The 288,358-nt window shown below is 45.3% G+C and overlaps 3 protein-coding genes and 1 pseudogene across 7 annotated transcripts; 2 read left to right on the top strand and 2 right to left on the bottom strand.

Annotated features, from left to right (window-relative positions):
• Positions 1 to 13,708: 13,708 nt before the first annotated feature.
• LOC309969586 (beta-1,4 N-acetylgalactosaminyltransferase 2-like) lies at positions 13,709 to 14,754 on the bottom strand (annotated as a pseudogene). Its single transcript has one exon. The product of its transcript is annotated as a beta-1,4 N-acetylgalactosaminyltransferase 2-like (transcript).
• Positions 14,755 to 112,835: 98,081 nt separating this feature from the next.
• LDAH (lipid droplet associated hydrolase) lies at positions 112,836 to 207,483 on the top strand. Of its 3 annotated transcripts, none has more exons than XM_082851840.1 (7): positions 112,855 to 113,017; positions 122,866 to 123,021; positions 133,492 to 133,635; positions 145,532 to 145,701; positions 178,008 to 178,242; positions 190,880 to 190,962; positions 204,113 to 207,483. In XM_082851840.1, exons 2-7 carry the CDS (start codon positions 122,868 to 122,870, stop codon positions 204,302 to 204,304), a joined length of 978 nt encoding a protein of 325 aa, XP_082707966.1. In that variant the 5' UTR covers positions 112,855 to 113,017; positions 122,866 to 122,867; the 3' UTR covers positions 204,305 to 207,483. The 3 variants fall into 3 exon arrangements, with proteins under 3 accessions (XP_082707968.1, XP_082707966.1, XP_082707967.1); XM_082851841.1 differs by lacking the exon at positions 112,855 to 113,017 and adding an exon at positions 113,262 to 113,275; XM_082851842.1 differs by lacking the exon at positions 133,492 to 133,635 and having other exon boundaries at positions 112,836 to 113,017.
• Positions 207,484 to 220,864: 13,381 nt separating this feature from the next.
• GDF7 (growth differentiation factor 7) lies at positions 220,865 to 224,960 on the bottom strand (the record flags this gene model as incomplete). 2 transcript variants are annotated; one of them, XM_082851561.1, is made up of 2 exons in its annotated part: positions 220,865 to 221,823; positions 224,570 to 224,960. In XM_082851561.1, the coding sequence occupies 2 exons, from the start codon at positions 224,958 to 224,960 to the stop codon at positions 220,865 to 220,867; spliced, it is 1,350 nt and encodes a 449-aa protein (XP_082707687.1). The 2 variants fall into 2 exon arrangements, with proteins under 2 accessions (XP_082707687.1, XP_082707688.1); XM_082851562.1 differs by having other exon boundaries at positions 220,865 to 221,811.
• A 17,218-nt stretch (positions 224,961 to 242,178) lies between these two features.
• HS1BP3 (HCLS1 binding protein 3) lies at positions 242,179 to 276,639 on the top strand. The gene is made up of 7 exons (XM_082851981.1): positions 242,179 to 242,238; positions 246,973 to 247,138; positions 255,668 to 255,875; positions 258,033 to 258,252; positions 269,904 to 270,058; positions 271,463 to 271,598; positions 275,602 to 276,639. The coding sequence occupies exons 1-7, from the start codon at positions 242,207 to 242,209 to the stop codon at positions 275,864 to 275,866; spliced, it is 1,182 nt and encodes a 393-aa protein (XP_082708107.1). The 5' UTR covers positions 242,179 to 242,206; the 3' UTR covers positions 275,867 to 276,639.
• The last annotated feature ends 11,719 nt before the right edge of the window (positions 276,640 to 288,358 follow it).

Here is a 288,358-nt window from a genome sequence, read left to right as displayed (position 1 = left end):
CCAACCTGGGCTTTGAAGAATGAACTTGGTGCAAGAAGAGGTTTCCCACCTGCCCTCCTTAACCGTAGATGGTGGGAGTGGCTACACAACCAATCACCCTACTCCTGGTCCTTAACTCTTTGACCTTCAGGAAACCTGGGGTCTCCTTCTGTCCTGGATGGCATTCTTAGCCCGGGAGAGTTGGCCTCAGGGGCCGGGAGTGGTAAGCCTTGAGAATATTCCCCCTGGTGGCCAGAAAGCCCATCAGAAAGAAAAGGCCCTGTTTTCTTTCTTGGATTCCCTAGCACTTCCTTGAAGCTGAAGGAGTGACATCACAACAAAACAAAGTTGCCAAGACATACTCTAGAAAAATGTCCTCACATGGTTACGTTTTCTGCAAATTACAGCGTTTGGAGTATAAATCAGAGTAATTGTTTAAATCAGAGTGACTGTTGAAACAGATTTCCAGTGATCAAATCAAAAACGCAATCATTCTTGCGGTTCCTCCAGTGCTTAGAGCCCCACACACTCTGAAACTGTCGGTTGTCAGTTACAGGGAGTGTTTACATTAACATGCTGCCCTAACAGAGAAAATATATATTTTAAGAAGAAAATGTGAATCCAGGGTTACAAGAATGTTTCTGAAACAGCTAAGTCATCTTGTTTCAAGTAAAACCAGATGTTTGCATCAAGAGAAAGCCAATCATTTCTTTTAATTATGCTCAATGGTCAGGCCACCAAGAATACCCACATGTGTACACATGAGCCGATGGAAATCAAAGGCTTTGTGACAGAGAAAGCAATCAGCAACTCCCAGACCACCAAATGGCATCCCCAGCACCAGCTCTGGGCACTTTTGAGTTCCTTCTCTGAGAAAACCAGGGTCCCGAGCAGGGCCAGGCTCAGGAGTGGATTCTCCAGTAACGACTGAGGTTCCACAGAAAAGACGTCTCAACAGTTAAGTTGTCCTCTTAAGCACCCTGCCCAGGACACCCCCCTATCAGCAAAGACTCAGAAAAGTGATTAAAGACAAGAGCCCATTCCCCTTGTTGTCTTTATCCTGAAGGAGATGCAGTGGACTCACATGCCAGCCTGCATGCCCAGGTGGTGAGTAGAAGGTACACCTGTTAGTTTGGGCTCCACTCTGATGCACTGTGAGGTGTGATAGCCCTGGTGGAAGGTTCTCCAAGGGCCAGGCAATGACATCCCCGGCAGGTGGGCAGAGGGGAAGGCTTTTGGAGCTATCAGCTTCCCTCTGAGATCCAGGCTCAGTCTGAGAGAAGGTCTGCTCTCCTAAACAGACGTCACTGCCTGCTGGAGGTCTTCACTGATGGACTCACAGAGATTTGTTCTAGAAAGATCCTGGAGCCAAGTGTTCCCCACAACCAAAAAGACTGACTGTGCCCTTAAGGCTTCCTTCCAAGCACATCCACAGTCCCTGAGCCTTCCCCCAAGTCCTGAATATTTGTTCCAAACAAGACTCCAGCATCTGCGTACTGCTTCTAGTAACACTAAAAAAATTTAATGCTTGCTTTGAATCTGTTCAGCAAACTTCATTGTTTAGGCATCAGCCTCACAATTTTCACTATTATTAGTTTTCTTTAAATTACACGCTTTCTTTTTTGGTTTTCACTTAAATGACTTTAGTCTTTTCCTAAAATAGCCAAGAACTCACAGGTGTGCTAGTTATATATCTTTTAAATATGTGTTAAAATAAATATATGCCGGGCTTCCCTGGTGGCGCAGTGGTTGAGAATCTGCCTGCCAATGCAGGGGACACAGGTTCGAGCCCTGGTCTGGGAAGATCCCACATGCCGCGGAGCAACTAGGCCCGTGAGCCACAACTACTGAGCCTGCGCATCTGGAGCTTGTGCTCCACAACAAGAGAGGCCACGACAGTGAGAGGCACGCGCACCGCGATGAAGAGTGGCCCCTGCTCGCCGCAACTAGAGAAAGCCCTCGCACAGAAACGAAGACCCAACCCAGCCATAAATAAATAAATAAATTTTAAAAATAAATAAATGCCATTGAAATGAAAATATTCACCCATATCTGGGCTAAAATCTTCTCACATGCTACCATCAGTACTTGTCCACAGCTTTGGACAATTATTCTGTAGAATTCTAGCATTTCTTCCGAACTTTTAATCAGATTCCTTTAAATGACCCGGCAATCAGTGAACGCAAGCCTGTATCACTCGTGAGCTCTGGAACCACCTTTCAGCACATTGGTGATGGGAGGAGTTCAAGACCTGCTTTGTTCTTCCCATTAGAAATAACCACCATTTCCCACCAAGAGAATTAAGGGAGGGTTATTTTCTCCATGATTCATTATGAGAGGATGTGAACAAGAATGCAAATATGCACTAAATGTTTTCTCCAAGTCTTCACTGTGCCCCCAAAGTTCCATGGACATTGCAGTGTTTTCTTCAAAATAGATCCAGCATGGGGAGTTGTAAAGGAAAGCTAATCCTGTATTATTATTAAACTAAGAACTCTGCTTTGAACTCAGCCCAGAAGTCAGACCACGTCTGGGGAGCAGGCACTCGCTAATCACTTCCTGGCTGCGGCTGACCGGTAATGTCCTCAAAACCAAGCCATCCTGGGCAGGCCCTTCAGACCCCCCATAAGACAGTGGTCTAATACTCTAAACAATTGTTTTGAAAAGTGTTTAACTCCATTTTGTCGAATGTTTGCTTGGGTCTTTCAACCTCGTGGATAAAGCACCCTGACTTCGCCCCAGGTCACTGTCCTGTTGTGTAACAGTGGGGTTTGCACTGTGGCTTCAGAGCTCAGAAGCTTCATCTGAAGGGCCATTGCTGCGATTCCACCCATTCTTTCCTCCAACCTTTTCACAAACAAGTATTAGGCACCTGTTGAATGCAATGATCCAAGATATTTGCTTTGGGGGATTTGAAGATGCCTTACTCACGCCAGCAATTGACCTTTTTAAATCCAGAGACAATGCCAGGAACATTCAGTCCTCTTTTAGTTCTCTAGACATAAATCCCGGAACAATGCAGCATGCTGTTTAAGTAAGAAATTTTTTGGAAAATCACTTCTCTTGCAAGAGGTTGGGTCAAAGACTGAAGGGAATTTAATTAGAGCCTTAACTGGAGATGCAAATAGGTGTTGATACCATCAAAAAAAGAAGAGGTTGAAGAAAGTGGCAAGACAAACTCCATGTTCTAAATGTTTGATCCCACTCTCAGGAGCTTCAAAAACTACGTTCAGGCCTAGCAGGTGCATCTGGATGCCTGGCATACAGCTAAGCAGAGATCCAAAGAGATCCAAAGCAGGTGGGTCCCTTCACACCTTTGGCTACCTGGTATTTCCCCTGGGAGGAAGCCTCGGCCCTTGGCCCTGGAAGCTGATGTTTGGTAAAGATGCCTGCAGGGAAGGAGGCCAGCTGTGGGCAAAGGTCAAGAAGATACATCACCATCTTAGGTCCTCACGCTGCCACCCCAGAAATGTTGACCTTCAACCCCACAATGAATTCCCACACTGTGAAAAGCCAGCAGCTGACCAGGCTGGTGAAGGCTGCTATCTTAATCTCACGGCCTGAAGTCTCCCATAGCTGAACTTCACACACTTTGGAAGGTTATTCAATATTCATGGACAAATGGATCTTTGAGTGAAAGATCTGTACTGTACACTATCGCATGGGAGTATTTCAACTGGCAGAGTATTTGAGCAGCTGGGGCCTTTGCGGAGAACTCAACACATGTGTGGGGTTCTATACGCTCCACCTCGCGGTGAGGCTCACCTAGAATATGGACAGCTCCACGCCAATCAGCAATCTTACAGTTCACCACCAGAGGGCAGCAGTTCACACAGACACAATGGAACCTCCCCATTTGAGAGGGGAGAAAACTGAGGTTGGAAGAGGGGTTAGCAACGCACCCATGGCTCACAGGGAGTACTCGACAGATCCAGGTTCAGAACCCCAGCCTCCCTACTCCCAGCCAATGCTCCTCCACTGGCCCCACCCCCACCCCACCCAAGGTCTCCGGGAAGGAACATTTTGGATGGTTTATGCATCTTTATTTACAGTTCATGAAGTTGCCTGGTCAGACCTGCAGCTTCTCCCGCCAGGGGTCACTGGATCCCCCAGCGATTCCTGAGATGCTCTATTTTTACTTGACCCGCATTAAGAAATACATTGCACCTTGCAACCCACATTTAGTATACTATATACCATACACAAAACTGAAACACATTTTCACAGAGTAATACGTTTATTCCTGAGATATACTAGGATATTTTCAACTGTGCTTGATTCTGTGTTTTTTTTTTTTCTTAATGCTAGGTGGGTCTCCATCCACTCTGTTGATTTCACCACCCACTAATTGGTTGCCAGGCCTGGTTTGAAGCGTGGCCTGGAGGATGGCCCTCGAAAGAATGCAGGATGAAGTCTAATGCGTTGCCACCCCTGTACGTTCCAGGTCCTGACAAGAGCTTCGGAGGGGCTAAGGATGCTGAGCGTCTGCAGTCTAGGAGGGAGATGATGGCCCAGGGGAAGTACCAAGGCAACCTTGATTCTCCATTCAGCCTCCCTTGGTCTGTGTGAGTCCCCCTGAGAGTTCAGCCCTGTCCTTAGCCTGCTCTGCCAGGATTTCTTGCTTCAGACATCCCTGTGATCAGCCTTCCCCTGCAGCCTATGGGTCCTAGAACTGTGTGGGGTCCCCATTCTGAAGCTCTGAGTGAAGAAGAAGAAGGTAAGAATGAAGGAGAACAATCTGAGGCCAGAGGGCAGAAGATGCTCACAGCCTAGGGGCCTCACCGGGCAGGCACTGCAAGGGGAACTTTTTGACTGGAGACCAGAATCTCCCAGGCGTCCCCCGACTCTGGCAGCAGCCCCTCCCTCTGGGGCACAGCAAACAGATCCGCCCAGAAAGTCCTTCTTGACACTCTGCCAAGTATTTCACCTGCTCAGTTTCATCCCCCTCGCTCCTCGCATGTGACTTTATGAAGAAATTCAAAGGACGAGCCACCCCTCACTGATCAAACCCCACCCCCACCCCCCCCACCCCCAGTGATCCTGAAGTCCTGCTTGAAACCAAGGGCAGGGTCTCAAATCCGGTTCCCTGATGTCTGGGGAGATTCCTGGTGAGGCCCCACAACTGGATGTGGAGCTTCCAGCTTCAATCACCTCCAATGGGAGGAAAATGTATAATAATGAAGAAAATCCTTCAAACCGTCGGCCAGGGCTCTGCCCCAGGATGCTGGCTCAGTCCCTGATTTCCCGTCACATCACAGCTCCAGAACTGTGGCCCCAAAGAGAAAAATGACTCTGAAAGAGTTGAACCAGTTCACTGCAGGTGGAATTTATTGGGTGTCTACCAGGCACAAAGCAGTGAATCCAGCTTCAAAAGAAGGAAGAGGATGAGTTAGGTTCAGTCCTGCCTTCGAGTTTTTCCACAGCTTAGTAGAGGAGTGAAGCCAAGCGCTGGCTTGGGTACCATCCCCTGGGGAGCCTCCCTGCCTTGCACGCTCCCACCCTGCTCCCTGCCCAACCCACTCCTCACTTACCATATAGGACTGCATTTCTTGGCTTACCCGTCTGCTTCCAATAGGATGTCGCTTCCTTGTGAGCAGGTCAGAGAGAGGCAATGCTGGGGCCATGAGGCTAAGAAGGAGGACTGCCTCTAGAGGGTGGAAAACACAGGGGAATTCATTCACCTCTAGAGCCTCAGGAATGGAACACAGCCCTCCAACACCTTAATTCTAGCCCAGTGTCCTTCTACAGACCCCGTAAGATAACCAACTCGGGCTGTTTTAAGTCACCACGCTGTGGTGATTTGTTACAGCAGCAAAAGGAAGCTAATACAGATTGTGGTCATTTCGTTTGGAGCCAATACGCTGTGGACATCTCTCTGTGTTTCAGAGCAAGAGGAAACATGGTCAGGTGAGATAAGCTCACCTCTTGAAAGCCACGTCCACAAGGGCGTTTATGTAGTTTTGTCTTAGTGGGAAAGGGATTGGAAGCTGGGAAGAGGGAAGTGGCCATCTCTAGGGAATTAAATTCTGAGGCCGGAGGATGGAAGGGATCCTGCCTCACTGTACACAGAGCCCAGGGGCAGTGGGACCTGCTGAGGGGCACCCACAGAGACGTAGACAAGGAACACTAGAGCCTGAGCCAACCCTTAAGTTCGCACAGCAGAGCAGGTGCACAGCCAACAGAGGCCACCTTCGAATGAACCGCCTGGCCCTGGACAGGTTGGGTGCTGGATCCCCACTCTCACCGGTTTTCCCTCTAGGAGGGGCCAGACAGCAGACGTATAAACAAAGAAACAAAGACACGTCCATGCTTTGCAGAGAACAGGGCACTCAGTGGACCAGAGCTGGGTGACTGCATTAGACTCGGGGATGGGGTATCAGAGACGGCCCCTCTGACCCTCTGACCTATGACCTGAATGACAAGAAGCAGGCAAGTAGATCAGGGTTCACCTTTGATGTGCCAAGCACTTTCCATGTGCTGTTTTATTTAATTCTCCCAGCCGACCTACAGAATCTACATTATTGTCTTCTCTGTTTTACAGATGAGGAAACTGAGGTTCACAGACATTAAGTTCCTTGTCTAAGATAACACAGCCAACCGCAAAAGAATGAGGACCAGGCAGACGTGAGCTCTGTTGTCTGGCTCTGAAGCCACAATCCTTTCTATTCTGCTCATAGGGGCTCCAGTTGCATTCTTCTTGGAATTGTCCCAAATGTTCCAGACAGAAATTTCTTTCCCGCTAGGTGTTGACATTTTGATCTTTCCTCCTTGGTCCCCTGGCAAGGGCAATGCACGAGGAGGTTTCCACCCTCCCAGCCGTCCCTCACGGGAGAGGATGAAGCTGGTCAACCGCTCCCACCCCCTCCACCTTCCTGACCTCGCTCCTGTGCTGTCCTGCCCTCCCTCCTGCCAGTGGTCCCCTGGGGCCCTGGTCCAGAGACCCAGCACCCGCTCTCTGTGCGGCCTTGCCCTGTGGGCCAGTGGGTGGGAGAGAGAGCAAGGCCAGATGGGCCGAGCGGAGCCCGGAGTGACGGGCTGGTGGTATTCGAGCCTATTTTTATTCACAAAAATCTGTTCTGTATTTTATTCAGCTTTGGGGCAAAGAGAGGTCAACTCTCTTCACCTCTGCTGTAAGATGAGAATAGTGCAGGAAATGAAATGACAGGGAAGCCAGCCGGGGAGAGGGAGAAAGGGCAAATTACAGGGAAATTAAAAACCTGTGCTCAGATCAGAGTGGAGGGTGTCAAAGCTCTCCTTCCACAGGGCCTTTCTCCCCAAGACCGCAGGGCCTGGAGATGTGAGCCCTGCTGCCATGCTCGGCAACCCCCGTGTGAGGCCCGGTGACTGGGCATGGTGGTCCGGCACACGTGCTGCCCCAGCCAGGCTTCCTGAGGAAGGGCCTGGCTCTGACTGCTGCACCATCTCCTGGGCCTTCCGGGTCCAGTGGGGTCACTGGAAGGAACCTCCCCAGGGAGCAGAGCCCGAGAGCCTGATGTGCTGGCGTATGGCCCGTCTTCACCTTCTTCATGGTTACAGGGTCCCTTCTGTGTGCCAGGCACCGGGGTCCTGTGCGTATGAGTCAAAAGGCATGAAATTATTTGGAAACAGATAAAGTAGCATCCGCTCCTTTGCTCCACAGAGGCATGACTTCAGCTCCTACGTGCCCTTCAAGGCCTGCCTGCGATGCTGCAGCCTCCCCTCCCTCCCGGGATGGAGCAGAGACTGTGGCTGTGGTCCCAGCATCCAAGAGCAGGAATATGGCAGGCACACAGCAGGTGCTCACTTTCCTCTTGACCTGGTGGATGCGGAGACATGGTTTCAGTTCCATCCAGAAAATAATCTTGGAACACCTGTTAAGTGCTGGGTATGGGGACATGGGACAAGTTTCTACTCCCAGAGATCCAACAATATGGGGGGAGGAATAGACATGCTCGACTCACTTCAGCAGAAAGCGGAGTGAGAGAAAGGCTGAACGGAAGTTTCCACCAGCTCTGGGAGCACAGAAGAGAGGGGCTCATTGCCGTGAATGGGCCAGGGTGAGCTTACTGGGCAGGGAGGCATTTGGGTGAGGCCCTTAAAGACGAGCAGAATTTTATTTTATTTTGGTTTTGTTTGTTTGCTGCTAAAAGAAATGCAGTGGCAGAGCCCTGAAAGAGATGGGGGAATGGCATCCAGGAGGAAGAGTGGAGAAGCCAAATGGTGGCTGGGAACACTGACCTACTGTGGTACATTTGGGAAGCAGTGGGGAGCACCGTGAATTAGTCTGCTTGGGGACCCATCACACAAACCCCAGACTGGGGGCTTCCATGACAGAAACTTCTCTCTCACGGCTCTAGAGGCTGGAGGTCTGGGATCAAGGTGTTGGCAGGGTTGGTCTCTTCTGAGGCCTCTCTCCTTGGCTTGTAGACGACTGCCTTCTTGCTGTGTCCTCCTGTGATTCATCTCACTGTGTCTGCTGTCTCTCTGTATGTCCTAATCTCCTCTTCTTATAAGGACACCAGTCAGACTGGATTTAGAGCCCACCCAAGCAGCCTCATTTCAATTTAACTGCCTCTTTAAAGGTAATTTAAATACTCCAAATACAGTCAGATTCTGAGGTCCTGAGGGTTAGGACTTCAACACATAAATTTTAGGGAGACATAATTCAGCCCATGACAGGCAGCATGCCTGTCTGAAGGGGAGGCATGGGCTGAGGAGAGAGGAGCACCATGGTGGTGAGATGGGGAGAACCTTAGGTCGAGGCCAGATGCCATAATCTTCTGAGTGTAAGCCTAATTCATTTGGCTTTTATGTTATTGGTTAATGCTATCAAAACATGCCCTGTACCCTGCTGTGTGCTAATAGATGGTAAGTAAACAAAAGACAGACCTTGGTGTCCCATGGTTGAGCTTGGGAAACCAATTTCTTCCCCGCAGGTCCTCTCAGGGCCCTTAAGTATGCTAATGTGTGTTGTGAATTCTCAAGAGGGAAGCATGATCACTGAAACCAATTTTTAATAGCTAGGGGACACCACTGAAAATACCAGGGAGCCAGCAAAGATTTTTGAACAGAAAAGCAACATGACCAAATCTTAAGTTTCTCATGCACAGGAGTTGAAAACCTTGAGGTTGATGGGCCATCAGAGATGGTTAAACACCAGCCTGTGGGTGAGCTTATGTACCAGAAGGCCTGGCCTCCGTGGGTAGGGTAGCCTGTGTCTGGGCACAGCTCTCTGGAATCCAGGGGCACCCCTCTGCTGCCTCACCATCCCTTCTTCCATTCAACAAGTATAAATTAGGCCCCTACTGTGTACAGGCACTCTGGTCTGCCAGCCTGCTTGTCCCTCAACCTGGAGAGCCCTGCTCACTGTCTGTGTCTCTGGGCAGGTTTTCTGTTCCATGTGGATAAGGGAACTCCAAGGAGTCTGAAAGCACCAGCCATCTGGGGCCTGCTGCCCTGGTCCCCTCTCTCCTCTTCAAGTATACGCCACACCGATGCAAAGACCTAGGACACATATTAGGGTGACTAGGACACTCCTGGTACCTCAAGGCTGAGCTGAGGCCCTGCTGCTCTAGGCAACAAAGCAATCACAGCAATGCAAGTGCAATCCTTCTGGAACAAAGGCCTCCATTTTCCAGCTCACAGGAGGCCCAGGAGGTGTAGACACATCCCTGGAGGCAGTCATTCTCAAGAATTCACAAGGTTCAGTTAAATGTGCTAAACTGGGGGAAATGAGACCCAAGTCTCAGACTCGGGCAGAGGAGCCGTGGGCCCGACAGCAGCAGGGACGGGCCTGCCCACACCCAGTGGCCTCAGGGACACAGGTGGGCCTGCCTGTTCAAAGGCTTTCTCCTCTCTGCCTGGCCTAAGTCAGGGCTTTGCCTGCATCCCCACTAAGAAGCCAGGGGTAGGATGCAGCCCTGCAAGAGCAGAGCCCTGATGGGAGCTCTGGGGGAGCGGAGTGCACAGGGTTGCAGGGAGGGGCCGGAGGAGGGTGACTGAGAGCTCTGGGGTGCTGGGCACCCAGACTGGTGGTAAAAGGCCAAGTCAGGCTGTCGGGCCGCAGCCTCTCAGCCAGACACCTCCGAGGCTGCTGGGAATTTAGATGCAGCAATCTGTGATTGGCGATTTGGGGATGCAGTCTCCTCCACATAGAAAAATTCTGATTTTTTTTTACTTGTGTTTTTGCCAGTAATACACGTGACTAAAACCCGTCTATTTCTCAGCCACAAGTTTCATTATCCCTGAGCCTGGATGCAGAGGGACACTTTTACCCACATTACTTAGTAACTACAATAAAAAAGAAAAATGAACAGAAAAAAACCAGAGCATTTCACACTGTATTTTTTTCTGCCACTACAACATGTCCCTGTGTCAAATGACCCATCAGAATGTCAGGTGCCCTCCAGGGCCAAGGGAAGTCCTCTTGCCCTGCACTCCCTTCACCCTCCCAACACCCGTGTGTTCTGATGCTCTCGGGGTGAGTCTGGCCTTGAGGCAGAAGAGAACCCCTTCCCACTTCCCTCACGGGACTTTCTCGGTCATTCCCAAGCATCACGGATCCGAGGAACAGCCTGCCCCCACTCAGTACACTTTCCTGGCCTGGCCAGCCTGTCATTGGCATTTGCTGGTGTTCCTCTCCAAGGGCTCAGATGGCATAAATTTATGGAGCCTTTCCTTCCCATTTTCTCTCTGGTTCTTTGGAGGAAAAAAGTTAAGTACCCAGCTTACTACCATGAGCTTTCCCTGCCACGATGGAACCAACGTCTTTGGGTGTCCCAAGTGGCATAGAAATCTAAAAAGACTGCAATCCCTCGGGCTCACATCACCTCATCCCAGTCTGTGACCAAACGCCTGCAGCATACAAATGGAAGTTGACATGACTAAGCCCAGCTATGGCCCCAGGGAATTTCAATGTCCCCACGCTCCTGAGAAGCAGCAAGAGTCCTGGGGGCTCCCAATCCTGACCTTGCATCCTGGCTCCAGACAAAGAGCCTCCCACTCTGGACCACAGTCTCTTCTTCTGTAAAATAAACTCTAAGATTCCTTCCAATTCCCCAAGTCTATAATCCCATATGCCTACGGTTGAGTACCTGTAATGTTTATTTTTGGGGAAAGGGGATTTTTTTATTTTAGGACTTGAAAGTTTTAACTTCAGACTGTTAGTCATTTTGGATGATTAATTCAAGGCTAAGTGAATACCTAGACTATTGCTGTAGCCCGTTTTTTATGGGGAAAAGAGAATGACTGGGGAAATTTCCTGTCCCCAAAAACATGTGTTTTGAGCAGTCTTTCTTTCTCTGCTTTGCATGTACAATGGGATTTTGCCCGTTTCTTCCACACTAGGGGGACAGGTCAGGGGGCCCCCGCTCCTGACTCCCTTCAGAATGCAGATGCCTGCAATTCTCAGCAACAGGGTGGAAGCAAGCAGGTGGTGAAACAGGAAGTGAGTGGCTCTGCTGACAAAGAGACCTGACTTCATACCAGCACCTGGTGCTCTGCCTGACGCTATGCTTCTGTCTAGGGCAACCTCACCCCGGGGCCGGGGGAGCGTCAGGCCCTGAGGACTCCTGACCTGCAAGCTTCACACAGCTGCTTGGGGCCAAATGGTGACAGCTGGTCGAGTAACCCTTTGGGCATCACCACACTCCCGTTCAGCTTTAAGACCTGCTAGATGCCAGGGGGCGGCCTGAGCCACGGGTGCCAGAACCATCTGGTGGTACCAGGAAATGTGAGCTAACCTTCGGTCCTTTTTCGAGAAAACAGTTGCTATGAAATAGAGCCTTGGATTAATGTGGTTTGTAAACGTAAAACGTTGCTACTGAGGACCTCGATCTCCCCAGATGTGTCAGAGTTCAATGCTGAGAGAAGGCTCTGAGAGAAGAAGGGCCCAGGCACTGGAGTGGACTTCAGGCCCTTGGATAGGGCCGTGACATTGCCCAAGACCTTTGGAGTTTCGCACCGAACCCTAATTCCGGGCTGTACGTCAGGTTGGCTGGGACGAGGCAGGGCAGAAAGCACAGGTGTTTCGGAACATCCAAGGAGTGCAACGTTGGCTGCTATGCAGAGCCCCGTCCGTGACTCTTGGAGGCCAATGAGGCCACATTTTCTGATGTGAGGCCAGGAAATCATGTAGGGTCCTCTTTGTTTCTCTCTGCAACTGGCCAACACGTGAAGTCCCGGGAACAAACTTAAACTCAAATTGTGAATTTCTAGGTCACACGAGGACACAGATTAATCAGAATATTTACCAAACGCTGTCAACACAAGCTGGAGGGAGCAGGCCTGTCGATGCCAGTGACATTTTGTGGATTTCTTGTAGCATGTTTTGTCCATCCTTTCCTTATTAAACATTCAAATCCTCTTCATGTTCTCTAAAACTAGATGCTGTCGTCTGCTCACCCGCTGAGCACCAGTAATCCAAGACACATGCCTGGAGCCACACTGGGCTGGAGGTCCCCAGGGCCCAGTTTCACCACATCATACACAACAGACACAGATGCACACACCAGGCATGTATCACGCAGATGCTACAAAGCATGCAAAGCCAGAAACCTCCCGTGAGACCCAGTCCCTTAGCCAAAACCCCGGAAGTTTTAGGCTGTCCTTGCAGAGCTGAACTATCCTGGCCCACAACACAAAACACCTGGTTCTCACAAGCGCTCCTGACGTTAACATGGCAAGCGCCACCCCGTGTTTTCTATGGAGAAACTAAGGCCCAGCTGGCCCAGTCACAGAAATAGTTTAGTAGTCAGGTTTCTTTTTCATTTTTCATGAAGTTTTATTAATATCTCACAGACACATTTTCAGAGATCCTGAGCTACCCTAGGCCATCTCCAGTAGGAAAGAGTAGAAACCAAAAGGCGGAGCCAGTGCGGCGCTGGGAGAATCTCCTGACTCCCAAGGTAACCGAGAGAGCCTGCCTCATCGTGACGGCTCCACTCTGCAGATGACACGGGTCTCGAGCGGTCAGCAACTGATCTCAGGGCCCTGGAATTTAGTGGCTTGGCCACTGCACTTACACTGTTTATCATGGCTCCTCAGCACAGGGTCCGACTTCAATCCCAGGCATTCTGGAATCTGTCTTTATGATAGGGAGTCTGATGCCAGGGAAAGCTTTATTCCAGCAGTGAGTGGACTCTACCCCGTGATCTCATCCCTCCAACTGCCCGCGTCCCATCTGTGTGCCGGGCTCCAGGTGAGCTGACTCCCTCCTCGCCTGCCTGGTCCGCCTCTCATCCTCTGACCCGATTCCACTAGCGGACCGAACTGAACCAGGCTTCCACCTTCTCCAGGCAAGGACCCTGGGTTATTCACGTTATTTGAGCCCACAAGGTAGGACCAGAAAAATTTGTGAATGACAGTGATGCTGGAGATGATCTGTGATATAATTTCCAGCAAATAACCCTCAAGGACCCAGCGGCCATCTTTTTGACTGAGGATACCAACCCATCATATACTTTCATGTGAGATGAAATGAGATAATGTGAGATACTATATGTACAAATGCTTCATAAATTATAAGACCTCATACAAACAATAATGAATACAGTCTCCCTTGCCCTGATCAGTGATTGGTCCATTTCTAATGACCCTTAGCTTTTGATTGTTATTTCCAATACCTGAGCCAGACCCATCTGCCCTGTCCGTCTTATCAGGAGTTCAAATTTTGATAGCCTATCCAGCAGTTCCTCTGTTTTAGATAGCTGCAACCGGTCAGCCTAACGCTTTTCTGATGCCCGGACAACCTTTATGTGGCACATTGGAGATGGTTCTTGAAGTAGTGGAGAGCCAGCTTGAACTAGACCTAAGCTTTGGTGTTGGTTCAGTATATGTTGTAGCTCTTCTCCAGGGCTGCCAGCTCTGGGTCCACCACTGGAGAACACGGCTGGTGACCTACAATCACATTTGAGCGGGACGCCACGAGCAGGCTCCCGAGCCCATCAGTAAGGAACTCTGAGTGAGCCACTCGCTGCAGGCGGGGGTTGAAGCCACTCTCTTTGGAGCTGTCCTGTGTGGGCCAGGAAGAAGCTGACAGCACCGCTGGTCACCACGCATCTGGGGAAGCCGTCCAGGGGCCGGAGAGATCCTGACCGCCAGTGGAGACAGTCCCCATTCTCACTGTACTCCACGAACAGCTTAAACTGGAACACGTTTCCAAGCACACTGAACGCCTACCACGTCCAGTTCCGTCTTCTCTAGGACATCCACCAGCACCTCAATCTTGGTCTTGTCGTTGAAGAGAAAGTCATCGTTCACCCAGAGGACGTGTTTGGTGATGACCTGAGATATGGCCAGGTTCCTACCGGCAAACCAATCCTTTCCGTAAGGCATGGTGTAATATTCCACGTGGCTGTTATTAATTTTCAGGGGCTCCTTGCTGTCATCAGCCACGATCACGGCCAAGTCTGGGTAATACTCACGTATGCTCTGGAACGTGGTCATGAGCTTGTGGAGATGGAGGAAAGTTCTGGTGGCAATGCTCACCAGGTCTCTGAGCTTCCTCTCTGGTCCAGGGTCATATAACTTGGGCATAACAGGAAGGCGGATGGCCACTGAGGACTTGGACTCCAGACTCATCACACCCACCCTGCAGCACTGGGACTCTGTGCTTATGTATGTCACATGCTAGAGTATGAAATTCAAAAGCTTCCGGTTACTGGTCGAAGTGGTCAGCTGCTTCTGGCCTCTGCCCTGCAGCACACTGTCTGGGATGTCAGCAAGGGTGTCCAGTGTCCCCAGAGAAGCTGTTGGGGTGACCTCGCAGAAGGGAGCATCTGGTCCTTCAAACTGGAGACCCGCACGAAGTCATCCCGAAACCCGCCGCTTCACACATTCCAGGCTGGTGGAGCTGGGCAGCCACCCTGCCAATTGTCCAGCCCTTGGCACCCTAGTAGTCACTTTAGTAGTCAGTCAAGGTTTAGGTTAAAAGCAAAGAAAGGTTTCTTCCCCTACCCGTAGAGGAAAGGGGCTCTTCCTGGCCTGAGGGAGTGCCAGCAGCCCAGGCCTTGCCTCTGCTCTCTGTCCCAGTTTGGGGACTGACCACTGCTCACCACTGCCCTTCTTACATAGCACCTACTCAGAGTCTGGCAAACCCTAAACTTTGGCCATAAAGGCCACATTCTGATGGCCCTGCTATGCTGAAGCTGGCTCATCCCGCCCCCTGACAGCCTGTTGTTAAATATTCAGGAAACTTGCTAGTCAGGTGTTTAAAGGTTGGTATTATGAAACTGATCGTGGTGGGAACATTTATACCATGGAAATCAGCAAATGCCAAATGCCACACATCAGGGACTTTTTTTTTTTTCCTAGAAAGATAGTTCATCAGCACATCACTGCTCGCCAGAGAGAATCACCCTGACTTCAATAAGACCTCAGGACTGGGACTTTCCTGGTGGCACAGTGGTTAAGAATCTGCCTGCCAATTCAGGGGATACGGGTTCGAGCCCTGGTCCGGGAAGATCCCACATGCCGCAAAGCAACTAAGCCTGTGAGCCACAATTACTGAGCCACAACTACTGAGCCCACATGCCACAACTACTGAAGGCCACGCACCTAGAGCCCGTGCTCCACAAGAGAAGCCACCGCAATAAGCCCGCGCACTGTAACAACGAGTAGACCCCACTCGCCACAACTAGGGAAAGCCCACACGCAGCAACAAAGACCCAACGCAGCCAAAAATAATAAATAAATTAATCAATTAATTTTAAAAAAAGACCTCAGGACTTTGTGAGCAGAGGGGATTTCTCTCAGGATTCACGGTGCATACAACATCCCCTGGTAAGCAGACAGGGGATTTTGGGGATGGATGTCAAAGAGCTTACAGAATCCATAGGATATCTGGAGAATCAGAATCAGGAAAACAGGCTGGAACTGAGCATGGCCAGTCAGGGTGTGCCAGACCGGGCCACCGTGAGGCTGGATGCTCGCGTCTCAGTTCTGCTGCCACAGGGCCCTGAACCTCAACCCCGAGCACCTCCCCCTCAGCCAGAGAGACGTCTAAGTGCACCTGCTCCTTGACAGCCCTTGCTCTGGCTCTGAATGGGTGCATTTGATTGGCTGACTTTAGGTCGTATCTGCAACTCCCAGAAGTCAGGGTCATGAAGAACAATTCTCAGGCCTTTTCTGCTGCTGTAGCAGGAGGCAGGAAGGTGACAACACGAGCGGATTTGCCAAAGAGAAGAAATACTGAGAATGCCCTCTGCAGAAAGGCTCTCCCGAGCCTGTAGGCTGCTGAGTTGATTGGTCCTAGAGCAACAGAAGGGAGTGAGAGCCTTAAAGTGTCCTACCCTCAAATCTGCTCCCACCCTGACATAAGTTCTTCCCTCCTCTGCCCACCTAGTTGTGATTTTTACAACCCAAATCTTGCTTTTAGTGAATAAGATCCCTTTCTGAAATGAAATAGCCTTCCCAGATACATCCAGGGCTTGGGTGGCATATTAGTCACTCACACCTTAGTGTGGATCAGTTTAATCTGACATTTTCCCCTTATCCTCTTCATTCAGCTCAACTAAAAGAGTGGGAGTAATTCTTGATCACATACATTAGTGGAAGAGTTAAGCATGGATAATCCAGAACAGGTAATCCAAGAAATATTTCCATGTGGCTCTGGGATAGAGCATATGAGTCATTCACTATATAAAGGCATTAGAATTGCCTGTGTAAATTATGAGCACAATGGATGGAGAAAGGGCTGTCATAGTCCATAAGTCCAGTGGTGCCTTTCAGCTTACAGACTGTAAAATCAACGGCACCCCTTGGAGTTGTGCAGTGCACAACCTATACAACTGTATATGGTAGCCCTAGTGGAGGCTGTTCAGGGCTCTCTGACCAGGAAGGGAAGAAAGCTAAGAAGAAACAACACCAAAGACCCCATAGAATTGATCTTATCACTGGGAGAAGATATATTACAAGATTTAATACATAAAACGTAAACATACGCACAGCACATGAACACTTAAAATAAGGCATCTTCACACTCATCCAAACTCACCCTAATTCATCTAAAAACAATCCGAGAAGAACCAAAAAGCTTCTCAGTGTTTAACTATGCTTATGAAAAACAAAACATTAGACATCTTTTCATCATTCAAGGATGTGCTGGTGGGAGGAGGGAGGGGCTGCTGGTAGACAGGTGGGATGACACTGAGCTGCTCAGAAGCCTGGTCCTCAGGTTGTCGAGTGACAAGGGGCTGAGAGGAGAGAAGCACACAGCCTGCCCTGCTCCCCTGAAGGCATGTTCCTTTATAACATGTGAAAGGAACTTACAGAGTAACAAGTACCCGATGCAGGAAGACTTTGGTCTCTAAGTGATCCCATGTTTGCAGCCTGTTGTTGATTTTACCCAAAGGAAAGGAAACAAATCACCACTTTTCTCTTGGAGGCCATGGTTGCAGCCCTGCCTTGGTTTTCTTGCCATCCCAGCAGACCTGGCGTCCAGAGCAGGAGTCAGAGCTCGGCCAGGTCCAGACCATACAGCAGACCTCAGGAGACATGTGGGCCCATCAGCCTCGGACCTGGGCACTCTGTCCCATGAGCTCTCTGGTTCAACTGAAATCAAGCTGGACTTGGGCCGCCAAGTCCAGAAAACAAGGTCTTAGCCTGTGGTTAGGAGGCCTGGGCGCTAATCCTGCTGCCACCCAACTCACGGGGTGAGCTAAGAAAGCCCCTTCCCTTTCTGGGCCCCAGTTGGAGGCTACTGGGGCTCTTGCTCGTTCCCGCCATGGCTGCTGAAGTGCTCAGGCTGCTCTAGAGACCTCTGTCTGATCCATAACTGCACACACCACACAGTGCTGACCTCAAGCACATACATGGAGCTGGATGTTCCCTTGGGCCTCCTCCTTTGCCACCTCCCAAAGACCCATTCTCTCAGAGTCAGTCCAGGCTCCCAGTAGCCTGCCACCCCAGGAAGGACCTCACAAGGATTAAACGTGAAAAACAAAAGCAGGTGAAGGAAACTCAGGAAAATATATTTTATAATCCCTCAGGGGAAATGCCTTTTCAGGCATGTCACAAAACCTCGATATCCATAAAATAGGAGATCGACAACTTTGCCTAGATTTCCATATTAAGAAGAAGAACACCAAACAGCAAAAGCAAAGATAAATGAAAACCTAGAAGAAAATATTTGGAACTTATATCACAGGTAAAAGATTAATTTCCTCGAGACTTAAAAAGCTCCTTTGGAGTTTGAGAATCTAATAACTAGTATCCCTTTTCCTACCAAAATTCCAAACCAACTTGTAATAGGCACAGGAATAGGTAAATGAGGACCCCAAAACCAGCTTTATTACTCACAGAGCTTTTGAAGGACATACTTTAGGGATGCAAACAATGGGCCTCCTAATGCCAGCCCCTGGGATGAAGCATGTCTGACCCCAGATCACAGGCAGCTGTGGAAACTTGCAGGCCTCACCTGGCAAGGGCAGGGCCTCTGTTGCTAAGTGGACTGCAGAGCCAGGGGCCACCAGGAGCACCTGTGTTCTGCAGGCAGGCAGATCCCAAAGGGCAGGAAGAGGGAGGCAAGGCCTGTCCACTTCCTCCTTCCAAACTTACCAATCAGATAATTTACTTCTCTTCCCTACAGTTGAAGTGAGTGAAGGGGGAGAGGGTCAGAAAGAGAACAAGATTTACATTTACCGACGTCCTTTCACTCGGAAATATAAAGCATGGAGAAGGGAAATCCTCCCCCCGCTTCCAATAAATTCGAATAAGTCAGTAGAAGGAGAGAAATAGTACAATAGAAAAATGGGAGAAGATGTGAACAGACCATGCATGGAAAAGGAAATTCAGATACGCGTACAAACATATGTGAAAGATGCAAAACCTCACTCACAATATAAAAATCCAAATTACAGCTACCATGAAATATCACTCTGTACTTATCAAACTGGCAAAAGTCAAAAAATTTGTCACCACGTTGTGTTGGTGCAAATGTGGGGAATCAACACCCTCAGACATTGCTGGGGAGATGGCACAGCTTTTATGGAGGACAGTTAGGCAATAGGAATCAAAATTCAAAAGGCAATTACCTTTGACCCAGCAAATGCACTTCTAGTTATTTATCCTACAGATTTGAGATATGTGATATTCATGGCAGTATTGTTTTTGTAAATGCAAAAGACTGAAACCAACCCACATGTACATCAATAGAGGACTAATAAATCAAAGTACATCAATGCAATATAATAATATAGAGCTATAAATATATTTAGGTAGTTCTGTATGTACTAATATGAAATGATCTCCAAGGAAAGCCATATGAAATAAAGATATAAAATATTTTGTACAGAATGCTACCAGGTCCTTAAAGAAAATAATATATGTGCTTAGATATGCATAGACTCCTCCTAGAAGTTCACATAAGGAACTGGTTCCTTTAGACAAACTGGGAGATGGGGGATAAGGTGAGTAGGAGACCCACTTTTCACTGCATAAGTATGATGATAAGGGCCCCTAGGATGAGTAAGGTAGGCTATCTGTCTCTTCCTACTTAATGTGAATTTTCCTTAATGGATGACTTTCACCTAGTGGAGAGCTGCTGTCATGATGTGGTAGGTTTGGAAAGAGGCTGCTTTTGGAGCTGAGGCTCTTGAGGGAGGCGACAGGCCTTGTGGGCCATCAAGATAGTGGGTTTCGAGTAGCCAGAGGCCAAAACAAACACACACAGAAGAGCTAAGTGTAAAAGAGGGATCAGAGATGAGGACACACCTCATGAACTAAAAGGTTGGGTCTGCTAAACTCTTACGGTAGAGGCAGACATGTCTGAGGACAGGAAAATGCATGCCCTGCTGTTCAGAGCACCTGTTTCAGAGCTGCGAATGAAGACAAAGGACCTTTAAGCCACAGCCTCCTGACTCTTTGCTCCCCAGCCACTGTGGCAGCTGTTGAAATAGCCCTTCCATCCCACTAGAATCTGGAGAAAAACATCCTGTGAGGAGACCACAGCAAAGAGAAATTGTTCACTGTGGGCCATTCATCAGTGGGAAGCCTCCATTCCTGGAGCTAAAGACTGCCCCCAAAGGGCAGGCATCATAATGCACAGCCCCCATCAGGAGCAGGAACATCCAACACTGCCAAGGGATCAGTGCTGCTGCTGAAGAAGCCACACAGCACGCACTGCCCACAAGGCCAGACCGTACTGCTGCAAACCAGGGGTGCATCCATGAGGGTATGTGTGACAGTTGACTTTATGTGTCAACTTGACTGGGCCACAGTGTACCTGATATGTGGCCAGACGTCATTCTGGGTGTCTGTGAGGGTGTCTCTGGATGATATTAACATTTGAATCAGTAAACTGAGTAAAGCAGACTGCCCTCCCTAACGCAGGTGGGCCTCATCCGATCAGTTGAAGGCCTGAATAAAACAGAAAGGCTGACCTTTTCTTAGGGAAGAGGGCACTCCTCCTGCCCCTCTGTTTGAACTGGGACATTGGTCTTTTCCAGCCTTCAGACTAGGACTTGGCACACACAAGTGTTCTGGGCAGTCACTGCTTCAAAGTCTTCTGGCTTCTGTCATTTCCACCACACGCGTGGGTGCAGCAGCAGGAGAAGAGGGAATGTGGTTGACAGCTACTGTGGTGCACTCCGAAAATGCCTTCACTGACTTCAAACCTCAGCTCCCTTACCAGAGACCCTTACATCCATGAATGCTCTGTCCTAATCTGTCCAATTAACCTTCCTAATAGACCACAGGTTATAAACCCTAGGGTCCACAGGGACCCGGCTGGTAACAGAAATGTCTGAAATGTGAGTGGTGGAGACTGTGACGAGGTGGAGAGCGGGTACCCCATCAAGCACATGCAAATTCAAATTTTTATTAAACAACATGCTGTCAACACAAAACACACCATTGTGTAACCTTGTGGGCTATAAGCTCCCCATGGCTAGTTACAATGAAAATTAAGTTTCAGATCAAAATAATGACAAACAATAGCATTGCAATTAACAACCAGGAACTTCTCTAAGATAGAGTGTGAAATAAAAATCCTTACAACAATCCCATGAGGGAGGCGCTACTATTATTTATTTTACAGGTGAGAAAACTGAGGCACAGAGAGGTTAAGTAGCTTATCTAAGATCACACAGCTCGTAGTATTAGAGTCAGAACTTGAACTTAAGTATTCTGTCTGCAAAGCCATTGAAATTGGGCTTGTTGTGAATTCAAAAGCTACAAGAGAACTGGACTCTGTTACACAGGGGCATGATTACTTACGTCTCTGGCTATATTCCTACAAAGTGCCCTGGAATCCTGAGCGTACATCCAGGGATTTCCAATCCCTATAGAGAACCAATCCCTGTCAAGAAATTCCCTCTTTTATCAATGAGGTCTGCTTGGTGGATTAGCTGTTTAATTGACTCTGTTCTCTACTTTCTTCAGTGTAGATGGACACAGTGACCAGTAAAAGCCAATGTCTTTCTGACTTGAAAGCCAAGGCTTTGCTGTGGTAGGATGCTCACGATGTGGAGGGCTTTCTCCACACAGCTTTGTGACCTTGAGCAAGTCCCCAAGTCATGAGAGCTTTCACGTGTGAGCAGATCAGGCTGGAGGAGATGTTCTCTTAGGTTCACCTGGGCCCATGAGACAAAGTTAAAAGTAGGGTTTTAGGGCTTGGCTTAGTCGGCGCAGGCTGCTATAACAAAATACTATAAACTGGGTGGCTTAAACAACAAACATTTCTCACAGTTCTGGAGGCTGGGAAGTTCAAGTTCAAAGTGCCAACAGATTCAGTGTCTGGGGAGGGCCCTCTTTCTGATTTGCAGACAGCCACCTTCTTGCTGTGTCCTCCCATGGCAGAGAGGGCTCTGGTCTCTTCTTCTTCTTGTAAGGGCACTAATCCATCATGGGGGCTCCACCCACATGACCTCATCTGAACCTAACTATCCCCCAACTACAAATACTATCACATTGGCGATTAGGGCTTCACATCATGAATTTGGAGGGGTGGGGCCACACACATTCAGTCCATAGCAGAGCTGACGGCTGAGTATAGTTGCTGAAAACACACCTTGAAAGAGTGTACCATGCTTATCGCACAACTTCATGGCAGCCTTCCCTGGCCTTCCTTTCTGTCTGACCACCTGCTTGCTAGCTAATGGCATGTATTATAATTCTGGGGAACCTCAGTCCTATCTTCCAAGTCTCCATTCCGAGACCACTGCATAATCTGAGCCTTCACACCCAGTGAGGGCTTTGAGCACAAGCCAGAGGGTAACTAGAAACCCCTTTACTCTTGTGGTTCCTAGATTCACCCCCTGAGGACCTGCATGTTCGAATTTTGTTGTTGTATTCATTTGCAAAAAGCCAAATAAAGAACTTGCACCTGAAAAATATTGAACCTTATATGGTACTTGGAGTTCCAGGATGTAAAACTAGAGGTTAATCATATACTCCTGCACAGGGGAGAGAGCTGAGGAACCAGAGAAGTAGCTTTCCAAAGCACACAGCTGGCCCTGGATATCTTCCCAGCTCTGCTGGAGAAGGAAGGGTAGGTTGCTCCCCAGGGGCCAGGCAGCCAACGCCTCCCCAGGCAAGGTGGCCAGCCAGAAGAATTCCATAGTCCAAGGTCTCTGGCAATCCTGAGGTCCGGCATGCAGGTTGGGCAGGATGCTGCTGCTACAGCCTGGAGCCACTGCCCACCACCAGCTGGTGGTGGCACTTGAGGCCTCTCCAAAGGGCATGGCTTGTGGCTCTCATGACCATACACATAGCCAAAAGAGCTATTTAAGTGATCAGTGATCTAAGTATCTATTAATGCTCAACAAGCCACCTCCACCCAACGGCATTAAACAACGATCCCTTATTATTATTATTTCTCATGGGTCGAGGAGTTGAATGGGCTCCGCTAGTTGGTTCTCATCCAGGTCCCTCATGCCGTTGTGGGCAGGCAGTGGCTGGGGCAGGAGAAGTCTCTGAGGCTTCCTCCCTTAAGGGAGGAAACTGGGACCTCAGCTGAACACTCCCAGCATGGCCTTTCCATGTGGCCTGGGCTCCCTTACTTTAGTCTTCATTAAGGTTCTGCTCTGCGATGGGAGATACAGGGAGCAAGGAGGTTTAGACCATGGTATCCATCCTCCATAAATTCAGTCTCACTTGGGAGACGGCAACAACAACAAAAAAAAAATCAAGAAAACTAAAGAGCCACAGGAGGTAGCAATGAAGCAGGCAGTGTGGGCAAGGAGGGTGAGAGGAGTCGATTTCAGCCTAGAGGAGGAGCGACCCGCCAAGGGAATATGCTGGGAGTGGGTCATAAACTTACACCGTCGGCACTATCTTCGGTGCTGCTATTCTTCCCATTGCTGTTAGCAAGTCTGTTTATTTCGCTTGTGTTTCTTTTGCTCTGTGTTGCTGTCAAACTGGAGTGAGTAGAGCAGGTGATGAAAGTAGTGTTTGGCCCACCATGTAGGAATGGAGGGGAAAGATACAGGATGCACTAACTCCTGCCCAACTTTAGGCATTTATTCTTCTCATGGGGGGTTGAGGTCACCCACCTGAGGGAAGCAGAGCAGTGCAGAGCTGGTATGTGGGATGCAGGGATTAGAGCTAACATAGGAGGCCCTGTCTAAGGCAGCTGAAACAGCCCAAGGGGTGTCCGAGTCAAATCCTAGGACAATATGCAGTGTCACCCTTCTTGGTAAACACAGCTCATATGATGAGCCCAAAGTGTACGGGCTGGCCCGAGAGTGAGAGGCAGCCAAAGGCCAGAGATGGTGGAAACTGTAATCAAACAAGGGCTCCATCACGAGCAAGGGGAGCAGGGTACAGAGTGCCTGGTTTTGCCTTTACTGAACTTAAGCCATGTGGTGTGTGGGTGAGTCAGACTGTATGCCAAACGACCTAACCTCTGCTTCAACAATAGCAATGATGGTCAAGACTGCCTGCCTACCACGTGGCAGGCACCCTGCTAAGCACTTCCTGTGCAAATTTCCTTTAATCCTCTTAACAACCCTGTGAGGGGTTATTATCCCCATTTTACAGATGAGAAAACTGAGGCTCAGAGAGGGGAAAGTATTTGTCCATGATCAACAGTTAACTCTGACCCTTGGCAGTCAGACTCTGCCCCGAAAGGAGCTTTCACTGGGGCCACCATGCAATGCACCTGTGACGGTGGTGGGTTTTTTTCCTTTTATTCCCAATGAGAAAAATGGAAAATAAGAGACTTGCCTGAGCTCCAACAAAGCGGGTAAGTGGCAGAATAGGGATCTGAGCCCATTCTAATTCCCCAATCCAAGCTCTTTCCACCACTCCAAAGGCTCTTATTTGTGGGGTATCCTCTCCTGCAGACTCGAATGGCCTGGTACAAAGTTAAGGAGGAAAAGAATGCAAAACAGAGCTCCTCATAGCCCCAGCCGGGGGAAGAAAGCAGATCGTTAACGGAGGTGAAGGGCAGGGCAGGGAGCAATGCTAACCATATGCCATCTCCCATTTTTCACTTAAAAAAAGAAAATCACCTTGTCATTTTTTAAAATTACCTGTCCTGAAGGGGGAAAGGAGCAGGTACTCCAAAGGGCTAGGCACCTGCTTTCCTCACCGTCTGCTTCCAATCTGTTATCTGGCCTGGTGCATGTCTCCTGTTCCCAGGATGTTTTAAGGGGCCTTCCTAGCTGGGTCCAAAGAAAACATTCATTTTGATTACAGAAAAGAGGCGCATCTGCTAGCCTGGATTTGTGGGAGAGCCCATAATCCCTGCATTTTACCTCCTATTAGCCTTCTTCTCCAGGAAAGAAATGTCCTACTCTTTAAAGTCGAGGCCATAAAATTGTGACAGCTCGCTTGCAAACAGAGCTGATTCTGGAACATGAAACAGCCCTTCAGATAAAATATACAACTCAGGTGTGGGAGTGAGAGGGCTGAGGTTTTAAAACTGAATCAGCTGTTAGTTACATTTTGTTTTATGGCTCTATCTGGGCAGTTCCCTACTGTAGAGCATCACCAGTTCCAACATTTTGGACATATTTCCCATTAGCCCTTTATTTGAAATTTTATGCTTCCCCTCATAAAAACCTTCAGCAGATTAATGTGCTTGGGATGTTTATTTATAAGTACAGCTGGTCTCCCTTCAAGTTGCTTTTATTGTCGAGTTGCCTGAGTGTGCCCTTTGTGTAGCAGCAGAAGGGTGGGACAGCAACCCAGCAACTAGCATTATCGCAGAGATGAGGAGACACATGGCGAGGGTGGGCTCGGGGGTGATGGAGGGCACCAGGCAGGCCTTTGAGGTTTGCCATGCAGCGAGGCACTTGGGAGCTTTCTTTGGCCTGGCTGCCATTATATGCATTGGGAACGGGCTATGTGTGGATGGAGGTACAGATGGAAACTGAGACAGCCATCCTCATCTCCCAGAGGGACCTATCCTGTGGACCCTTCCCTTCAAGACATCAGGAGTGGCTTGACTTTGTTCAAGTAGGAGCTATTCACCCTTGAGCTGAAGAAGAAGATAAAGTACTGACCAAGATTGCCAGTATTACTCTAATCTTGGATGAAGAATCATCACTTCTTTTACAAGATACATGATAATCAAATGTCTCGTAAATTTCTAAATTTGTACCATTCTTTCCTCCTTCCTCCTGCTTCATTATTTTTGCACTAAACGTGAGCAATATCGTTATGTTTTAAAAGGTCAGGTCTTTAATCAGGTTTTTTTGGTGTGTGTGTAATTTTATTAAGGACCACCAGATCGTACGGTCTTTTGCACTTTTGGCTTCTTAGGTCTTACGCATCATAGGAACACTCTTAGCAACATCAGGGATGAGTATTCCTCCAGCTTCTGCTGTCTTTTCCCAGAACTGGAGGCAACGATTAGAAAGTTCTGCCTTCTGTTGGTGTCAGATCTACCTCTCTACACAACTCCCATCTTGCAAGTCCTACGCCTGTCCTCCGGGCCACACAGCCTATTTCCTCTCCTTCTTCCCTTTGAGAGATTTAAGGACCATGCTTAGTCCCCCCAAATCATACTTTTCCCACGCAATATGTCCTGTGCTCTCCCATGCTCTGAGTGAGAATCCAAACGAGGGTTGGCCAGGTTAAGTCTTTTCCATCTTCCTTCGACTAATGGTTTCTTCTGCCAGCAAGACCACTAAGCCCTTGCCACACACGCCAGCCACCATGCGGTCATGTACTCTTGGCAAAGACTGTCTCTGAACTCCTGCTTCTGGGCTACAGAGAGAAATATATATATATATATTTTGCGGTACACGGGCCTCTCACTGCTGTGGCCTCTCCCGTTGCGGAGCACAGGCCCCGGACGCGCAGGCCCAGCGGCCATGGCTCACGGGCCCAGCCTCTCCGCGGCACGAATCCGTGTCCCCTGCATCGGCAGGCGGACTCAACTGCTGCGCCACCAGGGAAGCCCAGAGAGAAATATTTTTTGTCAGTCAGATGCCTTTTGATTACCCAGGAATTATAAGAGGCAGCAGACACTGAAACCAAAGAAAGAAGGAAAAAACTTTATACCAAATGGCAAGAGACTGATATTTGTCTTGCCCTCGCTCCCAGAAATGTTTGGTGATGCCCAATAGTGCAAGAAAATGCAGCCCAAGTATCAGATAATAAAAGTCATTCATGTGGTCTTTGGAGAGACAAATGCCCCATCCCCTGCCAAACTCTCTATGAACCCCTCACCTCCTTGCTGTGTAATTGGTTCTCAAAGGCCCTCTGAGTGTCAGGCAACCCTTGCCCGCCCTCCACATCTCAGAGGCCAAAGGAAGCCGGGGTAAAAGCGACTGTGGTCAAGGCCTCAGGTCATTTAAGGGAAAAGATGAACAGCTGTTGGCATAAATAATCTCTTTGAAATACTAATGATTTTAACAAAGATGTAGCCCTGGGACCTAAAACTTTCCATTACACCCATGGCAAGACAGAAGACCCTGGGACGTTGGGAAGAGCAGAGACCCATCCACCAAGCATTTGGGGCCTGGATCACACCATACTTTGGGCACTTGCTGGGAAAAGTCAGTGTGACCCTCCTGATAAGGTGTCCCGATCACACATGACCTCACTTCCATCAACCCCATCTACATGGTTAAGCTCCTGGGTCTAAGTCCTTTTTTCCCCCAAACTGGTCAAGCTTACAGATGACAGTTCCTTAGGAGAGAGAAGACCTTCTATAGGAAAAGTCTGGAAGCAAAGCTGGGCTATTTCCCATGCTGGCCTTCACCCTGTCAGATACTCCTGGCAAAGACCAAGGATACTCTGGACTACCGGAGGGTGAGGGCTCTGACTTGGGATGATCAGGGAAGACTCCCTAAAGAAGAGGCCTGGGGAGGGAGGGAGGTGGAAGAGGCAGCGCTTGAGGAATGGGAATGGGGCGGGGGGACCCTACTCGTCAGTCAGCAGTGTACTTGAGCAGGGATAAATGGGCACACTCACTGTACAAAACTGTCTGACTCAGAAAAAGACTTGGTACGTGTGAGCATCTGTGCTTTCCACGGCTGGGCTAATCACAGCGCAGAACTCCAGTGCTTAAGAAACAAGAGGGAAGAGAGATGGGAACATATGTATATGTATAACTGATTCACTTTGTTATAAAGCAGAAACTAACACACCATTGTAAAGCAATTATACTCCAATAAAGATGTTAAAAAAACAAAACAAAACACTTCTGGCCCCTCGGAAGGGCTGGAGTCTGTTTTGATCTCTCCCACCACACACCAGGGGCTCACCCCTGCCCCCCCAACACTGCCCAGGACCCTTAGAATGCTGGGCTCTGACTTCAGGGAAGCGAATCCTAGGAGGCGCCTTCTTCCAGCTGAGACAACCCAAGGACTGGGCTCTTTCCTTATGAGAAGCAATGGAGGGAATTCCCTGGCAGTCCAGTGCTTAGGACTCCTTGCGCTTTCCCGAGGGCCTGGGTTCAATCCCTGGTCAGGGAACTAAGATCCCACAAACCGTACTGTGCAGCCGAAGAAGAAGAAGGGGAAAAAGCAGCAGCAACAGAACTACAATCCTGGCTCTTGGACTCCGGAAACTGCAGCTCTGGTGCTCTGCAGCCCTAGGTGGCCTCCACCAAAGTCAAATGATTCAGCCAGCTCCCAGGGAGAGCGAGAGGGCGAGGCATACAGGGAAGGACTGCTCAGAGGACTCATAAACCACCGGCCTTGCAAAGACAAAGCTTCCTTCCAGAATTGCTTCCAACCGGAGCTGAGTGTGCATTTCACAGACAACTTGAATGCAAGGGACTTTGGTTGCTCTCTACTGCCGAGCAGGACAGACCTTTACAGACCATCAGGTTCATCTGCTGCCACTGAATAGGGCGAGAGCCCAGTCAAACCTCCCAAATAAGAGGGAGCCTTTCCCAAAGCTGGGACTCATAGAACAAGAGGTGGTTTCCACAAAACGTCCCAGTGTTCCTATCCTCTCCCAGGCCTCAAAGCCTGCCTCATTCAGTCAAAATATCTCATACACACACACGCACACACACACGCACATGCACACGCACACGCACGTATGAAAGCGTATGCAGCCGAGTGTGTCTTAAGAGTATAACTACTCCCCAACCTACTTTGCAGGGTTTCATTCACTTGCCAAGTACGGCTACTTGACGCATCCTATTTATGAAGAAACTGTTCATTGAAACAGAGCCAGCCGCCCTCCCACAAAAGACTCTGTAGCCAATACAGTGTGAGTAATACCATGAGCATATGTGTAGGCATGTGTGAGCGTGGGTATGGGGGGCACCGGGCAACTTGGCTCCAAACAAATCTTGGGATTGTGTACATCCTGCATGACACACCCAGGCCAAGTTCTAGGGCTCCCACAGCCTCCAAGAGGGTGTGGGCAACAGGCCGGTGGCACAAGGCCAGGAAGCAGGGAAGAGAGGAAAGTATCTCTCAGGGGTCTGGCAAGAGTGGCTGCAGCCCCTGGAAGTGGCCCCCTCTAATGCTTCGGGGGTTCAGGATCCTGCCCATCTTATTATCTCTCTCCTCCAGGGAGGGGCAACTAGCAGCTCTGGACTCTTGTGTCCCACGCAAGGCAGCCTCCTGTGGCACTGTCATCTACGGCAGTCTCCTTATCCCTGATTCAAGTTCCCCCCACCATGGGCCCCCAGGTCTGTCCTCATGACCTCTCTGTAGCCAGGCCATTCCTGTTCTGATTTTGTGTAGTCAGCTTTTTAAAAATAGGTTGTTTCACAGTTACCAAAGCCAGAGGTGTTTTATTTCCTCTTTTTAATCAAAAAAAGTAAAAAGCACCTATAGTATCATCCCTTCTACTTGTGCAGACCATTGTATTTATCATTCCATCCCATCTGGCTAGATTTTTTTTGAGATTATCTCTAAACTATATATAACAGCTAATGGAATATGGGAGAAAGCGTTAGTCTCATAAAACAGTGGGGAGAAGTAAATGAGATCAGGAAGGAGAAGAGCTTTGTAACTGACCTGGTGCAGGGCATGCTGAAATTAACGTGATCATTCCCACCAGGTCCCTGCCATCTGGACCACCAAGGGCACTCTTTCCTACCACGAGGGTCTCCTGCCTGGACTTCAAATGCTGCCTGCCGGAGGTTGACCAGAGAAGATACCCTCGGGTCCTTCGAAGCCTTGGGAAAGTCACTGCACCTCACTGGGGTGAGGTGATCAATGGAGGGACTCCAGAGTTGTCAAAAGACAACAACTCTGAGTTCCCATCCAGCCTGATGTCCTACAAATCATTGGTCCAGATTTGCGCATCAATGCCCTGGGAAGGACAAGGGCTCCTGTAGGTTCTCAGGCCCAGCTGATCAGATCTTTCACATGCGTGCGACCAGATGCAGATGGGGCGTATAATATTCACACAAGTGAAAACAGTCACCTTCCTTGCAGGTTCTGGGCTGCAAAAGGTGAAGGGAACTCATGAATTCTCTAGTTCATGTTTCACTTTAGATTAGAAGAAAAACCACAGAAAAATAAACCGTGTCAATCAGCCCCGCTGTGTAAACAAGTGATTGATGATAACTCGTGAGACAGTTTGCATTTCTTTATGGAGTGGCCAGCGACAAAGACCCCCAAACAAACCTTCTCTTTTACGGTTATTTGGAAAAGGAGCGAGGAAAGCATTGGTTTTACCTCTGGGAGCTGCTACAACCAGTCCTTCGCTCCCCGGACAGCCTCTCTGCGCATCAAGCCTGTGGCTTTTCTACTGTGTGGTCACCAGCAGCCTGCCGTGGGTTGGGGTGAGGCCTTGTGAGCACTGCTCCCCAAGGCCCCCACCCTCAGGGGCAGGGCTGGGATCTCCTCCTTAGGAGAGAGATCCTAAGGTGCCTGCTCGTTCACAAGGCACCTTTGTGCAAATTAGAAAAAGCCGGCCCCCATCTTTCAGATGCAGTTCTGGCTTGGAAGACAGACAGAGCCTTTGCAAATTAGAAAAAGGTGCCCCTACCTCCAGATCAGTGGTCTGCAAACTTTTTCTATCAAGGGCCAGATAGTAAATATTTTAGGCTTTGTGGGCCAGGAGGTCTCCATTGTCACACAAAAGCAGCCATAGACAGCACATTGACAAATGAGCGTAGCTCTGTTCCAAAATGTTTTTATTTATAAAAACAGGCAGTGGACCTGATTTGACCCACGGGCTATTGTTTCCCAGTCCCTGCTCCAGGCGGATGCAGCCAAGCACCAGCTTGGTAAATGGGACACAGGCTAGAACTTGCCCACTGATCACCCCTTTGACTAGGTGCTCTTGTGCAAAGCTACACAATCCTCTATGGTGGCTCTTCTCTGAATCCCCAGGGTGCTGGGAACCTAAGGGGACACACTTCTCAGACCTGGAATGGACCACCCCAGTGAGTCTAAGCATCCTTAATCCCCAACTCTCTCCTGCTCTTACTGCCTCCAGATCTTCTTGCCAATCAGAATGCCAATTCCCTGCAGACCCAAAGCCTCTTCCTCATTCCACTGAGTAGCCCCAAGCCAGTGACCTGCACTGGGCCTGGATTTTAAAACCACACTTCTATTTACTTGAAGAGATAAAGACAAGGTCTATGAAGACAGGAAATCCAGCAGAGCCAAATCTCAAGGATTCTCACATGGGCAAAGCTGCCTGTCTCCTGAGACCTCTGCTTTGGCAAAACACCAATTAACCAACGAATAACCGGTTGGAGCGGAAGATTAAGACAGTTGGCAGAAACAAGTTATTTCTGGACATTTTCCAGTTATTTTTCCAACCAGTCTTCCAATTATAATTAGAATATAGCTGTGGCTTCATGTAAACACTGGACAGTCCACAACCTTGCAATACAAGCAAAGTCTACAGAAAATGCATTTCTTAGAGCGCCAAAGGGCAGCCGTGACAGTGGTTCCCAGGAACACTGGTGTGACTTTAAGTGGAATACTCCATTATATTACTCACCCTTCATTTGACCTTCATAAATACCAAAACCTTACCACCCTGCATCCTGACATTTAATTCTTTCCTGTCACCTAATGAGGCCACATTAGGTTAGAAGGTCACTTGTCATCTACAACGCTGAGAGAGACATATCATTTTAATGAAGCTCCTAATTCAGAGAGTAATGAACCTGTGGACAAGGTTACAACGCGTGCTGGCCGGGAGACAATGGAGGCCTCGGACTTAGCCAGGCCTTTGTGAAATCACACCGAAAGAATGAAAAACAACTGAGGAAGGCTGGCATTCCTGCGTAAGCTGCAGAGTCTGGCTGATGTCACTCTAAATTCAACTATCCAGAAGAAAGTGTGGATTCATGTTAATATATTTTACAAGGTCCTATAATTTATCATCCTTTGTTTTTCTTTATGAATAACAGATTTTCCCTCAGCTAAAAAGCACATTGGGGGTTGGGTGGATGGGAGAGAGACCAAGAGCCACTTGCTTTTTCTTCAGTGGAATGGAAGGTCATACAAATTCTTCTCCCTATGAGAGCTTGGCAAAGTTTCGACGGGGAGAATTGCTAGGAAGTCCATGGCAGAGACCCGGATTGCAGATGCAGCCACACTTCACGCTGGGGAGGGAAATGAGGCACATGGAATGCTCTAGATAGCAATGGCAGTTGACGGTGATGCTGAGCCCTGCCCTGGCCTGCAGAAAATGAGGACATAGCCTTTCTGAGCAGCAAGAGGAACTGTCCAGATACCACCCAGAATTCAGCCCAGAGAGACGAGCCTGCACGCAGGGGTAAGGATGGATGACAAGCATATGGGGCTTTGACCTGCTTGGGGAAGGCAAAGCCGTTTCAGATTGCCTATTCCTGACACACCACTGTATTCAGTCGTCATCTCAGAACTCGAGTCTCTGGCAGGAATCAATCTTTGCCCAAAGACCACTGACAGCAATGCTTCCTGCCACGCCCCCTCCTCGCCAACACACACCCAGGGGATGAGATTCCACACTGGCTCCTGAGGTTAATATCATCCTCTGGTTTGGCCAGGAAACAGGGCACCACGTTGTAGTTGATGCGAATCTAGTCAAAAGTACCCGCGGAGTTCTTTGGTGTGAGAGCTAGAGGGACTGGCAGCTCTTTCCTCAGATGGAGACGTGAGAACAGAGGAGAGCAAGCTCCAGAGAGGGGAGGGGATTCTCCGACTGGAGCTGATGGAGGCACTCCTGGGAAGGGGAAAGGGCTGTTACAGGAAGGGCAAGGGGACGTCAGACAGACCAAGTGCTGGCCAGGTGAGCTTTTCCCATGGTGACTGGGACGGACTCTATTTTCCAAAGATGAACGCAACAATTTCTGCCACCCACATGCTTTTCTGCAAGTTGATCTTGGCACTCTCCCACCCCCTTGAACCTAGGAGGGCTCTTGGCGGCTGTGACAAGTCAAATGTGGTGGAGATGGCGCCAGGCCAGTTTGGCTTCCTGCCCTTGGCATGCGGGCTCTCGGGACGCTCCCTCTGGGAAATCAGCTTTCCTGCTGTGAGAAGCTCAAGCCATTTGGAGAGGCCAAATGTAGGTGCCCCAGTAGGGTGGACAGCCCCACTGAGCTCCCAGCTGATGGCCAACCACCAAGTGCCAGCCACTGAAACAAGCTGTGTTAGATGTGCGGCCCAGATGAGCCTTCAGATAACATCAACTCCAACACCATCTGACCTCAATCACATGAGAGACTCCAAGCGGGAAACCATGCAGCTGAGCCTGGTTAACCCACAGAACTCTGAGAGATGATAATAAACTGTTCTTTTAAGCCACCAAGTCTCAGAGTGGTTTGTTGCATATCTATAGTTAACTAAAATATAGGTATGGCATGAACCCTGACCGCTCAGAACGGATGCTGAGTGGCAGTAGGGCTGGAGCAGGGTCCTTAGAGACCTCCTGCTGTGCCAGATGTTTACCCTCTAATTCCCGGAATGTGAGGAGGTCCAGTAATGACTGGGGGAGGGGCTAAGGTGGCAGAAGGGCACCCAGGGAGACTGGGACCACAAGCATTTCAGTATCTTAACAGACATGTTCACAAGCATCAGCTGGCATCCCTGGCATCCCTCATCCTGGAATTCATACCTACATCCTTGCTGGGCTGTATCAGATATGGGAAGGTAACCTGTGCCACTCCTGGGATTCAAGAGTCTCCTGAAAACCCAACACTTGCACTTTTCTAGAACCGTTTTCTATCCATGATTGCATTGGATCTTTAAAATTGTCCTGAGAGGCAGATGTTACTGGCCCCCGTTTGACATGTGAGAAAAATCTGCGGTCCAAAGAAATTGAGGAGGGACAGAGACACTCATAGGAAGCATATTGGTCGGGACATTTTATTTCTGGTTCTGACACCGCCTCGGTCTGGGACCTTAAGCCATTGCTGTGACCTCTTAGAGGCTCCCCATCTCTAAAGTGAACAAATGGGAAGATGATTTCCGAGGGTGCACGTGGCATTACCATTTTCTGACTTTGTGACTCACCTGAGGTCACCAGGAAGGGAACAGCAGAATCAGGACATGGTCTCAAGGGCCATGACTCCTTGTCCAGTGCTCACACGACTGCCTCCACAGCTGCCTTCCTAAGACATCTTGGTGTCATTACACAACGGGCAGCCCACCTCGATCCCCGGGCCTGGACAGGAGAATGTTTCTCGGTCTACACCCAAAGAAGAGTTTCTCTGCTTGTGCCTCGGGACCTGGGCCTTTTATTCTGACAACCAAGGACTAAATCTTTGGAGGAAGTATGGGCGTGAGTGGAGACAAGGATGGGGAGAGACATGAGGTGGGCAGTTCGCACTGAATTTCAGCCAGATCTGCCTAGGCTAGCTCTGAGAAAATCCCGCAGCCACCACACAGGAAGCTGCTCAACAGGGCAGACACTGTCTCACTCAGAGGTCCAGGGCCCATCTTGACCTAGACCTAAGGCAGCATCAGGAGGTGATGGATCTCTCCTGAGACTGTGTGGTTTCCAGGAAAGCATTCCAGAATCTGAAACGGGCTTCAAAGGAATGCGTATTTGCTCACTCCCACCCTGGCTGGGAACCAGCCCAGGGCACCTTATTCTTATTAGGCTGGAGATGTCTTGGACACTAAGCTTGAAAAATGCACCGAGGATTCTGGCACAGATGGGGAATGGTGTGGCTATGCAGAAAACCCTGTTGCTGGCAGCACTAGACTTTCTCTGAAAGATTTTTGGGGCAAGTAATTTAACTCCTTTCTATCTCACATTTTCCAACTTTGAAATGGAAATGAGAAATTTCTTTGTCTTAAAACCTTCTTATACCTGTGTGGCTAGATGGGACAGAGTGGGAGCTGAAGCTTCCATTACCTGCTAGAAGGTGCAATAGATCAAATACCAGAATCAAATGTGAGGGAGAATCTCCAAGTAGAGGACAAAGAAGAGTGTCCAAAGTGGGACTGACGTGAGAATTAGGGTGGAGAATCGGGAAAGATCAGGTTGGAAAGAGCAAATGTGATTGGATAGAAATGTGGACAAATTCCTGAGAAGGGCACCAACACCCCCGCTCCTCCATACCCCGCGTGCGTGTGCGTGCGCGTGTGTGGGGGCATCGGCCATTAAAGCAATGAGGAAGATACAGGTTATGCTTTACTATTTATTTACTCTCATCTGAAGCTGTCTGCAAGGCTGCCAGGGGGTGCCCCACCTCGAGATGATTAATTTTATGTATCAACTTGACCACAGCACCCAGGTGTTTAGTCAGACACTAGTCTAGATATTGCCGTGAAGGTATTTCTTTTAGATGGCATGAACATTTAAATCAGCAGACCTGATCAGCTCAGTGCTTTGTGACCCCCTAGAGGGGTGGGATAGGGAGGGTGGGAGGGAGACGCAACAGGGAGGAGATATGGGGATATACGTATAGTTCATTCACTTTGTTATAAAGCAGAAACTAACACACCATTGTAAAGCAATTATACTCCAATAAAAACGTTTAAAAAATCAATCAACCAACAGACCTTGCATAAGGCGGATCGCTCTCTCCATAATGTGGGTGGGCCTCGTTCCATCAGTGGAAGGTCTTAAGAGAAAAAAAGATTGACGTCCCGCAAGAAAGGAATTCAGCTTCCAGACTGGCTTCAGGGTCAAAACTGCAACATCCACTCTTCCCTGGGTCTCAAGCCTGTTGGCCAAGCCTGCAGCTTTTGGACTTGCCAACCTCCATAATCACAGGAACTAACTCCTTAAAATAAATCGGTCTAAATCTAAATCTACATTTATATCTATCTATATTTCAGAGGAGAGTGGAGGAGAGGCGATTGGGCTGATGTCAGACTGGTGGTGAAGGGGTCTGGGAGCAGTTGATGAGAGCCCTGTGGCAGACTCGTTGATTAGCACCTCAGCCTCAGCACACCCAGAAAATGCAGAAATTCCACCAAGATCTATTCTCTGCCTTCCTCTCCCCTCACTCTACACACAGTTTCCCTGGTTGATCTCATCTGCCATCTCCCATCTGTTCAACCATGTCCTCTTCTTCAGTGATTCCCAGATCTCGATCACTGGCCCTGACCTCTCTGCTGAGCTCCAAAACTGTGTTCCCAACTCCTGCTGGACAATCCATCTAAGAGTTCCATTAGTACCTCACACTCAACATTTATAATCCGAACTTATCATTCCCCACCTCCGAAGAAACCCTGCTGCTCCTCCTAGTGAATGGCACTATCACCTACCCACCTTCCCAAGCAATTAACTTGAGAGTCAAGGACAACTCCTCTCTGTGCCGGCCCCTATCCAATAATCACTAAGGCATGCTGGTGTTGCCATTAGGATTTTCCCAGTGATAAAGTTACTGTCCTAATTCAACACTCATCTCTGGCCTAACTGCTCAAATAGCCCTCTGTTGGTTTCACTGGCCACATCCACAGTCTACCAGGAGGATGCCCTAAGTTGCTCCCTTCATGTTTAGACTCTAAAAAGCAGCATTGCTAAAAAGCAGCATTTTTCTATTTCTTAGAGGTGATGATAACATACCGGTGTGGGGCTTCCCTGGTGGCACAGTGGTTGAAGAGTCCGCCTGCCAATGCAGGGGATGCGGGTTCGTGGCCCAGTCCGGGAAGATCCCACATGCTGCAGAGCGGCTGGACCCGTGAGCCATGGCCGCCGAGCCTGCGCGTCCGGAGCCTGTGCTCCGCGACGGGAGAGGCCACGACAGTGAGAGGCCCGCATACCGTGAAAAAAAAAAAGAAAGAAAAAGAAAAAAATATACTGGTGGGGACATATCTGACCCAAGGGTGGCTGCTTCCAAGGCATTTTGAGCCAGGCTCCTCCAGGCAACTTGGAGAGGAATCATTCTCATTTACATCCTCAAGTCTGCTTGGAGCCTTTGGTCAGTCTTCCCACCCCAATCTAGACAGCCTAACCAGCAACTTCTTCCACTCAACTCTATCAGAGGGTCCTCCTGGCCACAAGAATGGAGGCAGAGAAAGGTCCCCCAGGTGACCTGGGTGGGCTTCAAAGCACATTTGCAGTGGAATATGCCCTCTGGGGAAGTTGGCCTGGAGCATCAGCACCTTGGAGAGCTCTGACCTCTGTTGGGGAGTTAACTGGACCAGAGTCCTGGATTCTTCTGGGAGTCGGGGCAGGGAAGGAAAGGGTTGATGCTGTCCACCTCATTAACTAGATACCCGGCCCAGCAATTTCAGGGATCTGAAAAACATGAATGGCCGTGAAGTCAGCCCAGACTTGGCTTTCAGGGCCTCTACCTCTGCTCAGATGGACCACGAGAGGTCAGTGGTTAGGAACCTGAGTCCTGGCCAAGCCAGTCTGACACTGAAGGCAAGTGCTCCCCAAGGTCCGGTGCTCAGACTGCGTGGCATTCAGCAGCTTTCACAATTTCACTTCAGGTTAACTGCCAACGAAAAGACAAGCCTCCTTTAGAAGTTACGCATCTTTCTGAGCTACTGCCATTTGTGCTTTGTTTACTGGAGTCCACCCCTGCTGTCCTCACTGTGGACTTTGCAGCAACGTCTGCCCCAGCACCATAAGATGAACTGGGCGGCGAGGACTTCAGGAAAATGGAGGCTTCAACTCACCTCTTGCTCAGTGCGGCAGGGCCTTACACATTTGAGGGAGGAGATGTTGCCTCTGGTCACACGCTCAGGAAACTCTGAGATTAATTCACTGAGTCTGTCTCCAGAGCTGCTCTTTGCTCCCATTTGACCAGAGGCCTCTAAGGCTGGACTAGATGGAGGAGTAGAGCTCCACGTGAAGACAGCTATGTCTGGGCAGTCACAGAAACCACCACTGCTCTCCGAAGTTAACTCAACTGCTTCTCCCCTCACTTCTGCTCCCTCGGATCTAGCCCTGCTCTGCCACAGGGCTCTTCCACCTGCCTCTGTGTGACAGCCCTTCTGAGCTCCTGCCACTGAGTTGTCACAGCCTCTGAGTTGCTTTCAAAGTGTTTCCCATTCTCCAGTGTCCCATCCAGTTTTCGTAACGGCTCAGAGACACAGGTAGGCTTTTTGGTCATCCCTCCTTACAAACGAGAAAACCACCGACAGCTTAGGTGACTTGTCTAGACACACAGAGCTCCTGACTCCAGTTAGCTGCTCTTTATAATTTCTTAAAAACTGCCGTCGGACCAGGACTCCACCATGGTGCCCAGAAACACTGCAGCATGGGCTTGTAACGCCGCCAGCGAAAAAGCAACAAGAAAGAAAACTACCTTTTGAAGATTATACTCATCGGCCTGAGGTTTGTCCAAGTCCATCTGTTACTCTCTGCCTTCGGAGCACAAGCAAAATGCAGTTCACTGGAAGCTTGTCAACAGCTTCCTCTGAGGTTCTTGAGATTTCCTGGGGACATTTCCCCCTCCTCACCCACGGAGGTCAACCAAGGCTCCAAGAGAAAAAGCAGTCCTTTCTAACAAAGACTCACTGGCAAACATTTTGATCCCTGTTTATTTTGTCAAGCTTGCTTTAACATGTCATATACAATGTCATTACAAAGAAGATTTGAATCCAATAAAAAGAGAGACTTTTAGCTTTGCCTTCATCTCCAAATGCCTGAGAGATGTGGCCATAAAGGGAAGACGTTCCTAATTAGCCGAGGAAATTGTGCGAGGCGGGAGGGGTTCATTTGTCCACAGCTGGGATCAAGCGGCAGCTGTGATGGTGCACGTGCTGGTCTCAAAGGATACCATTTTTTTTTTAAGTTTGGTTGCGGTACATCACTCTGTGTTGTATCTTTAGCCATACTGGACCAGCTAAAGTAAGGCCACATGGGTACCCCATGTTGAAGACCAGTAAGTTCACATTTCTCTCACCCTCTTCCTCCCTGGGTCCCTGTATCTGAGTCAAATGTAACACCATTCAGAATCAGCAAAGATGGTTTATATGCAGTCATGCCTTACTCTCTAACAAGGGGAAAAAAAATAATCTCTTTGTTTTTGTTTAATTACTTTCGAGGTCCAATTAGAATTCTGCTTTGCATAATAGATGTGCTCTTGGAGGTGTGAAGGTAAATCACTTTCTCTGTATGTGACTCAAATCCTATTTGAAATTCGCTCTTTAAGAAAGCTCAGCTCTGAACCTTTTTATGAAGAGAGGATCACTGTTGCAAGTTGAAGAATTAACCATCACCTTTATTAGTTAAGGATGGTCAGACCTAGGGCTATCCTTGTCCCAAGTGGTGGAAAACAGCCTCACCTCAAAGTGCCCCACAAGATTGGGCTCTTTCTCCACCTGCTTTTTCCTGGGGCAAAACCAGTCAGGCGGCCTAGACCACCTGAGGATCTCAAACACTCCCCTTTGTTATTTCCTCTCCTCTCTTCTCTGTGATCCTGTCCTAGGATCCCAGCCTCTTGGGGCCCTCATGCTTTCTATCCCTGTAGAAATGTCTGCTCTTGAGGAAGAGGCAACACAGGCCACTCACCCCAACATGACGATTAGACCCTTATCTCCCTCTTCTGCGGTATTAGCATCCCTAACCTCAATTCCAGGGCAGAAGAGGCTCTGTCTCCTGGGAAAGGGTTTCAAGCCTTCTTGCATGGGCAGGCAGAGGAAGAATGTCGGGACAGAGGCATCTGATGGGGACCGTTAGCCTGGTCTCCCTACAGGTAAGAACAACCCCACAAAGGGCTGCCTTAAGATAAGAGGGGTCACCCTTAAAATGCTCCCTGGAATTGGGTGCTGAGCACCTGCCAGACAGAACCTGAGGTCAGGAGTGAGAGGTGGAAGAAGAGACTGTAGCAGCTGTGAGTAAGCATCCAATGCACTCCAGAGCAAGTGTTTTTCTTACCTTCTTGGGCGAAGAGTGGGAAATTTGGGTTCCCTCTGGGACACTCACACCCTTGCTGTGACCCACTGGGGTGGCACCATCTGTAAGCTGGGAATTCATGGCAGAGTCACCCCTGCAGCACGTGGGAGGCACGATGTGAGATCCGCCCTGCCAGGAAGAGCAGAAGTTGGGAAAGGAAGCTGCACACTCTTAATACTCAACCCGAACACTTGGAAAATGACCCATCATCTTTGCCTTAAACTCTTCCATACGCTCAACATTATTAGAATTTCTCCTTAACTACCCAAATCATCCTCAGGATCCGGGACAGCTGTACGACAACATGTTTTGTTCCCCACCCTTTCCCTTGAGTTCTTATAATGAAAGCTCTTAGTTAACACAAATTACCAGCTTTGCTCTTTACGTTTCTGACAGATGAACAAACATAGGATCATCATTTCTATATAGGCCGGCTAGCCAAATCCATTTCAATTATCTATCACCGGGGTAGAATTCTCCTGGTGAGACAGGAAGACATGGAGGGAGATTTCCGGGTTGTACTATTAATTCCAGTAAGCAGTTTCATGCTCGTCCCTGGAATATAAGAAGGCCTTGAATATAAACCAAACTATAGAGTTGGGGTATCTAACTTATCTAAAAACAAATAACAACAAAACACTTTTTTACTAATACAAATTGGGAAAAATAGATAGAGAATAGAGTTGAAAAGGCCCAGAGGTGAGATGCAAGAGACCTAAGTTCTCACCGCAGCCCAGCACCTATCCTCCATGTGGTCTTGACATGACCTTGTCACATTCCAGGCCTCAGTTTACTCATCTGTGATACAAAGGGGTGGATTCAATCAGCAATTTCCCATCACATGCTCTGGGCCCTAAAGACCCCAGAAGTTACTTTATGTTTTATTTCAAAATTTTATATTTAAAAATATTTTTAGGCATTGATGAAAGTGTGATTTTAAAACAAGAAGGATAGCCATTTTTAACACTGTGCAAACAGACAATAACTTATGTGACCAGTTTAACTCAGTTTTGTGGCAGCCTCAAAACAGAGCTCCCCTTCCACCACCTGTCCCATTAACTGAAGGACGTGGAGACTGCAAGACAAACTGCTGCAAAAGAGTAATCGTTCGGATCTACCCATCACTGCCAGTTAGGATTTTCCCCAGACTGTGAAAACAAAATATATACATGAATTGCATTCTGAAACTAAAACACAGCAAGGATCACCATAACACTTAATTTGTAATTTTTTGCACTGATCAAAACAATCTCATTGTGCTTTTTTATTTGTTATAAGCTTGATATTATACGATAAATACGTTTGTTGGTTTATTTATTGTGATTTAATTAATCATTAATAATAAATATTAATATATTCATAAATAATGCTTTGACTGCTTCAAGTTCCATATAAAATTTCATTTGAAAAAATGGTTCCAGTCCTTTACAAATTTTGAAAACCACTGGACTAATTATCTCTAATTTTCCTTCCAGCAAGAGGATACTTTATTCAAATCCTTCTCTGGGGATAGGGGAATTGTATGACTTCAGGAAGTTTCTGGCTTAATCAGAACCTTCATAAGAAAAACAAACAAACAAACTTGATTCCCAGATCTACAAATCGCCCTGAAGAGCTCAGTTCCTTCTCCACAGGGAAGGAATTCTGCAGAAGCAGATTGCCAGTTACTGTGCAAGATTCGGATTCTACGCCGTGGATCTCACGTCCTAGTTGCAGAGGCTTGTGTGTAGATGGCTGACAGTGAGATAGAAGGAAGTCAGGGAGTGGGAAGGAGCCGTGCCCTGTCTGAGCATCTACTCTGTGCCAGGCTCTGTAACTGGCATTACACACGTCATTTGATTTATTCTATTTATTGCTACTCAAAACTCTTTGCAATATTTTTTTCCCTCGTACAGATGAGAAAATCGAGGTGGATACCCAGGCAGTAAGTGGCAGAAGCAGGTCTCAGATCTGTGTCACCCCCCCGCCCCCCAAAACAAGCTCCCAGTGGGTGGCGAACAGCACAGCCCGCTCCCCAGCGTGGGGTTCCAGAGGCAGGGATCATCCCTGCAGGCCACAGCAGTCAGGGAATGCTGCACGGAGGAGGTGGCCTTGGAGCTGGATCTTGAAGGATGAGGAGAAATGCTCCAGGAATCAAAGAGAGGAAAAGTTTCCCAAGAAGAGACAGTGTGAGAAAAGCACAGAGAAATGTTTCAGGAGAATGACTGTTCCGGTGGCGGAGAACATCTTGTGTGATACCACCCTGCCCTCCCAGCCGAATCTGCCAGCACCCTGGCACAGGACCCTGGCTGCCAGCAACTCAGACTACCCTCTGTGCCTTCATGTCCCCCCTCCATTTACCTGGCAAGCTTTTCCTAGCCCACTTCTGCCCGGGGAAGTCTTTCCTGGCCTTCCAGAATTCTGCCAAATCCCACCTGCTATGTGCAGCCACTCCTTACCCCCTCGACCAGATGCAATCTCTCTTGACTCTGAACACCCAGAGTTCTTTTTATTTATTTAATTAATTTATTTATTTATTTGCAGTATGCGGGCCTCTCACTGCTGTGGCCTCTCCCATTGCGGAGCACAGGCTCTGGACGCGCAGGCTCAGCGGCCATGGCTCACGGCCTCAGCTGCTCCACGGCATGTGGGATCTTCCCGGACCGGGGCACAAACCCGTGCCCCCTGAATTGGCAGGTGGACTCTCAACCACTACGCCACCAGGGAAGCCCCAGAGTTCTTTTATTTATTCACCGTAAGGTCTCAATGGCTGAACACGCGAGAAACGTTTTCTGGGAAAGATACTGAAATGGAGGCTGGGGTATCAGCCTCAGCAGCATCTTTATGTCGACTTCACGTTTCAGCAGGGCCATCTTCAACCCCCTGCCCCCGGCCCCTGCCCTTGTAGCTCCAGACACTGGAATTCCTCCCCTCGGAGCTGTGATGCTAGGCACGGCTCTGGGTAGAGCGTGCATCTATAGGACATTTCTTCTCCCTGTGGCCGAGGCCCTAGCACCTAGGAGGTGCTGAGAAGTATTTGTTGAACCCAACTGAACTCTAGTTCCAGATTCTCCCAGTTCTAACCCATGCCAATGTATTATGCATCTTTTCAAGTAACTCAGGTACTCTGATGATGACCATATTAGTAAGTTGCAGAAAACACCGTCACCTTCAGATTAAACATAAAGTTCATCTTTCTCACATTTCTCCCAGCAAAACAAAACAAAACAAAAAAAAGATTTTTATTGTTGCCACTGTTTCCAGACCATTATCCATAAGCTTCAGTCTGCCTTCAAGGACCAGCTCAGGCCACACAGTAGGGCCACCCAGCAGCCCTGCACACACAGAGCTACCCCTACCTGTGGCCTCTGTGCCTGTGATTCCCTCCATTCCCTCCCCCATACTGCCCAGCCTCTGAGCATCTACCCTCGTGAGAAACCCATAGACTGAAGGGCTGTTCCAGACCTCTTAGCCCAAATCAATTCAGTCGTGCTGGCCAACTGTCTTGCATGAGCTCTGTCCCTAAATGGGGGACTGAGGGCAGAGTGAGTAACTTCTCTCAGATCGCCATGGTCTGGCAGAGAAGTGGGCGCTCAGCAAGTGCTCAAGAGAGATTCATCCTCCAAGCTCTATTTCCTGTGCAGACGTGGGGCTGGGACCCAGAACTCTCTTCCACTGGCCCTGAGGGAAGCATTCAGAGCAACCCTCCAAAACAAAGCCTGGCCCTGGTGGCCAGCTCGGCATGCACAGAACATCAAATGGCTGGACATGAAAGGGCTGAGGAGGAAGCTTGCTGGAGAGGCACTTAGCCTGAAAAACCTGAAACCATCCCCTTGACTGAGGGCCGCTAACCACAGCTTCCATGAATGATTAATGATTATGGCTAGAGCTTATTGCAAACAGGCATGTGACAGCAGAGCCACTACCCTCCCACAGGACCTGCCCGCGTGATTGATGAGCCACCGAGGGGTGCAGAGGGGCTGCAGGGGAATGAGCCAGCTCAGGCTGCAGCCACCAGGCAGCACCCAACCTTGGGGAGAGCTGGAGGGATGCCAGTGCCTGTGCTCTGGGTGGCTGGCTTGAAGCCAGCCAGCAGTGAGTAGCTACCTGGGCGATGTGGGGAGGGCTGGGAGGCCTGGACTAAACTCTAATGAGGAGAGAGGTGCTGAAATGCATGAGATGTGGCCCCTGGCCCTGCAGGGGTTCCTATCCAGTGTGGCGCATCAAGCAGTATCACTGTAGTTCCAGAACGAGCAGGAGTGTGCAGGATGTTTTGAGAGACAGCTAAGTGCTCTGTGTGGACAGAACAGGCTGCAGAAATGAGGTACCTGGCCTCAGACGCCTCCCCTCCGCCTTCTCCACCACCCACCACTGCTGCCAGCCAGACACAACTCCCGTCATCCTTGTATCACCAGGATTTGCAACGGGCGAGGAGAGGGCGGCTGACGTGAAGTCTCTGCTCTCATGCTTTCTCTGTCCTTTCCCAGAAAGGTCAATTAGTACTGTGTCCTCACGGTGCCTGCCTCCTCCCAACCTGCACCCTGTAGGATGCTGTGCAACCTCTAGGATGCCGTGCGCCCTCTAGGATGGCTGAACCAGGGTTTCTGACTCTCTGACACATGGATTCGGTACAAACCTACCAGATTCACTGAGCACAGATTGTGCGGGCTGGAGAAGGCACAGCCCCTACCTTCAGGAGTTTAGCGTCAGCCAGACAAGCTTCCCTCATGTGAAACAAGCACAGACAGAAGAAAGCACAGCCCCCAACGTGCTGCCAAGAGAGAGTGAGGAAAGGGAGAGTGACAATGCTGGGGGAGGCCAAGGACGTTGTGAAGGGCCCTCAAGGCTCCCCTGAGCTAAAGCCTCTGCCCCGGGCAGAGCCACTGTCCAGCCCGGGCCACCAAGATTTCCAAGGCCACCACCTTCCACCTGGGTCTCCGGAGGCACCTCTGAGTGGCCCGGAGGCCGTGGCAGCAGCCAGCAAACTCAGCAAACACCTAGGACCTGGCACAGGCCTGGGGCTCTGAGAGGACCCTGGGAGGAGCCGGGTACGACCCTTGAGGGGGTCTGGCCAGTCTGCAGACTCTGGCTCCGTTTCATCTTAATCCACTCCCGCATGTACCTGACATCGGATACTCGTCCTAGAGCATGCAAATCTAATAAATTCTTGGCTCCTGCAAGTTTCTTTAAAAAATATAAAAGAGGATCATATAGAAAGAAGTTGATTAATATACACCCTGCTAAAACAGCCTGGAACATCTGTGTATTAAGTTCATTTATTAAATTACACCAATCTGTATTTTAATGAGTGAAAGATACAGTACTTATTCTGTCATCCATCAAAATAAACTCAGGAAATACTTAACATTATAATCATTTTTCTTGTTTGAACACGAGTTATGAAATATGAATCCTGCACTAAGAATGCTGGACTTGCCATCATGATCAAATATGTTTTCACAGGTGCAGCAAATATTCAGTTTTCATTTCTTTCTCCAACTGTTGAAAATATAAACCATGTTTTCTAGTTCTTTAGCTGGGTAACATTGCCTTCCCTCCACATGGCAGCCATTATTACAGACTTATTACCCACCGTCTTTCTTTCCCCAAACTCACTCCTCCTAAGTTGCTTAGTAATGAAAACACAGGCTTCTGTGAGGCCCCTGCAGCACAAGCTCTGCCCTCACAGGGCTCTCTGGCTCAGACTGGGCCCTGTCCCCTTGTTCTCCTTCCTGGTGGCACCTATATCCTCCAGGTTAGGGCCTGAGGTTCCAAAGCCATTTGAGGCAAACAGTGCCTTTGGCAGAAACACAAAAGGCATCTGGGCCTCAGCTTCACTGTTGAACTTCCCTGGCCGTGGGGTTTCCACGCCCAATCCCCCCCTCAATCCCCCAGAAACCACTCCACTCAGGTGAGGCGCAACTCTAACACAGTCTGAAGCCTCAGGAGTGAGTCCAGCCTTTACCTGTGTTCAGCTATCCTTGAGCCAGAAGTCCCAGGACCCTTGGAGCGATGCCTTCAGCTCCCAGGAGCTGAGGAGGGCTGGTTCCCCTCGCCAGTGACGAGTGGGAGCTCACTGGGGTGCAGGACGCAGGAGAGAGGCCCCAGCTGGGTAAGCGGCCGAGCAGAGCCACGGGATGGGCTGATGAAACCCAGTCACGAGCTGGCGGGCTTCTGCCTGCTTAACCCCTCAGGAGGCTCCCCCCACCTCTCCCCGCACCGTTGTCGCCAGAGTCCCACTTCGACCAAGTCCACGCCTATCTCTTTGATCTCTTTCCTGGCCAATCTCTTTGATCTCTTTCCTGGCCACGCTGGTCCCCCAACACATCCACCACAGCCACTCTTCTCTCCAGCCCTCCTGAGCTACCTCCTGCTACTGCACAAATCCTCCACACCCCCTCCCACCCCAGGCTTTTGCCCAGGCAATTGCCTCCACCTGGGATACCCCTCTCTGCTTGCTCTTTACTTCGCCTGGTTAATTACTTAATTTGGATTTCAAGCCCCACCTGTTTGGAAAACCCAGTGGGAGGAGCCACTAGGAATCAGGGAAACCTGACAGAGGGATTGACTCCGAAGGAAAGAATGGGAAGGAATTCAAGGCAAAGGAATCCCTTGGAGCAAATGCATGGGGGTGTGGACGCCCTAGGCTCTTCTGGGAATAGAGGAGAGACAAAGGGTAGATGTGAGGGTTGCGGGGCCTGGGATGAGAGTTTGGGGCCATTTCAGGGAGGGTCTTGTGTGCTGATCAATAAAGGGACTTTATGCTAAAAGGGAATAAGGAGCCGCTTTTTTTTTTTTTTTTAACCTCTCACTTTTATTCTTGGCAGATTAAAAAAAAAATTCAGGTTCATTTTGGTGGACATTAAACATGTAAAACAATGAAGGGGGAAGGGGGGTGGGGGTGGGGGTGTGGTGGTGTGATGAAGTGGGAGATTGGGATTGACATGTATACACTGATATGTATAAAATAGATAACTAATAAGAACCTGCTGAATAAAAAATTAAATTTTAAAAATACCCATGTAAAACAATGTAACCATTTCAGATTAGTATAATCCAAAAACAGTCTTAGTAATATGAAAAGAATTCCTTTTCAAGTTTTTTGAATGTTTACACCTAAAAGCTCACCATTCTAAACAATTAAACTATATACAAACTTCTTTTTTTTTTGGTGAGGAACATTTATATTTTTATCCATCATATAAAACTAAAAGGACCCCCAGCCAATTATCCTCCCTGGATGACCAAAATACTAGTAAAAGTGAGCGGCTTTTGAAGGGTTTTGAAAATTCAAGGGATAAGTCTGGATTTGCCTTTAAGAAATAAAGACTACTCGGGATTCAGTGTAAAGAACAGGTGTACGGGAGAACCCAGAGCAGGCAGGGGCTAGCGGAAGTGGTTAGAGTAGTTAATTGAGGGAGGGGTGTTGAGCTAGAGTGAAGGCGGTGGCAGGGAGCCTCCTCTCCATGCAGCCCGAAAGCACACAGTAGGTATTCAGGAGGACTTCCTGAGAATGTCATTGATGACCCAGGCTCCCAGTAAGTACAGGTTCAGGCCCCTGCTCTTCTGTGTCCAAGGAACCCCCAATCTCTTCAGCCCTGGAGTACCATCCTCACCAACTACTATTCAGTTTGTTGGTGAGAAAGGGACTCCCCCGACACTGAACAGGTGAGACTGACAGTTTATCAGTCACATAAACTCACAGTCACCACACACCACACAGGGGCCCACGGGGCTGTACTTGGGAGCAGAGAGAACCAGAAAGGACTGTGCAAGGCAGGCTTTCTGGTAACAGGAAGGTGGGCGCTCCCTGTGCCCACAGGAAGGTGTGATTGGCTAGCCTGAATAATTCCACAGCCTGGCAGGGAGGTGAAACCCATTAGGTCGAGGACCGGGTGGGAGGCAGCTGATCCAGCTGACAGGAGAACTAGCAGAGGGGAACATTTCCCTTTGGGTAGGGGCATATCTGGTGAGAGCTGAGAGCTCATAGCGACGCCTTTGGGGCCCTGTGAGGCTCAGAGGTGTCCAGGAAGCAAATGGCATTTCAGGCCTTACAATACAAGTGGGTTCCAGTGGAGAGAGGATGGGATAGAGATGGTGGGGGGAAAGTAAAACAAAACAAGACAGGCCTTGACGTTAGTGTGACATGAACTGGGGCATACGTATACCTCAATTCTGCACACTTGAGGCCCTCGGGGGGAAAAAATAATATTTTTTAAAAAAACAACAAGGAACAAGAAAGAATGAGGTTCAGATTGGGGGGAAGGGATGGGCTAGGCTCTCAAATATAAACAGGCTGCAGGCCAGGGGTCTGTGTTCTCAGCAGAACAGAAAATGCTATTTGTTACAAAATGTCCTGGGAGCGATTGCCCATTGAGATAGCAAGAATAGAGGGAAATAAAACTTCAAACAGGGTTTAATGGCTGAGCTAAGGCGATTGTGCGGCGAGGCCGGCTGCTCTGTGTGTGAGCAGAGCGGGCACACAGGCGGTCGGCTGAGGGCCGCAGCATATCAAAAACTTGTCTCTCTGTCACTCAGACACTTTCCCCAGGAAAAATTTTAAAGTTACCTCCTGGAGTCTACAGGGAGCAATGTGAAGACCTGGACACCTAATAAAATATAATGAGGCAGGCTGTAATCATGAAGCGTCTAGATGTCAGGACTGTTGAGAAACCTCTATAGGGCCAGGATGAGATCGGCCACTTGCAGATGCTTCCCAGACCCGTATCGCTGGTGTGTGGAGGGTGATAACCAAAGGAGCTGGAATCTGCCGGGAAGTCCCTGCATGCTCTGAGCCGTCATACCTCGTGTCTGAAATCCAGCAGGAAAACAACTTCAAGCCAGCTGCACCCACAGATCAAAGGTCTCCCAATCAAAGCCTGCTTTTCTATCAAGGGAACCCTCCCAGCCAGAGATAAATAGCCCCTGTTTCCACCCAAGGAGTAGCCTGGGCTGGAAAGCCCTCCAAGTCCCCAGAAGAAGTCTTTCTGTGCAGACATGAAGAGTAACAGTCTCCTCTCTCAATCTCTCTCTCTCTCTCTCTCTCTCTCTCTCTCTCTCTCACACACACACACACACACACACACACACACGCACACACGCACACACACACTATAGTGGCCTCAGGATCCCTCAGAGCGTCCACACCTGCCATAGTGGGGAGAGTAGAGAGAGCCCTCAGAGACCTGAAATCTGGAAGAAGTCTAAATTCCAGTCCCCCACACACAGCGGTGGCCTTGGGAAGGTCACTAGGAGACTCCCTACGTGGCCTTGGACAAGGCACACCTCTTCTGGGCCTCTATCTTGTGACAAATGAGAATAAGGTTTGTCTTGCTTATCTCTCCCAACTGAGTGAAAAATCAGATGAGATAACATTGAAAAAAAGAACCTGGAAGCCTGAAGCCCTGGACAAGCAACGCAGAGGCCGTAACCACAACCTCCCCTGTGTTGACTCCTCATGGAGACTGAGGCAAAGACAGGCCTGCTGTTGATTCAGACAGGAGCCGGAGGTCCCCCGCTCCAGCTCTTAGCAGACTGCTGCCACCCTGCCCCATCCACATTTCCCTCAGAGGACACCTTCCACTGACCCACTTGTTATACGCTGATCTCACCTGCACTGGGGCTGACAAACATTTGCCCTGCTCTCAGCTTTGATGTGGAAGCTCTTGCAACGCAAATAACTGCGTCCTGAGCCACTGACCAGCTCTGCGGTGTTTCCCCTCAATGGACGTGTTTTACTCCATAAAACAAAACCGGCTTTGAAATCAACTCTCAAGGCTCTCTCTGGAAGTGACTTCATTAATATTTTTTCCGCAAGGTCATGGACATAATTTAGACTTAGATGTGTCCAAAATGAAGTGATGTGTACATTATTCTTGGAGTATACAGCTCCGGATTGTTTTTCCCGCATAGGCAGCAAAATGCCAAAACCAAGGCATCAGAGTCTGAGCCTACTTAATTCTAGCCCAACAATTCCCATAGTGTGGTCCATGGAGCCCTGGAGTTCCCAGGGGCTTTCAAGACAACCTTCATAATGATGCCAAGATAATCTTTGCCTTCTTCTGTGTTGACATTTGTCTTGACAGGGCAATAGCAATGGTGCGTAAAACTGCTGGTACCTTAGCATGAACGCAGGCAGTGGTACTGAAATGCGCTAGCGGTCATTGTATTCTTCACCTACACACACTCACAGGAAAAAAACAACAGCTTTGATTAAGAATGTTCATGAAAGATCTACTTCTGTGTTGTCTAATCCAGTAGACTTAGTGGCTTTCTGCACGTTTGTGTCTAGTCTGAATTGAGAAGAGCTGTGAGTGTAAAATACACACCAGATGTCAAAGACTTGGCCCAAGAAAAGAATGTAAAATTTCTCAGTAATTATTTCATATTGTTTAAATGTTGAAATAATATTGTGGGTATACTGGATTAAATAAAAGATATTAAAACATATTCTTGAATAAGCAGTAAAAATTATTAATTTTATTAAAGCTGATCCTTTCAATCTTCCATGTGATGAAATGGGACGTAGTCACCTAGCACATCTGCTGTGTCCTGAAGTACCATGGTTGGCTCAAGGAAAAACACTTGTACTGTTGTTTGAATTGCAAGCTGAATAAGTCATTTTTTTGTTTTTTGGGTTTTTTTCATAGAGCATCAATTTTACTTGACAGAAAAACTGACTCTAGTTACTCAGACTTGGGTACTTGGCAAGATATTTTTTTGAAAATGAATAAAATAAGCCTGTCATTTCAAGTTTTTGTTTTTGTTGCCAATGATAGGATGCAAGCTTTTAAATGAAAATGAGACATTTGGAAAACTGGTGTCTGCCATTAGGAACTTGACGGCTTTCCAATGCTTAAACACCTTTCTAGGGAGATGAGTGGTGATATTAATGAATGTGATTTTTGATATTGTGTAATGAAATGCCACAGTCAAACATTTGGAAGATTGGTATAACGCAGTAAACCAATGTTTTCAGAATGACCGATGTAGTGTGTTATAAAATTGTGCATGTGTAAAGTTTCTATTTAAAGAGCAAGATAGACCAAGGATATAGTGTAACCGAGTACAAAAATTCGTTAATGTGATTTCAGATTCCATGGGGTAACTAGCACTTAAAAAACCACCACTGGCTGAGTTTTGGTGTAGAATCACTGAAGAAGATCCACAATTGTGTGAAAAAGCTATTAAAATACTCCTCCCTTTTCCAGCTATATGTCATGCAAAGTTGAATTTTCTTCATTAATTCAACCAGAACAATATATCTCAACAGTCTGAACGTAGAAACAGATATGAGAGCTGAACAGTCTTCTATAAAGCCATATTTTTCTTAAAGAGTTTTTTGATGTGGACCATTTTTAAAGTCTTTATTGAATTTGTTACAATATTGCTTCTGTTTTACGTTTTGGTTTTTGGGCCCTGAGGCATGTGGGATCTTAGCTCCCTGACCAAGGATCGAACCCGCACCCCCTGCATCGGAAGGTGAAGTCTTAACCACTTGACTGCTGGGGAAGTCCCAGGTGGGGGGTGAACTTTTCTTTTTTTTTTTGGCCGCACCTTGCGGCATGAAGAACTTCCCCGACCGGGGATCGAACCCGCTCCCCCTGCAATGGAAGTGCGGCGTCTTAACCACTGCACTGCCAGGGAAGCCCTGTACAGCCATATTTTAAAAGCATTTGCAAAAATGTAAAACAATGCCCCGCTTCTCATTTATTGTTTTGGAAAATAGAGTTATTTTTCATTAAAATATGCTATTTTTTAACATGTAATTTGTTTATGATTAGTATTTTTAGTGAATTCATCATTTTTAGTTTCTCAGTTTAATTTCTAATACGGTGAATATTGATAGCGAAAACCCACATAAGTAAAAGTCTTTGGGGGCCACAATAATTTTGAAATGTGTAAAGGGCTCCTGAGACCAAAATGTTTGTGAAGGGCTACCCTAAAGGAATTTTGTCGTGTCATTTACTTATTCTTCAAATCTACTGAGCCTCTATTACATAGCAGATTCTCAGTTGAATGTTGGGAAAAGGGATAAGATACAGACCTCCCCCCAGGAAGCTCACAGTGTGATAAAGAAAATAGCTACTTACGATACAAAAGAATAAATCTAAAATCAAAGCAAGCTCTGGGAAAATTCTGTAACCCAACTTGGATATATGAAAATGAGTTCCCATTGGACGTGATGAGTGAGGTGGGCCTGGGTCATAAAGGATGAGGTTATGCAGACAGAAAATACAGGCTCCAAGGAGCCAATGGAGGGCAAGGAAAGAGGTGATTTCAGCTAGGTTTCTGTTAGACAGTGGGAAACAAAGGAAAGTTCAAGCAGAAAAGATATGGTCAGATTTGTATTTTTAAAAATAAATTGTTTTCAAACAACCCAATTTTTAAAAGGGCAAAGGACTTGAGTAGACATTTCGCCAAAGAAGACATATAAGTGGCCAATAAACACATGGAAAAATGCTCACTAATCATTAGGGAGATGCTGATCAAAAACCACAGTGAGATGCCACCTCACACCCATGACTATATTTAAAAAACCCAAAACAAAACAAAAACAAGTGTTGGTGGGGATGTGGAGATATTGGAACCCAAGGTCAACTGCTGTATGATTTCATTTATGCGAAGTACCTAGAGTAGATAAATTCATAGAGACAGAAAGTAGAATGGTGGTTGCAGGGCTGGGAGGAGGGAGGAGAGGGGCGTTACTGATTAATGGTGTTAAAAGATAAACTGAGGCAGGTTAAAAAGTTTAAGAGTTTATTTGAGCAGAAAACAATACAAATTAGGCAGTACCAAAACCCTGGTTAAGAGCTAAGGGAAAGATGTGTAAAGAGAAGAGATGGAAGGCAAGGAAATTATTTGATTGGCTATAGCTGAAGTGGCTGCTTTATTTGAGAAAGTCTAGTTGACTGGATTGGTTGTCCTTAGGTTTTGATTTCCTAACCTTGAGGTAATACAGGCTTAGGTTTGGGTTTGCCAACATAGGCTACTTAAGGCATCAAAGCCGCCTCAGGCTAATGACCTCCTTATTTAATTGATTTATCAATGGGTACAAAGCTCTAGTTTTGCAATATGTAAAGATTTCTGGAGATGGACCGTAGTGATAGTTGCACAACAATGCGAATGTAATTAATGCCCCTGAATGTACACCATTTGGTTGTTCCTGAATTATATTCTTTTATAATAAATCAGTAATCTAGTGAGGAAAATGTTGCTCTGCATTCCATGAGCCACTCTAGTAAATTAATCGAACTGGGGGAGGGGGTCATGGGAACCTCTGATTTATAGCCAGTAGGTCAGAAGCACAGGTGATAAACTGGGTTTGCCACTGGCATCTGATGTGAGAGGGGGAAGGGGTTGGGAAGCAGTCTTGTAGGACTGAGCCGTCAACCTGTGGAATCTGATGCTATCTCTGGGTAGACAGAGTCAGAATAGAGTTGAATTATAGGACACCCAGCTGGTGTCTGGAGAATGATTTGATGCTTTGTGGGAAACTCCCTCACACACGCACATGCACAGAGAAACAGAGCCTCAGAACCATTTTAGGAGGAATTGAAGATGACTTGCCAGTTACTATTTCCAGCGAGAAAGGAATAGGATCTCCATCAACTGATAAAAGAAAGTGATTTTGGGGATCAGATAATGAAGCTTTGCTTATGTTGATACCAAGATGCCCATCTAAGTAGATATGTCCAGTAGGCAATTGAAGTCTAAAGCTCAGAGAAGTATGGGCAGGAGACCAAAAACCCATCAGTGTAGGTGGTAGCCAAAACTATGGGAGTGGACAAGGGTGTCCAGAATGTGTATTTATTGTCAGAAGAGAAGGCAGCCTGAGACAAAACTCTAGGAAACAAAAGAATTGAGGAAGTTGGGCTCATGAGGGAGATTTAAGAAAGGAAAAGCAAAGAGGTCCCAGGACGACCAAGGGAATGAGGTGTCATGAATGAAACAGAGCCTCAAGAATGAAGGTGTGAGGAACGGTGTCAAATGCAGCAAAAAAGTCCAGTAAGATAAGGACTAAAGGTTGTTGGTTGGTTTTGGAAATTAGAATGTTAATTGTGACCTTATGGGTAGAAGTCAGACTGCTGTAGATAAAGAAATTCTGTAGCGAAGAAATTCTTTAGTGAAGTGAAGAAATGGAGGGGATTAGTAATCCTTGGAAACATTCGAATGAGAAGCCAGAAAGGAGATGCTAATTAAAGCAGTCAGAAGGTAAAAAGAGGGCTTTAGGGTTGTTGTTTATTTTTGTGGAGTTTTGTTTCTTTAAAATAGGAGAAATGGGCATGTGTATAGACTGAGAAAAAAGGACCAACAGAGAGGGAAAGAAAGAAGAATCACAATTGTGCTCGGGAAAGGATGTGATGCAGAGGGCAGGTAGAGGTGATGGCTTCAACCCGTGCAGCCAGTGGGGGTGGGCGCAGAGGTTTTGTAAGAGTCAAGCGCAGGGAGATGGAATAGATCATGACTCACAGCCTCATTTCCCTAAAAAAAGGTCATATACTTAAAGTAATAAAGGAAGGAGTCGTTAAGGGTGTCATGAAAACAGTAAGTGTTTGGAATAGTTACCTTGGGTAAAAAGAATCAGCACCAAAGTGCCAAAGCCCCATTAGAATCAGAGGCTCTGAGGTAAATCCGAGAGGAAAACATGGAATCCTTCCACCACAACCATAGAAAGCACACCTGTCTGCATCTGAAGGGACAGAAGAATGCTCTTGTTTGGGCAAGCCAGGTGTCACTAGGACAGCACAGCCAGTGCTAGCATCTGCTGAAATGCTCGTCTATCATCAACCCAGGAATAGAGTTTTTTTCTCACTTACATAGCAGGTAAGCTCCTGAAAAACTAGAATTATTGCAAAACAAATCCAATTTCCTCACAGACTAATGTGTCCGTTTGTTGAGCCCAGCCTGTGCTAGTCACCATACTCATTGCTAAACATGCATCATCTCCTTTAACCCTCATCATAAGCCTAGCAGGAAGCTACCCCCTGATGCCCATTTTACAGATGATGAAACAGAGACAGAGAGTTTAAGGAACTTGACCAAAGATACTCGTACACTAGTGTTCATTGCAGCATTTTCACAATAGCCAAAAAGGTGGAAACAACTCAATTATCCACAAACAGACGAATAGATAAACAAAATGTGGTACATTGAAATATTATTCAGCCATACAAAGGAAAGAGGTTCTGATACATGCTACAATGTGGGTGGACCTTGCAAACATTACACTAAGTTAAACTAGCCAGACACTGAAGGATAAATATTATATGATTCCACTTATGTGAAATATCTAAAATAGGGTCCCCCTAAGGGAACCCTAAAAGGCCAGGCATACAAAGGGACAGGATCTCCATTAGGTTTTTAAAAGAGCTAAACTGCTGCCCCAGATCAGGGAAAGGGGGAATATCGGATTGTCAGCTACAGACATTGAAGAGCTGGAAGCACCTTACAGATTATTTTAGACCAATCTCCTCATTTCCCAAGGAGGAAGCAGGGACTCAGAGAAGTCTGGGAAAGTGCTCTGGTCACTCTTCAAGCCACTGCCAGAGCAGGACCAGGATGTCGCGGATGGTGGTCTGCCTCCAGCCCAGAGCTCACTTCTGCACATCCTGTCACACCTTGGATGTACCAGCCCTGCTGGCCAAGAAGCCTGCTGTGTTGTGAGGACCTCACTCAGAAGTCGGAGAGCCGGACCTGGATGCCAGGCAGCAAAGAAGCCTTCTTGTCCAGACTGCAGAGACAGGGCTGGAATCTCCATGGAAGGCTGCCTGAGATAGCAGGGGCCCAGGACGATGTTCAAACACGAGCCCGCATCTCACTCTGGCCGCATGGTGAGGGTGTGGGAGGAGACCTAAGCTCAGCTGACGCACACAGATGTTTCCTCAAACTCATTTTCCATCCAGTAACAGCTGGGCTCAGCCTTGCAGCCCCTCAAGCGACACCCCACTGCAGCAGCCCCATGGCATTCATTGGTTTCAGTGACGGAATGTGGGTGCATGACAGAATCAGTGTAAGGAGGACGGAGAGATGGGGTACTGTGAGGTGGAAGAAAGGCTGGGGAGAGGATCTTATTTATACGGACGCTACAGCAGGTTTGTATCCCTGCTCACTGTTGGGGTGTGCGACGCACCTGCTTTTCTATAACTTCATGCTTGAGTCCCACTGCGCTGGGTGGCAGAAGTGTAAACTCAAATACCTCTGCTTTCTCAGGACTGTGTCTATATCCTGGGAAGCTTCCACAGTGCTAAGGGGCCGGGTGGGAGGTCACGTGCCATGCAGGCATTGCTGAGGTGCCCTTCGCCCATCTGGTTGTCAGTTTCCAGCCCACACGAGTCTCCAGCAGAACATCCCTCATTCCAGGCATGAGGTGCTTTAGGTCTGACTATTCCCTTAGCTTTCCTGTGCCACCTTTGAGGGCACACGACTCATTTCATGCCATGTTGGGGCAGGAGAATCTTAGGCCACAGAGTGTCTACCCTTCACCCCGGGGGACCCTTTCTAAAGAAAGCAGGAGTGGGGATCTCAGCACTCATTTGGGATGTCTGTCCCAACTTGTCTGCACACAGAATCCTCACTACTCCTCTAAGAGTATCAGCTTCTAGAAACATATGTCAAGATAACTCTTCATTTTCTCTGCTTCCTATTTTTCCCATCCCTTTCCATAGAACAGCCTGATGTTTAAATTGGCTGAGTGGAGAGGGAAGGCCAAAATATGTAACTATGGGGAGAAAAAACCCCACATAAGTTAAGGTCACACAATGTTGTCATACTATATATCACATTCCTATAGGGTGTGGATGTGCAAGACAATCCTGGCTGTGTGCATATCTGTGGGCAGGGATCGCACTGAAGAAGCTGAAAATGACTAAGGGAGATGAGCGGCTTGTGGAGAATGGCATTAGGGGAGAAATTCCTCCACCCTGGTCTCCTCTACTTGGGTGGGAGTAGAGAACTTGAGAGACATCAGGAGGCCGAGGATGCTGGGAACACCAGGCACAGTGAGGGGCATGGCAGACACACTGTGCAGTGCTTCTGGGCAAAAGAAGCCCAGAGCTAACAAATTCCCAAAAAGATGTCCCATCCTCTGGGCTGACCCAGAGAGCAGGGCCTTGGCAAACAGAAGGAGGGCTGCATTCCAGCCCAACAAGCCCTCAGTCAAGCAGTGTTACGCCTCATACAAACTGCACGACAGGTAGTGGGATCCTGGCTACTTTTCATTGCAAAAGCATGCCGTACTTCAGATAAGATTACAAGGGAACCTGCAGGAGGGCACGGCTCCACACTCAGTAATCCTGGGTAGTTAAGGAACTCCAAACACAGAATGCCAAGGCCATCAGACACTGGCCACCTGAGTACTTGGTTAGCTTTGGTTTGTTGTTTTTGTTGAAGAGATCCCCACCTCTCAGGTAATGAGCCAGAGCTTGAGAATGAAACATTCAAACAGTTCCATGCTCCAAAGCTTACTTGCTACTCTAAATGGTTTTCATGTGTCTGTATATCTGTGCTCCTCCATGTAAATGCCATGGGACACTCTACAGGGAACACAGAACCTTAGAATTCACCTCCCAAGGTTAAAAAAATGATAAACAAGAACAGAGAAAAAATAAAGTTGTTAAGCCAGCCCCTGCACATGCCCAATTTTCTGGTAACCCCGATCATATCTGAAGCAAAAGCTGCTTCTAATCAAAGGTGGTTGCATAGCTGTTATAATACTTTCCACATTGGACATTTTAACTTGTGCACAGTGTATCAGGAGGCCTGTGCATAAACAGACTGTCAGGCTGAGGCGGTATGCTCTCTCGAAGAAAAGCCTGCATAAACACACATGGAATGACACACCTCCAAGAAACACCTCCTGCCCCCGCTCCCAATGACCCAGTGGAAAATTGCTGTGCAAGCTGCCAAGTTAACCTGATTCTAGGTTGCTGTTGGCACTACGAGAATGAACTGTTCAACCTCAGAAGTGTTCTGAAATCATCTGAACCAGAGAACACAAAATACCATCATAGTGACCATTCTGCCTTTCTTCCAAGGATGGTACATAACCAGTACCATTCTAGATGCACACAAGAGAAATTAGTTCATTATACCCCACTGAGGATGCTAGACGCTCAATCAATGAATGAAAAGGCATAGACTGGGACCCACTGTATAGCCTGCAGAGTGTTAGGGAGGATGGATGATACAGAAGTACTGATACCCTAAGTGTTTAAAGTCTGATTGAGAAGGTTCTGGTTTTACACACATAACTGAGCAAAGAGAACTAACTCTGCCTCCCCAGAAATGGCTCCTGGCTTGTGGGGTTACTCGATGGGCCACCACAGTGGGGCGGGCAGCTTCCATTGTAAGGATGATGATTCTGGAGGTCAGCTCCGCTGTTACCCTGCCCTGAGTGACTCCAGGATGGAGAGAAGAGCAAGGTGAACACTGTGCAAAGTCCTGTAGAAGGCACAGAACAACAATCAAACCCTCTGAAAAGCATGACGAAGAAATTTCGGAAAATGTGAGGGTGGGTTAGATGTCGATGAGTGATTAAGATAATTTTTCACAGAAGACACAGGGCCTGCCATGCCTTTGAAGGAAAATGTAATCAGTTCCCAGCTATGGATTGTTTCCATGTGTTTATTTGTCAACAGCCTAATGAAATAATGCAAAAGAGGGAGGATATCCCAGCCCTAGATCTTCCAACCTGGGGTGCTAAGAAGCCCACCAGGCTTGAGGGAGCTGGGCTCTATTTCCTCCCCTGCTCCATGACAAACCTTCAACTCTCAGAGCCAGTATGATAGGGTTTCACTTCAGTAGAGACTTTGCATTTTTCTCATTCTGCTCCAACACTCACACAACTTGAATGCCTTCTCCCCTTTGCTGCAGCCTTCTCTTAAACAAAAAAAAAACAACAACAAAAAACCCAGCCTGATAAAAATTGAAAGGACTAATGTTTGTTCCATCCATGGGCCAACACTGACCCTTTGGTACAGTGAAGAGGATGTTACATTGGCAATCCTGGGCTCTAGCTCAGACCAGGTAAGGAGCTGACTCAGGATAAGTGAACCAACACCTACCATAGTCATTGACCAGATCTGCAATCATTTTCTAAATGTTTTGTATTGAATTCGTTAGGTTATAAGGATACTTTTATCAGAGACACTCTCCTTAAGTCAATCAGTCTTTTGGGGTAGGGGGGAAGTAGTAAAATTATTCAGAACTCCACAGAACAAAACAAGCACAAGTTGGCCTGACCAGCTCAATGCTCCAGTGTATGGGGGCCGTACACTGGAAAGAGGTTGTCATCCAGGGATTACCCAGCATGTCATGTCATCCTGATAACGTGTGCTCCTCTGAGTTCCTGGTTACACATCCCCATGTCCTCTTGGTTGGCATGATTCTGATGTTCCTTAACCATCTTAGGCGTCACACACACACAGCCATGTGTGTCCATCATTAAGGAATGATTTCCCAGTCTGGCCCTGAGAACCAGTCACTTCAAATCTTTATTCATTCATTCATCACTATTCATTCATTTCTCCAAATTTTCCTGAGGACTTTCTATATGCCAGGAACAATGGTAGGCATCAGAAATAGATGGACTGCCCTCAGGGACCATGTAGTCCAATGGATGAGGCAGAGGTTAATAGATGATTATGACACACGGAAAGAAATTATATGGCAGAAAGGCATACAAAAGGAGCACAGAGGAAGGACTGTAAAATTCATTCTGTGTGGGATTGGAAGACCTCATGAAGAGGGGTACACATAAGTTGAGTCTTGAAAGATGAGCAGGAATTCTCCAGAGAATCATCAATCATTTCCGGGGGCTTTGCTTTTCCTATTCCCCAAGGGACCAGGTCATACAACAGTTTATAATTATACCCATACTAAACTTTCAAAAATCCTTTCCTAAGATGCCAGCAGTTACTGCTAGTGCTGATTGTAGCCACGGTGTTCTGGCACTGGGTGGGTGGGTTTTGCTGGTCTGCAATCACCAAGCCCTGAGTCAGCTAGTCTCAGAGAAGGACTCTTCCGGGCCCATCGTATTCTATAAAGAGCTCCAAGCACCCATTGTGTGACTGGGCCTGTGTATTTCTGGTCATTGTATGGCTGTGTTAATGTCAATGTTCAATTTAGAAAAGAAGGATATGGGTCCCTATGGACCTTCCACCAGCCCTCCTCCTGCCCATGCCTGTCCTTAGACCTCTTTTCTCTTCCCTCTGGGGTGTTGAAAGCCCTCATTTTCACACTGCGCTTCCCTGAACACAGTGATTCCTTCCTGCTGTTTCTTAAACAGTGGATTATAAGGCTGGCGGCTGGGGAACCGAGGCCCTACTTATAGGAATCAGGAAGAGTTTTGAGGATGGTACAAGGATGCAAGGACAGTATATTTTCCCCCATGTGCGGGCCATCTGTTTAGCCTGTAGTTGGTTGGGGAATTTCTTCCTGGCTTCATAAGAACTTCAAAATCAACTTATCTCCGGCCTGTGTTGTCACTGAGCAAATCTCCCAACTTGCCCCATTCCTCTGCCAACCAGACACACTTCAGTTACCGGCAGCTTTTACGTTATGGATACTGGAGAAGCTTCCTTAGGAGATCGGGGGTGTTGGATACATACTATTCTCTGGATCCTCTCTCAGCTGCAATAGGCCTTGAGTTTAGGATATTCCGCCTCCATACAGGAGTGTCCAGTTGTGCCCTTCGCTCCATACAGGAGTGTCCAGTGTCTGGCCAAAGCACAAAAGCTAACTGACATGTGGGGTGAAGCACAGAGGGCTGCAGATGGATCCCCAAGAAACCGATATCTGAAGCAGAGGAAGAAGACTGCATTGTGGAGAGTGGGTGTGGCCAGACAGCTGGAGGGAATGAGAGGCGTGAAAGGCAGCAGCCATTCCAAAAGGAAGCGATGGTACCACCGTCACACACCTGCAAGAGGTCAGTTAGACAACCCTGCTTGTGTATCCCCTGGATTCAGCAGTTAGGAGGCTGTTCATGAGCTCAGCAAGCGCAGTTTTCATGCAGTGGTGCAGGCGGCAGCCGGATTACAGCGACTCAGAGAGAGAATGATGGTGGTGATGGTTGCACAACAATGGGAATTTACTTAATGCTCCTGATTTATACACTCAAAAAGCTTAAAATGGTAAACTTTATGTTATGCATATTTTACCTCAAAAAACCCAGCAAAAAAGAGGGGGTATAAATGGATGATAAGGAAAGGAGAAAGGATGGAGATGGAAGAGAGATGAGGTCATGAATTTCTGTTTTGTTTTAACACGGGACTGATGAGCACGTTCATAGGCCAAGTGGAAGGAGCTGCTAAAAATACATGACAGGAGACTTGACAGCCCAAAAGATGGACAAGTGGGGAAAACAAAGTCAAGGGCAAATTAGAGTGACTGGCCTTGGAAAGAAGAGGACTCGCCTCATTCTGTGAAACCAGAGAGGAGGAGGGGAGATGCCGGCTCTGAGGAGAGGAGGGGAGGTAGCCTGGGCTCCTAGGAGGCCACTGTGAGGCCAACGAGCTCAGGGCTGCCGCTGTGGGGCTGGGGAGGGTGCTCCCTAGAGATACGTGAGTTTATCACGTAACAAGAGGAAACGAGGAAGCGCTCTTTCTGGTGAGTCTTCTGTCCACTCTTGGTCCCTTGCTCTGGGCTGTGAATTGGTTGTCCTGACCCCAACTGCCAGAGTCTCCTCAGGAAGAAACGTTGACAAATGCCCCTCAGCCCTTCAGGCCAGGGCCTCCAAGAACCTCCAGGCCAACCTAGCTGGGGAGAAGGTGACAGAATTACGACTGGACTCCCAGGCTAGGCTTTGGGCGACCAGACGCAGGCCTGAGGATGATGCCAGGTTGGCCACGCCTGCAGCAGAGCCACTGGGACCAGGAGGACTGAGCCCCATTACTTGGGCTACATGTTTAATCAAACCAAGACAATGAACACGCACCAGGCAGTCCCAGACAAGTGTCAGGATTCTCCCTTTGGTTCCTGCTTTTATCATCATGTGGTTGTTGTGATGGGTATTATTACTGTTACCATTATCATTATTGTAGTTGAATTCAACCCAATGGGATTTGGAGTCCAACATGGAACACTGATGCAGCACAAAAGCATTTTTTATCTTGCCTGCCTCGTATATTAAGTTTCAGTTTTATAGGATTAAAACCAGCTGAGGTCTGAGGGCCGTCTCAGGCCCACTTGACTACCTTCAGGCGTCCTGCTGTGGTTTGCCACCCACAGTGACGAGGACCCTTCTGGGACACAGACGGCAGGGGCTTGGAGAGAGTGGCAGGCAGGTGGTCTGGAGGAGCCTCTAATTAAAGCTCTTCAGACCTGCAACTGTGGGATCCTAACCTCTGCTTCCAGAACGTGGAACGTTGAACGTGGCTCAAACCCCAGACCCCCAGCGGGACGTGGCTCAAACGTGGCTCAAACCCCAGACCCCCAGCGGGACTCTGAGGGCCAGAAAACCCAAGAAGAAAGAGCAAGAAGCTCAGGGGCTGCAATGAGGGAGGGCATAGGGCCTAGCATTGGGGAGGAGGCCGGCCTCGCTCAAGGTCACCTCTGTTCCTCAGCCTGCGGACATCTGTGCTATAGCCCAAGATAGGAGCAAAGGAGGAGGAAACCCAAGGGAGCAAGAGCCATCGTCATGGTCTGGGTTTTACCTGCAGGAATAAGCCCTTGGGAAAAGGAACATAAATGTCCCATTCCAGGGTTTCTCCTTGTGGAATTAGGGCAGCATTTCTGGGGCTCCCTGGCAGATCCAATGTGCCTTGTGGCTGGAGCCCTGGGGTTGAGTAAACGGTCTGGACACTTCTGCCCAATCCCCTATTCTCCCTTGGCTCTCAGAGGCCCCGCAAGGCCTCCTACACTGCAGGTCCCTCTTCATGGAACAATTCCCTGTGAGAAACAGTCATTCATTCAGCGAAACATATTTACTGAATCCACACACGCAGCGACTTGAAGCATAAGACCCCGGAAGAGATTTATCTTTGAGCGCTCCTTAGAGATGGTTTTCACACTGGGAATGAGATGGTCTCTGACAGCGAGAGCTAAGGGTGTGGTGGTGGGCAGTGAGCTGGGAGCTGGGAACAGGGTACAGCCTTGCCTACAGAGTTCAAAGACTTGCCAGACTTCTCATGGGCAAATTCCTTTGAGCCTATAGCAGACTTCAGAGGACAGTTTGAGACTGCTTTCAACTTCAGCTTTTCAGAAGCTATGATGATTGGCCCTGGAGCTGGGCTTCTAATCCAGGATGCCCTGGTTCCAAAGCATATGCTCTTTCAGGTTTATCTCACTCTGCAGTCCTCTCTTACATGCTCCTACGGGATGGCTCCTGGGGTAGTCAGCATTCCCTGGTTATCTTAGGAGATGTGTGTTCCTACTGGATGTGCTTAGGAGGTGAGCTGGAATAAGGAAGTCTGCAGAAATGAACAGGGTGGAAGTCAAGCTCCTTTGGTATACAGATAGAGGCTTGCCCTCCAGGCTCAGTTTCCTAAGGTTAGGATCCAGGCAGAAACCAGAGGCCAGAGAACATTATTTTCAAAGAAGCTATTGGCCTCGTGGGTGCACTTGCTGCTGCTATGGGAAGGAGACATGCTTTGGGGGATTGAAAAAAAGACTAGCCCCATCTGGGAGTAGCTGGATGTCGTTGTGACATCTTAATAAGGAATTGAAATTGATCTCTTACAAGAAAAACAGATTCAGGAATGAGACGGAGGGCTCTTATATGGAAGGTGTAGAAGTGTAAGATCAGAAGGAAGAAGTGGCAAACAGAAAAAAATACAAGCTATACCTTAAAAATGAAGTGAAATTATATGAAGATGCTAAGAATGAAGAAAAGACTAAGAGCTACGTCTTTGGAAAATATCTAGCCTCTAATTCGGATTTTCTCCAGCTTCTGTGAGATCTGAGCCTGTTAGGCTGATTTAGGAGAGTCATCCAGACTCCTTAAGCATAGGCACTTGAAGGAGCCTCGTGATTCTGAGAAGTGGTAAGGACGGGGGCTAAGTCTAATTGGACTCCATCATATCAGACCAGACCCTTTCACCCATTTGGTTAATAAATATATATATTTCTGCACTTTACAGCCTTTGGACTTTGAGCAAGTTTCTTTAAAGTGTTTGGATCTTAATTTCTTCATCAGTAAAATGGATCTAATACTTCATATATTCATTGTGGGATCTATATTAAATAAGATAATGTTATAAACATGTAATAATATATCTGGCATATAGTAAACCCTTAATAAATGTGGTCATTCTACTTATCCATCTGGATTTCTTGCATTTAATTATTTTTTCTGGAGCAAAATGTCAGACACACCTTAAAAATTAGAGTGAACTCAAAAAACAGGCAAAGACCAGTTAACATCTATAGGTGTTCAGTCGTGCTTCCTTACAGTGGTTTACCAATCTTAAAATAACTCGAAAATAGATCTCACTGCTCCCCTTTTCCTCACCACCTTTAAATAATGTTTAGGTTATTGTTTTAACACACTATCCCTCTATGTGGGACTCAGAGCTTGTGAAAGGTATGCTTCATCGGAGTATTAATGATTCCTGGGCTGTCTCTCAATTGAATTGAACGTGATGAATGATTGAGGCACAGCATATTACCCTTCTTCACCAGCATCACTTCCGTTTAAACTCCATAGTCAGAACTATCTGTGTCGCACAGTGTTACAACGTGGGTTTTGGTTGAATATGGAAAGAACATGAGATAAGCATCTCTATTCAATAGGCTCACAGCGATGGAGGCAAAGTGTTCCACAATGCAGCCATTAGAACGAGTTCTTTACTATTCTTTGTATTTTCTACTGGGGCAAATGGTTTTCCCAATGGATTACCCCTCTGAAATGGTCACGGAAATTAGATGGGAAAGACACATATTTACTTTGCACTTCAATTTTCCATAACAAATCTAAGTAAAATAAGATCAATATACATGCAATGTGCATGCACTACATATATATAAAATACTATATTATATACATAATATGCTTTATGTATATAAATTATGATATATTAAATTTCTATATAAAATATCATGTGTATATAAAATATTACAAAATCATGTAGTAACTGTGGCAGGGGCAATAATGCTCACCACATGGTCCATTTTCTTTCCTTCTAGCCTAGTACTTCTGGCCAATGGACTCTGGTCAAAAATGATACTTGTGGGCTTCCCTGGTGGCGCAGTGGTTGAGAGTCTGCCTGCCGATGCAGGGGACACGGGTTCGTGACCCGGTCCAGGAAGATCCCACATGCCGCGGAGCTGCTGCGCCCGTGAGCCATGGCCGCTGAGCCTGCGCGTCCGGAGCCTGTGCTCCGCAACGAGAGAGGCCACGGCAGTGAGAGGCCCGCGTACCGCAAAAAAAAAAAAAAAAAAAAAATGATACTTGTCACTTCAGACCTAATGATAGAAGAGCAGATGTGATTTCTCTATGCTTCTCTCTTCTTTTGCATTGTTGAATGAGGAATGTTCCAAACGATGTAGCTACAAGATGGTGGAGCATCAGCTGGATCCCAGGAGCACAGCCCCCTCTCCCGCCCTTCCTTTTGCTGACTCACGATGGACAGGTAACACGAGGGGTAAATATTTGCTGTGTTCAGCCACTGGGATGTTGCAATTAATTTGTTATCACATTAAAACCTATTGCATCCTGGCTGATAGAGGAACTATTCCTCGGAATTCTCTAAACCAAACCTCAACTAGAGCTTTAAACTCACAGTCAAGAGTAGCAGGCTTTATGCAATGATTGCATTCTATTATCCTTTTCCCAAATTGATGGTAAAAACCAGGTTATAACCCAGTTTTATTAAAAGTATTTACATATTATCCTCTTATATCTGGACTATTTTGTTTAAAATACAAAACACTTTAATCTGGATGAGGTTTAAATGCATTTAAATCCTCAAGGTTCCTCTTCTATCTAGACTAACTTTCAGGCAAAGGGACTTTCCATAATAACTTATAAGGACATTCCCAAATCTAGTGTTCTTGAATTAGAAGGCAGAGGTCCTGGAGTTGTTTCACTTGTATTATAGAAGGTACTCACCAGATATTTTTGTGACATTAAGATAACTGAGCTAATGTTTATAATGTTAAAAAGAAAGAGAAATTAAAACAGAGCAGCTCTCTGCTAGCTTCACGGTTTATGTGAGACAAAAGGAAATGATGAAGGAAACATTTTTCACAGTTCATCCAACTCAGCTGGAGCCAAGTGATATAGGAGGAAGCAATCACGCTTCAGTGGTTTGAGTTCAAGACTATGAAGTGAGAATAATGTACTGCTAGCTGACTTCACAGGGGTTTTATGAGGATTAAATAGTTAAAACACTTTGAAGATGACAAATGCTTCAGAGCTAAGCATTATTATTATCTGAAACTATTATTACATCAATTCCTTGTGTAATCAAGTATTATTATTGGAAGCTATGCAAGAAAATCTAATCTTTGGAGATTTTCAGCTCTATTTGCAGAACAAAGAGGCGTGGGTATCATTTGTCCTAAGTACTTCAGACACGTGGATCAAGAGTATCTAGACAGTGAGTGAGTATTTCTTGTTTGCCCCTATTTCAACTAATAAGAACTTTGTATTTATTGGCATGACCCAGAAAGCAATATGGTACTTTGGGGAGGGAAAAAAACCCACAAGATTTAGATTCTAGAATAAAGTGAAACTAAAATGGAACCTACCCAGATATTTTCAGCTGAGATTAAACCCCTCCCGGCTATTTGAATAAATTGCTCTTTAAGTAATTAAGACTGTAACCTATGGTCTTCAGTAAATTCTGGGAATTTCTCTGCAGTCAGTTTCAAGCGTTTTCTAGCTGGCTTCTTTCCAAAGAGTACACCTGTGTGTTAGTTGAAATATGTCTTTTTACTGAAAGATGAAATTAACTAATTTCGTTTGATTTGGATGTTGGTTAAAATTCTGAAGTGAGATATTTATATGCAGAGCCACGTAAAGAATACTAGCTTAAATTATTCCACGAGGGACTAAAATAAGATTTCCATTTAGCTAATAGAAACTTAGAATATACTTAGCTAATGAAAACGATTCATCTCTGTTTTTCTATCAAATACAAGAGTTGGAGGAGGGGCAAAGAACTATTATTTTAAGTATAGAACTTCTAAGATACTAACTTTCTTCTCTTCTGTGCTACATCCTCTTCCTAAACTTATTCACTGTTGTTTCTGAACTTTGAAAGGACCTTGATCTATTTTAATTCATGAAAACCCAATAAAACATTGTTTTGACTTTAAATAATGGGTCTTTAATGCCTTTGATCCCCCTTTTCCATGTAAAATAAAAGCCTAATGATTCCTATTAAATGGGGGGAGTAAAGTTTATTTCAATAACTATTTTCATTTTACGAGTGCAATTTAAGTTTTCACTTTTGTCCATTAATTATATGGGATGTCACAAATGTTGTAAGATGGGATTTATGTTTCTGATTTTTATCTCAATTACAGTTTTTGCTTTGTACAGAATTAACACATAACTGAGTAGGGCTACCACCACCCACCTCTACACCACCTTAAGCGTGCAAGTGTGTACAATAAGAATCTGGCGCCATTCACAACTGCACTGCAGTTTCTGAACAATCATACTTTTCAGTGAGGTTTGGGCCAGAATGGCCTCAAAATGGACTCCAAAGAGCTTCCATCTTGCTGTCAGAAAATGCAAACTCTCCAGGCAGCTCAACATGTGGGCTTTACTGGGCCTTGTTGGGAAAGAATGCTGCTGTTTTCCCCTGCCATATTCTCTGGGGCTCAAAACAAGAGACCTGGTCAAGAATAGGAGAGAAACTTTAGTTCAAGAAAGAAGACTTTTGACCTAATCAAACATATAAGCCTTTGCACAGCAAAGGAAACCATAAACAAAATGAAAAGACAACCTATGGAATGGGAGAAAATATTTGCAAATGACGTGACAGACAAGGGCTTAATTTCCAAAATATACAAACAGCTCATACAGCTAAATATTAAAAAAAAAGCGCCAATCAAAAAATGGGCTGAACACCTAAATAGATACTTCTCCAAAGAAGACATACAAATGGCCAAAAGGCACATGAACAGATGCTCAACATCGCTAATTATTAGAGGAGTGCAAATCAAAACTACGATGAGGTATCACCTCACACCAGTCAGAATGGCCATCATCAAAATGTCTACAAATAATGAATGCTGGAGAGGGTGTGGAGAAAAGGGAACCCTCCTACACTGTTGGAGGGACTATAAAGTGGTGCAGCTACTATGGAGAACAGTATGGATCTTCCTTAAGAGACTAAAAATAGAGCTACCTTATGATCTAGCAATCCCACTCCTGGGCATATATCTGGAAAAGACTAAAACTCTTAATTTGAAAAGATACATGAACTCCAATGTTCATAGCAGCACTATTTACAATAGCCAAGACAGAGAAGCAACCTAAGTGTCCAAAAACAGATGAAAGGACAAAGAATATGTGGTATACATATATGTCTAAAATTTTATATATAAAATATATATATATCATATATAATATCATATATATAATGGAATATTAGCCATGAGAAAGAATGAAATAATGCCATTTGCAGCAACATGGATGGACCTGGAGATTACCATACTAAGTGACGCAAGTCAGAAAGAGAAAGATAAATATCATATGATATCACTTATATGTGGAATCTAGAAAAATGATACAAATGAACTTATTTACAAAACAGAAATAGACCCACAGACATAGAAAACAAACTTATGGTTACCAAAGGGGAAAGGGGGGAAAAGAGATAAATTAGGAGGTTGAGATTAACAGATACACATTACTGTATATAAAATAAACACCAAGATCCTACTGTATAGCACAGAGAATTAGGGAATTCTATTCAATACATGTAATAATGTATAATGGAAAAGAATCTGAAAAAGAATATATATATCTGAATCACTTTGCTGTATACCAGAAACTAACACAACATCGTAAATCAACTATACTTCAAAACAAAAAAAAAAGGAAAGAAAGAAGCCTTTTAATTCTACCTAGTGGGCCTCCTACATTGCCTCCCAAATGTTTTACAAACTGCCTCGGGGAAAGTAATAAATGTTTGTTATTTTTTAAAAAGACTATTCAGGGCTTCTCTGGTGGCGCAGTGGTTGAGAGTCCACCTGCCGATGAAGGGGACATGGGTTCGTGCCCCGGTCCGGGAAGATCCCACAGGCCGCGGAGCGGCTAGGCCCATGAGCCATGGCCGCTGAGCCTGCGCTCCGCAACGGGAGAGGCCACAACAGTGAGAGGCCCACGTACAGCAATAAATATATATATATATATATATATATATATATATATATGTTTTAGAAGGAAAAATAGAAAGTCTGGCTTTCAGATACTCTCGCAGCCACCTTAGAGGGGGAAAAAGGCAGATGGATGCTACACTCTCTGTGACTTGTTGAGGCAGACAACCCAATGCTGACTCTTCTGAGCCGCACACACGTGGTTCCTCAGAGGGTCACATATTTCTCTCTTACCAGGTTCACCCCAAAAATATGCTTCTAGGCATTCCCTGGGATGTCTTACATATGCTCACTTATACACTTAGATTTCATGTGGCTTCTTCTGTTCCAGCCTTTCCTTGGAATGCCAATGTCTCTGCTTCAAGGATTTCACTACTCCAACATTCTGTCACCCTTGTCACACAGATTCAAGAACAATAAAAGGCTACAATTCTCACAAGAGGGAACTCCCTCATGGACCCTACTGAGGAAATTTAGTTGCCCAAGAATCCAAAGGACCTCCTCTGGAAGTGGTCCCATGGCATGACCTGCAGGGAAAGTATGGGGGTTTATGACCCTCCAGCCCTCCCTCATTTCCTTCTTAATTCTTTTTCTACCTTGTCTTCAGTTTACAGCCTTGCTGCTCAAAGGGGATCCAGCAGGGTCGCATCACCTGGAAGTTTGTTAGAAATGGAGAACCTCGGTCCCACGTCAGACCAGCTTTACCAGAATCTGTATTTTAACAAGATCTTCAGGTTGTTCTGAAACAGTAAAGATGGAGAACTACTGAATTATAGAAGAGAATTTCTGGAAGCCCAGCTCCAGTTATTCACACCCGCATTCATTCTTAGCTGGGTGGCTCTAGGAAGAAAAGCTCTATTCCTCCTCTTTCCTTCTGCTTCATCACACTCCACCTTGCACAAAGCCGTCCTTGGCAGTGTTTTACTCCTGTGCCCACTCTGTCCCAGCCTTGGCAGTGTTTTACTCCTGTGCCCACTCTGTCCCGTTATCTGTTACCCTTTCTTGTCACCTTGACCTTCCCTTCCTTTTGATAAATGGCTGGGCAGGCTCCTTGGCTCCATTTACCCTCCCAGAGAGGCTGGAAACACACCCTGAAGATCAGCTATGGCTGGCTTGAAGGGCCCCGCCTTGCATCTTCTCATGCCAGATGTAATCATTCCCAGAGTTCAGAGGTTTATGACTTGTTTCTTGTACTTCCAAATGTGCGGTCAAGATGCCCTAGTGTTGAGTTGGCAGGACTAATGGCTTATTTAAATATTTTCCAAGTCTGCTCTTTCAGACCACTTCTTCCACGTGGATATCACTGTATGAGAATATGAGTGTAGTGAAATCATGAGACTCATGTCAAATTTGTCTTCAAACTTTTATACCAGTTGTCATTATACCATCGTTTCCACAAATTAAATCTACTCTGAAAGAAAGCATATCTGGAATTGGCCCCCAAAATATTTCCATAGGTTCTCGGATGTACTTTGCAAGTGTGTTTTTTTTTTTTTTTTTTTTTTTTTTGCGGTATGTGGGCCTCTCACTGTTGTGGCCTCTCCCATTGCGGAGCACAGGCTCCGGACGCGCAGGCTCAGCAGCCATGGCTCACGGGCCCAGCCGCTCCGCGGCATGTGGGATCTTCCCAGACCGGGGCACGAACCCGCGTCCCCTGCATCGGCAGGCGGACTCTCAACCACTGCGCCACCAGGGAAGCCCTGCAAGTGTGTTTTTGCTTCCTAGATGTGGCAAGAAATTATATTTGAAGTTCAGAAAGGGCAAAGATGACTTTCTGTATTTCTGGTGTACTTGGAGAATCCACCTGCAACCATAGAGTCAAAATGCTTTTATCTGAATGCACACAGATGCACACAACTGCCATCCATTATTGCCCATACTTTCTGTACACTTCAGAAATTGAAAAATAAAAGAAACACAAAGGTTATCTTTCAGAAGAAAAAGCAACCATAAAACTAATGATATTATGTATCTTATAGGCATTAGAATAATGAGGCCAATTCAGTTGAAAAGACATCACTGAAAAACAACAAAAAAGAAAAGGCTTCACTGGTTATACAACGCAGATGATGTCCTCTTGATGATACAAGAAAACAGTTTTAATTTAAACTGATAAGGTACTTAGAAGATTAATTTAACTGGTGAAGAGTAAAACAGAAACTAGACCTTGTTCATTCTCTATGTGCTTAGGTATCTCTGAGAAGGTAAGAAGTTCAGGATAAGAGGGAATCTCAAAGAGGATTTAAAACAGACTGGAGATAATTTTCCCCCATAATTGGGTCAGCATTCGATAATGAAGGCCAGTTGGGACTCACTGAAAGAATACTGGTCCCAAAGAACATTCCTTGATGAGACAAAGGTGACATCTGCTCTGTGTCAGACTCCTCAGCCATCCAGAGTGAATGTGCTGTGGGTCCATAAATAGCTCCATAAACAAGTTCTTCTAGTCTAGTCTAGTCATGATCAAAGATCTAAATGTTCAGCAAAACCCACTCTGCTTACCTAACATCAACAAATAGTCATTCTAAAACCAACATTCACAAAGGCAACAAAAGAAAAAAAGGAAACTGAACTTCATTAAAATTAAGAACTTTTGTGCATCAAAGGATACAATCAACAGAATGAAAAGGCAACTGACAGAATGGGAGAAAATGTTTGCAAATCATATATCTGATAAGGGTTTAATATCCAGAATATGTAAATAACTCCTATAACTCAATAACAAAAAGACAAACAACCCAATTTAAAATGGGCATAGGACTTAGATATTTCTCCAAAGAAGATATACAAATGGCCAATGAGCACATGAAAAGATCTTTAACATCACTAGTCATTAAGGAAATGAAAATCAAAATCACAAAGAGACACCACCTCACACCTACTAGGATTGCTATAATTAAAACAAAAAACCAACCAAACAAAAACACATTGGTGAGGGTGTGGAGAAACTGGAACCCTTGTGCATTGCTGGTGGGAATGTAAAATAGTACAGCCACTCTGGAAAACAGTTTGGTGGTTCCTCAAAATAACTAAACATAGAATTACCATATTGATCCAACAATTCCACTCATAGGTATATACCTAAAATAATTGAAAACAGGGACTCAAACAGATACTTATACGCCAATGTTCATCATTATTTACAATAGCCAAAATGTGGAAATAACCCATGTTCATCAACAAATGAATGGATAAACAAAATGTGATACATATACAAAAGAATATTGTTCAGCCATGAAAAATGAAGTTCTGATACATGCTAAAATGTGGATGAACCTTGAAAACATTATGCTAAATAAAATTAGTCAGACACACACAAAAAAGTATTGTATGACTACACTTATATGAAATCTCAAGAACAGACAAATTCATAGAGTTGTCTTCCTCCTTGGCCGTGTCTCCTGCATTGGCAGGCGGATTCTTAACCACTGCACCACCAGGGAAGCTCTGGGGCCATGTTTTAAAACCACCACATCTTCAGTAGTGGGTTGCATTGTGTCCCCTACAAAAGATATGTCCAAGTCCTAACCCCGAGTATTATGAATTTGGAAATAGGGTCTTTGCAGATCTAATTAAGTTAAGGCTCTTGACATGATATGAGTCTGAATTAGGGCCCTAAATCCACTAATTGGTGTCCTTACTAAAGAAAGGGGAGGAAAATTTGGAACATACAGACTTGGAGACACAGGGAAGAAAGTCATGTAGAGATGGAGGCAGAGACTAGAATTATGACAAGCCAAGGAATGCCAGGACCACCAGAAGCTGGAGGAGGCAAGGAAGGATTCTCCCCTGGAGACTTCAGAGACAGTGTGGCCCTGACAACACCTGGCTTTGAAACTTCTGGCCTCTAGAATTGTGATAGAATGAATTTCTGTTGTTTTCAGTCGCCAAGATGGTAGAAATTTGTTATGGCAACATTAGGAGACTAACACACCTCCAAAGGAATGAAGAGTTGTGGGAGTAGGTTTTTAGCTTCTACTTTTTCCCAGCCAACAGAGGCTTGGGGGTGCTGCTCTCAGTACAGCGGCTCTCTGCTCCTCTCGTCTTACAATATGCCAGGGTCCCAGTGATACAGCTCCGTCATCCCTGACTATCCTTGCTGTCAAAACTCTACTTATGATAGTGCCATTGTTCCAGGTAAGGAATTGTCAATTTTGCCCTTCAGGATGGGCCATCCACTTTGGAGAACTGTGTTCTTCCAGCTTTCTCTGTGATGTCCAAGACACAAGTATAATCTCTTGGTTTCTCCTTTCGCCTGTTTGGTCTCCACTGTATTTCCTCATAGATTGTGATTAAGGTTATAGATGTTTCCCTTTTTGGTAAAGATGGAGTTTATATGTCTAATTTCTGTTCTCTTTGTTGCTTTGAGGATATTTCCAAGACAAGAAGGTACCAGCATCTTAACTCTGCTATTTAAAAACTGGGAGTCCATAGCACACCATGCCATCCAAAATTGTGCTATTCTACAACCAGGGTCAGCAAATTTTTCCTGTCGAGAGCTAGACAGTATATATTTTAGGTTTTGCACTGTAACTACTCAACTCTGCCATTGTAGTACCAAAGCAGCCATAGGCAATATGTAAACAAATGAACATGGCTATGTACCAATAAAACTTTATAGACAGCAAGAGAATACAGCAGAAGAGACACAATGTGTCTTTCAGGGCTAGGCTATGAAAGGCATTCAGCTTCTGCCCTGTTTTCTGGGAAACTGAGCCTCCGTGTAAGCATGTGAGCTGCCAAGCTGGAGAGGCTCTGAAACACTTAATGAGATATTACACACAGAGACTCACAAAGGAATTCCTCCTAACTGCCACCAGCAGCAAATGTTTCTCTAGCACTGTGCTTTCCATTACCATCCTCTACGGAGCTCTTAAAATGTGGCTGGAGCAACTGAGGAACTGAATTTTATTTTATTTTATTTTATTTTTAAACATCTCTATTGGAGTATAATTGCTTTACAATGGCGCGTTAGTTTCTGCTTTATAACAAAGTGAATCAGCTATACATATTAAATTTTAGTTTATTTTAATTAATTTAACATAAGAGTTACATAAAACATATCATTACTAGTTTTTATACTGATTGCATGTTGAAATGATAATAGTTTGGATATACTGGGCTAAATAAAATATACCATTAAAATTAATTTTACCTGTTTTTTTTTCCTTTTTTTAATGTGGCTACAAGAAATTTCTTAATTAACTATGGCTCACATTATCTTTCTATTGGAATATCTAACATTATCTCTAAAAGGTTCTGGAGCCCAGGGCTGGGGACCTGGGCAGTTGTCTTCCTCCTTGGCCAGGTCAACCAGGTGACCTTCCATGGGCCTCCCAGGGCTCTGTTCTGCACATAAGCATGGAAAAGACCTAAAGTTCACAAGGAATGCTTCTGGAAGTTCAAGGACATTTTAGAACAGAAAGACAGGCCTTCTCTGGCTGATGCTATTGCTCCTTTGGGGCACGATGGCATTTCATAAAGATTTTAGTTAAACAACCTTGCTTTAAATACCAGTGAGGCTCATTATCAGCTGTATGATCTTAGGTTCTGAACCTCTCTGAAGATCAGATTCTTCATGTTAAAAAAAAAAAAGATTTATTATGAATGTGTTTAATCCATCCTACTAAATCTGTGAGTTTTTTGAAGATGTGATGTGATCCCTGCCTGGCAGAGCTGTTGTGAGGATCAGGGATCAGGGTGTAAGTGGCCCAGGAGCTAATGCCAAGTAAACAAGTAAACAATACTCAGCACCTAAGAGTTCTGAAGGGGAAAGAAGGATAAGCCCTGGAGAAGGCAGTAGTGTCTAAGGAGTTTATATTTGTGTGTGTGTGTGTGTGTGTGTGTGTGTGTGTGTGTGTGTGTGTGTGTGTGTGTTGCTTGGGGGGAGGGGTGCAGAAGACAATCAAGTAAATAGACAAATAAATACCTAACTCAGGACGGGATGAGCACCTCGAGGAGAAATAAAGTAGGACAAGGGGCGGAGAGGCTGATTGGGAAGGCTTCTCCGCTAAGGGACCTCCACTGAGGGTCACCCTTGGCCATGTCTCCTCTCTGTCGATGGCTAGGCCTTCAGGGATGTAGCATTTGGGCAGAAACCTGGCCTTTAACACTGCCCCATTTTACTTTTCATGTATCTGCCTAATTTTTTTTTCCTTTTTACTTCAAAAACTGACCATCTAACCCCAGAATCACCAGAGCAGTGCAGTTTTCTAAGAAACCAATTTGACTAAAGCCAATTGTCCTAAAATCAATCCTTCTAAAAGCAATTTGCATATAGTTAGCTTGTTCAGGTGTCTACGTACCATATGATACATTCAGCTGCTTTTTTTTACGTTGAACATTTAGAGCATTTTCTATGAAGTAAGTCAGTTTTAACCTCTTGTGAAGTTTTGTATTTTTCTAACTGTGTTGTTTCAGGCACTTGCTGAAGGTATTTCTGTCTTATTTTCATGTTTCTAATAAACATGTATGCAGTCATTCACACATGATTTATCACACTGATCCCTTTTGAAATTTCTTGCCTCTGTCTTACATCTTTCTTTGTCTTTTCATACCTACGTGTCTCTCCAGGTTTCCTCACACAAATTAGCCCCACCTGTGTTTAATGCAATTAATGTGGGATTACTATTGAGACTGAGACAAACTATTCCATAGAAAGCTTCCTAGCAGAAACTTTTTACTGTGTGCTTCTAGCTTCGTAAAGTGGGAAAAGAAAATGACAATACCTGTGTAGGTGTGCTACACATGTTCACATTACACCCATTTGGATTTAAGGCTTTAGAGGGTCGAGCTGCCACAGCCCACACGTGTGGGCAGAGGCCAGACTACAGGTTTTCTGACTCCAAACTCAGCGCTTCAATTAAGCACTCTATACTGCTCCTTTTAATAATTTTGCAAATGTGCTAATTAGTTAAATAAGACATGGTTGATCTACCATTTGCTTAAACACTGTCTCATTTGAACTTCCAAAATGTCATTTCTTATTACCTTTGCCACTTTACTGAGGAGGGAACTTGGTCGAATAAATGAACAAATTAATTAATTATGTAAAGCAGGATATATAAACTTAGTCCAGTGATGAAAAAAACAAACGTTGAGATCAGGAAATAGTTGAACAAAGTAACAAAGGAACGTCCTTCAGAACATTTAAGCCAGTGGTTCTCAGACAGGGGAGATTTTGTTACCCTCATTGCATTTCTAGAAGTGTCCGGAAACATTTTTTTATTGTCACGCTGGGGAAAGGGTGCTACTGGGTAGAAGCCAGGGACGCTGCTAAATAACCTACAATGCATAGGATAGTCCCTCACAAGGAAGGACTCTCTGGCCCCAAATGTCAATAGTTGCTGAGACCAAGAAACCCCGTTTCAAGGGTCACTTGTTTAGGGAGGTAAAAATGGGGTGTAGTCTGAAGACTAACACGCATCTTGAAGGGAACAGTCTTCCCTGTACAGTCCATTTCCTTTCACGTGTTTAGCCATTTATAGCCAAGCTCCTATTTCAGAAAGAAATCCACGTTCCCGTGCTCATTTCGTCAGCCTGAAGTCTTGGGCGAGGCTCTGTTTTGCTTGTCTGCCTTCTCTGGCACAGGACCTCTCCACCGACTCTGGAGAGCTTGACTCTTGCTCTCATTGGCAAGATAGGCCATTATTGCCTCAGGTTTGTCCCTGCTCCCAGCGCATTGCCTGGGCAAGGCTCCCAGGTCAGGCGAGGTCTCTGGCTCAATCTACTCCCTTCCAGGCCAAGGGCAGCCCAGGGACCAACCCAGGCAGGGGAGGGTTTTCAGTTCCTTTCCGTCTCTCTCCAACTCCATGCTCCCCAGTGTCTCTTCTGTCTTTCCTCACTCCTCCTGCAGACAATCAGTGGAATCTTTATCCTGGCTGCCTGACAAGCCTGCCCCACCTGGCATCCCTACCACAGGACTCGTGTCTTTCAGTCTTTCCCCTTGAACCCCATTCTCAGATAAGGTCACTCAGGAAAGAGTCAAGAAGTTAATGGCTGATAATTAATGTCTGACTCCTTCCATGCAGAGCTGCCTTTTCACAAAGCGCTTTGCTTTGGCTCATGGGGTGAGGGCTAATAGGGGGTATCAGACATGTTAGTACAAAGTGCTTTCTCATCCTTCACCTCATTGGCTCTCAGGTCTCCTCTCTAAAGACTGAGAGAGCGAGGGATTTCTAATGCCCAGTAGGAAGATGGGGAAACGTGCTCAGAGCTTCAGGTGACCCAGCTGGCTGCTGGTGGTGCTTGCATGAAACATGGGGCTGCAGACACTAAGCCCGGTCTCTTCTGCAGAAGATACCTGTATGGAGGGGTTGGAGAGGGGTGGGGGAGTAGAGCCCTCGCAGAACACCCAGGCTCCTCCCTACAAGCGCAGCCGCCCTTCTGCCGACACCAAAAGGCAGCTAGCCCAGTGACCCAGAAGCGGAATCCTGGACTCCACTTAGGGGAGGGCCCTGCTCCTGTCTCTGGCCCTTGGAGCTGTATGGTTTGATGCAGTTTGGGGTCCTGAACAGCTCTTCCTTGTTAAACACTGACAGAATTGTGCTGTCAGCATCTTCCTTCCTCAGAACAATCCCCAGCAGATGATCGCCCCTTCATAAAGGCCCAGTGAGCTTTCATGTGTTTGCTATCTGTATTTCCTTTCACTCCTTCCTGGCCGGAGAGGACTCCAGTTGAAATGGCTCACATTCTTCTTCCGAGTTCTCACTCTGCCCTCCTGCCTCACTAAGTAAGGGTAATTATTTTTTTAATTAATTAATTAATTTGGTTGCACTGGGTCTTAGATGCGGCAGGCGGGCTCCTCAGTTGTGGTGTGCAAACTCCTAGTTGTGGCATGCGTGTGGGATCTAGTTCCCTGTTCGAACTAGATCTAGTTCCAGGGATCAAACCCAGGCCGCCTGCCTTGGGAGTGCGGAGTCTTATCCACTGCACCACTAGGGAAGTCCCAGAGTAAGGGTAATTATAAAAAAGGCAAAACAAAACTTAGAATTTTATTGTCAGGTAAAATACAAAAACATTTAAGAAATTGCCTGAAAATCCCTAAGGAGCCCTCAGTCTAGAGGGGAACCAAAAAAACACAATTAAATAAGGTCTGAAAAATACTGTAATTGATATATGCCCACAAGGTGGTGGGAGGCCAGAGGAGGGAGAGAGCACCTGGGCACGGTGGCAGGGGAGGTAGAGACACCTTCACAGAGCAGGTATCATATGCCATCATAATCAAACAATACAGCATCCTCAGGTGAGAAACGTTTCCTGTTTCAATGGCACCCCTATTTTAGCTGGTATCTTTATTTCCCATTATATAAACTTCAAATGTCAGTATTCTTGGCATGCAGCATTGCTTTACTAGAAAATCAAAGTTTTGAAGTGATTTTCCATGTAATTCAAAAGGTAAAATATAATTGAGAAAAATGTAAAGTTTTTATTGTTGTTGTTTTGGTCCAAATTATGCTTTCTATGCTTTTGCAGCCTGTTGAACTTTACCCTGGATTAACCTTCCTCTGATTTGTGATAAAGATATAACACTACCTATGGCCACAACTGCCTCCACGCCATTGTGTTTCTCCACAGCAATCATGAGCAAGTTACTCTATTTCACACCAGCTGTGGCAAAATAGGATGATTACCTAATGCACCCTAACAAATAATGTGACAATTATTTAGCCACCTGCCTTGATGTTATCACTGCTGTAGTCATCTCATTTTATTACTCTCTCTGGCTAAATTGCCTTAACCTAGTTATACACTCCCTGACCTTTCTCTTTAAACTCCCACAGTGATCTGACCATACTTAGTCCAAATTTTTTGCTTTGTTTTGTTTTCACAGGACATTTACGTGTTACAAACAACTTTTTCCTTTTTAACTAAATCAAGCAGCAAAGCTCCTGAAGGTGCATTGGTTTGGGATGTTCTCCATCCATAGATTCAGGGCATAATCATCTGAAATCATGGGGTTATGCTCAATGATGTACTGTCCTATTTTAAATTAGAAGAGGAACCAGACAGACTGACTCTAGATAGAGCCTGCCCCCTCTAGCACTTCACACTAAGCTCTCCTGGGGTGGCCGTGACCACCATAATACAAAGCAAGCTCTCTGGAAGTGCAGGAGAGGCAGAGATTACTACAATCTAAGAAAATACCAGAAAACTGGAAAGATAGGGGGCCTTTAAGCCTGGGTAGGATTTCAAAAAGTATAGAATAGGAGAGAGGCCATCCAAGGAAATGGACCCATCTCCAGCAAGACACCATGGTAGAGAAGGACCTATTAAAAAAAGAGTCAATCGGTGTTGCTGGAGAGCAAGACTCTGGGGAAGGGCAGAGAAGGAGGTGAGCTATATAACTGGGTCAGAGCCAGATCATGTAGAACTTTAGATGACAAGCTGGGCATGGACTTTATTCTGGACGGACTCCAATGATAAAAGTAAGAGGTTTTGAAACTTTAATTAGGACCCCCGCTTCAGGGGGGAAAAGAAACTTTGTAGCCATCAAACTGATCAGATTGAAGTCAGGATGGATAAGGTGGAGTAGGGGTAAGAGGCTGGTATGAAGAAGAAGAAAGCCAGAGATTAGACAGTGTACACCAAAATATTCTCCCGGTGCAAGGTTCAAGGAAGGCACCCAACAAATACTCACTGAAGTTGATGATTCCGAGATTTGGAGTATGAGGGGCTGGTGATGACATTCAGTGGGATCATAAAAAAAACTAGGCATTGGGAAGGAGATGATGGGGTAAGCCATGGGCATGTTGCACTCGAGGTGCTTAAGAGACATCCAAGTGGGGATGGCTAATTGACATTGTATATACAAATCTGGAGCTCAGGAGGGAGATTTGAGATAGGGATGGAATCATTAGTGTTTAGAGCACAGGTGAAACTACCAAAATAAATTATATCTTCCAAGAAGAATGTATAGAAGGGAACAGAGGGCAGGAAGGATCTTTGGAGAACATCAATGTTTGCTGGACAGCATGCTTTTGTGAAGGTATCATTGCACCTACCATTATCCCCATTGTATCTTTAGAGCCTGGCAAAGTCCTGGCAAAAGAGCAGATACTCAATAAACATTTGTTAAGCAATGAAATGACTGAATTTAGGGAGCAGGTAGACTGCACTTCATCAGAGGAATGAACAGAGATGGGACAGAAACGGAACCTTACCTTTGTTGAGCATCAGCTATCTACCGAGATACTGGCTTTACTTGTGGTTTCTCCTTTAAGAGAATGAAATGATGTCATGCAAAACTTTACAAAGCTTCAGAGTCTGGCTTTGCAGTGACCTCAGTTTTTGTAGTGTCTGCAACTCCTGTGCCTTCTCGTTGACTTTCCCCTACCCTCAACATTTTTGTGTTTAATATTTACTTAAGGAGTCAGGGCAAAATGAAACTCTTTTGAACTTGGAACACTTTTTTTTAGGAGTAATTTTTTTTATTGAGGTATAATCAACATAACATTATATTAGTTTCAGGTGTACAACACAATGATCGATATTTGCATGTACTGCAAAATAATCTCCACAGTAAGTCTAGTTAACATCCAAGTGAACTTGGGACACTCTTAACATTCTCGTCTGTAAAGACAACTCTCAGATAACCAGAAGCCTGGTGGTTCTTCTGGGACTGTTGCACGTGTTCATTTTATTAATTAATTCATCAGTTTCTAAGAGCTGGCACTGTACAACATATAGGAAGAAGATATGGCTCAGCCCACTGTATGCTCAGCATTCATACAGTTCAAATGTGTGTGCACTCATTCATATGCATGCATGTGCATGAATATTCAATCATAATATAATCTGTAAATAAGCACTGAATCTGTATTCTGTGGGCACACACAGAACAGCGAGCCTAACTCTGTCTTAAAAGCAGAGATAAAGGTGAAAGATCATGGAAGTCTTCACAAAAGAAAAGATACAAAAATAGAGCCATGAAAACTAAATAGGTTTTGGAGGGTTTTGGTTATTGTTTTTTCCAGGCAGAAGGGGCCACATAAGCAAAGATGATGAGACACGAAAGGGCCTGAGTGTGAGCTGCTTGAAAAGGTGGGGGATGAAGCTGGTGCAGTTCCCCAGAAGGGATCTAAAGGAGTGTGACATGACTGGATTTGTGTTTTGGGAGGCCCCTTCTGGCGGCTAGTGTGGACATTGGATTAGACCCTGGAAAGATGCCTGAACAGACAGCTTTATGCCAAGGTGCCTTCCTTTCTATCCTCTTGTCTGCCACATAAGGGCCTCAGGAGGGCTGGATTTTGAAGACTGACATTTGCATATAGGTTGAACCATTAGAATAGGTTCCAGATCTACCTGTATACATGATTGCTTTTGCAGTAAGCAGAAGGCATGGAGGGTGCAGACTTGTCGTTGGGAGATATAAGAATGAGGCTGCTCAAGAAAGTAGCTCAATGGTTTGATCTAATTTGTACTTACAAGCCTTAATTTATCATGAATAAGATTTCTTCTAATCATTATTAGGTTTACACTTAACTCCCGAAAGCCCCTTCTGTATTCTAAGAAGCGTTTGCTTTATGTATTAACGCTGGCCTCAGCTCAGCCCCAGCCCGAGCCCCAGCCTCAGCTACAGGGAAATCTCAAAGCTCTCTTAACCTCAATTGGCATAGCTCCTTTCATCAGGATTTATCCTTAGTAATTTACATCTTAACAACTCTGTTAACACAGATAGACCATCATGCTATGAAATTCAAGTGGGATTTGCAAAGAGCTTTTATGGCCTAATACGGCCCCTTAGATTGTATCTTGGAGTATCGTTTAGCCACCTCATCAGAATCAAGAGTTTTAACTATCCAAAACCATTTTTTTAAGTGCCGACTTAATTGCTGTTGTATTTAACTGCCTTTTCACACATGTGTTAGGCATTTTGCACATATGTAACCAAATGAACTAGAGACTGAATTTCTACAGTAATCTTAAGAGCCAAGAAATAAGAATGGAGGATTTTATTCTACAGTTTAAGATGCACATGCCCTAGCATGTCTGGCAACAGACAGAAGCCATGTAAAGGGTTGTCATTTGCAGCCCTGGGAATCTTCTTCTACCTGTTAATTTACTCTCAGAGAATAAAAATGCATTGCTCGATCTGGGCCTTGGAAAGTGACTTCTATGCTACAGCAGATGAAGGTGTTAGGTGAGGTTCTGCATCAGGAAATTTTCAAACAACAATGACAGCCAGGCGTGTGCCTTCTGAATGCCATCTATGCCTTCCTTTACTCTCAGCATCTTCTTTCCCCTGGCCTACAACTAAAGTTCCGACAGGAGGTTTCTGGGATTTCCGGGCAAGCAGATGGCTATCCAGAGCACGGCTATCAATCCACTTGGTGTAGAGTGAGGATGAAAGGTGCCTCCTCTAGAAAAATTCCCACAAAGTCTGAAAGGACGGGCGATTTCACAGCATATGGGCAGATATGCTAAGGATCTCTAGTAAGAGATAAAAACCAACCTACCTAATCTGTAGAGCCAATGTCACCATTTACTCCTCCTAAGAGCTTTATGATTCCAAAAATCTTATTTTCACCTTATATGTGAATTGTTTTTTAATCAAGACATTCTCCCCTGCCTCCCCAGGCCAGGGAGTCCATCCCAATGTTCACTAAATTTATTACATTTACAAATATTTTTATTATAAACCTACTATTTGTAACAACCTATGGAATTGAACTTGTTTTCCTTTTCCTTTCTTCTTCTGCTTTAATTTTTACTTTCTCTTGATGTTATAACAGAAGCAACACAATGAAGAGTCCAGAGGTCTCTATGTTAGCTTGGACCCTGCCAATACTGCCGGAAATCATAGAAGGTCAATTAACCCTTCTAATGTTCAGATTCCTCATCCCTCAAAAGGGTGACAGAAACTTTCTGGATCGCTTGCCCCACAAGACTGTTGTGAGCCTCAGACAAGAACCATGTCTGTGAATGCAGTCTAAAACCCACAACGCGCTAGAGCAAAGAAAAGGAGTTTCAAATTTTCCATAGATATTTCACATCAAGCATCATGTAGGTTTGATATACTTACTTTCCTTTGATATCATCCATAACTTTGGCTCTCAAATAGTTCACATTTTTAGAATTAATTTAATAATAATTTGCTGCATGTGCTTCCTCTAATATTTATAACCAACCCTGAAGACAATAACTTTCTCATCTGAGAACTAAAGATTTTAATGGTTATGATTCCACATTAAAATCATTTTAGGACTTCCCTGGTGGCACAGTGGTTAAGAATCCATCTGCCAATGCAGGGAACACGGGTTCAACCCCTAGTCCAGGAAGACCCCACATGCCGCGGAGCAACTAAGCCCGTGCGCCACAACTACTGAGCCTGCGCTCTAGAGCTTGTGCTCCACAACAAGAGGAGCCACTGCAATGAGAAGCCCGCATACTGCAACGAAGAGTAGCCCCTGCTCGCTGCAACTAGGGAAAGCCCATGCGCAGCAGCGAAGACCCAACATAGCCAAAAATAAATAAATTTAAATAAATAAATAAATAAAATCATTTTAAATTATACAGTATCAGGCCATCATTTAAACCATTTCAGATCTAAGAGATTTGCTGACATGTCTTCATATACTGTCTACTACTGTTGGATTATTCTTTCAGTCCACAAATACTGAATAGGCAAAAACTGAAGAGTGCTAGCTGCAGAGACCATGCAGCTGCTGGGAACTAGGAAGTGAGTAAAAGAGGAAATTAAGGAGAAGCATACATTATAGATTGTGAATTTGGGGAAGATTTTATGGGAAATTTTTCCATATTTTTAAAGAAGGCTTCTTTTCAGATTTCCACACTTCATCATTAAAATTTACAATGATTTTTGGGGGCTTCCCGGGTGGCGCAGTGGTTGAGAATCCACCTGCCAATGCCAGGGACACGGGTTCAAGCCCTGGTCCGGGAAGATCCCACGTGCCGCGGAGCAACTAAGCCCGTGTGCCACAACTACTGAGCCTGCGCTCCAGAGCCCATGCTCCACAAGGGAAGTCACTGCAATGAGAAGCCTGCGCACCACAACGAAGAGTAGCCCCCGTTCACCGCAACTAGAGAAAGCCCACGCACAGCAACGAAGACCCAACACAGCCAAAATAAATAAATAAATAAATAAATAAATAAACTTTAAAATTTACAATGATTTTCAAAATGTGTCTTTGGCAGTGGAGATTATGTTAGGTCTGGTAAAAATCCTAGCAGCTTTCTCTTTTAGCCAACAGCTCATCTGAAACCTTTTACCAAATCAAGAACATAAGAGAACTTACGATGAAGTTTGGAGGGTAGGAGACCCAAAAATCAGCTGATAGAAAATTAAGCTTTTCTTGGATGGGGACTGTGTAAAATATTTTTCACTTACGTATAGAACTGCTCAGAGCAAGGTCTGTGGAGTTGAATTCAAAAGCTCCAAGTGCCAGGAACAACAATTGCACTAGATCAGGTCCAGGTACATGTAATCAGACTAGAAAGAGGGATTTTCCAAAAATCTGAGTTTTCTTTTCATCTATAATATTGCTAGCAAATGGAAATGCTACTAGGTTAAGTCCTAGCACTTTTTTTGGCTATAAAAGAGCCACATATACAATAAACATAGGCTATTATGCATTGTCAACTCTAGATCACAGAGAAAACAGTATGGGTGCCTCCTAATGGCTAGTGATCTCCTAATGAAGTGCAATTGTGTATTGATAAGAAGTATTAAACTATTTCTAACTTATTAAGAATATTATTTGAATTTCATTTCTCTGTTAAACAAATATCTCTAATATTAAATAGTATGCTTCTGTTTGGGCTTATATATTGAGGAAAATTTGAATTGTACAAGTATTTGCTGATTGTGTATAGAATTCAAGTACCATATTTTCAAATTAAGCTCGCTTTTATTTAAGGTTTTTCCTTAAAAAATATATTCAACCAAGTAATCTATATTTTATTGTATTCAAGCAAATACACATAGAAACCTTTAGAAAAAGTTAACATGCACCATTTTCTTTTTCAACAAAAAACACCTTTGGAAGGAAATAGTACGATTAGCCAAAAGCAAATTACCAAAAGGACTGACGTGTTGTAAGACTCTGGGTTTAGGAACTGTGTAGCAAAACCATGTTGTCTTCTTTAAGGGCTGCAGGGCAGAGATTAGCTGACTTCTATGTCTAGCAGCATGGTAGGCACAATCCTCTGAATGACCCTCCTGATAAACACCACTAAAATTTCTGGATAAAACATTTTAAGTACTTCTTTAAAATGAATAACTGACCTGAAAAAAAGGTCAGGAATCTGCAGAAGAAAAAAAATTGGGAATTAAATGAATACCAAAGCCAGCTAAATGAAACCACACAACTACTAGAAGAAATGTGGGTGAGTTCTGCTTTAACTTCAATGTAGCAAAAGACTTTCTAACTGTAATTCAAAATCCAGAGGCAATAAAACTGGAAGAAAATATTTGACAGGTTATCACGGACAGAAGGTTAATATATCTAATTTTAAAGAACTTTCAAAATTTGGGAGAAAGAAGACCAAAAATCCTTAGAAAAATGAGCAAAACACAGACAATTCACAAAAAGAGATCTCAAATGGCCCTAAAGCCTATGGGCCCTAAAGCAATGCAGGGAATCCAATAACAAATGTTTATTCTATTGGGTAAGAGATGGCATTTCTTAGGAAATACACTAAAGTACATAGCAGTAAAAGGGCCATGGTGCATGAAATGTAATGATTCAGGAAAAAACTATTATATATAGAGAGAGAATGAAAAGAGAGAGAAAGAAGGAGAAGAGGAAAGAGAGTGAGAGTGCAAATGGTAAACCCAATGGGGTGAAACATTAACAACAGGTGTACTGGGTTGGTCATGTCCCCCAAGAATTCATGTCCTTCCCAGAACCTCAGAACCTTATTTGGAAATAGGGTTTTACAGATGTAATTGAATTAAGATGAGGTCATACTAGAATAGGGTGGGCTCTTAATCCAATATGGCTAGTGTTCTTTTTTTTTGTTTGTTTTTTGTTTTTTTTTGTGATACGCGGACCTCTCACTGTTGTGGCCTCTCCCGTTGCGGAGCACAGGCTTCAGACGCACAGGCTCAGCAGCCATGGCTCACGGGCCCAGCGGCTCTGCGACATGTGGGATCTTCCCGGATTGGGGCACGAACCCATGTCCCCTGCATCGGCAGGCGGACTCTCAACCACTGCGCCACCAGGGAAGCCCTGGCTAGTGTTCTTAAAAGACAAGAAGGAACACAGAGACAGACATACACAGGGAGAAGGCTACATAATGAAGTAGGAAGAGATTGGAGTGATGCTTCTATAAGCCAAGGAATGCCAGGGATTGCTGGCAACACCAGAAGCTAAGAGAGCATGAAACAGTTCTCCCCTAGAGCTTTCAGAAAGACTATGACCCTGTCGACACCTTGATTTTGGACATTGAGCCTCCAGAACTATAAGAGAATAAATTTCTGTTGTTTTAAGCCACCCAGTTTGTGGTAATTTGTTACGGAAATCGCAGGAAACAAATACAACAAGCAAATCTGGGTAAAGGATGTACAGAGTATGCCTTGTACTATTTTGTTTTGTTTTTTGTAACTTTTTGTAAGTTTGAAAGTATTTTCAAATAAAAACTTTTTTAAAGGATGTAAAGACAAACAACAAAACGAAAAACAGAACAATACGCCTTCTAAGAATCTTATGGGTCTTGTCCCGTTGCAGTCTCACAGGGAGATTTGTGAGTGTGACTTTTGTCTAATGGAGAGGATTGTAAGGTGATGCACAAAAAGCTTACAACAGTGTTTTCAAAAGTATTTTATCAACTTAGACTGAAAATAACAGAGATAATGAAAAGAAGTCTTTGTATTCCCAAACTGCTACGGACAGGAAAGAGCCTTAGAGAACTCCTCAGCTTCAACCACACGTCATTTCTTATGGAAAAGGAAAGGGGACTCATGGGGCAGAACCAAGAGCCCAGAGAGCAAAGATCCCTGGAGAACGATCCCAGGCATAGGACTGAGCCCTAAGCAAGGAACCTGCAACATCCCCTAGCTGAATTTCAGAATAGCCCCAGACAGGTAAGTGCTGTGTACTCTCCTGTTTCCAGTTTTTGAATGGGAGGGTTTCACTCCTGTATGTTGAATGTGTAAGGAACAGAAAACTTGTCTCTTCTCTTCAGAGTCTTCAGATTAAAAGGAATGAAACTCTGACATGGATGGACCCAGAGATTATCATACTAAGTGAAATAAGTCAGACAGAAAAAGACAAATATCATATATCGCTTATATGTGGAATCTTAAAAAATGATACAAATGAACTTATTTACAAAACAGAAATAGACTCACAGACATAGAAAACAAACTTATGGTTACCAAAGGGCGAAAGTGGGGAGAGGGATAAATTAGGAGTTTGGGATTAACAGATACACACTACTATACAGAAAATAAAACAGCAAGGACCTACTTATAACACAGGGAACTATATTTAATATCTCATAATAACCTCTAATGGAAAAGAATCTGAAAAACATTATATATATATATATATATATATACAGACACACACACAGACACACACATATATATATCTGAATCACTTTGCAAAAAAAAAAAAGAAAGAAAAGAAAAGGAAAAAAAAGGAGTGAGATGATTCAAGGAGTTGTACCTGAGGAACGGTACCCCACCGAGAAGCCTCATCTGCACTTGGACCTGATCAAGATGATAAGATCCTGGGCTTCAGGTTAATTCTTAAATGGATGACAGTTGGTGGTCTTGGGGATAAGGAATGAGTTTATTTTGCACATGTGAGGGATGGAAACTGTTGTAGTCATAAGGCAGACTGGGGAAGAGGGTATTTTCCAAATATGGCACAATAATACTGTCATTCCACATGATCTTTTTACAATGTGACTTTGAGTCTTCTCCCATTAACAGAGGAGGTCAATAACAGGGTTGCCAGATTTAAGAAGGAAAAATACAGGAAGCCCAAATAATTTTTAGTGTGTAACCCAAATATTGCATGTGACATACTTAATACTAAAAAAAAAAAATGTGATTTATCTGAAATTCAAAGTTAACTGAGCATCTCATATTTTATCTGGCAACCCTAGAATTCCTCACCCTTAAATCTGGGTGACTTTATGATTATGGCAGGTATGATGCTATGTGACTTCCAAGGCTAGGTCATAAAATGAGGTACAGATGCCTGGTTTCTCTCTTGGGTCGTTTGCACTTAGAATATAGTCCCATGCTATGAGCAAGCCCAAGCAGCCTGTGGAGGGGCCACATTAAGAGGAACAGGGGCTGCTGGCCAACAGCGCTGGCTAAGCTCCCAGACAACAGCTGGTACCAACTTGCTAGCTGTGTGGTTGTGTGAGAGCTATCTTAAAAGTGGATCTTTATTCCACCCCATAGTTGAGCCATCCCAGTTGTGCCACTAAGTTTCAGGGTTCTTTGTTATGTAACAATAAGAGAACTAGAAAACTAGGGGGGAAAAATAGAGAGATAGAGAGAGAGAGAGATAGATAGAGAGAGTGAGAGAGAGAGAGAGAGAGACTGAGATTTTAAGGAACTGGCTCATATGACTTTTGAAGCTTCACAAGTCCAGAATCTGCAGGGTAGGCCAGCAGGCTGGAGACCCAGAGAAAAGCTGTATTCCGAGTCCAAAGGCAAACTTCTATCAAAATTGCTTCTTGCTTGGGAGAGATCAGTCTTTGTTTTATTAAAGCTTTCAACTAACTGGATGAGGCCCACCTATGTTATGGAACGTAATCTGCTTTACTTAAAATCCACCAATTTAAATGTGAATCTCATCCAAAAAACACCTTCACAGAAACATCCACAATATTGTTTCACCAAATATCTGGGCACCGTGGTTCAGTCAAGTTGACATAAAATTAGCCATCACACACATCAAAGGCTCAGAGCTCAGGATTCCAGCACTTTTCTTCTGGGCCCTGGAGAGGCCTTGACGCTTTATTATGTACAGCATCACTGGAAATGACAGAAGGACATGCTCTTTGCTGCCAACATTTACCATTGATTGGCACTGATGCTAAGTACCTAAATTGCAACTCTGGGGGTGTACATTCATTTGATGACAGAACAGATTTGAAAAATCCATTCAATGCCATATAGGAACTAACCCAAGCAGCAGGATTCTTTATCAGAACCTCATGAAGTATGGGAGGAAGACAAGGTATAGTCTTGATAACAGGCACACGTGCTTTAAGGCTTTGACACTAATGACCAGTATCCAGAGATGAAAACAGAGGTGAGGGTTAATCAGTACTTCTACAACCTTCAGTACTTCCACTTATCCCTGACCTATGGAGAATGGGGAGAAGAGAACATTCAGTGCTGTTCCAAAACTGTTTCTGGAACATACCCAACAAGGGATGGACATGACAAGAGCTTCTCTTCCCACCTTGTAAAAATCCTATGGTGGATGGAGGAGTGTCTTGCTTCAGGGAGGCCTTTCCACAGCTCTCCCTTATCTCTCCACCTTCAAGTCGTATGCTGACCCCATCCCTCCTCTTGTTTAATCAAATCAATTTCTCCTCCTTGAAGGAAAAGGAGGGGTACTCTTTATGTTATAGACCAGAATATTTCCAGAAATCTGGGTAGAGAGTGATCAATACGTGATATCTTGCAATATATCTGTTTTTACTGGGCAAAACTCTACCTCCAATTTGGATTAGCACTAGAGAGTCAAGTTCCAGATACCTGGGCCCTTACTTCCCAACTATTTCACATCCATGATACCCATATCTCACATCCAGAAGAGAATTTGACCATATCTACAAGACCAACCTCTTCTTTCTCTAACTGGACAGTCACCCATTCTCCTGAATTCCTATGATGCTTGTACATCATTTTACTCACTTATTTGATCAAAAACACAATCAAAGTTGGGCCACCTCCCTGAAGTTTGAATAAATCATTTAATCCCTTAACATCTCTGAGCTTCAGCTTCTTCTTCTGTAAGAGTAACAGTTGGAACATGGCAATTACTATGCCTGCCTCACAGACTGTTGTGACTATCAGATGAGACAAATCGGGGGAAATGCTTCAAAATTTAAAAAGCAAAGAAAATCACAGAATATAAATTATTTTATTGTCAGATCTGCCTTATACTGAAAAAATTCAGAAAACAGAAATTTTGTCTGTCCTCCCTTTCAATGTCATCATTCATTCCAAGTTCAAAATTCTGAAGTCATTTTCAATATCACTCTTTTTCATTCTCTAGTCCAAAGGTCATTAAACCTTTAAAAAAATCCCCTACATTCTTCTTTCACTTTCCATCTAGGATGTTCTCAAGGCTGTCTTTAATTCTCCCCTACCCACCTCAGCCAGCAACCTCCAAATCCAATCCTTGTGACACATGACTGCCGTGTTAGTCTTCTTAAGCCATTTATGTTTAGAATTCCATTCCCCTCCTCAAGAATTACCAGAATCTCCTCACTTTCCTGTAGGATAAATTTCAAAAACCTTCACTTATCTTCTCTTCCACTGCTCCTCTTTATAATCTGCCCAATCAGTAAAATCTTTCCTCATGTCTTGGTCATTCCAATGCTCATAATCTCTAATACTTTGCTTATAAACTATTTTTCTATACTGGATGATCCTTGTTTTACCCCATTCTGATAAGAAGTCTAATGTGGTTTATGGTGCTCAGCTCAGCCATGAATCATTAGAAGGAAATGTTGGTTTGTGTCTGCTCTCATAATAACGCTAGTTCCATCAACATCGCTGATGTCCAGCCTCTTTGTACATGTGAATCCGGGTAAGATGCTTGATTAGGTTTATAAGTACATCTTGTCCTACAAGACTAAGCCAACAAGGGTAAAGACATTTTATTGAACAAAAAGTGTCCAATGATTAAGAAAAATTAGTACTTGCAGCAATCAACCACATTCCTCTCCGTTTACATCTAAAGTTATGACCACTTAGAGCAATGGAAAAAATTTTGTGTTCTAGAACAGAAAGCAACATTTTAAAAGTATAAAGTAAACAAGGAGGAAAAATGTCAGAAAATCACCTCAAGAAGTCCACCTCATCTTAAGAAGTTATCCACTTAAAATATAATTTCAAAAAGTTAAAATGACTTTTAACTTGCAAATACAAAATGAACACAAGTCAAAGATTTTATTCGGTATTTTATTTTACTCAGGCTATTAATTAGTAAGAGAAACAGTAAGATATTAAGACTAGCTTAAAGGAGAATTTGAATATATATATGTCCATATATATGTATATATATATATACATACATATATATTGAATTTATATTTCTGAAATATCTTTGGAATCCTGAAATCGATTACCTAATAGATGTAAAACTGATTAATATTCTTAAGCCCAACAAGATATTAATGTTTAGGCTTCTCTTTTTTTTTTTTTTTGCGGTACGTGGGTCTCTCACTGTTGTGGCCTCTCCCGTTGCGGAGCACAGGCTCCGGACGTGCAGGCTCAGCGGCCATGGTTCACAGGCCCAGCCGCTCCGCGGCATGTGGGATCTTCCCGGACCGGGGCACGAACCTGTGTCCCCTGCATCGGCAGGCGGACTCTCAACCACTGCGCCACCAGGGAAGCCCTAAGCTTCTCTTTTTTACCAAGGGAAATCAATTTTACCTCTACCAGACAAAATTCATTTGCATTACTAAGGACAATAATCATATGTACTACAATCAGTTTTTTATAAATTACCTTCTACCCCTATAGAAGGCCCATAGAAAACCAGTGAAAGAAGCACACCTGTTTTCAATTAGACAACCCCCAAGTGTACACTAGACAATATCCAGCACTACACTGAAAGGACATACATCAATCTCTTTTGCCCATTTCCATGTCTGGGACAATGTTTCCTGATGATCCCCATGTAAGCAACACTCCACAGAGAAGTATAATAGGGAAAAAGAAAGCAGGGGTGGTCTGTAGTTAGATCAGCCAAGGCCACAAAATGGAAAAAGAGGAAGGGCAAATTAAAGCTGATGCCCCAATAAAGCACCGTGGGTGGGCAGAGGTGCCATCTTGACTTTCAATGCGCTGCTTCTAGGACCTTTGTTACTGTCACTAAGACCTTGCAAACAACCCAGACTCCTATTTGCAACTCCCTAAAAACTTCCCAACTCAGCCAGACAACAGAGGAGTGCTGTACCACAGGCCAAGATGTGGTGGAGGTCTTGAGCTGATTCTGATCAGTTCAAACTAAACCTAAGTCACAAGTCTTTGGTCTCACTCACCAGGATGCTGCCTTCCTTCAGGAGGATTATGGGTGTCCTAGGACATCAAGTAAGAGGTAGTCCCATACAGAGTGGCTGGGTACATTCCAATCAAAAGCTCTGAAAAGAAGGTCATAACTCCTCCTGCTGAGGGGTCATGAGTGGCAAGTTGACCACTGCTAGGGAGTTTCTTATTAGGCAGCTAAACCCAAGGGCAAGTAGTAAAGCTCCTCAACCCAGGGGATGCTCAAAAGGAGAGGCAGCCTGTGGACACTGGTCTAACTCCTTTATGGCTCATGGGTAGTGAATACTTTAGCTGCTTGCTCAAGCGGGACATGGAATGGTCTCCAGATGCCATCTGTCTTCCTTTCCCCATGGTCCATCCCAGTTCCACCAAGCTCTCCCCTAATTGGTTGTATCTTCCCCTTTCTCTCGCAACCCTCCCAGCCTAAAGAATGTCCCCAAGCTTCCCCTTATCAAAAAGTCTTCCAATCTATAGTCCAGTCACTTGAGTTTCTCCCCTTTCACTGAGGCTTAGAGTTTTGAAACACAAAAACAAGGATGGCTTTCTTTCTGTCTTCTGCTGTGTCTTTCCTACCCTGATGCAGGGAATGTGGAGTGCCCATTTGACTGGCTGAGGGAAGGGCCAGAAGGACACAATAGGAACAAAACTGAATCAGGTACTATTTCAACAGCATCATACCACACACATTGTCTCAAAAGCATGGAGTGGATTTGAGACACCAGTGACCCAGCCAAGATGACTGGCGACATAGCTTACACCATCCACAGCCGCACTCAGAGTCAATGCTTCTCTTTCACAATGCTGTTTATTCATTCATTCATTCAAAGATGTTAATGTTTTGAAATTATATTTTGTTAACTACTTTGTCCAAGTAAAGGAAGCATGATGTATAAAATATCAAATAAAAATAAAGGAAAAAATTACTTTGGAGGTGAATATAGTATTCAGAGTCAACATAGGTCAGAAAACATACTGGATGAGAGAACTCCTGAGTTCAAATCGTCATTTGAACTGAGAAAACACTTGTGAAGAACAAAGGAGAATGTAACTGACTGAAGTGCCCTGGACCTTGCAATACAATCAATGGTGATAGAAACAAACTTCCATCTCTATGCAGGTAGAATCGGATACAGAAAATCCATATACCTCTGAATTGAGCACCTACTGTAGGAAAGGTATTTTCCTGTTAAAGCCATAAGTAAAAGTAAGGGGAGACATCAAAGGAAGAAGATTTCTGTGAGAATAAAAGCTACTTTTTTCAGGATAAAATCAGTTGGTAAATGGAGTTGGGGGGGTGGGAGGGACTTAACGTGTTGGAATCTCATTCACAAGAGCTTGGAAAGCCAGTGAAGAAGTTGTGATGAAAACTGTCAACCTGCCGAAACTTATTATTTATGCTATGGCTCATGGATGCTCTGGAAAATTTGATTTAAAAAAACTGTGAATTTCTTCTCAAAAATGCATAAATACACAACTTTTAAATGTTTTATTTCATTGAAAATTGATTTGTTCGATAACCTGGTATCGATATTGCATAGTGGAAAGAATATTGAATGGGCTCTGCCACTGACATAGGTGAGTTCATGTAACCTCTGTGGGTCATCTGTAAAATGAGAGGGTTGGACTAAACGACCTCTATGTGCCCTTCTAGAACTAACATCGTACATGTTTGTAATTGAAGAGAAATTCCATATTCCTTAACGAAGGATCTTGCATTGAAAGTAGGCACCCTTGGGGAAAAGGGTGTCTTCCCCCACTCACTCTTTCCTCCTGAGTTCTCCCTTACTCTTAAAGTCCCTGGTTGACTTTTGTAGTTACCATCATGCTGACTTCAGAAGGACTCTGCATATCCTCATGCCCAAGATGGACACAGGCCCTTGCCTTGGTCTCCTGCATAATGCTTAGATGCACCTGAAACATTTAAAATGGAAATACACACAGAGAGTAGCACACATCTAGAATAAATTGACTCATAAGCTATGACTTACTCATGCTCACTTTGTGATCTGCTGCAGGGGTCCCACTCAGTCTACATCCTCATCGGCCTCCAGGGATAAAAAGGCAAACTTGAACACTCCTCACCTGAAGGTGTCCTTATAGAAACCTAGACTCCTCATAGTTCAGGCTCAGAGAGGGTGAGAAAGGCTCAGTTATTTCTTTTATCCACTGAGTTCCCCCTTACAGTGGTTCTGGCCTCTCATCTCTATGACAGAAACCAAGAATGGTCTTTTGAGACCTGAAACCATAAAACATCTAGAAGAAAGCATAGGCAGTATACTGTTTGACATCCGTCTTAGCAAAATTTTTTTGGAAACGTCTCCTCAGGCAAGGGAAACAAAAGCAAAAATAAACAAATGGGACTATATCAAACTAAAAAGCTTTTGCACAGTGAAGGAAACTATCAACAAAATGAAAAAGGCTGCCTACTGAATGGAAGAAGATATTCTCAAATGATGTATCTGATAAGGGGTTAATAGCAAAAATATACAAAGAACTCATACACTAAACATTTAAAAAAAAACAACCAACTTGATTTAAAAATGGGCAGAGGACTTGAATAGACATTTTTTCAAAGAAGACATACAGATGGCCAATAGGTACATGAAAAGATGCTCAACATTACTAATCATCAAGGAAATGCAAATCAAAACCACAACGAGATATCAGTTCACACCTGTCAGAATGGCTATTATCAAAAAGACAACAAATAACAAGTGTTGGTGAGTATGTGGAGAAAAGGGAACCCTCAGGCACTGTTTGTAGGAATGTAAGTTGTTCAGCCACTATGGAAAACAGTATGGAGATTCCTCAAAAAGTTAAAAATAGAACTACCATATGGGGACATCCTTGGTGGCACAATGGTTAAGAATCCATCTGCCAAGGCAGGGGACATGGGTTCGATCCCTGATCCAGGAAGATCCCACATGCCACGGAGCAACTAAGCCCGTGTGCCACAACTACTGAGCCTGCGCTCTAGAGCTTTTGAGCCAAAACTACTGAGTCTGTGTGCCACAATGACTGTAGCCCATGTGCCTAGAGCCTGTGCTCCGCAACAAGAGAAGCCACCGCAATGAGAAGCCTGTGCACCACAAAGAAGAGTAGCTTCTGCTCGCCACAACTAGAGAAAGCCCATGCACAGCAACGAAGAACCAACACAGCCAAAAAAAATTAATTAATTAATTGATTTTTTTAAAAGGGAAAAAAGTCTTTAAAAAAAAAAAAAAAGAACTACCATATGATCCAGCAATTCTACTCCTGGTTATTAATCCAAAGAAAACAAAAACACTAATTTGAAAAGCTATATGTACCTCTATGTCCATTGCAGCATTATTTACAATAAGCAGGATATGGAAGCAATCTAAATGCCCATAAATAAATGAATGGATAAAGAAGATGGAGTACATACTTACAATGGAATATGACTCAGCTATAAAAAAAAGAATTACATCTTGCCATTTGAGACAACGTGGATGGACCTAGAGGGTATTGCACTAAGTGAAATAAGTCAGACAGAGGAAGACAAATACTTTGTGATTTCACTTATATGTGGAATCTAGAGAACAAAACAAAGGAACAAACATAACTAAATAGAAACATAGTCATAGATACAAAGTACAGACTGGTGGTTGCCAGAAGGGAGGGGGTGTGGGAGAAGAGAAAGAGGTATAAACTTCCAGTCACAAATGAGTCACAGTATGAAATGTACAGTGTGGGGGAATATAGTCAATAATTATGTAATATCTTTGTATAGTGACAGATGGTAAAAAAAATAAAAAAGGCAGAAAAGAAATGAATGACCTTTTGGAAGACGTCACCCTCACCACCACCACGAATTCAAGAGTCATGCTCTGGCGGGATTCCGTTTGATCCTTCTATTAGGACACAACACAGTAACCCCAGCTCTCCTACTAGGAAATAACACAGGAAAGATATATATGAAAATAGACCAATATTATACACTTTGGTAATTGCTGTAAGGCAGATGTATCAGTCAAGATTAGAGTTGGTGCACGTAACAGAAAACCTAAATAGGGCCAGGTTAAAACACCATAAATAAACCTCTATCTCTCATGTGAAGAGTTCAGAGGTACATAGTCCAAGGCTGTTAAGGCAACCTCACAGTGTCAATCTTAGATTTCTCCTTCTTTCTGCCCCACCATCTCTAACACACGGTATTTCTTCAAGGGAGCCTTGTGGTCCAAGATGAATGCTGGAGATCCTGCCAATACATCCACATTTCAGGCAGTATGTAAAGATATAAAAGGCCAGTTCCAGTTTTTGCCTTTTGAGATGATTTCTTAGAAGTCCCAGTCACCATCTACTTGTTTTATTGGCCAGAGATTGTTCACTTGGCCAAAAGGAGTTTAGGAATTGGGCACACTGCCACTCCAAATAAAATCAGGAATCTCTTATGAATGGAAGAGGGGAGAAGGGATATTGGATTGGCTGTAAATTAGCCATCTTTACTTCAGCAGGTGTGTACAAAATACAGTGGGAACTCTGTAGGATGCCTGAGGCAGGGTAGGAAAGGCTTCACTGAAAAGGTTCAGAATTTGAGTTAAAGCAAAAGGAACAAAAGGAATTAATTAGCTTCCCCAGTTGGTGAAGAACATCCCAGGCCACACAAATAGGATGTGCAAAGACAAAGTGATCAGAATATAGCTTGTAGGGAAACGCTAGAAAGTTTAGACTCCTGGAGGGTGGAGATGAGGCCAGAATGGATGATTGGGACCAGATTGTGAAGACCTTATTATGCTCGATAGAGTGTGGGTTTCACCTTTTTTTTTTTAAAGTTTTTTTTTTCTTTTTTAGATGTTGGGGGTAGGAGTTTATTAATTAATTTATTTATTTTGGCTGTGTTGGGTCTTCATTTCTGTGCGAGGGCTTTCTCTAGTTGTGGCAAGCGGGGGCCACTCGTCATCGCTGTGCGCGGGCCTCTCACTATCGCGGCCTCTCTTGTTGTGGGGCACAGGCTCCAGACACGCAGGCTCAGTAGTTGCGGCTCACGGGCCTAGTTGCTCCGTGGCATGTGGGATCCTCCCAGACCAGGAGTCGAACCCGTGTCCCCTGCATTGGCAGGTGGATTCTCAACCACTGTGCCACCAGGGAAGCCCTGGGTTTCAGCTTTCAGGTAAGAGAGAGCCAAGAAGCAATATTAAGCATGGGAGTGACAACAGTCTAATGTTCACAACTCAAAGATCATTCAGCACTCACGTTAGGATATATCCATTAATGAGTGGTGCAAGGGGAATTCTGTCACATCCTAAATGGTTCACCCCAATAGAGTCACTAAGAAATGTTAAGAACATCTCTAGTGCTGGGAGAAAAAGGAAGGAGGAGCAAGGCAAACAACTGGGCTAAAAACACTTTCCAAGGGCTTCCCTGGTGGCGCAGTGGTTGAGAGTCTGCCTGCCGATGCAGGGGACACGGGTTCATGCCCCGGTCTGGGAAGATCCCTCATGCCGCGGAGCGGCTAGGCCCGTGAGCCACGGTCGCTGAGCCTGTGCGTCCGGAGTCTGTGCTCCGCAACGGGAGGGGCCACAACAGTGAGAGGCCCGCGTACCGCAAAAAAAAAACAAAAACAAAACACAACACTTTCCAAGACTTCCTTCCAAAGACACACACACACACATGCAACACACACACACACGTGCAACACACACACACACATGCAACACACACACACACATGCAACACACTACAGACAAACCCAATATAAACACATTCCAAATCTGCAGAAGTTTACAGGGAATCCTGGGGCTCAGATGAACATAAAGGAGGGAAAAAATTAAGAGATGGATAAAAAAGTAACACTTAATTCTGATCTATTCTTTTGTTCTGTCTTTTATAGATCAGTCTCCCCCACCACCACTTAAATCCTATCTCACTCTTAACATAATGGAGAGCCAATTTTTTAATCAAAAGCCATTTTTAGGATCAAAGAGAAACATATTTCTAGGCGGATAGTATGTTAGTTATATCTTGTAACATCATATGGTAAGGGGTATTCAACTAAAATTAGAGATGATATTCACTGAAATTCTCAAAAAACTCAAATGCCTCCAAATCCAGGGGGGGAAATTGAATCTTTTTTCTTCCAGGATATTTTTCTCAAGTACCAGCGGAAGTGCTAATGAGAGACAGGCCTCCTTGCCATTCAGTGACAAATGTAATAGGTTACATGAAACCACAGAAAATGAGTCTATTTAAAAATGTCAGATACAACACTAAAGGAAAACTAGGTCTTGTATTTTTTCCTCTTGATCATGGTCTAATAGAGACAATTCAGAAATGATTTCTTCTGAACTTGGTGATATTCATGATTGAAATAGTGCTGCTAATGATAACAATGTGTAGAATTATTACATGGAAAGTACTAATAATGCAAATCATATGGTCTGTAGTTGCAGTTCCCCTGCAGATTATTTTTTCCTAGACATATTTGATTACTCAGAGATTAGCATACTAAAACTCAGATTTGTACTAACATATAGAGAATTGGGGTTTATAAGAACAAAATTAGACAATTAACCAAATTCTCACTTATGCCAGCTTTGCCATGTAAAATAATGACAATGTAAGGCAGGGAGCACTGAACCAAAAACATTATATTCAAATATTTTGGACATCTTACATTTTTGCTTAGATCTATCAATAAATATTTAATATTCTATAAGATATTACAATATCTGAAAAAAATATATAAGCACTTGCTAAATCGAAGGCACAACTCTTAATTTATTGTGTTAAAAATAAGATGCATATTTTGGAATCTTTAATTATTGCCTGACTTCTTAACTATGTTTTCAAGAAAAAAATAGAGTATTTTCTTTCCCTGTTAAGAATTTTTTAAACTATCTTCATATCCCATACTGTTTATATATCTGATGGTTATAGAAGACCATTTTTTTCCTTCTATAAGAGAGATCATTTATAAAGATATATTATATCACTATGATTACAGGTCATTTCCACTGGTTTTAAGGAGTAATAAAATGAGAATTTAAAAATTGCAAAAAGTACAGGCAGTGTCCTTTTTCATATTAGTGAATTTCTATAACCATGTCCCAAAGCTGATGGATATAGAGCAATGGGATTTTCTCAAAGAAACAAACCTGTAAAGGAGGAACTTTTTTGACCAAAGGCGTGGCATCAAACAAATCATGACTATGACCACAAATGTGTCATAAAAGCAAAGACACAACTATAAATTTTGATAAAATTTAATTAGCAAAAATTATATCTTAAGTTCCATAAAATATACATTATTTGTTCAAAAGATGTTATTATGCCATATTTGAGTATGCATGATCTATTATATGTATATATAATATAGTATATAAAGGTACATATAAAAGAATATATATACGTAAATATATTCAATATATGCTGTGTCAGACACTTTTGCCAGCTGATGATGCAATAAGAAAAAAACTCAGAAATCTCAGCAGTTTACAACAACAAAGATTTAGTTCTTTCTCCCATTATGCATCCTTCACTGGTTGCTTCCACCTCTATTCCATGTCTTCCTCATTCTGGGACCCTGGATAAATGAACAACCCCAATCTGGGACATACTGATCTTGGGGCAGAGAGATAAGAGGAATGACAGAATCCCATAAGGGTAGAAACCCTCAATGGACCATCTGTTAACATTTCATTGTCCAAAACAAGCCACAAGTTTGATACCAATGGGACACAAAATACAATCTCTCAGTGGGAAGGGCAGAAAATTATTGGGAATAACTTTATTGCTTAAGAGACTTCCTGGAAACATGTTTATCCAAACAATGGACTGTTCAGCTCTCTTCTTCACAGGACAGTAGATCTCTCAACTGGGCAAATCTGCTTGCTTATCAAATGACTTTACCCATCAGTACATCAGAAATACGGCATAGAAGCAAAGCAAAGCTCAGAAGAAAATTCATAGCTGGAAAGTTTATATTTACAAACAAGTCTCAAGGTAGGAAAAAAGGAATGTCAAGGAAAGCAGAAGGGAAGAATCATAAAAAGTATTCAATAATGAATTTGAAAAGAAAAAACATAAAACTATTACATAAATCCAAGAGCTGCTTCTTCCAACAAAAACCCGTAGAAATATATAAACACAAACCATTAGGTCATCTGATCAAGTGGGGAAATGAGATAGCACAAAAGTACAAAAGTTGAAAATGATGATGGAATAACCACAAACACAGAGAAAACTGAAAGATTCATAAGTGACTACTTTGCTCAGCTCTAAGCAAATAAATATGAGAGCCTGAATTAAAAGGGTGATTTTTAGAGAAAATATAAATTATTGATAGTTCCAATACTATTTAAATTGTTCCAGAGCACAGAAAATAAAAAGAATGAAAACTTCTAAATTCTTTTTATAAAACTAGTGTAATACTGGTAACAAAACCCCTAAAAGCCACAAATTAATCCCACTTAAGAATATCAATGGGGCTTCCCTGGTGGCACAGTGGTTGAGAGTCCACCTGCTGATGCAGGGGACACGCATCCATGCCCCAGTCCGGGAAGATCCCACATGCCGCGGAGCAGCTGGGCCCGTGAGCCATGGCCGCTGAGCCTGCATGTCCGGAGCCTGTGCTCCGCAACGGGAGAGGCCACAACAGTGAGAGGCCCACGTACCGCAAAAAAAAAAAAAAAAGAATATCAATGTACAATTCTACGTAAAATATTAGCCAATAGAATATAGCAGCATATTAACATACCATTTTATTATTATTTATATTTTTGACAAGACCCCCAAAATAGTACCCTTCATCTAGATTCTGAAAAAACTGAGAAATAAGACCCTTGTCTTCTTTATGCTTACAGAACACCTGGAGGCCTAAATATCATCTCGACTTCTGATAAAGGCTGCATTAGGGCCCATAGCTAGCATGCATATCAAAAGGGCTTGCAAAGTGAACCCCAGAATTAAACAGACTTACCCACTCAGTCAGAGGCAATCTTCTACAGGGGTGGAGAGTTGCTTAGGTTATATCATGGAAGAGCAAAGACCTCCTACTCCCTGTGGGATGCTAGGGAGAAGAAGAAAGAAAACAGAAATGAGTTAAGCATGAATAGTTTATTCTTCCAAAAGTTACATTATCAGGCAAGTCACTCCACTTTCCCTTGGCAGAGTGCAGAGGGGCTTGAGAGAGGCCAGGACTGTTAAACTAATTGAGGTCCTTCATTTTGAAAAGAAACATTGCGAGTGAAAATTATATTCCAGCTTGTTGGTTTTGTTGGTTTTTTAAAAATTCATTTGGTTTGACCATTAGCCTATGGTCTATATCCATCAAGAGAGAGACCCATTAGGAGAGTATTGCTCCCAGCCTCAGGAGGCTATTCTACCAATAACTGCTCTTTGGATGTCCTTCTAGAACCACTGATGGACAAGATAGATTTTGCCTCCAGAAGGCTATCAACTTGCTTAAGAGTACATTACTTAATAAATCCAAGGCCATGCTATGATTCATGCTCAAAGCTAAAACTTTATTTTATCTACATTTTATTTTCCATTTTAAATTTTGTCCTTGCTACACTGTCTAAAATAGACCATCAGAGGCTCTGCAATGAGAGTAAATGACATTAATATACTCCAGTGGTAAAATGCAAACACTTACTGTTGTCCTAGAAGCCCCAGATTGGAACCATGAGGACACAGTCAGCTAGATCTATTTTAGAGAAATTGAATATGAAATGGATATTTAAAAACATTAAAGAGCTATTGCTAATTTTGTGCAGTGTAATAGTGGTATTGTTGCTCTTTCTTTGAAACTCCTTATCTGTTAAAGATTCATACTGAAGTATTTAAGGTTAAAATATAGTGTTTGGAATTTGCTTTTAAATGTTCCATCAAAACAAATAAACAACAACAACAAATAGTTGTGTGAACATACTGTAGAGGTAATAAATGTAAGACTACAGATATGTTTAAGGTATCTTGAAAGGCAAGTAGTCTAATTCTGCCTAGGAAAGTAAGGACAGTGATATTTGAGTGTTGAAAGCTGTGTAGGAATTTTCTGGGCTAATGGGGTAGGGTTACTGGGGAAGAGAATAGCATTCCAGGCAGAGGACGTGAGATATGTAAGCTCACGAAGGTTTGGAAAGTATGTTGAAATGGACATGAAGGAGCACAGGGCAATTCTTCAGTAGAAGCTGTGAACAACCTTAGTGAAAATATCTGAGGTAAAAGCATTATTCGTCTTATTCTCCAGGATAGAGCATATCTTGGGTCACAAATCAAGCCTTGGTAAATTTAAGAAAGTTGAAATCGTATCAAGTATCTTTTCTGACCACAACGCTATGAGACTAGATATCAATTACAGGAAAAAAAACTATAAAAAATACAAACACATGGAGGTTAAACAATACACTACTAAATAACCAAGAGATCACTGAAGAAATCAAAGAGGAAATCAAAAAATACCTAGAAACAAATGACAATGAAAACATGACAACCCAAACCTATGGGATGCAGCAAAAGCAGTTCTAAGAGGGAAGTTTATAGCAATACAATCCTACCTCAAGAAACAAGAAACATCTCAAATAAACAACCTAACCTTACACCTAAAGCAATTAGAGAAAGAAGATTAAAAAAAACCCCAAAGTTAGCAGAAGGAAAGAAATCATAAAGATCAGATGAGAAATAAATGAAAAAGAAATGAAGGAAACAATAACAAAGATCAATAAAACTAAAAGCTGGTTCTTTGAGAAGATAAACAAAATTGATAAACCATTAGCCAGACACATCAAGGAAAAAAGGAAGAGGACTCAAATCAACAGAATTAGAAATGAAAAAGGAGAAGTAACAACTGACACTGCAGAAATACAAAGGATCATGAGAGATTACTACAAGCAACTATATGCCAATAAAATGGACAACCTGGAAGAAATAGACAAATTCTTAGAAAAGCACAGCCTTCTGAGACTGAACCAGGAAGAAAGAGAAAATATTAACAGACCAATCACAAGCACTGAAATTGAGACTGTGATTAAAAATCTTCCAACAAACAAAAGCCCAGGACCAGATGGCTTCACAGGCAAATTCTATTAAACATTTAGAGAAGAGCTAACACCTATCCTTCTCAAACTCATTCTACGAGGCCACCATCACCCTGATACCAAAACCAGACAAAGATGTCACAAAGAAAGAAAACTACAAAAATCCTCAACAAAATACTAGCAAACAGAATCCAACAGCACATTAAAAGGATCATACACCATGATCAAGTGGGGTTTATCCCAGGAATGCAAGGATTCTTCAGTATACGCAAATCAATCAATGTGATAAACCATATTAACAAATTGAAGGAGAAAAACCATATGATCATCTCAATAGATGCATAAAAAGCTTTTGACAAAATTCAACACCCATTTATGATAAAAACCCTCCAGAAAGTAGGTATAGAGGGAACTTACCTTGACATAATAAAGGCCATATATGACAAACCCACAGCCAACGTCGTTCTCAATGGTGAAAAACTGGAAACTTTTCCTCTAAGATCAGGAAGAAGACAAGGTTGTCCACTCTCACCACTATTATTCAACACAGTTTTGGAAGTTTTAGCCACAGCAATCAGAGAAGAAAAAGAAATAAAAGGAATCCAAATCAGAAAAGAAGAAGTAAAGCTGTCACTGTTTGTAGATGACATGATACTATACATAGAGAATCCTAAAGATGCTACCAGAAAACTACTAGAGCTAATCAATGAATTAGGTAAAGTAGCAGGATACAAAATTAATACACAGAAATCTCTTGCATTCCTATACGCTAAGAACGAAAAATCTTAAAGAGAAATTAAGGAAACACTCCCACTTACCATTACAACAAAAAGAATAAAATACCTAGGAATAAACCTACCTAAGGAGACAAAAGACCTGTATGCAGAAAACTATAAGATGCTGATGAAAGAAATTAAAGATGATACAAACAGATGGAGAGATATACCATGTTCTTGGATTGGAAGAAACAACATTGTGAAAATGACTCTACTACCCAAAGAAATCTACAGATTCAACGCAATCCCTATCAAACTACCAATGGCATTTTTCACAGAACTAGAACTAAAAATTTCACAGTTTGTATGGAAACACAAAAGACCTTGAATAGCCAAAGCAATCTTGAGAAAGAAAAACGGAGCTGGGGGCTTCCCTGGTGGCGCAGTGGTTGAGAGTCCGCATGCCAATACAGGGGACACGGGTTCGAGCCCTGATCCGGGAAGATCCCACATGCCGCGGGGCAACTAAGCCTGTGCACCACAACTACTGAGCCTGTGCTCTAGAGCCCGCGAGCCACAACTACTGAAGCCCCTGTGCCTAGAGCCTGTGTTTGGCAACAAGAGAAGCCACCGCAATGAGAAGCCCGCGCACTGCAACGAAGAGTAGCCCCTGCTCACCACAACTAGACAAACCTCACACACAGCAACGAAGACCCAACACAGCCATAAATAAATAAAATAAATAAATTTAAGAAAAACGGAGCTGGAGGAATCAGGCTCCCTGACTTCAGACTATACTACAAAGCTACAGTAATCAAGACAGTATGGTACTGGCACAAAAAAACAGAAATATATATCAATGGAAAAGGATAGAAAGCCCAGAGATAAACCCACACACATATGGTCACCTTATTTTTGATAAAGGAGGCAAGAATATACAATGGAGAAAAGACAGCCTCTTCAATAAGTGGTGCTGGGAAAACTGGACAGGTACATGTAAAAGAATGAAATTAGAATACTCTGTAACACCATACACAAAAATAAACTCAAAATGGATTAAAGACCTAAATGTAAGGCCAGACACTATCAAACTCTTAGAGAAAAACATAGGCAGAACACCCTATGGCATAAATCACAGCAAGATCCTTTTTGACCCACCTCCTAGAGAAATGGAAACAAAAACAAAAATAAACAAATGGGACCTAATGAAAATTAAAAGTTTTTGCACAGCAAAGGAAAACATAAATAAGACGAAAAGACAACCCTCAGAATGGGAGAAAATATTTGCAAATGAAGCAACTGACAAAGGATTAATCTCCAAATTTACAAGCAGCTCATGCAGCTCAATATCACAAAAACAAACAACCCAATCCAAAAGTGGGAAGAAGACCTAAGTAGACATTTCTCCAAAGAAGATATACAGATAGCCAACAAACACATGAAAGGATGCTCAACATCCCTAATCATTAGAGAAATGTAAATCAAAACTACAATGAGATATCACGTCACACTGGTCAGAATAGCCATCATCAAAAAATCTACAAACAATAAATGCTGGAGAGGGTGTGGAGAAAAAGGAACCCTCTGGCACTGTTGGTGGGAATGTAAATTGATACAGCCACTATGGAGAACAGTATGGAGGTTCCTTAAAAAATTAAAAATAGAAATACCATATGACCCAGCAATCCCACTACTGGGCATATACCCTGAGAAAACCATAATTCAAAAAGAGTCATGTACCACAGTGCTCATTGCAGCTCTATTTACAATAGCCAGGACATGGAAGCAACCTAAGCGTCCATCAACAGATGAATGGATAAAGAAGATGTGGCACATATATATACAATGGAATATTACTCAGCCATAAAAAGAAACAAAACTGAGTTATTTGTAGTGAGGTGGATGGACCTAGAGTCTGTCATACAGAGTGAAGTAAGTCAGAAAGAGAAAAACAAATACCGTAAGCTAACACATATATATGGAATCTAAGAAAAAAAGAAAAAAATGGTTCTGAAGAACCTAGGGGCAGGACAGGAATAAAGATGCAGATGTAGAGAGTAGACTTGAGGTCATAGGGAGGGGGAAGGGTAAGCTGGGACGAAGTGACAGAGTGGCATGGACCTATATACACTACCAAATGTAAAATAGATAGCTAGTGGGAAGTAGCCGCATAGCACAGGGAGATCAGTTCGTTGCTTTGTGACCACCTAGAGGGGTGGGGTAGGGAGGGTGGGAGGGAGATGCAAGAGGGAGGAGATATAGGGATATATGTATACGTATAGCTGATTCACTTTGTTATAAAGCAGAAACTAACACACCATTGTAAAGCAATTATACTCCAATAAAGATGTACAAAAAAGCATTATTAAGTTTGATTGTGCAAAGTTGAGACTAGAGTCAACTTTTCTCCACAGGATCATGCCACTTAGACCATTTAATTTAGACTATTATATTTTGTTAAATCAATCTCCTCATCTAGAATGCCATTTTCTTTCTCCTTTATGCAAATAGTAGCTATCTTTCAAGGCATGACTCAAGAACTCCTTTCAGTCAAAAGCTCTTCTTACCCATTTGTAGTTCAGTGAATTCCCCCTCTTCTAACTCTTAAAAGCATGCTATTCAATATGGCACTTGATAATGAGCTTGTCTATAATATCAGGACAGTTTTCGGTAGGATACTCTCATTTCCTAAGCTAGAAGGAGTTACCTTGAACCAAGCCCAGCACAATGCTTAGGATGTTATAAAATTTATCATGTGGAACATTTCCCCAAGCATTGGGAGAAGGCCAGATGTGGGCAGCCAAAAGTTCGGGCATCCACTCAGTCCCCAGAGATACTCTTTGTGGTCCATATCTCAATTTTACCATCTGGGAAAAAAAGATCCAAAAAAAAGCGAGAGAAAAGGAAAATGAATGTGGTTCTCTGTCCTCTCTGAAATGTTACAAAAATGAATGATGCTTAAACTAAAAGTTAAGATGCTTTAATAATGTCAGAAATTCAACATTAAAAAATTTTTGTTTGTTTAACGCTATCAATTTTAGTAAGGAATTCTAAAGAAGACCATAAATGAAAATGTACTCTGTGCTAATGACATGACTACTTTTTAGTTTTCAGGAACTAGACTAGGAAAAGATAGGAAAGCATGAGACTCTTTTAAAAGGATCTAAATCGAAGACAGCAGAGGTTGAACAGAAAAAACATAATAACAGAACAAGAGAATAGTAGACATTTTAGTTCCTCTGTTGTGTGGTACCCAGCATTGTGGAGAACAATATCTCTATTGGATAATTCACAGAGAGCTAAACCATAGGCCTGGGCCTCATTAAGGTTGCTACTGAGAGTGTGAAACAAATATGTTAGTCTGGTTGGTTTGGACTGAGAATAGAATTCCTTTGCAGTTTTTAAGGACACAACATAATGAATTTTTAAGCTATAAACTTAAAAACTAATACACATGGCTAAGCCAAAAGAAATCCAAACGTTAGAGGAAAACATATATTAGTCAATTAGCTTTCTCTCTATCAAGATTAAACACTTATCAAAAGTCACATGATACAGCAATACAGTCGTCCCTTGGTACCCACAGGGGATTGGTTCCAGGATTCCGGCACCACCAATTCCAAAATACGCAGATGCTCAAGTCTCTTATATAAAATGATGTAGCACTTATTCAGCAAATAGCAGAACGGAGGAACAATGAAAGAGAAATGGGCTTCCATCATGTTTGGAAGAAGAGAAGCCTTAGGATTTGGGTAACAGCCTGTACTCTGAAGACTGAATTCTACCTGGCTAATATTATTCACTTGTTTACAAAACAGAAATGTCTAAGCCTTTATTTAGTTGGTATATTAGTTTCCTATTGCTGCTGAAACAAATTACCACAAATTTATTGGCTTAAAATGTATTAGATTACAGTTCTGGAGGTAAGAACTTCAAAATCAACTTCACTGGGCTAACATCGAGGTGGTGGCGGGCCTGTGTTCCTTCTGGAAGGCCTAGGGGAGAATCCATTTCCTTGCTTTTTCCAGCTATTGGCTGCCTGCGTTCCTTGGTTTGTGGTCCCTTCCTCCATCTTCAAGCCAGCAGCATAGCATCTTCCGATCTCTCTCTGACTATGACTAGTGCTTTCGCCATCACATTTTCTTCTCTCCTTCAGCTTCCAGCGTCACATAGCTCCTGTGACTCTGGTCTTCCTGTTTCCCTTTTACATGAACCCTCGTGATTACACTGGTCCCACCTGGATAATTCAGGCTACTCTCCCCATCTCAAGATCCATAACACATTTTAACCATATCTGCAAAGCACTTTTTGTCATGTAATGCAGAATACTTACAGATTCCATGGATTAGGACAAGGACATCTTTGTAGGACCATTACTCAGTCTATGACGATTGAACACATGGATAATACAGATAGACATTTTGATTTATGAAAAACTCCATACTTATTTTACTGGGGAATATAAAGTCTCCATTAAAAAATCAGAAGGAACGATGTGTAAAAGTTCTGTAGCAGTATAATTAGCCCACAAAAACCTTGTTGAAAAGAGCAATTAGTTCCCGAGGAATCCAATAAAGTAGGAACATACTATCCTCTAAGGGGATATTCATCTGTAGCTAGTCCCAATCTCTACTTTGTTTTTAATTTATAGAGATAGTTGAACTATTTCCCATATTTTTCTTATCCTTAACGTACCGTGCTCTGCCACTAAAAGCTTCTTTATGGTATGGTTTCATTGAGGGGGACTAATTGATCATATCAATGGATAACAGTAAAACATTTGCAGTTGCAGTTATATAACATGTGGTGAATGACCTTGAAAGTCTTAAAATAAAAATATTATTCTAGTCTCTTTCATATATACACATATATATGTATATATATACATATATATGTATTATTTTTGATGGCCTGAACATCTAAATGTTGATGTTTGCCAGATATTTTTTAGTTCATTCTTTTTATTAGCCAAGTGCCTCTACGAAGGCAATGCTGTCAGTGAACAGTCCTATAGTGAGACACTCCAAGTCTCACAGTTCAAGGGTGCTGGCTTTTAGGACCAGCTATCTCTTGGTCAGGAGGAACAGAATAACTATTATATGGGGGTTAAATGTGGTTTTGTCGATTTTTAGCTACTGATTTTAAATTTATGTTTAAGAGAATCATTATGTGGACTTCTTGACCTAAAATGTTTGAAAAAAGACATTTATGTAGATCTCAGGGTACACCAGAGCCATCGTAAGGAGGCTGCATGGAGCAATGGCATTTTTACAAGCATTTAGAATTATTTACACTTAAAGATTTACAAATGAGAAAATTCACTATTAGAACCAATTCACTATTACAACCAACAATTCAAAATTCACTGATACTCTCTCTAGAATATAAATTGAAGATAAATCTTAGTTGTCTTCTACACTTAGAAATAAATATTTTTTTCTCTTAGTTCCTTGCTCTTCTTTTTCTTTTTCTTGTTACTTTTTATATAATATTCAATCTACATATCTTAATTTAAAGCGTGTCTAAACTAAGAGTTTCAACTTTCTGTGTAATGAAATAATAAGATGGGAACATACTTTATTAATAAGTACAGGTCCTTCTAACATTCTCATAACATCCACCAGGAATATTCTTTCCTGTTTTTCGAAACAAAACCAAACCATACTCGTAGATACAGAGAACAGATGGGTGGTTGCCAGAGGGGAGGGAGTTTGGGGGTAGGTGAAATGGGTGAAGGGGGTCAAGAGGTAAAAACTTCCAATTATCAAATAAATAAGTTGTGGGGATGTAATGTACAGCATGGTGACTATAGTCGATAATATTGTATTGCATATTTGAAAGTTGTTGAAAATGAATCTTGAAAGTTCTCATCACACACACACATACACAAAAGAAATATTCTTTCCTATCATAAAGATCTAAGTGTTACCTACCACTCTGTCTCACTCTCATTGCTATTGTGGGCCCTCAATCACTTCTGCAAAGTGTCCCCAACTACTCTCTTACCTCTGCTAAAGTGTCCCCAACAGCTGTGGCAGTTTCTAGGAGCTGTTTTCAAAGATCCCTGCATAGTTGATCTGGGCCATATCAGAAATGCGAACTTTTTATTTTTTTCCTCTTCCTCTTCAATGATGTTGCCCATGAAATGGCAGGAGGCTGAGACACTACCTCCCCTGCAACTTCTTCCCTGTACGTGCTACATGTGGTTGACAGTCTCCTTAAATCATCCCCTGTCCACGGGACACTGCACAGCTTCCCTGCTCAACAGAAGGCAGGTTTCCTTGGTACTCTGTCACAGTGGTTCCTGAGCTGCATTGCCTTGGGATGCCAAAATCTCTCAGAGATTTTGTGGGAAATTTCTTCTTTCTGCTTCCTGCCATAATCCTTCCCTTGCTAGGACTCAGACATGAATCCATATGGTTTGGGCAAAGAGGGGACCATTTATCTGAGACCATCATTCTGAACTCTGTCCTCAAACTTCTCTTTCCCTTCTAGACCTATGTAAAGCATTCAGCACAAAACTTGGCACAGTAAATGTTCAGGAAATATTAGCCATTACTCTCATTTGACAAAAGTCTCTCCTTCTAGTAATTTACATTCCTTAGAGTTCCATAATTAGAATAATTATTCTACATAAGCCTAAATTTACCTTTTGAAGCTTTCTTTCCGTAAATTATTCCTTGCCATGCAGTCATGAAGTTAAACAGTCAGAAGACCCTGCACTGCATCTCTTTGTGGACACTGCTAGATTAATGAAATGTGGAGTCAGCCCCTGAATGCTTTTATGAGTCCCCAGATGCCCCTGGAGTAGGTCAGCCTCTGGCCAACAGCCAGTGAGGAACAGTGGCTGACGAACAATCACGTGACTGAGCTTAATGCTGGATTTTCCAGCCTCAGTGGAGCTTTGAGATATCTGCAGCCCTGACCAACCAGCCTGGCTGAAACCTCAAAGACTTTGAGCTCCAGGTAGGTTCTCCGGGATTCCTGACCCTCAGAAACTGTGCGAGATAATAAATGTTTTAAGCTGCTATGTTTTGGGGTAATTTGTTAAGCAGCAGTAGGTAATGAATGCACTCCTCACTCTCTTTTACCCTGCCTTTTAGTTCCTCTTCCACTGTCACTATATATCAATGTATTTAATTTGTTTATTTTGGGTTTTGGTGAGAGCAAGTGTTTTTCTCTCTGGGTTGCCTTTGAGTCCTCTGTGCCTAGAAGAGTGTTTGGAATGTAATAGGTAGTCAATAAACATTGAATGAGTAATGAGAGTCTAAAATTCTTGTAATAGGTGAAACTGTTTCAATTTCATTTATTGTTTTTAAATCAGTATACAATGGTCTAATTTTATAGCCATGTCTGCTTGTAGTAGACACCTTTGTGGAATGTTTGCCTGCTCACTAAAATACCCTTAACTGTAGCAGAGGGTCCCTGTCTACAGGGTACAGTATGACCCCTAGTGCTTGTTACTGATGATTGGACAACTGCTGACAACCAGACCCAAGATGAGGCAATCAGAAAGTCTCCCCTGAGTATTTAGAATTAAAAATCAAGAGCCTGAGAAAAAAGATCCTCTCTGTGTGGCTGTCCCTGTGTATCAATTAGGACAGGCTACATTGTAAGAACACCAAAAGTAACAACAGAGGTTTCTTTCTTTCTCCAAAGTATTCGTCACAGGATGGTCAATAGGCTTTATGTAGCAGCAGCTACTGCAGGACACAGGCTCTTGGGACAGACATCATTCAAATGTTGCCATCACCTCACCAGGAAAAAGTGAAGTTTTGGAGCATCTCACACAAGAAATCAACTGCTCAGCTGGAAGTGACACAGCATTCTCTTCACAACTCATTGGCCAGAATTACTCACATCCCCTTGGTCCCTCCCTTCCTCCACTCCCCACCCCTGAACTATAAGGGAAATGTGATCCTAATAAGTGCCTAGAAGGTAGAAAGTAGAAACTATATGAACAGCAAATAATATGGGGATAATAATACAGACTGGCCAAAGGTCTGGAAAGATAGATTAAAAAAAAAATGGAACCCCTTTGGTTAACTTTTCTGGCACAGCCTTATTGAATGAAATCAGAGACACAAATCACTTGAGCAATGCACCATAAATGCATATGCAAGAATTGAAAGAACTGCTGCATTTGAACCACACTCATCGGAATTTTGCACACATTGAGCTGTGCATTAGTAACGAGGGACAACACCTTGAACATACCATGTAATGTCACTGCAATGTAATCATTCACTTATTTTGTGCATTTGTCTATGTTTCCAGACTCTCTGGTCACACGTTAATACTGACTTCATTGGGGTTGCTGTGAGGATTAAAAATGAGTTGATTCATGACAAGCTCTTAGCACAGTGAGTGGCATCTTCTAAACTCATTGGGTTAACTATTATATTTAGGAAGTTAAGTGAAAGCAGGGAAGGTAATAAAGAAGTACTAGTCAACTTCCAACAACTGGTTGGAAGGTGGTGCCTATAAGAGGTACCAGTCAACTTCCAACAACTGGTTGGAAGGTGGTGCCTATCACTGACATGTTGAATGAAAAAGCATCAAGTCTTCTCCTCTATGTGTGGGGGAGATTACTGATTTGCCAGTTTACTAGTCCGCTTCGACCCCTGGCTATAAAACTACTTTGTTTTCTCTATTGCATTTTTGAACAGATATATGCCGCTCACCTATTACGTGCCAGGTGCTGAAGATGCCAACAGTTCGCAAGATGAATATGACCTTTGTCTTCATGCAGTTCGGATGTGGTAAGCTCGAAATACCTCTGGAATCGGCATTTTCAGCATTTTGCTAAAGGGCCGAGTAGCAGAGACTGGGCATATTAATGCTAATAAACAGGGCAACTGAGAACCAACTTGCCTGTGAATGTGGGGAAAGGAAGGGAAGAGATGCAACCAGTAACGTATGAAGGGAAACATGGGCATGGGGGAGAACTGGAGAAAGGGAAGCTGAAGTGTATCAAGGATGACTAAAACAAGAGGCGGATGAAATTCATATGAAAGGGAAGAGAAAGTTTCAGCGTAGCGACAGCTTCCCAGCGGTCTCGTTGGATCTGGGCCACAGGGCCTAACCCAGGGTGAAGAACCTCCCAAACCCCAACACACCACGTCTGGTAAAGGAACCAGTTCCCAGGAGCGGCGAGCGCCGCGCGGCGCGGCGCGGTGCTGTGACGTCAGAGGGAGGCGGGACTTCCCGTCCCGGTGACGCCTAACCAAGACGGCCACGGTAGAGCCAGCTGCCTTCTAGGCTGACAGGTGAGGACCTGCCTCCCACGCTCGGGGTGACTTTGTAGGAGAAAGGACGGCTGGGCAGGCACGCGGGAGCTGGAACCCTTCCTCTCTGTGGCTCCTCGCAGAGCCCGTGCTGTCCTTAGCCAAACGGCTGCGACCGCTCGGGGGTTCGGGGCCACTTTGGCCGGGAGCCCCTTTGGCTGCTTGCCCAGCGGGAACGTACCATTTGTTCTGCTAACTGTAGCCCGCCTGTGGAGAGTCTTATGGCGGCTCCTCTGGGGGGTAAGGTCCAGGACGTTGGGCGACTGGCAGGGCAGAAATGACTAAAAGTGACTAGAGTCTGGGCCGGGGACTCCAAAGGTCTGAGTTCTTGTACCAACCAAGCCTGTAGCCCTGGGCAAGTCACTCTCTTCCCTCCCTGGGTCTCAGTTTCCAACCTTGTCCATTAACGGGCTCTTTTGATTTGGAATCGAGTTTCTCATCAGGATCAACTTCCTCCCCCACGCCTCTCCCAAATTTGTTACACCAGGTATCCTTGAGAACTGACTCTTGCACCAATTTCTGAACTTGACACTCCCCTAGCCAGTCATTTGAGGTTCACTCTAGCTGCTGTAATATTTCTCCGAGGCGCCAAGGTCAAAACGGCGCTTGCTCCCTTGAATTTGGAGTGCAGCATTTTGGGGAAACAATTGCGGGTCTTGTTGCCTCTACTGAGTGCCATGCATCATGGTATTTTTCAGAAATAGTCTGTCTCATTTTTTCTCATGTATAAAATGGGGTACATTAGTAGCCACTTGATAAGATTATTTTATTAACTGAGATAATTCATACAACACTTGGAACAGTGCTTTATGTGTAATAAGCACTTAGTAAACATCAACTCTTAAAGAATGACCCGTACACTGACTTTCACAGCTCTCTTGAAGTTCTTTGCAGCAGACACCTAGTGCTCATGCTGCTTTTCATCCACACATAGGCCTTACTGTAAACTGTCACCCTTGGTTTTTTTTTATTTTTCTACACGAGACAGGTTGCATAATTCCTTTAAGATGCATCCAAGTTGTTGAGTGTGTCAATAGTTTGTTCCTTTTTATCGCTGAGTAGTATTCTATGGTATGGTTGTACCACAGTTGGTTTTACCATTCACTTGTTGAAGGACATTTGCGTAGTATCCACTTATGGGCTGTTACAAATAGAACTGCTGTGAATCTTTGCTTGAAGGTTTTTCTGTGAATATGTTTTCATTTCTCTAGGAAAAATGCCCAATAGTACAATTATTGTGTCATAGGGTGTGCATTTAGTTAATTCATGTGATCATATGTTTTTTCTTTAGCATCTTGATATGGTGGACTACACTGATTGATTTTTGAATGTTGAGTATACATGGAATAGATCCCACATAATTCTTCTTATACATTGCTAGATTCTATTTGTTAATATTTTGTTAAGGTATAGATATGAGAGGTATTGGTGTGTAGTTGTGTTTTGGGGGTTTATTTGGTTTGTTTCTTTGTTTGTTTTTTGGCCACACCGCATGGCTTGTGAGATCTTAGTTCCCCGACCAGGGACCAGGGATTGAACCAGGAACAGGCAGTGAAAGTGCCAAGTCCTAACCACTGGACTGCCAGGAAATTCCCGTGTAGTTTTCTTTTTTTGTACTGCCTTTGTCCAGTTTTGGTATCAGGGCAATAGTATTCTGTAGGGTCTTTAGTGATAACCCCTGTTTCATTCCTGATGTTAGTGATTTGCATCTTCTCTCTTTTTCAGTGGTGGTTTATTGATTTTATTGATCTTTCTCAAAGAACTAGCACTTTAATTTTTCTGTTTTCAATTTTATTGATTTTTGCTCCATCATTTTCTTCTCCTTGCTTTAGGTTTAATCTGCTATTCTTTTTTCTCGTTTCTTGATTATTAATTTGAGACCTTTTCTTGTTTCTAATGCTAGCATATAGTGCTATAAATTTCCCTCTCAGCATTGCTTTTGTTGCATCTCACAAATTTTGGTGTATTGTCTTTTCATTTCCATTGAGTTCTATGTATTCTTAAAATTTCCTTTGCAGCTTCCTGTTTGACCCATGGATTATTTAGAAATGTGCTCTTTGGTTTCCAAGTATTTGGAGATTTACCTGTTGTCTTTTCTGTTACTGATTTCTAGTTTTATTCCATAATGGTCAGAAACATAAGCTGTATGATTTTAGTTCTTTTAAATTTACGTTTGTTTTATGGCTCATGATGAGGTGTATCTTGGTGAATGTTCCATGGGCACTTGAATGTGTATTCTGCTGTTGTTGGATGTCAATTGCATGTCAATTATATCCTGTTGGTTGATGGTATTGTTGGGCTCTTCCATATATTATTGATTGTCTGTCTAGTAGATGTTTCCATTGCTAAAAGTTTCCAACTATAATTGTGGAATTTTCTGTTTCTCCATTTAGCTCTATTGGTATTTGATTTATGTATTTTGAATGTCTGTTGTTCAGTGCATATATATTTAGGATGTCTTCTTGGTGGATTAATCTTATCATTATGAAATGTCCCTCCTTGTTCAGTAATTTTCTTTGCTTTAAAGTCTACTTTATCTGATAGTTGCATAGCCATTGTTGCTTTTTTAAAATAATAATATTAGCGTGATATATCTTTTCCCATTCTTTTATTTGCAACCTACCAATGTCATTATGTTTAAAGTGAGTTTCTTTTAGGCAACATATAGTTAGGTCATGTTTCTTTTTAAATCCATTCTACCAGTCTCTGCCTTTTAACCAGTATAATTAGACAATTTGTATTTGAAATAATCATTGATATGTTAAGGCTTAATTCAGGCATTTTATTATTTATTGTTGTTGTTGGTTTCCTCTGTTATCATTTTTCTGTTTCTCTTTTCTTGCCTCCTTGTAGGTTACTTAAATGCTTTTTAGAATTTTATTTGACTTATTTACATTCTTGAGTATAGCTCTTAGTATACTTCTTTTTTTCATGGTTGCCCTAGGTATGACAGTATATATACATAACATCACACAGCCTACTTTTGTATTGACATTTTACTGCCTTAAGTGAAGTGTAGAAAACTCACTTACATTTACATCTTTTTACCCTTTCCATTTTTTAAATATAATTATCAGATTTCCTCTACATACACGGAATACCACATTAAACTTTTGCTTCAACCATGAAATATTATTGAAGAAGCTAATGACGAGAAACATAGTCCATTATATTTACCACTGCTTTTAACTATTCCATTGTTCTTTTTTATCTGAAGTTAAACCTTATTCACTTATTCCTTTCTGTTTGGAGAACTTCCTTTAAGAGATCTTACTTGAGAGGTAGATACGTTAGTGACAAATTCCTTTAGTTTTTCTTCATTTGAGAATATCTTTATTTCTCCTTCATTCTTGATGGATAGTAAGGATAGTTTTTTCTGGTAAGGAATTTGGAGTTGAGAGTTACTTTCCTTCAGCACTTGAAAAACATTCGCCACTTCTTCCTAGCCTCCTTGGTTTCTGATGAGAAATCTGCTGACATTCAAATTATTGTTCGCCTGTAGGTAATATGTCATTTCTCTCTGGCTGCTTTTTAGATTTTTTTCTTTGTTTTTAGTTTTCTGAAGTTTGACTATGATATGCTTTGTATTGTATTTCTTTGGTTTTATCCTATTTGGGGTTAACTCAGCTTCTTGAATCTGTAGGTTTTATGTGTTTTGCCAAATTAAAGAGGTTTTTATCGATTGTTTTTTATAACATTTTCAGCCCCATACTCTTTCTTCTATTTCCCTGGGACTCTGGTTATACAAACATTGGGCCATTTGTTATTTTCCTACCAGTCCCTGAGATCCTGCTCATTTTTTTTAAAGTCTGTTTTTGTCTTGTTTAGATTTAGTAAATTCTATTGATGTGTCTACAAGTTCACTGATCCTGTTCTGTCAATTTAACTCTGCTAGTGAACCCATCCACCAAGTTTTTAGAAATGTATTATACTTTTCAATTCTATAATTACATTTGGTTCTTACTTTTATAAAGTATTTTATTGTTTAAGGAGAATTACTTTGAATATCCCTGTAATTTCTGAGCAAAATTAATGATAGCTGTGGATTATTTGTGCATATAAACTAATCATCTTACTCAAGATTTTAATCTTCTCAGCAGAATTATTGCTTTAATTAGCAGAAGAAAAGTGAACACATGTAATTTTTCTCTCCTTGTTTCAGTCAGTTTCTTACTAGAAACCTAATAAAAGGGAAATGGAGAAGGAAATGAAGAAGGAAATTTAGGCCTTGGTAAATGGCAAATTGTAGTATCCCACTAGCAGGTGGAGTGGGAATTTTGGAATTCTAGAAAAAAGAAACCAAGAAGCAAAAATGAAATGAAAAATTTACATTTGCTTACTAAAACTTTTAAAGGAGTTTTGTGATATAGTTCCAGATTCAGAAAGCTCCCTCCTTTCCCCCTTTTTCCCTTGAATAACACTGACGATTTTAAGTACAACAGGTAACTTTCACTGGCCATACTTGAGATTTAGGTAATGTTGATTCTTGGTTTTATTGGTTCGATTTCTACCCTTACCAAATAATTAAAAATTAATCATGGACCCAATTGCCAGATTCATTGACATTATAGCACTGTGATTAAGAACGTATTTCCCAATAAGTATGAAAATTTAATATATGAAAAGGTGGGGAAAAGATGATTTTTAAAAATTAAATAGGATTAGCACAAGTAGCTCTCTATTGTAAGAAAAACAAAATTGAATTCTTATATAGATGGCTTAAAAGTTAAACTGTAAAAACTAGAATAATAAAAATTACAATAAACATCTAGGAAGCTATATGTTAAATATAGGAGTCCAGAAAAGGGTTAGTATCAGCAATATACGAAGTTGTCTCACAAACCAATAAGAAAATGATAACCCACTTGGAAGTCAGGCAAAGGATATGAATAGACAATTCACAGAAAAGGAAGTCCAGAAGGCCAGCAAACATGAAACGATATTCAAGTATACTAGAAGTCAGAGAAATACAAATTAAAGAGTGAGATATTTTATACCCAAAGACTACAAGAATTAAAAGTAATGGTACTGCTTACTGATGATAGGATTATAGTGTTTCCATTCCCCTCATCTTTAGCATCAGAATCCAAGTCATCTTTGTCACTTTCCCTTCCCTGGATTCCCTTACAGAATTATTACCAAGACTTCAGTCTCTCATTCACTCCTTTCCCACTCTTGCCCTTATTTCTTGCTTAGGTTATTTTGATAGCTTCCAAACTCTAGTGAAATCTTGTGTTTTCTCTGTCTTTCACAATCTTCTTAGTAATATAATTTGAAAGCATCTGCAGAACTAAAATCTTTGTTTAACCTATTTTGACAGATTGTGTTTTCCAAAGTTGGCCACAACAGTAACTCCCATACCACATACTATTCATATGATATGATAGTTCCCTTATTTAGAGAGGTCCATTTTGCTCCCCTTGCATATAGGTGAGCTTGTGGCTAACATGCAAGTAATGCTGTGTGACTTCTGAGACTAGGTCTTAAAAGGTGATGCAGTTTCAGTCTGTTCCTCTTGAGACAATTGCTCTTGGAACCCAGTTCTCATGCTCTGAACAAGCCCAAAATAGTCCATGTGGAGAGACCATACAGAGTGGACATGTATAGATATTCCTGGCCAGCAACCTATCTGAAAGCAGCATCAGTCATCAGACTTGTGAATAAAGATACTTCCAGAGGACTCTCACTTCCAGAGGACTCTCACTTCCAGAAGACTCTTGCCTCCAGTGAACATATCACACCCACCAGTGACCACAGGAGAAGCAAATAATAATAAAGATAAATAAAAGAAATAATAAAATTAAAAACCATAGTACAGCCCTCGTTGAGAGCAGTGGGAGAGGAGCGGCTGCCCTGAGTGTGGTCCTTGCCTGGATTTTGACACAGCAACTTTCTGTAGTGAGCACTTTGTATGAATTGTGGACTTCCTTTTCTCAAGTTGTGGGTATTTATTCTGTAATCTGTCTAGAGCACACATCGAAATCCAACTTCTAATAAACATAATGGTGCAATCCCCCTCGCCACCCACAGTAAAAAGTCTCCTCAGCTAAGGCCCCAGATATTACAGATTAGAGATAGGCTATTCTTGCTATGCCCTTTCTTAATTCCTGACCCACAGAATCCATGAGTATAATAAAATGGTTGTTTTAAGCCACCAAGTTTTGGAATAATGCAGCAGGCATAACTAGAACACCCATATAATGTATATAATCTTGGTGTTCGTGACTAATGACAGCTATCTTTCTTCCTATCCAATCTATATATATTTATTTCTCTTCTGTGTCTTATTACATTGGTAGAGACCTCAAGTACACTGTAGAATAGAAGTGTTGACAGCAGACTTCCTTGTCTTGATGTCAAACTCAGAGGTACCTTTAGTATTTCACCCTTAGTAAAATATCTACTGTAGGTTTTGTTGTTGTTGTTTTTGCTGTAGGTTTTTTATAGATTCTTAGATTGTATAAAAGATAATCCCTCTATTTCTTCTTTTTTAAGAGTTTTTTGTGACTGTATTGTATTTTATCAAGTGTATTTTCTATTGGTTGAGATGATTATATATCTTTCTCCTTTATTCTACTAATGTGTTACATTGATTACATTTTGAATGTTTAAACAACCTTGCATTTCTGATCTATACACAATTTGGTTGTCGTGTGCACCCTTTATGTATCACTGAATTTGGTCTCCTAATATTTTGAATAGAGTTTTTGCATCTATGTTTCTGAGAGAGGTTGTCCCATATGTTTCCTTTCTTATAATGCCCTTGTCAGGTATTATACCAAGGGTTTACTGGCCTCATAAAATGAGTTGATAAATGGGCACTCTTTTTCTGTTCTCTGGCCAACTCTGTAAGATTGGTATTATTTCTTCCTTAAATGTTGACTCTCATCTGAACTAGGAGTTATGAATTCAATGTCTGCTGGATATAGGACTATAAAGATGTTTCTAGCCTTTTTGTGTTTGTTTCAGAATTTGCGCACATCAAATTTATTGGCATAAAGTTCCTCATAATATTCTTTTATTATCTTTTTAATGTCCATAAAATCTGGAGTGATTTCTTCTCTTCACTTCTTATATTGGTTATTTGTGCCCTTTTCCTTGATGTGTCTTCTCAGGGATTTGTTTATTTATTTATAGGTCTTTTCAAAGAGCAAACTTTTGGCTTTGTTAATCTTTTCAAATGTAAACTTTCTTTTCCTATCCCATTAATTTCTATTTTTTGTTATTTTACTTTTTCTCTTTTATTTATTTGGATTCATTTAGTTTTTCTAACTCCCTAAGATAGATAGTTAGATCCTTGATTTCCAGCCTTTTTTTCCTACTAGTTTAGAAAATATTTTAGAAAGTATTTTAAGACTTTAAATTTTCTTGCATTCATGCCTTTGTCTGTATCCTGTACATTTTGATATATCATATTTCATTATTTGTTTCATTATTCTATTCTAAATTGCATTGTGATTTCTTCTTTCCCTCATCAGTTATTTAGAAGTATATTGCTTAATTTCCAAAAATTGGCAGATTTTCTTATTATTTTTGTTATTTATTTTTGCCTTAATTCCACTGTGGTTAGAGAACATCCTCTATATTATTTCAGTTCTTTGAAATTTGTTGAGTCTTGCTGTATGGCCAAGTATGTGGTCAGTTTTGGTAAATGTTCCATGTACACTTGAAAAGGATATGCATTTTGCACTTATTTGGTGTAGAGTTCTATATATGTCAGTTATGTTGATTATGTTAACATAAATATTAATTACGTCAATCAAAATTTATATATTTTTGCTGATTTTTTTTCTGTGCTCATTCTATCATTCTAAGAGGTGTGTTAGAATCTTTCACTATGCTTGTGGATTTGTCTATTTCTCTTTTTACTTATGTCCCCATACAATGTTGTTACAATATTATTGACCATATTTCTTATGCTGCATATTACATCCCTGTGACTTATTTATTATATAACCGGAGGTTTGTACCTCTTAATCCCCTTCACCTATTTCACCCACCTTCCTACCCACTTCAGGATCAAACTTAATTTTAATGTACTTTTTTTTTTTGCGGTACGCGGGCCTCTCACTGTTGTGGCCTCTCCCGTTGCGGAGTACAGGCTCCGGACGCGCAGGCTCAGCGGCCATGGCTCACGGGCCCAGCCGCTCCGCGGCATGTGGGATTTTCCCAGACCGGGGCACGAACCCGTGTCCCCTGCATCGGCAGGCGGACTCTCAACCACTGCGCCACCAGGGAAGCCCTAATGTACATTTTAAACTAAAAAAGCCTCTCTAATTTAAAACAACTCCTAGACTCACTTCTATTATATACCAAACGTTTAATATACTACAGAGATCACCAGCATGTCAAAGTTTGCTACCAGCCTAATTAAAAAAAAAAAACTTGGAATAAAGCTTCCGCTGCCAATTTTGTATGTATTTGTACTTCTTATATTGTGGCCATCAGCCTTTAATAATATATATTAGAACACATTGTCCTGTCTTAACCTGCCTACCTTTGGCAGCATTGAATTACCTTGGGTTCTTAGGTAAGGAAGAAAGTAAAGCTTTTCTTTACTTTTTTTATTTGGCTGTGTGAGATTCAGAAACATAAGAGTGAAGTAAAATAAAAAGATGCTTTACAAATACATACATTAACTCAGTGTTTCTCAGCTGTATTTTACTTGAAGTGTTCTAGAGTTGTTGCTTTTTTGTTTTCTAATTTTCATAGACTGTTTAAGTTTCATATCTACTTGCATTCTCATTAACTTTGTGGCTAATCAAACTCCTAAGATGTCATTTACTTTGAAGTTAAGTATTTATGAGTTGAATACAGTTAATAACTTTGGATTCTCTTGTGGTGCAGACCTTAAATTTAGCCAGTGTTCTCTCTGTCAGTGCTCTAATTTAATACTGTGTATAACAGTTAAATCTAATATTGTTTCTAACACTTTACAAATGTCATAAGACCTTTATAAATATACTGTATTTTGTGATAGTTTCAAAGATTGGGCTACAGTGACATTTATAAGTGAACTAAAAATCAATCCACAAGAAAAGGTGAGATGATACTTTTATTTATTTAGTCAGTCAGTATATTTTTAATATAATTTTGAAAGGAGTCCCCACTTTTTAAGTGAAAAGTTTTCATTCCAGATATTTTTCCAGCCTTGGCACTGTTGACCTTTTGGGCTAGTGGTTCTTTGTTGTGGGTGCTGTCCTGTGCAGTATAGGATGCTTAGCCGCATCCCTGGCCTCTACTCACTAGATGCTGGCAGTAATACCTCCCCTGATACCACGTTGTGACATTGAAAACTATTTTTATTTATTGCCCTATGTCTTCTGGGAGCAAAATTGTCTCTGGTTGGAAGTCACTTCTCTAGAGAGACCTCACAGCCTGAGCATGGGGGTGAGGGGACAAGTGTTCTAGAAATCTTCTGAGAGGGTACATTGAAACCAGACTTCACCAGGTGAAGGTAGGGGGACTTCTCTCACTGGTAGAGCATATAGCTATATAAGAATTCCAGCAGAGGGAAAGTGGAAGTTAGCCATGGATATTGTCAATTTAGACTGGAGAGGAGAGTGGTGGGATTTTTGTTTTGATTCACACTCCTCTGTAGTCTTTAATTTCACCAAAGACATCCCCCTCTTTCTCTCTTCTCTTGTGGTTTAATTTTTTTTTCAATCCTGTAATCTAGAATAGCTGAATAATCATATATCTCTCATATCTCTTTGTGACATTTCCTTCTAGGTATATTGAATTTTGTCTTTTTTATTCTCGAATATTGTCTTTGGCTCAAAGTTTTATATTTTAGTGACTCTTCATATTGTTCTTCTCCCCTTATTTAGAAATGGACTCAGAAATCAAGGAAGAAATTCCTGTGCACGAGGAATTCATTCTGTGTTGTGGAATTGAAACCCAGGTTCTAAAGTGTGGGCCCTGGACTGACCTCACTAGCGATCAAATTGCCAACAGGCCTAAGCTGCTTATTTTCATTATTCCTGGTAAGTTTAAAATTCTGGATGAGAAGACTGTACACAGATACTTGTAACTCTTTCTGATTTTAAGAGAATTTGATAAATATAAAAATCCTTATAGAAGGAAATACACTCAAACCACTGATAACAACCACCCTTGATACTTTAGTGGCTGGACGTTTTCTTTGTCATCTATGCATTAATAGTATATATATTATATACATTTTTTAAATCACAATGTATACCATAAGTAGTTTTATAATCTGCTTTTTAAAATTTCTTAACAATATTTAGAATAATTAGAACTTTATCAAATAATATTTTTTGATAGTTTTTAAAATAATTTTTACTGTCTCATTTCAAGATGATTATAAGATTATGGTAGAACATTTATTTATTCTGGGATTTGTCAACTGGGTCATTTGTGATTTATGCTGGATCAGTATCAATAGAATGTTAGGGGAAGATGCTTGATTGTAGGTATTCGAAGTGGTTTTTAAAAATATGAGCTTGAAAAATATATGTGTGTGTATGTGTATATATATATATATATATATATATATATATATATATGTATGTATCAGCCTAAAGGTTGAAAATGAAACTGTTAATATGTATCATGTTATATCATCTCATGTACACAGCTAGGCCTATGGGGTATTATAATTTCTTTTCTTGTACATTTTTGTTTGTTTTCCCTGGATTAATGGTTGTCCCTTTTATTTGCTTAGTTTTCTATGTTTCAATTGGTAATTTATCCTAAAATTATTCTCCAGAAGTGAAAAAAACTTCTCATTTTTTGAGTAATAGGATTTCTGTTTTGTTTTGTTTTGTTTTTGGGGGGCTGTCCCTCCCAGAACTCTGTGTTCTTCGGCTCCAGTCCAGACTGGTTGCTCTCTAGGCTTCTTACACAGGCCATCCTGGGGACTCCTTTCACTTTTCTCCTGGTGGGATTCCTTGTTTCCTGGATCCTGTATTTTTTTTTTTTCTGGGTTTATTCCCTTGTTTTTGGTGGAGCATACCTTCTAGGAGCTTCCTGAGAAGAGGTGCATGGGAAGTAATCTTTCACAGTTCTAGCATGTCAGAAAATGTCTTAGAGTTCTAGGTTGGAGATCGTGGTTTCCTTAGAATTTGGAGGGCATGTTCATTGTTTTCCAGGGTTCAAACTGTTTTTGAGAAGTCTTGATATTATTCTGATTTTTTATCTTTTGTATGTGAAGCTCCCCCCCTCCCCCAGCAAAAAAATATTTTAGATCTTTTCTTTGTTCTAAGATTCTGAAATTTTATAGTCAGGCACCTTGGTATGGCTGTTTTTCATACATTGGATTTTGGTGGACCTTTTTAAGCCAGAAACTTAACTTCAATTCTCAGAGCTCTGTGTTCTTTCTTTTTTATAGTCTTCTGTTTCATGTGTTTTGTGGGTGCATTTTCTTTTTTTTTTGGCTTCCTGCATTGTTAGAGTTTTTGCTGCATTCCTTTTTCTGTTTCTGTTAGTGTTTGTTTTTCCTCAAATGTTTGATAATCCTTGGCTACCCTTTCATTTTGAAGAGGAAGATGTAAAAAATTTATTGGAAGCTTGTATTCAGGGGTGGGGCTTGTCCACAGGTATGCCTAGGGTGACCAGCCATCCTAGTCTGAGGGGTGTTCCAGGACACATGACTTTCGGTACTAAAACCATGACAACAGATAGGCAAAACGGAGTGGTTGGTTACCTTAGGTAATCCTCACCTTAAGGTGATTGGGTAGGGACCCAGCATTTCATTGGAGGATTTCCAGCTTTCAGTATCTGTAGCTGTTTCTTGGATTGTTCAGTTTTCCAGGAAGGAATCTTCCAAGTATCCTATTTGAGGAATGGAAGCCTGTCTGCTAATGTTCAGAGCTGAACAAGGGAGAGGAGGTTGGAGTTTCAGTGTTTCTTCTCAGTATAGTGCTTTTGTTCTCAACTGGGCTAAGACTTCTGATCCAGAATCTCTCTTTGGTTTAACCTGTTCTGAAAATAAACTTCCAGTGTTCTGCCATGATGTAACAGTCTTTTTGGAAAGCAGTCTGTCAGCATCTATTAAAATTAAAAATACAGGGACTTCCCTGGTGGCACAGTGGTTAAGAATCCACCTGCCAGTGCAGGGCACAGGTTCGGTCCTTGGTCCAGGAAGATCCCACATGCCGCAGAGCAACCAAGCCTGTGTGCCACAGCTACTGAGCCCGCGTGCCACAACTACTGAAGCCCACGTGCCTAGAGCCTGTGCTCTGCAACAAGAGAAGCCACCACAATGAGAAACCCGTGCACCGCAATGAAGAGTAGCCCCCACTCACCACAGATAGAGAAAGCCCATGCGCAGCAACGAAGACCCAACGCAGCCAAAAATAAATAAATAAATTTATTTAAAAAAAAAAACATATGCTCTGCCAATCGTGAGGGAGAGTTTGAAATTCTAGGCATGACAAGTGCTATTAGATGAAGCAGAGGTTTGGAGGCAATGGTAGAGTGTGGGATTGAGAAAATAATTAGAAACATTATCTTGGACTGGAGAAGGAATATCTTTCTGAGGCTAGAATGGAGGTGACGTTAGTTGCTGAAATGGAGAAGTGTGAAGGTGTGTCAGAGGAAATAAAGTAGTTCCTGCCTCCTGACCTCTGTTTTCTCTGTTAGTTAAGAGTTGAGGTGATCTGTGGAGAGTAAGGATGGCAGAGGGTGGATTGGGGCCTTACGGACATTGGTCAGCATTGAAAATAGCAGATATGCAGGATGAAAGGAATTATTGACCAAAAACAAGTAGATAGATTTTGAGCAGGGCTGTGATCAAATAGCAGGTATATTGGGAGTGAAGTCTAAAAGGGTCAAAGATTGAGCTGGAGAAGGGCTATCAGAGTTAGGATGCTTTGGATGTAAACCATTTCTGGGTAATGAAAAGACATAGGCCTCTCATTGTTAAAGTTGTTGTCAGGATCAGCAGCATCACCTAAGAACTTGTTACAAATGCAAGTTTTGGGACCCTATCCCAGATCTTGTGAACCAGAAACTCTGGGGGTGGGGCATCTGGGTTTTAAGAAGCCCTCTAGTGGATTTTGATATGCACACCACTAATCCAGGCTGTGGCTACTGGAATTTGTTGCTTAAATTGGATATAGGTGAAGTTCTTTGAATTTGATCGAGATAATGAATTATGGGACAAAGGTGTTGGCTCAGTCAGGCCTCCCAGATTTTGAAATCACCTAACTTATGGAATGGCAAGTGAAACTGACATTTAAGGGTCAAGGTTTTCAGGGAATGTGTGAGAATGACTAGAAAGTTGATAGATGGAAGCAGATGGCTTCAATCTTAGAGGAGGAGAGCTTGTTAACAGTAGGATGAACTATAAGTGGAGCAAACAGCCCACTCTATACTTCCCCAGTCAGAGGTGTTTTCACTCACTCATTGGTATTAGGTGCTAGGAGTGGTGTGTTGCAAAAGCCTTTGCTCTCATTGAGGTATATGAAGTGTTAGAGAATAGTGAGGTCTCTTCTGCAGGGCCTTGAAAGGAAGAGAGTCTATCATAGCGGAGAGCCAAGTTTAAGATATGATGAAGAGATAGAAGGAGCATTCATTGAAGACACTGAGGAGAAAGGGAAGTTTAAAACACTTGTTTTTTGTTTTTGTTTTTGTTTTTTTTTTGCGGTACGCGGGCCTCTCTCTGTTGTGGCCTCTCCCATTGCGGAGTACAGGCTCTGGACGCGCAGGCTCAGCGGCCATGGCTCATGGGCCCAGCCACTCTGTGGCATGTGGGATCTTCCTGGACCGGGGCATGAACCCGTGTCCCCTGCATCGGCAGGCGGACTCTCAACCACTGCGCCACCAGGGAAGCCCAAACACTTGTTTTTTAATAGTGTCATTGTTTTATAGTGGCTTTGACATTTTCAGATCATTTTGTTTCCTGGTGTTCTTTTATGTTTGCCCTTCTATTCTCCTTGCTGCCCTTGGCCCGTTTCTGTGGGCTTTGTGCAAGCTGTAGGCTCTTGCTGCTCTTTAGTTTGTGGAATTCAAAATTGTATTTCATTTGGGGAGCTAGTACTTTTATATTGTGGGGAAAATTAGGATGACAGTATTTCAAAGATTGTTAAACCACTATAGACCTCATGTTTAGTCCATCTCTGATAGACTGACGTAAAATTTTATTTTAAATCACTTTTTTTTAACATCTTTATTGGAGTATAATTGCTTTACAATGGTGTGTTAGTTTCTGCTTTATAACAAAGTGAATCAGCTAATCCCCATATCTCCTCCCTCTTTCGTCTCCCTCTCACCCTCCCTCTCCCACCCCTCTAGGTGGTCACAAAGCACCAAGCTGATCTCCCTATGTTATGCAGCTGCTTCCAACTAGCTATCTGTTTTACATTTGGTAGTGTATATAAGTCCATGCCACTCTCTCACTTCGTCCCAGCTTACCCTTCTCCCTCCCCATGTCCTCAAGTCCATTCTCTACATCTGTTTCTTTATTCCTGTCCTGTCCGTAGGTTCTTCATAAACATTTTTTTTTTAGATTGCATATATATGTGATAGCATGCAGTATTTTTCTTTTTCTGACTTCACTCTGTATGACAGATTCTAGGTCCATCCACTTCACTACAAATAACTCAATTTCGTTTCTTTTTATGGCTGAGTAATATTCTGTTGTTTATATGTGCCACATTTTCTTTATCCATTCATCTGTTGATGGACACTTAGGTTGCTTCCATGTCCTGGCTATTGTAAATAGAGCTGCAGTGAACATTGTGGTACATGACTCTTTTTGAATTATGGTTTTCTCAGGGTATATGCCCAGTAGTGGGATTGCTGGGTCACATGATAGTTCTATTTTTAGTTTTTTTAAGGAACCTCCATACTGTTCTCCATAGTGGCTGTATCAATTTACGTTCCCACCAATAGTGCAAGAGGGTTCCTTTTTCTCCACACCCTCTCCAGCATTTATTGTTTGTAGATTTTTTTTTAACATCTTTATTGGAGTATAATTGCTTTACAATGGTCTGTTAGTTTCTGCTTTATAACCAAGTGAATCAGCTATACATTTACGTATATCCCCATATCTCCTCCCTCTTGCATCTCCCTCCCACCCTCCCTATCCCACCCCTCTAGGTGGTCACAAAGCACCAAGCTGATCTCCCTGTGTTACGCGGCTGCTCCCCACTAGCTATCTATTGTACATTTGGTAGTATATATAAGTCCATGACACCCTCTTACTTCGTCCCAGCTTACTCTTCTCCCTCCCCATGTCCTCAAGTCCATTCTCTACATCTGCGTCTTTATTCCTGTCCTGCCCGTAGGTTCTTCATAACCATTTTTTTTTTAAGATTCCATATATATGTTAGCATACGGTATTTGTTTTTCTCTTTCTGACTTACTTCACTCTGTATGACAGACTCTAGGTCCATCCACCTCACTACAAATAACTCAATTTTGTTTCTTTTTATGGCTGAGTAATATTCCATTTATATATCTGCCACATCTTTATCCATTCATCTGTCGATGGACACTTAGGTTGCTTCCATGTCCTGGCTATTGTAAATAGAGCTGCAATGAACATTGTGGTACATGACTCTTTGAATTATGGTTTTCTCAGTGTATATGCCTAGGAGTGGGATTGCTGGGTCACATGATAGTTCTATTTTTAGTTTTCTAAGGAACCTCCATACTGTTCTCCATAGTGGCTGTATCAATTTACATTCCCACCAACAGTGCAGGAGGGTTCCCTTTTCTCCACACCCTCTCCAGCATTTATTGTTTCTAGATTTTTTGATGATGGCCATTCTGACCAGTGTGACGTGATTCCTCACTGTAGTTTTGATTTTTATTTCTCTAATGATTAGTGATGTTGAGCATCCTTTCATGTGTTTGTTGGCTATCTGTGTATCTTCTTTGGAGAAATGTCTATTTAGGTCTTCTGCCCATTTTTGGATTGGGTTGTTTGTTTTTTTGATATTGAGCTGCATGAGCTGCTTGTAGTATTTTAAATCACTTTGCTTCTACACATAGCAAAATTAGTTCATCACTTTTAAGTTAGTAATGATAATGAGGAATTATTTATTGGAAGCCACAGATTGAGGAGGTTTTAATTTAGTTTCATCTTTTCCAATGAACTTTTGTTGTAGAATTTCTGCTAATAGCATCCTTGGACTTCCTTTAAGTAGTGAAATAAGCAAAGGGAGGCAGTATGAGAACTCACTATAGAACATATTGAATCATTATAATTCTCAAGTGGTCATATGGGGTTAATGGAATCATGTGGCATGTCTTGTATTGTGAGTACAGTGATTGGAGATGGAGCAGACAAGGCTCCATGGAGAAGCCCAAAGTTCTGTCCACATGACAACCTTCTCTAGATGCCATGCCACATTAACTTGATATATGGAAGTTTTGTCCCATACAAGATTAACTAGAAGGCATAAGTCTACAATTGCAGTGTTAAGTAGTTAAGGGTTTATTGGCAGTCAGGGTCTAGAGATGATCACCACAGCCTCTGTTATACGTTGCTTAGGCATTTCACTATGTGTATGTTCAACCATGTGTTTATAACACCTTTTGATATCCTTTGATAAAATGTATAACTTGCATTTCTGTATTGGAATGCTTTTGAACATCTTTACACCTGGAGGTAGATATATATATACATACATATATATCTGATTTTAGTTGTATAAACAAGACCCTTTTAATTTTCTCTGTGATCTCCTAACCAGGAAGTTTAGTTCATCGTTCATAAAGTGTAACATAAGCCATAACATTTAAGCGGTGAAGTATGCAATGACATTTAAATGTTTTGCATTATATTTTCTACCTCTGTCTCTGTTATAAGTTGGATCTCCATGTTACTGGCCAATGTGGACTCTCTTCAGGAGCCAAGCCCTTTATTACTTGAGGGCCTTTGTACCTATTCTTCCATCCTAGTATTCTTCTCCCTCAAATCTTTACATGGTGGATTTCTTCTCATCTTTTGAGTTATAGCTAAATGCCACCTCCTCAGACATTTTTCTCAGGCCATCCTAATCTTGTCCCTTCTCTATCATATGATCCTGTTTATCTCCTTCATAGAAATTATCACACTCTTGAACTATCTTATTTACCTACTTAGTTATGTGTATATATTCTCCTACTAGAATATAAATTACAAAAAAATAACTAAAAGAATACAGTAAGTCCCCTACATACGAACGAGTTCTGTTCTGAGAGCACGTTCATTAAGTCCAATTTGTTTTTAAGTCCGACAAAGTTAGCCTAGATACCCAACTAACACAGTTGGCTATATGGTACTAAACTGTAATAGGTTTATAATACTTTTCACACAAATAATACATAAAAAACAAACACACAAAAAAGAAAACAGTTTTAATCTTACAGTACAGTACCTTGAAAAATACAGTACAGTAATACAGTAATACAGTACAGTACAGTAATACAGTAATACAGTACAACAGCTGACATACAGGGACACGTTTGCATCTTTGAAAGTTCGCAACTTGAAGGTTCATATGTAGGGGACTTACTGTATACAAAAGAAGCTATATTACTGAATGGAATAAATGGACATGGAGTAGTTGGCATTATCATTTACTTCATGGTGATAAAATAGTAAATCAGAAAGTTTAAGGGGATTTGCTTAAGATCTTACAGTCATTAAGGGAAAGAACTCAGACTTAAACCCGGAGATAGAGAGAAAAAGTTGTTTTTTAGCAGTTCCATTATCTAGTACTCATTCATTCTGGTTTTATGTATCCTGTCATTGCAACTATTGTGTCTAAATCATGTAGTTGTTATCTTTGGATTCTCCTTAAAGTTAAACCAGTTTAACACTCTCTACATCCTAAACTTACAGAATGCTACATGTTAAATCTATTCAACTTAAAAAATTAAAAATTAAAAATGTAATAATAATTGTAGTAATAATAGCAATGATAGTAGTAATGATAGTAATAATAATAATGGCTGTCCACTCGTTATCCTTGGTGAGAATATCAGCTACTTTATAGCGCTGTTGTAAGATTAACTAAAACAAGGTATGCAGAAGATCCTAGACTAGGTAATTTTATGTTCTTTTTAAAATTCAGTATTATTTACTTTTTATGTTCTTTCAGTCTTCAGATATTTATTGAGCACTTATCATTTGTATGATAACACTGGTAACACCTTTGGCAAGTTATTTAACCTCTCTACCTTAGTTTCCTCACCCATAAAATGGATATAATAATAGTACTACCTCATGTGAGGACTGAATGAGTTAATATATGTAAAACACTTAAATACTGCCTGGCATGTAATAGGTTATAGTACTTAAAAGTGTTATTATTTTCTAGTCCTATGAAGAAAACTTATAAATCTTTACTGAGAGACATAAGATATTTGAGTATGAGACATGACACATTCCTAAAAGGTTATACTCAGTAATGTGGAAAATATCAAATATTTCTAAACTTATGTATAAATGAGATAAAATTTCAATCAGAATTCCAAAGAAATTTTTAAAAATTGAAACTGTTGAAAATAATTCTAAGGGCCTACCAGTTACTGAAACATTAAAAAACAAACAAACAAACAAAAAACCACAATGTAGTAATCAAGACAGTATGATGCTGGCAGAGAAGAAAAGGAAAAAATAAGTGGAATTATTTGGAATCAGAATTAGCAAACAAATGTAAGAATTCAGTATTGGATCAGAAGACATTTCAAATCCATGCAGAAAGAATGGGTAATATAATAGATGCTCTTGGGACACTTGGCTATTCACTTGAAAAGAAGCTGGATTACTGCTTTGTACTTTACACTCAAGAATATTCCAACCATACTGAAGATTTAAATTTAAAACATGAAACAGTGTCATCACATCCACCATTGATGTTACAGTAACTCTGTGCTGATACACACCCTGTTTCCCTTCTTTCTCCTCTAGCTGCACAGCAGACACTTAATCAGCTGACCAAAGAACACATTACTGTATTTGAGGAAGTCTTCACCTATTTAACAAAGATGACACTAGCACCATCACAAAAAGGAATTTGGAACTTGAGTCACTAGGTCAGAATGCAACAGAAGCAAAGTAACAATAGGGGTGATATATTACCATCATGGCTAGACACTGATGACAAGTTTGAATAGCTAACATTTATACAGCAAGCAGTGTATTGAGCAGTGTTTAAGTATTTTACATATATTAGTTCACTTAGTTCTCACATGAGGTAGTATGATTATTATCCTCATTTTATGGACAAGGAAACCAAAGCCTGAGAGGTTAAATAACTTGCCAAAGGTCACACAGTTGGTAAGTGGCAAGGTAAGAAAACCATCCCAGGCAGTCTGGCTCCAGAGTCTATGCCCTTAACCACTTTGCTACATTGCTTATCTAGGAAACTAAAAGATATAGACAATGAAGAAGAAATCAGTAAAATTTGACAAGGATGGCAGAGGTTACTTCAGTACAGCAAAACCCTGTCATGTAATTGCAAAGAGGAGAAAACCTAGCAGCATGAAGAAATAGATAAATTGATTGGAGAAATAGATATTGAATGAAATGGACTAGTATTTATGAAGGTGTTATACAGATGATGATTGTAAGATGAAAACACCATTTCACTCTTTTCCCCCAAAGATGTGTCAGATTGACTATTTTTAAAAAAGATCACTTATTCATTCTGTCTCTTTATAGCAAACCCACCTCAAAAATACCTTCTGTACATACACAAGAAAAATCTACATGTATTAATTGGTGGTCTTTTCCCCCAAAGATCAAACTATACATCTCTACAATATAAGTACTTGTGATAAATGACCAGAAAACAGTTAGTAGATTCCATAAAGTTGTCTTTGTGAATGATTCTGACACTGGTTTTTGTGCAGCTTGGTAACTGATCATAGTCAAATCTTGAAGGGGCTGACAGGCAGTATTAATGATTTTAGACAATGTGAAACGACTGGAAGGTGTTTAAGTAGGGTACTGCTGTGATTCAATTTGAGGTTTGGAGATATCTCTCTGGGTACCCTGAAGAATGGATTCCCAGGGGACAAGAGTAGATAGAAGACCTGTTAGGAGGCTGTTGTGGGAAACCCAGTGGGAAGTGATAACACTAATGGAGAGAATTGGACAAAGTTGAGATGTATTTTGGAAGCAGAGTTGACAGGACTTACTGATGAATTGGATGTGAAGAACAGGAAGGAACCAAGAATGACTCCTGCTGTTAGGACTTGAGTATTTGATTTATGATTGGTGCTTCCACTTATTAAGATGAGGAACATGGAGGAAGAATTTATTTGAAGCAGTTGGAGAACAAAGCAGGAGCAGAAATTTTCTAAATGATAATTCCCAGACTTAAGGTATAAAGGATATTAAAATTGAGTTGTATGGGTAAATGTTACTACGTTTGTATAGTAACATTTAGGGAAGTATAAGGAGAAATAGATCTTTCTTTTTCAGTCAGCACATTGTCTTATGTGAGTTTATTGCTTTGGTTAATCTAAAAGTCTGCTTCTTTTCTTAGGTAACCCAGGTTTTTCTGCCTTTTATGTGCCTTTTGCAAAGGCTTTGTATTCTTCAACAAAAAGACGCTTTCCAGTTTGGGTTATCAGTCATGCTGGGCATGCCTTGGCCCCCAAAGACAAGAAGATTCTTACAACCTCAGATGGTATGTGTTTGTTAACATCTGCTTTCCTTTACAGTGAGTGGGTGTTCATATTTCTAGAAAGCCTGCTAAGGGTAAGAGTTATACCAGTGGAAACCTCCACTTGTGGCATTGGGCCCATGATGCCACATTCTGGTAATTTTAGGATTTGGGGGGTCATTTTAATCATTCTGCAAGTAATTTTCTTTAAAAGTTTGGGCAGATCAAACAGTTTGTCTAGGACTTGCCATCTGTATTTACCTACTAGTAACCAACTATATGTTTATCGATCATGTACTATAGTTCCAGGGTTGTATTAAGAGGAACAGTGAAGTAGTATAAGACGACGTGCTCCTTAGCCACGGTTCCTACTCTAAAGAAGCTCTCATTCTCATCTTTAGAGAGTGATTAAGTGATAAACTCTGGCCTGCTGATCATGTGGATACTTAAGGAGTAAACAAAGGAGAGAGTAAAAGAGTTTTAACAGCTGAGTAGAATTTGGAATTGAGGGGTGGAGGTGGGTGCCTTCTGTATAATAGGCAGAAGGATTAGCATAGCAGGAAGAGAGATTCAGTAGGTACTTGAGTGCTAGGCAGGGTCAGATTGGGAGGAACCTTGAAAGCTGAAGGGAGAACTAGGACTTTACATGGTAAATTTCTGGAAGCCTTTAAATGGAGGAAGTAGTACCACAGAGTTGCAAATTACCTGCTTCTAATTCATGAGTATTCTAGCATGTTCACTCTTCTAAAAAAAAGTGAGATGAGAGGAAAAAAGAAAAACATAATTTCTGTGTGGGCATTCCCTAAGGGTTCCACTTTGTTAATCTGAGGTGGGAGAGAGGTGGCTATGGCTTCATTGCCTAGTTTGCTCCTGGTTCTGGTATGCCTCTCCTATGGTATGAGCATCTTCTTGTACTTATTGAGCATCTAATGATAGGGAAAACCATGTGTGAGGAGGGAGGGAGAAAGAGGTAGGTGATATGGGAACTTTCTGGACTAATCTGTTCAAATTTTCTGCAACTCTAAAACCATTCTAAAAAATAAAATCTGTTAATAAAAAAATACTGGAGGGCTTCCCTGGTGGCGCAGTGGTTGAGAGTCCGCCTGCCGATGCAGGGGACACGAGTTTGTGCCCCGGTCCGGGAAGATCCCACATGCCATGGAGCGGCTAGGCCCATGAGCCATGGCCGCTGAGCCTGCGCGTCCGGAGCCTGGTGTCTGCTATGGGAGAGGCCACAATAGTGAGAGGCCCGTGTACCACAAAAAAAAAAAAAAATACTGGAGGTTTTTAATAATTTTAATATTTACATTATACTTTTTATCATTGTATTAGTTCAGACTCCCATAACAAAACCCATAAACTAGGTAACTTAAATAGCAGGAATTTATTTTCTCATAGTCTGCAGACTATAAGTCCAAGATTAGAGTTTCATCATAATTGTGTTCTGATGAGAACCCTCTCCCTGGCTTTGAGGTGGCTGCCTTCTCTTTTAGTCCTCACATGACAGAGAGAGAGAGGGAGAGAGAGAGGGAGAGGGAGGGAGCATGATAGAGCGAGAAGGAGTGCAAGCCAGCAAACTCTCTGGTGTCTCTTCTTATAAGGGCACTAATCCCTTCGTGAGGGCCCCACCCTCATGACCTCCTCTAACCCTAATTACCTCCCAAAGTTCCCATCTCCAAATACCATCACAGTGGGGGCAGGGGGGTTGTTCAACGTAAGAATTTTAGGGGACACAAATATTCAGTCCATATAATCATGAATGGGAATGTTATGTATTAACATTTTAAATCTGATCACAGGTATAGGTCAGCATATACATATGACATTGTACCTGAGCAATAGTAGAACATACAAATTATCTCTTAAAACATTTTTGCTAAATATTTGTTCAACTTTTATTAGCTTACCTTTGGTCCATCCTCAGAAGTATTACCTTACAGTTGTTAGAAGCAGGCCCTTTGAAGCCTCGATCCTGTTGAGTAGCAAAGGAAAAGTTTCTGTTCTAAGTAGCAGCTCCTTCCACATTCATGAACATCTGCAGGCAAGCTAAATTGTAATAATTTTTTTATTTGAAGAAGTGGGTGACAATTAAGAGGTGATTCCTATTTTTATCCATGTCCTATTTTTGGCAGTTAACTGATACATATGGTCAGGACACAATGTAGTTATTACAGAATTTAAGAAATGAAATCACCCTGTCCATACAGAGTAGATAGATACACTCTGGTTCTGTAGTTAGCATGGGATTTGGTTCTCTTTTCTTTTCCCTCCTGAAGCCATAGCTCAAACTATTCATGTGTCATCTCACTGTGAACATCACAACTCCCTGGCTCTTGATCTCTTAATTCTCACATATCGTGGTATATATCAGCTTCCTGAAATGTTAGTTCTGGTTCCAGAATCCTGTGTTAATTTTAGATTGATTTTAACATCAGATGCCAACTCTTGAGAATGGAATTTAAGCTTTCTTTTTTCCTAATTCCATTTACTCAATTTAATCTTTTTTGAGTACCTGCTGTGAACCTGCCTCTTTGCTAGCACTTAACGGAAAAATACCTCTGTGCTTAAAGCAAATCTGTTGCACTTACATTGTTTATTATTAGGTTATCTCACCACCCAGACTTCCTGTGTCTTTCTTTTTAAGGCATCACATGTAAGATTACCTTTGTCTTGGCTAATCTCCTCCTCTCTGTTAAAACAGTTTCCAGTCTCAGTGATCAGGCCCTTGATAAGCAGGATCATCCAGACTTTGTTTCAGCTCTTTAGTTGCTCAGATTTCTTCTACTACCACTTTCACCTACTTTATCTTTTTTATTTCCCTAATTATCTTCTATTTAGAATTATAAATTTACAGATTAAGTGCAATCCCTATATAAATTCCTACAAAAATTACAGCTGCAATTTTTCACAGAAATAGAAAAAAAGTCCTAAAATTTGTATGGAGCCACAAAAGATATCAAATAGCCAAAATAATCTTGAGGAAGAAGATTGAAGTTAAGGTTCAAAGGTGAAGTTATCACACTTCCTGATTTCAAACTATATTACAAAGCTAGTAATCAAAACTGTATGGTAGTGGCATAAAAACAGACCAGTGGATCAGAATAGAGAGCCCAGAAATAAACCCACAAATATAGGGTCAGCTAACCTTTGACAAGGGCACCAAGAATACACAATGCGGAAAGGATAATATCTTCAATAAATGGTATTGGGAAAACTGGATATCCACACGCAAAAGAATGAAATTGAACCCTTATCTTACACCATACACAAAAATTAACTCAAAATGGATTAAATACTTAAATTTAAGACCTGAAACCATTAAACTCCTAGAAGAAAACATAGGAGAAAAACTCCTTGACATTGGTCTTGGCAATGATTTTTTTGGATATGACACCAAAAGCACAAGAAACAAAGGCAAAAATAAACCGTTGGGACTGTATCAAACTAAAAAGCGTCTGTACAGCAAAGGAAACAGGCAACCAAATGAAAAGGCAGCCTATAAAATGGGAGAAAATATTTGCAAACCATATATCTGATAAGGAGAATTTCCAAAATATATAAGGAACTAATACAACTCAATAGCAAAAACACTTAATAGCCTGATTTTTAAAATGGGCAGATTTTTCCAGAGAAGACATACAGATAGCCAACTGGTATATGGAAAATGCTCAATGTCATCAGTCATCAAGGAAATGCAAATCAAGACCACGATGGTATTATCACCTCACACCTGTTAGGATGGCTATTCTCAAAAAAGACAGAAGTTAACAAGTCTTGGAGAAAAGGTCACTTGAGCAGTTATTTAGGTTACCCAAAGCTTTCTGAAAGGGAAAGCCTTCATGGGTGGGGGTGGCCTAGTTCCTTATCTGGTTGTTTTGCTAGTAGCTGGGTCATTACAGCTGGCAATATGTTTATTCAAAGTGGATGTCTCATCAATCAAAAGCTTAATGTCAGGCACTTAACACTCAGTATGTGAGGTGATGAATGTGTTACTCAACCTGACTGTGGTAGTCATTTCACAGTGTATATGTATATTAAGTCATCACCTTGTACACCTTTAAAAACAATCGTGTTGTACAACCTAGATATATACAGATTTTCTTTGGAGTCATACTTCAGTAAAGCTGGAAAGAAAAAGGAAAATAATTTTTGAAGCTGGACCATGGGTACATGGGGGTCTATTATACTATTCTCTGGACTTTTGTGTATGTTTCAAATTTTCCACTATTAAAAAAAGGTTTTAAAGAAAGAAAAAGAATTATAGGATCTTAGAGCTAAAAGTATCTACCATATGATCCAGCAATTACACGCCTGGGTATATAACCAAAGAAAGTGAAAACACTAATTAGAAAAGAGATATGCATCCCAGTGTTCATAGCAGCACTGTTTACAATAGCCAAGGTAATGGAAGCAACCTAAGTGTCCTTCAGCAGATGAATGGATAAAGAAGATGTGATGTGTGTGTGTATACACACACACACAGTGTTTTACTCGTCCATAAAAAGAATGAAATGTTGCCATTTGCAGCAACATGAATGGACCTGGAGTGTATTATGCTTAGTGAAATAAGTCAGACAGAGAAAGACAAGTACTGTATGTTATCACTTATATGTGGAATCCAGAAAGTAAAATGAATGAATATAACAAAACAGAGAAAGACAAGTACTGTATGTTATCACTTATATGTGGAATCCAGAAAGTAAAATGAATGAATATAACAAAACAGAAACAGACTCATAGATATAGAAAACAAACCAGTGCTTACCAGTGGGAAGTGGAATGGGGGAGGGGCAACACAGAGGCAGAGGATTAAGAGGTACAAACCACTGTATATAAAATAAATAAGATACAGGAATATACTGTACAGCATGAGGAATGTAGCCAATATTTTATAATACTTTTAAATGGAGTATAATCTATTATATAAATGTTGAATCACTATGTTGTACACCTGAAACTAATATAATTTTGTAAATCAACTATATTTTAATTTAAAAAATCAACCTAAAAAACAAAAGTATTTACATTAAATTCCATCTTGAACCCTTATTTTTCAAGGAAGGAAAGTAAGGCCCAAAAGGGCTAAATGACCTTGTGCTGGTGAGTGGTAGGACGCGGACAGGAAGCCAGCACTTGTGATCCTGAGGTCAGTGCTCTAGTCCTGTGGTAGGTCATCTCAGGTGGCTGGTGCAAAGTGCTAGTGATTAGCCCTTCCACGGTCACAGATTGTACCTGGTCTGTCACCCTTTTCCTGCTATGACTTGTAAAGGGGACAGGATAAATGGAGTGTAGATGAAACTATGCAACTCATGGCAAAATCTTGCCTAAATACCTCAAAGTGCCTCTTTTTATAGTGTCTTTTTCTATCTGTTTACGTGTGTGTGTGTGTGTTCCTCTGTGAATGCAATTTACTTTCGAGCCTTTTACACTTCTCTTAAAGACTAGGGTATGCTTTGAAAGGCAAGCAACTATTGATTACCTAGCAGTGAGAGATTTTGTGAAGTGAAACCGAATATACAGATTTTATTGCCTTGATTAAAAACATCTATTTCAACAGCTGTCACAGAAATGTGGCTGAATGTGAATCAAATGTATAGTATATACTTGCTTTACCTTGAAATAGTTTAAAAGATACATATTTATTGAGTTATTTCTTCATATATACCCAAAGAAATTTGGGGGTTTTAATACCACAGTTTTTCCTCTGTCAGGAAATTTGTACGTCTGCTTAGAATGTGCTTTGGCTATCTTATGTGGTATTGGAAAACAGAGGTGTTAAAAGAATTCTTAGAAAACAGGCTTGTTTAACATGCTAAATCTCGAAAAGCTACCAGTTTTGCTGGCCTGTTATCTTAACTCTGGCAAGAGAAGAGATAACCAAGGACAGGAGAAGCTAGGAAGTAGTGGAAATACCTCATAGTACTCATGAAGGATAATACCTCTCCTTTCATGGTGTTCAAACTTAGTGATGATTAGCTAAAATGTCTTATTCCTATATTCTTACCTCAGTGAGAAAGGTCATCATAATAGAAGCTATATATTGAATTACCTAATGAAAGCAACATCCAACTCAGTTATCACAGTAAGCCCTTAAGTCGTACTTGAAGACAAAACAAACGTTGAGCAGAACATGAGTAGCAACTTTGAAAGTTGAAAATAGTCTCAAAGAGTAACCCTACATCAGGGGTTCTCAAACTTTGGCCGGCATCAGAATCACCTGGAGGATTTATTGAAACACAAATTACTGGATGCTACCTCCTGGGTTGTTGATTCACTACAAGTGGGGTAGGACCTGAGAATTTGCATTTCTAACAAGTTTTAAGTAATACTGATGCTGCTGGTCCTGGTACCACATTTTCAGAAGCCCTGCCATAGATCTTCGCCAGTAAACACTGGTGGGGAAAACCAGCAGAAAGTATCTATTGTGTCTGAATTTCTGAGAAATGTATTTAATTCTTGTTTTAAATTGACATATTATTTATAACTTTATTTTGAGTATGCTTATTGCTTAGGCTGCTTGTGTGCTGTTGAGTTAATGACTTAGTAATTAGAGCCTGGGTCCTTTGCTGCTAATGAGAACAGTGCCATCTAGAGGCATTAGCCCAAAGGGCCACCACAGGGCCATAGGAAGCTGTGGTTTCTAGAGGGGGGTGAAAGGGCAACTCATCCATCATCAAGCATTTATCGACAACCTACTAGATTATTATGTGTGGTGCTACAGAGGTATACAAAGAAATGAAAATGCTGCCTTTTAGTGACTTTGCAGCTGTGTTGTGAGTAGCCCAAAAGTTCTGTAAAGGGCACATGGGGCTCTGAGCTTCACTAGTCCCCCCGATTGAACCAGAACAGTTCTGCCTTCATCTGTTTTACAAATTGAAGGTTATGTTTATAAATGCATGCTACAGTAGACTGAAATGGATAGGCAGGACAGATATATTATTCATCATCCAAGATTATTGTTCTAAAGTACAGGTTTTCTGACATGCAAAATATGGTGTAAAAAATACGTAATCATTGAGAGAAAAGACATAAGCTATAACCACACATCAAATGTTGAAAGTACGTTTTGCTTCATATTAGCACATGTTAAAATCATGAACAGTTGGAAATAATATTCTAGTTGCACCACATTATCACAATCATAAATTGGGTATAATTGGGAGAACAGATGTTCACCAGTGTCAGAAGGAGGTGACTCAGGAAAAAAAAAGTGTGAAAAGAAAATTTGAGGAATTAGAAGTATAAACTCTTTCTGGCTTTGATTTACTATGGAGTCAGCTTACTTGATGGCAGATTCATTATCAACTATTTTGTCATTTGTTCCAAACGTGTAACAGAAAAGCTAGAAATCATAGTGGTTTAGTTTCAACTGGGAAAACATTACCTAAAAAAGTTACATAGTCTTTCAACTAATGATGAATTTGTGTCATGTTTATCCCGAGAATCATTAAACCACTCCCATTCTAGTACCCAAAACTGAAAGAAAGAGAAAAAACAGTAGGGCTTTCTCTTTCCAGGACTCTGGCAGAAGAACATGGAGGCTACAGGGAACGACAAGATTCTCCTGAGGCAGGGACAGTTAGTCAAGTCTCAGGGCTCTCAGTCACTAGAAATAAACAAGTAAGTCTCTCAGTAGGTGGGAAGAAGCAGAAAACCAAAGTGTAGAGCAAGAAGAAGAGTTAAGAATCAAGCAAACTGTTAGATTCTCAGGGAAGACAGAAATAAGAAGCAGACCAGAGGAGGGAGAAAAGCATTGTAGCTGATGTCCTATAACACAGACCGGATTGTTGTCCCTCCCTTTGAGATCCTTGGGCATCTTCTCACTGCTCACACAGTGGAGTCCAGATCCCTTAGTGATGTTCAGGGTCCTACTTGATCTAGTCTCAACCTTCCTTTCTAACCTTATTTGTTCCATCTCTCTTATAACCACAAACAGGCACACTACTCATCGCAGTGTCCAAAATTACACCTCACACTTTTATGCCTTTATGTTCTAGTATCATGAATTTAGAGTAAATTTCATTTCTCTTTTTTAGTTATGTATATGTAATGCTAAACAATACATGATATTGTTTTGTGTGTTTTTCAAAGCTTGACCTAAAGAGTAAACTGTATATTCATCTTGCTCAAAGCATTCTTTAAAATATGAAGTGCTATTTTTCCCTTTTAATCTCCACGTGTAAGTTGTATTAAAGTTATTATTAAGGTAAAGCTTTGGAGTAATGATGGGAGCAGGATGGAAGACTTCACTAGTTGAGAAAATTCTGGTTTAAGATTTAGAGAGTTTCTGTGTGCAGACTCAGTCCTAGCAGAAGGCTCATGTAGCACTAATCTTGGTCTTGTTAGCTCTGTGGTCGTTGGCGACTTGTAAATACTGTTTGTGTGAAAATATATAGTAAAACTTATGCATTTATATTCAGTGTGTATCTAGATAAACATATATGTGGATGTGTTGTTAAAATGTGTTGTTAAATTTAGACCATTGTGATAGTATTCAAATGTGTAGTTAAGATTACACAGTTATAGTAATGTGCATGTAGTAAATAGTATTTTCCAGGTATCTCTCTTGGTTTATTTGGAGAAAGGCATAGTACTTTTTATGAATTCAAAGGGGCATTACCTTTCTATTTTGACCCAATAAAACCCTCTTATTTTCTCAAGGAGATGCTTGAGCTATACTTACTTCAGTGTTTTATAATAATGATCTACTTCTATTTCCTCTTATTAGACTGTGAGCTCCTTGAAGACAAGGGAGTATATTTATTTATACCTGAGTTTTCAATATTATCATGGGCCAATTAGTCATTCTTTTCTGTCAGAGCGGTCAATTTACTTCATGAGAAATGGAAGAAAATAATAGTTATCAGATTTACCTGTCTCCTGAAGCTATAAGGGATGCATGATATTTTGATCCAGAATTGACAGAATTTTAATAACTGGATCAATCAGTTTGAACAACTGGATGAAAAGTAAATGCGAAGTACTGATATTACTTAATTCCCCAAAGAACTACTTAGGAACAGATTATACATACCTTTTGAAATAAACTCCAGAATCAGTAAATGATCTATGAAGTGAATTCCATTGAGATGGGTCTAAGAAACAGGCTCGGGTTCTAAAAGGCAATTGTCAGTACTATATTCAGGACCATATATTGGTAAAGAATTGGTGAATTGGATTGCCATCTATCAATTCAGACAGTTTTCAGTTTAGAAACAGTTTACTTTCCAAATATACTTAGTTGATCGTAACTTGGAGTACATTTTCCCTATAAAAAGAACAGTATAAATCATTTCCACATTATCACTCTGATTTTGATACAATTGAATGTGAATTTTTTACAATATTTTTATGGAGAGTAAATAAACGATTCCTAGAATTTTTTTCAGAGTATATTAAAATCATAATAGGAGAGAAAGTATAGAGTATACAGTCCAGTATATAGATATTCTTTTGGTTTTAGTTTTTGCTAGTAAAATAATATCCAGAGAGCACATTGAAATTTTCTATCATTGATTATTTATTTTTAGAAAGTACTTTCCCCATTAATCTCATTACTTCAGAAAACACTAAGTAGTGTGTTTATCTTGGAAATCTACTGAGCAATTCCCAGAGGTAAAGCCAGACTTACTTCTGAAATATTCACTTCGATAATGATTTGAATTATAATGGTCATTAAAGTTCATCTGAAATATGTTTTAGGACCTTATTTCTAGAATCAATGAAGTTTCTAAATGTTTATTGTATTTAGCTCATTTTCTTTCTCTTTACTCTAACCATATAAATGTGTATTTGAGGGAGGCCTTAAATGACAGGAATTGAAATGATAGCAGTCATAAGTTTCATTTCTCAAATAGTTTATGCCAGACACTTCCTATGTGCTTTAAAGTGTTACGCAAGCAACATTCCTCGGAGGCTAGAATTACTATCTCTGTTTTATATATGAGGAGACTGAAGCCAGAGGTTAAAGTATTTGCACGGAGTCACATAGTAAGGTGCTTAGCTGGGAGTTAGAACCAGGTTTATCTTGTCTCCAACGCCCTTGATCTTTGTACTACACCATACTGTCCCAATGAAAGGAAGACTTCAACATTTTCAAAAGCTGTATATTTTGAAAAATAAAGAACTTGGGTTGCAAATATTATAGGTATTTGGGGTATCAGAACAATACGATCACTCCTGGGTAGAGTGATCAGAGAAGATATATGACAGTAGTGGAATATGAACAACTCAAACTTAAATAGAATATTAAATAAATAAAAGCTTGGATTTGGAGCCATCGGAGGCCCTACGAAAATCAAATTTCCAGATTCTGTCTCTTCCCAATTCTGTTTTATGGGGAACTTCCTTGTTAAATAGAGAATGAATTCTAGGCTGACCTGGGAAGAAGGGTTAAAGCAGAACATGTCTCACCTGGGAAATCTCTTGTTTCAGTAGTACCAGTGAAATGGGGAACTAAGCCTCGTTAATTCAATAAAAAGCACTTCAATAACTGTATGCCAGGCATTGGAGAAAGAGATAAGCAAGACAGGAAGTACAGAAGTAAATTAGGAGTAGTGTGGTGAGATAAATATGGGATGTGGTGGAAACTGAAAGGAAGGCCACTTTACTCCTCATCTACTGAATCATAAAAAGGCTTCTCAGAGGAGGTAACACTTGTTGAGAGTGTGAAGGATAAAGAGGAGTTAGCCAGATTAACAAGGGGGAGCTGAGCACTGAAGGAAGAAAAACCAGCATGTACAGATAAAACTGAAGAGCAGTTCTTCCTAAGGAGTTTTGGGTACCTTTGTTATAGTTTGCGTCAGTACCTTGAAGGCAATTGACTACCTTGTGATATCTTGAAATATTACACCCTGTCATTGGGGTTGTTTATATGTTCATAGGGAAAGCCTATTCAAGTTTTCTCTGCTCAGAGAATATTGGAGCTGGCAGCATCCTCAGATTGTCTAGTCATTTCATATTTTCATTCAACAATAATATTTACTGGGTGCTAGTCACAGAGGACACAGAAATGAAAGATGGACCTTGCCTTCAAGGAGCTCGCAGTCTCAGGGAGGAAACAGACAGTTATACAAATATGATAAAGTGCTATAATAAGAAGTGAATACTAGTTAAACACAAAGGAAGGCTCATTCTTTTTTCTTGAAGATTAGCTAGATAAAGTTTTGAGTAGATCTTGAAGAATCTTAAAGACGTTCATTTGTGAAAGGAAGCAAGGATATTTCAGGTCAGGACTGTGCTGGTTAAAAGGAACAGTTTAAAACATTTCTACTTATGCCTTTCAGTCTTGACTTCTTTAAACAAAGATTATCTAAAATAATGAAGCAGTGTCATGGATTTTCTTGGTTATATATTAATCATGTAACCTAGCCTAACCAGTGGTTCTCAATGTGTGGTCCTGGGACCAGCAATATTAGCATCTTCTGGAAACTTAGAAATGTAAATTTTCGGGCTCCAGCCCAGACCCACTGGATCAGAGACTCTGATGGTGAGGCCTAGCAATGAGTGTCTCACCAAGCCTTACAGAGAATTCTGATGCATACTCAAGTTTGAGAACCAGTGGCCTAAACTGTAGTAGTTGATGGAATAGTTGAGAGTTCATGGGCTTTGAGGACAGACACCTGGGTTTGAATCTCACCTGTCGCACTTAACAGGTATGTAACTGCCAATCTATCACCTAACGTCCGTGAGCTTTGGGATTTTCATCTATAAAATGAAGATAGGAATACTTCCTTTCCAGGGTTGTTGTGAAGATATAATTTAAATAAAGTGCCAACACTGTGGCTTGCACATGGTAGGCTTTCAATAAATGATAGCAACTGCTATTATTATTGGTTTGTGTTTTTTTTAGATATTTTCCCCAGTGAAGTGATTGCTTTCACTTATTGAATGAAAACATAACTTATATTTTTTATTTTAGATCCAAGTGCTCAAGAAATTAAGGACATCTATGGACTCCGTGGTCAAGTAGAACACAAGCTAGCTTTCCTGAGAACTCATGTGCCAAAGGAAATGAAACTTGTGGTCATTGGCCATTCCATAGGCTGCTATTTCTCCCTTCAGGTTCTGAAGCATGCCCCTGAGCTCCCAGTAAGTACGCCTCAGGAGGTGACTGTCGGTGCTCGATTGTGCACTTGCACAAATCCTCTCAGATTTCCTTTGCTTTTTTGTCTCGTATTGAATTGATAAATAAAACACAGAGAGGGATACTTGTTAGCTGCCTTTATCCTTATCTCTGTATTACTGTGGGCCTGTGTGAGTGTATGTTCATACATTTCCCATAATGTTTCAAAAAATAACGCTGAAGGAGGTGGGAATTTTCTGAATAAATGCCTCTTCTTTTTAAATTGAAGTATAGTTAATTTACAGTATTTTACTTGAACAAATGCTTTTTAATCTAGGGTTATCTGGAGTTCTTAAATTACATACAACTTGCTGTCTTTGGTAAAGGAATATTTCTTTTTTTATATTTATTTATTTATTTTTTGGCTGTATTGGGTCTTAGTTGCAGCACGCAGGCTCTTCGTTGCGGTGTGCAGGCTTCTCTCTAGTTGTGGCACGTGGGCTTATTTGCTCCGCAGCATGTGGGCTCTTAGCTCCCTGATTAGGGATCAAACCAGCGTCCCCTGCATTGCAAGATAGATTCTCAACCACTGGGCCAGCAGGGAAGTCCCTGTAAAGGAATATTTAAAAGCAGTCACCAACTAGGGATGAGGCAATAATCTTGTCTAGGGAGAGTATTATGCAAATATTCATGCCTCCTCTCAAAAGGAAGAAAAATTATTATTATCACCATTGTTGATAGGCAAACAGTTATTCTTAAGGAACATTAAATCTTTATTTAGTCATAAGTCTGAATCCTTATCTGTTCTATAGCTTGGCGGCCTTTTTGAGACACTCATTTATTCATTCATTCATTCATTCACAAATACTGGGTGCCACTATGTGCCAGATATTAAGTGAGACACTGGAGATATAAAGACCTATTTAAGGGGCTTCCCTGGTGGTGCAGTGGTTGAGAGTCCGCCTGCCGATGCAGGAGACACGGGTTCGTGCTCCGGTCTGGGAAGATCCCACATACCGTGGAGCGGCTGGGCCCGTGAGCCATGGCCGCTGAGCCTGCGCGTCTGGAGCCTGTGCTCTGCAATGGGAGAGGCTGCAACAGTGAGAGACCCGCGTACCGCAAAAAAAAAAAAAAAAAAAAAAAAGACCTATTTAAAGTGCCAGAAAAGCTAGTGAACTATACAACACTTCAAAACAAAACAAAACCTCATACTTTCACTGACATATACCATTGAAATGACCCATTAAATGAATGTGATTCACAGCATAAATTATTTCTTCATTCAACAAACTTATATTAAGCACTTGCCATGTATCAGGCCTTGTGCTGTGTTTTGAAGACATCCCAGTGAATAAAATAGTCTTTCAGGTAAGAGAGCCTGAAGTCTAAGGGAGGACACAGACTAACCCTTAGGTGTGATACCTACTTCTTATGTAAATAGAGGGTGTGTGAGATCATGAAGGAGTGCTGTTTAACCTGGTAATCTGAATACAAGATAGGAAGTGATTCCTTCCTGGAATCTCCCTATCCCGGGATATTGACTTTTCTCACTCCATGTGGTAAAATATCTTCAGTGGAGTCTTGGAGCTCACAAGGAATTTGCTTCTTTCCCCGCCAGCTTGACACACTTACTTCTTACTTATAATTAATTGCCTTTGGGAAAAGTACAACTATAGCCTCCTTGGGTGTGGTTTTTAATACCAAATGGAGGCTGTTAATTTCTTACATTGGGTATCAGAAAGTATATTTTTCATTTCTAAGTGTGAATTCAATAAATTCTAGATTGCATTCCATTCACTATATTATTGCTTCTACTCTGGTTTTTTCCCCCTAGATAAGGCATCTTAATAAGAAAACGGGCTTTCCTTTTAGCATTTTTTTTTTGTTTTTAGCATTTTGCATGGCTTCTAATCTCTGTTGTGCCTCTAAAGCTCCTCTGGTACCACGTTATGAGGTTACTGTTTTCATAGTGTCCAGTCTTAGCCCTTAGCGGTTCTCTTTGCACAGTTGCCACAAGTCCTCACTATAGAAACAAGACATCTACGTTCAGATACTTGCTGTCATACTTTGTCTTGGTGACCTTGGGCAAGTTATTGAGTCTCTGTACCTTTGTTTCCTCATCTGTAAAAGGGGGATAGTAATATGTTCTTCAGAGGATTTTTGTGAGGAATTATATAAAGAATTAAGAATGGTGCCTAGAACTTAAAAGTTCCATATAAGTATTAGCTATTATTATTATAATGGAAATGACTCAGTAATTAGGTTAACTACTGTGTTAGTAATCTACAGCTGTGTAACAAGTTACCTCAAAACTTAACAGCAGACGCAAGAGGGAAGACATATGGGAACATATGTTTATGTATGACTGATTCACTTTGTTATAAAGCAGAAACTAACACACCATTGTAAAGCAATTATACCCCAATAAAGATGTTAAAAAAATAAAAAAAAATAAAGAAAAGAAAAAACTTAACAGCATAAAACAATACACATTTATTCTCTCACAGTTTCTGTGGACCTGGGACTGGTCACAACTTAGCTAGGTTCTGTGGTTCAGGGTATCTCACAAGACCATAATCAAAGTGTCTTTCAGGGCTGTGGTCTCATGTGAAGATCTGAATTGAGGAGGATCTGCCTCAATTCACTCCCTCAAGGGTTGTTGGACGGAGGAGGGCCTTGGTTCATCACTGGCAGTTGGGTGGAGGCCACCCTCAGTTCCTTAGAATGTGGGCCTTTCTAACTCCCCATGAGAGCAAGTCTGGGAGGAGAGCCAGAGAAAGAGTCTGCTGGCAAGATGGAAGTCACAGACTGTAACCCAATTACAGAAATGATATCTCATTACTTTTACAGTATTCTCTTTGTTAGAAACAAATCACTGGCTCCAGCCCAAACTAAAGGGGAGGGGATTAGCCTAGAGCATGAATATTAGAAGGTGAGGATCACTGAGGGCCATGTCAGAGGCTGCCTACCCCACCACTACTACAGTTAGGACTTCACTTGTGTGATGTACCATCAAGCATGTAGATATATAGCTATATATCAATATATAAGTTAAAATACTGAATTTATTTCCTGGTGTAGGAAGTAACTTGGTCCTGTCAAATAAAATGTTGCAAACTGATATGACATATAATTTTTGGCTATTAGTTGTTCCAGGTGTTTTAAAAAGAGTACTTGCATGTTTGAAATAATAATAACATTATTATTTGTGATGGTTAATTTTACATGTCAAGTTGATTGGGCTAAGGGATACTCAGATAGCTGGTAAAACATTTCTAAGTGTGTCTGTGAGTACTTTTCTGGAGGAAATTAGCGTTTGAATTGGACTGAGTAAAAAAGATCTGCCCTCACCATTGTGGGCGGGCATCATCCAATCTGTTGACGGTCCAAATAGAACAAAAAGTCCCAGGAAGGGCAAATTTTTTCTCTCTTCTTGAGCTGAGTCAGCCATCTTTTCATGCCCTCTGACAGTGGAGTTCCAGGTTCTCAAGCCTTCGGCATCATCTGTTCCCCTGGTTCTCAGTCCTTCGAACTCGGACTGAATTATACAACTGGCTTTCCTGGTTCCCATCTTGCAGATGGCATGTTGTGTGGGACTTTTTGGCCTCTATAATTGTGTGAGCCAATTACTATAGTAAGTGTCCTTTTATCTATATCCGTATATATAGTCTGTTTCTCTTGAGAACCCTGACAAATACACTACTCTAAACATAGGGAAGAAAGTAACCATTTGAGTCTTTCAGTTTGTTAACTTAATCAGAGATCTTTCCTTTTGGTTTTTGTTTGTTTGCTCCACATCCATTCTGCATGTAATGTGTAATTTCTCTTATGCATACTTGAAAACAGTTGTTCAACACATTTGTTTTGAACCCATCTCTCTTTTTTGGCTCGTGTTCACAGCGTCTGTTGGGAAAGAAGTACAATGCATCTTAAGGTTAATGTAGCTTCTTATAGCTTCCTCAGCTCTATAACTTTCTAATTAAGGCAGGAATAGTGGTGAAAAGGAAAAAGGCAGATGAAACATGAGCTTAACCTAGTCTAATTGTGAAGACATAAGTCATACTGTGATTATAGAGTTTTCAGAGAGACATGAGAAAGTGTGTTTTCTTAAAAAGGGTGTACTCTAGAAAATAACGCATATAATAAATTGTCCACAAAGGTTACCCGGGGAGGAGGGTGAACATCTGTATGATTTTTTTATTATTCAAAAGCTTTATCTGGTTTCAGTTAACTACATTATTGAAGTCCACGCCGCCCGCCCCCCGCCGCCCGGCTTAAACACCTGGCCCAGTTAATATTGGTGGTGTGACTCCTGCTGAAGTGTTGAAATTTCAGTGTCTCTGGGCTACTCTAAGATGGCACAGTGCCTGCATGCCTGAAGTTAGCATGACATACTCCATTTAAGATGCATTTGACAATCAAATAAGTTTGTATTAGCCAGAGTGTTGCAATCCCTAATCATTTTGCCAAAAATAAGTTAGCTGTTATGTTTTACAACATATGAAGTGTGATAATAAGAAACTTGTGTTTCCATCTCTCTGTTATTTTTACTGGAATATTTGACTCCTATAAGATTTTAAGGACATATGTGTAGTTTAGTAGCTGGTTTATTTGGTTTTATTTTGGTTTAATTCTTTATAATATTTTTGTAACTAATTATAGGAAACTTTGGTCTTAAAATTATTTTAAGAGACTTACTGCGTATTTTAGACATAATGTCTGACCTATTTTTTCATATTCTGAAGAAAATAATTGACTCTTAAAAATCTGGTATTAAAAATTTTGTTTGTTTCTTTAAGCAAATTTGGTACATAGAATTATAGAAAGTCTTCATATATTTTGACAGTAGTGTCCAGAATAAAGAACTTAAAAAAGAAACTTAAGAAAATAGATAATCGGAAGATTGTTAAATAGTACTGTCATGACTTAAAATAATAAACACAATTTCAGATTCATAGGATTTTTAGAGACAGTCTAGTCCCATCTTTAATTTTATAGGTAGAAACTGAGAGAAAAGTGCCTTGCCAGGATCCAGCCAAGGCTCTGTCTTAATCTAGGGGTGGGGTATGGTTATGTTAGCTGTGGATATAAAGACAGTCTACAAAGATATCTGATGGTTCTCTCAACCTTTGGATGATGGCAGAGACTCCAGATAGTATGGCGTGTTCCTGGAGTGTTCACAGCTAGCTCCACATGACTCATTACATTGCAGCTCAGGGAGTAGGAGACTCCATGAATACTGTTCTAGCAGTTGGGGGCAGATGGGGTGACATGGGAATAAAAAAGTAATCATCTTACCCCCACTATCTAGAATCTTCTTTCCTTCAACATCAATCCTCTATATGTTTAAAATGTGCCATCTGATTTTGCCAATAAATTGCATAAAGTTCAAGGTTGGGCGTTGAAACCCTCAATTCTTTTTTTTTTTTTAAATAAATTTATTTACTTTAGGCTGCATTGGGTCTTCGTTGCTGCGTGCAGGCCGTCTCTAGTTGTGGCGAGTGGGGGTCACTCTTCGTTGTGGTGCACGGGCTTCTCACCACGGTGGCTTCTTCCGTTGCAGAGCACGGGCTTCAGTAGTTGTGAAAGCCCTCAGTTCCTAACTGAGCACTGCACTAAGTCATGAAGTGAAATTCAAGTAACTTAACTATTATTTTCCTCTAAGAATTTATATGGCATTTAATGATAATACTTCCTCCCCTTCCAGGGGTATCAGATCCTTCAAAACTTAATTTTTTATGTTATTCGGACTTCCTTCGGGAAGATGCACAATAACATAGACCTTCCTTTGTCTGTCTGGTTGGCAAAAATATCTTCTCCCTAAATGAAATTTCCAGATTACTTAAACTGACTCCTTTAAGCCCGAGACTATTTTATCCAGTTGGGTAAAAATTTGTCTAAAATATATTTTTTACTTATCTGCCTTCTTCGACAATGTAGGTTGATTATGGAAGAATTTTTCCCTAATGATTCAAGGACATCATTTTGATACTGTTACTATACTACGGTAAAATACAATTAAAGGGATTTTGCCTATGTCCTGAAATTTCTTAGGTGATAGTGCTTCGTTAAAAAGAATTCTCATGTCTGTTTATTTTATAGTTTTTCCATCTCCTCTCCTAGTGTTAGGTGACATTTCTCTTCCCTACTTACACTTTGTTGCTACTAATTTGCTGCAGATAGAGAAAACAGATAACCGTGTTAGAATTTTGTCTCAAGTAAGAATGAACACGTCTTAAATGAAGATATGAGAGTAAAATTGACAAACTTAAGTAAATGGATTTTGTTATTGTTCAGAGCAATAAAAAAAAAAAACTTCCTTTTGTTTCTTTTGGGATCCCCAGTGGTGGTGTACATACTCAGAATTTTAGAGACTCAAAACACACCACAAGTACAGCTGAGAAGCTTGAAAAACTTCACCAGAAGAGTCAAAATAGTATGTTAGATCATATATGTGTTGAGTCAGGAGTACATCTCATCTAAATTAGGAAAAAAATAGATTCAAATATTCTGGAAGTCATGAGATCATTGAGCCTGTGGTGTACTTACACTATTCTGATGAACCTGCATATCTGCAAAGTTAGACATGCTTGTGAGAAACATTTATATGACGTCACTAAGCTGTGTTCAACAATCAAGATAATCTGGAGGTGAGGGAAGAATAGGAGATAATTCATTTGTCAGAGTAACTGTTGTCAGAGTCCTGTCCCTAGATTAATTGATAAGAAGCCAAAGGCAAAATGAGGAAGTACCATGAGGCTCTGAGTGTTTTAAAAAGAGAGATGGCTTCTAACTGGGAAGATCAAAAAAAGCATCATTAAAGAGCTGGTATTTGAACAGAGGAAGGATGAGTCAGTATTTAGAAGTATTTATAAGCAGAATTTGATGGGGTTTTTTTGGGGGGTGGGGGTTGCTATGCCTTCTAAGCAGTAGGAAATGTATGAAGAGAGGAGAAATGGGCTTTACCACTGGGCACATGAAGAGAGCAGTGGGTGGTCGGATTTCGATGCAGCACAGTGTGTGTGAAGGGAGCAGTGGGATAGCAGAACCTAGGCTGATAGAGTGGAAAGGCAAGAGAGTTTGCACTCTGTTTTCTGGACAGCAAGGAGCCACTGAAGGATCTGTGATAATAATAGTCATTCATTGGGTAAATTAATGTCTCATTGAAAAGGAAAATAAGGGCTTCCCTGGTGGCGCAGTGGTTGAGAGTCCGCCTGCCGATGTCGGGGACACGAGTTCGTGCCCCGGTCCGGGAAGATCCCACATGCCGCGGAGCAGCTGGGCCCATGAGCCATGGCCACTGAGCCTGCGCGTCTGGAGCCTGTGCTCCGCAACAGGAGAGGCCACAACAGTGAGAGGCCCGCGTACCGCAAAAAAAAAAAAAAAGGAAAATAAAATGGAGAGAGAGTATAGAGTAAAAAGTGAACAACCAAGTGATAGGCAAGTTTGCTAGTCCAAATGAGAAATAATGAAGACAGTATATGGGATTTGCCCAGGGAAATTGTTAAGAGAGAAAAGAAACAGGTCATAGATGTATATTAGGGGAGTGACTTTATTTGGTGGAAAGGAGGATGAAGAGGAGGAAGCAGAGAAAAAGGCAAAAGGTATAATAATTTTCCATGCTGTTGGCTGCACTCTATTGGTGGGTCCTGAATTCACTTCAGTGGGTTGCAACTAGTGGATTAGTCAAGATGCGGTAGACTGTGCCATGGTAACACAGTGTCTGTGGCTTTTAACGACAGATTTGTTTATCGCTCATGATATAAGTCCTTTAAGGATAGGCTGCCCTTGTGTAGTTCTCTCCATGCACTCTTATTCCAGAATCCAGATTGATGGAATAGCTTCTATCTGGAATATTCCAGTCTCGTGGCAGAGAATAAAAAGGAAGTAGTGAACTACATGCAGCATTTTAAAACCTCTGCCTGGAAGAAGTGACATTTGTCACTCCTCATACTGCATTGGACACAGCAAGTCACATAACCAGGTCTGCCAACAGGTATTGGTGATCGGAAGCCATTAATGGCCTGGAAGAGAACATTTTTAGTGAAATAATGGGAGAAGGAGCTTGCAGGAAGTTAGGTGATCCAGGAATTGGCCAGTGAAGGGGAGAAGACAAGAAAATAACTTAAGGAAGAAGCTGGTCAAGGGAACATCTTTTCCCTGTAAGTGGGAGAGAATTTAGCATACGCTGGGGGGCATAACCCATGCAGAGAGAGAGATGCTGAAAATGAAAAAGAAATAGAAATGTTTATTGGAGCAGATTTCCTTCTCTTTGTCCTTTAAGCCTGCACACTTGAAAACCAGGAAAATTGGATTTTTCTTAATCTTCACATCCTTGCAAAGGTGTTTTGGTGCCTTATACTTGGTTCTTCGTTTGAGCCCAGAAACCTGAAACAGTTAAAAATTGAGGTTATTGTCATTACTAACAGTTATACATGCATTTGAAATTTATAAAACATGTTCATATGTAACAAGGTTATTTAACAACCTAATTTTTTCCCATTTTACAGATGAGACCGAAGTTCCAAGGAGTTATGTGTCTTATCCATATGTCAGTTAGCTAAGTAAATGGCAGAACTAGGACTCTCTATTCTGTTCTCTAACTTTTCCATCGTCAGCCTTCAGGTGAGTTAGTTACGAAGGTTACGATTATAAATAATTAGAGCAAGTTACTTCGACAAACCATCAAAACCTATTTAACCTAAACTTAAGGTTTCTACTGTTATTTCTTTAAGAACTGAGGTCTTCAGATACACAGGAGGGTTTTAGCAGTTATGAGTGAATGCTTTCGGGGGAGGTCAGAGAGAATTGGGAGAAACGAGAACATGTCTTGAGTGTCTGGAGCATAGAAGATCAAGGGAGCTGGTAGTGAGGTATGGACCAAGGGCAGAAATTAAAGTCCGAAGACATGAATCAGAATCCTAGAATTGAGCTGGGGCAGAAGGAAGATTAGAATGTGAAGGGAACTGGAAGATTCTGCAAACACAGTGCACAATAGTCTACAGTTGTGTCTGCATAACCCATTAGTGAACCCCAGTGTGTGAAAACCACAGGGGTCAGGCAGTTGACAACTACTCTGGTTTGTGAAAGACTCTTCATTTCAGAAAACAGCAAATCCCCTGTTCTGAGGAAAGTTTGTACTGAATATGATTAAATGCTATTTTTCTAATCACTTATGCATTTATTTATATATATGTTATCTGTTTATGTGTACACACAAGCACATTATCTTTTCTGAATTACCCACAGACTACCTTATTGAAAACTAGACACATGGAAAGTTTCAACTTTTCAACTTCAGCCATTTTTTAGTTATCTGCATATTAAAGAAAGATCCTGAAATTGCTTTGAAAGTGGAAAAATTGTGTGGGCTTTTTCATTTTTCATAACTCAAAAACTATTTAATATATTTTTCTCAAACTTTGCAAAAAAAAAAATCACCTTTGGGCTGAAACCAAGCATGGAAAATTTCACCACAAAGGGCTAATTTTTTGGAAAGCTGCAAGAAAATGAAAACAGTGGTTTATAATAGAACGTTCTTCATGCATGTTAATACTTAGTACTTTATCTAATGCATTTCATCTGAGAATTTCTGAACACTTTTCAGATTTAAATATTGAGCCATTTTAATATATGTGTATCCATAATAGACTGTTAGATATGGAAACTTCCCCCTATGCTCTCAAAGTTTCAGTATATATTGGGAGTTAGTGAGATGTGTTTAAAGGGACAGGTAGGACAAATGATGTGAAGTGGCTACTAGCCAGAGAAAGCCTTACATTAACTGCCTAAACATATTTTATCACCACCTCTTCCTCGCCCAGGAGTAGTTGTGAGTAGGGTATACTTGATGACATAAGGTATTTGATTCATATATCTGAGCCAGTAGTTCTCAAACCAGTATCAGCATCACCTGGGATCCTGTTAGAAACACAAATTATTGGACCCCACCCAGACTTAAGAATCAAACTCTAGGGCTGAGACTCACCAGTCAGTGTTTTAACAAGTACTCTAGGTGATTCTGATGCATGCTCTAGTTTGAGAACTAGAACTTTTTCCAAAAGCTTGGAACGTAGAATATTCTGAGATGTTATGGACAATTAAATCTGTCCTCGGTCTTTCCATACATGTCATCTCTGTCTTCTCATATCATTCCTTGGAAGCAGGAGGAATACTTATCAAGTTCTCTAAAAGAAAGATCTTCTTTTCTGTGTTTCATGTATTCTAGCTCTTTGCACCTATGACCTTACCACAAGCACAGTGAGCCCCCTTGAGTAAAGATGTTGATATAGGGAAACAGCACTAACAAGACGTATTTTCTCATTTCCATAATTCAAGCCTGGGATGGGACCATATATTTCATTCTCATTTCTTTGAAGTCTTAAGATCCAAGATTTAAGCAGCAAGATAGCAGAGGTCTGTCAGTGGAAGCTGATTTAAGCCCTGCTCTTTTATGGGCAAGTTCTTAATCTTAAGTTTCGTTAAGGGCCCTCTGCATTCCAGCTAACTCCAGTGTCAGTATTTTTGTGTTTAGGCACTGAAGTAGTTGTGTATGTGGCATTGTAACAAATTTTAAGAATATTCTCCTGATGACAGAAGCGGACTTCTGGCTGACCACTGGCGCCCCAGCTTGTAAGGGTGAAGCTTAGGTATAGCCTGGGAGAGGTGTTTAAGCAGTTTAAGGTTTATGTCTTCAGTTGCAACCCATCTTGACAGAAGCATGAATATAGCTATCTAAGCTAGTATCAATGGAAAGGAAAAAGAGACATCTTTTTTAATTGATCATTTAAAATTTTTATTATGAAAAGTCTCAAACAAAAAAAATTGTTTAATGTATCTCCAGACACCCATTATCTAGATTAACATAGCTACTAATATTTTATCTTTACCTCATTTTTTTCCTCAAATACTTTCAAGTAAATTACAGCCTTCATAATATTTCACCCTTAAAAACTTCATTGTGCATCTTTTAAAAAGGACTTTTTCTTATATAACTACCATGTCATTATCACACCTAGCAAAATTAATGGTAATTCTTTGATATTGTCTAATACAGTTCATATTCAGATTTTCTTAGTCCCCAGAATGTCTTTTTACAATTGGTTTGTGAGATCTTTCTTTAAATTAGAGGCTTTTCTTTCCAATTATAAAAGTTAATATATTTGTAAATTTCAGGAAGGTAGGAAAAGCAGTAAAAAAAAAAAGTAAATGTGCCTTTGAGGATTGCTGTAGTATCCAGAGAGACATAACATACTTACCACGAATTGCTTTTATAAAACAACAAGTAGCCTATTAAAACAGAATGTGAAATTGTTTAAAGAAGTACCAATGGGTCTGAGAATAATTTGTTACAAAGAAATTTGATGTAAGAGTTCATGATTTTAAAAGTAATTAATTTGCTCCTTGAGTTTTCATGCTTAGACCAGAGAGGATAATGCAGTACCCCTTTCAATTTTGTTTTTATTTAATAAGAAAAAAAGGAAAATGTGGGATGTTTTTGCACTATTATTTATTAGGGTGTATTTAAGATACTTAATTCCCTTATAGATATTTAGCATAATTAAAGGTTAAATTATTATTAACTATTTTACTATAATTATTATTTATTATATTACTATAATTATAATTTAAGGACCTTATTCTTTCAACAGCTCTTGAAGGGGGTTATTCTTTTCCCATTTTATGCATGAGGAACCTGAGACTTAGAAGGACAGAAGTAACTTGTTCAAGTAGACAACTAATAAGGGGCTGTGCTGAGATTTGAATCCACATTTGTTTGGCTCCAAAGTCCATGTTCTTAGCCACTAGGCTAAAAGTTAATTTCTTATTATAAAGAATTTGTGGACATCAGTAAAAAGAACAGCAGCTTCTCGGATAAAGATGCAAAGGACATGAACAGATAATTCACTGAAGAAGAGCTAGATAATAAAGTCTATCAAAAAATGTGTACTTAGCACAGTGTATGACACAGTGCTTAATAAACTAGTGTCTGGTAGTAGTTAATAATGTCTGCCTATTAACTGAAAAAGTTCAGTGTTGTATGTGTATACTTCTTTACGCATTTTTAGAAAGTCTGAACAGGTGAATACCAGGTGGCTTACAGTGGTTATCTCTGGGGGTTAGAGGTGAGGGTATATATAGGAGGTGGAGACTCTACGTTGTTTCTACTCTTTTACAATGACCATGTGTTACCAGAAAAAAAAAAGTTCCTATAAAAAGTGTTCATAGCCTTTGAACCTACTAATTCTCTTTTTTTTTTTGTGGTACGCGGGCCTCTCACTGTTGTGGCCTCTCCCGTTGCGGAGCACAGGCTCTGGACACGCAGGCCCAGCAGCCATGGCTCATGGGCCCAGCCGCTCCGCGGTGGGATCCTCCCGGACCAGGGCACGAACCCGTGTCCCCTGCATCGGCAGGCGGACTCTCAACCACTGCGCCACCAGGGAAGCCCTGAACCTACTAATTCTTTTCTTTGGAATCTATATTAAGAAACTAATCTCAAAAATAAAGAACACATTTGTGTACAAACATTATTTATTGTATCAAAAAATTGTAAACATCCTAATGTCCAACTCTAAAGGAAAGTTTGAATATGGAATTTGCAACTATTAAAATTATATTTTCAAAAGACATTGTAATACGTGAAAGTTAATTGTAGAATATTAAGGATGTTAAAATATAAAGAGAATATAGAGTACAACTATATGTCAAAGAAAACATACATTTAAAAGCTTGAAAATAAAATGACCAAAATGAATACAGTGGTTATGTTTGAGTGGTGAGTTTTGGAGTGATTTTTTTCTATTTATTTTTTGTCCTTAAAATTTCTTTTAATGGCATATATTTTTATAATGATTTAATGGTTATGTATTTTCTTTCCTTTTTTAAAAAGCAGTTTGATTTTATGACTTCATAACAGAAAGTTGGTTCAGGAGAGATAAAGTTTTCAGTAACTTCTTACACAGCAAGAGACAACAATCACAAGGGGAAAGTAAAAGGGTAATGTAATGTCAGCTTCACGGTTTCTCTGCAGGAAAACCCACCCCTGAGACCAGCAGTGGCCCTTGGTCTGTAGCAGCATCTTTGGCAGTAGCAGCCATCCTAGCCTTTTAACTCATCCTTCTCTACTCAATTAGCGAGGCTTTTCCCCTTCCTTGCAATTCTTTATAAACCCTGCCTTCCCCCACTTCACAAAATAATTTGGGTTGTCGTTAGGTATATATTTTGATGGCCTGCCTCACGATTGTTATTTGAATGTGATAACAAAACCACAGGTTGGGGCTTCCCTGGTGGTGCAGGGATTGAGAGTCCGCCTGCCGATGCGGGGGACACAGGTTCATGACCCGGTCTGGGAAGATCCCACATGCCGCGGAGTGGCTGGGCCCGTGAGCCATGGCTGCTGAGCCTGCGCGTCTGGAGCCTGTGCTCCGCCACGGGAGAGGCCACAACAGTGAGAGGCCCGCGTACCGCAAAAAAACAACAACAATAAAACAAACCAAAAAACCCCACAGGTTGGGATTAGCATCATCATTCATCCTACTGCTAGGGTGAAGCAGACCTTATTCAGATCTCATTGGACTACAAGTTTCATAGTGGCTAGGACTTCAAGAGGGTCTGGGGTGTGAGTGAGTGAGTGGCCCATGCTAAGGCAGAGATGTTGTATTTGTGAATACCCTGGCAGTTGGATGGATACAGGTCTGAAAACTATAGCTTGTGCCTTGCTACATTTAGACCTTGTTCAGCCAATGAACTGGATGTTCACAGAAGAGCAGATTCTCAGAGCCTCAGTGGACGGAGCATAGCAGTCAGAAAAGGGATAACATAGAAGAAAGTAGAAACAGATGAGCAGAATTCTGTGAAATTGTTTTTTTGTGGCTGTTGTTGATTCCAGCCAGAAGATTCTTTTCAGGCCTATCAGTTTGTGGAGATGAGAACTATGAATATGATCTTTAAGGAAGGAAAAGCTCTCTAACACGGTTACCCTGTGTGCATGAGGCTGTTCTGTCCTCCCTTCTTGCTAGTATGGAAAATCTGTGAACAATATGCAATGTAGGCCACAAAAAATTCCCTGAAGTGGAAAAAGCCTAGCAGGCACTAAATGAAAGATGCTTCACAAGAATGAAATGTGGTTGCTTTGAGACCTTACATTCCGAGCCAGTTCAGAGCCATTGTATTTGGTTGGGAAGAAGCCAGATTATCAGGTATCAGGGAGGTATATTGACAAACGGATAAAGACTGAAGCCAGCATCATTTCTGACAACCTGTTCCTAGGAAACCAGACAATAAATCACTTCCCATTATCAGTCATACAGAGACCAGAGGAAACATGCATGAATGAAGTCTGTAGACAGTCCAGAAACTCCATTTCAACAATTTTATCTCCTCACCAGTATAGTTGTGGGAACTTCTGTATAAGCCAAACTGAGTGTTAGAGATTCAGGCTTTTCCTCTTTCTTAACGTACTACCTTCAGAAAAATGCTGAGGAGTTTCTTGTTCCTATTGCAGAGGAGAAAGGTTCTAGGACTTCAGTAATATTACACAAATGTTGATTGAAAGTGATTCAGAAGTGATTTCATAAAATCTTAGGGATGATTCTGATTATCTGGGTACCAGGGGAGCTCTCCTCAAGGTCCTCTGAGGGAGATGGCCTCAACTTGTCCCCTTCGGTCGTAGTCCCTACACCTGCCCTGTACATACCTAGTACTCCTCCTAAATATTATTATTTCTTGTCGTCCACTTCCTTTCTGTTTTTCCTACCACCACCTAACAGATGGCGTCTATCCACCTTTTCAAGTCATCTCAGTGCAAACTTCTGTGTGAGCTCTTTCCTGATTCTTCCCAGTTTTTACTGTCCTTCCTTTATAACCCTTTTTCTCAAAATTCTACCTTGTATTACAGGCATTGCATATTTATTTGATTCTCCCTATTAGATCTCTGAGCTTTTTTTTTTTTTTTTTTTTGCGGTACGCGGGCCTCTCACTGGTGTGGCCTCTCCCGTTGCGGAGCACAGGCACTGGACTCACAGGCTCAGCGGCCATGGCTCACGGGCCCAGCCGCTCCGCGGCATGTGGGATCTTCCCGGACCGGGGCACAAACCCGTGTCCCCTGCATCGGCAGGTGGACTCTCAACCACTGCGCCACTAGGGAAGCCCTGAGCTTTTCTTTTTTAAAATTAAGGTGTAACTTTCACACAATAACTCTTTTTTCTCTCCCTGCTTCAATCTGGTTATTCTGTCCTATTTTCCAGTTCACTAACCCTCACTTCAGCTATGTATAAACTCCTTTTAAACCCATCTGTTGAATTCTCAATTTCATTCATTCTATTTTTTGCTTATAGAATTTCCATTTTGTTATTATTATAGTTAACCATTTCCTAAAATTCTACATCTCATCATTTAATTTCTTTTTTTTAATTAATTAATTTATTTTTGGCTGCGTTGCATCTTCGTTGCTGTGCATGGGCTTTCTCTAGTTGCAGTGAGCGGGGGCTACTCTGCTGTGGTGCGTGGGCTTCTCACTGCAGTGGCTTCTCTTGTTGCGGAGCATAGGCTCTAGGCGCACAGGCTTCAGTAGATCTGGCACGCGAACTCAGTAGTTCTGGCTTGCGGGCTCTAGAGCTCAGGCTTAGTAGCTGTGGCGCACAGGCTAAGCTGCTCTGCGACATGTGGGATCCTCCTGGAGCAGGGCTCGAACCTGTGTCCTCTGCATTGCAGGCAGACTCTTAACCACTGCGCCACCAGGGAAGCCCTTGTCATTTAATTTCTTGATCGTATTAATCACTGTTATTTTGAAGTTCATGTCTGACTTTATTCTCCTTTGTACTGTCAACAATTTTTTGAAGTACAATTTTACTCTTAAAAAATAAAATTCAGAGGTGACATATTTGAAATAAAAATAAATGAAAATCATAACTGATAATTCTAGTGTCTAAGCCTCTTATAGTTACATTTCTTTTCTGCTTTTTCCTTCTTTGTTTTTTGGTCATGTTGCCTTGTCCCTCAGTATGTTTGTATATTAGTCAGGGTTCTCCAGAGAAACAGAACCAATAGGATGTGTGTATACATAGAAAGTGACTAACTATAAGGAATTGGTAACACAGTTATAGAGGCTGACAAAGGCAAGATCTGTAGTCAGTAAACTGGAGACCCAGGAGAGTCGATGGTGTAAGTTCTAGTCCAAAAGCAGGCCAACTCGAGACCCAGGAAGAGTCAGTATTTCCGTTGGAATCCAAAGGCAGGGAAAAAAAAACAGTGTCCCAGCTCAAAGGCAGTCAGCAGAAGGAATTCTCTCTTACTCAACCTTTCTGTTTTATTCAGACCGTCAACTGATTGGATGAGGCGCACTAACACTGGGGAGGACAATCTTCTTTACTAGGTCTACTGATTCAATGTTAATCTCATCCAAAACATCCTCTCAGACACACCCAGAATAACTTTTGACCAAATATCTGCTAATCCCATGGCCCAGTCAAGTTGACAACGAAAATAAACCATCACTGCTTGGTAAGGTTCTTTTTAAATTGAATACCTGACATTATATACGAAAAATTATTAAGACAATATGAGGTTTCTGTCTTCCTCCAGAGAGGGTTTACCTTTGCTTTTGACTAGCAGTTATAGTGAGGATCCATCACTTTAATGTGATAAGGAATTGGACTGAATCAAAACTATCTTTGTGAGGCCTGGTTCATCACTGCTTCTAAGGGGTAACCCTTTAGTAGTTCCCACAGAGAGCCCAGGTCCCTTCTCTTTAATGGGCACCAAATGCCCGAGTTTTGACCCTTGAGCCACAGAAGATTTTCAGAAACTGTTCAGCTTCTTGGCCTTATAGCCATTGCTTGCAAATTGGTAAATAAGTGAGAAGAACTGTTTCAGCACACCTCTCAAAGTTTCCTTTTTCTCTAGAATTTTGGCCCTTCAAATCTCCTCTGCCTTTGATGCTTCCAAAGAGACTTTAAAAAAATGCTTTTTCCAGCTTTTCTAATTGTTCTTGGCAGGCAGATGGCTCTGCAGTAGGCTAGCCTGCCACGCCCACTCGCCATGGCCACCGTTACCACTGCTGCCTAGCTTCCAGTTCTTCAGGCTTTGCCCTGAGAAGTATTCCATTTCGCGTTTTTTTGTTCTATACGTGCCCTGTTTTTTCTCTGGACAGTTTTGGAATCTTCACTTTATCTCCATTATATTTTGTGGTGATACTCCTTGGACTGTTTATCCTTTTTAATCTGGAAACTGGCATCCTTATGTACTGAAAACTTTTCTCGTATTTTTTTCTACTTGTTTTCTGATTATTCATGTGTTAAACCTCCAGAAGAGATTCTCTTGATTTATTTCATTTTCCGTTGTTCATCTTTCTCTTCTCCTTTAAAGTTCTATACGATGAGAAATGGATATTTTCCCCAGCCTTATCTTGGAATTCATCTAATTAAACTTTTTATTTCAAGCCTTCATACAAACAGTTTCTAAGATAATTTCTTGTTCCTTGTTCCCTTTTTGTACAGTCCTTTTTATTCATGGGTATTTCTCTCTCCCTCTCTGTCTCTGAGGAAAGCAAATTTTGGGCGTTTTGCTGTATTCTTGCGCTGTCTCTATTCATTCTGAATTTTCTTTTTCACGTTTTGCTTATCTTGATCTAGAATAGAAGGTTTCTCAGATGTCTAACATTCCTTTTTGTCTATTCACATTTAAGGAATGAAGCATTGGAAATCCTAGGAGGTTTGTGTGGGGGAGTGGGCCTTGTCAGCTAGGCAGCTTCACTGCAGGGTCATGGGACAGGGGTCCTGACTTTCTTTTTTGGTGTTGTTTCCCAGTGTCACTATTAGTATGTTTTTTCTCTAGAGCCATTCAGTTTCTCCCCCTAAAATCTTCAGATCTTCTGCCTGAGAGCAGCATCATCTAAGTGAACCATAAGAGGCTGGTGTTTGCTTGTGAGAGTGTCAGCATTCATGTTGGGCTTTCACTTAATCCTCCTTTCCATTGATGGCCCTTTTCCCCAGCCATTCCCTATGCCTTCAACTTCTGTACACAATAAACCTCCATTCCCGAGGTGCAGCTCCGGAGGAGGAGCTGCTTGGGGGGTACTGGATGAGGCAGTCAACATGGAGACCCTGCCCCTTAGCCTGGCTTTCATTTATTCAGTTTGCTGTGTCCTTGCACTGTCGCTGAGCACCTGGTATGGACTTGAAGGCACCCATAATCAAAACAGGAAAAAAGCCCTGACCTTTTAGAGGTCGTAGTCTGCTAAGGGGAGATGGTAATAAATATAAAAATTAATACGTTCAAAGGTGAGACTGCCTTGATAAAAAGTGGAGCAAGATGCGGGGATTAGAAGTGCCGTGGCTGGGGGATAGAGGGCAGTGGTGGACTGGACTTTATTTTTTAATACTTTATGTGGCAAGAATTTAAAACTTACAGAAGAGTTGCAAGAATAAGAATAGTACATAGAACACCATATGCGCTTGATCCCAATTGACCGTTGTTAATATTTTACGTCATCTTACCTGTTACTTGCTCTCCCTCTTCTGCCCCCTACTGCTGTCTCCGTCTCTCTCATGCATATATATGAGGGGCGTAGGGAGAGTAAGTGTGCGTGTGTGTGTACACATACATATAAATAATATATATATGTGTCTGTGTGTATATATATGTGTATATATAAATGTGTATATATATATAATATTTCTTTCTGAACTACTTGAGAGTAAGTTAAATATATCATGGTCCTTTGAGCTGAATGAATGTTTTTAGTTGGTGGCTAAATTTGAACTGGTAACAGTATATGATTCCCATTTTCATCATACAGTATTTTCAGATACCATGGGACATTTTTAATTGATAAATTAGTGACTGTCATATTTGTATGTCAAGTGCAGCGTAACAGTTGGCAGAGATGTTTAAAGGCTCTCGGGAATGCAGGCCAATCCTGTTAGGGAAGGTAGGGCCTCCCCAGGGGCATTTGGCCACTCTCTGAGCTCTGTAGAAGCCGAGGCCTCAGAATCCCAGCGAGGCAGAGGTAAGACTCAGGAGCGAGTGCGGTGTTCGGCTAAGCCTAGGAGTTATCATAGCAGCGCCAGGAGGGTTGCTACCCTCAGGGAGCTGGTGCGTCTGGGTGACAGTGGGAGAGGAAGCACCCCCTTCAGAGACCTGTGAGGGAAAAGATATGTTAAGATATGTACATCTCTGATACATCTTTATTTTTTCCTGAATTGAAAGGAGGACAGATTCTTACCTGTTTCATTCTCATGGCTGGTATTAGGGTTTATGGACTTTCTTCAATTATTTGGGCCTAAATTTTTGTTGTGAGTTAACTACTTTTTTCCCCAAGTTTTAATCTGTATCCCACGGGTCTTAGCTTCGCTAACTGTTGGATTTGCCTGCTGTCAGATAAAATGGGACATACTTTGCCGTACTTTGCGCCTTGCTTTTGACTTCTGGGAAGCTAGGAGTGTTTACTGGGACAACTTCTGTGGCAGAAACCCCTCGTTGTCTGGTGCTTTGGCCTGCACCCATTGTGTGTCTCTGCCGTGGGCCCTTGCATTGTCTCACTCTCCCTATGAAGTCCTGTGATGGATAACTTTGCCTGGTCTTCGTACAGGTATGAAAGTGGTATTTTAGTGTGTGGAACTGAAGCATATACATTTCACAGTGTCTTTCAGCAAAGTTAAACAGGGAAGAATCTTTTTTACTGATTTCCCTGGATAACCCTGAGGTCTGTCATCAGCACTTTGCTTATGTAGATATTCAGTGAATGTTTGTCAAACAGTTTCTCTTTCCATGGCCCTTTTCAAAGGTTCCTAGGTGCCAACTTAAAAAAATTGCAGAACATGAGAGTTGTGAGTTAAGTTTTATTGGGGGCAAAATGAGGACTATAGTCCGGGAAACAGCATCTCAGATAGCTCTGAGAAACTGCTCCAAAGAGGTAGGGGGGAAGGTCAGTATACATGTGATTTTGGTGACGGGGGAGTACATGCAATCAGGCACATATTTTTTGCAGAAGGTTTCTGCTAGTCTCGTGAAGGTTACTGCTAGTCACAAGGAGCAGACGTCACCATGAAGGATTTTAGTGCTTTTCTAGATTTGAGGAGATACAAGAATTGGGCTCATAAAATCAGCTCCTGAAAATACCTAACTATCTGCAGACCTGTCCTGCCAGTTTTTCCCAGAGCACAGAGTGCCTCATTTCTGCTCTCCACCCTGAGCTCCTTTCAGGGGGTGTTGGAAGTCAGCAGCTACAGCAGCACATGATTTAATCCATGTAGAGGTAGATGGCAAGTGCCAATTTGTAGCTGACATACGCCACGATGAATAAGAGGTTTCTCGTGCCCATTTTATGTTTCTATGGTACTCTTTATTTCCCTTAGCATGGTACCTATCGTGCGTTACTGTAGATACCTCTCCCATTCGACTCTAAGTTCTCTAAAAGCAGAGGCTCTTTCACCATTTCGTCTCCAGCACTCACCACAGCATCTGGTGTATCGTAGGTGCCAATATATCTTTAATGAATGAACAAATGAACAAACTAACAAACAATCAGTAAACCCAATGAACGACTCTTCCCTCTCAAGTGGCTTAAGCTCTTAAAGACTGGAGTTTCTAACTTAGAAAAGTCCCAACCCCATTGTCAAATAATTCATGTTTCTTGCTTCCTGACTCATACAGAGTATTCCAGCTCCAAGTCTAAGGAATTGCCAGATAACAGTTTTTTGATCAGCAAAGCTATTCTTTCAGATTCTGTGTAGCTTTGCCATTATTAACCAAGAGAAAGCTGATGTTGCCGAAGGCCATAGTAGCCACATGAGAGAGAATATCAGAGCTGTAGACGTGAGGATGGGTTTGTTATTGCCACCATTCGCTGAATTCTGAGGCTGCCTGGAAACACTGTTCGATGCGGAATAACAGTTGCTCTGCAGTAGATTGCTGCACTCCAGAGCAGCTGAGCTTCCTTAATTTTCTGTTGGAGTTCTTAGTGATTCTGAATCTGAAAGACTCAAAAGGAAGTAGATTACAAGAGATTTTAAGCTGAGGAGAGCATTTTGCTTTCAAAATAAAATAAATCTGAAGTGTATAAAATGACAGAAGCTTGAGAAGAATGGGTTACAGGAAGATTTTGAAGCTATGTTTCAAATATTTAACTGTAATCATATGCAAATACCTCTGCAAATATGCAGCGTTCCTTGTAATTAACAACCCTGACATGTAGATTAAATGCATGAAATGGCTTTTTTTTTTTACATTCAGGTAATTAAAGTGTAGAAAAACCTCTGCCCCAGAAGATCTGAGTATAATTCACATGAATGGGAAATGGTAAAAGTGGTCAGTTTCATGAATGCCATCTATCTTAAGCAAAACATATTGAAGTGGCATAATTTGTTTTCAGTATCAATTTTGAAGGATCTTCCTTCTTAGGATTTAACATTATTTCTGAAGCTGAATGATTTGAAACACTTGTAAATATTGAAATATTGGCCTATCTCTAACAATAATGGTAGCAGTTGTTTAAACCACAGGGAATTATGTCACCAAACAATAATTATTACGAAATTCTTTTGTTTGCAAGTATGTCACCAAACAGTAATAATTATTAAGAAATTCTTTTGTCTGCAAGTATACAGTGTAATTAATGGTTAATGGCATGGGCTCTGAAGTTACCCTCCTCGGGTCCATACTTCGTCGTTATCACTTAGTAGCTAAACCTCACTTTTCTCATCTATAAAATGAAGACATTTACTTGATGAGGTTGTTATGCATATTAAGTGAGATTATGTATATAAAGTACATCAGCCTAGTTCCTAGAAGATAGTAAGCTATCATTACTACTGTTATTCCAAGCAGTTCCCTACTGTGGGGCATATTCCTGTCTTACTAATGTATGAAATTGTTAAGACAGAATAGAAGATCTCAAAAAGCAAGCTCTTGATCATTAAAATAGAATGGAATTTGCAGTTTATAAACTGAATACATATGATTAAATAAGCTGAATAGTCTCATCCTAAAGAGAGGAAAACATGGCCTTTTGGGGAGAAGAGATAAACTAAACTAGGATTATTCCTAGGTCTGCGTTTTGACTACCAACAGCTTTATCTTTGAAGGCTGCCTGGTTTATATTGCATGTTCTCTGACATGTCTTAACAATGTTGGCAGTCATACGAAAGGAAAAACTATGTGCTGTGTTTTCTTGTTTTCAGCTTGTTATAGTAGGGAAGTATCCTGCCATTACTGCAGCAGGTGGGCTCAGCTGATAAGCAAATAGGGAAAGTAGCAGTGATGCCATTCTTTCAAAGATGTTGAAGTACTGTTTATCATGGCTTCATTTAGTCATAACATATAGGCATAATTGCTGCACCCCAGAAAAGTAAGCTATCTGAACAGTATAAGTGTATTGAAGATATTTTTTAGATTTTACTCTGTTTAAAAATAAAATGCCTATTTAATGAAACAGGTTGTACAAAAACCACACCTGAACATCATAGTCCTTACTTTATGGCTATACTTCAAATTGTTTCCTAACTTCCTTTCTGGAAAATGATTAATAATAATAATAAATTCAGGAAAAATAAACATCAAAATACTGTCTCCAATTCCCCAAACGTAGCCTGTATAAAAAGTCCCACTGTGTATATTTGCTTTCCCATACTGGTCAAGAAAACATGGTTGTGCTTCATTATCAAAAGTGACTCAGATTTCAAATGAGAATGTGAAATATATAAAAATGTTTCCTTAGAGTAGAATGAATTGGCCAGCCTAGAAATTCTTTCTTTAATGAGACAGTAACATAAGAAAACGTTTTGTCATGTACACAGACTTGGAAACTTTTTCTGCACAGCTGTGTTATAAAATTGGGTATACTTCCTTGACCTCAGTGATTTTTTTGCCAGTAGGTGTCTATATGAATAAAAGAAATTTTTATTACTGTTCTTTAACCTATCATATTTGGACTATAAATTTCACTGAAATTATTGTTATGGTATCTAGGAAAAGTATAAGTTTCACCCAACAGGTAATAACTGTTGCTCTCCAAAGGCAAGAGAGGAAAACCAGTTTCATCAACTATTAGTTGTGATAAACAATCTTTGGTTTTCTTATATTATTGAGAGGCAATGATGCCTTCAGAGTACACATTAGAACTTCCTTATTGTTTCAGTACATTCCCATGATTTCAGAGTGCACTTTAATTCTCAATTTATTATTGATATAGATCAACCAAATGTAACCCTGTAGTTCCTCGTGTATTTTTAGAGTTTTTCCTTGCATGCAGCTTTGTTTAACACAGGTCACAGTAATGGATCGTTTATACAAAGTAACGGATTGTTTCCTCTTTCTGCCAACTGATTTGATCAGCCTGAAGTTCCTTAGATACTGTGGGTTACATAACTAGTATGGAATCTGTATGGTACATTTTTTAGTATGACAGTAACTGTATTAACCATTTAATCCTTTAGGACATTTTAATAAACACAAGGAAGCCCGTTATTTTGAAGTGAATAAACTTGAAACTAAAATGAGCAATGAGTTACCATACCGGACTCAATTACCAGACTTCTTGGAAAACAGATTATTTTCATTAGTTGATTGTTCTGGTTAACTGTGGATTGGCCAGGAAAAAAAAAGACAAAAAAACAAAACTTTTTCTTTCGAACTTTCCCCTTTTAAGTGTTTGTAATGTGTTTTAGCATATTCTCCTGCTTTTATAAGCAGAGTACAATAGTACATAATTTAGTTTTACTTTCCTGAAGAATTTGTAACACCTAAGAGTCCTAGTTATGAATATTTTCTCTTATCATCTCTGGTGCCATTATAAATGCAGAAGGTTTGAGAGTTGAATAGTTAAATTCTAGTCAGTGGAGACTGCATTATTCAGTGACATCTAATTTTCCAGGTATCACTTATAGGATATAGTTGAAGAATCTGAAAATAAGCAAAATTACCTTTGCCCTTTCAGAATAAAAAGTTCAGAGAACATATGAGCCCCAAGGCTTAGAATGTCTTCTTTGAAGCTTGCTAATTCCCTTTTATTCATAATTCCAACTATTTGGTTTCCAAGAAGAAACAGAATTTGGACACCCTCATTGTCAGCACATGCGAATCTGCCTAATGTTCATTACAGCGTAGTATTCCATTAAATGGATATATCATAATTTATGTAACCAGTCCTAATTATGGACATTCATCTCCAGTCTTTTGCTCTTCTAAATAATTCTGTTTTCCAGTTTTCCCAACTGCATTTATTGAACAACTCTTTTTTTTTTTTTCTCCACTGATACCTTTATCATAAACTTAATTCCCATATATGTTCAGGTCTGTTTCTAGACTCTTTTTTGTTCTGTTGAGCTGTGTGATCCTTTTTTTTTTTTTTTTTTTTTTTTTTGCGGTATGCGGGCCTCTCACTGTTGTGGCCTCTCCCGTTGCGGAGCACAGGCTCCGGACGCGCAGGCTCAGCGGCCATGGCTCACGGGCCCAGCCGCTCCGCGGCATGTGGGATCTTCCCGGACCGGGGTAGGAACCTGTGTCCCCTGCATCGGCAGGCGGACTCCCAACCACTGTGCCACCAGGGAAGCCCTGTGTGATCCTTTTCTGATCATACAGTTTTAACTACTGTAGCTTCATAATATGTGTAATGTTTAGTAGAGCTAATCTCCCCTCTTTCTCTTCTTTTTCAGAATTTCTAGGTTTAGTGCCTTTCATTTTCCAGATGAACATTAATATAATTTGTCAAATTTCAAAATAAAGATCATTTTTTAGTATTTTAATTGGTATTGAATGAACTGAATTGATTAACTTTGTGGGAGAATTTATATCTCTTTTGCAATGGAAGAACAAATGTCCCTTTGGATTTTAAAGTTTTCTTTATATAAGTGTAGTACATTTCTTTTTACAGTGGTATTTAGCTATTATTTTTATACATGAGATTTTGTTAATGTTTAAAACATAAGCTGAAAATAAGGGTAATTTTACCTTCCCAGTATTTCTTACTTTTTTTAAAATCTTGTCAAATTTCATTGATATAGTACTTCTAGGACAGTATTAACAATACAGTAACCAGAGTAATCCTATTAAGATGGAAGTCAAACATATCACCCCTGTTTTCAAAACCCTTCAAAGGCTTTTCAGTTACTCAGAGTGAAAACCAGAGGCCTATTGGACAGTCCATTGTCTGCTGCCCCTGTGATCGCAGCTGCCGCAGCCTGAGCTGCTGTCCTCTCACATACTCGGCTCCAACTGTACTTCTTGCTTTTTACTCAAACACCAAATTAGGTTCTGTTTTATGGCCTTTGCACTTGCTCCTCCCTCTCCCAGAAAAACTCTTTTCCCAAATATCATCAGCCCACTCCGTAACTGCCTTTGCACAAATGTCACCTTTCACTGAAGCCTTCTGTAAACACCCTATTTAGAGCTACACCACCACTTCCAGCAATTCCTGGTCTTTTTTCATTATCTTATTTCTTTCCTACCCCACCATAGGAGTTGAGATTTACTAGTATTATACATCTCTTAATTACCTATTATTATTTTATTTTTATAATTATTCATTCCTTAGATTGTCATATAATTATTTTTAAATTATTAATCATTTATTGTGACTTACTAACATACACATTTTATTCATTGTTATATCATTTACTCAATTCTTTATTTAGTATTTACTGTCACTTATGTTTTTATTACTTATATCTTTCTCATGCAAAACATGGTAAGAAAGAAGAAAAAATGGGGTAAGGAGATACAAAAACTAGAAAGCACAAAATAAGATTTTAGATTTAACTCCAAAATATTGGTATTTTTTAAGTGAAAATGTAGTAAACGTATTAGTCATGTTAGTTAAAAGACATAGACTGTCAGATTAGATAGAGATAATAATCCAACTATCTTCTAAATATAAGGCTATAGAAAGGTAGACAGTAGAAGGGTGGGAAGGGTATATCTTGCAAATTCTAACCAAAAGAAAGCTGGTATAGCTATGTTAACATTAAACAAAATAAGCCCTAAGGGAAAAACATTACTAGAGATGAAGAGAGTTCCTTCGTAATTATAAAAGGTTTACTCTATCAGGTACTAATAGTCAATAACAGAATAAAAGAGGTAATATCACTACTGGTGGTCCAGAGATTGAAGTATAATAGCAGGATATTATAAATAACTTCATGTCAATAAATTTAGAAGTTTAAATGAAATGGCTAAATCCCTAGAAAAAGATAACATCAAAACAGATTCTCAAGGAGAAATAGAAAGCCTGAATGGTCCTAAGCCTTTAAAGAAATTGAATCAATCAATAGTCAAATCTTTCTAAAAATAAAACTCTAGAGATTTCCCTTGGTGGTGCAGTGGTTAGGACTCGGCGCTGTCACTGCTGTGGCCTGGGTTCAATCCCTGGTCAGGGAACCAAGACCCCATAAGCTGTGTGGTGTGGCAAAATCAAAACAAAACAAATCAAAACAAAACAAAACAAACAAAGTTTAGGCTTCCCTGGTGAGTTCTATCAAATATTCAGAGAATAAATCATTCTATTATATTACAAAATCCTCTGAGTAATGGGAAAGGAAACCATAGTCTCCAACTCTGTTTTCTCAAACTAACAAAACCTTATATGCAAACCTGGAATAAATAAGATAAGAAAAGCAAATTATAGGCCAGGCTTACTTATTATCAACATGCAAAAGTCCTACACAAAGTATTAGGAAACCAAATATAGTAATATAGTAACATGAGAAGGATGTATCATGACCCAGGTGGGTCTATCCCAAAAATAGAAAGTTAGTTTCACATTAGAAAATCAATTGATAGTTTACCACGTTAATAAATGAAAGGAGAAAAATCATATGATCATTTCAATAGGGACAGAAAAGGTATTTTATAAAACTCAGTATCCATATATGGGTTTTATCCATTTAAAACTCATATCCGTATCCAATGCAGAGAGCCAAAAATACTCAAGGCATTTTAGAAGAACAAGAAAATGGGGTTTAAGGTACTCTACCAAATATCAAAATATAAAGCTTTAGTAAATAAGATGTGTGCTCGTGGCACAGAGTTAGAAGAGTAGGCCAGTAGGACAGATTATAGAACCCTGGAAAGGACCTGTTCACATATACACAGGATTTACAACAGAAATGTCACTGCAGAAAAGCAGAAGGGCAGTCTTTGCAGTTAACAGTGCTGGAACAGTTGAGTTTCCATGTGGAAAAAAATGAAATTAGACCCATATTTCACACCACACATAAAAATCAGTTTCAGGTAGATTATGAACCAAAAAGTGAAAGACTAAGCCGTCGAGCTTTTAGATATTATTGAAGAACGTTGGCTGCCAAGGAGCCTGCAGTGACTGTGAACTGCGGCCAACCTGGCTTTCTTACCGTATCGTGTTCCTATAGCTCCAGGTGGGAGTGACAAACGAGAGCCCAGCTGAGGCTGAGAACTCAGTTTCTTCATCATTGTCTTTGCTGCCACTGCAGCTGCTAACAAGAAACCTGCTCTTCAGCATCGAGGGAGAACTCTTCCTGTGGGGTGGGGAAGGGAGCCCCTTCTTAGCCCTTCAGCTGGGAGGCCTCAGCAGGGCAGTGAGAAACACTGCCTCTCCCAATACCAAAGATTGCTTTATACAAATCCACCCCTGTTTGAAATCTCTCAAGACTTAAGTCCGATAGAACATTGGTAGCACTTACAGGAGTTAAAGGACTCATGATATTAGAATTACGTCAAGAGATAGGGGAAGAAATCTGAATCTGAAGGTATAAAAGTCAGTGGTTAATTGTAGTACCACTCCAGTTGCTAAAAGATTTTTTATTGTTTCTACCCTTCAGAGTCTTAAAGCGTGCTGTTTGGTATCCAAGTGAAATGCCAGATCCCTGGATTAAACTGCTAACATTAGATGATATGATAAAATTTACTTTCTATGTGAGCTCCAGACACCCACCAAAGGGATCATACTTTCGAAAACAGAAGAAGAAAGGCTAATAATTAATGCCATATTGTTTAAGAGTTCTTGCTGATCCACATCATTAGTACTTGGTATTGTTAGATTTCTTATTTTTTGCCAGTCTGAAGGGTATATTCCATATCTCTATGAGAGACAGCAGCCCTATTTGACTTTGAGCCATTGGGAGCAGTCCTGAAGAATATCTTTGGACAGAAAAGGCAAAGGTGAAGCAGTAGCATACCCACTGTATATGGAATACGAGAATACAGAGACCTGTTCAAGAACCCTGGAGACATCAGGAAGCGATCAGGTTCTTTACTTATGCTTCCCAAGACTGAAGGTAACTACAGTTAGGATGCTCACGCTACATACTCTGCTTATCCTGTGTCCTCAACACCATAGGCATCACTGATGAATCAGGAATGCTGTGTCCCTGTGTTATGCTAGAAGGGGAAGAAGAAGGTGACCAAGTATCAAATGTCCCAGGATCCCGAAGCTGATTTCATTCCTCCTGTGTTTGTGTTCAAATGCATTGAGTTAGGGACTTCCCTGGTGGTGCAGTGGTTAAGAATCCACCTGCCAATGCAGGGGACGTGGGTTCGATCCCTGGTCCGGGAAGATCCCATGTGCCACGGAGCAACTAAGCCCGTGCATCAAAACTACTGAGCCTGCGCTCTAGAGCCCATGAGCCACAAGTACTGAAGCCTGCGTGCTCTAGGGCCTGCCTGCCACAACTACTGAGCCCCCATGCTGCAAATAGTGAAGCCCACGTGCCTAGAGCCCGTGCTTCGCAACAAGAGAAGCCACCACGGTGAGAAGCCCACGCACTACAACAAAGAGTAACCCCCTCTCACTGCAACTAGAGAAAGCCCGTGCGCAGCAACAAAGACCCAACGCAGCCAAAAATAAAATAAAAGTAAAAAAAACCAAGACAAATGCATTGAGTTAGAGTTCACACTGAAATTGGCATCCAGGGAGAATGATTCCTTTAACTGACTTTTCTTGTCCAGTCAGACTTCCCAGAGATCCTGTAACCTTTGTGTGAATCTTTATATATAACCTTTGTATAAACCCATTGTAATGCAGGCAGCTGGCTCTGACTGGAAGATTCTGGATCATCCCTGACATTCTGGAGCCCACAGTGATCTGCATCACAAGTGCCCATGAATGCCCCATAAAGGCCCCAAAGGCCTTTATTAAGCACAGTCCATGCAGCATCTCCTCTGCTTTGTGCTTGAGAAGATGCCAAGATGGCAGAAACTCCCCTTCTGGGTGAAACTCAGCGTTCACTCAAAAAGCACATTATGAGCACTTTGCTGTGTGTTGTTACTGACCCAGCATTTTAAAATCATCTGAAAAGGCTGTGGCTCCCTGCTCCCAGAGAACACCAAGGCCACGGGGAACAGTACCCTACTTATGTGACAGAGGAGGAGATCTAGTAGAGATCAAATTACTGTGACCAAAAATAAACAACTAAAATATCTCAGATATTGTTGAGAGAAAAGGAAAGGTCTGCAGGAAACGGCTAAGCACTTAGCTGATAGATACGACCAAGAAAGAACAAGAAGATACCATGGTTAGAAAGAAGAGTCCTCCACAGTTTTCACCCTCAAATCCCTGTTCTCTATTAGTGAGACAGACATGAAGGCACAATGACAGGTGTTACCTGATCAACTTTAACATTTGGTCAGTGCCATCAAATAGGTTACTATGAAAAAGGACTGTCAACAGTGGAAGGTAAAAAAGAGACTGAGTCCACAAAACCCCACCTTTACTGTCGGGGCCTACCAGGAAAAGTGCATCAAGTTCATCCAGGAGGAAGAATGTAAATACATAAGGGAAGTGGCAAATCACTGGTGCCTGAAATCAAAGGAACAGACTCACAGCTGAAGTTAAACACAGCCCAAGGCTTAAATCCACATTGTAGAACAGATAAGAGGTAGCACGAAAAAATATCTTCTAGAATTTCTTAAACCACAGACAAAGAACAATAACTGTAAGAGAAAAGACTTAAATTCAACTGCATCAAACTTAAGAACTTATCTCCATTAAGGAAAAAAAAAAAGAATAAGGGTTGAATAGGCAAGCCAAGAACTGCAACATGACAAAGGACTGGTATCTAAAATAAAAAGCAACTTCTACAAATCAATAAAAAATAAGACAGTCTAATAGAAAAATGTGAGACTTAAATAAGACATTTGTAAAGGATATATAGAAAATGTCCAAAAAGCATATAAAAGCCTTATCAGTCATCAGAGAAACACAAATTACAGCCACAATGAAATACCTCTAAACACCAGGTTAGTCAATTACAATTATAATTACAAAGTTTGCCAGTACCAAATGTGAGGAAATGTAACAATATGAACCCTCATGTATGTTTTATATGCTTTTCTGTTTGTAACTTGGTATAAGTACTTTGAAAAACTATTGGGGAAATTGACATATATACACTAATATGTATAAAATGGATAACTAATAAGAACCTGCTGTATAAAATAATAGATAAAATAAAATTGAAAAAAGAAATTGGAACTACCTATTAAAGCTGCACGTGTGCAACCATATGACCCCATATTTCTACTTCGAGGTGATATAGGCAACAGAAATACATGCACACATGCACAAGAGACATGTGTAAAAATATTATAACAGCATATTTGTAATAACAACACAAATATCTGTCAGTAAAATTGTGTTATGTTCTTACAGTGGAAAACTGTATAACAAAGATAGTGAGCTATTGCTACATGTATCAGCATGGTTGGATGTTATAAACAATGTTGAGTGAAGCAAGTAAAATACAAAAACATACTGCATGATTACATTTATATAAAGTTCATTAACAGACAAAAATTAACTATGATATTAAGGGATAGGTATTAGTCTGCTCGAACTGCCATAACAAAATGCCATAGACTGGGTGGCTTAAACAACTGACATGTATTTTCTCACAGTTCTGGAGATTGGAAGTCCAAGATCAGCATGCCAGCATGGTCAGTTTCCAGTGAAACTTCTTCCTGGCTTGTAGATGGCCACCTTCTGTCTGTGTGTTCGCCAGACCTCTTCTCTGTGTGTTCTTGGGATGAGAGTAAGCTCTCAGGTGTCTGTCCTTATAAGGATACTAATCCTATCCATTAGGGCCCCACTCTTATGACCTTATATAACCGGAATTACCTCTCTCTACATGCAGTCACCTTGGGAGTTAGGGCTTCGTCATATCAATTTGGGGGTGACACAGTTCAGTCTATAGCAGCATGATAAGCATTAATATAAAGCAAAATAAGGAAATGATTATAGTATTAAGGAATGATAAGTATTGATATAAAGAAAAGTAAGAAAATCAGTATAGAGATTACCTAAGATGTGAGCAGAGGAAGGGGTTGTGATGGGAAGATGCCATGCTGGCAATGTCGTCTTTCTTGACCCACACAGCTGTTCATTTTATAAATTATTTGTTAAATTGAACATTTATGTTTCATATGCTTTTCTGTATGTTATACTTAACAATTTAAAAGGTTTTTTTTAAAGTAAAAAAAGTTTTTTAAAGTTTTTTTTAAAGTAAAAAAAAGTTTTTTTTAAAGTCCATTCTCATTTCCTGTTCTACAATCTGCTAACATTGATGAGCTGTTCCATTTATGTTCCATTTTTGTTATCCTATTATTAATATGGATTATAATTAACTATTTTGACTTTTCTGATCCCCATATAAATTATTTTTATATTTTTTAATATTAATATGGTAAATTTTAAATGTTTTAGCGATGCTCTTTTCGTCTGGTGTCTTATTAAAATATATTTCATGATATTCTGATGAATTGAGTTGAAATGATATTTTTGTCCTTAAACATTTTCCCACATAGGTAGAAATTCCCAGCTTCCTTTGTCCCTGGCCTACACTTTATTGAGGTTGAATCAGTTGCTAAAAATATATTTGGTCCTATGAAAGATTATCTTTGGCTGGTAAGATTAAGGAATAGAGGAGCTTTTCAAAAGTGAACTGTCTCCAAATATAATCAATAAAAGAAATTCTGACTAGAAATGGAGTCTTTTATGTAGCTTTATTCTCTTTTGGCATCATTAGTCAAGTTGGTATAACTACTGAAATGGTACATTCATTTCTACTTTCAGCAATCCTTCAAAGGGATTGTGAGTTGCTGTCACAATCAATAACTTATCTAGGAATCTGATTTCCTCCTCACCCTGAAAATTAACCCCAGCAACTTAAGGGGCATCCTTACATCCTACCCAGGTTGGTTGAGGGCTGAGAAGGCAGTGGATGGTACTTCTTCTCAGTCTGAATAGATTGTTAGCCATATTATAAAACCCAGTCCTTTGTAGATACTATATAGAAGAAACAATAAAGCAATGACTTATCCCTTAAGAAAACTTCTCATCAAAGTGTGTGTTTTTTTTTTTTTATTGTAGGTAATTCGCTCTTTTCTGCTCTTTCCAACAATTGAGCGAATGTCTGAGTCACCCAGAGGCAAGCTCGCCACTCCACTTTTGTGCTGGTTTCGATATGCTTTCTATGTTCCTGGCTACTTACTACTTAAACCGTGGCCTGAGAAAATCAAATCCTTGGTGATCAGAATGCTCCTTCGAAGGATGAACCTACAGAGCGAATTTTCGTTTCTGAATATGTTGGAACCGTTCTGCCTCAGTAAGCACATTTTAAAATGTATATGTTTATTCTTGTATCAGAAAGTGTTAAGAGAATAATCTCAGACAGTGGATGAGTATCAAGCAAGGAATTATTTATTGTATTTTTCTCCCAAAAGTTTAAAACTAGAAATAAAAAGAAAATAGTGGGGGATATTCTAAATGACAGAAAAGCCTCATCAAGCTTTAATTTTAAACCTTATCCTTCTGATTCTCCACTCTAGCTACAGGATGATGAGAAAGAATTCTTCTGTATCGAGTATATATGGAGTCCCTACAGGAATCCAGGGTGTGCCCTGTTAAGCTCAGTATGTGAACTTTGCAAAAATCAGCCCAAGGAAATCAGGCCTAATATTCCCATAGAGTGAACAGGCTATGATTTTACTTTGCTCTTTAAAAGTTTTAGTTATAAAACTAGTAATAAATAATAGTCATGGTAATGTAACACTGGATGCGTTACTGATTATGGTTTCTGAATGTGCCAGGGAATGTTTTTGCTACTTTACTTCTTGGCTTCAAATGCTGTTTTTAAATGTAATTTATCTGTTTAGTTAATACTAATTTATATATTTACAAATGATTTTAATAATAAAATATGCTACTTTCTTAATCCATAAAATGGGATAATAATATCCCATACCTCAAAAGATTATTATAGGATTAAATGTGATAATATATGCAAAGTGTCTATCTAGTATTTTATTTATAATAAGCCTCCAATGAATGATATAACAACAGTTGCAGCAGCAGCAGCTAATAGCTGCTGTTCTAAGCTTTAACCTGTAGTCCTCAGAAGAACTAATAAGGTTTAGGTATTATTATTGTCCCCATTTTACAGATAAAGATACTGAGGTTCAGAGAAGTTACGTGATTTGCCCAAAGTCACACAACTAGCGGGTAGTGTTCAAACTCCAGCAATACGCCACTGTGTTAAACTTCCTTTTACCATAGCTGCTGCTGTTATTGTCTCTTTGCTCCTTTCAGTCATAAAAGCAGGACTCCTGAGTAAAGTTTACCATCTCACCTACATCGAGTGCCATGAGATCATGTGCATAGTGAATCCAGAAGCAAGTCACAGCCCTGCCTTTAGAATTGCACAGCTACAGATTGTATGGGAGGTGTTTTTCTAAATGTGTAGCAAGAAGCAGTCATTACAAATACAAAGTTCAATATACTTTCTGTATTTGTGGATCTTTATGCTCTCCCCAGCTCTCATTCTGTGTTATAGGCTTAGCATAGTAGCAGCAGAAGATGAGATAGGGAGTAGGGAAGCAAGGCTCAGGACAGTCATAAAAATCATGAAACATTGAAGTTGGAGATGTCCCTTGAAGACCTTCTGGTCCAGCCCCTTATTTTTCCCTCATAGAAGAGGAAGAAATGGCCTAGTAAGTGAAAATGGCACTGACTACAAGTCAGAAACCCTCAACGCTCATTTTGGTTTTGCCTCAGACTCCCTCTGTGGCCTCAATTGAGTCCCTTCCCCTCTCTGGTTCTCAGTCATTGATCAAATCAAGAGTTAGACTGGACACATTTGGAAATTGAGATCAAATGGAAATCACTTGAAATTCTGGCAAACATATATAAAACTACTCCACGTATACTTCAATAAGTCATTACAGTTTACAAGATTTTTTTTTCCCCTTCTTTAATCTTTTTCTTTTTACCCTTAGAAAGGATTTTAAAAAAGCATTCTCTAGTTAAGGAATCCATTTTCCTCCAAGGAGTTCTGCTTCCAGGAAGATGAAATAGATGTATTCGTCTCCCTGTTTCTCCTACTAAGTGCTAAAAATCCTGCATATTATATGTAAAACAAATATGAGACTCTGAAAGGTGGAGAAGAAAGCAGACTATGTAGGGACCTTGGGACCCACAGAGCAACACAGTGGTAAGTTCCCTGGGTTTTCTTTTTACCACATGTATCCTAGACTTGGAGCCAGTGACCCAGAAATACCAATGGGTGTGGATTTTTAAAAAGCCCTGAAGAAAGCCTGCACTCTGTAGCCAGAGGACCAGGAAAATGACAGCCTTTCTAAAAGAAACTTTTGGATAATGACTGCCCTAATCTAGCCATGCACCATAGTAAAAACCGTGGCCTTATCCCTACCCAAATCAGCAAAGGCCAAGTGGGAGGCCTGGACTTTACCCCACACCCAACAGTAATGAGGCACACCTCTCCTTGCTCACTAGCGTGGTGTCCAGAAGGGGCTGGTTGGAGAAGCAGGACTTTCACCACTGCCCAGCAGTAATGAGGCCACTACCACCACCACTCCTATGAGATCAGTGGGGATCATATGGGAAAAGCAATAAGGCAATTCTGCCTCTCCTGGCTGGGATGGTAATAATGGAAGCCTAGTGGGGAGTCAGAATTCCTACCCATGCCCAGCAATAATGAGGAGCCCCTCCACCCCTTGGTTGTCAATAGAAACCAAATGGAGAACCTGGATTTCTGCCTCACCTGGCAGTAGTGAGGTGGCACTTCTCCTTCCCCACTTCCCTTGCTGAAGAAGTGTCAGGGAAAAAAAAAAACAAAAAAACCCCACCTAAAATAGAAAGTTTAAATAAGATCAGGAGTATCATAATATCCCATTGTCCTTGTTTTAGTTAAAAATCACTTGTCATACCAAAAACCCAGAAAATCTCAATTTGAATGGAAGAAGATAATAAATGCCAATACCAAATGACAGAGATATTAGAATTTTCTGACAAAGATTTTAAAGCAGTCATTATAAAATACTTCAATGAGCAATTAATAAACATGTTGGAAAAAATGAAAAAATAGAAAGTCTCAGGAAAGAGAAGATTTAAAGAAAAACTGAATGGAAATTTTAGAACTGAAAAATATAATAGCCAAATTAAAAACTCAGTGTTTGAGCTCAACAATAAAATGGAGGGGACAGAGGAAAGAACCAGGGAACATAAAGATATAACAATAAAAATAGGAACTTCCCAAATTTGGTAAAAGACATAAACCTACAAAATTCAAGAAGCTAGATGAACTCCAAATAAGTAAACCCAAAGAAATCCACACCAAGACACATAAACATTTGAAAACGAAAATAAGGAAAATATCTTGAAAGCAGCCAGAGAGAAATGATACATATTTATAGAGGAAAATCTATTTGAGTGACAACTACTTTCTCTTCAGAATCTATAGAGGCCAAAAGAAATGGCATATATTTCAAGTGTAAATAGAACAGAACCATCAATACAGAATTCTATATCCAGCAAAAGTGTGCTTCAGGAAGGAAGAGAAAATTAAGACACTCTCCAATGAAGGAAAACTAAAGGAATTTGTAACTATCAGACCTATCCTAAAAGAATAGCTATAGGAAGTTCTCTAAACTGAAAATAAATGATCAAAGAAGGAATCTTGAAACATTTAGAAAGGAAAGAACAGAAAGAAAAAATGTGGGTAATTACATTTTTCCTTCTCCTCTTGAGATTTCTAAATTATGTTTAACAGTTGAAGCAAAAATTATAACATTGATATGATCTAAGTGTATACAGAAGTATTTAAGGCAATTATATTATAAATAGGGGAGGGTAAAATAACATAAAGGGAAGTAATATACTTCTGTACTTCACTTGAACTGGTAAAATGTCAACACCAGTAAACTGTATTAAGTTACATATCTAATGTAATACCTAGAATGACCACTTTAAAATCTATAAAAATAGACATACTCCAAAACACTGTAGGTAAATCAAAATAGAATTCTAAAACATTTATTAAAAAATATAGGAAGGCCAGAGAAAGAACACAGAGAAATAGAAAACAGACAACCATCAGAAAACAGATAATAAAGTGGCATACAGGCTCTAACATACCAATAATTACATTAAATGTAAATGGTCAAAGTATACCAATTAAAAGATAAAGATTGACAAAGTGGATTAAAAAACAGAACCTAAGTATATACTGTCTTTAGAAAACTTGGTTAAAATATAATCGTATAGGTAGACTGAAAGTAAAAGAATGGGAAAAGATACATCATGCAAACATTAATCAAAAGGAACTAGTAATGACTATATTAATATCAGATAAAGTGAACTTCATAGCAAAGAAAATTACCAGGAACATAGAGTGACAATACATAATAATAACAATAAAAGGTTCAATTTACCAAGGAGTCATAGCAATTCTAAATGTGTATGCATGAAACAAGTGAGCGGCAAAATATATGAAGCAAAAACTGATAGAACTGAAAGGAGTAATGGACAAATGCACAATTATAGGTGGACGCTTAAACACCCCTCTCTCAACAATCAGTCAAATAATAGAACAGAAAAAATTAGCAAGGATATACATAAATTAGCAACAGTATCAACCAACAGGATTTAATAGACATTTATAGAACGCTCCACCCAAAACATATGGGTTTCTGATAGGCATTAGATAGGGAAATATTTTCTAAACCCAAATCAGCACGTGGGATATAAGAAAGTTTTATTTGTTTTTCTATATATATTTAGTGACTATGTAACACATCACATATGACATATGACGTGTTTAATGTTTTTTCATTAAAATGGGTACTTATATAAAGATTTTTTTTTCAATTTTTCTACAACAGAATTGTAAACACCCTCTTAAAGAAGTAGGCTCCATAGGCTGCACTTGAGAGAAAGGAATCTTCCTTTCAGCTGCAGTGATTGACCTCTTACTGAGTCTTCCTGGAGCTGCAAGTGCAGGCATCAAGGAGCAAGACAGTTTGGACATAGGACACATTCCCCTCCCTGACTCAAGGCAACCAGAGCCTTCCAGCTGCATTGTTGCTTGGGGAACCCTGGGATTTCTTTCTCATAGTAGAGTTATACTGTGTGCAAAATAGACTTTTAGACCAGACTAAACACTCAGCCACATTGCTTTATCTCTGTTCCAAACAACCAACTTGCAAACAAAATTTTGTTATGTTTCTGTTATGTTCCCTTATGTTTCTGACATCCTTTCCTTCTCTGATTTTCTCTTCTCTTCCTTCTGGATCTGCCTTTCTGATATCCAAGTAACTAGTACTTCAGTAGTCTCTTTTGTTTCCCCATTACCCATCCTGTCTGTATAACCTTGGGTAAAGAGAAAGGAGGCAAGAATTACCTGTCTTCTTGCTGCTTTGTGTTCTTGGTTTATTCTCTGCATGGGAACTTAGTTCAGTCTCCTAGTAGTGACCGTAGGCTAACCCTTAAGCAAGCATTGCAATCATCGTAGCCGGCCTCTTTATACCTCTCCCCTTTGGGTCCCGTGTCGCCCCTGCCTCCTCTTGCAACAGCTACCACAGAACCTGCCTTTACCCAGGCTTGCCCTGGCCATGCCTCTAGTGATTCCTGTTCCCTTGCTTATGACAAATGCAAGAAGGCCCCTGCGGAGAGGGACTGATACTCATCCGACAAGACCCTGGCCCTTGTGGATGATTAGTGCGCTCCTCCCGAGCTTATATCCCATGAATGGTGAAGGGTAATCGATACTCAAACCAGTCACTTGAGTTGGTGACATGATTTTCATGCTACACAAAGAGAGGGGTCATTAGGGGAAAGGAATACCAGGTCTGAGATCATTTTCAGTGGTCAAATCTATGCCGTCCGGACCTTCCTCCTCCAGACCTGCTTCTCTGTGGCTTGACTGTCATCCAGACAATGACCTTTAGCGTACCAGTTTGACTTTTAGGAGGACTTGGGGTGTTTTCACATTATGTAATGTCTGTGCTTCAGTAGAAATCTTATGGAAACAAATGGAGGAAGTTTGCCAGTCCAAGTAGTGGATAATAAATCCTGACCTATCTGGATAGAAACTGATTTTCTGTATCCTTTAGTTTATACACATATTTTTTTATTGTAGTAAGGTCTGAAAAATCCAAGGAACCAAATTATTCAAGCATTTCAAATGCTGTTGTCCTTTTGGCAAAAATGGTGCTTCTTATAGGCTGAGATGCTATGTATTAGCCTTCTTCAACAGACTGAGTAAAACATCCTTTCCTGTCCAGCATTCAGGATAGAGGAGCCCTAATTCAATTAGGATACTTTATAAACTTTACCACAGTGTTCATTAGATCAATTGATATAACTAGATTGTTTTGAATGTTATTTTTAAAGAAAATATATGTTTTTTTTCTTTAATTTTAAATCTGGAATATTTGCTACTACATATTTTCTTTAGAATAGATGTTCTTCTGTTACATGAGAAATAAATTTTTGAGGGAGACAGCTGAATTGGATTTTCTGATCAAAGCTAAAAGCAAATATATTTTAGCTTAGCAGTATCACAGGTCAAGATAATTAATGTTAAAAAATATTCTAGGGTCTTTTTGTTAGGCCAAATTGATGTTTTAATTCCTTTCAGTTACCTAACTAGAAAAACATAGTGCAGACAAAGGGCATTCCTGGTAGATTACGTTACTTCTGTTGCATACATTCTTGTAAAAGACACTTTCATAATCTTTCCTTTCCTTAATCAAATATGGAAATAACTTTTAAAAACATATACAGTGATATGAAATGAACAGAACTATTCAATGAACTGACACATAAGCTTCACTAAAAAATCACAAATTTCTTCTCAGCATATTTTTGACTTAATCCCAGAATAATATTTTGAATAAGACAAAACCAGACTGCCATGTTACCTATTCTCTCATTTATGTGTGTAGCTTAGGAAAATCCATTTATAAAAGCCAACTTCAGCTTTAGTTATTCATGGAAGTTTAGCCTAAAATTCAGCAATGAAGGAAAAGATTTTGTGTGTGTGTGGTCAGTATCAGGATTTAGGGCAAAAGGTGATTAGATACAGTACTAGAATATCATCTCTGGTTTAGAAGTAAATGACTCAGTGAAGGTTTTATTATTTTTTTCTATAGAAATTTATATATATATATATATATATATATATATATATATATATATATATATATATATATCTTTAAATTATCTGCCACTCTAAAAGTTGTATTATTTTTTAAAAAATCATACACCTTGAGTTGTGTGTTTCACTTTGGTGAACTCAATATCACATAGATAAGACTATCTGTTTGCAGACTAAATCAATGGTTATAATAACGAAAGTCTTGGCTTATGGAGAAACATGTGAATAGTAAACATTACTCCAAATTACGCAGAAATTTTAGAATGGGAGAATTACTTTTTTAGATCTGGTTTTCACATTGTTAAAAGCCACAATTGGCGCAAATAGAAACTGTAGAAAACGATCGGGGAAAAAAATAAAGACCTACCAAAGAACTGGCCCTTGTAAGACTTCATCTGGGTTTCTGAGCATGTGTAATCCTGCTTAACTTCTGACAAACTCTCCTGGTTTATGCTTCTTGATTGCCTAGCCTTAACTTTGCCTGAGCAGCTCTGGACAGAACTCTGCTGGAGCGTGGGATACTCACATCTCCAGGACTATCCCGTTTCACAGTCTGTCCTCAGCCCCCAAAATTTTGCTACCATGCAGCCCTGCTTGGCTCGCACCTAACTCCTCTACATTTGGTAACATCTTGCCAGCCTCAGGACCAGTTAGAAGATGTGCTAGGAGGGGCTATCCTTGGAACGGCTTTTTTGCAGTCAGCTCCTACCTCTTCCCTCCTATAGGGAGGATCTAGTATGTATAGATAAAGATTGATGCCACCCTCCTCCCCTACTCAAGTACCAGAATCTGATAGGAAGTTGACAACAACATCAACCCCTGTTAACCAAAAACACCCAGAAAATCGAGAGACCCCATTTTTATTTGCTTTTATTAGCTAAGACTGAATTTGGCTACAGATAACAGAAAACTAAATTACAGTGGCCTAAACAGATAGGGATCTATTGATATTTTTCTCATGCACCAAGAAATATAAAGGGGAGAGTCCAGAGATGAATAGTATCTCAACAGTGCCATCAACGATGTGCGTTCTTTCTGGATTTCCACTCTGTCCTCAGCACATTTATCCTCATGCTCGTCATCTCATGATCACATGATGACTTCTACTCTAGGCCTCATGTCTGACATTCAGATGGAATTAAGGAAAATGGGGCAAAAGCAGAGGCTTATTCCTGATGAGGCTTTGGCTTATGTAGGAAGAGAAGTCCTCCCCCAGGAACCTTGCCTCTACATTGCCTCTAGTAGCCAACACTAGGCCATATCCCTAGCTATAAGGGATGTGGAAAAGCCATATGTTTTGACTTTCCCATGTCTCTAGTCAAGGAAATGAGGGGGTTTTATTGGCTTTTGGGTAGGTACTAGTATTTACTACATCCCTACTTCAAGATGGTCTTGGACCTACCTACCTACCCATCTTCCATGGACCTACCAAACACCTAGCTAGTAACTCCATCCATACTAGTTAACTAGTAACCTAGACAGTTAACTCCATCCTCTTCACCATAACTAAAGTCCACCACATCCATGCCCCCTCCAGAATGTCTTTGGGCTTCACAAGCCCTGACAAGACCACCTCAGACTGGGGTCTGCAGTTTATTTATGGGAAACCCTCTTGGAAGCACGTCTAGATGCACCTATCCACAGGAGAGCCTGTCTTGGTTCCCGTGATTATTAGTAGTACCCTTATTATTTTAAAGAGAATTTAAATGAAAACTTTTTGCTGTTTACCTCTATTTGTGTGCTTACTAGTGGCTTCTGTCCTCAGCCACCCTCCCATCATGGAGGTGAATATACCAAACCCTTTTTCTAATCCAGCAAATCTTGTAAGGAGCATTTTTTTAAGAGACTGTTTTTTTTCTTCTAAACCTTATGGCATACTTTGGACATACAGAACCTAACAGCCATTTTAAAGAATATTAAAGTGACTAGAAATAATATCTTGGTCAGAACAGACCAGGAGTAACAATCACATTTTACACTGCAGTGTACACACCCATGTATGGGAGATTTCCTACCTCCAAATTTCACCTGCCCTAATTAAACTGTGCCCAGTTCAAGTAATTCCCTTTGCTTCAGCACCATCAATCCTCCCTCCCCAATATAAAGGCAAAACTGAACAAACTGGGGCATTCTACTGTGAAACTGTGCTAATGGCACTGGATCACATACCACCAAAACAGCAGGACAACTTGGCTTCCAACCCCCAAGTTCTACTTCAGAAAACTGTTCGTACATCTCCCCCAAACCTCCTCTTGTATCATTAATTGTGGTTTTTCTTCCCTCTGCATTTTCCCTCACTGCTATGGCCAGTGCTTTATGTGGCCTAGTCTGGGGCCAGTCTCAACAGAAGCTCTTAGATTGCCACTCTTGCCTGCAATGATTTTTCCCAGTTTTATACCAGTATCTAACAGCTTGGCTTACCATGTCAGTGTTCTGGCCTCTCTTGTGATGTCAGCTCTTGCACCACTTCAAGGAAGACAGCAGGTATTTCCTCCTGACCTGTTTCCCTCCTACCCCCGCAAAAAAGGAAAACACTGGCCGAGTCCCTTCCCATTTATTTTATTTAACAGCCCTTAACTCACAGCTGCCATGAACCAAGCACTTGCATAATCACTGGAGAGAATAATAAATGAAATATAGCTGCTGCTATATTTATATATATATTTATTTATTTATATAGCATGGTAGGGGAGATAAATGTGAAGAATTTTAACATATCACACTTACGACTGTTATAAATACAGATACAGGTCAGGAATGGTACCAAGAAAAGGAGAAATTAGTTCTAGATAAGTAAGGGAGAAGACAAATGAATTTGGACTTGAAGATGAGTTGGGAATTTTCCAGACAGACAAAATGGCATCAAGATAGGTGATTGAGTTAAACAGAAGGCAGCCTTCTATTGTAGATTATGTGTACTTGGAGAATTTAGTGGTACCATTTAGCCTGGGAGATGAATGTCCTATTGGTCTTCCAACTTTAGCCCTCACTCATTTCGTTCCTCAGCCACTCCACTGGGAGTTGATGTCCTGTAGTGATCTTTAAACGCTAAGCAGATTTCAGAAGATGATGGTAGCAAATAAAATAGAACATTAGACTCAGTGAGGTTTTTATTACACCTGTATTTAGATTTTTAAGGAAATAAAAGTAAATAAGTACCATTCTTCTAAACCATTCTCTTCCCTTCGTGTTTTGTTTCCATTACTCCTGCTACTAGATATTTCCTTCACTGTGGTGCTTGAAACTGAATTCTGCTGGGTTTCCAAGAATGCTGTTGATAGTCATTGCCAGGAGAAATGTGTTTTCCCCTTAGGAAATTAAACTTCTATTTAGTATTATTGTTTTTGGCCACTGTGCTGTGTTATGAGCTTTTTTCTTTTTTTTTTTTTTTTTTTTTGCGGTACGCGGCCCTCTCACTGTTGTGGCCTCTCCCGTTGCGGAGCACAGGCTCCAGACGCACAGGCTCAGCGGCCATGGCTCACGGGCCCAGCCGTTGCGCGGCATGTGGGATCTTCCCGGACCGGGGCACGAACCCATGTCCCCTGCATCGGCAGGCAGACTCTTAACCACTGTGCCACCAGGGAAGCCCTATAAGCATTTTTGAGGAAAGAAAAAGATAATTGCTTCCTTGGAGCAATTACTGGAAATGAAACTGGTATTCTACTTTCTAAAAACAACAAAAAAGTACACTTAGATGGGAAACTACCAGGAAAAACAAGAATAAGAATAAAGGTGAGGTGAGGTACATTCCCTGATGAAAAATTTACTTTTAGAAATGTAAGATTCCTTACAAGTTTTTTGAATGTTTATATTGTTTCCAATTTAAGAATAACACTACAGAAAAGTGCTTAAGATGTAAATGTTTACCTCCATGAATTATCAGAAAGCAAGCTCCCATATAACTCCCTCCCAGCTCAAGGATCACCATTGCCTGGATCTCAGACGCCTCTTTTATACCCCTGCATATCCCACAATCCACTTCTGAGCTCATTCAGGTTGTTGGCAGAATCTAGTTCATGTGGCTTTTTGACTGCAGTTCCCATTTTCCTGCTGGCTGTCAGCCAGGGGTCCCTCTCAGCTCCTGGAGGTCACTTTCAGGTCCTTTTCACATGAGCTCCATTTTCAAACCAACAGTGGTGCATTTAATCCTTCTAGTGCTTTGAATCTGTGACTTCTTCTGCCACTAGCCAGAGAGAACTCAAATTTTGAAGGACTCGTGTGATCAGGGTAGGTCCACTGGGATAATCTCCCTTAAAGTCGTCTCAACTTTATAACATAACCTAGTCATGGCAGTAATATGTCATCATACTCACAGGTTTCACCCACACTCAGAAGGGAGGGATTGTAAAGGGCAAGGAGTATTTGTGTCATCTGGGAATTCTGCCTACCACAGACCACCTGTTTTCTGCTGCTCTGAAATGCTACCTTTGTCAAAAATTAAATATCTATATATGTGTAGTCATTTGTGGAAGAATTTATTTAAAATCAATATTATTTCTTCCTTAAATGTTTGGTAGAGTGGACCAATGAATTCATCTTGCCCTCGAGTTTTCTTTGTGCAGAGGCTTTAAATTACAAATTTAATTTCTTTAATAGATATAAGACGATTGAGGTTATCTATTTATTGTTAAGTAAGCTTCAAATTTGTGTCTTTGGGCAGACTGGCTGTTTCATCTAAGTTATTGAATTTCATGACATAAAGTTGTCCACAAAATTACTTGATTATCCTTTTGATGTCTGTATTATCTGAAGGGTTGTCATTTCTCTTTCCTGATACTGGTAATGTTTTATGTCTTCTCACATTTTTTTCCTGATCAGTCTGCCTAAAGATTTATCAGTTATTGAACTTAATTTTAGTTTCATTTAGTTTCTCAATTGTTTTTCTGGTCTCTATTTCATTAATTCCTGCTGTGAACTTTATTATTTACTTTATTCTGCCTACTGACTGGAGTCAGACCAAATATCTTTTATATCAATATACGTGAGTATGTTAAGTCCCTTTATTTAAGAGAGAGAGACTTTAAATTTTGTTTTTAAAGAAATCTACTTATGATTTCAAGAGACATAACTTATGACAAAAGATTAAAAATAAAAGACAAATAGGCAGATGATGCCAAAAAGAAAGCAAAGTAACAATAATAACACCAATCAAAGTAGAATTCAAGGCGCAAAGAATCAAATGAAAATTTGTGTAGCAGTACCAGAAAATCACATAAATTCATCTGGCGTTCTTCCTTTTTCTCAGTTATTTGACATCTCGAAAATGAGGGTCACTCTGCTCATTCCACAGTCAGTATAATAGAACTAACCCTCATAAGCAACTCCTAAAGATCACTTAAACCTGTTTTAAAATAAACATTCTTTTTAGTTGTGTCCTTTTTAAAAAATTATCGAGATGGTTTCATGTTCATAACTATGTGTGGTTTCCCTGGTATACATGATTTATCTGTCAAAATTTGTGATTCTAATCCTTAAATCATAAAAATGCCTTGATCAGGTATGATTACACACATCTGCTGTGGTATCTGACATTAGGCCATCATCCTGCTAACGTTGCTATTGAGAAAGCTAGGTGAGGGTGAGAGAGATTCTTCCACAGGGCATGCTCTTGTTTCCAGAGACAGTGCATGTTGCTGACTCACATGCCTCTCTTGGCCTCACTAATATCTCACATCACATAGCATTTGGCAAAAGAAAAGAGTAAAACAGGAATATACTACAATTAATTTGACATTTGTGTTTGTTCTATATATTCTAACTGTTTGCCTTTTTTTTTTTTTTAATGTAGTTAATGCTGCCTACCTTGGGAGCCAAGAAATGATGGAGGTGGTGAAGAGAGACAATGAAACCATAAAGGAACATTTATCTAAGGTAATCACTTTAGTGCTACAAGGAGGTAAGTAGATGGGCAGCAATACTTACTGAGGATGAAAGGCTAGAGTTGGTTAGAATCTGTAAGACCTCAAGGGTTTGTAAATTTCAGATCAAGTTCTACTTCTAGTTAACATTAAGGCAGTCCTTGAAAGTTGCATGGAAAGTAAGGAAAGCTGACTACATAGTTACTTAAATATGTTTTGCCACCTGTTTTTGTTGGGTTTATTTTTAGGATCGATACTTCTCTCTAGAGCTTTGTACTGAAAAGACGCTCAATAATATTTATGGAAGAAATGAGCTATATTAAAATATAAGTGAAACATTGGAAAAGAACTAACATGCCTATGATCTGATGATCCAGTGAGCCCGTCTCTCTTATTCTCCAATGCATTAGAGTAGGAATGCCCAGCTGACACTTGTTTTCTATACAAGCAGGTGCAGAAAGGCAACAATTGAAATATTTAGCATTTTTGAGTTGCTGCTGTAAGTGCTAGAATCTTAACACAGGCGTATTTGGAAGCACAGTTTCTGAAACTGTGAGGGGCCATGGTTTAGAATATGTCTAAGCACCCTAGAATTAAGGTGGCCCTGGTACTCCCATGGCATCATCTGTCTGTCTGTCCATACAGCTGTCTGTCTGTACAGCTGAATAGGATAGAGCTGTACCATCTAACATGGTAACCACTAGCCACATGTGGTTATTTGTGGCTACTCTGAATTGAGATGTGCCATGAGTGTAAATACACATTGAATTTCACAAACTTAGTACCGAAAAAATAAGTAAAATAGTTCATTAATATTTTTATATTGATTACCTGTTGAAATGATAATATTTTAGATACATGGGGGTAAATAATATATATTATTAAAAGAAATTTCATTCGTTCCTTTATACTTTTTAAAATGCAGTTAATAGAAGTTTTTAAATTACCAGTGTGCCTTTGTATTTCTGTTGGACTGTGCTAATATAGAGCTTTGCAGTCCAGTGCTGAACCGTGACATCTGCTGGATGCAATGAAACAAGCCCCACTGAGTGGCCAACTCTTACAGGGCCCAGGAACCTACAATCTGCAAGTAAAATCTTAGATATCCTGCTGGGTTTAGAATCTCTTCATAAACTTTGAGACATTTGACTTAAACTTGCCTATAGTGTTAATTCATATTTCTATAACCTCCCAATACAATTATCTTAAAGCAAGAAATATATATGTTCTTAAAACAATATTTTTAGAATATCGATCTATCGTAGCTTCACCCAGAGAGGACTTTTGAAAGTGCCAGTCTGTGTTTGTCTTATGGCCATAGTGGTCATCATATTTCTAAAATAGCAATTGGCCAGAGACTGAAATTTTGGAGACAGAGGAAACCCTCATTAGCTGAATGGGGGAGGTTGGGGCCTCATAAGGACCCTCTTTCCAGGGCTTTCAACTGTTTCCACTCATTGACGTATGTGAAAATGCAAGAAAAACAGTATTTTATTTTTTAGTTAAATTATAAGTGAATTTGTTTCAAAGCTGTGCTTAAGTTCTCAAGGCTGGAAGTTCATAAAAACAACTCAGTTCCCAGTTAATAATAAGACTGGCAGATGCTCATTTCCAAAATTCACACTTGCTGAATGACTAGACCCGTCATGTGTCAAAGCCTGTCTTACCACCTGTGGAAGCCAGCTGCTGTAAAGTACTCATCATTCCTGGATTCTGTTTGTATGTTGTGCTCAGAAGAAGGTCAAAGGAAGGTGCTAACTTATTCCTGTCCTAAGTTAAATCCATATGCAAGTGTAATCATTCCCAGATAGAGGGCTGCTCATGGTAACTGTGTCAGGACCGTACTTTACTGACACTTTTGTGGGAGAAATATGGGGGTATAATGGTAGATGGCAGGCATTTCAAGGTTAATATTAACACACGGTCACAGGACTAAACTTTTCCAACTACAGGGAATGGTTTTATTTTGTTTTTAAGATAACATGACACGTACTTGTGGAGTTTGGGAAAGCAAGGCATTGTTTAGTTTAATGATGCACCACTACCTGCGATTAATTGAATGTCGTTTCTACCAGCTAAGTTTGAACTTTCCATTAGAATAATACAATTCCAATTCCTAAGTGAAACGAGGTATAGAAAGACAAGAAGTTTATTGCAGTTTTTTTGTTTCTGTAATGAAAAAAATGGAAACATGCTGTAATTTAATATTGGTAAAAGTTGAATCAACATATGTCTCAGTCTGCTTGAGAAAGTAAGGAAACTTAAAAGGACACATAGTTCTAGCAAAAATAGTGGGCATTTTCCCCTGCATTCCAAACAACCCTGATAATTAGTCAGACTTGAAAATCAGTTCCCAAGACTAGACATACCCTACTTTAAATATTCTAGTCAAGGATACTCTGTCTCATTTCTGCCCAAATATAAGCATTCAGAAACTTTGTGCCTCTCCAGGACTGTCCATTGTAAAGATGTTTTGAGCCACACATTTCGTTGCAAAAATCGTTAAATATTATCTATTATTCAACTTTTAAAACAGTTCTGGAAAATGTATCTTTGTGCCATCCAGTCAGGAAGCCACAGGAGATTTAGTCTAAAAACAGTCATTCTACTACCACATGTGGATGGCTTTTGGATTCTTTCTCCTCCTCTAAAAAACTATTATAATCAGCAGACTTTGGTTCTAAATTCAAATTTTTTACCACTGAATTTCCACATGAAGAGAACTTTTTATCTTCTTGAGGGAAATGTGCCTTTTTAACTCTGAAAAATCTCCGGAGCTGATTGTCTCCCTTCCTTCTTTCCAAGGTCTAGAGACTTTACAGTGTCAGACACTGCTGCAGCACTACATAAGGTTATTTCCCTTTCTTGAAGCAAATATGTCAGACTCAGTTGTTTCCAAAAGAATATAGTAGGGCCTATGGCATCATAGGTTGTGTTCTTTCTTCGCCTGACTAAATTCTACCTGTCCTTTAAGACTTGGCTCCATTGTCATCTTTTTTTTTTTTCTTGTGCGGTACGCGGGCCTCTCACTGTTGTGGCCTCTCCTGTTGCGGAGCACAGGCTCCGGACGCGCAGGCTCAGCGGCCATGGCTCACGGGCCCAGCCGCTCCGCGGCACGTGGGATCCTTCCGGACCGGGGCACGAACCTGTGTCCCCTGTACCGGCAGGTGGACTCTCAACCACTGCGCCACCAGGGAAGCCCTCCATTGTCATCTTTAAGAGGGCTTCCCTAGCCCCTGGTTTTGGTTAGAAGTCCCTCCCCTCGGCTCCCATGGCTCCATATAAAGTTATAATATTGCATTTATCACACAGTATTTAAACAGTCGGTTTTCCCCTCTCACCCACCTTGAAGGTTTTTCTCATCTTGGTATCCCTGTGGCCTAGCACAATGCATGATACCTGGTGAACCATCAACAGATGTGTACTAGATGAACGGACAGGAACGCTGTTACAGATTCTAAGCCTTTTTGTGCCGTGGATCTCTCCAGCTGTGTCGTGTGTGGACTCCTTCTCAGAATAATTTTTTTAAGTGCATGAAATAAATACATGAGATTACCAAAAAAAAAATTATATTGACGTATAGTTATCAAAATATATTAAAAGCAAATTTGTGATATATAATTGTGTATCTTTATTAACAAACTAAATAATGAGATATGATAGCAGTCAGAATTACTATTGTAAATATGTAGTGATATGCATAAACTTTTAGTTACTTAAAACAATTTTACTGTAATTTGAAAATTTCAGTAATTTTATAGATGACAAAAGATAGGTATTTCTAATATTCTGTGGTTTGGTGCCTGTGTTCATAATTGAAGGAAATACTAAATTATTGTTAGAAGTTAGCAAAAAAAAATGATATATTCTTTTTCCCATCCAAGTTTACATTACTCCGCTCCCCTCAACTGCCACTGCATCTACCCATGAAACTGCGTGGACCTGTAGATCCCAGGTGAAGAAGTTGCTTTGAGGCACTAGAAAAGGTTAGGGAGTATGGTACTGTGGTTTGGTCACTGGCCTGAGAACAAGAAGCCATGATATGCTACACTAAAGAGACTATTTTGAGTTGTTAGGGAACCATTGAAGGATTTAAGGAAGGGGGTAATAATCAGGGTGATACTCAGAATGTTTGACAACCATATGACATAACCACTGACCCATCAGAACATACGCCATCTGTGAACAGCCAGTTCAGAGGTGCCAGTTCATATCAGTTAGTCCTAGGAATGTGGCTAGATTAACCAATGAGAGGGATTATTTGGGGGGAAATGTGTATCAGAATGTTGGAAAAGAATGAAATTTGAAGTGGGAAAACTGTTTAGAAGACTTTTACAAGAACTAAGGCAGTGGAATTGGGGATAAAGAAGGGGTAGAATTTGGAAAGATTTAGGAAGTAGAATCAAAGACACTTAGTACTCATAGGATATGAGAGAATGGAGATGGATCTAAGATTAGTTCTCTGTATTTGGATTTTGTAACAAGATAGGGAACATGGGAGAAGAAGTGCCAGCATGTGTGGGAGCTGGTTGAGAAAGCAGTTCATTTTGGTACTTTCGTTTGAGATACCTGTGGGACATCCGGGGGACACATGTCTGGCAGGTAGCTGGATATATGGGTGTGAAGCCTAGAAGAGGAATCTGGGCTGAATTTTGATTTGGGAATGATGAGGATATATTTGGAGTCATGAGCATGGAAATAGTAACCCAAGGAAGTATGTAGTATGAGGAGAGAATACATCTAAAGGTTGACCCTTGGGGAACACATTTAAAGGTTGGGAGGAAGGAGAGGAACTAATGAATAAGACGGAAATGGAGGGGGGGAGGGACGGGAATGAGAACCAGGATGGAATAAGCCAGAGTAAGAGAATCAACTGTACATTTTCACCACGCCGGTCCCAGTCCTTCCGGGAGCCGCTGGGGTATGCTGTGCGTTATGAGGCACCTGGTGTGTCTGAGGCAAATAGGAGGTCAGCATTCCCATTCTGTCATTGTTCTCAGCTACAAGGGGATATGGTCTCATTCAAAGAAAAGTGAATTAGTGTTTGGTTTAGAAACTTGAAGTTTTCATTTAAAACTCACTTAGGAGGGAAATTCTAAACTGCCGTGACCATCCTTGGCCTAGGCTTATGGAAACAGCTGGTGTGTGCTACTGCCAGACCAAATCTGAACATCACTATCAGTCAATAGGGGTCTGAAATTGTTCCCAGCGAGAGCACATGAGACGCTGCTTTCTGATGAAGGTAGGCAGCGGTGGAAGGACTTCCTGCAGAGTGGTGCTGCCCCTGCCCCCAGAGGGCCAGCCTGGGGCCAACAGTGTGGTTGGGAAAGGGGCAGCATGTCCTCAGGAACAGGGACCCCTCTGCTACGGCTCTCCCCATCCTGCTTAGCCCGCCTGAGCCCAGAGGCGCATGTTGCCTTTGGGAACAAACAAACCTTGCACAGTTGTTTGCAGATCTGGGCATGCAAATCCTTCGGACATGCACACGTCCCGCTTAGTGGAGCATAGGATGTGCTCTCTAGACCAGCTAACCAAGACTGCCTTTCTGACAACCTCGGTCTGAAACTGATGGTGTTAGTTCTGCCTGTTTAATTTGAAGCCTGTTCAGAATATTATAATCATCCTGGAAATAGATAGGTTTGTTTGTATCTCAATCATTTTGACCTTGAGAGCTTCATTTTAGGCACTTATTTGTGTCAGCATACCCTTGAGTTTTCTAGTGGAGCGTGATCGGGGAGCAGAATCTTCAGAGGTACAGCATGAGCTTCAAACTCCAGCTCCACCATTTGCTTACTTATGTGACCCTGGTTAATTTACTTGACCTCACTGTGTCTCCTTTCTTCATCAATAAAATGGTTTAATAATACTATCTATTCTCATGCAGTTGTTCCAAAACTATAATGCTATATGCAATTCATATAAAGACCTTGCAAGAGTGTCTGGCCATGTACTAAGCATTCAATAAAAGTTTATTATTACAAAGTTAGTTATATCCTAGATATGCCTCTGAGTACTTTAAAAAGACTTTGCCTATCTTTTCCTCCCCCTGCGCACCCCTTCAGATATTTTCATTCTATAATGAAAGATTTTGGTAATATTAAATATGTAGCCAAGTGACCCTGGAATACCCCAATCCCATTCTGGCCACTGCTTCCCATAAAATGCCTAAGGGAGATGTTGTATAGGAACAGCAGTGAAGGAAGACACAGTAGTACTTAAACTTTACCAGGACTTGGGCCCAGTACGGAGAATTCAGATGAGCTGGAATTGGCCATTTCTCTAAGTTAGTTAAGCAAGGCCCTTCCCAGCACGTCTGCCAGTTTCCTGAGGCATATAACCAGGGAGAAACAGAAGCACAGGAGGATAAATTTGCTCCCAGTGCCTCATACTCTGCTGCCTCACCAGAGGAAGATAGATGCCTTGGGTCAGCTTCTCACTCCAGACCCAGGTAAGAAAGAGACGAAGCTAGTTACTCTGGAAGGAGCAGTGACTTACGTTTGGGAATGAACAGGTTCTGGCCCTTTACACTTGGATCGTGCAGAAAGAAAAGAGCCCCACTTTGCAGGGCTTTTGATGCATGATTGTTCCAGCTACTGGAGAGTAGCCCAGTCCCTAACCCGCTTGGACTTCCTACTCCTTTCGCACCCAATTCCCACTGCTCCCCTAGATGCCTTCAGGGGGAGCAGGGCTTGGTGCTTGTGAAGGATTGTGTGTTCACCTCTGTCCTCAGCCACTTTTTTTAATTTTTAGGGATTTTAGTTCCCTTTTTTAAAAAATAAATTTATTTTATTTTTGGCTGCCTTGGGTCTTCGTTGCTGCACGCAGGCTTTCTCTAGTTGCGGTGAGCGGGGGCTACTCTTCCTTGCGGTGCGCGGGCTTCTCATTGCGGTGGCTTCTCTTTTTGCGGAGCACAGGCTCTAGGTGCGCAGGCTTCATTAGTTGTGGCTCATGGGCTCTGGAGCGCAGGCTCAGTAGTTGTGGCACACAGGCTTAGTTGCTCTGCAGCATGTGGGATCTTCCTGGACCAGGGATCGAACCCGTGTCCCCTGCATTGGCAGGTGGATTCTTAACCACTGCACCACCAGGGAAGCCCTAATTCTCATTTTTTTAAGAATGGAAATGGAGCCAGTTCTAGATAAAAGAAAGAAAGGAAACAAGGTAAATCGGAAAATGAATTTTCTAAACTATCTCCCTTTCTTCAGCAGTTGTTCAAGTTCTTAAAAATGGTTGCTCAGAAAGGCTGCAGTGAACTGTTAAAGCTTTGTGACTGCTACCTCTCTGTTCCTGAGAGGGCTGGGATTTTCAAATAACTGAAAGGAGATGCTTATGTTACAGAATAGGTTTCCTTTAAGGTTGCAGGTCGAGGCTTAAGTGTCTAACTTCGCGGGGAGGGTAGAAGCAGCAGCCTGTTGCTCCTGTCCAGCAATTCCTATGATGCCTGTAGTCCTAGTCAGCTACTGAATAGAAAGAAGTAATTCAGATAGGGATTTTTTTTCCAGTTTTATTGAGATAGAATTGACACATAACATTGTATTAGTTTAAAGTGTACAACATAATGATTTAATACATGTATGTATTGCCCAGTGATTATCACAAGTTTAATGAACATCTGTCACCTCACTTAATTACAGTTTTTTTTCTTGTGATGAGAACTTTTAATGTCTACTCTCTTAACGACTTTCAGATATTACAGTATAGTGTTAACTATAGTCACCATGCTGTATATTACATCCCCAGAACTTATTTATCTTATAACTGGAAGTTTATACCTTTTGACCACCTTCACCTGTTTCCTCCACCCCCTACCCCCTGCCACTAGTAACCACCAGTCTGTTTCTGTGAATTCGGTTTTTTGTTTTAGATTCCACATGTAAGTGAGATCATACAATATTTGTCTTTATTTGTTTGACTTCACTTAGCATAAAATACCTTCAGGGTCCATTCATGTTGTCGCAAATGGCAGGATTTCCTTCTTTTTTTATAGCTGAATAATATTTATTATCACCAGATAGAGACTTCTGTGTGTGGCTTTTTTCATGTTTAATATTTTAAGATGTTGATATATCATTGGAAGTGATTTTTGTTAGTTATTAGCTAAATCAAATATATAAACTTGTACCATAATGTGGTTTCTAATATGTCTTTTGTTCTTAAAATAAATCCTCTATTAGTAATGCATAAAAGCCAGCAACTCAATGAATACGAAAACAAAGCTTTGTTGCATCAATCAGGGCAGAAGTCAGGTTTTCCTGCTTCTGGCTCCTACAGTAGTTTGTTCGTACCTCTCTCTGCCTGTTGTGTTTAAGGGCCAGCTTGTACATGCCTGAGTTCTTCGCTACTCTGGAGCCTCTCCAGGGCAGAGCTGTCTTACTTCTGAATTTCAACCACTTAGCCATTGCCAGATGGGAGATAGGTTTAGAGTCATTTTGGGTGGAAATGCTGGGAATCTGCAGTTTCAGGAGCAAAAATTTAAAAAAATAAAAGCCATTGGAAAAGACAACTGTGGCTGCTCTGTGGGGGCAAGCTGCAGCAATTTGCAGGGACATTTTAACAGGGACATGTATCCTTAGGGGCAACTGAAGAGTTAAAGGAAAATATATCTGTGAGCACAGAGACTATCTGTGATAACTATGGTTATCACAGTAACCATAATTCCACCTTACTATAGAAGGTACACAGAGAAAAGCAAAATCCTGGGCAATCAAAACCTAGAATTGAGAAAATTAAATGTTGTGTTTAATAGAGAAACGATTACTTAACATAACAATTTGGAAATAGAATAATTTCCATCTCAATAATGTATACTCTTTATCAACTCTCATGCATATCAAAGCAAGTGCCAAGGAGAAATAAGCTATAGGAAATAATTTATTTTCTTGTAAACATTTGATTTAAACATCCTTCTGATAGCCTGAGATTCCTGGTTAACAATTCCAGTATTTTCATCACCCCTGTGGCATGCAGCACCCCAGAACTGTATACATCAACTTTGTGCGTGTCGGTGATTGTCACATGCAGGTAGTTTTCATAACCAGTTTAAGACCTCTCAGTCTTCAGGTTTGTGTTTCCATACCATGGTTCAGTTTATTCTTAATTGTAAATAGTAAAAGGTACTGATTAGGAATGCCATCTCTGGATTTATAACTCGGTTTTTCACTGGGTTATATTCACTAATTGTTTCAACTTAAGCAAGTTAGTCTCTCTAAGCCTAAGTTTTCTTTTCTGTAATACAGGAATAAAATACCTTCCTCAGAATATTATTATAAGGACTCAGTGAACACAAAACTTAGCATAGAGCCTGGCAAATCATTCTCAGTTTTCATCAGGTCATCGTTATTTGTTGCGAATCATTTTTACATATCGACATAGTAGTAGTGTACACTCTTCACCACTACGCTTTGGTGTCCGATTATTTCTTTCTTTATACTTCACCTGTCCTTCCCCCTCCCCCACCACTACCACCACACACCCCATACTTTTCCAGTTTCCTGTTTCAGATTACAGGTGCAGAGTCCTCTGTTCGGATCTATTGCCTGTGACTTATAATCTGTAGGGATCAGGAAGTATCTTGAGCCAGTGTATTATGTAAAGGCAATAGAAATAACCACGTGTTTGACTTGTAAGCCAAGATTTTCTTACAGAGCCCTTCTTCTGAAGAAGAACTTAAATAAACAATACAAAACAAAACAAAAAGACCTTACCCCACTATCACTTAGAAATGTAACCAAATACAGCCCCCTCAAAATGATTACAGTGTGGAGGATTGAGAGGTGAAATCAGATGAACATATGGGAAATCTATGATCCTCATGGTTATGCCGTCTTGAACACTGACATCACTTTGTGTTGAGGTTCCTAGCATATGCCTTGGGCAGCGCGTGCCCCATAACTACTTGGATAGGACTTGTCTCTTGATACCTGAAGGTAGGGGTGGGTTCCTGTAATCCATATTTATTACTCCTGCTCAACTGTCTGATACCTTCATATATGAGGGGAGGAATGGCGCTTCCCCAGTGCTCAGGCTTATCAAGCTGGATTTCTCAGTGGAGATGGTTCCAGTTGTAATTGCCTCACTGAAAAGGAAACGCTTCATAGAAATCGTCTTTGAAGAGTTAGGCGGAAAGTAACAGCAGGTGCCACAGTGATGCTTTCCTCCTTGTCAAAGCAACTTCATTGGGGGAGGTCTTTCCTGCCTTGCTTTCCTTCTAGTTGACCCTTCTGTGTTGGGGTTTTTCATAAGACCTCACCACCGTAGCTTGTACTGGTGTGAGGACTCCCACAGTACCCTTCTCAGTGTCCTAGTGTCTTCGGGCAAGAATGCAGTGGAGCAGAGGAACAGACCTGATGGACACGAGCCCAAGTCTGAATTTTGCATTTCTAGATTTCTCAACACTGTTTCATACTCTGAGGAAGTGTTGAACAGCTGTGCATAATGACTGTTCCAGATGCCATTTCCTAGATATAATTTAAAGGATTCTTGGTGCTAAGAGTAGGGAGTGGTTTAGAGAGAATCTAAAGTTATTAGCCCTATTGGTAGATCACTAATGCCTGCAGACAGCTTGTACTCCCAGCAGTATTGCAAGGGGAAGCTGTGGCAGGGTGGTTGCTGAGGAATTCTGAGAAATTTATTTTGTCCACAACTGGCCAGAATAGTCACCCACTGGTTATGAGGTTGCAGCATTTTAGAGCTACAGAGAGACCGGCACCAGGAAGAAGGAACCAGGCAACTGCCAGGCTCTCCTGTTCTCCAGTAATCAAAAGGAACTTCATACACTGCTGAGAGCCCTAGCAAGGTGAAGTGTGGCTTGGGACCTTTGGCGTGCCCAGAAATGGTTGTAGTGACAAAAACAGGAGAGTAGGAAGAGGAAATTCAGTGAGAAATCTGTGAGCCACAGATCCTTTGCAGCTTTCAAAACCAAAGCCCAGGTGAAAGCCAGAAAAATCCCTATGAAGTGTTTTGGAATAAGTCTGCAACTCAAAGTTTATTTGTCAGTAATTGACTCTCTCAAGTACTACATTAAATATTCTCCTCTTTAAAGTGTTTTTTAATTAACCATCTCTTTAAATGTTGGTTACATCATAACATTACTGTAATAAAAGTTGGTATTTTTATAAGAGTGATCTCACCTGTCCGTATTCAGATAATGGATTTAATGATCCAAGTAGAAAATTATCCAGTGGGCAATAACACGTATTTCCCGTATCCTCCTCCCGTCTCTGCTTGATCCCCTCCAATCTCTTCGTCACTGCAGCTGGAGTAAGTTTCCTACCATACAGACTTAATCACGTCACTTCATTGTGTGAAGTCTTTCGTTAGCTCCTGTGGACTTCAGAACAAGGTACAACCTCCTTATTGGGGCACAGAGGCTGTTCATGACTTCATCTCTCTCCGCCAGCTCTCCAGACTTATCTCCCATATTCCAGCCTTTTTTTAAAAATTTATTTATTTATTTATTTTTGGCTGTGTTGGGTCTTCGTTGCTGTGCGCAGGCTTTCTCTAGTTGCGGCGAGTGAGGGCTACTCTTGGTTGTGGTGTGCGGGCTTCTCATTGCAGTGGCTTCTCTTGTTGTGGAGCATGGGCTCTAGGCATGCAGGCTTCAGTAGTTATGGTGTGTGGGCTCAGTAGTTGTGGCGCACGGGATTAGTTGCTCCACAGCATGTGGGATCTTCCCAGACCAGGGCTCGAACCTGTGTCCCCTGCATTGGCAGGCGGATTCTTAAGCACTACACCACCAGGGAAGCCCAGCCATTTTAAATTACTTCCAATTCCCAAGCGTGCCATGCTCCTTCATACTTTTTATTTGCTTGGTATACTCCCCACAGTGTGCTCCCCCAACTTGAAGACTCAACTTGGACATCAGTGCTCTAGGGAACCTTTCCTGCCCACTGGTTCCCACCAGATGCCCTTATCTGGGCTAATTGTCTTGTGGACGTGGTGCCTCCAGTCCCTCCCTCCCCCAGAGACTGTCTTATTATCTGTTTTCCAGGTTCCTAATACAGAGTAGATGCTCAGTAAGTATTTGCTGAATAGATTAATGATTAAGTGTTTGAATGAGTGAACAAATTTGGTGTGTTATGGAAACTACAAGAGACTGTAACTAGCCACTTACGGCATAACTTTTTGTTTTCAGTGATAACAGATGTCAGAGGGGCCTTAAAATTTAGTTTTGGGGGGTTTTTGGTAGAAATTACCAGTATGTACCCTTCTGAATAGGATTTCACTTTTGTTGCGTTTTTTTTTTTGGTCAGAAATACAGAAGTAGAACATAGTTTTTCAGTGAAGAACAGCAGCTTAGAGCTAGACGTAGAGATAAAGATGTGTGTGTGTATACGCTTATAAATGTATATTTGTATATACACATAAATACACATATATACATATTTATATATACATAGGTGGTGTATATATGCTTATGTGCCCATACATATGTACACATATGTGTGCATATGTACACATTTGTATGTGTATATACATATATGTGTATGCATGAACATGTGTGTATGTATGTGTATCAGAGATTGGTACAGATCAATAGTCAATAAGCGTCTTAGTGATGCCTCAAAGGAAGCTCTGTCTCCATCCAGCCTGCTTGCTTTCACCTGAAGTATGATTGTAACACCTTCCCACTCTCCTACTACCTGGAGCCTATTCCTAGAAATGTCATAGACACTCAGAGTTCTGATAACATTTCCTCTGCTACATTAAGAAGCAGAGTCCATCTGATTCATCTTTGCATACATCCAACAAACATGTCCCATATGCCTACATGTGGCTGTATGAAAACTATTAAGTGCATAATGAATGGTTACCAGTTACTCGGTGATTATGTCTCAATAACTCTTCCTTGCCCTCATCGGCCATCTCTCCAGTGTCCATCTCAACCTCAACATACACAACTTTGCTGGCAAGTCCTTTTAGTGAATCATGGGTGATGTATCACACCAGGCTCTCCCTACATGAGTTTCTTTCCATCAGATGCCAAGGTTCGCTCCCATAAACCATGAAAGCTCACTGCCTTGAGAGCCACTCTCCGGAGGGAGCCTTGGGACTCGCTTATAGGGCCAGGTGCACGGGCTGTTTTCAAAGCATTACAGGTTGCTGGTGTTGTATCCGTGTTGGGAGGGGAAGTGTTTTCTAATAAATGTTTTTGTCTTGTCTTCTAGCTTACATTTTACTATGGTACTATAGATGGTTGGTGTCCAAAGGAGTACTATGAAGACATGAAGAAAGATTTTCCAGAAGGAGATATTCGACTCTGTGAGAAAAAAATACCTCATGATTTTATCCTCTATTTTTACCAGGAAATGGCAGATATGGTAGCTGACTGGCTAAAGGATGATCTGTCCAAAATATAAATACTGACACAAGGAGCAAGCCCTGACAGCTAGTACATAAAGGCAGTAGGTGTACTTAGTAGTAAGTAGTATACTTAGTAGGTAAATGTTTAATTTTAATGTTGGATATTAGAAGAGAAAAACGGTGAGACCCTCTTGGCTTAAAAACTATCAGCTCCCAGCTCCCCATGCTACAGACTGAAATAAACACAGTTGATCAATATTCCATAGGATTAACAACACATTTTCCAAGACTCAGGGAACACAGTGACCTAAACAAAGTCTCTTATGTTTGCACGAGATGCCCAGTGGCACCATACAGTTTATTTTGGTAGGCAAGATCCTTTCAGACAAAAGGAAATCTAAATTTAGTTGATTTTAATTGAGTTACAATAGGCTCTCCTAGAGAAAATTATGAAAGACCTACTAGAAAATGTAAGAGACCGCTGAATGTTAAGTGTGTAGTCGGATATGTGAAGCATGTGAGATCATGAGAAGGATACACTGAAGTCCAGTAGCAGGAAGTGATGAGCAGTGGATCTTGGCAGTGGACCTGGGTCTCTCTTAAGGACAGAAGGTGAAGATCAGCCCAGACTAACTTTGCACAGGTCTTCGCTGAGATCATCAGAATCAGACTGGATATCAGGACAGCCTGCACAGCCCACCTGTTACTACCTTGCAGCATGTCTCAAACCACCAAGTCAGCCTTCTGTCTGGCCGCCAGTGGCACAAGCCCCAGCAGAGCCAATGGCAGGGGAAGCACTGCTTGTCTCCTTTCCCGAGGAGTGTGACTTCCCGATCTGCCTGCAGTAGTCAACAAATAAGGCTCGTCAGTCATTCCTCTGGTCAACTAACAACTAATAAGAGTTATTGAAGGATCCCAATTCTGCCTTCCTCCACAGACAGCTAGCAGGCTTTGGCTGTGAGCTCCCCGCAGGCTCTTGTTCTCCAGAGCCAAGGTGGGGAGGCCCTAGGCTGTCCCAGATCAGCCTTGTACCTGCCACATGCAACTGCCCCTTCTGTGATATTTTTTAGTCAAACTCCACTGAGGACCAGCAATGAACCAAGTACTATAAAGGCATTGTGGATAGATTGTTAGCTACATTATGATTCTTTTCTTCTGAAAATCTTCTAGTAAGTAATTTTTGAAAGGGCATCTTCAAATTGCTGACTAGAGAATTACCATAAGTGATTTCTCCATTAGTTTTGTTAGTTGGAAAGAAATTGTTTTGCTAATGAACCTAAACAACCCATTAAGTTAAGTGAATTCACCCTCTCCGGGCACCTTGCGGTCCAGTAAAGAAGAAACTTGTTCTCTGGCCTAGAGCAGGCTAACAATATTGCTTCCTTCCCTAAATTGACTCAATTCTGGGACCTTAGGAGCCAGTAAGTCCCGCTGACTGCAGAGATGGTTGATGATAGATAGAAACATTCCATTTTCTCCTAGAGGAAATCCCTCACGGTGTCCCGTTCCTTAAGGACAATGGGATGTTGTCCTTCTTCTCAAAACCTAAAGCCCCCTGATGAAAGATTCACCTCTGATAGGTGCCAGCCCAGTGGTGAGCGCTGTATGAGTTATGACCCTTTGGCGTGGCTGCCATGTCAGAGCAAATGACTTCTCAGAGGGGAGGAGCCACGCTCCAGGCAAGCAGTGCTCTCGGCTCCGGAAAGGAGCCGGTAGATGCCTAAGCCGCTGGCGCAAGGCTGCATACAGAGTCCTTATTGGCAACTGTGTAGGGAAGCCTTCTAGAAATCTGATGTTAGGAGCTCGGTCTCATGGCTTGAAGTGCCTTGCATACAGGAGATGCTCAGTAGTACTAAGCAAGTACTGGGTACGTCATGCTGCTGGAATGAAGAGTAACACGCCCAGCTTTCCTTTTAGCGTGACCTTACAACATCGCTTCCTATTTCAGGAGTCCACGTGTATGAAATTTTGTCTGATAAACCAAAGGTTACCAGAGCTTAAAAAATGATAAGAAGTAAAATGATAAAGTAAATTTCCTGTTTATCATCTAAGCACCAAATGAATTTTCAAAATAAGTGTTTTACCCCCACTTTCTGACCTTGCCTGGCCTGATCTCTGTGTGTTGGGGGAGGAGGGGTACAATCCTAGCATCCTCCTGAGTTAGACTCGGGTCAGAGTCTCTCTGTTAAGTTGAAAAGCCACTTTCTCAGTGCTTCTTGTAGAGAAGGAAGAATCAGATTTCAGGAGATTGAAGTTCATTTTATTTCATTAGGAATTAAGCAAAAATGTTTCCGTGCATATGTATGAGGTGATAGGGTATGTGAACTCTGGAGGTCTTACTGTCTGTGTGATTTTAGACAACTTCATCTAATTTCTCCATGCCTCAATGTCCTCATTTATAAGATAGGATTAATAATAATATGTACCTCATATTGTTGAAGAATTCAATGGGATGATTAAATAAAAGCCTTTAGCACAATGCCTGACCAAGAGTATCTTCTCAATAAAGACTGGCTATATTAATAATAATTATTATTAAACATCATCATAATAAAAAATAAAAGACTAAAGTTGGTAAGCAGTGGATGAAATCCATTTCCAGAAGCATTTCTGCCTGTATATCCCGGTCAGCCACTTGAATGGCCCTTGTCAAAGATTTAATAACTTCATCTGGGGTTATCTAGGGCTGATTGAAAGGCCTAAACTGGAAATCATGACCAGTTGTTCTCAGTCTGCTCTGGACCATGGGGGAGAATCTCCAGAGGCAGCCCCTGTGGCTTTTCGTGGCCAGGTGTCCAAGGCAGCAGCCCTCTCACCATTGGCCTCTCCACTCAACCCTTGGAGAGCCAGTGACCTCCAAAGGCTTGATTTTTCGTTATCCTACATTATATTAAAATTAAATTTAATTCCAGACATGAGGAGACACAACAACTTAATATAATACCTGATTCTGGATTAGATGTTTTTGTTATTAAAAAAAACTGTTGGGACAGTTTGCAAAACTTCATTGAATGGGATCTGAAGATTAGCTGGGAATAAGAGACCAATGTTAATTTTCTGATTTCACTGGTTGTATTGTGGACAAGTAGGAAAATGTCCTTATTTGTACTGAAGACACACAAGTGCCAGGGAACCATGGGGCATTATATCAATTTACTCTCAAATGGTTCAGAGAAAAAAAAAGTTCTTTGTTCTTGCAACATTTTTGTAAGTTTGAGATGATTTTGAAATATATACGAATAATTATTTTTTAAAAAAATACACTCTCCTTCTGCATCTGTCTCTTATTGCTTCTTTTACAGAAAGTGAATTACTTCTTCTAGGAAGTAAATGAAGACTGGGGTTCAAATCCTGCATCTGTCATTTATGAGGTTTGTGATGTTCAGAGGCTTAACCTCCCCGAGCCCTCTCCTTCACTCCCCCACTGGCCCTCATCTACAGAAGTACTTGCGTTAGCTTTTGGACTTCGGAAGGGTTTTGTTTGTCTTTAATGGGGTCAAACGAGGTCTTGCATATAGTATTTAGCACCCTGCCTGGTAGATGCTCTATTAAATGGTGCCTAAAGGAGAAGGATAGCAAACTTGTCTCCCACACTCTCTTCTCTTTGGTGCAATGGAGGACTCCTCGATGTCCCAGCTTCTGCAGTGTTTCATCCAGCCTGAAATTTGATTCTAATCGTCTCAGCGTTTCTGGTTCATATTGGTGAAGGAGGAGGCCACTCGCTCACCCAACACAGCTTTCTGACCCCAGGCCATTGCAGGCCTCCCACACACAGCCCAGGACACCCAAACATCCCCTCGAGGAGCTTATAGTCCTTTGAAAAGATGTAGGAAGCAAAGTGTTTCTTAAATAACACGAGGCATCATCTTTGTTCCTGGCCCCCTCTTGCCAGAGAGAAGAGATGTCCTTGGGCTTCTCCTGTCCTTGCTGGGTGGGGCTTAAGGAGCAGGCAGTGCCGGGGCCTGAGTGTGCTCTGTGAACTAGTACATCTCTGAGGACTTAAGGCTGAAGCTCTCCTGTAGGAGTGCCGGGGACAGGAAAGATTTCCGTTCCCAAGGGGCTGAGATTCCTGCCTCTGTGCCCTGGAGGTGTAGGTGAGTGATCACAGTGGCCCACGTGGGGAGCCAATGGGGGACATGGGTCTGTCCTCTCCAGCAGGCTGAAGGCATCTCCAGAGCAAAACGGTGAGGGCCGGGGAAGGCTCCGGGTTGCCACAGTTCTGTAAAGAGAAAACTGCTGGAGGGAGGGTGTGGCAGGGCTGCTCCTGGTGCCAGGAGGACAGGTGGAACTTGGGTGGGTTTGGAAGAGAAAAGAACAAGTCCAGAGAAAGAGCGTGCTGCTCACCCTGCACTTTCACAGCATCTCATTCAGGCCTCACAGTCGTGTGTTACCACGAGGGTGCCAAGCAGGTGACGAGCTCAAGACCTCACAGCTACTGAGTGACAGCGGGGCTCTGCCCCAGCGACACGGCTTCACCCCTACCCACGCACCGTGCTGCCTCCTGAAGGGGACAGCGGGCAGGCGGCCAGAGGAGTGGAGGCTTGGGGAAGGGGTCACGCGAGGGCCGGCGAAGGCCAGGTTGTCAGGGGAAGGGAAGAGGAGAGCGTTGGGAACAACTGAGTAGCATCAGAAGAACAGAGGATACAACAGATGCGGCTTTGGGGTGCGGGGTGCGTATCAGGCAGCGGCCTATGCGGGTCGGAGCGGGGGCTGAGTCCCGCGTTCCGGTCTCGGCAGCTTTGCTACAGCCACCGGGTGCTCCAGACGCACTTACTTCCCTCTGTTCCTCCAAACTTGTGCTGTGCCCTGAACCTTTGGGATCAACCGCTCCAGCTTTGAGAGTGCCCGTGCCTCGACCCCTCCCCAAAATACAACCGCTTCTGCCCCACAGAGTGGCCTCTCTCTTTCTCTCTCTCTCCCCCCCTCCTCTCTCTCTGTCTCTCTGTCTCTGTCTCTCTCTGTCCTCTCTCTCTTTCTCTCTGTCCTCTCTGTTTCTCTCTGTCTCTGTCCTCTCTGTCTCTCTGTCCTCTCTCTTGTGTGTCTCTCTCTCTGTCTCTCTCTGTCCTCCCTCTCTCTGTTTCTGTCTCTCTCTGTCTCTCTCTCTGTCCTCTCTCTCTGTCCTCTCTCTGTGTGTGTCTCTCTCTCTCTGTCTCTCTCTGTTTCTCTGTCTCTCTGTCCTCTCTCTCTGTCTCTGTCCTTTCTGTGTCTGTTTCTCTGTGTCTCTGTCTCTCTCTCTCTGTGTCTCTCTCTGTGTCCTCTCTCTGTCTCTTTCTCTGTCTCTCTGTCTTCTCTCTCTGTCTCTCTGTCTCTGTCCTTTCTCTCTGTCTCTGTCTCTGTCCTCTCTCTCTGTCTCTCTGTCCTCTCTGTGTCTCTCTGTCTCTGTTTCTGTCCTCTCTCTCTCTGTTTCTCTGTCTCTCTCTCTGTCTCTCTGTCCTCTCTCTGTGTGGGTGTCTCTCTCTCTGTCTCTCTCTGTTTCTCTGTCTCTATGTCTCTCTCTCTCTGTCCTCTCTCTCTCTGTGTCTCTCTCTCTGTCTCTCTCTGTTTCTCTGTCTCTCTCTGTCCTCTCTCTGTCTGTCTCTCTCTGTCTCTCTGTCTTCTCTATCTCTCTGTCCCTCTGTCCTCTATGTCTCTGTCCTCTCTGTCTCTCTTTCTCCTCTCTCTCTGTCTCTCTCTGTCTCTCTCTCTCTGTCTCTCTGTCTCTGTCCTCTCTCTCTGTCTCTCTCTGTCTCTGTCCTCTCTGTCTCTCTGTCCTCTCTGCCTCTGTCCTCTCTCTCTGTGTCTCTCTCTGTCTCTCTCTGTCCTCTCTCTGTCTCTCTCTCTGTCCTCTCTGTCTCTCTGTCTCTCTCTGTCCTCTCTCTCTGTCTCTCTGTCTCTGTCTCTCTGTCCTCTGTGTCTCTCTCTCTGTCTCTCTGTCCTCTGTCTCTCTGTCTCTCTGTTTCTCTGTCTCTGTCTGTCTCTGTCTCTCTGTCCTCTCTGTCTCTCTGTTTCTCTGTCTCTTTCTGTCTCTCTGTCTGTCTCTCTGTCTCTCTGTCTGTCTGTCTCTATCTCTCCCCCTCCCTCCCTCCGTCTGAACCCTCACAGTCCCCTGGTCATGTCTCTATTGAAGTACTTGCCATTATTTCAGGAATTAGATTTTTATCCTCCCTGCCCCACTATCAACACTCCTTCCTGCCCTTAAAAAGAGAGTCCTAGGAGATGGGATTTGTATCTTAGTCACCTCTCTGTTCTCAGGGCTTATAGAATAGGGCTGTCACACAGAATAGTCAATAAATATTGTTTCCTAAATTAATAAAAGTTCCTGCCATAGGCAGCAACATAGCATAGGTTGCCTAATAGGCAACGTCTCCAGAAATACAGTTCCCTCAGTCAGACCAGCACGGAATCCCATCGCTGGGACTCCTTGTCCCTCAAAACTGAATATGTAACTGGCTGTATGACATGGACTTGCTGTTTTATCCCTTAAGCATTTCCTCAGCCTTGCTCTGCACAGTTGGGTCAGACAGATTCCAGGACAGAGACTGTTCACTATCTGGCACTAGCAAGGCCACGGCACGTCGCGGCCCATTCTTCAGCCCGTCCGGCTGCAACTGTTACTTCCATTCTTCTATGATTAGAAAACCTCTGGAGTTTGGGTATTAGCAACTACCAAGTATGCGGTTATTACTTGTTGAGCCCTAACCCTGTGTAACACCCCAAGTGGGAATTACAGCAACAATACACGAGAACCCGCTCCGGGACAGCAGAGAGTTTTCATTTTGTATCGCATTCCTCAGACACTCTGGCAGAGGGGCTGTGCTGACCTCCCCACACTGGGACAGACTTCCTTGCTGGGTGAGTCTATGGGAAAATTCCTCTTCCCGGGGATGGGAATGTGACCCTGTGACTGGGCGTCCATGACAGCCAGGAGTGCGGTGCACCTGCAGGGCCTCCCTCCCTCACAGAGGAACCAGGATCCCACCTCTGCAAACCCACTCTCGTCAGGCTTTGCAGAACATCTGGGCTTCCTCCCGCTGGCCGCGGCTGCAGGGCCATGCACCTGCATGCGATTAGGGCTCAGCAGACGCCCCCAGCCTCACGGTCGGTGGCTGCACACTGGTGACACATCACAACGGCTGAGTTTCTCCCCAGATCACTGTTCCTTCTGAGCAGAAGAGCTTCCCAGGGATACAGGAGCACAAGGCATCCACAACCAGGTCGGGCAGCTCTGCCCTCAGCAGGGCAGCAGTTGGTGGCACCTTTGCTTTGACCTGCCTTGGAGTGAGCAGAGAGCGGGCATTCCAGGGCACACCAGGGCCGGGGGAGCGGAGAAGTCAATCTTCGCCTCCTTTTAGCATCAGTCTTTGCAGGGCGTATAGACCGTCTCGCATCAGTGTTCGGGAAATAGGATAAAATTTTAAGTGCCACCCCTGACTTTCCTTTCTCCTTGTAACTAGCCCTTCTCAACTGAAAGTGTACTCCTCCAACCACAGAATTCCAGGGTAGGTCAAGTGGAGAGTGAAAAATAAGAAAATGAAGACCTGACCAAGGATCGTTAAAGCAAAGCAATGTAAGACTGTACACTTTTCAATGGCTGAGTCATAAAGCTTTTATGTTTACAGCAACCTGCCAAGTGAGTTAGTTACAAGGTGCATTTCTATCCCAAAGAAAGAGACTCCTTTATTTGGTAGTAATGAAAGTAAGAAGCAAAAGGGGAGCAGACTTTCTTGATTTACCTTTCACCAGAGCAGGACACATGACCAAGGGGACAGGCATTAACACCCTGCAGGAACACTGGATTACAGCGGACGTGTGCTGCCATCGCTCTGTGAAAAGGTGTGTCACACTGGCCCGATCCATATCCCAGAGGAGGTGATCCTGGTAACAAGTCATTAGTGAGGGCAAGTCCTTGTCATCGTCCCACAACTGCTGTTCCATCACTTACCCTCTCCCAGAAATACTTGGGAACAGATGAAATAGCTTTCTCCTTCAACCATAGGAAACAGGTGTGAGAGCCAGGGCAGCAGTGCAAGGCCGTGTGGTCGGTCCTCTCTTGCCTGGTCTAGGAGAGATGGGAACAGATGAAATGGCTTTCTCCTTCAACCATAGGAAACAGGTGTGAGAGCCAGAGCAGCAGTGCAAGGCTGTGTGGTCGGTCCTCTCTTGCCTGGTCTAGGAGAGATGCTGAAGGAGCCAAGACAGCATCACACAGCACAGATCTTTGTACTTGTCCAGAAGAATACTGAGCAAAGGTATCCTGCCAAATTCGCCGTAGGACTTTGTTGGTTTCCCTAGAATATGTAATTGGCCTCACAGAGGACGCTGCTGCAGTTGGGCTTCTGCCACTGGAATTCAAAGGCACAACTGTGCAGCCTCCAGAGTGGGAGTGCCCAGGCTTTCTAGATCCTGCAGCAGCTCGATACGTCTGAAAACAGAAAACCTTTCCACTCACACTGCGCTTGGAATGGCAACGATCACTCATGACAAACGCCGGCGCTCGTTTTCCAAAGAGAAAATGTTTTCCACTCATTTTGGCCTCTTCTCCCCCGAACCCAAGCTGGATTCTTGTACCTTCCCATGCAGTGTCTTCATACGGTATGGGGCTGCACAGCGTCCTATGCAGTGGCACACCAGTCACAAAGACCCAGGAAGCAGCAGCCCCATGCCTGGGCCCCCCGTCCTCCTGGACTTAGAGCCTGAGGTGTTTCAAGGGGGAGTGGTTAGCTTAAAGACTCATGGGCCCGGAATCCCTGTTTCAATGCAGTCACTCCTAACGCCTCAGTGGCTGGCTGGCTGTTCTTAACATGGGAAGGCCGGATCTCAAAAAGTAGTTCTTTAAAGACCAGTCAGGAGCAGTTTTATCAATAAAATATTTAATCAACTTATCTGTACAAAATATTAAAATGGTTAATGAAGAGTACACAAGCATGTTTAACAAATATATATTGCTATATCATTGTCAAGAAAAATAGAGATGGTTGTTTTACAGTTCATTTACATTTCATTATGTACATCTATTTAAATTTGAGAATACATATACACAGTGGATTTGTACCTGCCCTCGAAGAGTTCCCTGCTGGCCGGCCTGGGCACGGGGGCAGCGTTCACGACGTCAGCTTGCACTGCCCAAGTGGCCAAGCAGGGCAGCAGGGAGCTGGCCCGATCTCCAGCCCCCAAGCCTCAGAGTTCTGCCCTGGCTGAACCAGAGCTGGAAAACAGGTGACAAAGGAGATTCCAGCTTGTGTTAAATGAGTTTAAAAACCTCTCCCCCTTTCCCACCTTACTCCCAAGCCAAGCTGAGAAACACTACGTGTCACTGCAAAATGAAAGGGACTTCTCCCCCCAAATAATTAATTTTGTCTTCAGCTGCTGAGGGAATGGCGTGTCATTGAGCTGTGATGGCATCACCGTCACTTCGAGTTTTGCCCATTTCCTTAAAATCACAGTATTGGAGTTTGGAGTGTGTGTGTTTGTCAGGGGGCAGGGTGCCCATCACGTCAGATGCTGCTGTCCACCCAGGGCCCGCTTAAACAGCACCGCAGGTAAGCTGGTGCAGGACTTCTGCAGAAGCCTTCATGGTGAGAAGAACTGCTTCTTCATATATTAAAAAAAAAATTCTATCCAAACTTTTCAGAATCCCCTATTGTCATCTGCTAAAGGACAAGTAAAAATCGTAAAAAAAAAAATCCTTGTAAAAAATCATTAACTTTTCATTTGGGGTGAAATATTTGCAGCTAAAAGACCTAAAGTGACTCGATTATGATTCTTTGTCGTAAAGAACATAAAAGCTGTTCGCACTACAGCATAAAGTGAAACACCAAAAACAAAACAATTACTCTAAGGATGCTCGTATTCAATCCATGATTGATCCAGGTGGAGCGTGACCGAGAAGTTCCCCTTTCCAGAGCCTCTGTTCCTGGCTTGGAACTTGAGTACTTCCCAGCCAGAAAACATATTTTATCACGAGCTTGCTTTCTCCCTGAACTGTATCATCACTTTCTAAACAGAATGCTGAATGGCTGACTTTGCTCTGACTCTGACAGGTCCTGACCCGGAAATATAAGTTGCAAAGAAATAAGCCCGACTCTTGCGTGCACCCCTTCCTCAAGCCAGCCTGCTCACCTCAAGCCAAGCTGCTGTTGCCCTGAGCCACGGGGATACGTGCATCTGCCCTTGGCAGCCTTCAGTCACTCAGAGATAAACATGCAGACAAGGAAAGGCCTTTGACACACCTTGTCAGTGCTTTTCAGACCCACTCACCCCACTGAAAAATCCGGGTGAGGGCCGCTCAGGGGTGAGAGGTCTGAGAGAAAGCAAGCTAATCAGAAAGAATGCACAACAGGCACAAGTTGTGTGCAGCTGCACTGAACCACCAGCTAGAGGCTGCCCTTCCCCATCCTGCGGCCCAGGGAACGGTGCTCAAGGGAGGTTCAGCCTGTGTGCTCCCGACGGGTTTGTGTTTACCTCTAATTCAGCAGGACTCCTGTGAATAAGCCTGGCAGGGTGGGGGTCTGGTCCCTCTCAGCCACGAGCACACCTCAGCCCCAGAAGGCTCAGCTGAGGTTCTAGATCCTGGCAGCCAAGTGTCTGAGCAGAGTCCAGGCTGGGAGCAGACACCTCGCCCCGCCTCTAGATGCAATAACCGCTGGTCAGGTGGAACAGCACAGAGACGAAAAGAAGTGGCTGCAAAGGAGACAGCCGCTGGCCCGCCCCCGCCCAGCCAGATCTCCAATCACAGCACCACCACACTCCTGCTTGCCTGCATCTTAAAAGACAGTGAAAAAGAAATGCAAAAGCTCCACTGTGCCACCAGGCCTAAAGGTGCCTGGGACTTGACCATCAGAAGCTTCTCCGTGTTTCTTAGACAATTTATTTCACATCTCATTACTGACTTAGAAAGAAGATAAAAATTTCTGCACTGCCCTAATAGCAGGAGGAAGGTCATCAGGAAAAAAGAGTGAAAACTGTGTTTCATACACCAGCAGGCTAAGCTGCCCTGCTTACAGACTTACCTGCCTGCAGAAACACCTCGCAGGAAGCGTCTGCGAACACTGCAGCCCTCTTACGTTGGAGAGGGGTGCATGTGAGAGAAGCCAGTCCTTTCTTCTGCCAGCACGGCACACACAGTATATACTAGAATGTACTAGAAGGGGCCTGCAGGACCGCTCCCAGAAGGTCTGCACAGGCAAAAAAGCGGACCACCACTCACTGCTTGCGCTGCTCTGGGGATGCATTTGTACTTTTCAACAAGTGTAAGCATGACTTGAAATGCAAACTAATTTTTCAACGACCTCACACCCTTCGGTTCCACCCTGGGAGGCCTGGATGGCTCTGCTGTAGCCGCTGCTGCTGCCATGAAGCCCCAACGCGAACACTGCCTATGGCTAAGCCCCAGGCCCGGGGCACCCAGGGTGCCGGCAGTTGCGGGGCGGGTGAGAAGAGGCTGAGCTCCGGGTGCACAAACGGCCCGAGCAGACAGCAGCCCTGAATGAGTGACCAGCCCGTGCCGCAAAGGTCAAATCCTCGATCACCCCCTCTGACTGACTAGGCTGATTTCCACCCCTCTCCCTGCAGTTGCGTCCAGGCAGGTGGCTCTCTGCAAGGCTGCGATGGTGGCCCTCCTGGAAAGAACAGGCTTCTCTCGCCTAACGCCTCTTTGCAAGTTAACTGTTCGTGCAGTTTTCAGCTCTGGGCACAGATTAAAGTCCAGGACAACACAAAGGGAGGAAGAAGCCTGCTCCAGTAAAGGCCCGGAAGGCTCCAGGTACCGAAGGCCGAGCTATCAGAAAAATCAGAAGCAACATCTTTTTGCCCCCTCCTTTCTAGTGTTCCTTAGTGTTTAACTCTGCCACCATTTTCCAGGGCCTAGAAAAGAAGAGAAAGAGTAGCTCTCTGGTACCTGGCCCTGGGTCGCAGCCCCGGCAGCTGGGTCGGACACGGGCATGGCAGGGAGGTAGCTGAGGGGCGGGTGGGGGCCTGGCGGAGCAGTTCATCCTCAGACGGGCTGTCCCAGGGACTCTGGGACAGTCCGGCTCGCCAACAAGGCACAGCCTCTTCTCTCCTCTGCTCCCACAGAGGCACCAGCAGCATGGGCGCCTGCCCAAGACTGAGTGCGGCTCTACCCGCCCCGTGTGAGTCCAGGCGGAACTCAAGCAGCGCTGGCAGCGCCCCTCAGCTGGGACACAACGTGAGAAAGGTCGTGACTTTGGTGAGCTGAGCCCTAACCAACCCGCCCCCCCCCCCAAGATCGTGGCCTCCCCCGCGCCTGCCTTGCCCCAGGGGGAAATCAAAGCACCATCCAGGAAGCACCAGCAAAGGCTAAGAGTGTAATGAACACATACACACACACACACACACACACACACACACACACACACACACACACACACGCAAAAGCTGCAGCACTTGTGACAGCGGCTCTGGGACTGGCTCTGAGGGAACCTTCTCCAGAAAGTCACATCTGCTCTGCCTTTGAATGACGTCAGTGGGCTCTGGGGACAAAGGAGAATCCCAGAACCACGGGACCTGAGCGCTCCTCATTTTATAGGAGCAGAAGTTGAAGCTCTGAGCAGGGCGGTGGCTTCTGCAGAGATGCCTTGTGGAGCGGGCTTCCTGCGGTGGCCGTGCCGGGTGGGGCAGTTCAGTCCTGGGTGTGAGGAGGCCATGGTGGGCTCGGCCGCCAGCGCCACCCACAGCCCCTCAGAGGGGTCTAGCTGCCTCCCATTCCCACTGTCCTCTAGCTGTTAGGTTCACTCAGCCGCTGACTCCTCCCTGCCCAGGCCAGGCCCTCTCTGAGAGGACGATGCCGGCCCCTGGCCCCTTCTAACTGCTGCCTTCCAGAGCCTCCCAGCCCACCCGGCATCACACTGAGCCAGCCCTGCTTTCTGGACCTGCAGGAGGTTCTGTGTCCTGAGAATCGTTTGTGGCGCAGAGATGGCTGCAGTGCTTTCTCTTCCTCTCACTGGATTTTCTGGAGAGCACATTCAAGAGGGGAAGAGTCTGACTCTGTGCACGAGCTGCTCTTGAAAAGCACTCAGTTCCTCTCCCTGCTTTAAGAAGATCCGTCTACAGTCCACAGCTATTTTCTGCTTTGAGTTTGAATGAAGTTGAGATCAGGATAAGTGACTTGTAGGGTTTGAATTACACTGGGATCACATCCACAAGGTGCTCGGTACTCCCTTGAGCACTGGTAGAAGCGAGGTTTCTACTCCGGCCGACACCTCCAAGAGCTGTCAAGGGGGAAGTCATCGCACTGGGGTTTGACGGGTGACTCGCCAATCACACAATCCACTCCTCTTCTCCCTCCCGTGCCATGTTAGCAGTAAAATGCCAGGACAGGAGGGCGAAGGGGAGTGTGTACACGATGAATGGCACAGCTCAAGCCCGCTTCCCCAAGCTAAGCTGACAAAGCCTGCCACCCTCTCCGGAGGACCCAGCCCCCCGACTGGAAAGCCAGAATTCAGCCAGACAAGCATTGCGGCATCGGTGGGCACTGCCACCGGCCAGGGCAAGGGTCGCCCTTGGTGCAGAAGTCTGGCTTCAAGCAGCAGTGACCAGACTGCCTGGGTGTTTGACACACCTGGCACCAACCCCCTGAGGGCCCCAGCTGGCCTGCCCTGTGCTCCCCAGCCAGGGATGCCAACCCTCCCTCTCTAGCAGGAAGAGTAGTTTGAATGATCTCAACTAGCAGTACAAGATTCTCCCCCAGCAAAATGGAAAATGTGATTTACTTTGAGAGGAATACGTTGGTGACCACAGGTGAGATGGGGAGAGCCACCTTCGCTCGCAGTCCTGACACACTCCGTCCCTGATTGTCAACAGCCAGCTCTCTCACCCATGGGGATGGGAGATTCCAGCTGGGTGATTCGGCCCTGCCCCCTGGTGTCTAGAAGACAGACAGACGGTACACGGCACTACCAACTGTGCGGGCGGAACACGCTTCTCCACATCTTGACAAAGCTACTCAAACCACAGCTCTGCAGCAAAAACCTGTCTGCCGCCACACGTGATGGCCCTTTTGCTGTCTTTTTTACAAAGTGCAGCACACCATCCCCTCCATTCACCTGCTTTTAACTCTGAGACGCCAGAAGCCTGAGATGGGCCACGGTGGTCCCTGGTGGTTACATGCAGCTCTGGAGGAGATCTAGGAGGCATTCCTTTTACGTGATAACACACTGAGGGCATAAGCGGCCATCGAAGGAACCGTCACTGACCAAGGACAGCGTTCCCCATCCAGGGGTGCTGCCTGGACTCAAGATGCAGGGAGATGCCCCCCTTCCGCCGTCATTTACAACGCCCCTTGGGAGAAGCAAGTCAACAGAGGAAACAGAAAATGAACATTTTTTTCCCGCCATAAAAAGCTCAGGCTAAATCAAGACATTTCTTCCTCCAAACTGTTTTTCCTAGCCACTAAAAAAGCATCAAATGTTTGCTTTTGTCCAAAGATACTATATAGCCTAGAATTTCTCCAAAATAATATTTAGCTATAGTTTTTCAGCTCCCTTTCTAAAACTTCTAATACCACATCTTTTAATACTTTAGTGCCATTTAAAAAATTCTTCATTATGACAGGTATCAGAGCAATCACCATGCAATTATTATTGAAATCATAGTTTAGAAAAGGAGAGTGCGGCTTCCCTGGCAAAATTCGTAAATGTTTGCCCAGTCATTGAAATCGGATGGAAGCCACTTTGGGATTGTGTTATTTGTTCGTTTTAACCTGAAGAGACTGTTGCATTTTCAGGTTATGTATAGCTACTCACATAGCCACAGCATATAAATTCACATTGTAAGTGTGCTTTTTCCTCCTTTGGGGGAACTTTAAAGGATAAAAAGGACTCAGGTGGGACCCTTAAATAAATTAGCTGTATCTAAATCTTTCAACTTTCTCTTTCTCTCTTAAGAGTGTAATCACTGAGAATTAAAATTTGTATAAATTGTCTTGGACCTTAGCATCCAAGACAAGAAGGGCAAGATGAATGCCTCTTGGGGACCCTAAAGGAGAAAGCCCAGCACAGCCATAAACGGGAGGACCCAGGAGGGCTGCAGGGTTTCTCAAGGAAGCCCTCGGAGCCCCAGACAGGTGGAATCCAACTTGTTTCTCTTCCCTCTCCCAACCATTTACACAGGCCACAGAGGACTCCCAGGCAGAAATGAACCAAACAGGACCACGAAGTCTGGCATGTTCGACCTCCCTTTTACATGGACAGACACTCCCACCATCAGCAAGAATCCTGGGAGCAAAATACAGAGACTGGGGGATAGGCTTCCACCTCCGGCCCCCATACCGCCACCCTTCTAAAGGGGCCACAGCAGCCGAGCTGCAGATGCCCGTCCACGGAGCAAGTAGGGGAGGGGCCGACCTGCCTCCTGCTCTGAACCACTGGGTTGTGGGGAGTTGAAATCTCACAAAAGCACTTTTGTGTGGCTTCACTTCCCGTTACTATCGCACTGCCAAAAACCACAGCAACAATACAGTGAAAGCACGTCAAAGCCGACACAGCCTTGATAGCTAAGCACAAGCACGTGTTGGCCACTCGAGGGCACCATTTGGAGGGGGCTGTGCCTACCCGGCAGACAAGCCCCAGTCCTCTGCAGGAGTCCGCCCTAGGACACCTCCGGGCCTCTTTCAAACCCTAGGAGCCTCCTCCCAGCTCCTTAGGAAAACCTCCTGGCAGGTCTCTAGGGAAAGCCATAGCGCCCCCTTTCCCCATCCCCAGACATTGCACTAGCTTCCTCCTGCGTGCCCCCAAGGCACTGCGGACACCGCGGTCTACCCAGCTTAGGAGCTGCAGAAACTGACAGATGCCGCGCACCCCCGACCCGATGACACGTCAGGTCAGACTGGCGCTTTAAAACCTCTCCCCCATCGCACCTCCCCCCTCCGAAAATTTTCTTTCCACTTTCTAGATCATTCCCAATTGGAATTTGTATTTTTTAAAAAAGGTGGTGCTGACCGTTGCAGAGATCTGGGAAGCTCCACAATGCAGTCTTTCCAACAAATGTTCCTTTTCAAAACTGGGAGAATGTTAGATTTTGAAAGTTCGAGGAAAAAGATAAGGCCTTTTGCAGCGGTTCCTCCCCAGAATAAATGGCCCCGATGGAACGCAAGCCTTCGGAAAGGGCATTACAGCCCTTCCGTCGGTCTCAGGTGCAACACCGGGAACTCTGCCCCCCAGCGGGCCGTGCCCCACACTCAGCCGGAAACAAAAAGGGGTGAAATGAGACTCAAGTATCCCTTTAGCTCCCCCATGCTGAAGCCCCCAATTCCCTAACCCGTTTCTACCCGATTTGGTGCCGGTTACTGTAACAGCAATGCAAAGCCATCCTCCCCCCAAAAGGGGGCGGTGGGCGCAATGGTGATCTGTTTGCAAAATACACATGACTGTGACATTCGGTAGCGTCAAGGTCATCTCTTCCCAGGGCTTTCGGATGCTTCCACCGTAAACGTGCGCATGAGTGACGAAGTGTGTGGGTGTGAGTGTTGGTGTGTGAACGTGCGCTCTTCCTCCTCCGTGCGGCCGCCGGGCCAGACTCCGACACGCAGCCACGCTAGGTGACAGGCTCGGCCCGAAGCTGCTCTCAGCGGGGAGTCCTTGGTGGCGCGGCTGCCCCCTCCCTGGCCCGGCCTGGCCCGCATGCTACCTGCAGCCGCACGCCTCCACCACCATGTCCTCGTATTGCTTGTAGACCACGTTGTTGGCGGCGTCGATGTAGAGGATACTGATGGGGCTGAGGCGCGCGGGCACGCAGCAGGAGGCCGGCGCTGCATCCGGCGCCATGGAGTTGAGCAGTGTCTGAATGATGGCGTGGTTGGTGGGCTCAAGGTGCGAGCGCAGCGGGAAGTCGCAAACGCCCTCGCAGTGGTACGCTTCGTAGTCCAGCGGCGCGATGATCCAGTCGTCCCAGCCCAGCTCCTTGAAGTCCACGTGCAGGGGCTTGCGGCTACAGCGGCTCCGGCCCCTGCGCCCGTGGCTCCGGCCCTCGCCCCCGCCGCTGCCCTGCGCTGCCCGAGTCCCGGCCAACGCCGTCCGCCGCCGCCTGCGGCCGCCGATGACCGCCGTCGGCAACCCCATGCCAGGTCCCTGATCCGGCGGCGGCTCCGCTGCCAGTGCGGCCCCGAGCGCGCGGGCCTGGGCGCGGATCTCTCGGAACAGGCTCTCCTTCTTCTGCGTGCGCGAGGAGACGACCAGCAGCGCGCGCTCCTCCTCCGCCGCTCCGCCTCCGCCCCGCGAGTCGAAGCCCAGCAGCCGCAGTGCCAGTGGGACCGGCGCGGGACCCGCCACTCCGCGCAGCAAGAGGCAGAACGCGCGGGTGGCGCGCGGCTCCCGGCGGTGGCGCCGCAAGGCGTCCGCCACGTCGAACACCTCCCAGCGCGCGGTGTCCAGGGGCTCGGCGGCCCGGGAATGCAGCAAGCGCGGCGCGCGCGCGGCGCTGGGGCACGTGGACAGCAGCAGCAACGGGGGAGTCGCGCTGCCGGGTCCCCGCTCCGGAGACTCGCGGCGCAGCACACGCAGCTCCGCGCCCACCACCTCGTCGGCGTCGGGAAGGCTGGACACGTCGAACAGGAAGTTCAGGCCGGTCTCTGCTGCCGATTCGTCTGCCGGGGACGGGCAGAGACAGAGAAAGAGCGGTGTGAGAGCGAAGCCGGCACGCCTGGCCGCGGGGCCTCCTAACTGCAAATAGCAACTACCCTGGACGTGAGAACAAGGCTCGCTGGAGCCGGCGCCTGACCGGGCGTCTCGGCTCCAGCCGGAAAGCCGCCAGCCTGGTCCGGAAGAAAGGGAGCCTTAGGTTCAGATTATCTGGATCTGGGTTTTCGTTCATCGAGCCAAACGATTTCCGACAACCCACGGACATCAACTGAACGCACCCCCTCACCCGAGACCAAGACTTAAGGCCACTACAGTCCACTGCCTGCCCCAGAGCCATGGGTTTTCGAAGACGAGGTCGGAGGCCAGATTTTCAGCCGCTGGCATAAAGAAGGCCCGGTGGGCGCATCAGAGGTCGTGCGCCTCTTCAAGACCTGGAGGCCAGGCCGGCCGCGGTAAGGGGACTGCTGGTTATGGCCCTGCTTAGCCGCCACGAGAGCCTCGGAGTCCCGGTTGTGCGAAAACTCTTGTCCCCTGTAAACTGCTTCTGCTACCTCTCTTCCCCAGCCCAGCCTGGACATTCCAGCCGGCCACGATCTCCCATGCAGGCGGGGGCTCGTCTAGAAGGGGAACGCGCCCTCAGGGCTGCAGAAACCCTTTAGTGCCTCCAGCCTCCTCGCTTTGCTGAAGGGGAACTGAGGCCCAGATTAGGGGCCCGGCGCAGCCCCTGGTCGCGATGGGGAACTCCAGGCTCAGCTTCTCCCAGTGTTTCCGCCACCTCCGACGGAGGGGAAAGGCGGCAAAGGAGCGCAAGCCACCTTCTGGGAAGGGTTTGAGGCAGCCGGGACTGCCTTGCTGCCGTGAGGGCAGCGAACCGAGTGAGGTCTCCCCGCCAGTACCCTCTGGTCCCCTCGCAGACTGATTCTTTCCCTCCGTTATGACTCAACTCGGGCTTCGGGATTTTACTTCTGGTTGTGGGCACTTTTTTCTTTTGGGGCTCAGAAAGGAAAAAAAGAGTTGAAATTCCCCCAAGCAGCAGATAAGGAGCTCCCTTTGAAGAAGGTCATATGGTTTCGTTTTGCCCCAAACGCGAAGAGACTGTGCACACTCCCCCCACTATTGGAGATTTGCTCACCAACCACAGATGCCATGCCATCGACTCCTGGGGTCTGAAGTCTGGGTGTTGCGGTGACCTCAGGCAGCCCTGCTCCAAGCTGAGGCTCAGGGTGGAGAGGGAAGCAGGAGAGGCACTGGGCAAGTGCTCCCCACCCCTCCCCCGTGCCTTCTCCCAAGGGCTTGCTCGCTGCCACACTTTCTCTGAGCTTCTGCAGCCTCTCTCAGCTTTGAGATGCTGCCCCTGCATCCTCTCCCTCCAGAGGGAGGAAGGAGAGGCGGCCTTACCAGCCTTGCCAACCAAGCAGAGCTCCCCAGGAAAGGATTTAGCTCAGGCTGAGACCACCGAAGGCCTAACTCGACCTAAGAAAGAACATCTGGTGCCTCTACAAGCTTAGGGCCCTGCACATCTCACCTCTCCCACAGCTGGGAGCCCACTCTGCAGAATTAGGACTGGGGCCTTCCCTGGCTCTGTGCACCAGGACCTGGGCTCCCTATGAGTACCCTAGCAGCCCATCCAGGATGCATGCCAGGCCCTCGGAGAATGCTTGAAAGTTCCCACCAGACTATAAGGCCATTTGGGCCCAGGATGCCCCTGTATCCCAAATAAAGCAGTCTGTGTAGACGTTATGTGTATGTTGGAGGGGGCGAGAGATTTGATCTCTGCCCCGCCTCTACCTGCTTTCCCAGGCTAGGGTCGGGCACATACAACCCCCAGTGGCTCCCAGGCAGGACCTGGATTGCAGCAGCACTTAACTTTCCGGCCCTATTTGCCTTTCTTTCCTTTCTGCCTTCCATTCTGGGTCTCTGGCTGGATAGAGTTAAGGCCGAAATTACTTGCATTTCCTCCTGAAATTAGTTAAATTTTCCCTATCTGTCTGTTTTAATGGCTTCAATAGAGATTAATAAAATCCAGATGACACTCACCGACCACCACAGTCTCACCTAAGTCCTACCTTTGGAGGGCTCAGGGCGGAGTAAGGTGGGGTACTTGGTCCCAGAGAAGCCTGCATTCCTGCAGCGTCGCTGGCCCTCCTCTCCTCTCTACACAACCGGAGTCCTTCACCTCTGGCTCCCCCAGGGGCCTAGCACAAGGCAGGCACCCATAGCTACACACCTCTACCCAGACGCAGCCTGCCTAGAAGGGCCCTCCCCATACCTGGTGATGCCACCAGCCTCTCCAGAACCATCTACTTTAGTCTGATGCCTGCTGTGTCCCGCATTCCCCTCATTTCCCCCAGTTTGTACGGCCCCCCGCAAGACTGGGAACTGCAGAGCAACGAAGCAGCCGCCGCCACCACCACTGCGCAGTCCCTCTGGGCCGGGCCCCCTCCTTGCTTCTCCGGATCTCCAAAACAGACTGCCTCCTCGAGGGGACCCGCCGGCCGGCAGGGCCCGGGCAGCCCGGCAGAGGGACGGGCTCAGCCCTCCGGGGCCGGGCCCCGCAAGCTGCCGCGGCTCTAGCCACAGTCCAGGCGCTGCGGGTTCGGGTGCGTGGGCCTCGGCGAACTTTCTAACACCTGAGGCTGGGATGTGCGGGGACCAAGGCCCCCCGAATGGAATGGTGCCGGGACAAGGCTCCGGCGGTGACCTCAGCCTAGGACCCGACAGGATGGACTAGCGCAGTGGAGGTGTGAGTACCTTGGGTCGCCTGGTCTGCGAAGCCGGTGATTGTGTCCGCGCGGCTGTGGCGGCCAGAACCCGAGGTGGAGGCGGCGACTGCCCCGGCCGGAGCCCTCCCGGCCAGGCTCCGGTAAAGCGACATCATGAATTGGTGCGGCACCACCGAGCCGTTCCTGAAGCCGGAGCCCGCGGCGCGGCGCGCGGCGCGGGGCCCGGGAGCCGCGGCGGCCGGGGCAGCGGAGGCGCCCGCAGTCGCGGCGAGGGTCCTCCCGCCGCCGCCGCCGCCCCCCGGACTCCCGGTCGGCCCTGCCCCCGCCGCTCGCAGCACGGCGGCCGCTTCGAGCCCGTCGCGAGGGCGGCAAGCGCTCAGCAGCCAGAGGCACAGCGCGGCGGCCGCGCTCAGGTCCATGGGCTCCGAGGGCCAGGCGGGCGGGCGGCGCGGGCTCCGTGGCTTCGGGAAGTCCCCCGGCGCCTTTTGAACATAGTGTTTAATAATGGGGGAAGTGTGCGCAGCAAGCTGCGGCCCCCCCTCTCTCCCACCCCACCCCCGCCCAACGCCCGGAGCAGCGCCCCCTGCTGAACACTCGAGCGGCAGCGGCGCGCGCCCTACTCCGGCCTAACGCTGAGCCCAGGGCCGGAGCCTCCTCCCCAGCCGAAGCGCTTCGCCCCCACTCTCGCTAGGCGAGTGTCACCGGCCGGAGGCTCCCGCGACAAACCGGGGCGCCGCCTCGCTCTCCCAGGGCAAAGTGACCCCCTCCGCCCTCGCTGCGCCCGGGCCAAATGCGCCCTCGGGAGTCAGAGGCTCCGAGATATCGCGCGTACCCGCCCAGCGTCTTCCCTACTCCCCTGCGGAGAAGCACCCGCCCCCCGCCTGCTCCTGTACTGCAGGGGCCCGAGACGCCAGAAGTGCGGCCGCGGAGGGGCTCGGCCTCGCCTGTCAGTGCCACGATCCCGTGGCCACCGCGCACAGAGAGGCCACCAGGGCGCGCAGGGTTGACACAAAAGCGCGTTTTTGATCACCGGTTCTGCGGTTCCCCACCCTGGCACAGCTTCCAAAGATCGGAGCGGGAGGCCGGAGCCGGGGAGGAGACCCGTAGGGAAGAGAGGGCTAGCGGCTGGAAGGGCAGGCCGGAAGGACAGCGGGACAAGGACCGACGGTCGAAAATCAAAGGTTTGGGCGCTGAACACGCGCTTAGACGGGAGCCAGGATCTTAAGGGAGCTCAGGAACTACGAAGGCAGCCCCAGGGTGATGAGGGGACTCCCGCGCGGGAGCGGCTCCCAGAGTTCGTCTGTGCATCGAAAGTGAGGACCTTCCGCCCGCCTCCCAGGGGCCCGGCTAACAGAAACGGGCTACCGGGTATGTTGGGGCGCGGGCAGAGCCGGGAGGGCGGGCGGTGAAGAGCCTCGGGGTGGCGCCTCCGTACTTCCTTCCCGGGCCTCGGTTCTCCCGCAGGGCGGGGGATGGATGGAGGGGGCGCCCGGGACCGCAGTCGCGCGGGCAGCTTGGCACTTGGGTCCGCAGCCGGCAGGGGTAGGTCCCCGGGAGGCCACATCTCAGGGAGACGCGCCAGGGAGGGTGGTCGTCGGCGGGTGTCGGCTTAGCTCCACCAGCAGCCCGAACATCACTCGAATGCGGGAAAGCCCAGCGGATGGACAATCCGCTGTTGCGCGGATGGCGGGCTGCAGCCGGACGGCTGGAGCCGGACGTATCCCCGTAGCAGGGCAGGCGCGTCCTTTTATTTTAAAATTATATTTGCTACCGAACTGGAAATCTAGGCGGGGGTAGTGCGTCATAGTTACTTTGAGTGGGCGATCAGCGGCAGCCCGACGCCACCGGACCCAAAGCCGCGTGAGTCCCTCTCTCGCCCGGCTGCCCCGCACTCTGACCCACGGAAGACGCCCGGCCCGGGGAGCTCCTGGGCCTACTGCGGCCCCAGGCTTGTGAGCTCCCCAACACCCGCTGCTTCGTCCCAAGCGAGCTCCTCAGTCGTCGCCCTGCCGACCACCACGGAGATGCAGCGCCCGCTCAGCTGGGGACTTTGGGCCACACACCTCTCGGGGTCGTATGGGAGCAGGAGAGGCCTGGCAAAAGGTCGGAACTCTCGGACCCCAGGCGGATCAGGGGGGCGGAGGAAAAAGGCCCGAGGTTCGCGTGGGAATGTCTGGGCAGGAAGGGTGGTGGGAGGCTGGGATGACCGGGGCTGCATTAACCCACCTTGCCTTTGGGACCGAGGGCAGAGAGCCCCGACAAGGTCGTGGTCACGGGTCTCCCTCTCTGCGTGGTCCCGGTACAGAGCGGCCCTGCACGAACCCACGCAGGCTGTCTGGCAGAGCCGCCCCCTAGAGACACTGGTCAGTCAAAATAGTGGCCGCCCAGCCACCGGTCTCTCCGCTCATGCCGGTGCTGCGTCCCTGCTGTCTTTCTTGGCCTCCTTTCCTCCTTCAGCCACGCACAGTCTTCGGAAGTTTTGCACGTCATCTCGTCTGTGATTTGCACAAACACCCTGGGAGCCCTGAGCTGGGGTCAAGTAGCCCTGGTTCTGGTCATGGCTTTGCTCTTAACAACCAGTCCCTTGCATCATCTGGGCTTCGACTTCTCCAGCTGTGTGAGGGAGAGAATGGAAGGGTCCTGGCCCAGGCTTGGTACAGCAGGTGCCAAATAAACGTTTGTTAATTACATGATCCCTCCACCTTGAGGTCACCTTGGGACTTAGGAATTAGGGACGGGTTGGGGGCCATGTGCTCTTGCTGTCCCTGTGGGAGCAGGCCATTAAGCTTCTTTGAGACTGAATTTCCTCTTCTATAAAATGGGGAGATTCTCACTTCAGGAAGGTGGTGTGTGTCCAGGATAACAGGCTGGCACAGAGGAGGCTCAGTTGCCCTGCATCTGTTAGTCTGTTCTGGGTCCCCAGGGAGATGATGGCCAAGAGAGAAGTAGCTTGTAGGCACCGGAAGGCTCTGGAGGAGACTGCTGGGGGGAGGGGTGTGGGGTGCTGCTGCTCGAGCCAACACCCAGCAGCTGCGTGTGCTTGAGCCAGGCCTTAGCTGCTGTCACCTGTGTTTCTTGGTCTGTAAAATGAGGCAATGATGCATTCATTCATTGTTTATCCATCCCTCTATTCGTTCCTTCTTTCCAGTAAATACCGTGAGCAGCCTTCCATGTGTTGTGGATTCAGCAACGCACAGGACAAACGCATGGAGCTTTTGTAAGGGCAGAAGAGACAGGAAACACGTAAATCCGTAAATGCGCGTGAATGTACAGTGCACTGTTAGGTGGTTCAAAGTAAAGTGATGGGAAGGGGGGATGGAGGGCCTTTTTGACCAGCCACACTGAAGGGGAGGGAGGAAGGGACACTTGGGCCATGTCTGGCTCCCTTTCCTTCCTCTCAAATAATGATGATAACTGTTAATAATGGTCACTGTTAACCAAATAATGATGGTTCTTCTCCAAGTGCCAGGGGTCCTGGCAACTGCTTAACGTAACTCATGTCACTTCATTCTCACCACTGCTGTGTCCTGTGAGGTAGGTATTATTATTCCCATTTTATTGACAAAGAAAGTTGAGTCGCGAAGAAATTTAACCCCTTTCCCAGGTCACCTAGTGAGTGGCGGAGCCTGCAGTCAGCAACGCTTGGCTGGGCAAAGGGTTACCTCTGGCTGCCCAGAGGGGAGGCGAGATTGTGGGGGGCTGGACCTGCAACACTCTCCCTAACTCCAGTGGAGAGGCAGAGGGTCCTGGCTTTCCTTGCAAGCTCTTTGGGAAATTCTTGGCAGAAAAAGAACTCTCAGGTCCAGGTGAGGATTATGAAAGCATCGTCTTAGGGACTCCTTCCTGCCTCTGGCGTCAGCTGGGAGCTCACAACACCCGCCACTGAACACACTCTGTCATCACCGACACCAAGGCCTGCCGTGACTGGAAAAGCCACGGAGCTCAGAGTAGGACGGGCTAGTAGGAGCACGTGGTCCAATGGCTAAGTTTACATGATGTGACGTGATGGCCTAGCGAGTCAGGCCCACAGTGAGGGCTTGACTTGACCAGGACTCTGGATGCCCTGTCCAGAGCTTCCCTGGGACCCATGACTGGGCATCAGTCTGGAGTGCAGGCAGCACCCTCCCTGAGCACAGAGGAACTTGAGACCAGGAGTTCCCAGCCCTCTAGCCCTGACTCTGTGAAGCTGAAGCCTTCTGGTGAGCAGGTGGCCTTTTGGGGCCACAGTGTCAGGCTGGCCCAGGCTCGCTTGGGGCTTCCTCCTGGGGGACACGAGGAGCCTTTGGTAGGTGGGCCAGGCAGGAGGGAGCTAGTGTTCCCAGCCTGAAGACCCGGAAGTTGTATCCTACCTGCTGCAAAGTGCATTTTGAAGGTGGATTCCTATTGCTCTGTGTTGCCCCAGTCACTGTGCAGCTGGGAATGAGGCTCAGGGGCCGGTGCAGGAAGTTTAGAGAAGGCTGGGAGAAAACTGGGGCTGGAGTTCCAACTTCCGTTCTTTATCAGTCTGAAGACCACCACCCCCCCCCCCCCCCAGTCTCCCAAGAGCACCAGACTTCAGCTGTTAGCTCCTCAGAGAGGGGAGATGAGACTGGCTCCAACGGGGGGAGGAGGGGAAAAGCAGCCTGGTTGGGGGCGGGGTGTTTCTTGACTGGGGTGGGCAGGAGCTGTCCCCACATTCTCAACCCCAGATCCTTCCCTCAGAGAGCACTTTGCCGCTCCTCCGTCCTTTGCAGAAGCTGTTTGCTTTCTCTGACCACCAAGTTTCTGACTCAGGTCCTAGAATCCAAGGATCTGAAGGAATATTTTGGATTATTTGGACCTACTTTTCACGTTATGCCTGATTCATCACAAACTGCTACCCGGGCTGTGCTTGCATACCTGAAGAGATGGCAACTCCCGCCCAATCCCAGGCAGCCTTCTGATAGCTCTGAAGGTGGGGAAGTCTGCACATGAGACCCGTGAGAGCCACCACACCTCTCAAAGGCACCTCTGCTGATGGAAGTTCACACGCCACCTGGGAACGTGAGCTGGCACACTGGCCTGATGCCACTTGGGAAGCTAGTCTTGGATTCTCCCAGCTTGAACCACTGGAAATTGGAACGCCCCCACCCTCGCTGCAGCCTGCTCAGTCTAGAGCCAGTGCCTCCTGCCACACCAGGCACGAGGCCCCACGTCCGATGACAAGAGCATCAGAAGTTTCCTTAGAGATGCCCTGCTCTACACCTTGCATTGCCCACATAGGGCATCCGAGCCCCCAAGGAGGGAAAGGGATCAGTACCCTGTCATTTGGCATCACAGCCACCAGGGATGATGGGGCCCCTCTGTGATCCTGTGCCTTTGCTCTCTGTGCAGCTCAGAAGGTCTCTTCCCAGCTCTGCCCTGGGTACCCTGGACGTGAGGAAGAGGATGGATGAGGGCTCAGCCTCCACCCTGTCCTTTGTTAGGGGTTCTGGGTCCCTGCAGCCCAGCACTATTGTGGAAGGTAAAACAGATGCCCCCTGGCTATCTGGCTAACCTGGCTAACCATGTTGATGGTTCCCGAGAGTCAGAGGCCAGAATTCAAATCTGGCCTCTATCCTTGGACCGCAAGTCCCTTGGCCCTTCCTGGCTTTCGATCCCCAAAGGCACAGTGAGGTTGACAATCAAATGTCCACCGAGGGTCCACCTGTGAGAGGTGGAGAGCATGTGAGGATGGGACCCTGTGCCAGGGACCTAACCAGGAACCTGCCCGCAGTGTGGACCTACCATGGCTGTTGTGATTCAGAGCTGGAGAGGGTTAGAGGTGAGGAGGCACGGTTAGCCTGCGGCTCTGCCCCAAGAAGGTGTCCCTGGGAGGGCGGGGGAGGGAAGATGGTGACAACAGACTTCAGCGGGAGCCACCTACCAGCACATCTGGTGCTGCTGTTCTCCATTCAGCCAGACGTGGGCTGCAGCCATCTCCCGCAGAAAGACCAGGGATGCGGCTGTGGGTATGGGGAGATCCCATCAGGGCTCTGGCTCAGTCCCATCTGATGTCCCGGTCTGGGCTTCCTCAGGCTCAGAAGCATTTCCCATGCTCAGTGGAGGGCCGCCTCCCCCCAGGTTACCCAGGGCAACAGCTCTGGCATCCACAGCAGGGTTGGCTGCAGCCTGGCCCCCGGCCACTGGCTTGGCCTACCTTTGAGTGGGGAGGGGAAGGGACCGATAAGAAGGGAGGGAGATAGCTTCTTTTCCAGAAGTTTCACAGGGGACCTCTCAGAGCCCTTCCTTGGGTATGGGACAAATGGCAGCAGGCTGGCGGATACTGCCATCTGCTGGTCACTGGGTATAACAGCATCACAGTGTGGCTGAACTCCCTCCTGCTCGGATTTACAGACCAGGCCAGTCTGGGAGAAGACTCAGGAACCCCTGCACCCGCACCCTGCAGTTGAACCAGCTTACCTGGAGCTCTAAGGTATCCTGGGAGTTGAGGGGACAAGGATGACACACCTCCGCTGAGGTCAGGAAAGAAACTAGAATATGGGGTCATGATAAAGACCTGGCTTCCAATCTACCTTTGCAGTGCACCAGGTTTGTGACCTTGATTAAGTTAATTAACCAGTCAACCTCCATCTTTAAATGGAGACAGGGATTCCTACCTGTCAGGTGTGCCTAAGAATAAAGGAAACAAAGTAGGTAAAGTCCTTACCATAGTGCCTTTGGTGGCTTTTACAGTTTTCTAATTAAGTAAGCCCTGGTTTAACCAGTTGGAAGGCTATTTAACCTGTCCATCCAGTCTCCTCTGTACGGCCACTGTCTTTGAGGCATTTCCCCTCTATGAGTATCACTAGTCTGAAGTTGTGTCTCCATTAGATTTTTCTTGGAGACCTTTGTGGACACATAAGATTAAAACAAAACAAACTACTTTTGGAATAAAAACTGGCAATTCTTAGAATGTGCAGTGATTCGGAATGCCCAGTCCTCCAATCTTGGTCAGATAGGAGCCCAGGGTTTCTGTTCTAGACACACAATGAGTAGGGAACCAAACTGTCCTCTTTGCCTGGGAAGATAGGTGCTAACAGATGTCAGGAGCAGAGTTGGAGGACCCAGAAGTTGTGTCCGCCAGTCCAGGATGTGAGACTTTGCAGATGCCCCAGAGGATGAGGACATTGGGACCAAAATGTCTCATGGTTCCCACAGCAGAGTGTCGGGCAGGAGCATGACGGGGCTGAGCCAGGGACCTGGTGTCGCCAAGTTGGGTGGCCTGTCTCAGGTCTTCTGGCCCACATGGCAAAGGCATCTGTGAGTTCTTCAGGGGGCTAGTCTCTGAGGCTGCCCTGCAAAGGGTGAGGCTACCTACAAAACTGGGGACTTGGCCTTAAGCCACAGCAACCCCCGTGTGCTTCCCACATGCCTAGGTAGCTGGTCCATCTCTAAGTAATACCTTAATTTAGGGCAGAGCCCCAGCTGGGTTCTGTCCTCCCAGACATTTTTTCCTGGCTTGGATAAAGAGTTGGAGAACTCTGATCAAAGTGCTTATCCTGCCTGCTGGGGGCACAAATCTGAAAGAGTTAGAAAAACATAGGGTGAAAAAAATCAAAATCCCAAAAGTTGCCAGCAAATCATTGCAAATTAAAAGAATAGTGGGGATGCCATTTTCCTGTACTTCTCGGGTCAGTAAAACTAAAGGATGTAAAATCCATTATCGGTGAGAGGAGAAACAAGTGGGCATTCTACGTACCCTTGGTGGGAATATAAGTCCAGAGAGATTTTTCCAAGAGCGCTGTGACAGCAGCAATATTTTAAAGAAGGAAATCCTTTGATTCAGCACTTTCAGTTGTAGAAATTTAATTTGTTACAGGTATACTCACACAAGTGAAGATAAACATACGAGGATTTTTAAAATTGAGGTAATAGTGAAAACTGGAAATGACCAAAATGGCATTGAATAGGGTAATGACAAAATAAAGTATGATACACCCTCACGTGGATTGGTTTTCCCCTATTACAAGAATGAGCTAGATTGCGGGCATCTTTCTGTGCAACAGAAAGATGCCCGCAATATTGAATGCTGTAATACAAGGAGGGCAGAGTAGAGAGAGCAAGGAGCAGACTCTCAGCTACCCACGCAAATGGTCCAGCCACCCTGGTGGACGTGTGTCTGTCCAGGTGTCACTGTGTCTGTCACTGCCCTTCCACCCACGCTCTGTATCCCAGCCCTCTTACCTCCTCAGGGATCTCTCTCACTTCTGTCTGCTCTAAAAATAGATTCACATTTTTACATCATGAAACAATTAATCCTCCTTGGAGAGCTTCATTATCAGATTTCAATATAAACGAATTCCCATGTAGCGCTTGAAGTGGAACTGACAGATCAGGACAACGGGATAGGGAGTCCGGAAGCAAATCACGATGTTTGTAAATATTTATAATACAATAATGGTGACAATTCCAATGGAGGAAAGGATGATTATTCAATAAAACTTACTAATGAATGATACTGGGTAATGATACTGACTAAGTATTTTGAGAAAAAAGAAAATGACCCTTGTCTCTTGACATAAACCAAAATTAATTCCTAGTGAATCAAGGAATTGATTGGAGAAAACATATTTGGAGGAAATATGTGAATATTTATACAGTCTGGGGTAAGGAACACTTTTCTAAGTATAATTTCATGGTAAAAACAACCACCAAGAGAAATGTCCACGGTTGGAACTACATAAAAATCTTAAAACCTGCATGTAAAAAAACTCTAAAAACAGAATGGACCTTGACCAACTGACCCAACTCAACATCACCAATCATGGGGACGTTGACATCACGTGTCACCTGATGGGGTCACCAGCATAGTGCTCCTGCCAGATGGTAACCTGCATCGAACCATGAAATTATTTAGACGCATCCCAACCCAGGAGCATCCTAACCATTGGTGTGGGCCCCTCAAAGATGACAGTGTCATGGATGATGGAAAAGCCCAGGAACTGTTAGAATCAAAGAGACTAAAGGAACATGACAATTAGATACAATGCACAGCCCTCCATCCAATTCTTGATGGGCAGCGGAGGGAAGGGAAAGCGGTTGTGAATAAAAGACGCTATTGGGACAACTGAGCAAATTGGCATATGATTGGATGTTAGGTAATAGTATAGTGTCAATGTCAAATTTCCTGCCTACGGCATTGTGGTTATGAAGGAGAATGTTCAGGTTCTAAGAAATTACACGCTGAAGTATTTACCAGTAGAATGAGGCGTCATGATGTCTGCAGCCAACTCTTAAATGTTTCAGGAGAAACACAGAGACAGACAGAGAGAGAAAGGATGAAGCAAACGTGGCAATGTTAACAATTCTGCAGTGCATCTGAGACATGCAGCCCACTCCCCTCTCCACGACTGAAGTGCTCATCCCACTCTCCCTGCTGCTGAGAGTACTGGCAGGTCTCTGCTCAGTCCTTCCTGGGGCTCATCTTGGCTGAAGCGAGCTGCCTTATCCAAGGTCGGGCCCCTCCTGGGACGGCCCACATCCGAGACTTGTCGATGTCCGATGTCCGGAGTATAAAGGTCCGTCCCCTCGTCTCAGCCCAGCTCCCCCTGCAATAGGCTGGGGCCTCTGCTGTGTTTGCATCACACTCAGCTCCCTCCACCCAGCCCCCTACCTCGACTACGTCCAGGTGACCTTCCTGCTGGTTCCATTTCAGATAGAACCCAAGTTAGGTGAAGGGTGTATGGATGTAGTATGAACCCTTCCACTTTGCTGTGAATCTGAAACTTTTTCAAAATAAACACTTGGGGGAAAATATTAAAAAATAAATAAGGGATATATATAAGGGATAGTATCACAACGTGTTAGTACCTTTAATATATAAAGCATCCTTACAAATCAACAAGAATAAGAGCTTTTTTAAATGTGCAAAGGAAATAAACAGGAGAGTTAGAAACATTCTAAGACCAATCAACTGGTGAAAACATATTTAACCTCACTAGTAATCAAATAAATGTACTTCTAAAACAAGAGCTGTCATTTTTCACTTAACAAAGTCGAGAGGATTTAAGAAAATGAATCCAGGGCTGGAAAGGGTTTGGGAGGCACACTTCATCCAGCCTTTCTGGGACAGTTTGGTGGTAGATGTCAAAGCCATGGAATAAACTTTGCAGCCCTGTGTGCCCAAGTTCTCAGCCTTCTGCGGTCCTCTTTCCCATAATATCCAAACACAAAGGCTGGATTTGCTGTGACCAGGCAGTGGGAATTCCTGAGGATTCCCTGAAGCCTGTGCTTCCACAGTCACCTTTCAATCCATGCTCCTTCCTAATTGCTGCTGACTTGTCACTTTTTGGAACTGTGGTGCTGTGAACTCTGCATCCCACGCCTGGTGCCATTTCCTTCCCTTATTACAAAGATCATTTCCCCAAGACTGGTGTGCATGGTGGCTGGTGAGGGTTTGGGTTACAGAGCAGAACGTGCCTTCTCCACGTGGCTGGGGGCCCCCCATTCATCTCTCCCAGAGCTCAGGTAGATAACTCCCCCCAAATTTCTTTTATTTCATAACGCAAAGATATTAAACTCTGGGTCTCATTTCTCTTCTTCCAATCTCCTGAGACCCTCCCTCCCTCAACAAAGTACACAGAGACTCACCAAAGTGTTTTCTGACACTCTAGCACTTTCCCTCCAAACTTCCCCCTCATGTATTTGGCTCAAACATCAGCCAGCATTTCAAAGCTCACCCAGCCATCTCCCACCACCCACACATCACCTTTCCATCGTAGCTTAAGGACTGGCCAAGTAACTTATGGTACATTTGCACACAATATTCTAAGTAATCATTTAAAATGATGGTTTGGGAGGAAATTTAACATGGAAAGATGTTTACAGGGTAGTAAATGAAAAAGCAATTTACAAAACAGTATAGCCGGTAAGATTATGTATCATTTAAAAGAAAAGCTAGGGACTTCCCTGGTGGTGCAGTGGTTACGAATCCGCCTGCCAATGCAGGGGACACGGGTTCGATCCCTGGTCTGGGAAGATCCCACATTCCGCGAAGCAACAAAGCCCATGCACCACAACTACTGAGCCTACGTGCTAGAGGCCGTGAGCCACAACTGCGGAGCCCTCACGCCACAACTACTGAAGCCCATGCGCCTAGAACCTGTGCTCTGCAACAAGAGAAGCCACTGCAATGAGAAGCCTGCGCGCCGCAACGAAGACCCAATGTAGCCAAAAAAAAAGCTAATTTCTTATACATAGGAATAGAAAAAATGTCAGGAAGGCAAGAACAACAAAAACATTAATAATTGTTACATCTGGTATCAAATGAGAGGTGCTTTTTATTTTATTTTATGTTTTACTATCCATATTTTCTAGTTTTTCAGCAACAAGCATGCATTATCTCTGTATAATAGTTCTAGAAAATCCTAGGCTTGCCTCCTCTGCTTCAGAATTGAGCTTCTGAATGGTGAAGATTGTGCCTTATCTGAGATGCGTTATCCGGTGCTATTGAAACATTGTATTAAAACTATCTGGAGGGACTTCCCTGGTGGTCCAGTGGTTAAGACTCTGCACTCAATGCAGGTGGGCCCCGGTTCCATCCCTAGTCAGGGAACTAGATCACACATACATGCCGCATCTGAACGTCCTGCATGCCACAGCTAAAGACGTGGGGCAGCCACTAAATAAAGAAAGATTTAAAAAGAAAAAAAAAAAACTAGTTGGACTAATGAAATAGATTCCGAAGTCTACTGGGATAATTTGTATTTCTTTTCTCGAGATTTAATGCCAAAACTTTGTCAATTGCCTTAACTATATTACTATATGTTGTCCCCTTTAATAAACATTTTTGGCTCCGTTGCTTTGTTACTTTAATAAAATATTTTAAGTGATTGTGAAAATAAAACAATATATTAAAAAAAAAAAGCTTCTGGAAGAGGGTGCCACATTCACTGTCCTCACCTACTCACCTCCAGTCCCCTCCTGGGCCCTCCCTGACTCTGCTGTCATCTTCCTAGGCAGACATGGCTCATCACACCCCAGTCCCCCTGAAATACTCTTGCCCTTTTGTTTATTCTGTGAGTCCACCCTCTGCTTCAGGATAAATGTAAACTCTTTTGAGTGGTACACAAAAGAGTTTTGTGTGGGCTCGTCTCCCACACACTTCCCTCCCCACACGGGAGGGAACCCCTCCCCACTCGCTTCTCCCCAGCTCCCCAGCCACACGGTGGTTCTCTGAAGACACCCTGGCTTTGCACCGCCACCTAGAACATACTTTACTTCTTCTTTTCCTCCTTCTCAATCATCCCTACCCCATATTGAACAGTTTTTAGGTCAGGCCTCATGTAAGTACTTCATGACTGTACCAATAAGGGATCCATTGCAGAAAACCCTACTTAGAGTGGTCTAAGCACTCACACAAGAAGTCCCAAGAAAGTCTAGGGCTGGTATGGTAGTTCATGTGCCATCAGGTCCTCAGCCTTCTCCATCCTCCACGTGTAGGCCCCAGTTTCACGTTTGTGTCTCATTGTCACAAGATGGCTGCTGTCTCTCCAGCATTGTATCTCCTTTCTAGGCAGAAGATAGGAAAGGTACAAAGAGCTTTCCCCTAGCAAGGTAAAACCTCTGCAGGAACTTTTGTGTGTATGGCTGGAATTATGTCACATGGCACCTTCTAACCGCAAGGGAGGCTGGGAGCATGAGTGCTTCAACTGTCACGCCTCTATGGTAGTAAGGCAAAGAGGAAGGGGCTGTGAATGGCTTTGGGGTAGCTCATCTACAGTGTCTGAAATTCCTCGCATTTCAGTCACATGTTATCTCATTTAACTCACAGCAGGGCTGTGAATTAAAGATTTCCATCATGCCCATTTCACCAATGAGGAAACCAAGGCTCAAAGAGACACCACCCACTTTTTCACGCCCTGAGTCTGGCACCACCTCCTCCTGGAAGAACCCCTGTATGCCTCAACCCCTGGCTGAGTTGGTTATATTATGCCCTTCTCCATGCACCCTGGGCCTGTACTCGTTTGGACATCTCCAACTGTCCTGAGTGGTATGTGAGCCCCGCCAGAGAGGCCGTCTGCATCCCCAGGGTCTGGAGAGGTCACAGGCCCAGAGCTGTGCCCAGGAGCATTTGTTGAGTGACAAATGAGGTGGTGATCTTGCTAGATTTGGGGTGCTCAGCCCCCTGGAGCACTACAGCATCGCTACAGAGGACAGAGACGAATCAGCAGCTCCCCAGAAGACCCACCCCACCAGAAACCAGGACAACATTGGTGTGTGGCAGGACCAGGGCTCAGATCAGTCTCCCTGTGGGCTGTGGTGTCTCTAACTGACCACACTGCTCTGAGGTCCAGCGACTTCCCTGGGGGATGACTGAGGCCCGGAGCGTTCCTCCCAGGGCAGCGGGGAATGTGGTTTGCGTTACTGTGGCTTCAGCCATGGAAGGGGCTCCTTGAGTCAGGCAGGAAGCAGAACGTATCAGATTTAGATTGCACATTCCACGCATTGTACACAATTATCCGCTGGAGCCACACGGGGGCACGTGGGACGGAAAATGGGGTTGCCTCAGTAGAGGAACGTGTGATGCTGGAGGTGGGAAGGTGAGCAGAACTGCAGGACCATCCAGACTGGGGACAATGGTGGCACGAATCAGGGTGGGGGCCCCCAGCTGGAGAAGAGGGCACAGGTGAGGGAGAGACTAAGGAGCTTGAACTGGATGAGACGGAATCGAGTGCGTATGGGTGGAAGGAATGAGGCAGAAAATGGGATTGCTCTAGGGGACGGGGTCACTCTTTCAAGGGGAACCAGTGGGAAGCTCGGCAGGCACCAGGTGTGCCAAGTCCCCCTGTGGCACGCACTCGGGAACCCTGGTGCCAGGGGTGAGGCTCGTTTGTCTGCAAGTCACGGGTGACCAGCGTGCCACCAGCCCCAGCGGTGACGCAGAGTCCCCTTCTTCGCAGCCCCGGCCTGTGCTTGCCCTGGAACACGCGTGCTTCTCTGCACCTTCCTGGGCTGTCTTCTCCTCAGGCTCAGCCTTACTCTCAGCTCCAATAGCTTTGTGATCCCCGCATCAGGGTCTCCAGCCAGGCCTGTCTCCCGGGGGCCAGAGCCACAGTCACCTCAATGTCCCCACACCCTCAAACACCAGCTGTCCAACACAGAACTCATCATCCCACCCAGAATGTGTCCCTCCTCCAGGTGCCCTGCCCCAGAGAATGGACCACCGTCCGGCTACACCCAGGAGCCGAACCGAAGCAGCGTCTCGACTCCTCCCGCGCATGTGCACTCGATTCTGTCTTGTCCAGTTCCACTTCCTAAGTCTCTGTGTCACCTGTGCCCTGTTCTCCACCTGGGGGGCCCTCACCCCAATTCATGCCACCACTGTCCCCAGTCTGGATTGCTCTGCAGTTCTGCTCACCTTCCCACCTCCAGCATCACGTGTTCCAAACCGATGTCGGCAGCAGAGCTGGTCGGGCCGCTCCGCTGTTCACAGTCCGGCTGTGGCCTCGAGTTGGCCTCAGGGTCAGCGTGAAGCCCTCAGCCTGACGCACATGAGTCTCTACACCTGTCCTCCCCCTTGAGCTCCCTCCCCAACTTGTTCCCTGAATTCCGCTTCTTCTTGTCTCCAGGACTTCATAGATGATGTTCCTTCTACCCCATCCTATTCCTTCTCATCTCTTCAGGTTAACCTTGGACTCTGACTCCTTTCGAGTGTCCTCTCTGACCCCTATCTCACCCCAAGTCTAAGGGCAAAGAAGCTCGCTGAGGGCAGCGACCGCGCCTCGTTCACTGTACTCTCAGCGCCCAGCACATGGTGTATGGTCCACAAGCGTCTGTGCGGTGGTGACCGCTTGACCGGCTGGCCCTTCCCAAGGGCTGAGCTGCGCCAGCCTCCTGGGGTGCCGAGGCTCACACCCTTTCTGCCTGCTTTGAAGTGGGGCATGTCAATTTAAACTAGACACGGGGGCCGTCTGCTACCTCAAACTCTGCCCTGCAGACAGATGGGCAGGTGGGCAGGCAGAGCTGACAGCAGACTGGGTGTTCCCGCAGCCCTTTCACTCACTCATCCTTCTGTTCATTATTGCTCATCTTGTCTACAAACAAATTGGAAACGAGCTATTCAAGCATATGAACATACATATCTATTCAAGAGATAAAGTGGAGGGCTTGCCTGGTGGCGCAGTGGTTGAGAGTCCGCCTGCCGATGCAGGGGACACGGGTTCGTGCCCCGGTCCGGGAGGATCCCACATGCCACGGAGCGGCTGGGCCCGTGAGCCATGGCCGCTGAGCCTGGGCGTCCAGAGCCTGTGCTCCGCAACGGGAGAGGCCACAACAGTGAGAGGCCCACATACCGCAAAAAAAAAAAAAAAAAGAGATAACGTGGGGAAAGTGATTCATTTTTCAAAACTTTTCACTGTAGGATTTCTTCATGAAAATGAGTCAAATACAGATAATAATGATGCTGGTGGGGCGGTGGGTGGGAAGCCGAGGCCCACAGGGACACCGTGCTGCCCCTCCTGTAGGAAACACGGTGCACATTACCCCATCGCGCATCTGATGCCGCTAAGCCCAGCTTCATCTGTTCTCTGTCAGTGGGGCTCTCATGGACAGAGCACAGAATACCTGTGGCAATTTGCACTTTTCTCCTGGCCCTGTTTCCAGACTGAGCTTTTCTCTTTCTGGGCCACTGTGGCAGGTGATACAACCTCCATTTCTAACCCCATGGACAGTTGAATCTCTGATGAGAGGGTCTATTATGTCCGGCGCACCTCTACCCCAAGGCTTCTCTGAGGGAAACTGGCCCCTTGACCTCACTGCTCTGGCCCCAGCTGTGGACCCAAAGGCAGCCATCAGAGGCAGGCCAGGGGCCCCGTCACCTACCAGGCAGTGGCTCCCCGAAGACCCTGAAGAGAGGCTCGGAAAGGGGAAGCTGAGGGAGCAGGTCCGTGGGCGCACCGTGGGAGCACAGGGCTGCAGCGTCCTAGTCACTAAGCGGCTCCAGAGCCTCCACAGGGCCCAGAACACAGGCCCAGCCCAGTAGATAATGTTGAATGAATGAACGAACAATTGAATGAATGAATGAATGGAAAGTCCATGAGGGAGCCAGGAGAGTAGTTTTGTGATGGAGTCTGACTAGTAGCAGAAGCAGAGCAGACAGACCTGTCTTTTTAGTTGCTAAACATTAGAGCAACACAAACATTCGCACTGATTAAATGTCACTATGGGCCAGGCAGAGCTAAGTGGGGTTTTTTTTGGGTTTTTTTTGCGGTACGCGGGCCTCTCACTGCTGTGGCCTCTCCCGTTGCGAGCACAGGCTCCAGGCGCAAACGCTCAGCGGCCATGGCTCACGGGCCCAGCCGCTCCGCGGTATGTGGGATCTTCCCGGAGTGGGGCACGAACCCGTGTGCCCTGCATCGGCAGGCGGACTCTCAACCACTGCACCACCAGGGAAGCCCGGAGCTAAGTGTTTTACAGGTAGTTGCAAAGAGCTGGGACATTGGTTGATCAGAGTTCCAGGGTGGTGCAGGTGGGGCAAGGGGCTGGATTTTTGGGAAAATTCAGTCAAGCAGAAGCCCCACCTCCTCTTGCCAGAGGGCCGGAAGCAGCATGGGCAGCGGGTGTCATTAGGGGCAGAGGAAAGGAGGAGTGGGTACCTGGAGATTCGGGTCTGCACGCACAGCGGGGGACAGGGTTTTTGCCGCTCTCTGAGACGGAAACTTTGGGCAACAAAGACCTTCTCCTTGACCAAACTTCAGGCTCCTCTGAGCCCTCTTCTCAGCTAGGCCTTTGACCTTGGTCCCTGCCCAGTCTTTGGCCTGCCCAGCCCAGTCTTAGCAAGAATCCTGCTAAGTCAGTTTAGAGAGGATTCCCACCCTTGATCTGATCACCCTTGGTCTCTGATCAAGTTCCTCATCCCCGCCCTTTGATGTCTAAGCCCTTGGCCTGCTTTCAGCAAGAATCCCCCTACCCCTGTCGGCCCCTCCCTACTCCGTGGCTATCGACCCCGGTGTCTGCTGTATTCAGGGTTGAGCCTGAACTCTCTCCCCGTTGCGTCAGTCTTGAGCCCTGTTGCCACAGTCTTGAATAAAGTCCTCCTTACTGTTTTAACAAGTGTCAGAACAACATTTCCTTAGTGAGCGAGAAGAAAGACACAGAGTTCTCAGAAGCTTTTGTTGGGAAGGCCCCGTAGGCCGTTTTACAGAAAAGCCACTGGAAGGCCTCGGGGGTCAGGCTGATGCTTCTTTGGATCACCACCCCTCGTTCCACAGAGGGGTCTGATTTATCTTGTTTTCTGGACTCTCCTAACCTCTCTCCGAGCATCCCTGGGGCCGTGAGCACCGCTGCGTTGTTTCCCCGTCATTCTCCCCAAGGAAGGAGAACCAAATAATTTCAGGAGTGTCTGAACCGGGACACTCTGGGCACTCCTAAGAGTGAAACGGGCGCTGCCACTGATAACGCTGGGACATCAGACCCAAACCTCTGGATGGCCCAGGACACTCGGGCGCGGGGGACGCGCTCAGCTCCGACGGGGCCTCCAGCAGCGACGAGCCCGCGCAGGACTCTCAGCCCGAGTCTCCGCCCAGAGTTCCAGAAAGGCCTGGAAACGCGCGGCCGCTTGCGGCCGAGCGCGGTGGCCACTAGGCGGCGGGCCAGGGCCCGGAACGCGGCTACGCCGGCGCCCGCGGGTCTCGTGACCGCGCGCCCCGCCCGGAGCTTCGCCGTCATGCAGTCCCCGGCGGTGCTCGTCACCTCCAGGTGAGCCAGACCCCGCGCCCGGCGCTGCGTCTCGGGCAACGTGGAGTCGGGTGCCCGGGAGCCGCGGCCCGATGCGCCCGGGGCGGAGGAGCCGGCGGAGGCGGCCGGTCCCGACGATCCCGCCCGCCCCCCGGCGTCCCCAGCGCGCCGGCCGTTGACCTGGGCTCGGCCCCTCCACCGCCCAGCGGGAGAGGCGGGCGGCGGCGAGTCCCTCCCCCCGCTCCCCCCCCCGGTTTTACAGATGGGGAAACTGAGGTCCCTAGAGGGTAACGAACTCACCCAAAACCCAGTGGAAGGCCTGGACTGGCTGGTCCCGGCCAGCAGGCAAAGGGAGGGCTCTCCTCCCCGCTTTCCTGTCCACCTGTCTTCCTTTCTCTTCGAAGATCTAGTTATGCATCCTGTCCGCGCTCACCGTGCGCCAGGCCCCGGGCACGGCACTGGGGACGGGGTGAATCCGGCAAGGCTCGGCCCTGCAGGGGAAACGGGGATGAACGCAGACACTCGGGAGACAGGTGCTGAATGGGGGGTAGTGGGTTCAGGTTGCCATGGGAACACAGGGTAGGAGGTAACCCCGGCTTCTGAGGGGGTGCATGAGGCCCCCCTCCTGCAGGAGGAGTGGAGGTTAATGAGGTGAAGGGAGAGAAGAGGGGGCAGCTGCTCAAACAGGTAGCTCAGGAAAAGTGCAGTTCGCCAAGGCCTGCGGAGGGTCCCTGGAGGCAGAGGATGCAGGGTGACCCACCCCACCCTGACCCAGGCCTGGGGGACCCAGTGCAAGACGGATCCTGGAAAGGCTGGGATGGTCATGGTTTTATTCTTTCCCCCTTTCTAACATCTGGCAAGTGACTCACTTCAAGTATTTTCATACACTCCGCCCTTGTTCCCCCTACCCAGAATCTTGGGCTAAGACATCAATCTCTTACATAAATGAATGTTACTTCTCCAGCAGTAATCTGAACATCCCTGTGGCTTCAGGTCTAGAAAAGTATGTGTGATTCTTTAAGTGAACCCTGATATCAGAACCTGCTCGGCCTCTGCATGGTTGCTGGTCGTGTCCTCGCTGGCAGAAGAGGTTTCCCCAGGGCCGCATGAATCACCTCCTCTCCCTGAGCCTCAGTGTCATTTCCTGCAAAAAGGAGATTTGAGGTTGGCAGGTGTGAGCAGGGCCGCCAGCAGCAGACCAGTGGGGGTGTGACCTTGGTGCTGGGAGCCTGGGAAGGGCGTGGCTGGCTTCCCTCACTGCCACACCTGGGCAGGGCTCCTTAACAGATGCAGGTGCTGGTGGTGAAGGCCAGGAGAGTGGTTCTAGGATACAGTAGTGAACAACACAAAGTCCCTCTCGTGAGCTTTCCTGGGGCCAGCGGACAATAGGTAAATATATGGTGTGTCAGGGATGATAAATGGTATGAAGGAAAATAAAGTGGTAGGGAAATAGGGTGCTAGGAGGAGTGAATGCTGTTTTATATGGTGTGGCCCAGGAGTGTCTTTCTGACAGAGAGTGGCAGTTGGGCAAACTCCTGACAAACGCAAGAGAAATCTTGAGAAAGAGTGTACCAGGCAGAGGGGACAGCAGGAGCCAATGTCCTGGGGCAGAGAGGTGCTTGGGCACCAGCGAGGAGGCCAGGGTGGCTGGAGTGCCGTGAGCCGCGGAGAGCATTAGGTGATGTGGTGCGGAGCTGGGGGCTTGGAGGCAGGGGACAGTCAGGACAGGCCTCCCAGGCTGAGGTGAGGCTCTGGGCGAGGTGGGACCTGGCTTGGGTTTCACAAAGGTCATTTGGCCGCTGTGTTGAGCAGAAGGTAGGTGAGCAGGGTGCAGCAAGGGGACCGTTCTGGCAGTGATCCACGTGAGAGCTGATGGTGGCAGAGGGGGTGCGAAATGTTTGGGTTCTGGCTGTATTTTGACGGTACAGCTTTCAGGGTTTGCTGATGATTAGATGTGGGTCGCGAGAACAGGAAAGAGGAGTCAGGATTGACTGCAAGACTTGCCCTGAGTTCCTGAAAGAGGGAGGTTGCAATGGACCGAGTCGGGAGACTATGGATGGAGCAGGTTTAGGAAGGTGAGAATCACCATTTGTCTGGACATGTTCATGAAGAAGCTTGTTGACAGCCAAGCGGAGATGTCCGGCAGGCAGCTGAGAGAAGGAGTGTGGCCTTGAGGGGAGAGTCCGGAGTAGAAAGAGGAACGGAGAACCATCCAGGGAAGCGGAGCAGGAGTGGCCAGGGAGGGCGGAGAACGGAGAGAGGGTGGGGGTCCCGGGAGCAATGAAGACAGAGCTTCAAGGAGCAGAGAGGGACTGTCAGGTGCCGCTGGAGTAAGAGGAGAGGGAGAATTAACCTTAGGGTTTAACCACGTAGACCGGTATCAGCATCACATGACAGCTGTTAGAAATGCGGATTCCCAGGCCCTGCCCCCAACCTGCTGGATCAGAATGTGCACATTGACAAGATCTCCAGGCAACTTGGATGCACTTTACAGTTTGAGAAGTTTGGTCTGGGGCATAGGTGGACAAGCTACACCCATGCGCCCACCACTTCACTTTTGTGATAAAGTTTGTGTACTGTCTTCAGCTGCTTTCGCTCTACAGTGGCTGAGCTGAGTAGTTGTAATGGAGACCCTGTGGCCTGCAAAGCCTAAAGTATTTACTCTCTGGCCCTTTACAGGAAAAGTTTCCTTGGGGGCCTCGGGGAGTGGGAGCGAGCGTGGGTTAGGGTCAGGTGACTGTTAACGTGAAGTTGATTCAGCACCCTGGGTCTGCCACTCTCACAAGCTCCCAGGTGATGCTGCAGGGGCCACACCTGGAGAACCCCAGGTCGAGACCAAGGTGGGGTTGCCAGGCCCCACGCTGGAGCTTGCAGGTTGTGGCCGTGAATTTCAGGTGGGACCAGTCAGCACGTCTGTGCGTTTATCCCAGTGACGTGCAGCTGCCGGACACAGGTGCGAGGGACGCGGAGAACTGGAGGGTTGAGGGGCGAGGGCAGGGGAGCTGAGGCCAAGGGTGTGATCCCAGCAGTGGGGCGGCGCGACAGGACGGTGGGGGAGGGGACAGTGGAAAGGGGGAGGGGTCACAGAGGCAGGTCCTGGAGGAGCAAGCTGGACTGATGGGAGGCGCCAGTCAGCGGGGACGGGGGCGGCAGCCCGGAGTGAACCCTGGCTCCACCTCTGACCCGCTGAGCCCAAGCACAGGTGACTCCCCTTTTGTGTCTGTTTCTCTGACTTTAAGTGGGTCTGAGCGGTAGTGACCCTCGGTAGGGCTGAGGGAGGCGGGAGTGTCTCAGGCAGGCAGGTGCTTAGAACAGAGCCTGCGGTACCGCGGCCGCTTCAACTTCAGTCCCCTCCGCTCTCCTGCGCTCCTAACTAACACGGCGCGGCGCGCAGCGCCAGCGGGTCTGTACCTGGTGCAGGGCCAGGGACGCTCATTTGGTTACTGGCAAAAGGAATAGAGGGCTGATTGGTGTTTTTCCGTCTCGCCCATATGTTGGGTTCATGCAACACCTGCCTGAAGGCAGGTTCGCCCGGGCCTTTCTAAGTGATTCGTGCTCATTTTCGCATACCTTACACCCTGTGGATATGTGTGTGTGTGTAAGGGTTTGAATGCTTAGTAGTATGTGGCTACGTGGTGGGCTGTCCTCCCAGTTGGTGACAAATGGCATCATGGTGACAGTGCACATGCTTGGTGTGGAAAGGGGAGGAGTCTGTGTGGAAGGAGTGCTGGGGGCAGGGTGTCATCTGATGGATTGGGATGGAGTTGCAGAAAGGGAAAGGGCCTTGCCCCAGACACAGTCTTAGCGCCAGTAGCCCCACCCCTCGGGCCCTCCCCTTTCCTATCTTCTGAAGGTCCCGCCCGGCACATAGTAGGTCTCGACCCTGATAACTGTGTGCTGGGCATATCCTGTCATAGGTGCTTGTGTGATGTATGTTTGTGTGCATGGGTCTCCATTATACCCTTACATAGAATGAGGAATACATTTAACCTTTTCTCTCACCTCGGAGGAAACATTTCATAACTTCTTTGCTCATCGTGTGATTCATTACATTTGTGTAGCATTTAAAAATCCTCCAAGAGCTGTAATGTTTTGCCGAGTGTCCTCTCAAAGCCTCATAGAGCAGGCCTTATCAGTGCCTTGCAGAGGCCCCAGGGCAAATGATGGCCTGGTATCCAGTGCCCTTTCCATCTTCCCCTAGCTGGGCGGGTTCTGTAGCGGCTCTGCTGCTCTCTGGTTAGCTGAAGAGATGCGTTTCTCTCTCCGGATTCCTGGTGGGGTTTCATTCCTGCACTGTGTGCCCAAAGCCAGGCACTTCCCTTGGTTTGAATAGAACCCCTGGAATGCCATCCCCACAAATCCCGCAGGAGCTCTTGGGCTGGGTTTGTGTCAAACACCTATAGAAAGCCCATGTGCAGCAACGAAGACCCAACACAGCCAAAAATAAATAGATAAATAAGTTTATTTTTGTGATTTTCCATGAGTCCCACCTTCTCTGCTGTCACCTGTTTTCCTGCTGGTGAGAGCCCATTGTTCCTGAGTGACCCAAAGGCAGGGCCCAGGCTTGGGGCCTGGGAAGCCAGGCTTTATGAGGGGCTGGGCTGTGGTGGGGTGGGTAGCCGGGACCACAGAGAATGGCCAGTGGAGCGGCCTTGCACCCAGGCCTGCTGGGCCACCTGAGGTCTGGCCTGCATTTCACTCAAGAAGCCTGCTGACTTGAACCTGAGCTTCTTTTGCCTTCTTTCCCTTTGGCAGGCGAGTTCAGAATGTCCACACAGGCCTGGACCTAACCGTGCCCCAGCACCAGGAGGTACGGGGCAAGATGATGTCAGGGCACGTGGAGTACCAGATCCTGGTGGTAACCCGGCTGGCTGCATTCAAGTCGGCCAAGCACAGGCCTGAGGATGTCGTCCAGTTCTTGGTGAGCTGGGGGCTCCGCCAGGATGCTCCCGAGGGTGCCCAGGGTCCGGGGTTCCAGCTGGGCAGACACACCTGCCACCAGGGTGCGAGTAGCATCGGGGTGCGAGCAGTGCTCCAGCCAACGCTCACTCGGCCTGACGGTGCCAGAGCGTGTTGGCGGTAAGGACACCGGTGAACCAGATGCTTACAGTCTGTGGGGAGACAGACCTGTAAAGAGACAGCAGTCCAAGGGGAGGGGAGGACTGTGGTAGTGTAGAGAAGGGGCACCTAACCCATCCTAGGGAAAGGGTTCTAGAAGATGTCTCGGAAGAGGTCAGGGCTGAGCTGGGTTTTGAAGAGCAGGTGGAGACATCAGCATTACTGCGGATGAGACCCTCCCTTTCTCACTCCCCTTCAGTCTACAGCCAGTGAAACATCCCAGACAGTCTCGCACATCTGTCCATCTAGAGGTGGGCGGACTGGAACATACAACGGAGGCGGAACTGAGGTGTTGTGTGCAGTCCCAGATCCCCAGCCCCGGAGACCGAGCCCGCGGCCCCAGAGAACCCAGCCGCATCAGGGAGGCGGCACGCGCAACGCCAGCCTCCGGGCCTCAGCTGCGCCTGCAGCCACAGGGGACTGGGCAGCAGGGCCTGCAACACCGTCCCTCCAGTTGTAGAGCTGCCCACAAGTCTGGCCCCCTCTCCCCGACCCACAGTGGCGGCATCCCTAAACCTGACAACCCCAGACACGGCAGAGGTGCCGAGACCCCAGCTCCACCCCGTGCAGTGGAAGCAGAGCCTGTGACTCAAGATTCTGGACACAGCAGAAGTGCCCACCACTCCGCTGACCCGGGCAGCAACAACAGTGACAGCGGCAACCATGGAGGCACAAGCGGTGACAATGCGGACACCAGGCAACACCTCTGACAAGGGCAGTGGAGACTGAAAAGTGCCATTCCTCTAATATAACCAGAGGCAGCTCAGGTAAGAGAAACCAAAAACTTGTGCTGTAGCGCCACCTAAGGGAAAAGAAAAGAAAACAAAAGCCTCTAACCTGTTGAATAGTTGGAATGAAGTTTAAAAAAAAAAAAAAGCTTTACCTAAAGAAGAAAGGTGTTTGCTGCTTCATGTGTACCAGCAGAGGAACAACTCATCAGGCACCATAAAGAACCACAGTAACACTGTATCACAAAAATAAAATGGTGATTCTCCAGAAACCAGATTTAAAGTCACAGAACAGTGCAATCTGATAGAGAATTCGAAACAACTGTCAAGAGGAAGCTCAACGAGCTATAAGAAAACTCAGAAAGGCGGTTCAGTGAATGTCAGGGTTGAAATTAATGAACAGAAGAAATACTTTACCAAAGAGACTGGAACTCTGAAAAAGAACCAAACAGAAATTCTAGATCTGAAGAACCTAGTAAGCAAGATGAAGAGTACATCAGAAAGGATTGGAAATAGAGCAGACCATATGGAAGAGAGAATTAGCCAGTTCAAAGATAGAAATCTAGAAATGATACAGTTAGAAGAGGAGAGAAAATTAAGATCCAAAAAAAAAAAAGAGAGAGAAAATTCTACGAGAATTATCGAAGTCTTTTAGGAAGGGCAACATTAGGCTAATGGGTGTCCCAGAAGCAGGAGAGAGAGATAGAGATAGAGACAGATTCAACACCCATTTATAAAACTTTCAGTAAAATGAGTATAGAAGGAATGTACCTCAGCATTAATAAAGGCCATATATGACAAACCTACAGCTATCCCTGTAGGGTCAAGAATAAGACAAGAATTCTCACTCTCACCACTCTTTTTTTTTTCCTGCCCCTTCTTTTCCCTTCCTCCCTCCAGCCCACCGGGCTCCACTCACTTTCCAGTCTTATTCAACATAGTATTGGAAGTCCTAGCCACAGCAGTTAGGGAAGAAGAAGAAATAAAAGGCATGCAAATTGGAAAAGAAAAATGTAAAGCTTTCACTGTTTGTGAATGACATGATTTTATATATAGAAAACCCTAAAGATGCCACCAAAAACTATTAGAAATAATAAATGAATACAGTAAAGTTGCAGGGCACAAAATCAACACACAAAAATCTGTTGTGGACTTCCCTGGTGGCGCAGTGGTTACGAATCTGCCTGCCAATGCAGGGGACACGGGTTCAAGCCCTGGTCTGGGAAGATCCCACATGCCGCAGAGCAACTAAGCCCGTGAGCCACAACTACTGAGCCTGTACTCTAGAGCCCACGCGCCACAACTACTGAGCCCGTGAGCCACAACTACTGAGCCCGTGAGCCACAACTACTGAGCCCGTGTGCCACAACTACTGAAGCCCACGTGCCTAGAGCCCATGCCCTGCAACAAGAGAAGCCACCACAGTGAGAAGCCCATGCACTGCAACGAAGAGTAGCCCCCGCTCACCGCAACTAGAGAAAGCCCACGTGCAGCAACGAAGACCGAACGCAGCCAAAAATAAATAGATAAATAAGTTTATTTTTAAAAAAAGTCAGTTGTGTTTCTGTGTGCTGACAATGAGTGAGCAGAAAGAGAGTTAAGAAAACAATCCCATTTACAGCCACCACAGCAACAACAAATGCCCAGGAATAAATTTAACCAAGTACACTGAAAACTATAAGACATTGTTGAAAGAAATTGAAGAAGACACAAACAAATGGAAAGATATTCCATGCTCATGGATTGGGAAAATTAACATTGTTAAAATGTCCATATTACCTAAAGCAATCAACAGATTCAATGCAATCTTTACCAAAATCCCAAGGACATTTTTCACAGAAATAGAACCAAAAAATCTAAAATTTATATGGAACCACAAAAGACCCTGAATAGTCCAAGAAATCTTTTTCCTTGGGAAAAAAGAACAAAGCTGGAGGTATCACACTCCCTGATTTCAAACTGTATTACAAAGCTGTAGTAATCAAAACATCATGGTGTTGACAGAAAAACAAATACATAGATCAATGGAACAGAATTGAGAGCCCAGAAATAAATCCATACAAATGGACAATTAATTTAAGAGAAAAGGAGCAGAGAACATACAATGAAGAAAGGATAGTCTCTTCAATAGATGGTTTTGGGTAAACTGAACAGCCACATGCAGAAAATGAAAGTAGACCGCTATCTCACACCATACATAAAAATCAACTCAAAATGAATTAAAGACTTGAATGTAAGACCCAAACCATAAACTCTCAGAAGAAAACGTAGGCAGGATTAGCTTTGACACCAGTCTTAGCAATATCTTTCTGTATATGTCTCCTCAGGCACGGAAAACAAAAAGCAAAAATAGTCAAATGGGACTACAGCAAACTAAAAAGCTTCTTCACAGCAAAGAGAGCCATCAGCAAAGCAAAATAACAAGCTTCCGAATGGGAGAAGATAAAACTCATATATCCGATATTACGCATTTTAATAGTATCCAAAATATGTAAAGGACTCATAGAATTCAACAACAAAAACCCAAACAATCCAAGTTAAAAATGGGCAGAGGAGCTGAATAGACATTTTTACAAAGAAGACATACAGATGGCCAATAGGCACATGAGAAGATGCTCAACATCGCTAATTATTAGGGAAATGCCAGAGTTAGCTATCGCTTCACTCCTGTTAGAATGGCAATTATCAAAAAGGTAAGAAATGACAAATGTTGATGAGGGTGTGGAGAAAAGGGAACCCCCTCCAACACTGTTAGTGGGAATGTAAATTGGTGCAGCCACTATGGAAAATAGTATGGAGAGTCCTTAAAAAATTAAAAATAGGGAATTCCCTGGCGGCCCAGTGGTTAGGACTGCACGCTTTCACTGCCAAGGGCCCGGGTTCAATCCCTGGTTGGGGAACTAAGGTCCCACAAGCCGCATGGCGTGGCTAAAAAATAATAAATAAATAAAAATAGAGCTGCCAGATCATCCAGCAATTTCACTTCTGGGTATTTATCCAAAGATACAAAAACACTAATTTGAAAAGGTACATGCACTCCTATGTTCACGGCAGCACTGTTTACAATAGCCAAGACATGGAAACAACCTAAGTGCCCATCAGTGGATGAACGGATAAAGAAGTTGTGGTCCTTCTATACAATGGAATACTACTCAGCCATACAAAGATGAAATCTTGCCATTTGCAGCAACACAGATGGACCTTGAGGGTATCCTATCAAGTCAGACAGAGAAAGACAAATACCATGTGATTTCACTCATGTGTGGAATATAAAAAATAAAAAACCAGAACGTGAACAAACCAAACAAGACCATGTAGATACAGAGAACAGAGTAGCGGTTGCCAGAGGGGAAGGGGCAGCGGGGAGGGTGAAATGGGTAGAGGGGATGAACTGTATGGTGATGGCTAGAAACTAAACCTTTGGAGGTAAGCACACCATAGCATATACAGAAGTAGAAATGTAATGTAGACACGCAACTTGTATAATGTTATAAATCAGTGTCACTGTAATAGAAAAAAAAAACAATTTAATGAGCAGACGGAGCTAAGAACAGCAGAAGGGGAGAAGGGTGCCCCAGGCAGAAGGCACAGCCTGAGCAAAGGCACAGCGGCTAGAAACAGGGTATCATGTGGGGAGCTGTAAGCGGCTGAGTATCGTCCTGGATGAAGTGGGAGAAGAGGAGGGTGATGGCGGGCAGCGTCCAGGTCACAGAGGGCGTGCAGGGGGCCCGACCTGTCTGGCAGTCAAGCAGGAACTTTAAGCAGTGGAATGACATGGTCCTGTTGTCTCTCACTGCCTGTCTGGTGGAGAGTGGAGTTGGATTGGAAGGAACAGGGCAGAGGACAGGGAGCTCAGTGAGGAGGCTGGTAGAGTAACGCCTGGGGCCCGGGGGGCGGGCCAGCGGTGGGTGTACAGGAGGGAGGGAGAGAGTTGAAAGTATTTCCAAGGTGACATGCACATAATTAACTGACTGATTGTTTCTACCCACTGAGATAAAGGGCTCCAGCGGAGGGAGGGGCAGGTGGAAGGAGGACGTTTCCAGTGTGAAGTGTTTGCCTGATGGATACATGAGGCTGGAACTCGGGGCCTCGGGGCGGGGTCAGGCCCAAGGGGCTGCTTTGGGAGGCATCAGCTTGCAGTGATGCTGAAAGGCTGGGAGCAGATGAAGTTGCCCAGAGAGTGGATGTGGGCGTGGAGGTTCTGGCTGAGGAGGAAGGCCTGGGGATGCTAGCACCTCGGGACAGTCAGGGAGAAGAAGCCGAGGCCGAGGGAAGAGAGGGGGCTCCGGGGCTTGAGCATTTCAGGAGGGGGCAAGACCACAAACTCACCCGTTTAGTATTTACCTTTGGCTTCTTGTGAAAAGGTCTGGAGACGTGCCCAGGAGAGACGGGCCACGGGGTTGTGAGAGAAAGTTAAAATGAGCAAGGGTCAGAGCAGAGCAACCGGCTGGTTTGTTCTGCGTCTCCTGGCAGCCAAGGCAGAAAGGCAAGGAGCGAGTTACCCAGGCCTGGGGACCTATCAGAAGAGACACAAGATTCTTTTTTTCTTTGTGTTTAAATTTCTGTTATAATTTCTAATATGGGAAGTAGCAGTAACTACAGCTTGCGTAAACAGAAGTTCTTTGGGGTCCTCAATAAATTTTTTTTTTTTTTTGTGGGACGCGGGCCTCTCACTGTTGTGGCCTCTCCCGTTGTGGAGCACAGGCTCCGGACGCGCAGGCTCAGCGGCCATGGCTCACGGGCCCAGCCGCTCCGCGGCATGTGGGATCCTCCCGGACCGGGGCACGAACCCGCGTCCCCTGCATCGGCAGGCGGACTCTCAATCACTGCGCCACCAGGGAAGCCCTCAATAAATTTTTAATGGGATCTTGATACTAAAATGTTTAGGATCACCTGGATGAGGTAATAAATCCCCATTAAAAAAGAGAAAGTCAAACCCCATTATCAGAAGAGAATAAGAAGGATGGTTTTAAAATTGAAATGAACGAGTCAATGTTGTAGTTAAAGGAAGAGAGAATTCAGAAAGAGAAAAAAGATGTTTTTAGTAAGATTAAGAAAAAACATAATGTTTTAGGCAAAAGATCCATATGGCTGTGCACCCTTTTAACTTCATCAAACAAGGCCATCTGTTTCCCAGAGGTCACTACCAGCTCGCAGACAGTGTAATGCCCCTGTTTCCTGTGCTCATTTATACTTGGTGTTGTCTGACATTTTGATTTTGTGAATCTTGTATTGGTAGGTGTTAGCCCGCATTTCCTTGATTACTAATGCGATTGAATATCTTCTCAAATGTTTGCGAAACATTGTTTCTTCTGTGGAATTCCTCCTGAACCATTGGCTGTCTTTTTCTTACTATGTATAGGAATTCTTTATATATTCTTTATATTTATTGCATGACAAATATCCTTTTCCAGTTTGGAGACACCAGCTTCTAAGTGATCAAAGTTTATGGCACAGTTCTTTCGTTAAGAGACATTCAGCACATCCTGGAAAGTGTCTAACAGAGTGTGATGTTTTTCGTTTGCTTCTTGGACAGACTCTTGTTGAGAGCCAAGGTGTAATGTAATGGCAGGTGATGGTTCTGGATCTGCTTTGTTCTACTGGGTGATTTGCAGCCGCTGGTAATCTGACTTGACCCAGATGGAGCTCAACGCACCCATGTTTTTCAGGGACAGGAGCAAAGAGGAAAATATCTGAGACCCAAGTCTGTGGGCGAGACAGAGAGGCAGCACTCGGGGGCCCTTGATAAGGTGCTGGCTGGCCTTATGAGCGAGGGTGTGTGGGGACTTCTTTGACACCTGCATGTGTCACACCAGTGCCGCTTTCTCCTGACCAGTGACCCCCTTGCCTTGCCCTGCGGGTAGCTGTGTGCACAGGTGCCTGTGCGTGGAGGTTCTTCCCAAACATTTTGAACCACCTGCGAGGGCAAAGAACGCGTTGACTCCCTGTGAGGTCTAGGGGTGTAACCCCACACCTGAACTTTCTTTGAAGTTTCACGATTCAGCTTTAAAAAACTAATGAGCATTTTGCTTTCTATTCCTCAAAAGGAGTAGAAGCCCGTGCTTTGGAACACTGGTGAATGTGGGCCCTGCGTGGGGTGGCACCCAAGACTTAAAGCTCCCCGGCTGCCTATGCTGCCAGTGCCCTGGAGACCCACAGCTCCCAGAAGCCGGGCCCTGGTGGGTCTGGTGGCCAGGCCTGCATGGAGCAGTGAGGCCAGCAGAGGGCGCTCCGCCCCCACCTGGTGGAGTCTCGGGTTCTCTGAACCACTAGGAGTTGGGAGCCTGAGTCACTTTTGTGAAAGGACGCTCTTACCTTTCCTTGAGAGCTGTTCTCAGGAAAGCTCCCGAGCAAGGCTCTGTGTTGACAACTGCAGGCCACAGTCCCCTGTCCCAGATAACTCCCCGGGGGGGTTCCTGAAGTCCCCCAGTGCCCCAGCCACCTGCCAGCATCTGGAACCCTCACGGGCTGGGGGCTCTGTGCGATGGGACTGCCAGGTGTCCCTTGCCTGAACGCATGCAGACGCCTCACAGCCCATCAGCTACACCAGTGCTTCATTGGTGTGCTGTGTGCATGGCCCTGGCTTGGGAGAAGTGGGAATATCTGTCTTCGTAATCGATGCTCCCACGGAGGAGTTAGGGAGACTGGCCAAACGTGCGGGGAGAGCACAGAGGAGTCTAAGACAAGGGAGGACGCTGGGCTGTAGGTGGGGCGTGGCGGGGAGTGAGTGACTCTTCTCTGAGCGCCTGTGTTGGCTTATATAGACCACAGTGATGGCATCGACCCGCTGTGCTACCGCTGCTCCCTTAACTGGAGGCCTGGAGCCTCGGGGGCAGAGACCACACTGTCTGCTCATACAGAGTAAACGCACAGCAAGAGCTTGACAGTGAGTGGACGAGCCCTAAGCTGCGGCGGGAGTTCTGGGGAAAGATCGAGAGGCCGTAGCAGGCAGCCCTCAGCTCTGCAGGAAGCCAGGTACCCCAGGATGACTCTGACGGCCGAGGACCACCTTCCAGCCGACCCCCTGGCCAGCTTCCCCAGGGTCCTGGTGTGCAGTGGGCTCCTGGCTGGCACCAGGGCCAGAAACCAGCTTTGCAGTGTCTGGTTCTCCACCACCTGCGCACTGTAAGGTGTGGCCTTGTCAGAGGCAGCTGCTAGTTCACGGGATAATGACCCTGCAAGACGCTGACCCGTTGTTGCAGGAAGATGACCTAACAAGGGCCAGACCGTGAGGTCACCCTGCTAATGCACTAAAGGCCCAGAATGGAGGTATAAGTCATAGCCACCTGCAGGCCAGGTCTCTGTATCAAGTGTCTCTACCCAGACCTGTGATGGTGCCTGAAACCCGCCACGATTGCATCTTTCCTTTGGGTCGCTAGGACTTTCAGGATTAGCACCCAGCGTTGACCAGGAGGCCTAGGAAGTGCAGCCTGAGGCAGGGAGCTGGGCGGAGGGTCCGGAGAGAGGCACAGCTCCCTGGGGCCGGTCCTAGGGGAGGACTCTCCCAAGAGCCCGGCGCCCTCGAGACCTCTGTTGGGGCTGGAGGAGCGGCCTTCTCTCCTTCCCCTCTTCACTCAGGGAACCACGTGCTCCTCTCATTCCAGGTCTCCAGAAAGTACAGTGACATCGAGGAGTTTTACCAGAAACTCAGCAGTCGTTACCCAGCGGTCAGCCTTCCCCCGCTCCCCAGGAAGGTGCTCTTTGTTGGGGAATGTGACATCCGGGAGAGGAGAGCCATGTTCGATGAGATCCTGCGCTGCGTCTCGAAGGATGCTGAGTTGGCAGGCAGCCCTGAGCTGCTAGAATTCTTAGGTACGGCAGGCTCTGTCTCAAATTCCTGAGGTCTCTGCTGGCCCAGAACTAGGCCTCCCTGCCCTGGCTTGGCGGGAGGGGGGTCCACATACCCCCTGCAGCCCAGAAGCTTCAGCCAGGCTGTTGAGGCCCATGGGCCTTACTGCCGTGCTCGGGCCAGGGTGGTGGGTGGAAGAGGCCTGGGACCCAGCCCTGGAGGACTGACCATCTGGGTGCTGGATGGGGCTCACCCAGGGCCCTTCTCCGTAGTCTGAGCCCAGCCACTCCCCGCCTAGCCAGCGCCCTCCAGAGCTCCCCCCACCCGTACACACGCCTCCGCCTCCCACCAGCCAGGCCTGGGGGCCTGCAAAGTCCGGAGAAGGCTGTGCTCCCACAGCCAGGCTGGTGCCCTGGTCCCTGGGGACACCTCGCTCAGCTGGTACCCCTCACCGAGAGGTTTGGAGCGTGGCTCCAGGCAGCCCCTCCCACCCAGTGATGGGAACCTCGAGCACTTGCAGTCCAGGTCCCGCGGCCTCCTGTCTTCCTGCTAGTCCTGTCTGTCGGATGGGAGTCGCCTGGCTAACGGGTGCTGGTGAGAGTCACATGTGCAGAGCTCGCCACATAGGAGGCGCTGTAGAAGCGATGGCTAACGTCTCACCCCCACTCACACCTACTGGACTCAGAACGCTGCGGGCGTGTCCCCGTCCTGCGCCAGCACCCCGGGGCAGGGGGAGCGTGGGGAGGGCTCCCATCCGGGGGTGCGGGGCACTCACCACATTTAACTCTTTTCCCGAGTACCGTGAATCTCCTAGTTTCCCAAGACAGATGGGAATTTTTCAGAAGAAAATTAACAGGAAATAAACCAATTTTGAAAAAAAACAAGGTGGGGAAATAAAAGTGGAACAGGTGAGTGCACGGAAAGCTGAGACTGGTGAGACTGCGGCACCGGTTTTCTTCTCTCCTTTCCCACGCCCCCCACAAGGGTCTTCGGGCTGGGGTCTCTCCGGCCCTCCTGTTTACTGAGGTCACAGCCCTCCGCCCTTTGCCTCTCTCTGGGTCTGCGTTGACTGTAGGAAGGGGGCCCCAGCCTATCCGTAGCTGGAAGAAACTCCCCATCTCCTGGCCCTCTGTGTTACGGGGAAGCAGGATAGGATGGTCTGACTTTCCTAGCCTCTCCGTGCCTCAGTTTCCTTATCTGTAAAATGGAGGAACAGATAGGATCTCTCACGTGGGATTTTTGCAATATTTACATGAGTCTGTACCTGTAAAACTTTTTATTACATGATGCTTATTCCATGAAATTGACGGTTCATGAGATTTTGAATGGGATTTTTACATTTGTCCTAATAAAATAACAGAGCATAATATAATGCAACATAATCATTATCACTCAGTTCTACATACTGTGTCAGTATACATATCACATCCTATGTGCCAGGCACTCTGGGGCATGTAGGTGGCTTCTTTACCCACAGGGTCATATACTTTGTAAGTAACTGCTTTCAAAAATATACTATTCAGTAAACAGATAGAGATAAACAAGTAGTCTAAACCCACGCTTCTCAAACCATTGTGGGGAAGGACTAACCTTTTTATTCCCAGTCTGTCACAAACAGCATTCCAAGGTACTGTGGAAGTTTCTGGACGCTTGCTCCGCCTTTCTGTAGTTACCTTGTTGTGGACACCCGCCTATGGACCACACTTTGAGAAGCACTTATGTAAGCCAGTTCGTAGTGAAGCCATCACAGTGCGTTCTCGAATCTTCCATGTGCTCGCGGAGCAGTCCCTGAGTTCCTAGTCTAATCACCCAGACCCTCGGAGCAGGTCTCCACCCGTGGTTGGCAGAGCTCCCCGATGTGCTCCGCAACTGCAAAGCATTTCTGGAACTGTTCTGTGGGAACCCATGTACACTGGCTGGCTTCTGCCATCAGCCCGTGGACTGTAGCCTGTCGTCCCAACAGGCCCTGGGCTGCAGAGGTTCAGGAACTGCTCCCTCTGTCCCTCTGTCTTCTCCACCCCAGGCTTTGCTACCCCCATCCAGACCCACCATCCTGGTCCCAGGACGCTGCAGGAAGCCCCCAGCCTCAGGTGCTGGCACTGGAGCTTGCGCGCCGGGAAGTGCTTCCTCGCGTCCCCCCGGCGGTGGGTGTCAGGCGCCCTCTCTGTCTCCCTCCACAGGTACCAGATCCCCCGGGGCTGCGGATCTCAGCAGCAGAGATTTCTCTGTCCTGGACACAGACAGCCAAGGTGGGGACGACGGGGATGCTTTCGACTTCTTCCAGCAGCAGGACCGAGTGGAGGGTGAGGGTCTCCCCACGCTGGACCAGAAGGGCCAGGATGCAGGGAAGTCCTCAGAGGACGAGGCAGAGGAGGCCCTGGACCCTCTGGGCATCATGCGGTAAGTCTCCTCTTCTGGGTGGGCCGCCCCCCGCCCCCGTCTGGTCTGGCTTTCTCCAGGCTCCTCCCTCCCTCCTGGGAGTCTGAGAAAACCGATATCCCTGGGTTATTGCCCCTAGGGGCCTGGTACTCAGGGAACTGGCTCTCTGCTCATCCCAACATCAACTGGGTCTTTGGGGCTCAGCCCAGGTATCTCCTGCCCCTCTCTGCTCACAGGGTGGCCCCCCGCCCCCCAGTTCTGCACTCAGACCAGGCAGGGCTGCCCCCACCCCTGGCAGTTCAGCACCCCAGGAGGCCTGGGTTCTCAGTCCAGCTCGTCGCTGACAGCCTGTGACTCGTGATGCATGACTGGAGCTCCCTGGGCCGTGTCCCGCTGCCCTGGGGACAGGGCTGTGTACCTTGGCCCTGCCTCCCCAAGGTGGTAGTAAGGCTTGGGGGGACTGGTGACCCCTAAGCTGCTGACTGTGATGGAAGGAGGTAGAGTGAGCCCCAGGGTAGACTGTGTCCCCTTTACACGCGCACCCTTGCGCACACACGTACACACACACGTACACTGGAGAAGAAGAGGCAACTAGCTGTGGTCTTGATGGCCCCTTGGTGTCCTGATTCTGTCACCTTCCTGTTCCTTCTCCTTTCCTGTCCTTCTGCCTGCCTTTAGCCAATCAGTGAGCTGCTCCTGAGCCCCCATCGGGGGAGCACCCTGAGCTGGGGGAGGGGCTGCAGGCTAGATGAGACCGGAGAGCCAGACCCCAGGCTCCCCAGGCCCCTCCGATGGGCACAGGCTGAGGCGTTGGGCAGGGCCTCCCGACCAGGAGGAGATGAGGGGGAGCCCGACAGACTCAGCCCGCCTCCCAGGACCCTCACCTCTTGGCCCAAATGAGCAAGAACAAGTGGGAACTGCTGAATTTGAGCACCTGGCGCGCCTGGCATTGTACTTTGCACTTTGTCTACTGTGTCTCATTGGCAGCCTGCCCCGCAAACAGCTGTTGCCATGCCATTTGACAGATTAAAGACACTGACGTCTGCAGAGGCCAGGTGCCTTGCCCGAGGTCAGGCGGCTTGGTGGCTCGTGGTACTGGGGTTCAAACCGAGCTCGGGGTCCTGTCCTGGACTGCGGAGCCAGGCTCCCTGGACCAGAATCCCGGCAATTTACCCCTTTCCTTCAGTTTTCTGCAAGGAAAGCAGGATAATGATAGCACCCATCTTTTGCGGCTCTGATGAAAATTAAGCGAGTTAGACGTCACGGCCCCATCGTTCTGCCCCACCACCTCTGCAGAGGTAGACAGACCACAGACCCAGAGTGACATTCTCTCTGCCTGTCTCACAGGTCCTGTTCCAGAAAGAAATTAGAGCCAAAGAGAAATCAGGCAGGGACAAGTTCAACTTAAACAGCATGAAAAATACAGTCCAGGGAGCACTGCCCACCACCCACAGGCCTTCCTCTCCTAGTGGGATGTGTGAGGGTGGGCACATGAGGACATGTGGCTGCAGGGTCGACGTGAGACCAGCCTGGAGGGGACGAGGAGTCAGACTTGGGAAAGATCCCAGGCGCTCGGGGAGACGGGAGCCGGAGCCGGAGGTCCTGCAGCGCCTTGGTGCCAGGTGTCAGGCCCTTCCAGCATCTCCCACCCCCGCTGGCCTTGTCCTAGGAGGGGGTCAGCGGCCTGTGGGAGTGACTGCGAGGTTATGTCGGGAGACGTTCGTAATAGCCGCTCTTTATCAGCCTTGCGCGACCCGAGGGCCTTGTTGGGCTGTATTTGTTTGAACTCAGCCTCTCTGTTATTCTGAGTAACCACATGTTACTTGCTGCCAGACTGCTATGGGCTTGCGTGGTTTGTGCCAGCCTCTGGCTAAAGGACATGCTTAGCAAAGCAGCTCCTTTTTTGGGTAGGAAAACGCTCTTTGGGGTTGGCAAGGGCCGCCTTTAATTCCCTGCTTACTCCAGTAGCAGATGGTTGGGTGAGGTGCTGGCTGTCTGGGGACCCCCTGCGCCCCAGCACCATCCCCAGCTCTGCACTCGGGGGCCTCCTTTCTGAATCCGAGGAGAGCTGAGCACCTAAAAGGGATCCCGGAGGCTTTTGACCTTCTGCCGGTCTTTCTTTTAATACCGATGTGACAATAGTCAGTGCTGTCGTCTCCACTGGGAATAATAACAACTAACATTTTCTGAGAGTTTATTAAATGCCAGGAACTGATTAGCATTTACATGAATAGATATTTTCTATTCTATTTCTTTTTTTTTTTAAGGGTCATGACTCAACCAAATTGCTTTCCAGATCCACCGTGGGTCTGGTTTGGGAAATGGTGCCCTAGGAAGCAGGTTCTGGCATCGGGCTCGTTCTGTGTGTGAGGAAGCTGACATTTGGAGTCGAGTAGCTCATCCAAATTCATCCAGCCCCAGATGGCAGAGTCAGGACTTGGTGTCACCTCCCTGCCCTGTCCCCGGATTCCAGTCTCCCAGCAGATTGGGAGGCAGGCAGGGCCCTAGGATTATACCCCCTTCAGAGATGGGAAAGTTGAGGACAGAGTTGCGGGGACTTGGCCAGTGCCTTGTGTGTGGCAGGGCCCTGCCTTGAAGTGAGGGTATCCCCTTGGCCTCTCGTGGGACACCCAGGTGGGCCTGTTGACTTCTTTGTACGAGGCTGCCTACCCGACCCTCTGGTGAGGAACATTCTGTTCTTTGCAGGAGACGTATGCTTGGCGTGCATATTTCTCCATCCTGTGCCCTCAGTTCCTCTGCGGCTGAGGCTGCGGCTGCGGCATCCTTGCTCTCCCAGCCCCCCACCTCCCTGAGCGCCCATCTGGGCCGGATGCCGGCCTTCCCCAAGCGGCCACGTTTCCAGGCGGCAGGCGCTGGCCCTTCCTGCCGTGGCCGCGCCGGGGCGCTGTTTCTCCACTGTGGGGTTGCTGGACGGGTGGGGGCCACGGCACAAAGCCTGGCTTTCCTTTGTCTGTAAAACCTGGTTTTGATTAGGGAAGGACGCACTGCTGCACGCTTAGAAAGTGCCTCAGGATAGACAAAGCCCTAACCGCCTCCAAATCCCACGCTGCCATGCTCCTCTTTTCGGAATTTTTGTGTGTCCGTGTCCCGGCCAGTCCATGTAACTGCAGACATAGTACACATGCCTTTTTACACTCCGCTCTTGCACTTTATGTCCTCACGATCGGTTTCCATGTGGAACACAGTTTTCATGTTTAACTTTCTATTTTAGAGACTTCACAGTCCTGAGAAAGGTGAAGTTCTCCCGTAATAGTTTTGCCTTCTGCTGGAAATACTCTGCGAGGAACATTTTAAATTGTAACTCAAATGATGTATGATTAGTGTAGAAATATTGAAAACACCGTTAAAAGCCCTTTCGTCAGGAAAGGTGTACACTTTTGGATATTCACGTTTTACTACCGAAATGGAACTGCGTTATGTGCGCCATTCCATAATTTGCTTTTTTTCAGCTTACATACTGGGTCTTTCCGGATCAGTAAATAGACTTGTACATTCTTAACCTGGTGCTAGCCCATCAGGCTGATGTGCTGTAATGGCATTCCCAGGCCCCCGCTGGGGGACACTGTGGTGTTTTCCATAGGTTTTTGCTATTACAGGCAATGAAAGAACTTGTTCATGTATGGAGTGTTTATTCTGCTGAGCTTTCCCCCAGTCACCTGACCCAGAGCAAGGCCCTAAAAGCTTCTGCTGGGGGTCTTGGTTGAGCCTCTCCAGTGAAGGGGTCTTTAAGGACTTAATTCCCCTGTGTTGGGAAGTCCTCCCTGCTTTTCCAAACCCTGCCCATCCACAAGGCCCGCTGCCCCCTCCTCTTCCCCCAGTGTCCAGGGAGCTCCCCAACCTCCAGGCCCCAGGTCCCTGAGGACCCTCAGCTTCCCAAGGGGCAGGCTGGCTCCTGCAGGATCACGCTTTCCTGTAAGACTGGGCTTCCTGCTGTCTGCTCCAAGGAGGGGGAGCCAGCACCCGGGGCCCTGTGCCGTGGCCTCAAGTGGTGAAGCTGGACGTTTCTCTGGAACGTGAATCATGTGTTTTGTCATAAATATTTATACAGATTTTGCTATATCTTTCCTAAAATAACCGTATGTGTTTTAGTATAAAAATACCTTGCTTCCTTTATTCGGATGGAACTGCTACCCTGGGATCATTCTGTGGTTCTGAAGACTTCCGGCATGCTGCCAGGTGCCCCCAGATCTACTAACCCAAGATTTACTTATTTTCCCCCCAGCTTTATTGAGATAAAATTGACATGTGACGTGTGTAAGGTTAAGGTGCACAATGTGATGACGCGATACACCTACGTAGTGTGAAATGATTACCACAGTAAGGTCAGCCATCGCCTCACCACCATTTCCAAGATAGAGAAGCGAGGCGACCCCCAAGGACAGGAGCTCTGCAGGGACAGCTTGGCCTCACCCCACCTCACGAGGGGCCCCAAGAGCTGCTCCTCCTCGGACGCCTCTTGCTAAGTACCCCGGCTGTCCCTTTTGGGCTTACGGCCCCTTTAGGGTTCCAGCCCCCGCCTAGGAGAGCAGAGCCCGGCCGGGAATTCTGCACCACCTGGAGCTGGTTAGAAATGCAGGTTCTACCTCAGGCTCCCTCGAACCTGGACGGGGCCCAAGAACCTGTGTTTTAACGAGCTCTTGGCACGCTCCACAGGCAAATTCATGTTTGAGGAGCCCCCCAAACCAAGCTCAGCAGAAGTCTGGGAGAAGCAGGAGGACAGTGATGCAGAGAGCAGGTCCACCAGCCGCCAGGCTCTGCCACTCACAGGGGTTCCAGTAGGCGGGCTCGGGGAGGCCTTTCCTGTTACTCTCAGCCCCTGGCCCACCACTGTGTCTCGGGTCTCCCTCTCTGGTCTCCTGCTGGAGGGCCGTTCTTCCTGATCGCTCTCGGGGCTGTGAGCCAGGGCTGGCGGCCTCGCGCTGTACCTCCACGCACAGCACTTAGCCTCGGCCCGTCCTGGGTCCAAACAAGGAGCGTGCAGGGGGCACGGTGGGCCCCCTCGTCTCACCCTAGAGCTGTCACGGTGATTGCAGCATCAGCTACCATTAGGGGTGACCACAGCACCCCCTACAGGCATGGGTTTCCCCATCCACGGCAGTGCACAGAGTCTGTCCTGAGTGAATAGAAGTGTCAGGGACAAACACATGGAACAGTGCCTTCCACTTTTCTAACTGAGTAGCAAAACACTTTGGTTCTAGAGAAATCTCATACAGGACCCTGATATATGAAACAGACAGAAGTAAAGTTGGCTGGGTTGGGACAGGAGTGGGGACTGGATCTCTGTCCCTCAGCCTCAGCCCACCTCGGTGGCGGCCCTGGGCAGCTTTGCAGAAGGCCAGGGCCCCTGAGCGTGGTTTGAAGGCCACTGGATGGAAAAGCAGGAAAGCCTAGGATGTGTGGTCACCCCAGAGCAGGGCTAGCGGCTGACTGTCCCAGGTTCAAGTCCCGGCTCTGCCACTTAGCAGCCGGTGGGCCCTGGGTGGGTTGCTGAACTTCTCAAAAGCCACAGTTTCTCTCTTTGTAAATTAAAGTCCAGGCCCAGTGATTGTAAGGGTAAAACGGGATGAAGTACAGGAAATTTCCTTTGTATGATGTTAACACTATTTCAGGTTTACTTTGCTCTGAAAAAGCCCTTGGGTGTTTAAAGTACACAATTGAAATGGAAAAGGCAGCTTTTCCATTTCCTGTTGTCATGCAGATATCAGCCTCGTGTGTTGTGCACACAAGGGCCTTTGCCTCACCTCCAGCGTCTTTGTGGTTATAACTGAGGAGCCTCTCCAGGATCACACGGTCTGGAGCGTGGTCCAAGCGGGAGCTGCGTCCTCTTGACTCCTGGCCCAGGACTTACCCCATCACCCCCAGACCGAGACGCCCACCTGTGCCGGGTGCCCACTTCACAGCCCCGGTCCATTTGCTCTCCATGGCAGGTGATGTAGGGGATGGGTGTTCTTCGCCACAAGGACCACCAGCGTCCACTGGTCACGTCAGCGTTTGGAGTATCGTTGGGGGTATTGGAATAAACGAAGACCGCCCAGATAAGAACACGCAAAGGCCACTTATTCAGAGCAGGCCATAGCAGGGGGCTCAACCACCATCACCTGCGTTTGGGCAGAGACTCACAGGCGGGCGGGGAGCGGGAAAGATTTCTGGTGGCAGAAGGGGAAGGCTCGGGTCTGCCTGACTGCAGACTATTGGCATGCGAAAGCCAGAGGCCTAACCAGAAGTGGGGTGGCCTGCAGCCTGCGTGTTTGCTTGGGGGAGCATATTTGCCTCTGTCGCTGGGCCTTATAAGCGGGAAGCAGGGTAAAGACGAGGGAAGCTGGCAGTTACCGATCAAGGCCTGGCCACTGGGGCCACAGCTGCAGAGACTGCGGTGTGGCTTCCTGGGCCGGTGGCTGCAGGTTGTGGGTTCTGTTTATATCTGGCCTGGCGGTTGCCTGTTTGTTCATACGGTCTGTCGGGGCCGCTGTGGGTGTGATTGGGGTTGGGAGTTTTGCTTTCAAGCCGGGGGTGGCAGAGCCCCTTCAGCCGGGCCGCCCTGGTTTCTTGGTGCTGCTGCCGTGGTGGGTGAGGGGCAGCGTTTGGCCGCCCCTGTGCAGAGAAGGAGAAATGTCATCCCCCACAGCTGAGAAGAGAGAGAGGTCCCTGAGGTCCTGGTCCCTCGCGGGGCGGGGAGGGTACCCAGCGGCCTGGAGAGTCAGGCTGGGGCTGCTGAGAGTGTGACTTGTGGGAAAGGAGCAAATGATGGGCAGCCAGGGCAGCTACCTGGACTGGCCGGTTTACTTTGTAGAGCCCAGAATGGAGGCAGTTGGGACGAAACACAATGTGAGCTAGACTTCCTCAAGCAGCGCCTGTGATCACAGACCTCTGCTTTGCCCAGCAGCGCACAGGCTCCACTTTGCACCTTCCAGATCATTCCTTGTTCCCACTGAACAGGTAAGGAGACACTCAGAGAGTGAAATGACTGGCCTGGGGTCGTACACAGGTTCTCCTGCATCCCCCTCCAGGGGGTCCTCCCTCAGACCGGTCATAATGCCCCCATCCCCGGCCCTGCGGGATGTGGCCCGACTTCCCCCCAGACCCTCCCCCTCCTCCCTCCATGCACCTGCCGTCCGGTTGTTGGGCACTTGAACATACCAAGCCCTTCCCACCTCAGCGTTTTCACAGGGGTCTTCTCTCTGCCTGGAGCACAGCTTTCCCAACCCTGCTCACCCTTCCTCCGGTGCTTTCCTGAATCCCCTGGCCCAGCGAGGCTGGTGTGGGCCCACAGGGTGAGCGCCTGTCCTCCGTGATTGGCGCGACTCCTGTGACCGGGTCGCGGCGGAAGCCCGTTGCCTGGCGCGGCTGCAAATCACATTGTCCTGGAATGAACATCCCAAGTTCATTTACTGGCACTCCGAGAATTTTCACTAATGGGAAAAGAAAAAGAAAGTGAATTTAAGATTAAAAAGTGAAAAGTGCTGTATTTTGAAGCAGGAACGTTACACGCTTGGAAAAGAGTTGATTTCCGTGTCTGATTTAGTATCACCCTGGCTCCGAAGGTAACAGTCATGTTGTCTGTGAGTCTTGGCTTCAGAAGGATCCACCGTCTTCTGGTTAGTCTAGGAGATGCCCCTGCAACTCAAGTGCACTCAGGACCTGGGCCCTTGGTCCCCATCGGGGATCTGTCACAGGGGCAGGTGCATCCGGGAACACTGACACAAGCCCCCTGGGTGGCCGGAGGGGAGGACGTTCTCGTGTCAGTCCCTGTCACCAGAGCCGCCTGAGCCCCGCGGAGCAGGGCCGCTCCTTGGCCTATCAGAGCTGTCAGCTGTGGCACCTGCCGCCTGTCACTCATGCGCGCTCCCCGCCCGCCTGCAGGATGTGGCCTGGCCTGGACATCTGTCTTCTATCAGGCACACACAGCAGGAAAGCTGACGTCTGTGCGTGCACACGCGTGTGCACTGCAGGAGCACGGTTCCATGTGCCTGCACCCGTCCAGGGACCTCCCCCCACCGCCCCCCACCCCCGACCTCCTGCAACCCGTGCTGGGCGGGAACCCGCACAAGGTCGGCAGCTGCGGTTCCATCCATTGCAGACCCCACTGTTTGATGCTCAGTTGCCCCATCCCTGGTGACAGGAGTCTGATTGTACCAGCCTTCCTTTGGAGGAGGGAGAAGGGGGGGGGGCATCCTTTATGGCTCTGTGCAGAGGGTGTGCTGGTGGCGGGCACAGCAGAACTGGGTGGTGTGTCCTGCGGGCACCCGGGTGGATGCGGGTGGAAAGGAGCTGAGGGGGGACAGAGGGGGCGCCAGGACCGTAGCCGTGTGTGCAGTCTGAGTCCACGTGTTCACACGATGTGTGAGGGAGGGGAGGGAACGGGCTTGGAGTCTGAGTGACTCACCTGACATTGAAATGCCTGTCCTGTCCCTGAGTCAGAATCTGGACCATCCTAAACTTGTCCCTTCTGCCGACGGGTCACTTGCAGCAGTCCACATTTATCAGCACTTTGCCTTCTGACGGCCTCCCTGCTCTCATTTTCCTCAGTCCGGGCCCTGGTCGTTCCTCCAGGGACCAGGAGCAAAGCTTCCACAGGGCACTGGGTTCCTGGTGGTGCCCAGTCCCGCAGCCCCTCACAGATTGAGGGTCTCTCTGCCTGTGTCAGTCTTCTGCCCTCAGCCCCACAGGTCACTGCCCTCCTCTACGCCACCTCCCCTAGGAAGCCCTCGGGCTGGGTTGGCTCCTTCCTCGGGGCTCCGGCTATCACGGAATGAGTGCCCTGTGTGGTGATGACGGGTGTATGTCTGTGACCCTGCTCGGCTGTGAGCTTCTGGGGACAGTGCCAGGTCTTCCTCACCTCTGTGCCCTCATCACCCAGCACAGGTTCTTGCCCGTGGGAGGTACTTCCCAAGCGCTGGCACATAGAAGTCACTCTGAGTGAAAGGATGAGCTTTTCTTACGGGAGGGCCGAGGGGCTGCTGGAGAGACCAGCTGGGGTGCCTGCGAGATCCCTGGAGGAGGAGCCGTGGGGTGGAAGGCCTCTGTCTGAGATGATGCTGGCCGCCGCTCTCTCTTCACTCCCTTTCCCCCCATCCGTCCGTCTGTCTGTCCATCCTTGCGCCACCCCTCCATCCATCTGTTCTTTCGTCGAATATTTATTGAGTGTCTGCTCTGGACCAGGCACACAACTGAGTCCCCAGAATTTGGGGCTAACCAGGACAGGACCCTGGGGCTTTCGGCAATCAAAGCTCCGTGTTCTTCTTTGTCTCCCCTGGAGACGGGTCGGGGGTAGTCGGGGAGACGGAGGATGGCCCAGGAGGAACGGGGTGGGGTTTAGATGGTGCCTGACTGAGCAGCCCCATGGGCTGTAGAGTCGCTTTATTTCAGTTCGAGACACAGAGGATAAAAAATGTCTCCAGGGAGAAAAACAGGAACATTCATCGGATTTGAGAGGAAAACTCACATAGCAGGAAAGCCAGGCCTAATTTGTGCTCTCCGAACCAGAATTAGGTGCAAGAAGGGAAATCGTTGAAATCTCTGCCTGGCTTCTCCAGAGATAATTAATCACGTCTGTCCGTTCACTTCCTTTGTTCTTCAGACCCTCCCTTCTCTCTGTGCTGCCTCTGATTTCTGGTCGGTGGGAAGCCCCCAGCCCCTGCCCCAGGGGGCCAGTCTGCTGGGGAGGATGTGTGTGTGCCTTCCCCACGGGTGGTTTCAGAGCTGCCGGTTCCGGTTCCGAGCAGGGTGGACCTGCGGACGTTGGCTGTGAGCTCCGTGCTGGGGGCTCCCCGCCCTTCACTGCAGCAGCCCCTGCCGGGTGCAGAGGCACAGCCAGGCAAAGGGCGGCTGTGACGGGTAATTGAGGGGCAGCCGTGAGACAGAGCCCGCAGGCCCCTGGCTGGTCCAGTGGCTCCCAAACACAGCCGGTCATCAGCGTCCACAGGGACACAAGCAGCTCCCGGCGCCTGCCGCTGGGGTTCTCATTCAGCAGGTCTCGGCTGGCTGTGGCCATCTCCAGCTGGCCTGCCCCGAAGGCCAGGGCCTCGTCGGTACCCGCTTACTAGGGGTCATTAGAGCGGCGCTGGCTCTGCCTGGTCTGTGAGGCAGAAGGGGAAGACATCCCAGGAAAAGCAGGACACCCTGACTCCTTAAGACGTGTGAGGAAGCGCAGATGAAGTTTCTGGAGGAGCCCAGGCTCCCTTCACCTTGCCCAGCACCACAGGCAGGGCCTGGGGATGACACCACAGTGGAGGTGTGGCCCTGGTGGCCTGTGGCCTGAGCCCATCTGGCTTGTGCCCGAGATGGAGAAAAGTGCAGGGACTGGGGTGCGGCCATTGAGTCCCTGGCCCTGCCTGCCGTGTGGCCTTGAGCAGACACCCAGCTTCTTGAACCACCGTTTCCTCATCTGCTGAGAGAGATCTTCCCGCTGGGGCCTCGGCCCTGAGCGCCGAGGAGTGTTGGTCCTGCGGCCTTCCAGCAGGTGCAGCCTCACCTTTCCTAGCTTCTCCCCACCTCCACCGGGAGACTGAAATTCTAGCAGACATCTAAATCCAGACCGTGGGAACAGCCACCTCTGAGCGCCCTGGCCTCCTACACCCAGGGCCGCCCTGCTGCTGTTTCTCTGCTGCTGGTTAATCTGCGTGGTTTACGGTGGTATCAGCGCAGTTTGCACAGTATCGCCCGCATGAGCTCAGCTGGTGGCCTCGGTCCAGTGGAACGGCCCTCCAGGCAGACAGGCGCACGGAAGCCCCACTTCCGGTTAGAAGCTTATTTCTGTTGTTTGCAGGAACCTTAAAATGGCTAATTTAGGCACCACCAGCAGGGGTTGGATCACCTTGTTAAAATAAAACCAAGTTTGTTTATTTCCTGGCGCTATACCTTCCAGTGACGTGTGTAGATCTGCAGTCTTCAGCTCCCTGAAGGCTGACATGTCCGCTGTGTAACCACCACCCGGATTGGGAAATAAAGCCCTCCCGGGGCCCGAAGCTTCCCCGAGTCCCCTCCTGGTTTCCCGCAGCAGTGTCTGGCCCAAAGCAGGACCTTGGCCAGTCGATGAATGAGACGCAAAGGTACCCGAGGGGTGCAGAGGTGACTGGGGCTCTGAGTAGCCAGAGGGGTTTCCCGAAGGAGGTGATGCTGGCTCAGTGGGGCTGAAGTGTTTTCTGGAACGACGGAGGTTAGACTGCTCAAGGGAAGGGGGGATGTGTGGGTGGAAACAAAGGAGCATTGCCCAAGGCTGCCTTCTGTTCTCCCCTGGGTCCAGGCCCTGAGGTGTGCAGCCTCACGTGCTTCCACCCCTGTGTCCGAGCGGCTGTCGGTGGCTCTGTGATGAGCCTGGCCCCCGGGGTGCTGAGCTGGTGTGGCCTCGCGGCTCCGCAAGGAGGGCACGGCCTGCGGCCTGTGGCCTGTCCTGCTGGCCCTTCAGGGCTGGAGTCGTCTGCAGTCAGTTGTGTAGTCCGGACAGCCTCCTGCCTGCCACATACCCCACAGCGGCCGTTCCCTGGGCGCAGGGCTGGGCCGCTTCCGTAGCAGCGCGTCCCCACCTCACCTCACTGTCGCTCCTTGGAAAGCTGCTACGCAACACAAGCTCAAGCCTGCCCGGTGCCTGTGTGGCTGGCCGGCTGCGCTCCTGTGAGAGGTGCGAACCTCGAATTCTGTCTGTGATTCCCCAGCTCCAAGAAACGCCCGGAGGAAGTGGCCGTGAAGCCCAAACCCTCGCCCTGTCTCTCCATCTTTGATGAGGAGGTGGACCCCGACGAGGGGCTCTTTGGCCCGGGCAGGAAGCCCTCTCCCCGGAGCCCCGCAGAGGACGCGCCCCCCAGGGACTGTAAGTAGAGCCCCGGGGGTGTTCCTTTCATTCTCGGTGTCTCCCGGGTGACCCAGCCAAGCTCTGCGAGTGGCTTTGGACCCACCACACATGAGCAGGACGGCTCATGTGTTAACACGATGCAGATGCAGTCAGTGGAGAGATTTTCTGCTGGAGAAATCTAGTCTCACACCTTGTGTCCCCATAGCCTGGAACGTTCCAGGGCTGTATGTTTATTCTAATCATCCCTCAGAAGCAAAGAGTAGTTTTCTTTGCTGCTTTGAAAAGTGTGGGTCGTGACTGGTGTAGAAGTGCCTTTGTTACCTCTGCAGCCAGATGTGGGCACCTGGTGGAGAGTGGACGCTGGCCTGCCTCCGGCCTGGTGGGGCTCTGCATGACTTGGAGTCTAACAAGAGGCTCTGTGTTTCCTGCAGAGACCCCGAGGGAGGGTCCAGTGCAGAGCTGGAACAGGGAAGCTGAGCAGCTTTGGGACTTCCACACTCGTGCCTGTTCCGACCCTTCCTATCCCCGCCCGCGTTTGCATCCAGGGTAGGGAGCTGATGTCACCCATTAGTTCAGCCGGCACTAGGCGCCCACTGATGGCCAGGCACTGTGCTGGGGCCGAGAACACCTGGATGAGTGAATCACAGTTCTGGCCTCAGGGCCTCCCTGAGGGAGACAGGACATCTCCTGACCATTAGAGGCTAGCCTGGGCCTGTAACAGGTCTTAGCAGGACGTCCGTGCCTGTGGGGACCCCAGGGAAGGCTTCCTGGGTGAGGGTCAGGTGGAGGAACTGTACCTGAGCTGGATCCTGAAAGGTCAGCGGAGTTTGCCAGGGCTGCTGACGAAGCACATTCCAGGCGGAGAAGCTGCAGTTACCTTTCTCGAAGGGCAGCGTTGAGCAGTGGAGACGGCGAGAGGGTGGGGAGTAGACCCCGGCTCCTCGAAGGCAGAGGCTGTGGTCAGAGCCGTGTCTGCTCACCACTGCATCCCAGAGCTGGCAGCCCCGGGCCGGTGGTTGGCGCTCAGTGAGCGCTTGTAGAAGACTGGGGTGCAGCCCTGGGGGCTGGCCGGGGCCATGGGGAGCCCGGGGTATGAGCTGAAGAGGCTGTTTCCTCCTAAAAGCAGCGGGGAGGCTGCAAGGACTTGAAACCGGGAGGAGTGCCATCAGGTGGCTCTGGCCCAGCGTGGAGGGAGGCGGGGGCCAGGGCCGCAGGGCCCCGTGAGCACATGTCTCTTGCCCCACGTGACCCCGTTCCTCTGGTACGTCCGCAATCTGCCTTGCAGACTGAAGTGACAATATTGCTTCCTCTCTCCTGGCTGTGCCAGGAGGTTGGGCCAGACCCTCTCCACCCTGCACCCCGCAGGCAGCCGAGGACAGGCTAGGACTTCTTCTGACCCCTCTGCTGCTGCCTCCTCCGCAGCCCTGAAGCTGTTTGACGATCCTGACCTCGGCGGAGCCGTCCCCCTGGGTGACCCCTTACTGCTGCCAGCTGCCCACGGGGGTGGAGGACCCACGTCCCGCCCAGGCTGCAGGGAGGCCTCCGAGGAGCTGTTCAGGTACCATCTGTCCCCAGTGCTGCTCTACCAGGTCTGAGAGCGGCCTGGACAGAGCCAGGGACCCATCCAGTCTGGGAGCACTTCATCATCCTTGGGCTCCGAGGGAGGGAATCCCGACCCATCAGAGACGGGAGCCTGTGGGTGGGAGCTGACCAGGAGGCAGCAAATGGGGTGCGATGAAAGGGTTGGGTGGGGGGCTGTCAGCAGCTCATCAGATTCTAGAAAGACAGGACTGCGTGTATACAAATAGTGTATATAAAGGATAAACTATGTAATTGCACGAGCAAGTGTAACTGGCATCAGCAGGTTTGGGAACAGATACATAAAACTGACTTGGTAGCACGCAGCGCACGTGGCGGGGGGCAAAGTGCAGACGTTCTGGGCAGTGGCAGGTATCCATCGGCAGGCCGTATGGAGGGGAGAGCGAGGCTTAGCCTGTTACGTGGAGGTCGATTGACAGAACATGTGCACACCTGACGGCCGCGAGGGGTGTGCCGTGTGTCAAGCAGTATGCTGGGCTCTTTACATGTTATCTTATTTAATCCTCACAGCAGCACCGCCTCCCACCCTCACCCTCCACGTAGGTGCTATTTTCTCCTTTTTACGGAAAATGGAGGGTGGGAGAGGTAACCGGCCCAAGGCCCCCAACTCCCAGGTGACAGGCGGGGATTGGGACCCAGGTCAGCCTGCCTGTGTCCCGTCGTCCCACCCTTCCAGGACTCTGAGCGCTTGGAGGAGGAGAGGCTGGCAGCTCCGCCTCCCACCCCGGGGCCGGCAGGCTCTCCCTGGGCTTCTGCTCCTGTCGCTGCTTCCTCAGCACGCTGGGCACTGTGCGTCTCTGCATCGCATCATCTATGTCCCCAGGAGGCAGGCCGAGCCTGGCCGTCTACGGGACTCTGAGCTCTCTCTTTCCAGGAAGAGTTACGTGGCACTGGACATGCGATCCCGGGAGGCTGTCACCACCCCCCTCGTTAGCAACCACGGGCTGTTAGCCTTCCGAGTGCCCGGCGAGCCTGAGTCACAGCGACGGCTCCTTGCCATTACATCTCCCCATGGCCCCTGGCAGCTGTTCACGCTCATCCTGCGTCCTCACCGCTGACACCCAGGCAGCAGTACTCCCTGGGAGAAGCTGGGACTGTTGTTACGTGCTTCGGGGTGATGCTGAGGCCCAGGGAAGCAGGTCAGCCCCGGGGAGCCTCTGCCGTTGCCAGGACTCAGCATGTCCTAGCGGGGCAGACCCAGTGGGACCTTTGGGCATCGTTTATACTAAATCCATTACACTGGAACTTTCCAGCCCATGTTCTGCAGAACGCCGGTTTCGGGGGTCTGAAAGGTGTTACCTTCAAACGCTTTCTGTGGCCAGATGGCCGGGTTAAGCAGGACTTTCCAAGCCTTTAGTGTGTGGGCACGCGGGGCTCAAGGGCGATGCCAACGCAGCATTTCACGTTCTGGTTGGTCCCTGGGACCCTTTCCTTTGTAAGGCCTCCTACATCCCACAGGGCTCTCTGGCAGTCACTGCCTTAGAGAATGTGAGTCCTGTGACCCTGCCTTTGCTCTGCCAGACATCTGGTAAAGAAGGAATTACCCTCTTGAGAGCAGGAACCATATTTTTTTTTCTTTGTGTGTGTCCTGGGACTATGCAGGTGGTAACCGGGCTTCCTTATGATAAACGTTCTAATATTCATCCATCCATCAGTGCTTTCATCACCCCTTCATTCCACCACTGGCATCTGCCATCCCATCCTGAGGCAGCATGGAGGGGCGCTTGAGCTGGGTTTGGAGGCTGAGAAACCCCCGTTCCCTCTTGCTCTGGGGCCCCAGTTTTGGTTTTTAGTCAAGTTCTGCAGAGACCTGGGGAAGAGGAGTGGCCTCGGTGGTTGACCTCACACCTGCAGGGCCTGGAAGGGAGGGGAGCTGGACCTTGTGTCAGTGCGACCTGTTTTTACCCGTGACTCAGGGAGCCCAGTTGGAAATAGGGTGCTTGGCAAGAGATGCTGTGTGGCCACCTGTATCCCGGGTGTGACTGCCCCACCTTCTGCCTCAGAGCAAATCCAGCTCCTGATTCGCTCCAAAGAGTCATTGCTTTGCCAAGCAGTATAAATCCTGAACTCCGACACAAGCTTTTAGCTGCTGCTTTATTTCCCTAAGGGCCCCTGTTTGAGGATAATTCAGTCCCCCAGAGCTTTTCCTGGGTACCCAGCCTCCAGTGGAGGATGCAGGACAAGCCAGCACCTGCCCCAGGGAGGCTCAAGGAAGGGCAGCACTTGGAGGGAGCGGGGACACAGCTGAGCTGAACTTGCCAGGAGGAGCCTGTCCCGGGGTGATGCCTCCTGGGATTGCCTGGAACTCACTCTTTCAAGGCCTGGCTTGGGCCAGTCCCTCTGGGTCTGGAGGGACACCTTTTGCTCACTTCTCTGCCATCCGTGGGAGGCTCTGAATTCTCCCCTTGGGGCCTATGCCGCATCACAGGAGGCTGACCGAGGAAGCAGGCAGGGTGACCCACTGCCCCTTCAGTAGCTGCTTCCTGGCAGGCAGCCCTTCCCGGGAAGGGCACCTCCACCCTCATGTAGACCTCTGCCAGGCCCCGTGGTGCCGGGAGTTGTTCTGGCCAGAGGTGCCTCCCCTCTGCTCCTGCCTTTACTCAGCCGTGCTGCTGTCTGAGCTGGAGCCCGTTCACAGTTAGGGAGACGGAGGACCAGGCAGGTGGGGTGGGCTGAGGCCACTGAAGGAGTAGCAGGATGAGGGAGGGAACCGCACTCTGCCTGCCGCACTGTGTGTCTCTGTACACGGGGTTGTAACCCTGTGGGGTGATGCCGCTGTTGCCATTTGGCAGATGGGAAACCAAAGCTTGGAGAGGCCAAGTGGCCTGCGCGAGGCCCCCCAGTCTTCTGCCTGCAGCGCCTCTGCCCTCCTTCCCCTGTCCCCAGCTAGCTGTGGGCCCCAGGCCAGGCCCTTCATCTCTCTGTGCCCCAGTTTTCACATCTGTACAATGGAGCTAACATCTGCTACCAGACAGTGTCTTGTGATTACTCAATGAATTAACAGATGCGGAGAAGGCCGGCCGTGGTGGGTACCCAGCCCAACGTTGATTGGGTGGGCAGGTCGGGGGATGGGTTGAATGGGTCTTTTCGCTGTGCATCTGGTCTGCGGGAGTTGAGTCCTTGCACAAGGAGCTGGCAGCAGGAGCTCCCTCGGGCAGAGGGCAGAGCGGGGCTGCCTTTCTTTCCTGCTGTCCAGGACTTGGGCTGGTCCTGAGTGACCGTCACACTGCTTCTGCCTTCAGTTCCACCAACAGGCTGTCAGGTCCGGGGCGTGGCGGAGTCTTGGTGGGTGATGGCCGAGGCCGGCTTCAGCCCTCGGTGGGCCATGTCTAACGAACGCCCGGGTGGCCCACCAGGGGACACTGTGGGCCAGCAGACCCCACCCCGCGATGGCTTAGAGCCCCTCAGTCATTCTTTCTCTGGCTGAACTTGGCCTGGATGAGAGCCCAGCATCTCAAGTCAGACTTACTGGTTCCAACTCAGGCCGGCCACATGCTTTCACCTCAGGCAGGTGGCTCGGCCTCCTAGGACTTGAGCGTCCGCATCTGCAGGGTGAAGATGGCGCTGTACCTCCCCAAGGGCTGTTGAGGATAGCAAAAGAGAATGGGTCTAAAGTGCGTGGCCCAGAGCAGGAGCTCCATATGTGGCAGCTGTTACTGTTATTTCTTGAAGGGTTGAAGGAGGAGTCACCTAAAGGAGCCAGCTTGTCTGGAGCGGGGTCACCCGAAAAGCAGTCCTGCAGAGGCTGCCAAGGGGCCGGCTCTGCTCGCGCTGGGCTGCGGGGGTGCAGGGAAGGAGAGCCCTGCCCCTCAGTTCCTCCCCGGGGGCGGATGGGTGGAAGGGCGAGGCTGGGAGGCGGGGGGACCGAGCCCAGTGCCCTGCAGGGGTGCCTGCCTTGGCAGGGGGCACCTTGTCCCTTTTGCAGGAGATTGTGCTCAGGGCTTCTCCCTCTGGTTCTCTAGAGTCGAAGAGGACTTGGACCAGATTCTGAACCTGGGGGCTGAGTCCAAACCCCAGCTTCAGCCCCAGCCCCAGCCCAAGCCTCCAGTGGCAGCTAAGCCAGCGCTACTCAGAAAGCCAGCTGTTCCCCCCAGGGCGGGTTCATCTGAGGCTGTGGCCAGGCAGCAGAAGCAGCAGCAGCAGATCCAAGCCATGGACGAGACGGACATCTTACAGTACATCCGGGACCACGACGCGCCTGGCCAGGCTGCCCCCAGCCTCTTCTGACCGCCCCCAAGCCCTGTGCTCTTCCTGCGCCAGCAGACTCTCTCCTGTGGAGGGGCACGTAGTGAGGTGCAGACTTGGACCTGTAGGGCCAGAACCTCTATTCCCAAGGGAGGGAGGGTGGAAGCCGGGTCATAGGACCCCTGTACTGCCTTTTTCCTTTTCCTCAGCCCTGTGGGTTCATGGAATCCTGCAAGATGCAGAGAGCAAGGTCACTATAGGAAGTGGAGCCTAAGTTGTCTCAGCCATGTGGATGTGGAGGGGAGAGCCTGTGGGGATGCCTTGCTAACCAGGAGCCCAGTCCCCAGGATGTCATGAGACTGGGAGCGCGGGGGGCCAGGGAGGCTCCACTCGGGGCGGGAAACTTTGTGCCCACTTGTGCCCACCGGCTCTGCCAGCCCCAGCACGGGAGGGAGGGCTTGGCCAACCTGGGGTTTGGGTGGGAATCTCTAGTCACCATGACTCCTGGAGGCTTGCAGGCCCTGGCAGGGTCCCCAGTAGAGGGATGCTGAGTGGGTGCCCAGGAGAGCCTGGCTAGGTGGGGTGGCCCAGCCACCTCCAGTTACCAGGTGCTAAGCACGGTGCCTTCCCAAGTGTCGGAGCTCAAGGGAGACGTCAGGCCCAGGCCTGCCTCTGGTGTGTAGATGGCCTGACAATCCCCATGTCTTCCTCTCTCTTCCTTTCCTAGGGAAGGCCTGGCCAGACCATGGCCTCCTTGGGCCTCTGGCCATAGGGCCGATGTCCACCGTTACAGCTTTTCCTTCAGGGACGCTGTGGCTGAGGTGCCCCTCCTTCTCACGGCCTGGGCTGGATGCTCTTCGGCCGCTACTTGAAGGCCCCGTCTGTCCAGCGGTGGGTGCTGCCAGGCCTTCCCTGTCCTCAGCGTCTGGATTTGCTCACTGGCCTCCCCCAGTGGGAGCCTCCTTCCCGGGAGAAGGAGCCCTGTGCCGGGCAGGGCCAGTGCCTTAGACTTCTCCCCGACCCCCTTGCCCCGGCATGCGGGTCTGAGCATGGTGCATGTTTAATGCAGCAAAGAATGCCTCTTTTGTTGTTGTTGTTTTTGATACAGTCTTCATGTTCAGAATTAGTTTTTAAGGAAACACAGGTTTTTAAGAAAATGCAGCCGCTGTTGTCCCTTGGGTTGTGCTGCTCGACAGAGAGGATTGGAAGGAGGATTTGGGATGAGGACCCCAGGCCGTTCCCCATCGGGGCCAGGAGCCAACCCTGATCCCTCAGGGATTCTGCCGGAGCCAGGCCGGTGTTTGCTGCCCTCAGAGTCTCTAGCACCCGCTGCCCAGTGCCAGGACCTGCAGGGCGGGTGGGAGCGCTCAGTCCGGTTTGTCCCGTGTCTCACGTCCCCCTTCCCCTCCACTGGTGCCAGTGTGAGAGGAAATAGGCGGCTCCGGGGACTGAGAGCCTAGTTCCTCCTCCCCCTCTGCCTTATCTGGGCCCCGAGGGCAGCCTCCCTGGGGCCCGGAGCTGGCTCCGGGACAGCCTCAGCCCCCAGCACAAGCCGCCCCTCTTCTCTTTTGCCGCCAGGCCTTCACACCCGCACGCCACGCTGGGGTCCGCGCTCTTGCCGACTGCAGGAAGGCCTCCGAAGGAAGGAGCAGGTGGTGAGGCGATGGGCTGCCGTGGCCTCTCTCTCCTCCCTGTTCTCTCCTCTGGGCCGCTCCCTCCCGCCCCCAGCATGCGACATAGGGGAGAGGGTGCAGCTGGCAGGTGCCCGTGGGGGCCCACAGGTGGAAGCTGCCACTCCGGTGTGGCTTCGCCCACTGCTAGCCCGGCCTCCTCCCTGGCGGCCTGGCACCCGGACACCTCAGCAGAGATACTGATGCTCCGCGGCGCCGCAGGTCTGTGACCCACCAGCCGATCTGTGACCTCCAGTCGTCCAATAAAGTCCGTGTCGGTGCTCATTCCCACATTTGTTAGTGGTGACCTTTTCTGACCCCGGGCTGATGGGGGACAGTGTGGGGCACTGTCTTTACAGCCCCGGGCTGATGGGGCTCAACAAGGGGCGCTTCCCTTGAAGGACCTGGGGTATGCCAGGCCTCCCAGGCTGCTTCTGGATGGGGCAGGGCGAGGGCAGAGGGAGGATTCCACTGTGTGAACTGAGGCAGAGGGGCCAGAGGCCCCGGCCTGGTGGGGTCATCGGTCAGTAACTGCTCAGCCAGGACCTGTTTGGAAAGAGGACTTTTTCCTTCTCCAGACCTCACTTCTGTCTCCTCAGGGTAGGGACTGGTCTAGGCTTGAACTGGCCTTGAGGTCCTTTCAGCTTTGACACAAGACAGCCCCACCGAATAAAACCGTCCATCCGCTTCCAAACCTGTCCTAGCCTCCACTCTCCTGCCAGGGTCAGATTCTGAGATGCTGCTTCCTGCCCGGGACCCAGAGGTTCTTAGCAGACGGCTCTGCAAGCCGACATCCCCCAGAGCACTAGAAACGGGTCCCCGGGAGCCCCGTGCAGGGCAGTCTGCGAGCCCACGCCGGCCTCCCTCACCACTCGGCTTTGGAGCTCGCAGCTAAGCTCAGATGGGGGTCTTGGCTCCCAAGGACAAGCAGTTGGGTCGTTCTGAGAAGGACCACGCAGCCCACAAGCCTGCAGCAGAGAGTTCACCGTGGAAGGAAAGTGAGGTTCACTGAGGGCAGCGTTTGTTTGTTTTGCAGCTGTGTGAGCCCCGTGGACAGGATGTGCCGGCTGCTCTGGGGGCCCCGCTCCCATCCCCCGTTTTTCCTGTCAGGAAGCCGGGAACTCCAGCCACTTCTCCTGGAAAGTCCCCATCCTAGTGTCTGTCCCGGCCGGGCCGGGAGGTGAGCTCCGCTGGGGGAACCCACCCTTCCACACTCTGGTGTCCCGTGACCGTATCAGTGCCACAAGTCTGGAGCCCAGCCTGCCTCTGTGTGCTCTGGGGCTGCCCCGAGGCTCAAGCCCTCACAGCAGACGCAGATGAGGCAGCAGAGGTCCAGGTGATTTGGGGGCCCTATGGCCTCATGCCCAGCTGCCAGCTTGGTGTCGTCGATACAGTCCGCGTGGTGGTAGGCTTTCCTTTGTCTCTGGGGAGAGCCGGCGTGGAAGGTCACGTTCGGCTCTCCAGCTCTCCAGCTGCCCAGGTGAGCATATCCTGCGGACGGGAGAAGGGAGAAGAGCTACCAACACGGCGCTTGGATGGTGGTCCTGGCTGGGCAGCAGGCACCCCCCAGTGCTGCCGGGCCTTTGGGTTGAAGGCCACCCAGAGCAGGCGTGGTCGACACTCAGAGCCCCTTTGAGTGGATGACCTTTCAGTGTCAAGTTGTGGATGGTACCTTCAGTGCAAACCCTCATCACTTAAACAATTCCCTTGAGGCCTCACGGTTGGGGGTAGCCGACCAAAGGACCAGGCTCCATGGGCCTGGAGGGATCTAGGTTCCGGTCCAGCTGGGCTATCCGACGTCCGCTCACCCTGCAGTGCCGAGTGAAGAGACTTCCCTGGGTTCATGAGAAGGGCCAGGTAGGCTGTAACGTCCTGTTCGTGCCTGAAGGGCTTTCCTTGGGCTGGTCACTACAGTTCATCCCAGAGGGACCCCTGCCCAGGACAAGCTACACGCTAGTGAGATGGGGCAGACTGAGGATGGCTGGTCAGAAGGCACTGCCGGCTTCCGCCCCGCCTCGCCCACAGCCCCGGGCACTGACGTTGACTTCCAGGTGTTGTGCTACGTACGACATGGTGAAGGGGACCTTTTACCGTGGTGCAGCGTGGTGCGTACAGCCTGGAGCACAGATGCGCATCCCTCTCGTGGCTGAACCTCTGGTTCTGGTTTAACACGGCGCTGGCCGCCGGTGAGGGCTGAGGGATTTCATTTCTCAGGATAAAGCCGCACTCCTGGAGCGGGGATCGTGGGCTCAGCGCATGGCCTCAGTAAGCAGGAATCCCTGTTGACAACTTTCAGAGGTGCCGATGCTTCTCTGCTAATTTGGCAAATAGCGGCAGCCTCTAAATTCCTTTCTGAGTTAAGCTGGGGTAGATTTCTCCAGCCCAGCCAGCCAATCCCGTCTGTGTCCTCACATGCCGAACGCATCCGCAAACACTAAGCATTTAATGGCACCTACCGTGTGCAGGCGCCATGACATGTGGAACACGGGGAGTCAGGTGGGTGAGGCGTAGTGAAAGATGCAGGTCAGCCCTTCTGGTCTAGAAGCTCCCCATCGTGCTTGGGCATCAATCAGTTTGATGAATAAGTGCATACAAGGAACAAGAAAAGTGCATGAACAATACAGGGCAGAGCAGCGGGTGGCAAGGCCTGTGTAGGCGGCACAGCTCTGGTGCTCAAGAGACACAGAGCAAGAGAGACCAGGCCAGCCTGGCCGATGAATGTTTCCTGAGCACCTCTGGGTGCAGGACCTGTTCTAGGCACGATGGAGGACACAAAGATGATAACACATGAGTCATCAAAGCCGGGTCTACCGTGAGCCACGCTGAACTGTAGGTTCTGTTCTGTTCTTTGGGCCTCCTGCCCAAGCAGCAGACACAACTAGGAAAAGCACCTCTTCCACGCAGCCCTCTCTGCCCCTCCCCCTCTGCCCCCCCCCCCCAGCAATACAGTGTTACATGCAAGGTGACCCCAGCTCTTAGTCACTGTCTTAATTTCCTAAGGCAGCTGTAGCAAGTACCACAAACTGGGTGGCTTTGAACAGCAGGAATTTATTCCCATTTCCGGAGGCCAGAAGTCTAAAATCAAGATGTTGGCGGGGCCGCGTTCGCTCTGAAGGCTCTGGGGAGAATCCTCACTTGCTTCTTCCAGCTTCTGGTGCTTGCTGGCAATCCTGAGAGTTCCTTGGCTTGTAGCTACTTCACTGCAGCCTCTGCCTCTGTCTTCACACAGTCATCTCCTCTGTGTCTTTTCTGTGCCTGTGTCCAAATTTCCCTGTTCTTGGAAGTAAACCAGTCATTAGATTAGGACCACCCGAATCCAGTATTACCTCATTTTCCCTTAATTACATCTGCAAAGACCCTATTTCCAAATAAGGTCCTATTCACAGGTTCCATGTGGACAAGAATTTTGGGGGGACACTGTTCCACCCAGTTCAGTGCCTCAGGGTCTGAGGCTGAGCTGCTTGAGTGCAGAAGTGATGACTTTCATATCTCCTGTATCAGCTTCCGGGCTTTTTGGGTGCCATGTGGTACCATGTGGTCTTGGGGCCTTGTTATCATACAAAATTGGGGAAAATCACCCCACTGCTAACAACAGTCCCGGGACTTTGTACATTGCTTGTGTCCAGTGGCGGGAGCAGGACACACGGAGTATGTGACTGGTGGAGCCCCAGGGCCTGACACCTCTGGGCCATTATACACCCTTCCCCAGGGCAATGGTAGGCTCCAAATAGGTCTGATTACCCGTGTTCTGAGTGGATGTGATTCACGAGTAAGCTGAGGCAGGCAGCGTCCCATTCTGTCCTGTCCACGCCATGGCCTCTGTGGTGTCCCCTTGGGCTTGTATTTCAGCAATACCCTGTCATCCCCACACCCTGTCCGAGGAGGGGACAGGTCGGGGAGGGAGCTGGGAGGGAGGTACCTTGGTTGGACACTTACCCGGTGCCAGGGTTAGATTCCTCTCATTTGCAGCTACCCCCAGAAATGCCCAGACCGCTTCACTTCAAATCTTAGTAAGAATGACTCTTTAGAGCAACATGTAGCACAAGATGGAGATTCAGCGGGGCTCAGAGCCGTCCTGACTGACAGGGGGCTGTGACTCCCTCCCTGGAGGGTTGCAGGGCTCTAGAGGTCTTTCTGGGGACCCACATTGCCTCCTGCTCGGAGCCCTGGCTCAGGAGTGGCCTGATGGCTTTCCCAGGTGTCTGCCCTCCCCCCGACACCCACCATCCTCTCTCTGGGCCCCTGAGGAAGACGGAAAAGGCTTCCAGAGAGTGAGACCTGCGGGCCAACTCCCAGGCGCCCGAGGGGGTGTCCCAAGGCCTCGGCCTTCTCAAGTTGGTTTTCTTACCTTGGCAAGATTGCTCTTGGCTTCTCCGTTCGTGTGTTTCTGTTTTTTCTTTTGGTTTAATAGCCACTCGGCTCATTTCCCGCTAAGAAGCGCTCTCGGTCCCAGAGGGCAATTTTTAGAGTAGAAAGTGGAACAGCTAACTTCTTGTCTACCTGTCTCTCGGACCATCCCGAGCAGCAGAGGCTCAGCTCAACCCAGTGCTGGTCTGAGGGCTTCCTTCTACTGACCAGACAGTTGAGGGCTGTAGTTAGGCTCAGTCTGGTTGTATGGGTGGCCCTAGGATTGGAACCCTGGCCTCACTCTCTGTATAATGTAAGCCACAGGCATGGGAATGGAAAACGCTGCAGCACCTTGCGTAAAAGGTTTGGCAGTTTTTAAAAAAGCTGAACATAGATTTACAATACAACCCAGCATCTCCCCCCCTAGGAATGTACCCAAAGAGAAAGGGAAACATGTCCACACAAAAATGTGTACACAAATACAGCAGCTTTATTCGCCATGGCCAAAAAGTGGAAACACCCACAAAGTCCATCAGCTAGTGACTGGATAAATAAAATGCGGAATAGGCACACAATGGAATATTATACAGCAACAAAAAGGGACGACGTGCTGACACATGCTACAACACGGGTCAACCTCAAAAACATTACACTGAGTGAAAGAAGCCAGACTCAGAAGACCACATATTGCATAATTCTATTCATATGAAATTTCCAGAAGACAAATCTACAGAGACAGAAAGTAGATTAGCAGTTGCCTTCGGTTGGAAGTTGAAACAGTGGCCAATGGACACAAAGGATCTTTTTTTGGGCTGGGGAGGGGATGGGGAAATGTTCTAAAATTGGTTTGTTGTAATAGTTGCACAATTCTGTAAATTTACTGAAATCACTTAATTGTACACTTTACGTGGGTGAATTTTAAATTATACCATTAAATTCTACCCCAATAAAACTGTTAAGAAAATTAATGACTGGAAAATGAAACAAACAAATAAAAAATCCTTGGGCAGCAGAGGGCAGCGGCTGGAAGGGTGGGCCAACCCCTGGCTCTCCAGCCTCCTCGCTGTGTGGCTCCAGGCCAGTTACTTACTCTCTCTGTGCCTCAGTTTCCTCACCTATAAAATGAGGGTAATAATTGTACCTGCTTCATTAGGGTAGTTATAGGGAGAAAATTAATATTTGTAAAGTTCTTTGATCAGTACCTGGTACACATTATATGTGAATAATCAAAATTCCATTGAGTTGTTAGTTGTTTATTGTGCTGTAAGGAATTCTAGGATTCCTCTCTTGATCTAAGACTGAGAACCAGACCTTTGGGTAGAAAGGGAAGCCGCCGGGGGGCTCATGTGTGAGGGTGGGTCACTCTATGTCAACCTCTCGGCCTCTCTGAGCGGAGGTGTGCAGAGAGAGCGAACACAGCCTGCTCCTGCTGCCTCACAGGGTGGGGATCACGAGAGATGACACATGCAAAACCATCGGAGACCCACTAAAGGGCCCTGGCGCTGAGGGGCCTGGTGTCTGGGGCCCCAGGGAGGTGACCAGGGTCCTAGATCTGGATGGGCCATGGAAGGTTAAGGAAGATGGAAATGGCCGGAAACGAGCTGCTGAAAAAGATGTCATTCTGATGAATATTCCTAATAACACCAGTGGGGCCGTGGCCCCAGGGAGCTCATCCCAGCAGCCCCCCACACTCCAGACCTGGTGCAGCTCTCCCAGCACCATGGAGACAAGGAAATAAACACCACTGGCTTCCCTCTCCCGGCCCCTGACCTTTTGTTCAGAGCAACTGGCGGGGCGGAGCTGGGAAGGGAAGGTCAAGGAGAGTTTTCTGGCAGCCTTGTGGCCTGACTGGCCTGACTGAGGTGTCTCAGCACTCGTGCCCCTTCCTCTTTTCGCCTTGGGCCTACTCCAACTTCTCATCATCCCCCGTTCACTCCGGGCCGCAGTGGGGCAGAGGGTGTCCAGCACCCGCTTTGAAAAGAAGCCACGCCCACAAAGGCTTATACACAAATGTTCATAGCAGCGTTATTCAAAACAGCCCTCACCCCCAGCCAAAGGAAACAACCCAAATATCCATCAACTAGGCAACGGATAGACCAGCAGTTACATCCATACAGTGCAGCAGTGCTCAGCAAATGGGGAGGAGACTACGAGTAGATATAATGACACAGACGGATCTCAAAACACGGTTACTACATACTGTATGAGTCCATTCATATGAAATTCTAGCAAAGGCAAAACTACAGCAGATCAACGGTTGCCAGGGGCTGGGGCTGGGTAGGGGAGAGGGAAGAATGACGCCAAGGAGACATGAGGAGACTTTCTGAGGTGACAGAAATAGTCTAAAATTTGAGTATGACTATAAAAAAAACTCATTGAACTGTACCCTTAAAATGGGGAGATTTTATTGTAAATTCTACCTAAATAAAGCTGTTGAAAAAGGAACCACAATACAAAAGTAAATATACTTCTACCATTCAATTCAGCAATCATGCTCCTTAATATTTACCAAAATAAGTTGAAAACTTACGTCCACACAAAAACCTGCACAGAGGTGTTTATAGCAGCTTTATTCATAGTTTCCAAAACTGGGAAGCAACCAAGATGTCCCTCAGTATATGAATGGATGAATAAACAATGATACATCCAGACAATGGAATATTATTCAGCACTAAAAATATATGAGCTATCAAGCCACGAAAAAAAAAACATAACATGCCCTTAAATGCATATTGCTAAGTAAAGGAAGCCAGCCTGAAAAGATGGCTTACTCAATGATACTAACTTTATGAAATTCTGGAAAAGGTAAAACTACAGAGACAGTAAAAGGATCACTGGTTGCCAGGGGCTGGGAGGTAGGGGATGAGTAAGTGGAGCAGAGAAGATTTTTAGGGAAGTAAAAATACTGTGTATGATTCTATAATGTGGATACGTGTCATCATACATGTGTCCAAACCCATGGAATGTGCAACACCAAGAGTGAACCCTGATGTAAACGATGGACTTTGGATAACAATGATGTATCAGTGTAGGTTCATCAGTTATAACAAATGCTTTTTCTGGTGGAGGATGTTGATCGTGGGGGAAGCTGGGAGTGTTCGCGGACAGCAGGTACATGGGACTCTGCATTTTCTGTTCAATTTTACTCTTTGCTGCTTTTATAACATATAAACATAAAATCTATTTTTTAAAAAGGAGCCACAGTGAGGAAGTTCCTTAGCCCAGAAGATACTCAGCACACCAGGAGGCCAGCCCTGCTTCACCAGACCATGCCCTATTTTCAGTGAGCTCCCCGCATAGCCTTCAGGTGCCCTGGGCTCCAGCTGGGGCTCAGCAAACATTTGGTGGTGGAAGGAGTTTCTGGTCCAGCAGATGGGCAAAACGGAGGGAAGGAGCAGGGGGCACCTGATGAAACGGAGGACCTGCCCCCGAGTCCTCTGGGGAAATGAAAGGTCCAAATCCTCAAGTCCTGGAAACCCCAGGCATTGACTGGCCTTGGTTCATTGAAAACTTCTCTCTCCTCCACTGCATGATTTCCAACTTTCCTTTTTCTTTCCTGTAGTTGCCCTGTGTTGTCCTGGGCAGGCAGATGCAGAGGACTTATTGCAAGGTGGTACCTTTTGGGGGTAGGTGAGATGGCCTCCACAGATCCATGGATTCCCTCTTCCCTTCCCTCGTGGAACAAGGCTGAGGGCCTCAGGATCAGGAAAACACACCCAGGGTGCTCCCAAAGGCCTCATCAAGCTCCAGGGGCTTGGGATACAAGGGCTCTGAAGAGAACGAACCTTCCTGGGAGGAGACCCAATGGTCCACCTGGACCCCTGGAGCAGCTTTGAAGTCTCAGTGCTGCCAAAGCTGTCCATCAGCTCTCCCTTTGGGTTGGAAAGTGCACAGATCCTTGCTTACTGGGAATAAGGAAGTGCTGTTGCAGGGTTCTCAGGGGCTAGAGAGCGGAAGACTGCTCACGCAGCCCTGTTAGAGCAGCAGATCGGGGTCCTGGTGTGGGGCAGGGGCTCATCCGGCTGCAGGCTTTGATCAGAGATGGGGGAGTTGTTCTGTGTTGTCCCATGGTGACATGAGAATAGACACCCTGCACGGTTACCTGCTAGGAGCTTTACACTCGGCACCTCATTTCTTCTTAATCTAAGCCTAAAGCGTTATTAGTGCTAATAAATGAGAAGAAGTTCTGCTGATTCACCTCCCTATTCTTGAAGTAACTTTTTTCTTGACATTGGTGCCTTTGGGCTGGGCTTGAGGAGGACCCCCTTCAACCTGAGGTTCAAGGGTTCCAAGTTTAGGGAGGGAAGAGGAGGGATCCCAGAGCCTGAATCCAAGAACTGGGGCTCCAGGCTCATGTGGAGAACAGGACAGCAGACCAACCATAATAAAGACAGAGCTGGGAGACAAGCTCTCCAGCCAGCTCCCCCAGCCTGCCCCTCCCCCTCCTCCCCCTCAGGGGCTTCATCTTCACCTGCCACTCAAAGGTAATCCTCCCTGGGCCTGGTCTTTGGAGGGACTTAGCTCATTTATAATTATTTCTGTTTCTTCTATGAATATTCATCTGCACAGGTTTTTGTAATTTTTTAAGTTAATTATGTTTTAATAGATCTTTATTGGAGTATAATTGCTTCACAATACTGTGTTAGTTTCTGTTGTAGAACAAAGTGAATCAGCCATATGCATACATATGTCCCCATGTCCCCTCCCTCTTGAGCCTCCCTCCCACCCTCCCTATCCCACCCCTCTAGGTCATTGCAAAGCCCCGAGCTGATCTCCCTGTGCAGCTATCGGTTTTACATTTGGTAGTGTATATATGTCCATGCCACTCTCTCACTTCGTCCCAGCTTACCCTTCCCCCTCCCTGTGTCCTCAAGTCCATTCTCTATGTCTGCGTCTTTATTCCTGCCCTGCCACTAGGTTCATCAGTACCTTTTTTTTGTTTTTAGATTTCATATATAGGTGTTAGCATATGGTATTTCTTTTTCTCTTTCTGACTTACTTCACTCTGTATGACAGACTCTAGGTCCATCCACCTCACTATAAATAACTCAACTTCCTTTCTTTTTACGGCTGAGTAATATTCTATTGTGTACACGTGCCACATCTTCTTTATCCATGCATCTGTCAATGGACGCTTAGGTTGCTTCCATGTCCTGGCTATTGTAAATAGTGCTGCAAAGAACATTGTGGTACATGACTGTTTTTGAATTATGATTTTCTCAGGGTATATGCCCAGTAGTGGGATTGCTGGGTAATATGGTAGTTCTATTTTTAGTTTTTTAAGGAACCTCCATACTGTTCTCCATAGTGGCTGTACCAATTCACATTCCCACCAACAGTGCAGGAGGATTCCCTTTTCACCACACCCTTTCCAGCATTTAATGTTTCTAGATTTTTTTGATAATGGCCATTCTGACCGGTGTGAGGTAAGAAAGGCCTCATTGTAATTTTGATTTGCATTTCTCTAATAATTAGTGATGTTGAGCATCTTTTCCTGTGCCTTGTGGCCATCCATATGTCTTCTTTGGTGAATTGTCTATTTAGGTCTTCTGCCCATTTTTTAATTGGATTGTTTGTCTTTTTGATATTGAGCTCCATGAGCTGTTTGTATATTTTGGAGATTAATCCTTAGTCCATTGTTTCATTTGCAAATATTTTCTCCCATTCTGAGGGTTGTCTTTTCGTCTTGTTTATGGTTTCCTTTGCTGTGCAAAAACTTTGAAGTTTCATTAGGTCCCATTTGTTTATTTTTGTTTTTATTTCCATTACTCTAGGAGGTGGAGCAAAAAAGATCTTGCTGTGTTTTATGTCAAAGAGTGTTTTTCCTATGTTTTCCTCTAAGAGTTTTATAGTGTCTAGTCTTACATTTAGGTCTCTAATCCATTTTGACTTTATTTTTGTGTATGGTGTTAGGGATTGTTCTAACTTCATTCTTTTACATGTAGCTGTCCAGTTTTCCCAGCACCACTTACTGAAGAGGCTGTCTTTTCTCCACTGTATGTTCTTGCCTCCTTTGTTGTAAATTAGGTGATCATATGTGCGTGGATTATCTCTGGGCTTTCTATCCTGTACCATTGATCTATATTTCTGTTTTTGTGCCAGTACCATACTGTCTTGATTGCTGTAGCTTTGTAGTATAATTTGAAATCAGGGAGCCTGATTGCTCCAGCTCCATTTTTCTTTCTCAAGATTGCTTTGGCTATTCAGGGTCTTTTGTGTTTCCATATGAATTGCAAAATTTTTTGTTCTAATTCTGTGAAGAATGTCACTGGTAGTTTGATAGGGATTGCACTGAATCTGTAGATTGCTTTGGGTAGTATATTCATTTTCACAATATTGATTCTTCCAATCCAAGAACATGGTATATTTCTCCATCTGTTTATGTCATCTTTGATTTCTTTCATCAGTGTTTTATAGTTTTCTGAGTACAAGTCTTTTGCCTCCTTAGGTAGGTTTATTCCTAGGTATTTTATTCTTTATGTTACGATGGTAAATGGGATTGTTTCCCTAATTTCTC

The sequence above is a fragment of the Leucopleurus acutus genome (genome assembly GCF_964270905.1).
Source record: "Leucopleurus acutus genome assembly, chromosome: 12".
Classification (NCBI taxonomy): domain Eukaryota; kingdom Metazoa; phylum Chordata; class Mammalia; order Artiodactyla; family Delphinidae; genus Leucopleurus; species Leucopleurus acutus.
The sequence above is the reverse complement of the archived record's forward strand: the minus strand, read 5'-3'. Positions and strand labels throughout refer to the sequence as shown.

Coding starts and splice junctions, on each gene's coding strand:
- LDAH (XM_082851840.1), top strand. CDS start 122,868: ATGGACTCAGAAATCAAGGAAGAAATTCCTGTGCACGAGGAATTCATT. Junction 123,022..133,491: donor GCTTATTTTCATTATTCCTG/GTAAGTTTAAAA, acceptor TTCTTTTCTTAG/GTAACCCAGGTTTTTCTGCC. Junction 133,636..145,531: donor GATTCTTACAACCTCAGATG/GTATGTGTTTGT, acceptor TTTTTATTTTAG/ATCCAAGTGCTCAAGAAATT.
- HS1BP3 (XM_082851981.1), top strand. CDS start 242,207: ATGCAGTCCCCGGCGGTGCTCGTCACCTCCAG. Junction 255,876..258,032: donor TGAGCTGCTAGAATTCTTAG/GTACGGCAGGCT, acceptor CTCCCTCCACAG/GTACCAGATCCCCCGGGGCT. Junction 271,599..275,601: donor GCCTCCGAGGAGCTGTTCAG/GTACCATCTGTC, acceptor CTGGTTCTCTAG/AGTCGAAGAGGACTTGGACC.